Here is a 273,160-nt window from a genome sequence, read left to right as displayed (position 1 = left end):
AATAATGTATTCAAGAAGGCAGAGAGAACTTCTTTCATGTAATCCTATTTCCCATCTGATTCAGGTATGGTACTAATGGGATTAGACTCTAGTTCCGGTCCCAAAGCTGCTGTGGTAATCATTTAATACATATAAGAGGACCTTCCTCAGATCCTTGGCCTACTTTCAATGCTAATGGGAAGCTTTCAGCTTCAGAAGAAAGATGTCTTATAACAGATTGCTATCAGGATGTAATTTACCATCAAATAACCTACTATTACTGCCTGTTGGTGGTCTTTTGTTTTGGCCTCCTGTGTTGTAGACAGCGGGGTGAAAGTGAGGTACCAAGGACCTCGTCTGATTTATTTGTCATTTTCTCTTTGGCTGCAGTACTTCACAGACGGTGGCATAACAGCATCCCCTGACGAGAGGATGATCCCAATCCTGCTTTATCTTCTCCGCAGCAGAACCCTGATGGAGGTCAACTGTGAAAGGAGCACGCTGATCTGAAGATGAGCTTTCTCTCCATCCCAGCTGAGCCCAAATGAAACTGAAAAGTCTTCACCAGGCTGGAGATGGACAGCCTGAGATGAAAAAGGACTTCCAATTTCAGGTAGAGTGAGGTAAATGCAAGTCATATGAATAGAATTGTGGGTTGAGGTGAAGTGGGGTCCTGAGATGCAAGTGTCCTAAACTGGCCTCAGCCTCCATTCTGTCCCGGAGGTAATGAAGCAAGCTCAGAGTGAGAGGTGACCTTTCATTTGAAACACACTCATACAGGTAAATGTCACTTCTGATTTATCAGGATTGCCTGGTGATGCGTTTCCTTGGTGGGATTTGATATTCAGACTTGCCAGATTCAGGATAAATCGTGTTCAGTTTGTTTCTAGAATTTCAGATCAAGTAACTATTGGTACATCCACAGTTGAAGACTTTCCCTTCGTAAGCCGCAATCAGCCTCAAAGCTGCTGCAGACACAGATGCTGTTTGCATCTGTGTCACATGATTTTGTCACAAAGATGTGAGTTCCTGAAGTAATTCTATTTAGCAATTTCCAATTTGCATCTTTGGAAACAAAACTCTCATTCAAGACTTCCTTGAAAGATTTATCTGTTGATCTAGAGTGTGCTGTTGTGAGGGGGGAAATGCCAGGAGCATCCACAGAAGATGACCAGGCTAAAAATGTGAACACCAGACGCTGCTATTACCATTCACAAAATGGAAAGCTGTTTGGGATTAAAAATCACTCTTACGCATATCTTCTCATCAGCTACTTGTCTTTTTGAATACTTAGGCAGAGAGCACGACCACAGCAACACTTAACCTAAAACCAACAAGTAAACAGTGATGTCAGCTGAGCACAGACACAGAGACAGGGGGGCATCATCATGTGGAGCAGTGACCAAAACATGAAGGATAATAACATGACTGAAATCCAGAGTGCCATGTCAATCAAGCTTAAAATCTGTCTGTATGAGTCCCAGTGGGTACATTTGAAACAATCGAGTAAGTGCATCTTACATATCTAAAGATGTGGATTTGTCCAGATTACCACTGAGTTGAATTTGGTGAGTAATTGGAGAGATTTTTAGATGGCTAGGTTATGTACATAGAAAATAATCCAAGCATCCATACTGCAGCACTGAACACCCTCTTAGTTGTTTGTTTGGAAGGAATGCAATTTTTTCCGTTGATGGCTAAGTGCATGTTGAAAACGTCTTTTTAAATGAAGCTGATGTGACGAAAAGCACTGCTTAGAACTGTTTTAACAGAGATTAATTCGTAGGATTGAAAACAAGGCAACGGCACTCCTGGGCATACTGAGAAAAGCCTCAGTACAACCTCATCCGGCAGAGTCTGTCAGCATTAACCATTTAGCCTACAGTACATGAGTACTCTATAGTACATGAGGAGTGCATGACTCTCCGCGGGCATCAGTAGCACAGACGGCTGAACAGTGTAACTCTGTTGATCTCAGATAGAGATTTCAATTGAAGTCACAAGAGGAGTTTTTCTGAAAATATTACGTTAAAGACTTCTCTCACAGTTTTATCTTACTTATCACATCTGTATTTTTCTTGGAACACTGGTTATTATAATTGTAACAAAGGTTCAAATGTAACAAAAACAGCCTGCAGAGCAGTGGTATCTTCATATTTCTCAGAAGCCATAAGATCCAAGCCATTTCAAAAGATATACTTTCAACTGAATTTTCAGCGTGATAGAAATTGGGTTGGAGCACATACTGATGTAAAGTCTTATTTCCAGTTTGATGCAGTTGATGCGTGTGTGTTTTGTATCAGCCAGCCTCAAGGGCAGTGAATCCCCAGCTTTCAGAGAAGCCCTTCGCCCAGCAATGTTATACACCCTCACTCTCTTATGCTCTCGTTTCCGGTTGTCCTTTGTCATTGCAACTGTCAGAAGTGTACTGACATCACAGTATGAGCGTATGAGTAGGTGAGTGGGTGGCCGGGTTCCCCCAGGCTTCTCAGGCGAACCTTTGTTCCTTCCTTGTAATAAATGCTGCAATTAAATCCTCCCCAGCACAATGAATGTGGACAGGTTAGGTAATCCCTGTACTGTTGTGTTTCCTCCCAGCCTCAGCTATCCACCCTACATTAGCTGACTCAACTTAATCAGTGCTGTGTTGTCTTGGTGCACTGTGAGCTCTTGCTAAACGCTTGTGTATTACAGGCAGTGTCATTTGCACGGCTTCCTTTTTAAGCCCGGGGATATCCTTAGTCCAGACTAAACTGTTTTAAGGGTAAATTGTCCTTTCTTTTGTCAGTCATCTAACAATGTTAGTCTACTTCCTCTGTTGCATCTGACAGGACACTGTCATCATTCACAAAACTGTAAAAGGTCACCTGTCGTAGATTGTTTTAATTCTAAAATCTAATGTACCCCGACTTCCCTTTTTAAAGGATCTGTATGTTCAAACTTTTTTACTGTTTACATTAAAGGACCAAATCAACAATAAGTGGATTCTGCTAACGATATACGAAGTATTGCTTGTGTAGCCTGAGATGTGTTATTCCTCTGTCCCATAGAGCTCCACATGAACCCACCAATGAGCCACGCCAGTTTTTAAAATGAACATGGGCATTGTAGTTTTGTTCTTAAAGATTTATGTCTTTGTGGCTCTCCCATTGGCCCATTGGTTTCCAACAGACAGGGTATGGCAAATGGAAGTATTGATTTTGGTCATTGCTGGCAATGGTTGACATGTGGAATCATGTGTTTGGTTTTAGACCAAGATTACTATCAATTCTTTCAAAGCATGGAGACGTAAATGTTCCTTTTCCATAGAATACCTTAATTTACTGAATTAACGTTCCTTTCCTCATGACCAAACTGGTCGACCTGTGGTGCACTAAGCAATTGGTGGTTGTAGATTATTTGCAAAAGTATATGATAGCTAAATAATAAATGACATTATGTGCAAGCTACAAAACATTTTAAAGCTTCATGAGCTGTAAGCTCTTTTACATTAATCTTAACTACTATGAATGTATTGCTGTAGTAATTGCGCAATAGAGATAACTGACAGTTGCTTTTGATAAGATAAGATAAGATAAGATAAGATAAGATAAGATATAACTTTATTAAACTCCCACGAGGGAAATTAGGGGGTTACAGACAGCAACAATAGTAGCTGGAATTTGAAAAGACATGTAGAAGATAATAAAAAAATATGAAAAAACAAAAATACAAAGCAAAAAATCAGCTAAATATATATGTACACATACATTTTATGGGGTTTTTTTTGAGATGTACTGATCAAGAATTCCTTTGGATAAACTGTGTGAAGGTATTCCATGTGATGCATTTTGAATGAAATCAAAGGAAGCTTTATTATCATATTGTTTTGAGTTTTTCTATATCTTGCATCAATTTAGCTGCTTCTTAGGAAGCCACTTGAGAAATTTGATAACAAATGATAATTTAATAAGACCAGTAACATTTGACAACAGTTTATTCATTTATCTTTATTAAAGGGGAGTAAAGTGACATTTAACAGAACAGATCACAGTCCCGTTACGTCTCAATTCTTCGAAACGCCCATGGCGATAGACTTATGCAACGAGTGCAGTACAATGTTTCCACTGTTATCTGGGAAATAGTGGTTGGAGGTCCTTTCCTGCTCTACTTCCTACATGGGCACTGGTGGCTCTAGGTCTTGTAGCATCACAAAAACAACAAGAACACTAATTCACAGAAGCGGATATTATTATGAATAATCTCTGTTGCATCTCTGCTTTATTCAGCTACCTTCTCTATTTTGAAAATATGCCCACAAGAGGCTACTGTAAAATAGTGAAAATAATGTCTTGGAGTCATTCCTCACCATTCTTCAGTCACGTATTACCTTAGATTATCTTACATCCCTTCAATCTGAATTACATTACAAACAAATCCGAGATAAGCAACCTGCAGCTCGCCATATGGGAAACGGGTCCTTCCTTGGCTTTATTGTGTCGAGCAGTTGGTCATATAATTATATTAGTGTAAGCAAGCTGAATGTACACAGTGAATGTCACATCTCCTTCCCGGCATTCCCTAGAATTAACACTTTTATCTGGCCAATAACAAGGCTGAGTGTGATTGTGTTTACCACCAGAAAGATCCTTTAACAACCTGCCTGTGTCTTCGATTACGTCTTCTTTGTGCAAAGCAGGACTAAGGACAAAGCATGAAGCAGGAACAAAGGAGATGTCGAGAACTAATTAGACAACACAGAATGTTTTTGGCAGATCAGCTTGTTATTAGATTACATCATATATTTTTTGAAGTTACTGAGCTCTGTTTTGTAGTTAGTTGTAGGTTTGAGTCTAGAAGTTATTGCAATAAGGCTAATCAATTTTATTCATAAATAGACTAAATATGACAATTATATATATATGTGTGTGTGTGTGTGTGTGTGTGTGTGTGTGGGTGGGTGTGTCACATTCAATTGTCTGTACCTTATTCCAGTAATATCTAAAAGCTGGCTTCCCAGAACCTGTATGCGCAGCAGTAAATATACACAGTATTGCATGTTCATTTTCTACTCTCGTGTGTAAATAAGTTGTTTTGAAAGAGATGAGTGAAAGCAAAACACTAAAAGATTCACTGGGTAGTTTTCATGGACATGCAAGAAAAACAGAGTGGAACATCAGTTGCTTTTATCATGTTACAGTAATTTCCCAGCCTCGTCCTTGCACAGTCTCCCCCTTTTTCTGACTTCTATCATCTCTCTCTCACGGTCTCGCTCTCTCTCTCTACCTCCCTGTGATTGGCTGAGATGGCTGATGACATGTCAGAGGCAGGGGAGGTAGGATATAAAGCCTGTGCTCCAGCTCTGTTGAGACACTCACACAATCCGCTCCTTACTGAGCTTCACTGAACGGATATTTAACCACCACCCGACCAAGACACCACCCCTACCAGCTCCAACCTGCTGCTATGTGTAAAGGACTAGCATCACTGCCTACCTGCTGCTTGGAAAGGTACATGAAGCTTCATGCAAAACTCACACAACTGGATAGCAGGAAAAAAGCTTCGCTGTTTCATCTTTGTGCATATGTGACGTTTTGAGCTTAAATGCTCAGAGAATTTTAGGTTGTGCTAAATTTTCCACTCAGTTAGGCACTCAGTGTGGATTCATGCTGGACTCAATTGCACTGCACAGCACTGGCTTGTCAGTATGCAATCACGGTCTTGTGAAGAATATATCTAACCTGTTTCTTTCTTTCACAGGGCCAAGGAGCTGAAAGCAAGGCTGGGAAGCATTTTGCAAAAACCCAATTGGAATCTTTCTGGCTGCAAAATAGGACAAAACAAGTAAGTATCACACATACTGCACTGTCTATTACTCACAACTCATTTTACATTTATTGTCACTGTATGCTTGATTTAACATCTTGGTTAAATCTAATCTTGCTTCATCTATTTTCAGGCCAACCCTGGAGGAATGCCTCAGGTGGAAACAGTCCTTTGAAAAACTCCTGTCCAGCAAATGTAAGTACATAACAAGATTTTTGTCTTTTTTGACAAATTTATTGTCAAAGAAGTAATTATTCTTTCCAGACACATGCAGCCTCTGCAAGACCCTTATGTACCATAAGTAATGAAATTTTGTCTCTTTCTGCAGATGGATTGTGTGCCTTCACAGCCTTCCTGGTATCTGAGTTCAGTGAGGAGAACATTGCATTCTACTTTGCCTGTGAGGATTACAGGAATACCAAGTCTCCTGCCAAACTACCAGCCAAAGCCCAGAAGATCTACGATGAATTCATCGGCAGTGATGCTCCTCGGGAGGTAAGGAATCACCTCTTTTAAATTCTAAAAGTTAGATAACGAGAGCAAAAAACCCTCACTTTTCTGCTAAATACAGTCAGTTCTACTAACTACTCCACTACAAAGCTATACATTTTACCATTTCTCTTCCACCAACACATTGATTTCAAGTTAGGCATTGTGCTTGTAGCCACTAACCTCTCCAAAATGGACAAAAAAGGCTAACTTGGTTTTGCCCTTGTCCCCTTTTTCAGATTAACATTGACCACGAAACTCGTGACATCACCAAAGCCAACATGCTGGCGCTGTCCCCTTCTTGCTTCGACCTGGCCCAGCACAAGATCTACATGCTCATGGCCAAAGACTGCTACCCTCGCTTCCTCCGCTCTCCAGCCTACAGGGACATAGTGTGCCAAGCCAAGCCAAGCACCAAGGCAACCAAGCAGCCTCGGCAGGAGAAGAAGGCATGAAATCTCTCTGTGAGCCAAAGGAGAATTGTTAGTGGTCGCCTTAAAGGTTGAGAAGGCAAGAGAGGCACGAAGTTAGGTGCTGCATCATGAAGATGGACGCAGTTGCAGATACAGAGATCGTCATGAGAGCGGCGGTGAATGGGTGTATTCTGTAGACGCCGTCTACTTTAAGATAAGGAGGTTTGAGGGAAAAGGAGAGTAGAGGAAAAGTTGATGCCTTAAGTTGACAGTTGAGTGAATACAGATGAAGTCAGTGATGTTGAGTAAAAGTGTAACACACTGAGTGACAATCAAAAAGGAAGTTGGAAAAGCACTTTTCTTTGCCATTAGGCAAACTTTTGTGGTTGTCATGTGGCATGTTCCTCTGTCAAAGTCTTACACTGTTTGTGAACAGGCATGTAGGGTACTTTATGATTTTGTATTTATTTGTATTTATTTACCTGTAATATATTTGTTGCATTTTTACCGAACCAAGATGAAAAAACTGTGCAATTTTATTTATAATATTATGATATTGATATCACTGTTGTGTTTTTTTACATACCAGAAAATAAACTAAATTATTTGAAAATTAAAGTGTGAAAAATGACTAAAACGTGTTGGTCTTACTGAACAAAATCATGGTTTGAAAAGTATTTTGATCTTTGGGATATAAGAGAGCAGAACCACATGTAGGTACAATACAGTACCATATTTCAGATATTACGACACTTCTAGCTATCACAATGGGTATTTGAAGTATCTCATTTATCGCAGTGACATAGATGAAACTTCATGTGTAAACATACAGTCAGGTGAGGTTTGCACAAAGCTGTACAAATACCCCAATTCTGCAGGTTCAGTCATTCATAATACCTGATAGAAAAACGACAATGATATATTTGCTCGGTGTTATGAGGCATCCTGCAGGCAGTGCTGTGCAAAACTGTTATTCACCAAGGAAACTGCCCTGCTGCCATAAAGAACTCAGACAATGACAACATCCATCTGCTCTGAGCTATTATCACATATTGTGCGAATGAGAAAGAGCTTTCTAGCAAACAGGAAGCACAGAGAGATGATGTGACAGCATTAACGTAATAGGAAGAGCAATAAAACTTATTATGACCTTAGCAACTGTTTGCCCTAGCCATCAACTTCGGGTAGTAGATAACAGCAAAGCTGCTGCCAGGCTGGCGCACGACCACTGCTGCCTGCAAACCAAGCATGTGGAGAAGACATAACAGAGAGATAATACCAAGCCCTGCAAAGCCCTGTAGTTAGATAATAATGACATTGATTACAGTGATAATGTTGGTTATCTAATTTGTTCTCATTAAAATGTAACCATTTCCATTATGGTTGCTTTGGTCTGTTTCACCAGCAGGCAGAGTGCAAAATGTGGCTGAATGTCTGCTTTGTGTATTCAGATGTCATTAGCATAGAGTGGAGCCAGCGTCAGGTGGACAGCAGCTGGTCCACAGGCCTGATGTATATGAACATCTCATAATGCTGCCTCCCGCTCCATAGTAACCCTTTGATATGTTTATCTATATCTAAGCATAGCAATGACCATCTGTAATACTGGTTTTACTGTGGAAGTGTTGATATATTGTGTTGGGGGGGACATCTGAGAGGGATGTGTTCAGTTTTTAAGAAAGAAAGAAACTAAAAACTTTGTTACGATCCTGAGCACTGTAATTTTTGTTGTGTAGTAACTTTTTATCCTCTTTAAATTCATTGTTTTGGTATTATGGTCAACATATTTGCATTAAGATTCAGTCTATGCCATAGTTTTCAGCCAAACCACTGATAAGCCCACTGGAGCATTTAGCAGCTGAGGAATCTCATGTTTTTCGTGGAAGTTGGTGACGACCAAACCAGAGCGTAAAGCAGAGCGAAAATGTAACTTACATTCATCATGGAAGGAATATTGAATTGAATTGAATTGAATTGAATTGAATTGAATTGAATGCTGACAGAAACATGAATCCAAATGTATGCTAATGTTGCTTCATTTCTAATGGATGTGAAAGTAGGTAACACTTTAGACATACAGTCAAATGGTGATTCATGGTCGCTGTGCGTCTGTCAGCTTGTTTTGAGTATTTCTGCCCCCTAATGGCCACAAATGAATCAGTGCAGCTTTGCTTTTATTTTTGAAATAAGCGGTTTAGTTATGTAGCCAAAGATTAACTTGATGCAAAATCTTACATAGTGGAAAACATTTTACACTGACCTCTATGATTTGAAAGGTTCTGGGTGAAAGCCCTGTTTGTTTGACCCATCTTCCCACCCAACCTTCCTTCATATACAGACTTGCTTTTTATACTACATCACGTGACTTCCTCCCCTGCTGCTATAATTATTACAGCTACTAGAGCTTGCCGCCTAACAATAAATGGAAATATGGGTTGTTATAACTTGCACAGACAAACTATGTAGTTGTTCTTCTAGTGAGGACGAGCTGGAAGGAAACCAACATTGACTGTTGATGGAGACAAGACATGAACCAGTCTTGAAAAACAGCAGCACTCCTCGACTCCTCTTTTGCTTTTGTTTCTCAGAGATGACAGTTATTGCTGCATAGTTTTGGTTTTATCTGCTGATTTGAGACATCTTTTACAGAGATTTCTACCATTGTGCCAGTTCAGAGAAAGTGAGCTTTGTGGTGGGCAAAGTATGCAAAGCAATGCTCCTTACCAGAAAAACACTAAAACCAAAAAACCAAACACAAATCCCACTGTGAGCAGTTTTAATTGGAACTACTTTCCAGTGAAAATAGACCGTAGTTCCAGTGGGACTATATGCAGTGAAATGCCTTTCTTTGGGTAAAATAGACCACTAGACCTCTGCCAGATCTGATCAGTCTGATTAATTGTCTCATCAATTGTGAAATATGTATTTCAAACACTTGCTGTAAAATGATGTTCTCTAACAAAGCAGGCATTGCGAAGTCCTGACAGTTTTATCCATGTGCCATTAAGGCCAAAAGGAGTGCAAACAACAATAACACAGTTGTACCATTTTTAGTTACACTGATGTCCATAAATAGCACTCTGTGTGTTCAAGCGAACTCTCAGCTGACCTCTGGTCCACAGGGCAGGACGCTCCAGGAGAGACATGTTATACCAGGACACAAAAGTACTAACAAATTCATTTTCTCTTTCATTTCCAGTATTAAACACAAAAATTAGGTTTTTAGAAGAACCATGTTTCATGTTTGTTTTGTATCATCTGGGCCCTGGAATCAACAAAGGGATGTTTTTTCTTAGCTATTGAAATTGTTTTAAGGAATAGTATTTCACTGATTATTTATTATACGTTATAAAGCAGCATCATTTAGTTTCTGGATGTGAAGTAGCAAAGAGCTTAGATTTCGCTATGTGTCTCTATATGTGATCATATTGAATGTCTTGTTGGTTGTCCTTCACATTGCTCACTGCACTGCACTGCTCCTACACCAGCACTGTGTCTTCTAATCATGAAATGACACTGACACCTAGCGGCTTGATTTGTAATAACAACACTTGAAAAAAAAATGTAAAAACATTTTATCATTTGATATCTCATTGTGTGACCATCCAGCAACACAAATACTGAGATGATAAATTAATTCAATATTCACCCATAGAATCTTTGACATCTTTTTAAATCAGTGGTTCCCAATATGGAGCTTAGGTCACAAGGTGACAATAATGAATAGAGAAAAAAAAAATCTGCATTTTTTTTGTGAAATACTTGATATATTTACCTCACCAAGCCTACAAAACATTTACCAAATAAAATAACAAAAGACACTCTTTGGTTGCTCACAACTCATGCCACTGATGGCCATAACCAAGCAGACATTACTTCAGAAAAGAGAATGTTCTTCAGGCACTGTAAGGCAAGGGAGGGAGCTATGTTAAAAACCTTCATTCAGTCAAACACTGACCACTTTCAGCCTCACAGGGTTTCATCAGGGAGGAAAAATTAAAAACAGTTTGTTGCATCATATAATGAAATGACCAGCAGATACAGAGAATGATGGATGACACTGTCCCATCAGTAAGTATTAGAAAGTTGGTTATAAGAAGGGTTTAGAAAGTGTTTTCAAATTAATTTCTCTTCGATGTTACTTCATTTTAATGAAGCCAAGAGGGTTAGGAATTACTGTTTTAAACATGAATATTGACCATTAATATGAGCATTTTGCTGCTTGCATTAAACTTTGAGTTCAAAGTCTCAACATTTTGGCTAGTTTGCCAAACAATCAAGACATTTTAGCAAAACCTTTAAAAAAAAAAATAAAGAACATTTTGCGAAAAGCAAATTTCAGCATGAGTTTTTTGAAGGTGATAAGGAACTGACTGCCTGAATGCAAGTTTCTTTCACAGCACTGGGGGGTAGTGAAAGGATGCAAAGAAACCTGTACATACAGTCCTGTCTGATCGCTGTCCCCATTGTTTTTCTCACTTCTGACCTCTGATCTCGAGCAGAGGTGAAGAGGTGAAGGTGACGGTTTGGATGAAGTTAAAGTCAAAGATGATCTTATTCATTCACGAGAAGCGTAAATTGATAACCAGTGACAGTTGCTGCCATCTTCTTCATCTGCTGAGCTTTATAACAGTTGTGCTGTATTACCACCATCTGCTGGATTGCAACATCTTCACAGCGCAAACTATTTACAGTGTCCACCCAAAGTGATCCCAGTCAAGACATTGTCCACTCTAAAACCCAGACCCAATTCAGTGGCTGCCTGGCACACAAAGGTGTCTTTTGAAACAACTGGACATCAAGCATTTCTGATATTTATCATGCATGTTTACTGGCATACAAGTTATATGTTTAAATACTTTAAGCGCTCAAATAAAACATAACTCTAAATCACACTGATCTTTGAGGAAACGTTAATTAACTCCTCTCCTAAAAAATGTTTGAAAAGTAGAGAAGAACAAAAATACGGAGGACATGTGCTCCATGTCCTAAATGTCTGTTACAGCCTGAATGTTGTCACTGTGCTCCAGAGAGGACGTACTGTCTGTTCACCATAAGTAAGACTGAACCCTTCAGAGCCATGATCGTCTTCATCACATTTAGCTGTGTTGAACCTCAAGTTTAAAATAGGTGCGGATCTGGAGTAGATGACCCGATGTGCACATTCCTCATATCTCCCCCAGGACTGGACATGTGCATCTGCCTGATGCAGGCACACCTCAATGTGGCCTAAACCTCTGGGGGGGTGCTTTCTTTTCCATAGTACATCATAGTACTCAGAGTACATCCCTCACATCCCCCAATGCCTACTGCACAAAAACAAAGATGTTTATGTTGTTGGAACAGAGGAGAAATCGAGGAGCAGGATGTGAAAGGAGGAGAAGTGCAGCAGGAGAACAGATACAAATGAGGAGAGGATTCATGATAAACACATTAGATGAGTGGACAAGAACAGTGAGAGGGGGGAATGTAACAGCAACAGCGTCTTAAACTCCAAGCGTGGGAAATCTCCTGGTGTTGGTCCCTTGTGGAAAAGGAAAGCTGTGCTATCTAGTGACTCTCAGTTCCTCTGGGTTCACATCCTCTGTCCTCTCAGGCTCAAACTCAGGCATGGAAAAAAAAAAGCTTCACATACTGCGTCTTTCGCTTTTCCAGATTGATGTATCGTTTCACTTGCCATGTCAGTGTTTCAGAGTATCAGCTTTAGTTTCTGTATGACTGATGTTTTTCTTAATGCGCAATATAGCAGATGACCATATTATCATATTAGAGTTTCCGGTGTTTCCACTGATCTCGGGCCCCCACGGTCAAAAAAGAACAAAAAAAAAAAAAAAACAATAGATAAAAAAGAAAGAAAACGAAACATTAGGTGAACCATCATCTGATCACTTTTGTTACTCCACTTGTGGCTTCCAGCTCCACAGCTCTGCACCGTATTTTAGGCTATTTTCATACTGTAGTCTTGTAGCTGCTACTTGTCTGTACAAGACAGCCGTAGTAACACAACATAAACAGAAACTTTTCATTTCTTTTCTGTGGCTGCGAAAACAACACACCTAACTACCCTTAATAACACAAACTTCTCTGTGGCTGCAGCAGCTTACCAGCCAGTAACAAATAGGTGCAGTTAGGCTGTGGGTGTGCTAACCAGAGGTGGAAGTATTCAGGTCCATTACTTAAGAAAAGTACTAATAACCCACTTTGAAAATACTCTACTCCAAGTAAAAGTCCCATTCTGAACCTTACCAAGGTAAAAGCATGCATTATTGCAAAAGTCAAATTTTCATGAGCTCAGAAAATCAACCTTTTCACACAGAGCTGATGTTATCTCATTGTCAGTTTATCTTGGGATGTGACCCTTGGTGACTTGAGCCTCGTAACAATGTATTTTTGCATTGTTAAATTAGTAGTTTTATTCTTTAAGTAAAGAATCTGAGTATGTCATCCACCACTGAGTATAAAAGTACAAAATACAATCAATCCTACATACAGTAAATGCACAGGAGAAGAACAAAGAACAAATAAGGCAAATATTTAGATAGTAGCAGTGAAGATAACAGAAGGATTAGTTATTAAAGAGGCAAACAAAAGAATATGCTTACGTTATAACTCTACCAGAATGTTCTGTCACACACTCTGTGTCATGTAGCAATCTGTTTTATCAACATGACGTAACTGAGCTTACTTTGGATGAAACTGCAGCAGAGGGCCGCTGCATATAAATCCACTCTAAGCATAAACAGGTTTAGATTTCATGTCAGCTATGGTTTTTACATCTTTCACCCGAGCTGAACGTAACACTTTTGCGAAGCCTTACCCAGCAAACACTGTGTTCTGTGTGGGCTCCACACTTCCTTCAGGGAGAATGACTAATCTTTTTTTGTATGCGTTTTTTTTTTTTTTTTTTTTTCATGGTCATCACTTTGAACTCTTCGACAATCTTGAGCGAACATCTGCCCGATCTAATGGCACGTTTTACCAGAATGCCAACGTTGACCTCTTTCTGTTGTTGATGCTTCGATAAGTCAGACCAGATGTTTGCTTGATAAAGCGGGCCTTGCAGAGCATCTCTTGATTTAGACGTGTCAAATAGAACAAAAAGCCTACACATTCCCTAAGTCACATTAAACCGTGAAGTGTTTGTAGATTTTCTTTAAATTTACTGCTCTGTGCCTCACTCCCACATTCTTTTGATTATAATCAAAATTTGAACCAGTACGGTCTGTCACTGCTTATAAATGTGAATTTTCAAAGCAGGATTAAACAGCATTTATCCTGTCAGAGTTCATGTGAGACTAAAACCATAACTGCAATGAATTTATCCTTTCTTTGTCTGAAAAAATGCAAAGTTATGTAATGAATCAAAGGTCAGCAGTCTGGGGGAAAAATTGTAATCCACATCAGTGAAGTGGTTAAAGCTCACTGACAAAGATAGACCAGCAGAGTAGCAGATAAACAGCTATCAGTCATTTGTGGTATTAATGTGCATCCTTTCTCATTTGTGTGTGTGTGTGTGTGTGTGTGTGTGTGTGTGTGTGTGTGTGTGTTTGTGTTTATGCTGTATCATATTGATGTCAAGGATTGGAGATGCTCTCTGTACTCTTTGCATTGAGTATTGATGAGGTTTGGTAGGTTGTAGCTTGCCAATGCCATCTAATTTAATATGGAGTTTGCCATATTATATGCTTTTGTTCTTTGGCTGTTTTTCATGGTTCAGCTCTTAGATCCAATCAAGAGAAATCTTGAACATAGCTCAGCCTGGTAACCATAGGAAGGAAAATGCACAAAGTAGTGTTCCCATGATACTGTAATGGAGCAAGCTCCTGCACACAAGTTTGAAGAATTGGTCGAAAGCCATCCTAGAAGAGTAAAGGCTGTTGAAATGATCATATTCAGATGTAATGTTTGGCCTTGTGTACTTCATTAAGTGACTTTGGGACATTTAGATTTATTGTAATGGCATAGTGTATGTCACATAAACGTTCATGTCAGAGTTTTGGGAGGAAAGAGGGGCCCACTGAGACCTCTGATTGGGCCAATGGACTCTAAGGTTTTTTTTTTTCTCACTGGTTGAAATGCATACTTTCCACAGTAACATACACAGCACAGGCCTATATCATGACAGCTGAGTCTGTGCTCTTCAGTTCATTAACTCCTCCTCAATGTGAACATGACAAACATAAAGTACATGAGCTCCATAGGCAATGGGCTGTTAAGACTTTCCACCATGTGACTAAACACTTGTCTGTTCACTGGCTGCACACAGAGCAACACCAGCCAAACAATCACCTCAAACTGTGGCTATTTTCCATATCTTGGCCTAGTTTCACTGTCATGTTTGGTTTGGCTTTTTGTTATATCGCCAATTTTAAGGCTATTTGCTCTGATTTGCATCCAGGTCTCTGAAAACCAAACATACTTAGTGATTATCACAGGCCATTTAAGTCAAGCCTGTAGTCTGTTGTTCTAAAGTTGAGGTTTATCTGATCTGATATACTGTACGTAGACGTGGAAGTTCTTACTTATCAAAATACACAAGAATAACTTTTGCGGTTGGACACAGTGTTTCTCATGCAGTTCAGTCCAGATCACGTATTTTCATGTGTTTTATGTAGCTGTAATTCTTAAACAAAACCTTAGCTGCAATTGAAACTGTCAGCAACAACTGGGATCAAATCCAACCTGCAAATTTATGACAGCACAGCAAAAGACCTATTGGATTTACCATGATACTGTAAATTATATTTTCTATCCCTTTAGCTGGTATAATCTGTGTTACATAAAAACCAACCCAGCAAAAGATGCATTGTTAGCATTTAGCGCTGACCTCTCCAGTGGAAAATCCATTGTATCATTTTCATTTATTTCTCTAAGGCAGGAATGATAACGAATACATCATTATTTATCCTCTGATTTTCCCTCCTCCATGTTCAGGCCATGATTCTGTAACAGACAAAGCCGTTAGAATTCAAGAGAAAACAGTCGTTGTAGCTCTTCTTTGCCCCCCTGTAAGCTCCAGGTTCACCGGAAAAGCCTTTGCAAATAAACAACTTAACGAAAACAATTAATGGTGCTGTGGGAAAAGCGATTTAATTTCCTCTCGCGGGCCTGCGGACAGAGCGCTGAGAAACTGGACACCTCCTTAATCACCCTGCCTCATGCTTCAGCATGGCTGCCTTAACAAGAAGAGAAAACAAGGACTTGTAGTGGATCTGAAATTTCACACCAATGAAGTGAAAAGTCCAAGGCTGATTATGTTGAAAATTCTCCTTAAAATTCCCTGAATGGGTCATAGCCCAAATTCAGTGTCAGTGACGACCTCCTTGCCTCCTCCTCTGTCATCATACAGGCATCTTTGCTGTATAAGCACTGAATGTAGACGAGTGCCATAGTTATCAGAGTGTGGGACAGTTATGTCATATCCTGTGCATTGGGAAATAAACTGAAACACTCAATGCTCTTTTTTTTAATCAGCTCCCCAATATCTGTTTTCCTTTTCACCATAATAAAAGGAATGAACGTTGGAGGGAATTCTTTTCTCTTTCACTTCAACGGAAATTCTGGCACCAAATGTTAGTCACAGGATGGACACAATGACAGCAAATAGATATATCCAGATACACAGACATGATCAGTGCCAGAAACCGAAACTAAACAGTTTCATTGCAGTAATATTGGAGGGCTGAAGATTTTCCAAGCATGCAGGTGAGATGCAGGGTTCTCCTGTGTCCAGCTGTGATAGCATTGATTGACTGGAAAAACACAGTTATCCTTGATGTTTTGAGGTGCTGGTGTTTCTACTCTACCCGAGGAACCAGAATATGCTTCCTTCAGAACGAGATGGTTGAATGAGCATGAGTGAATTCCTCTCATGTCAATCTTCTGGTTTCTCCTCTTGCATGCCTGCTAGGTCAGAAACTCAAAGTACCCATTACCTACTTACTGCTTGTCCTTTTTTCAGAGCTGCCTTTAACAGAACAGAATAATTGAACCAGAAGAAGCAACAGAAGAAGAGCGGGGAACAGAAAATGCACCACTTAACTTAAACTATTCTCCCATCGATGTTCTCTATCTCCTGGTTTGACTGTTAATACAGTCTTAATGGCAAAAAAAAAAACTTTTAAAAGGCATCCATTGCGTCCTATCTGAATCACATATAGCCCTTAAAGTTCTGAGTTTTGACATCCCACCCTGAATGCCATCCATGTAGAATGGTAGCCGGATTTTAAGAGAGATGTGACATACTCAAACACAGTCGAGGCTGCCAGGCTTATGATGGCTTGTTTTATGATCATAATGCAAATCATAAAATGCAAAACAAAAAGGAAAGTTCAGGCCCTTTTTGAGAAATTCTTACTTTGGCTGATCTGATCTGGGTTCGGCAAAGGAAATGACAACAATAAGGCCCTATTCTGCATTTACCTCAGAGCCCCTGCTGCCGACCTGCTGACGTCACCATGAGACTCTTTTTCCTCCAATTCACACACATGCACACACACAGACACAGACACACACACACACACACACACACACACACACACACACACACACACACACACATTCTCCTCGAGAGCACCCTTGTTTTGCAGTGTTTATCTCAGAACTCTCACAGTTGACCTTTAACCACTGGGAAGTGAGTGAAATGTCAGTAGAACTGTCTGCAATCTCTATAATCTGAGCCAAGACACCATAACAGTATTCAGGGATTAGCTTTGGGATTGGCATTTGTTGGTATTTCTGGAATAATGTCACCAGTCTTCCTGTTTGGTAAAAAAAAAAAAAAAAAAAAAAAAAAAACATCTGGCAACTATGAAGCCTTATTAACTTCCATGGAATACAACAATTATGGCAAATACCATGATCAGGTGACAAAATATGATGATAGCATAATGTCAACATAATGGTTGTTGTGCAAGTAATGTGAAAATGGAGTGATGAGTGCCCGCTAGCCTGAGTTCAAACAGCTCATTGTTGTCTTTAGTAAGTCATGCCAGTGAACTAAACCCAGGTGTTGCTGTGAACAAGTATATCACAACAACCCTCATGATGAGATCGAACAACAAGAGTTCCAAATACTTGTATTCAGTCAACTCCAGCTGCACAGCATCTGTTGTGGCTCTCAATATGAAAGCAGTTTTTGTAAGCCTTTGTGTTAATCGAGAAAAGCTTTTGTATATAATCTGTCATCAAGTCCCATAATTACAGTGTTCGGGTTCAGTGGCTGTGAAAGCAAGAGCTCAAAAAACTAGCAAATAAGCTCAGTGCAGCTTCTAAAAATACTGCATGAATGATACTCCCTGCCTATCACCTATTTGTCAGGTTAATTGCAATCAGCTACCTTTTCATACCTTTATTGTGCCATTTGGTGACCATAACGTTTGGAAAACAGTCTTTTATGATGTTGCCTGAGCTTTCAGATGGCCATTACATCTGTAAATTGAGTGTGGAGCTTCTGTCAGCGTGATAAGCATGTGGATGCCAACTGGTGCCAGTTTATTTGAACAGTGGTAAAGCCTGTGCCGTCAGACCGAGCACACATCCAAGGACTGTCCCTTGCTGAACTTTGGCTTCCAGGAAATTCTGCAATGAAAGCAACAAACCTGTGCAGGCAATACTGAAGCTATACCACCATAAATAAATAAAAATACAGCATTATAAAACAGGGACTTTGGACCAGTAAGTTTTATATAAGGTAAATAGATTCTTCCAGATCATCCAGTTTGCTTCCATAATTAAATACTTGTGGCAGTTACTCTTCTTTTTCATTCCATTATTTTTTTCAAGTTTCTAATTCAAGTTTTGTGGCTGAAATAAATAAAAAACACGACAAAGAGAACAAACACCTCTGTGTCAGTTTGGTTATTGGTTCTGGAACAAAAACACTACCAATACAGCCAATTTGAGTTACTTTCAGTAAGTGCTGCACTGATGTAAGTGACAGGCCCCTATTGTCTGGCTTCAACAAGGGCGTTAATAACATGGTGCCCAAACCTGTGTTTTCTGAATACATTGCTGTATCAACAAATGGATCCCTTTTGACAGCACCGGCTGCAAATCATGGCCCAAAGTGTGCCTCAGGCTTATCTGAGGAGCTCATGTCTCCTTTTTTAGTGGTCTGAATCTTCTGTGGAAAAGGACTGTTTATTTATTTGTTGGTAGTGTTAAACTGTGTGAAATCAGAATTTTCCAGGGCAGTTCTGCCTCATATATCTGGATGTTCATCTCACTGTTTACTTTCAATGTTCTGTACTCATTTTGCACACTATGTGTAAATCAATTACCCAAGTGACAGAGAGTCCACTCCAGTCTCTCTGTAAGTTCTGTAATAAAAAGTTATATGGTAACACTGTGTTAAATAGATAATTATGGAAGCCCATAGGGTGCTATATTGAAATGATAAAGTAAACTTGCAAATGAAAATGTAATTCTACACTAGCATTACATTTGCAATAATGGAAAAAGTGCACCAGTCTATTGCGTTTACATTTGCATGTTGCTTTCTTGGTGACACTGTGAAAATGAAAATGCAATTTTGCGAACAATCTGAAAATGAAAGCAGCATTTGACATTTCATTTTCAAAGCCTTCGCCTGCTCTAAAGTGGGCAGCATTGAAATGAAGTACGGGAAACAACACTCAAAGTCTATTGCATTTACACTTATATGTGTGGTCTTACATGTGTGGTCTTGTTGAAATCAAAGCTATGTTGGCTGTCCACATCTTAGAATGCAAAATGGAAAACTGGATCAGATCACTGTTGAGTGTTTCAGTCTTTAATCAAGACCACGATCTTTCCTTAACCTTAACCAAGTGCCTAAACAAAACTATAAAGAAGTTTAATCGTGTTTTAGTTGCTACTAGCATAAATTGTATTGTGAGAGCAGATATTGTAAGAAAGAAACTGAAATACATTGTGTGAACATCTAACAGATACTCTTTCTCCTTGGACAATACATTAAATTAAAAACATCTTAGGAAGCGATAGGAAATGTAATAAAGACATCACTTTTGTCAGCTTTTTTAAAACTTTGCACTGTATGACACCAGGAGCTTGTGTCACAAAGCATGTTTGGCTTGCTCTCTTTAGGTTATTCAATCAAACACACAATGACAGTCAACATCACAAAGTCAAAAGCAGTGTATCAAATGTAACGTCTGGAGTCCTGTGGGGAAAATACGTTGTTGCTCTTGCTTTCTATGACAATATTCTGCTAATTGTAGCTGCTAACTTTGAACCTTTCACCTCCCTGCAGCAGGTCAGTGTACAGCAGTTGCCGATGTGCAGTGGCAGTTTAGGCTGCAGGTTTGCAATTCTGCCAAATGACCCGTCTCTGGTCATATACCAGACTCCTGTGACATGTGTTCAGAAAAGAATTAGATGAGTTGGCCCCCTTCATGCAATACATATACAATAGATTAATGGGCTTGAGCTTAATAAAATGGATGTAAGAGCTGTCTCACACCGGATGGATTTTAAAATTAAGTGCCTCAGAATTGCTTTCCAATAACTTCTGCTACTGATCAGACTTTTGATCACCATGGAAACTGGGAAAAAATAACTATATCTCACTTTATCTTTGTTATGACTGGGTCATATAATGACTGTTATCCAACCAGTGTTACTTCAAGCAGTGGGCTGAACATAAAAACTGAGTCCTAATGAAAAATGATAAGTAATGCTTTGCTTGTTTTACTTTATTAACTGCCACATAACATGAGTCAGCAAAACATTAAGCCCATAGTGTGAGTAAAACTAAACCTGCCTCCACGCTAATGAAGCAGTTTTTGTAATGATGGAATTCAAAATACATTTTAAATACATGTTTCAAAGTGAGCTCTCTGCCTTGTGTAAGTATGACATATTAAATAAATGGCAGATCATTCAGCTCAGAATTACTATCAGTCCTTGTTCTTTCTGTTAATTTCTAAACTTCAAGTTTGTCAGCAGCTTTCTTTACAATAGATCTATCACACCATGTGTGTGTCCTCTCTGTGATTCTCCGTGCAGCGCCTCCTTAAAATCAAGGCATTTTCCAACTAGTGCATAAGTTCACGTTTTAATTATTTGAATTCAACAAATTATCTATCTAATTGCAAAGATTTAGGGTTCTATATCAGCTAATTGTGGATTGTGGTTTTCTCTGTAAGTATATCTCTTCATCGTTGTTTTTCCTTTTCTAATTGATTTGATGTCATTGTAAATGAAAAGCCACTTTCTAGACAGATAGATGGATTTATTTGACTGCAATAAAGAGTACATGCCAGATTGTATTCCTCCACTTCTTCCAAACATAATACAATAAAAACATCAAGGTTAGATTTATTTGTGTAGAGTTGCTTCAGATTCTTTTGACTGCTCACATTCAAACAACTTTTCATATCTTCTAAACTTCTAAATGAGAGACTGTTCTCAACAACAGCAGTAGTTGTATGTTCAATTTCTTAAAACAACCTGTGTTTACATTTTACTCAACCAGATAATAATTGTGCTCTCTTGAAGGTGGATGTAACATGACGGTGCTGCAAAACCTCTTAGAGGTCAAATAAATGACTGAATTGAGGCACCCCATGGCTTAGGAGGTCAAGGTGCTGACCATGAACTACAATGTCCCTGGTTGAAGTGTAGCGGAGAACCTTTGCTACTCATCTTTTTTCCCTTCCTTTCCTGTCATCTCTCTCATGTCAGAATCTCTAAGAAAGGTCTACAAATTCCCCAGAAAAGAAGTTTTGTTTGCTGTCTCGCAGTTTGAGCAGTTCCACCCTTCAGTTTCCAACATTCTTGCTGTCAAAAGATCTGAAACAAAGTCACTGGAGTCACATGAGGCAAAGTACAAACTACAGTTGTTTGAGTTGTCCCATGAGGCCAACAGTGAATAACTAATACATTTCCTGGGAATGAAAGAAAGGACAGCACTGTAGGTGGGGAATAAGTGGTATTGACCTCCTTCACTCCCCTATCAAACCATCCGTCCTCCTTGTCCGAAATATGTAAATTGCTGTCCTCCAAAGAGTGTCCCTCATCTTTCAGGTTAGGTAAATTCCTGATTCTTGACCTGATGAACTGGTCCTCCTGTGTGGAGCCAAGCATTGGTGTTGGTGTACAAGTTCCTCACTTCAATGTAGTGCATTGACTATAGGTTGCTTTTCTTGTGTTTGCATGTGTGGTCTTTCCAGTGTAACACTTTCTGTCTTAGTATGTTGCTGGATTTGAAGGGCACTGGGATGCAGTCTTTGTTGAAAATCCACCTGCGTTTCTCAGATACTCTAGACAGGTATGATCTCAGGTGACACCAACAATTCGAACAACTGCCTTTACAACAGCCAGGAGCACCGACAAACAAGGTGGTATCAACAGCCTTGTTCAGGACCCCACAGAGGTTGAATACCTGAGACTCAAGACCAGTCAGTTAGAACTGAAGAAGCCTCTTGGATGAGAAGTGAAATGTTTTCAAGCATCTGCAACCATGTCCAGTTGAACCCTCTTTGGATAACCAAGAAACTACACAGGCATGAACTTCATCACTTTTTTTGGTAGCGGCCAAAACCTAACAGTGAATAATCAAAAACTGTCAAATATCTAAAGCGTGGAACAAATGTGAGGTCACATTTGTGATCTTATTCCTTCGTTGTTGACTTAAATTTAAGTCTAAGACTATTTAATTTAGCCCTCTTGTTGTGCGGCTTGTGTTTGGACAAAGTGTATAAGTGTATATTTTTTAAAGTAATGTATTCAGTCATATTTAAAAAATGCACTTTAGATCTCAAATAAGTGAATATGATCCTAATTTGCATCCTGCACACTGGTGCTGGACCTGTTGTTTAATTGAAAGCTCAAAGCCAGCCATTAACATCTGAAAACCCGCCCTTCCTCAGCCACGCTGCCTGTGCTGAACGCATTCCAGTCTGATTGGCTTTGCTGTTGGCCCAAAGCCCAAAGGACATCTGTATAAAACTCCCCATGTGCTGAAAGCCAGAGTCAGAAGCAACCGGGACTCTGAGACTCACAGTGGGCTAACAGGAAGACTGAATTCACCCTTGAAGTACTGCAACTGAAAGCGCTGGAAAATGTGTAAAGGATTAGCTGCTTTACCCCAAACCTGCCTTGAAAGGTGAGACCTGCATCATCATTTTCCTGCCATGTCTTTTAAGTGTTTATCTAATGTGGTTTAGATCCAAAAAAAAAGCTTTACTGCACTTCAGATCTCTTAAGAGCAGCACTGATTATACTGTGTCAGGGAAAAGATTAACAGATCATTAACTTTAAATCCATGTTGCCATTACTCTCGGACCAGGAGTTTCCATCTGAAAGACCTAAAAGTTCATCATGTGAACTTTTTACCTTCTAAAATGTTTCTTGAAAATCCTTTTTGAACAGACCTTTTGACCTGAACAACAGTTTCATCTGTCGTCGTCCAGTTTTTAGGATAGTTTAAATGTCCTTTTGGTTTATGCACATAACTCCAAACATTATTGCAATGAATAAAACATTTTCATCATTTGGTAAGTGTTGGTGTGAAAATGTGATGCTGTTCTTGATTCGAATATAAAACAGTGTGTGTCATTTTTTTATTTTCCACTTTATAACCCAATAAATTATGTTGGACTGAATATGGGAATTCTAAGACAAGTCTAACTGCTGCACTCTAATAATAATGCTGTAATTCAGAGTGAAAGCAGTAAATGTCATTACAATATGTGGTACTGGTTTTGTTTTACGAGCCCTCTATTGTCTTTTCTGTACCAAATTGAGTTTTAAACATAAATAATCAGCCAACTGACATATTTATAAATGTTGCCTTAGTGTCTTGTATAAATACATATAAAGTTCAAACAAAGGCTTTGTCACACAGGCTGCCTTCCTCTTCTGCTTTCTGTCACCCAGGGCTAAGGAGATCAAGTCGAAATTGGGAGTTTTACTGCAGAAGCCGGAAAATGCCATCGACCTCATCATCCCCTACCCCGAGAAGCCGGAGAAGAAGCCGGAGAAGCTTCAGAAGTGAGTCTCTGTGTCGTCTCAGGGAGATGAATGTCTGTGGAGGTGGAGAATGTTTGTGTTAAGCAGATAAGTGATGGGAAAGCGGCAGAGCAGAGCCCTGAGCAGGCACAAGATGTGGAGATCAAAGGCCATAAAAGCTCTCCAGACTCTGACTGGGCTCAGATGACTCTGTTGGATGGTATAAAGCTTTAGATACTTCAATGTTATGAGGCTTAACCCTGAAAAGACTGGACAAGAGATTAATTAAGAGAAAGATGTTGAACTACTTTACTGTTCTTTTATTTATTCTTGTTATACCATACACTTAGATAGCAATCTTGTGAAAGAAAGACAGCAGTTTTGTCCTGCTTTCCATTTTCCTTTCAGCATAATGCAGTTTGTCTTGTCAAAGTTTGACATTTAATGGAAACTTGAAGAAAGCCCTTGAGTCGGTTCAGGTGGAAAAAATGACTATTTTAATAATGTAGACTAAAATAATCCAAAACAATCCCCAGTGTAGTTTAAGAGAAGTCATGAGGCTTTAGCTGAGGCTTGAATTTGCTTTGCGGTATTCTTGCAATGTGCTCCCTTTAGAGTCATTATGGTTCAATATCGAGAGCGTGTAGCACTCTTTTTAACTCCCCTGCCATTGCAATTAATGTTGATAATTTGCATTACCCTTCACATCTTTAATTTTCTCTTAGAATGATGAGAATCTGCAGATTCGTTCCACACTGTTAAGCTGGAAATGATCTAGCCTTGCAAAGCCAGTCCAGTCCTCATTAAGCTTTTGCCTGAGTAAAAAAAATGCCTGCACAAGTCATTTTCATACTTGCTTTAGGAACTTTATCCTAAACATGAGGGGAGGGACTTGCAGTTTCAGAGGCATAACTCCTGTTATTGTTCAGAGTTTCAGCTCAGCGTCTATATGCTCCCCATGATTGGTCCAACACAGACACCAGATCCTGTCTATTCTCAGTGGATGTTTTCCGGACTTAATGTTGCTGCAGGAACCGAGATCAAAGGAAGCAGTCTGGTTTTTTTCAGACTAGAATACATCAAATGTCTATTGGAATATTTATAGCTTGTTTGAAGCTTTTCAGCGACAGTGACATACAGTTTCTACTCTGCAGAGTTTATATAGAGGATGTAATGATTGCTAACAGTGAAAAAAATCATCATCATCATCATATAATGATAAAGACTTGCTCATGGTTGAAATGAAAAAGATTGTTTAGCATTTTGGGAGCGAATATGTCAGTGCCCAACAATAAGAAAGGGGTTTCTCAGAAGCTTCTTGTTGTCAAATTTGTCCTCACAAATACTTAAATCATCATTATTTTGTATTTTCAGTTCAGTTGAAAACAGCAGTTGTCTTACTTGATTAGCTACAAACTCTCTGCAACAGATTAAACAGATTAAACTCGGCAGCCTAAATCCACACAACATGACACTTAGGCACACTATAAAAAAAGGTGGAGTAAAAGTCTGTTTGCATGCATTTGTTGGGATATTTAATCCAGTTTTATTGAAGCTTCCTGACTAAACTGAGGTATTTTGTGTGCAGGCCTGCTCCCGAGGAGGCTGCTCAGTGGCGTGAGGGTCTGGACAGAGTCCTGAACAACAGCTGTACGTCTACTCACTCTTATTCTCTCTTTATTTCACTCTTTCTCTCTCACACATATCACATATTTGTGTTAGTTACTGTCCGTGGCATTGCATTGACTTACAATCGTTCCCTGGATATTTACCCCAACTTAAATGACAACTTACCTGCCTGTCTAACCCAAAAAACAAGTCTTAAGCCCAACACTTAGTGATATACCTTGTGAGGTAACAGCATTTTCTTCTAATATGTATATAATCTGATCAGATTTTTTGCTCCCAAAACATGATTATCAGTTCAGGGTAATGATTTTAATAGAATCTCTGTCACTGATGAGCTGTGAGATACTCAGGAGCTGTAGTGCTTGAGATTAAATGTGTTTTGTCCATTGAGCGACATGACTGATGAAATTCTACCACCTTGTGTCTATAAAACAATATTATAGAACTTTCTTAAGATATCAGCATTATTAATCTTACACTGTATATTCTTCAGCAAATACATTGCATCTCATTACTCCAAAAACCCTTTAAACCCACCCCTCAGCATCAAAAAAACAATAACATGGCGTTAAATATGTTCATATACAGTTTGCTAAAGTGCCCATTTTTTCTATTTTCAATAATGTAACAATAATAATGTAATAATAATAATGATGGTTTGCACACAGCTGAAGGGTGTACTTCATTTTCCCCACAACAAGAAAACTCCTTTATAAAATCCGAAGCTGAAACACATTTCACACATTCATCCTGTTACTTAAACTCTGCAGTGTCTCTCCTCCTCACAGCCAAACACTGGGAGCTCCATTATTTCATACTGTTCAGAGCTGTGCTCTTCATTATGTTGCAGTTTGACTTTACCAGGTTAATTAACCAACTTAATTAGCTTCAGTTCACTTTTGATTGGGGTTTCATCGTCTTGAAAAATGACTGCATAGCAAAGAACCCCTCACACCAAAAAAACGTATCTCCTTGAGTGGTTTTAGTGTAGGTATCATAGTTTAGCAACACTTCAGTTGCATTTCTCGGTATTTTCAGTCAATACTCCATTTGGAGTAAGACCACTGTGGATACCATACGAATTTTGCATTGGTCTTAATCTGATATATGATATATATGAAGTAATCCAAGATCACCTTTCTCCAATAAAGCATTTTGCTTTCAAAAAACTGTTACATAATCATAATTTGCAGGGGGTAAGATTATATTACGATAGTTTCAACTGTAGGTGTAGACTGAGAAAAATGTAAACATTGCTCATGGGGAGGATAACACATTTGCAACCACCATACATACCAGAAACCAACCTCTGGCTCCACTGTTTACTTGACAAAGTGCACAAAAAGCCTGAGAGCCAGCAGGACTGATGATTAACTCTAATGGCTAATGGTATTTAGCAGTACGTGTAAACTCTCCTGCTAATAAGTCACTTAAGTTGCCCCTGTGCATGAGAACAGATCCACGTACAGATGTTAGTGACCAGCTGATGTGAACCTAGAAACACTTTCTCTGCAGGGCTCTGTAGGTGGCAAAAGACCCTTCTAAGTAGCTCTTACAGCACAGTCGAGGGCAGGAAGATTAATGTTTCTCCTTTGTTTGCATGCCTGCATGAATGTGTGTATGCATCTGTGTGTCCAAGGAGGTTACGGGTGTTATGCAAACATCTCCAGGAAGAAGTCTAAATCATTGCACCAGCATTGATTTATTGTATGGTTGCTGCAAACTGCTGTGCCATGATTATTTACATGAGATTTTACATTAGCATTATTCTTTTATGATTTCTCCTCCCATGGGATTCTCAGTGAATTATCACCTCTCAGATGTAAGAAACCCCCCCCCCCACACACACACACACACACACACACACACACACCTGAAAGTTAATGCATCATGCATTATACAACCACAAATAAATAATACACTATTACGCACATAACAAAATTGCACTTGTAGAAAAATTAATTTCATTTTCAATTATTGGAGTGTTTCAGTGTTGAAAGATTACACAGTTTGTTCTACTTATGAGTGTCAGCAAAGTTAATTAAAATTTACTGAAACTAATTTAATTATACAAGAAAAGAGATATACCAGAAATGATTAAGAAAAATCATAAATTCAAGAAAAACAAACAAACATGAGGCTCCATTTTCTGCTGATTGCTGCAGCTCAAAGAGCAAAGAGCTTGTCATCATTGCCTGTGCATGTGTGCTTCTCTTTTTGTGTGTCCTTGTACTGAAAGTCCTTCCAAAAAAGAAAAAAAAAAAAAAAACAACAAAAAAAAAAAAAAAAAGCTGCAGCTTGATTGAGACTCAGTGCTATTTTGAACCAAACTCGGGTTCTAGATTGCAGATAAAAGGCCGAGGCCACAACAGAATGCTTATCATGTACAGCACATGCTGGCTCAGACAATGGGAGCTTTTTCAGGCCTCATGTTAATGCTTTTCATTTAAACCAGTGTTTGTTTTATCCAGCCTTACTTTGGATCCTCATTTTGTGCTTTCATATTGGCCAAATTAAAGATATGTTTGCACCTTTTTGACTGTTTAAAAAAAAGTAGTTGTCGGTTTTTCAGTGCTGAAGCTTCGTTTAATTATTTTGACTCCATGTATTTTTATATCTATAATTACTTATGAAGTTTTACAAAGTCTGTGGACGTGTTCTATCCCTTTTATGTTGCATGAAATATTCACCTTTTTCTGATCTCTGTCCATGTGGAAAGTTTTGGGAAAACTACTCAGAAAAATGCAACAAAATAGACAATACAAATGATTTTATCTCATGACACTTTCTTCAATAAAAATCCCAAACCTTTGGACAATATGTCATCCCTATAATGTTAATTGTGCTTTCCTTTCATTTTCCATTACCTCACTTGTGAAAATCTATCTGTTACAATAATGGCTTTTGGGACTAAGGTGTTCTATAAATGTTCCGTAATGGCTTATTCAAACATGATAGGACTGTAATGGAAAGGGCCACAATGCTCATGTGATATTTGGCATCTGCTATGCGACAGGCAGGAGCGTCACTTCTGGAAAACAGGTGTGACATGGAAAATAATGGTGCTAAGGAAAAAGAGTGTGCTCCATCAGTTTTGGATTTTACAACTTGTTTTGTCATTGTGGTCTTCTAACTTGCTAATTCTCTAATAAAGTTTCTGACCAATTTCCTGATTTATTATGTAGAGGATACAGTTCTGGTGCCTGTTTTAAACAGTCCAACAGTGTCCAGGCAAAGATAAATATAACAAAACATCAGGTTGTGACTCACGTTTAATACCTTTTGCTCTCATGCTCTATGTAAAAGCATTTTACTAAACAATCATGGCAGTCGGTGTGGATGAAAGCTGTTAATCTAGGGAGGGAGGCAGATGGTCTGATAATTACTGTGGTTTTCTGAGGGTCATTTTCCTTTCACCATGGGGGGAAAAAATGGACGAAAACACATTTTTATGGACCAATCTGTCATTTAAATGACATAAGAACTGACTCGTGAATAGTATTTCTCGATTTATGGACTATAACATACAATAAAATGACAAATTTATTACAGGGAAGAAAAGGATCCACATATAATATTATGTGTATATTTAACTTTGTGCAACTGAGGCTTATGTGTGAATTCGAAGTGCTACAGGAATGTTTGAGTTTTAGCTTGACTGTCATTGTGACTTTAATGGAAAAGTGACTCATAGGCTTGTTCTCAGTGCATTGATTTTAAAATGCATGTATGAAAAGAGGCTTCAATAAGCATTTGTTGCTCTATATTCTATTATATGCACTGTGAATACATCTCTCTCACTCTCTCTCTTTCTCTCTCTCTCTCCCTCCCTCTCTCTCCCCCCACCCCTCCTCTCTCCATCAGATGGTCTGGCTGCTTTCCGTAGCTTCCTGCAGTCTGAGTTCAGTGATGAGAATATCGAGTTCTGGATGTCCTGCGAGGATTTCAAGAAGACCAAGAACCCTGTTAAGATGGCTGCCAAGGCCAAGAAGATTTATGAAGACTTCATCCAATCTGAGGGACCCAGAGAGGTCAGGGACTCCTGTGACTCCCCCCTTTGTATGAGCTGAACTCCACATGGAATAGAATAGAATCATCAAGTTCATCACATGTAGTGGGCTTTACGTGATGGGCACCAACATTTCACTCATGAGCTCTCCATTTGCGTGAAATGAATGTCTGGTTCATCCATTAGCTGGTGCACTGACTTAAAAGATAATATAGTGCATAGACATATTCAGACCACTCATTTTTAAAAACCAAAGTTGTGCATTACCACAATTAACCCCAGTTACAAAGTAGTTTAATGTATGCAGAGGCACAGCTTTCTAAATGTGCAGAGTTCTGATGCTGAAATCACATTCTTTGGAAGCCGCCTTCAGCGTGTTGGCAATGCATGAAAGCAGAGATTTTGTCAGCACCGAAAGATGAGTAATATAAACAGAATTTTACATAATGTTTCACTCCTGAACAGCTGACAGTGTGTTTAAAACAAAAGACAATGAGTAGTTGCAGACAAATGTGCTAATTTGCATACCTTTGAAGGAGTGAGAGGTTTTATCTAATCAGTGAATGAATATGTATCCTGGGGTCACGCCCAATCGGAGGGTCAGAAGATAAATATGAGAGGCTGTGAGATGATTAGTTGGAGAGAAAAGATGATGGGCCTCAAATGGTTTAATTTGAATAACCATTTGAGAAGTTAAGCTGCAAGCAACTCATCAACATCTGAACCATGACAATGGCCTCGAGTCGGCATTGTTGGTTTTTTGTTTTGTTTTGTTTTGGAAGTGGTCCCAAACCAAAAAAAGACCGGGACCACTGTTGTAGAGAAGAAATACAGGAGGGCTTGAGTGTAAACAGATGAGGTCACAGCTAGAGAATGTACCGAGACTCTGCACGGCAGTGAACAGCACGAGAGCGCACACAGGTAATGAACACACACCCTGAGCACGTATACTGAAGTAATTCCATCTGGAGTTCAGGAATTGACATCCGCTTTATAGGCCTAAATTTATTGCAGCTCAGCAATCACAATCAGTGTCTGAGTGGCTTCAAGCGGTTGTAAACATCAGGGCTCTGGTTCATCTTTTCTCTGGAATAATCCTCTTGCACGCAGGACTTGATGTAGTTTATGTTTATATTTCATTTGGAATAAACAGAGCAACTGGCTGGTTAAAATAAGCAGTGAATGAGCAAATAGTACGATAATATCTTCCCTTAAATGGCATCGTGATGATGTGGCATCACCATCCTCGTCTTCCTCTTTCTTCCTTGGTCCTCTCCTATAGGCATCACATTTCTGCGTACACCTATAACGTCATTTTTCATGTCTATTAACACTTGTTTTTCCATCATCTGTCATCTGTCATCCTCCCACCACAGGTGAACATTGACCACTTCACCAAGGATGTGACCCTGAGGAACCTGGTGGATCTCTCCCCTGCTACCTTTGACCTGGCCCAGAAGAGGATCTTTGCCCTGATGGAGAAAGACTCCTTTGGTCGTTTCCTCCGGACTGAGCAGTACCTGGAGCTCCTGGTCAACTAAGCCTGAGTGGGAGATTGAGGAACTGGGGTGGGGGGGTGGGGAGGTTTCAAACAGCAGTTAGTTAACATGAAAATAATAGGAAACTACTTTTTTAATTAAATATTGCGAAATAAACTACCATTGTGTAAGACAGCTTGAGAACCGAAGACTTTTATTTTACAAAAAATCCAAAACGTGAAGGGTGAGAAAATTAGATTTCCAAATTATACTTCAAATGTAACTAAAGGGAAAGACTGCCTTTTGAAAAAAGCCTTACCTCCCCACCCAACACACACACACACACACGTGGTGTTTTCATCACTTGTGGGGACATTACATAAATTTACATTCATTTCCTGGAGACCCTAACCCTAACCATAACCCTAAGCACTATGCCTATTCCTAACCCTGTACCTAAGCTAACCTTACCTAACCCGTAACCCTATCCTCAGTCTTCACCCTAAAATGTAATGATTTACATTGTGGGGACCTGTATTTTGTCCCTCCAAGTAAGGTGAGTCCCCACAATGTGACTGTGTAAACAGGTTTTTGTCCCCACAAAGTGAGTAATACAAGGGCACACACACACACACACACACACACACACACTTCAACTTCTATATTAATGAAGACCTTCTATTGACAACAATCATTCCTTATCCAAGAAAAGTGATGATCTCCCAGAATGACCTCACTTGTCAAAAATGGCCTGGTTGACACAAACATAGAAGTACAGGAACACACACACACACACACACACACACACACACATAAATGTACACACAAAACAGAAAAAGATCCACATCAAAACCAGCCCTGTCTCATGCCAAAGCGTGTAATAGACCCACTGTTCCACTTGAGGAGAGTGTGTCAGTGTCATGTTTTGCCTCACACAGGTGCGAAAAGTACATGCGTGTATGAAGGTGCAGTACAAAGGACAAAGATAGTATAGACCAATATAGTCTGCCTCAGGGTGGAGGTCAGTGCAGACTGGTGGAACACACACAGGACCCTCACACAGGAGACCAGGGTCAAGTATGATCTTTTCCTTAACCTAAACTTAACCAAGTAGTTTCAGTGCCTAAAACTGACAAAACTGCAAGCATCACCTGACATGATTCTCAGCAAGCATTATTTGAAAGTCTAACCGGATGTTGCGTATTCATTATTGCTGCTTGACCACAGAATGAGAATGTGTCCTTTTCATGCCCTGACGGTAAAACGTGACACTGTACTGCATTACACTTCTTGGCTTGATACCAGGTTGTCCAAACAAATGCAAACGTGTTTCTAAGATAAACATAGGACTCAGTCGTTTCAACAAGGGCGTGAAGTTGTTCATCAGCTTTTGGATGCATGCAAAGTGTTCTCATGGAATGATCCCTTGAAAACATTGTCTGACTTCAAGGTCAAGGTGTCAGCTTGACCCCATTGACTCCCATGCACTCTTAAGCAAACTCCAAGGACTTTGTAGTCTTTCTTTGTCCTACTCCATCTTGTCCTAACTATCAACAAACAATATTTAATCTAAAAAATCCACAAATCCTCCCAAGCAGATCAGTTTTAACGCAGGGACGTTTCTCACCATGTTGATGCCCTCGGCCAGAAATCCACTAGCACCTCTGAGGGGATCTTCATTCAAATATTTTCAAATATCTATATTCATAATAAACTTTACTCACCTTTTGACCTGTGTCATGTCATCAACACCCTTTGCAACCGCCGAGTTGGCCATGTCTTAACGTGAAGCTGATGTAGGTGATGGATTCCTTTCAATAGAAAGCAAACATTTTCTAAGGGTCATGTTATGATGAAATCAAAATGAACCAAATTAAAATATGAAATAAATGTAAAGTGTTCTGTAGTTTTGCCAACCTCATAGCTTGACCCCAAATACATTGACCTTAAATGTACAGAAGTGTTAAAGCCCAGTTTTGGCCCTCATTCCCTTGTCGCAAACATTCAAGTCTCACTGAGAGCGACTGGAATTGATATAACCAAAAACTTTTTCTGTTTATGAGAGGAAGCCACTGGGAAAACTCTAAATAGACTGACAGTTTTAAATCAATGGATTCATTCAATCATCTCCAGCAAAGATCCAATTTTTTGTCATTTTAATAAAATATCTGTTACAGAGTGGACCCTCCTCCATTATCAATGCATGACTAATCCTTATTATATAACACTCTTTTTGTCTCCTCCACTCTCTCACACTCACATAGACAGTAAGGTTGGATGTTCACCAAACCCTTTTGGTCGCAGTGCGTCCTGTGAGAGCCATCCTTGAGAACAGTGCTGGCTGGTTGGCTCAGTGGTCGAGCTCCTTGGCTACCACTAAACTGCAAGTTGCTAAGATGGGAAAATCAAGTAGGAGGGAATGTCAGAAAAAGAAGCGAACATAGCCGTGATTTTAACAGAGAAAGGTCTGTTTCCCATGTGATAATACCAAAGTTGTATGTATGCATGCTGAGTCACTAAGAAGACGCTAATACACCAGTGAAAAGCATGGGAGACCGAACTTGCATGGTTGCAGCACTAGAGAATGCCAACACTGATTTTTTTAGAATCATTTTGTTATTGTTTTTTTAATTAAAAGTCATGGATCACATCATATTTCAAGTCTAAAATCAAAGTTTAAATTCACTGAAGGAAATTGAAGGAGATATCGGCATTGCAATCTCACACGTACAATCAAAATAGTCACAGCTGATAAATCTGACATTATATATACTTTTCACTTTCTTTATGTACTCCAGGTTAACACTTTCTGCCACAAGTTATCATTCACTACCACGCACTGTAACAAAACAGTGGTATTCACCTCACCAACTTACACTAAGCTGAGACATAGACGGATGTGATGGTGGATTTGGTGTCAGTGTGCAATGTTGAAGTGTTTAAAATATACACATTTAGTTGAATGTAGCAATCATAAAGTGTGATTATATTTACTCTTTAATGCTTTTTTCTATTAAACAAAAGCATATATGTCTTAACCAACACGAGAACATTGTTATCTAGTTTTTCAGCACTTTTTAAGTCCTTATTGTTCCCTAAAATCCAACTATTCACAGTAATCTGAAAAACTTGAAATGCTATTAATCAGTAATTACATACATTTCAACTGAATTATTGAATGTGTAACTTAAGGACATTGGAACGACCCACAAATCTAAAAAATCTAAGAGATTTATTTGAATTTTATTGACAAGTGACACTGACAAGTGTTTATTATGGCACAGATTGGCCAGTCTGGTGTCATAAACTAAAGTGCTTATGAGTCAACACTTGTGTCACAGAAAAATCAATAAGGGCTTTAACAGTGCAAAGTATGCATTATTTGATGTAGCCTTGCATGTACGTTTTGGAGTCGACCACATAAAAATATATATGCATACAATTCCTGAAGATGTATTTATTTTACATGTAAATATCGATTATAAGCAATTGTGTAAGTTATTCTTACATACGACAATGGAACCCATGATTCTTTGAATGGAGAGCTGGCAAGGACTCTTCCCAGTCTTTTCACTGCTATAAACGAAGAAGCACCTGACTTACAACTGTCACTTTGTTTTTCTTCATTAGATACCTATTCATAAAACTTGTGTGCATAAGACTCGCCTAATGACTGAGTCTTTAACACTGCAATGAAAAACTAGAGCGTACTCCAAAAACAAATGCCAACGTAAACAGCACAAAATCCTCCAAATTAATAATGACAACTGTTAAAGAGCCGTGTGGAGTTTTCTTGTAAATGAACAAAAGCTCTGTTTATTTTCAGTGTTACTTATTGTGTGTACCATTGAGCCATAAGAAAGGTGTGCATGTCTTTAACCATAAAACGTTGTTAACATAAGTTGTTTATTTAAGTATATTTTGAATCCTGCATTATTTACAGGCTTCATTCTCCCTTCCTCTGATGGAGCATTTATATATTTGCGTGTTACCACTACCTGTAGATCAGTGTGTGACATCATCATTGGTAGGACTGTGTGTCATATCGCCTGTGTGTGCATGCAAGTGTGTGTGTGTGTGTGTGTGTGTGTGTGTGTGTGTGTGTGTGGGCAAACATGGACCCACTCATAGAAAAACAGCTCCATAGTGTCACTAGAAATCTAAAAATCCACAAGCAACCTTTACATTTTTAGGTCACAATTTTATTATTGTGGCATTATTATTATTCTATTATTCTGATATCGTCAAAAAATCTGGTTCATGACTCTATCATCAGCCTCAGCTGCAGCTTGTATCACTAATTAATGTATGAGTTAATTAGTGTTAGCATGCTAAACTAAGTTGATGAACATTTTGTTGATATTTCTACAATCAACCTACTATTACTTTATGAGCATGTTAGCATTCTGATTAGCACTTAGCTCAAAACAATGCTATATCTAAGTAAGCCTCACAGATCTGCTAGCATGGCTGTAGATGCTTAGTGTTGTTCATTTGCAAAGCAAAAAATAAATGGATAACCTCTTCGTGATTTTCTCCCCAACATTTTTCCTAATTTAAATTACCCAGTCGTTGCAGTCTTTGACTTAACACTCCCTCTGTGACACATGGTGCCTTATCATTATTGACGTCAAACAAACAGACACAGTCATACAGGATTGGGTAAAAATCTGAGGAAAAATAGCTTTAAGACTACGTGTTTGGTGAATCTGCTCTCTCTTGCAATTCCTCCTCAGAGTAACTGAGTGGTTTTAAACTGAGGCAGCATGTAAAGAGTTTGCCACTAAAACACGTCATTGATGGGTGAAAAACAGAGAGGAAGCAGATGCAGCTGAGGAGCTGGCTGCCAATTCAAACACTAACAGCAGCTTGCGTGGATGCATCTTTTACTACCACAGTTCCTAGTGATAGATGGAAAAGGTCACATGCACTCTGGTCCCCAGAGGACATGAGTGACATTTCTGACGAAGGCTTTGTTGAGTTTAACTCACTGCTTTTACATGTACGGCATACGGTCACATTTCCAGAGGCCTCAGCTTCTGAGTATGTGTGAGTGCACATGACAAGTCAGAGCTCTAAAACTGACGTCATACAAAAAGCTTTAAATGTTTCCCAGCACAGGTTCATTCTTTTTTTTTTTTTTTGTTTGCTACATATCTATTCTTGAAACCATGTACTGAAGAAATGGAGCTTTCGCAGATAAAAAAAAAAAAAAAAAAAAAAAAAAACCAGATAACACTACTAAGACCAAAGCATCAGATGTGCCAGAAGATGAAGAAGAACATCACCCAGGATAGCGTGATAAGGATTTCATGATAACATGAAACAGAAAGATTATTTTTCTTTCTATGAAAATGTCAGGAGTAATGATTGGCCTAAGCACAAGCAGACCTGCAGACATTTTCAAATCTGTCTCTTGGAGCACAAACAGTGATCAGACTCTGGATAAGAAACCACACTGTAAGTTCAATGTGGTCATCTGTTTTTTGGGAATTAATTTTCAACCTATGGGAGAGACATCTACGCAGAAAGTTATACAGACATGTTGCCATCTATACTTGGGGGGAAAAAACAGATTTGCAGTCCAGAGCCTAGAATAGTCTGTTGATGGATCAAGACCATCAAACTTTACAGCGCTGTTTATGTTTACTCAAGCATCATTAAAAGGCTGAGGGCGTGGATGCTGCAGGACCAGTGAGCGCACAGCGCTTAGCTCCTTAAAGACGACAACACTCCCTCAAGTCGCTGTGTGGCAAAGAGTTCTCATGGCTTCGGGGCTTTTTATACACATTTGTGAAAAGGAAAGCTCTGATTTCATTTGTGAGAAAATAAAAGAACATTCTGCCATTTCCCTGGTGGTACCCGTGGCTAGCAGCGAGATCCACCGCTGACAAAAAAGCTACTCCCACAGGGTTTCATGGTCAAGGTCTGAGCGGTATGAGCTGTCAGCAGAACTGACAACACATGAACTGTTTGCTTAAGAGTGAAGGCAACGTCACTGCTTCAAACACTGCCAATCCTTTCCACATCAGAATCAATTTGCCCTGGAGTGATGGTGTTTTTCTGACACAAGTGCCTATTTTGTTTGGCGCCCTGTTCTAAGTTGCGAGAATACTGTTGCTAGGTGACTGCCAACGAAAATGGATTTTGACTTGGTGCCTTCTTAAAAAGGGAAAGTTATTTCGTGTCTGTGACACAACTCACACTCCTCGAGCCTCCTCGATATGGTGAAGGGAGGACAGCTTGGCGTGAGGAAACGTGCATCAGTGCAGTTACACCTAGTCCTCTGAGAGGCACTGCGCAACGTAAAAAGACAAGAATGGGGAGCAAAAGTTTGCCATAAATTTGCAAGAAAAGTGGTGACTCAGAGAGGGGTGCCTTCAGCAGCCTCACTCTGACTCAGTCGCAGGATCTGGCAGCCTCAGCAACATTAGCTTGATGTGCAGCTGGTTTTGGTCACATTCAGGTCAGCAGGCCTAGTAAATGTCATGGGTAGGCTTTTATAAGAATCTACATTCCAAATAAACAGAAGCAAACTTAAGTAAGATTGTATTAGTGACGGAAAATGAATAATTACAGTAGAAATTAAAGCAAAATACAGCTGTTCATTTAATGTTGAGAGCAGAAAGTTTTCATAGCTGCACTATCAAATGTGGGGTCAGTAAGCTGTATCTTTGGGGAGGGAGACAGAAGGTGAGGGGACTGAAACTCATGTTACAGCAAGCCAAGCAGCACAACAGCAGAAAAGGAGTGCTAGTGGCCAGAAGACCACTTCCCATGATTACAACAAGCTGAGTTTCCTACGGCGCAGTGAGAGCTGTGCACAGTCAGATGCACAGTTAACTCCCTGAATTCCACTGAATGGACTCCCAGGTACTCACTGGATCACTGGAGAGGCTGACAAATACAATGGAGCAGCAGTCCACTCCAGCACTTCTTTAACTCTCTTCATACTTGGACCATGGCAAATAATGGGAGAGATACAAAGGATATGTTTTTATTAAAGAAATGAGATATGGAAATCAGTGAGGTCAGTGGTAGAGAATGGATGTTGATGAGCTTAAATGGAAAGAAACCAAATGCAAAATATGGACAGGGCGTCCTGAGGGGACTGCAGTGGCAGCTCTTATGGTTGTCGAGGAGCTTTGGGCCCAGGTGCTCCTGCTTGTAATAAGTACCATGCACCACTCAAATATTCCTCAGGTATTATTGATCAAGTAAAGGTGTGTTTTTCAATAAAACGCTACATAAATACAAGTCAGCTGTGTCTTTACAGCTGCAGGAGATAAAAGTGACATCCTCGCATTTTGCCACCTGTACTGGAACCTGTAATGTCTTCATTGCTGGGGACTTTGGGGATAATATTATAAAACCAATCCCTGCATTGTAATCACATTTATTTGTCGGAGTTTGTTGTTGCAACTTCATGTTGTGTTGGATTGATTTTGAAATTAAGAGCTTGGTTTAGGACTCATTGGTTCTCACCACATTTATGCGCATTATAGTCCTCAAATGTGAGCAGATTACCTTCTGTATTTTCCACAGCCACCACACTTGGAAGGGGAGGGTGAGGGAAGGGGTATTGAATTGGTTGCAATCTGCAACCTCATCACTCGATGCCACTAAATCCTACACACTGGTCCTTTCCTTCTTATGGACTTATCAGCTGCTACACAGAATATACACCTGACATCCTCATCCTGTTGAATCTATGTAACCGTCTAGCCATCTTAACCAAACCCAGAAAAGATGGAGTGGAAGTGACCTCAGAACCCTCCAGCAGTGAGTGTACACTGATGTTGATCTGTGACCATCTATCACAATCTCAGTAACACTGAAAGGAAGCTCTTAACATATATTATCTTGGTAGAGCATTTAAACTTTTATCATCTACTTTATAGCACAACACAGGAAACAATACATAATAAATACATCCCACAGTTGTACCTGTGTATTTTTACACGTGCACTTCTACAGCTGCGATTCTGACTGCAGAGTGACTCTCTGTCGTGAGTAGAAAGGTCTTTCATGCATTTTCCAGGTTGAGTCACCTCTCCTGCTCACCAGCTGCCCTCAGTCTGTCTTGGTGGCCTTCACACCTGCTCCTTATCAGCTAATCATCCTGCTGCTGCTGCCTGCTGCATCAGCTGCACCTCATCTTCTGATCAAGCCTCCTGTATATATAACACTCCCTCAGACGGCTTGAGGTAAGTAAGAGCTAGCTTTGTTACCTGTCTGCAACAATACACAATCTTTTGATCACACCTTGAAAAATGGTGTGTAAAACTATAACCTGTTTACCCTTTTCTGCATTATGGAGAAGGGATTGCTCATTTCAATTGAACCTCCAATCATTAGTTGAACAAATAGCGCTTGCGGAGGTAGCACAGATTAAGCACAGATTATGTCATTTGAGTTTCATGGGTTGCCTCGGCCCCACTGCTCTTTGCCACAATTGATAATCAACTTGGAAAGTCAGTGTATGACTAAACCAGCAAACATTACATAATTTAAAAAAAACTTTTCATAATGTCAAACTTTATATTACTGTCATTTATTGGTGATATTAATATAATTTTCTAATCAAATTGATATTTTTGGTAGCTTGTGTCATGCAATTTTTGAAATTTAATAATCTAACTGTTCAGCCAGAGAAACGGTGTTGTCACATTATAGAGTCAGGTGGAGCATCAGTAGTTTGAGAGCAGCACAGAGAAGACAGCAAACTAGATTTCACCTATAGGTACATACTTTTATTCTGAAATCCAATCTAGTGTCCCATAAATGCTTATTGAAGGTATCATTGTAACCAAGTGTCAAAAACACAACCTGCTATTTAAGCCTCGCACAGATGTTAGCACCAGCACAAACAGAAATACAACACAACAAAAAGAGAAACCAGACACCACAGTGAGATGAATCACATTGACCCTGCAGTGTTTATTATTCAAACTACATCTATATCACCACAATAAGCCAGAGATCCAGACTTCAGCCCGAGGGATGTATGTACTGAGTGTATGCGCATGTTCGTGCAGTGGAGATAAGTGGATTTGCGCGTGCATGTGTCAGCGTGTACGTGCTTCCTTGCATGTATGATCACATTAGAGCACCAGATCATCCTGTCAGGTTTTAATTAGCAGGCCTCACAGCTGCTTGGCGTTAGGAGGCAGGAGGGTACATCCAGCAATAAGCAGGTTAACGCTGAATGAGGCTCTGATCAGGCCTTAGAGCCTGAGCCTGAGCAGACTCTGGCTAGTATTACAGCTGCAGGCCCAAAAAACACACAAACACAAGCCATGTATATCACAACCCCTACATGAGAAGCTGTAGATATGTTTCTCTTTTCCAAACTTCATATATGAGGTCCTGTAGTGTCCTGTGTGGTCAATGGTGGGAAATCCCTCTGTACACACAGGAACTGGTAAAAAAAAAAAAAAAAGAGATGAAATGCTCATGCATGTTACTTCCTTACTGCTGATTAATGTTCAAGCTTCAACTTTGTGTTAATCTTAGATGATATTGCAACTTCATTCAATATAGGTAGACACAGGAACGGTGTAAAAGTATTATTTCAAGACCTGGTTACCCTGATGCAAGGCAATACAAACAGATTATCTGAATCAGTGTCGATATGTGTTAGCCAAGCATCATGGCTCTCGGGGTGGCATTGTTGTTCTGTCTGTTGGCCAGTCCAGTCCGGTCTAGACTGAAATCTCTCAAATTACTGGACGGATTGGTGTGAAATCTGGTACAGATATTCATGGTTCACAGGCGATGTGACCTACTGACGCTGACAGTCCCTAGAATTTCACTCTTGCGCCACCATGTGATTGACTTTTATGCTTTTTAGAGTCTCGCTGTCTTTAATGCTGGAACTGCCAGATGGATTGCGATGACTTTAGCTACAGACGTTCATGTTCCCCTCAGGATGAATGCTAATCACTTTGTTATGATCCTCTGTCACTCACTCATTTAGTTCAATTTCAGCCACAGCCAGAAAGTTCGCACATAATCTTCATCAGTTCAACAATGTGTGGGCTGGATATTTAATTCAGGGACAGATGGACAGAGCCATTGTAGGCTGAAGTTGCACTGACAAGCCTATTTTAAATCTGTAGAAACAAAAGCTGTTAGAGTGGGTGTTTTGAGGCTCAATGTAAAATAGTACTTGAAGTATATGATGGCTACATTAAGAAACAATGGATTTCTCATGTCAACAAGCAACAAAAAAATTTGAATTTCATAACTCACTGAGGAATTTAATTAAGAGTAAATTAAATGTATATTTATACCACTACTTTCTTAATCTACAGATTTGATTGTTGCTTTTCACATGTATTTATATGTACAGCTATTAAGTTCTATTCTTACTTTGACCTATCTTTGTCCAGCTTTGTTGTTCTTGTTTTTAACCATGTCTGTTTCTTCCTGTAGTTCTGAGTGTAAGTGCCTGTGAACAAAGCTTTTTCGTAGGTAACACTTGGTTCTAGCCCAGGCTCGGTAGGGAGGTTCTGTGCTCTGAGCCTGGAGAACTGAAAGCACTGGTTTCCTGGTACAAGCCTTTCACTTAAGTCCACAAAGACTTTAAAACAGCGCTCCTCCTACCAGTGACACTGGCTAATAGAGTGAGTGACTTATACGCACTGAGCCTCACCCTTCTGTCTCTCTCTCAGAGAGGATAGTACTGCAGCACCTTTACACTCAAAACCTTCATTTACACCTAAAGTCCTAGCAAACTCTTTTCAGTCTAGAATTATTTCCCTTGAGGGGTTCTTCTTCTCTCCAACTCTGTCCAGTGTGCCCTTTGTCTCTGTCTTTGTCTACCTCAGTTAGAAACAACAGCTGTCTGTTCATAACAGAGAGCATTCACGAGGCATGGCTCCGTCTCACTGGCTGTGTGATATTAAATGCTTTGCATTTACAGGGATATGAACAGCTATATGTTACCTGCTTGTCAACCTTGGTGTCACAGTGGGCATCGACTCAGCTTCTCTCTTAACCCAATAGCAACAACCCTTTGAGGGCAAAGCCTATACAAAATACGGCATTAGTTATGTGTAGTAATTTAAGATTCAGTGAGTAGTACTGGGAAAAAGTAATATTACTGCAACATGTTACTTTTATAATGTGTTACACTCAACACTTTATATTGACAATCGATCAGGTGACTATGCCACATAATCCTGTCTTTATAAGCTGCTACACTAATAATTGAATTATTCATGGTTTTAATGGTGTTATGATTAAGAAATCAATGTAAATTTAGTAAGACCCAAGAGGCAGACAGTCAGCACGAGAACTAAGGGAGCCGTTTAACACAAACAGTTTATTAACAACGAACAAATAAAGAAAACTCGTACAAAACGTGAACAAACAAAATACAATCTCAGAGAAACACAATATCAACCAAAAAACAAAACATCACCGTGGCGAGCAGGTAGGAACAAAACACACTAATATGGAAGAAAAACAAAAGTAGGAAGCTACACTATGACTAATAATAAACAAAGACAGGATACGCACGCAGGCAACTAGAACAAGAGACAAGGTTTCTAAGAAAACTTTGAGCACGGGGACAAATGGCTGGAAAGTCTAGGCAAGAAGCTTTGACAATCTAGCAGCGAGATGTCTCCACCACTCTGCTTAAATCATGAGGAGAATCAGTGGAATCAGCCTCAGGTGCACCGTCTGCTCACAGCACCACCAGGCTACACCTCCACTGCAGGAACAGAGAAAAAACTAACACATAAACAAATACACAGAATAACAAAAAAAAAATAATCACCATGCATGGCATAACAAATGGAGAATTATTTCATTCTGTTTATGTTGTAAACCTTACTGAGAATTCCTTGGATTAAACATTAGTCCATCCCATCTTGAGCATTTTCATCATTATGATCAAGTGCTGGTATTGAATAGCACTATAAAAATATGAATGATTTGCTCCAAAATCTGCTGGCCCTCTCACAGAGTCCCTCTAACTACCCACATTCATTTTAGATGACAGATAAGAATTCATACTGGCTCCAGTGGATTTATCACGTTCTTCTAGACTCCTGTGTCTTAGCTGTAGAATCCAAGCATACTGGGGCTGACGTACATACCGCAGTATATCAGAGAGAAAGCAGATTGTCGGCTTGTGCAGTCATGAGCAGGTGTGTGTATTTATTCCTTTTTCTGTATGCATGGCTCTACCTCAGGACTAATTTAGCGAAAAATGGCACACGTGTCACTGCAATCATCCTCTCAAAGGATAAATCAATCAGCAACATCGCTTGAATAGCAGCATCAGCTTAGCATGGTTAGGATGTTTTCAAACACTAGCCCATTTTAGGCCTGCATGGAAAAACCCCTGGAGTACTAATCCACTTTAAAGGACCTCTATAAGGATGCTGCTGCATTATTTACCCAAGCACTTTTACAGATTTTGCCTCTAAAATAACTGTTTAGTCATCTTTTATTCTATTTTTGTGCCTTACTAAGCAGCAGAGCAGGCAGGCAGACTTAACAGAAAGTAAATATTTAGGCATGTTTGCCTTCTCCCTGTCCGTTCAAGTTAGATTTGCGGAAGATTAAATTTAAGCAAACTTATTAACTGTATAGTGCGTCATGGTCCCAAACGTGTTGCCCTTAAATAGGCATGGAGTTAGGCTGTGAGCGTGAATGCAGCTGCAGTAAACAGCCTGACAGTCCACAAGTCCGCAAGGTGAACTGGTCTGAGACACAGAGAAGGCCAAAACTCTGAGGACATATCATAACAACTATTGATGACTAAAAATAGGATTTGAATGTTATGTCTGAAGGTGAGCTGTTTCAGAAATAGCTTTCAAAAGTTTAAAACTAAATGTAATTGTCATTATGACATAAGCCACAAAGCTGTTATTTTTAAGTCCATCCTTCACCCTCTTGCTCCCATACTTATGTTTCTTCTTGGTGTCCTCCAAACAAACTGCCGACAGATCATAAGGCCTTCACCACTAAATCTACATATACTGTAGCAATAACCAAAAATCAGTATGTCTACAGAAGAATCCCTGAACAGCTTCAGCAATAAATGTGAAGCTGTACTTGACTCCATTGCAACTGTAAAAAGTTAAATCTACCTACACCACACCTTGGCTAAATAACAGCACCAGAGAAATAGAGAGAAAATGCATGTAAGCCGAATGTAAATGCCACCGCCTGGTGATATAATATTAAAAAAGAGCTAATATCAGCTAACGAACCGTTATAACCCCAGAATTCTTTTCATAACCATCAAATTTGTCATTAACCCTCCTCCTGGCCAACAAATTTAAACCACCTACATAGTCTGTGAGCAACTTTATCCTTCTTCACAAAGTAAATAAATGAAAACTCTGACCCCTCTTCTCCACACTGTAACCTCTCTGCCTGCACATTTACTCTGAGACCTCGTCATTGTGCACTCTAAAAGGACACAATGGCCAAATTGAACCCCTCATGCCTGACAGATTTTTCAAAGAGGTTTTGAACAGTGTTGGTCCCACTATCCAATCAATTTTGAATAGCTCTCTATCCACTGGCTGTAGCTTTGTGCTTTCTTTCTTGTGTCCTAACTGGCGTCGAGTGATTATTGGATAACAATGTTACATTCTGCAAATATCATTGCCGGAGATAGCGGAGGCTGCCTGATGTCTGCTGATTAATGATTACTGTGTGATTACAAAGGGACAGTGTGAGCCGAGAACATGAAAAATCCTCCTCAAATATAAATGCTCTCTGATCTGTACAGCCACATGACACTGGAACAAGGAATGAACAATACCCTTCCCAGATGATGTGTTCAAGCCTGCTGTATGGATTTGTGTTGAATTTAAATGAAATTGGCTTGCAATCTGTGATCAAAGAGTCATGGGTCTAGAGCTGGCAGCATCAGTCAGTTATGATTCCACCACTTTGGTCCAAAATGAAATGTCTCAGCAACAGTTGAATGGGCTGCCATGAAATTTTGTTAGACATTGAAGGTCACCACAGGATGAATCTTTTGGCGATCTGTTTTCATGCCCTCTTGCAGCACCATGAGGTTGACATTTTTGCACCAGGCCAACATTTCAGTGTCAATCTGGCATCCAGTAACATTCTGTCAGTGATGTTATCTGATGTTACCTGGTCCGGAAGAAACAGATTTATAGCCTAAATTCATCTACAATCCACAACTAAAGAAAAAGACAAGATGGCACAACATTATTGTTAAGTGGAGCCTCACAAAGCTGCTAGACAGAATAATGTAATGTAGAATAATTAAACATTGATGTGATCGTCATCTTTACTTTTATAAGGCTTTTCACTGAACATCACTAAATGTATGATTGTTTTCTGTGTTCTCATTAGCTACAGTTCAGTTGAGTCATTCTTATAGAGAAGCTGAAAGATTAACATGTATGCTTTGTTATTACTGAAAAAAATGCTCCACTGGCAGCAGGATTGTTTGAAGCTGTGTCTGTTTGATGGAGGTAGCTGTCGATTGTTTTCTGTTGTGAGTAGCAATATAACCTGACCATGACTTGAAGAGCAGGTTATGTTTTGCTGTGAAACCAGTGAACCACAATGCAAACATTTAAAGATTCTCTGTATACATGCATGTTGAAATACAGTATTAAATAACAGTTGCTATCAACCTTTGGAAAAACTCCTGAAAGCTGATACTGAATATCAGAAATGGGAAATATATTATAGCCTAAATCCATCCACCATCTACTGAGGTCAACAAGAAGCAGCAGCAAAACAGTTGGGACAAACCGTGAAAACATGCAGGTCAGCATGCTGACATTTATTAAAGAAAAAGCTAAGCTAACGTAGCATCACGTGGAGCCTCAAAGCTGCTACACAGTCTGTAGACTTGAAAAGCTTCAGACTGAAACAAGACAAACGACACAAAAGCTCTGATTATTCATTTATTTGTGAATAGTCATAGATATGATATAAATAGGACAATGACATCATATCTACATACAGTATTTAGTTTTCTATCCATCACAGTATACGTGTTGATAAAACATTTTAGTATGCAAGGCCACAAAAATACATTCAATGAAAGTGGACACACCGTCGAGTACCCTGCACAGACCACAGTAATAAACATCCGCACATAGTTTGACTTACAGGAGAACTCTTCAAAATGAATGAGTCACAATTTGAGCTTCTCTCCTCCTGTTTGGTAATTACAAGACATGCAACAGAAAATCAGTACTCCAATGTAAAGCATGCTTGAAATTCCCACTGGTACTAGACAAAGCCAACATTTGCACTGTGCAGAGATCTTGTTTATACAGCGCAGCCAGCTGTTACCATGGTGAAGCTTTGAGATACGGTATACAGCTGGTTACTTATTGGATGTGATGAGAACATAGACAACAATATTACGCATGTGTAGTGTGAATATGTGACAAGCAGAAGTTGTAGCAAATGTAATGTCGCATTACACTGTATGTGCTCAAGTCAATATGGTTGAACTGTCTGTTGACAGCCAACACTCGCTGCACAGAGGATGAATAACTGCTGGTTCAATCAGTGAAGTTCCAGGACAGAAACAATGTGACGTCACCTATGCCGGCTAAATGATCACCTCATAATTCAAACACTGATGTTGTTTTCAATACTGATAGTCTGCTTTTCACTGAACATCACTAAACGTGTGATTTTGTTGTCTGTGTTCTGAAGCTGATATATTTCTTTGAAGATCTAACATGCATGCTTTGTTTTTACTCAAATCATCACATAATCCACTGCTCCACTGATTAGATTGTTTCAGGATTCCCAGGTCTGTTTGAAGCTGTGTCTGTTTGATGGAGGTAGCTGTCGATTGTTTTCTGTTGTGAGTAGCAATATAACCTCACCATGACTTGAAGAGCAGGTTATGTTTTGCTGTGAAACCAGAAACCAAAGCTGAGCATCATAATGCAAACATTTAAAGATTCTCTGTATACATGCATGTTGAAATACACTATTAGATATTTAAACGGTTACTATCAACCTTTGCGGTTTGGAAAAACACCTGACAGCTGATAGCGAATACAGACATGGGAAATATTGAAGTCTTTTTCTGACATATGCACAACTGGATACAGAACGGCCACTTCAAGCTCTTAAAGAACAAGTATTAAAAAAAAGAAATAAAGTCTTGACCACATGTCACGTTAACCTTTAAGTCACCCTCTAAACCACTGCTTTTTTTCTACAAACACTTGACACTAAAACAAACCGATCTTTGCCAGTTTCTACCTTCTCATACATCGTTAGTCTTTGGCACGTTCTTCTAGTCTTTCCTGCTGTTTTTTGCCGTTTAGGCGCCACCAGTTAACACCTCCCTGTTCTTGGCACAGTCCCACTTCATCTTCTCCTTCTGCTCGTGAGCAGCTGTGATCTCTGTCTGGCACAGACTCTGGATCAGTTTGGAGTTGAGGAAGCGCCTATAGGAGTCTTTCTCCATCAAAGTGTAGATCATCTTCTGAGCGTCACTGAAACATGACGGGCAGGCATTGTTGAGGTTCTGCCTTGTTTCCTCTCTGGTCAACGCGTCTAAGTTTACCTTAAATGACAGAGTGAGAGGAAAGAAAGGGTGAAGATACTAAAATAAAATCCATTTGAACTTGTAATTTGACACACATGGAAAAGACTGTTGGAAGGGGAAAGTTGTTGATGTCTGGCTACAGAGACACTATTTGGGAAGCCAATAAAAAAGAAAAGTAAGTATATCAGAAACAATAAGGGTAAAAATATGAAAAACACTGTCATAAGAAAAGGACTGGCTCTGGTGAAAAGTGTAGCAAAATACACCCAAATTTATACTCTGTTTATTTTATTTTCCATTTTCTTTTCTTTGAGGATGAACCCAAAGGACTGAATTGAGTAGAGCAAGAAATTTCCTTCAGCCGTGCTCAGCATCCAGCTTCCTAATGATAAAACCATTAAGTTTAGCCAAGAAGGTGACTGAATGGTCATTAGAACAGCGGAGCAATGCATGTGCATTATTCATAGCTTTGCAGTCACAATAAGCTTCAATTATTCACTTCAGTGGAGGAGAATGTGCAGTTGCATTAATTAGATTTACAGTTCTGCATGTGTTATGTTTCAGGCTTCAAAGTACTGTCAGCCTCTTTCTTTGCCTTTTTTGGAATCCTGTCTGGCTTGTTGTGTCTTTCAAATTTTCCGCTTTGTAACACTGTTTTCATACTGCTCAAGCTCACTAATGGTTTGACATTGGATATCACCAGAGTGACCCTGAGTTTCAGATAAAAGGCTTTACCTCATTAGGAGCATCGGCTTCAACGTACTGCTGGTAGATCTGCTTGGCTCTGGTTGCCAGCTTTGAGGGTGCAGTCTTCTTGTAGTCTTCACAGGCGATCCAGAAGTCCATGTTCTCCTCGCTGAACTCTGACCTCAGGAAGCTGGTGAAGACTGCACGACCCGCTACATAGGCAGAAAAAATATTGTTCTTTTTAATATCCAATGCACCTCACAGACCCACATGAGTAGAAGTTTGTGATAACCCACGTTGATAAGGCTGATTCATGCTGTACTGGTAAAGTGTAATCTGCATATATTGATTTGATGATTTTATTAAAGAATAATACAATAGGGCCTTGTATGCCAAATCTGGCAGACAGAATGAAACAACATAAAAACAATTGGTGCATGAAGCTGCATTTTAGGCTGTGTGTCCCTGGGCCAGATTAGCTGGACTGCTCTAAAGCACAAAACTGGAATGGAGAGCTCTTCTGCCCTTGCAGATGGACCTAAATCTTTTCAGAATTTCTGGCAATAGAAACTTGTTAAAAGAGTGAGCAATGAATGAAAATTCACTTCAAATGTTCATCTTCCAAAGAGAAAATAAGCACTCACCGAACAGAGCCAGGGAGCATGAAAACTTATACTATACAATTTGCCATAAAATAACTAAATAAAACCAAGGAGCAAAAATTACATTATGGTTATTTGTTTGTTTGTTTGTTTGTTAGTTTGTTTTTTAGATTCACAAGACAACTGTTTTGTCCTAACCAAGCCCGTTACTGGAAAAGCACAGGACAAAGAGATCTGAGCCTTTGCAGAAGTCACATCTTTATCACACTGCTACTGCTCCAAAATCCTACATGACTAAGAAGACAGATGGAGGAAACAGTGAGGCCACGCTAAGATAAATAAAAAAATCAGACCAATGAGAGCTGACAGCTGAAGTCAGAAGGGAAGAGGGAAGACATGACAATGTTGGAGGTCAGCCGATGAGGTCATGGAACTGAGCAGGTCAGAACTCAGTTAGTTCCCTCAAGGCCATTGCTCCCCTTTTGTTTCCGCACACTCACACAGTGTAAATCTCAGAGGGCTTATGCACACACACACACACACAAACACACACATACACACAAACAGACATATATACACTCTGCACTGGTCAGCATGCCCTGGAGGCTCATTGAGTAGTGCCTGGAGACACGTAGCAGAGGACCAGAGCATGAGAACGCAGTAACTTTCCTTCAGCATCATGAAGACAGCATTAACGTGTCAGAGGAATGAAGCAGGGTGATGCTGCTTCATTACCTATGCTCAAGCCATTTTGTGCCGTATGAAGAGTGAAGAAAGAGGTTATCAGTTTTGAGATGGCCAAAACCTTACTGGAAACCATTGGTGAGGAATGTCAAGGTCAGAGCCTTGTCTGATAATATTTCCATTATTGCAACACAGTCATGTCACATGAGAATGGTAATGTTATTTTGAGGATTTTTTTTTTTCCCGTTCTTTGATAAATCCTGAGAGAGCTTCTGCTGGGGAACTAATGAGTCAAGCATCCGTCCGACTGTTTGTCAGTATTATTAGTATCAGACAAAGTCCTTTGGGTCTGCTTTGGATTTGAGCACATGCTCATCAGCCTTGTTCCAGTTCAGGTTGAACTTTTTTAGGTGCGAAACAATAATGCAACACTTACTTTCACTGCTTATCACGTGGGTGAAAGACTCCTTCCATTTCTCCACCTCAGCTGCAGTCGGCACCCTACAACACAGATAAAGGCTGCTTTTTAAATGAGGTTGAGTTTAAGATGCAACTATTTTTATGCAAACTTTGTGGTAAATTACACTTCATCTGTGTTCAGGATGTATTTGATCAGGTTTCATTTTGAGTTTTAGCATTTCTATTCCAAGCAATATGTAATGTTGTATTAAAACCATTTCTACTGTATACATAAGGTTTAATGAAGTAATTGTTATAGCAGTACTTTCCTCCATTGAAGAGGTAAAAAGTATAAAAGCACAGCACTGTTGGGAGGCTTTGCTCTTGTTCTAAACTGGTCAATAACAATGTTAACTGATCAATAATGGCAGCAAATCGAACTTTACCGGCATTTACACAGCAAAACCCACAATGCAATAATGCCTTCCCAAAGATTTCATCACCTCAGGAACAACATTAGCATTAATGAAAATAATGAATGACCACATCCAGTTAGAAAAGAGTAATCTATACATCACCTGAATAATGCATGTCACAGATGTCTTTGTGTTGGGAATGGAATAGGGTATTGCCATTGACCAAATGAGCAGGAAAATGAATGAATATTGATTATTTCTAATTGTCTTTGGATGGGTCACGTGTCACAGCAAAGGAAAGGTCAGGCTGAGGGTTGTAAACAGGCCTCCTGAGGGAGCACAGTCAGGTCACTGAGACCAGAAGAAGCCCAAAGCAAGACATTGTCCAACAAACATGGCTGAAATTCAAAATTCATATTGTAACTGAAGAAGTAATGATATGTCAAAGTAATACCATAAAGGCTTTAGAAATTTTCTCCACTGTAACAGAAATTAACACCTGCAGTACAATAACACACATGAAAGGAGACACACAGACACAAAGCAAGGGCCGCTGAAGCAAAAACATTCCAAAATCAAGCAGGAAATGATGTACTTTCCATTAAATGCTCTTTAATGAAGTGCATCAATACAAGCTCTACTTTCCACATCAGTACCTTGGACTTAATCTAAACTAAAAAAAATAGCAAGATCAATCAAAAGTGTCCTCAACCTCAAAATATTAAGATAAGATAAGATAAGATAAGATAAGATAAGATAAGATAAGATAACACTTTATCAATCCCCCACAGGAGAAATGTGGGTGTTACAGGCAGCAGCAGTAGCATCAAAAAGTATAAATGAAGTCCCCACCTACAGTCACTACAGATAACTGCTGAATACATGGAACACATTTAGCATAAGGCAACATGGATCATTTTCTAACGAGAGAAATTTATCCTCCTAGTGGTTGCTAACACAGCCACCTTCGTCATATTTCCCCGTGCAGATGAAAATGCAATTAAAGACTTCTTTTTAATGCAACATGTACAGAACTTCTCTCAAGAAACATGAATGGAGAATGAGGTTATTTAATCACAGTCTTTGTGAAAGGGGTTCAAATCTCTTTTTGAGCTCCCGGAAGTGAAGAATAAACACAAAGAAATTTTCTAGTTTCTAAAACATCCACAAACTGAACGAGCAGAGATGAGTTGCTCTGACCTCTTTGCAGCAGCAGCAGCAGTCTTCTCTTTCATCTGCTTCTGATCTGCTGTTTGGGGTTCAGGCTTCTGCAGCAAGAAGCTTATTTTGTGCTTGATGTCTTTGGCACTGTGGAGAGGCAGAAGAGAGGACGGTGACTGAAATGCATGTTCCAAGATTTCAGTGTGTTTGCAGGAATCATGTCCACACAAAAACTTGATTTTACGAAGACCGCTTTCTGTAAACGAGCAAATGATTCGGATTTCCATATTTAACTGCTGTTTCAAGTCATTTGCAGGGTTGCAAACTCAAGTGTTTTTCTTCAATAATAAAGATAATAAAGAGAAAGCTCACAAAAATGAGCTTTTGCACAGATTCAGATAAAATTTTAGCAAGCAGCATGTTATTTCATCCACCTGTCTTACCTTTTCAAGCATGTTGCAGGCAGTGTTGCAAGTCCTTTGCACATGGTGGAATGTTAAAGATCCAAAGTCAGCACTGTTGTTGTAAATGACGACAGGGAAGCAACAGTATGTGAGTTTTTATAGCAGTGTTCTCCAGTATTAGACAGCAGGCTGCGGGTGTCTCCACCCCCGGCAGTGGCTTTATAGCTGCAGAGTGCACAATGACAGCAAGCTGACCAGAAAACTGACCAATCACACCACACAGGCTGAGAGAGTGAAAAATAAGACAGGGAGGGAGAGAGGAGGAAAAATTTAGAGTAAATTTACAGCAGATGGAATCGTATGTAACCAAAACACGAGGTGTTTTCCACTGACGGAGGTGTCACAAACATGTAAGGAATTACTGAGGTCATCCCCCTGTGGAAAAAAACAAAGGGTGTTAGTTATTAGTTATTATCAATGCATTCAAGGAGGTGTCTGAGGGGAAAGCGTTGGAATTTGTTTTTACAGCAGTCACAGTTTACAGTCCAGCTTGTTGGGCTGAGTCCCTCATTAAATCTCAATGTGTCCCAGTTTCATCTCCACATTATATACTATGTGTATTTGGTTTTTGCAGTTTACAAAAAATCTTCACGTCTCTGTTTTGCAGTAACTTGACATTGTAAGATGTATTCTAATACCCAAGAATTAAAAGCAACGTGTGAATGACAATGTCATACCTCAGGAAGCAAAAAAATCTTTTTTTCTCAAGAATGTTCTTATGTACTTATATTTGTTTTTCTACCACAGGCTTGTGGAACTGTCTCACCACATATGCAATAATAACAGTCAGCCACTGTCGTATACAGAAATGTCTCACAACCATCTTGAATTTCTCTGACATTTGCAGCTGTGAGTAGCTCACCCATTTTTGCGCTGCATTTATCGTGTCTATAAACATTACACACATCAAGACATTCTCCATCCTGTCAAAAATTAATCAAAAACAGCACCTTGGTCAATCTATGACGTTCTACGTATTCCTCTGGGCTTCAGCTTTGCATGCTCAGGGCTGTTCAATAGGTATGATTGAGCCTGTGGTCAACAATACTAATGAGCCTAATTAGGTAACAATTGTCACAGGCATTCCCCAAATGGTCTAAAATGCTTGAAAAATATGTACTTTCAAATAATGTAGATGTCCTAGGACGTCTTTTCTGGACATTGTATAGATGTCAATGAAAACTAGTGACAATGAAAGCTGCTAGATACATTTTTTGGAAATCCATAAAATGTTTGTGTGTTGGACAGACAGAGAGCATCTTCAGAGAACTAAACTTAACTAAAGTCCTTTTAACCAGGTACTCCATCGTCACCTGATTCAGTGATTTTCATATTTTCCTGTCACTGACCTGCAGATATACACATATTAGGGCTATAGTCTTTCATAAAACTGTTCCCCAGGGACCCATTGAAAGCTCATTGTTGTTCATAGTCAAAGTCTGTAGTCAAGCACATTCCGCCAGCGTGCTTCACAGTAAGCTTGGTTCACTGAATAAAAACTTTAAGCAGGCTGCTTGAAATCTTGGAGTAATGTTTGATGCAGATCTCTGTTTCGAGGCTCAGGTAAGAGTGTTGTCCAGTCTTGTAGTCTTAGCAATACACCACATTTGTTCCCAATTTTCCATGAGGAAACAATCAACACCATCTTGGAAATGAGAGAGTAGAAAGGAGCATGAAGCATGTGGAGTAATAACAACATTTAAGTATTGCTGCACATAAACAGGTAATTACAGCAGGGGCTGACGTGGAGGTGGAGTAGAGGAAAAGATGAGGAGAAGAAGTGTGAGTTTATTCATTCATTCATTTAATCTATGGTGCAGACATGGAAGTAAAATTGTTTCTGGTAGCAGACAACTGCACAGTGAGAGTGAGGCTTACAGGGAACCAGTCTAAAGACAGCTGGTGTCCCTATTCTGTATTCATTATATTGTGCAATCAGAGCTGACTTCATAATGATTCGTTAAATCAAAAAGTTTGTCTATTACCAGTTTAACATTTTCTAACTTTATTATATGTGGTGATGTTTTAGAATCTCTGTATTGTTTTTATTTGGTTCTTCTTTACCTGTTTTGTTTTTATCTGTGCTCTTCTGTTTTTGTTTTTGTTTTTTTGTGAAGCACTTCGGAACCTCATTAAGAAAAGATTAGATGAGATAAAGTAATCCTTTATTAATCCCACAGTGGGAAAATTCGCAGTGTTCAAGCACAGTGCAATATGCCTAATTTAGAGATAAGATGACGGCCATCAGCGCAAACATTACTCAGAAAAGGATGGACAATGAACCACACAGTATTACTCCAAAATCCAAATGCACCATGCTCTGCTTTACAGCAGTGGACTTGGAAATGACAAGAATGCTGTCTGAGTTAAAATCCTCTTCCTGTGCTCTTGATCCCATTCCCACTACTTTTTTAAAATTGGCTTTCAGCTGTGAGTGTGTTTGAAAAATCCCAGTCTGGTTTTTGGGCCCAGCACAGTACAGAAACAGCTTTAGTCAAAGTTGTGAATGACCTCAGGATGAACAGTGATGAGAAACAGCTCGTCTGTGCTGGTCCCATTAGATGTCAGTGCTGCATTCCATACTGTAGATCACAACAGACTTGAACACTGGGCTGGTCTCTCTGATACAGTTCTTAAATGGTTCAGGTCTTATCTAACTGGTCAACAGTTCTATGTGACCATGAATGATCCCTCCTCTCATAAAGTAGACCTGACATGTGGTGTTCCTCAGGGCTCTAATTAGGTCCAGTTCTTTTCAGTCTCTATATGTTACCACTTAATATTATTAGAGATCGTAACATCAATTTCCATAATTATGCAGATGATACCCAGCTATACATCTCTGTAAGCTCAAATGACTACAGTTCTATCATCAGCTTAATCACATGTATCTCAGACATCAGCTTGTGGATGACTCAGAACTTCCCACAGCTAAATCAAGACAAAACTGAGATCCTTCTTATTGGAGCAAAAGCTGAGAGAGAAACTGCCTGAACACCTGAATCTACTCACACTAAACTCCAAGGAACAGGTCAAAAACCTTGGTGTTGTCATTGAATCAAACCTAAATTGTCCTTCTATCACTTCAGGAATATTGCCAGAATCAGACCGTTTGTCTTGCAGGCAGACATGGAAAAATGAATACATGCCCTTTTCCTCAGCAGGCTGGACTACTGTAACGCTCTTCTGTCTGGTGTGTCTGAGAAAGCTGTTGGTCAGTTACAGCTTATACAGAACGCAGCAGCACGTGATAGACAGCCCACATTACTCCTATCCATCTTAAAACCTTTACATTGATTAACTGTCTGTCACAGAAGTCTTTTTAAAATTCTTTTATTGGTTTCTGAATCACTGAATGGCTTTGCCCCGTCCTATTTGTCTGACATGGTTAAGACATATGACCTTGTTAGGTCGCAGCGATCCTCTGAGTCAAACCACTTGATCATTCCTGAGGCCAAAACTCAGAAACCCGGTGAAGCAGCTTTTGTTAATTATGGCCCAAAACTCTGGAACAGCCTCCTTGAACATCTTTGGCATTCTAAATCTATCTATCACGTTGAACGATTTACTTTTAGGTTGAGCACTTTGTGTTGCATTTTATTGTATGCATGAATTGTGCTATATAAATAAAAGTTTCTTGTTGTTGTTGTTGTTGTTGTTAATAATAGTATGAAGCATCACTAAAAGCTTGCATCATGGTTCCTGGACTCAATCACAGCCCAATAACATGAATGCTATATTGCAGTAACACATTGTGGTGTGTGGTTCCAAGGCAGCAACGTGAAAACCTGAACTATCGTGAAGGCTGAGTTACCAAACACAGTTAATGGAATAAAACATAAGAATACACTGATACTCTGCAGGCCGAGTGGGAAGCTTTTGCAGGAGTGCTGTTCCACTCATTGAAGATAAAAAAAAATCATCATTCATTTTTTCATTTTGATTTCATCAGTTTTATGTGAAACTGAAATAAGTGTTTACAGAGTAAATTATGAGTGTTTACAAATCGCTCTGTATCTTTGTGGATATGTAAATACATGTTTGTGGATAGTGACAAATTTGCCACCGGCCACCAACTGATTTGCCATAATAAACAATTAATTACCACTATGCTTATTATCACGCTTTCATCGTGACTTTATTCTGTTACTTTACTGTGTGTGTGACTTAATTGCACTAGTTGCAGCTTTATGCACAGCCACGGTCCTGTTATACTGTTGGCTATGAACACTGCAGATAGGAAACATACTAACATGACAGATGTCATCAAAAGACGCACCATGTTTCCATGATAATGGTTTTTGATTTGTTTTGTTTTGCTAATACGTAATATTTTCCTATGACTGTAATTTGTAGGAAATGACGGTGCTCTTTGTTCCATTTCGTTTTATTCTATTTTCATGCTGTTCACTTGTTAGATGAAAGTGCATTGCAAATTGTGTAAAAAAAAAAAACTTGTCAGTGGATTATAGGGAGCAGCACATTTATCATTTAGAAGCCCATTTACCAAGTGCACAAACAGCCCTTATGACCTCCTCTCCGATTATAGTCGATTTGTAAAAACTGGCCACACTGTTTGAGCTCATTCGTCCTTTAAAGGGAACCTCTGGAAGCCCTCCATGCTTTAATTGCCTACATGTGTTGGCTACAAATCAGGAAGGTGCATTTCTGCTTCAGCTGCTCTTAAATCACTTGGAGAGAATAATCCAAGCTGCTATTCGGCATCAGATAAAAGGAGAAAGCGATCAGTGCTGCAGATTTCAATATGAAGTCATGTGTAAAAGAGGAAGGTGATGCTTATTTTCATGCATGCATTTATCCTCTGGACTTTGAACTTACATCTGCTTGTCTCTAGCTTGATCTTTATTTATTTATTACCCGGGAGTGAGGTTACAGATGTTGAATCAGTTTGTCCTCTCAGGTCGAGATGAATGAGCAGATCAAAGGAATCTGCACCGTTCAATTTCTCTGAGAGGATCCAGCTCAAATACTTTGCAATTCAAAACAATGAGGTGACTTTAAGCTGCAGTTTAGCTTATCTATTTAACATTTAATTCATATTGAAAACACATAAGCAAACAAAACAAGATTTTTAAATGTGACTGAATGGGCTTATGAATGATAAATGTGCTGGCTCCCTATAATCGACTGTCTAATGTTTTCACACAGTTTGCAAGGCACTTCATCTAAAAGTAACGACATAAGAAACAGAATACAGAGCACCCTCATTTCCTACAAACACTCACAGGAAAATGTTATGCATTGGCAAAAAGAAAAGCATCTTCTTGACACCTGTTTTTTTGCTATTTTATTTGATTTACTGGGCTGTTCTATATGCATCTGTGGAAACTGAAATGGTTCAGATATGTTAAAGATTGGGCAATTCAAATAAATTAGTTAGGGCAAGAAAACAGTACGTTAGGAAAACATCAACTCTGTCTACTACATCATCAGTGTTAGAAAATGCTTTGACAAGATAAATCCAATTCAAGGGCCACCTTTTCCAAAGCTTTCAACCATATCGTGCAGTCTCCATCAGTGTATGGAGTTAGCCATCACTTTTAGGCCTTCTCTTCAACATTGGCTTAGAAGTTAAGTACCCAAAGTATCTTCTTGACTTTGGAAAATAGTAAATAGTACAATCCCATTTCAATAACTGCTGCAAAACACCATGTGGTATGGTTAAAAGCTTGGTTTGGACCTTGGACGTTGGACCTTGAGTCGAGATTGTTTTGTAAAATTTGCAAGGTTTCATGCTTCAATTGTATTGTTAATTATATGACTTCAAAAATGTAAACATTGTTTTTGAATGAATTTGAGACAAATGATAAAAACACAGACAAAACAACATGAGGAAGACAGAAACAGTAAGGACATTAACTAGATTAAAGACATTAATATTGTGGATGTGTGTGTGTGTGTGTGTGTGTGTGTGTGTGTGTGTGTGTGTGTATTATGAACGGTCAGTCTATGGGGCAAATAGATGAACAGAAAATTAAGTAAATTAAGGGGAAGTATTGGTAGGTGCATTTAAAAGAGAGATAACTGAAGGAAAAAAATAACGATGAGGATGGATGACAGCAGTCTAGCTACGACCAGCAGGGTAGAGGACTGAAATCACATTTAGTCATCACTTCAGGTTGTTAAAAATAACATCAGTGTGTTTTTAGAATATGTTGTTAATAGCTCTTTTTATTAAAAGAGACAAAAGTTGTTAGAAAAATCAGCTGGCTCAAGGCTGTCATGTGTCTGTTTGACAGCAGCTGGCAGGCTGCCAGAGTGCTGCTGTTAGCCAGAGCCAGAGACAAGGTAAAGAAACTTGGCTGTAGCTACAAGTCATGAGCAGACAGCGTGTTGTTACATTTACAGATATATTTACATGCTGTGTAATGTGCTGATGCTGAGCAACTAATTATCTGTCCTGCAAGCTGAGGTTAGCAGTGCACATTTACTCTGTGAACGTTTGTTTGGTGGCTTGTTCACTCATCAAAGGTGCAGAACAAGACGCGTGTTCATGTTCATGTAAGCTAGATAAGAAGACATTAAAGCAGGAACACTGATTGAGGGTTGTCCAGAGTCTGTGGCTGCTGTGTGGCTCAGTGTGACCGTTAACTCCAGCTGTGCTAGAACGCGACTTTACTGCTTCGTGCAAGATTTAACTGGCTGTTTGGAAATAAGGTCTCTGTCTATACAGACAGATATAGAACTGTATTCCATCATATTCATGCAAAACTGAAGGTACCATCATGAAAACAAAATTAGAAAATATACATTTCATCGTTTTGGTTTCTCAAAGGAGAACACAGGCCAGGTGATTTACAGAGCAGATATGTATGCTGAAGCAGGTGAAAAGTTGGACTTTAACAGTGTAACAGGTCTATTTGATTTCTGTCAACAAGGGGTTGATTATGAATTTTGGCTCACAATGTGCTGTTGGCCACTGGCGCTCATCCAGACCGCAGGATATGATTAACACTTAAGCCAAGCTTACACAGCAGCAAAGTGATGATGGCTCTGTGTGTTCCAGGTGCACACACATCACACCTGAGAAGCCAGCACCATCTCTCAACAGACCTTTTTCAGTCCCAGCAGCATCTCATCAGCCAGACACAGATATCCCATCCGTTAGGTAAGACCTGTTGAAGGACAGCAGCAAACACACAGAAAAGCAGTCAGACTTGGCAGAAGCAAGACAGTCGTCTAAATTTCAGAAATGACTGAACAAAAATTAAAGGTAGAGAAAATGCAGTCAAGATGAAAGGAGACAGAAAGTACAGCAGTATATTTTACTCACTGTAAAAGTATATTTTCACTCTTCTGAGCGTTTATGATATCATGTCCTCAATGTATTTACCTCTTGGGTGTACAAAAGGTTTCCTGAATAATTCGATTACCTCAAACTACTTATGTTCTCAGAACCAATCCATGAAGGCTGCCATGTTCATTGCACACCCCAATATGAAATTACTGGACAGAATAAGCAACATACTGTTAGCTCTTCTTAGAGGAGGACAGGATTAGAATAAATGAAAACGCCCTGGTGCACACAACTAAAAAACAAACTCTGGGCTGAAGTATATTTAACTAATGCAAATTAGCTGTGCTCAATCTAAGTCTAAGGAGAAATGTTTGTCCTGCAGTCGCATGCTTCTCAATCCAACAATGGGTGATTGTTACAAGAAAAATGAAATCTCACTCCTTCAGTGCCCTGAGGTGAAAAAACTCACTGACCCAACATTCTCCTATTTTTCCAAACCACTATTCAGATAATAACTCATTATTTGATCCTTTGTTACCTCAGAGAGCCCTTGTCTGCAGGTCATGGGAATCAGCCTCCAGTGTTGGAGGTGTTTACATAGTACAGATTAGAGTAGAAATCTGCCTTTCCCACCTTTGCGCTGGAGGCTCAGCATCTTGTGTTTCCAAAGCAAAACATCACAACCTTGCTGTGAGTTTTGACCATAACAAGACAGCTGAAAGAGATTAGCCGCACGGCAAGTTATTTCAGGCAGCAAGCTAGTAGGAAGGCAATCATCCGAGTTTAAAATGCATGTGGACATGGCTCGCATCACATTTACTATTTCAATGATGGCTCCAAAGGTCAAGAGGAGACAACGCAGCATCAGGGCAGTGGATATGTACCCTCATAGAGTGACGGGGAATGGCCTCAGCAAAGTGGCTTCAGCTCCACACTAATACGTTTTCATTTGAAAACAGCGTTTCCAAATGAAAACAATGTCCGTCCGGATGAGCATTTTAGCACTGTTAGAGATGTGATCTTCGTCCACACTAACGCACCTGAAAACAAATATCACATGACAGGACAACATTTGATTTTTAAAAATGATTAGGCAGAGAAATGTGACTGCTCTTCACAGAATCCACCTGGAGAATACGTTTTATATAAGAAGATTGTCAGTAGCACAACACAAAATCTGAGTTTACGTGAGCCAACGATGCTTGCAGCCTACAGACACAAGCACTGTCTTTTTCTCTGATGGATTATTACTGAACCAGTTCACGGTACCGTTGTATCTAGCTGCAGCCTTTGTCTCAAGAAATTATCCTGCTCACGCCTCTCTTCATCCCCACTGATCTCCCAGCTCCTCAGCGGAGGAAGAGTATAGCCCTTCATAATCCATCAATTTCACCCCCATGAGTTAGGAAGAGGATGGTTAGCGAAGGATAATTGCATATCTCATGGTTAACAGCTTCTGTCATGACAGACACTCAACATGATGGGTAAATCTGTAAGGCAGGACGTGGAAATTAAAGGAGGGCAGCTTGCAGTCTACACATCATTGTTCCATGTTGACTTGGCTTGCATACTGTGCTGTGCATTTACAATCAGCTCTTGAAGAAAACAAAAACAAAGGCTGAAGTAACAGAGATCACGCATGGGTCTGCATTACCACAGTTTTCATAGTAACATTGACAGTATCGTGATTAGTTTCTGAAATATGTGAAATTGGGATGTGACGCTCCATATGAACAGTGTATAGAGAGGACATGACCCTAATCTGACTTGCAGTTTGTATGCTGAGATCCATTCATCTCAATTGTCCTTGCGTTTCTGATTTACCAGGTACGTGCAGCAGAGCAGGATGCACTTTGTCATCCTGTTTCTGCCTCAGGATGATACCTCGACCATGACACCATGGTCAATGCATCTTCCCATTCCATATCTTCTACCTGCCTGAAGACCTCTGTTGTCACATACAGATGAAATGTTATGGCTCGTTGAAAAGTAAGTTCCTAAAAACCTCTCTCTCCAACTGCAGCGACTACACTGACTTACTAGTTAATAGGTACATCTTGCAATCCAGTCCATCAATTATATCTTGTTGGGTAATATCTGCATGCTAACATTCACCCATTAACACAACACACAACGTATAGCTGAAATAGTGAGAGTGTGAATTTTGTGGTGATGGTACTGGGCAAAGATTTCGGAGATTGTCTAAATTATTACAAATCATCCTGTGGGAAAACTTAATATCTGGACCAAATTCCATAGCAGATTCGTCTGTCACCAAGCAGTTTGGAGGATGTGCGAGAACGCGTTTTTTAATCTTGATTTCTTGTTTTACTCACTAGTTGTTCACCTCTTATGCCAAGCAAAGCGCTAACTGCTAATTTCAGCCCTGTTTGTCATCTTCTCATTAGCCTCTGTTGGACAGGTAATATTGGGAATGTAAATTGTACTGTCTAGCAATACATGCAAACTACAGTTTATTGTTCTGTGCTTTCTTTGTTCCATCCCTTCTTCTTTGCTACCAGCAAATGTCAACGTATTCATGAAATGTCTTTGTTGTGTAACTGCTGCAAGTGATCAGACTTTGCAGGCTTCTTCACTCCAAACCCTCTTCACGGTATCGAGACCGGACTAGAGCAGTTGTTTTATGAAAATGTCACAGCTGGTAACTTTGAGAAGGCTTGTCTGGCATGCCATTTTAAACACTTGCTGGCTCCAATAATAAATAGTAGCTGAGGGATTACTGTAAAGACAGCTTTTATCATGCACCGTGAGCCGTGACAATTAGCATATCGAACCCAAACAAAGACAGACTTTTCCCGCTTCAGCTAAATGACCCGTAGCTCAGAACTCATGGTGCTGGTGCAGAGGAAGAGGGGTTACTGCTGTGACTATTCATAAGCCTCATCGGTAAGTCAGTTGTGCTGGGCCATAATGAGCTGTGATAGGGCTACGTGTGGAGCAGCATGCAGGTTAAGATACCTATCAGAACTGCTGCTGTTGAGTGGCGGCATTCACAGCTTTGATATAAAGTGGGGACAGCGGGATGATGGATGAGTCACTGAGTTTGTGTGCATGCTTGAGTGTTTGTGTCTTTGTTTATGTGCTTGGTGCTGCGTATGTGTGTGAGTTTGTTGTGGGGTTAACTTAACCTGGTTTGCCATTAAATTAAATTCTGAATTTCAACATCTTTGCCTTTGAGAAGAACAAATCCGTTTTTCTGTGTTGACCAAAGCATCGCGTCAGCACAGAATTGGCTCCTTTGGGTTTAATGCCTCTCACATTTGTTGTCCCTGAAATAATGTATTCGCCACAAGTCTCTTCATCTGTATTTGAAATGACAAAATTACCACTTGAGGAGGCCAATTTAAAACTAAAAAAAGGGCTCTCAGAGCAACAAGTCTTCTTGTATCACATATGAATAATTTGTCTTTGTGATTTGACCTGCCATAATGATGAAGTCATGACTGTATTAGTACTGCATTTATTATATAACACAAATCAAGCTCTGCTGGTGATAATCAACAGTCAGCTGGACCTTGACCTAACAGTTCCAGGTTAATGGTTCATAAACCAGTCACTGCTGTATCATGTTGTAAAAGCAGACGCACACCATCTTTCTATAAATATCATTACATCCGTGGTTATGTCATATAAACACTACAATCAGAGACAGACTAACCACAGGCCTCTGGAGACAAACTTAAAGGATCTAAGCCTGCAGGCGGCCTGTAAGTGTTTTTGGTAGCCATAATGTGACCAACAGTCACCCCTGTCATAACCACAGGCCACAACTGTTGAACTGAAAGATGGTCTGTGTAATTCAAAAGTCAGGGTTCTCATATGACAAGGAAGCAAAAAGGGAACCTGTGCTTATTGTGATAATGTCAGAGTGCGTAAGGTTTATTACGCCCCCAGCATGTTTTTAATGTCAGTGGACAGCCTGTCAGACCTTGTATTCCTGCTTTCTAGTGCAATACATCAGTGTTAAACACAACCAGGGTTCCTAAACAAAGTATACAACTCACGGTGCACTGTAGATGTTGATTGCATTATGACCTAAGTCTGCTTTTTATCTAGCCCCAAACCCAGTGATGCATGTGTTTACTTCATGTATTTTGGGCCTCACAAATCTTGAAAAACAAACTTGTTGTCTGCAACCTGAGCTGCACAATAACAACAAAATAACAAGATAACCTAGTAAACTTCAGTCTCCTTTGGCTATTTTTTAGTAAATTTGGTAAACTCTTCAATCATTTTCATTTTCTAGTGAATGATTTAACTTTTTTGTCTATGATTCCGAATTTGTATTTCTCTATAGTAAGTAATGTCTGTTAGTCATCAAGCTGTAAAATATATTTTCTAATGTGGAAAATGTCATGTGTTTTTACACGTGTATTCATGCATATGTGCATGTGTCAGACATTGTTTTTGTATGTTCAGTCAGTGCCAATAAATTGATCATTAGCCAGTCATGGGGTGTGTAATTTGGGGTGCGAGGGCACTGTCATACATATACTCAATGAAGATTGAAAATATTCGCCTCCTGCTTATTCCCTTTCTATACAGGCCAAATTGTTCTTCAACCTCACACTTGAGAGCAAGGCCAGGAGCATTTGAGACAACAGTGGAGACTTCATTTGAATCTGTACTTTGAGGTGTTAAAATGGTTGAAAAACAACAACAACAAAACAGGTTATCTAACTGACACAAATCATCCAGAAGACACTCACAATAACATTAAACTCTCTCTCTCTCTCTGTTCTATGTTTACTCACTAGTAGCTTTAGGATTTAGATTCACACACACACTTAATCCAAGGAACAACAGCTCAGTTATGCAATTTAAGGATGGAACAACCGTTTTCTATGTTTTGAGTCAACTAGTAAATTTTGCCACGACCCATGAATTATTTAGGCTCTCTCTGGCCCGTCAGTAAGAACATGTACTTGTACTTGTTCTTTCCCTTCAAGGCTCATTAAAATCTGCGTGTCGGTGTAGCAGTTACATTCTTTAAAGGTAATTCAATACAGAATCACGTGGCACAAACCTGCAGCTGCTCTGCTTGTTATGGGTTGAAACTTTCAGTGTTGAAGAACAAATCAGTCCTTGATCCAAAGAACCAAACCAACACCTCAACAGCAAGTGAAAGCATCACATATAAATGTACCTCACTGAAAGTAAACAACTACAATGAATAAAATGCACTTATGTGATGACTTTTTAAGTATCAAATATGAGGTATGGCTATTGCCAGAGCTGACTCTTAACAAGTTAAACTTGTATTAATCCATATCTGTCCACTAGGTGGGAGAAAACTCAGAACCAGAACTCTACAGTCAAACCAAACAATAAGCCAAAAGAAAGGTTTTCATGGTTCTTTAAGAGTTGACCATTTGTTATGTTGAATGTATACTGTTCATTTGCTCAGTCATGGTCAACCATCACATAAATGCAGTAGTGCAGTGTAGTAAAAACTCAACATTTGCTTTTTGAAATTTAGAAGCAGAAATTTCCAAACATGGAAATTCTTAAATACCAGCACCTATGTTTTGGTACAGAGCTTTATTTGGTCTCCAACCTTTGAACACATTCAAGTATGTCTGGCCACCCTCCAATCAGAAATGTCTCCGCAGGCTAATAGAAGACATCTGTGTGGTAGTGCTGATCGGGAATTTCACATTAGCACTCTAATCCTTCACCAAAACAATCAAAAAAGAACAACATGTTACGTAATACCCATAGGACATTTGTGTGTGTGTGTGTGTGTGTGTGTGTGTGTGTGTGTGTGTGTGTGGATCAGGGATGCTTTTTGACACTGTATACAACATTCAGTGAACTGTGCTATATCTCCTTGAGGGAGGATGAGCCCACCGGCACAGTGAACTTGATCCCAGAGGGTCAGCACGGAGATGGAAAACAACAGCCACGGTAATCTAATGTACAGCTCCGTTTACCAAACTGACAAGTTTTTTCTTTAATGTATCAATATGAAGTAAATTCTGATTGCTCAAAATAATGGCGATAGAGTAATGACATCATCAGCGCTTAAATTGGTTCCCTATAAGCCATTTATGGGGGACCTCTCTCCCATCATCATTTATCTCGTCATTTACATTTTCGGTCAAAGTCAAAGAAGCTTTTCAAGCACACTTGTTGTGCAAAACCATCGTGGGCAGTGGAGGAGGAGAGGTGATGAAGTACTACTCCTCAGCTCTGAGGAAACACTGTGGTGTTTTTACATACTCCTCCACAGCGAGACCTGACAGTCGGATGAGATAAAGTGTTCCTCGGTCACGGCCCTCAGGCATAGTTGTTCATCGTCTCCCCGTTAACTCGTTTTTTTTCTCCTGCGCTGGTCACAGCCCTCTAATATGAATCAGTGTAGATAAATCGCCTGATCGGTGACATCAGAGATCTGTCTCTGTCGCGCTGTGGAGGCTCTGAATGCCCGAGGTGATGACCTTACGTGCACTCATTGATGCAGATGCAGTGTCAAATTTGGCAGTGATTGATTGGGTTTGTGTGTGTAAATGTGTGTACACTGTGTTTTTCCTGAAATGTTAGTTGACATTGCTGTTACATATACGTTGCATATATGTAAATGTTGTCTAACCTCTTTCCCTGAACATAATGATAATCTTTTCTGTAAACCTATAGGGGACTCCTCAACTTCCACTGAAGCATTACCTTAGACTTGTAAACAACAAGTACCTTTGTGTGTAACTTAAACCATGTGTCATTTTTTGGTCTGATGTTGCACTATGCTGTAGCACCACCTTGTGTCTGACATGAGACACTGTCCGCTCAAAGTAAACCCCTGAGAATTGATACAGTCTTTCAAGGAGCTGAACAGTTGCAATTATGCCTATGCTCACCCCAAATGCCCCTCTGCTCTGGTATGTGAGAACGAAAACTGTTGATGGGTGAAAAATGAGCAAATAGCAGCTTAATGCTTTGGGGACAAAAAAAGGGAAATCCTGGACTGAGGAGGAAAGCCGTGTTACTGCCTCACTGGGCTGAGCTCATCAGTCAACATCACAAAACAAATACATGTGCATGTCGACATCCTAATGTTAACATGCACATGTATTTGTGTTTGAGTCAGTTTTTCTCTATTTGATAAAGCACGTTCTGATTTCCTGTTCTGTGTGGAACCTCAGGAAACACTCGCTGGTGGATGTGAAACAGAGGTGACATCAAAAAATATGTCACATACCCTCTTCACCCACTAAAGTGCATGCAAACAAACACACACACACACACACACACACACACACACACACACACACACTGACTCCTGCCCTCCTAACTCTCTCTCAAACTTGATTCAGGTCACTGTCAGAGGGAATGACCCTAACTGCTCCATTATGTTCATTAATTCTTCCTTACATACTCATGTGCATGTATTTTAGATATATAAAGTCCTTCAGTTTAAACATGTTAAACAGATATTTCTCTTACTGATTGGTGGTGTCTGGTGCAGCTTTCAAATCCTAATCTGTCAAATTAATGTAGCACAGGGAAAAATACATTTCTCTCTGCAATGTGGCATAGAAATATAGAACTGTTCCCAAGTACAGTATGTAAATAAATGTACTTAACTGAATCAATTATTAATTATTATTAATTGATTGTTTACTTTTCATTAACTTGAAATACTTACACTACTGCTACTACTACACTAACTCCACATATAACCCTAACCCTTGCTGTACAAGCCCTAGTCCTGGAGTTTAATCCTCACTGGTCCACGGCACATAGGAGAAGAGCAGAGAGAGATTGGATAAACAAATTAGGTACAATATATCTACAGGGCCTAAATGAGAGAATGTACTTTCGTGTCTAAACCTAACCAATCTTACCCCCTCTTTTTTCTTTGAAATCTGGCCCTAAACCTAACCATTTATAATTTCATTTAGCCCCTTCCCAGACGGTTACCCTTACCCTAACCCCTGGGAAGTGTGCCCTAACCCCAACCAATTTAACCCTTTTCAATTTTAACTCTATCCGGTCCTAACCCTAATTAGTAAATAACCCCGCCCTTTTTTTCTTCCTTTTTTTTCTAACCCCACTCTTATCATAATCCCATCTGGGATCTATTGATAGGGACATTGGGAGTGGGACTGTTCTGCTCTTGAGCGGCCTGGATGGAGTGTGCACTGGTCATGCTGTCCCCTTCAGGGACGACGCGACCTAAAACTGTTTTGTCCTAACCTGTGCAGAGCGAGGCACTACTTTTACATTTTCACCATTGACCCATAGAGAGAATGTGTGTGGATCCAATCCCGACACTTCCCTCCTCTCTCACCTGAGGTTTCTCACTGAGTTTTTGCTTACTTCCAGTGATGCTTTCTGTCAATGGCTACTGTACCCATGTCACTCCACACTCTGACAAGCCAGAGTCTCACAACCAAAGAAAACACAACGTCATAATGTGATACAACTCACCAGTGCAATGAGCATCACTCATGGAAACAAAAGTCACAACAGTTGCGTGGTGTGCAGAAACTGACGCATCTTGGAAACTAAATAAGCAGAGATTCTGACTTAATGATGAGATGTACATGCTAACTCAACATGTTGAACCAGATTACAAATTTCAAGTTAAAAAGTCATATGCTTTGATTTCAAGATGTACATTTTAAAAAGAGCATATTTGATACGCATTTCCTTTCATATGGTGAGCTCAAATATTGTGAGTAGTATTTCTGCTGGCAGCTGGAGTTCGAACTGTGTCTTATTTGTTTTTCTCTGACAAAGAACTGCATGTTGTAACGAAACCTCATATAAAGATCGTGTTGACATGTTTTGATGCATTACAGGCACAAATGACGGCACAGAGGGTTGACACTTACTTGATTTACTTTAAATATAACCATTAGGTAACACAACGATGCATTTCATTTTGTTTGTGATGTTCTTCTATAATCCAGTTCATGCTGGACAAACATCACGTTCAGAACCTCTGCACAACATTTGCATTCTATGCCTTCACTCTCAAAGACACATAATCTCCATCACGATCTCTATCAGTCGTGATGAATCCGCGCTTTGCCATCAGTTTCGAGCACTCAGCCTGGTGTGTATGAGCAGTCATGCCCCATCGGTTCTCTGTCTTACGCAAGTGTACCTGAGAGAAGTTTCAACACAGTAGATGCACAAGAAAGATCGATTTTTAGGCTGATAAGTCCACGGGTTGTTTATTTTGTAATGACAAAGGTCGCATGTCTCACTATCACTGCAGTCACTGCTCCTATGGCAAAAAAAAATATCTATCCCCTCAGTGCCACTGTTGATTTCTCGTGTCCAAAAGCTTTAAAAGTGACTTTGGGTCAAAGTTCAGGAATGTGGTGAACATGCCTCCGTTCTTGCCCCACAGTCTCCTGTAAACAGTCTAAAGAACGGTATCGAATGAGAGTAACACTGTAAACAACTCACTGGCAAAACAAACTGTTGATAGTGTGCATGGCTACTAAAGCATGAGTGAAGTGTGGTTAATGTTAAGCCACTGAAAGCACAGTGCCACTGCAGGTTTTCACAGTCACCCACCTCTCTGACATGCACACATGCTACAACAACATCACACCACCACAGGCAGCTGGATGAGCAAAGACATTTGCCATATGACATTCAGTAAATAAGTCATTCGAAGCTGAATGGTTTGTATTGTGGTGTAATAATAATAATATGCAGTGGTGGAGGAAGTGCTCGGTGCTTTACTGAAGTACCAAAACATTAATGTAGTACAGATATTTTATCAGAAAAATGTACTTAAAGTGTGAAAGTGAAGTCTTTACTGTGTATGCTGTAACCCTCATAATGTGTGTAAACACTGGTGACTTTCTCTAAGTCTGTGCTACGTTTTGTGTCCTTTGATGCCGTAGCAAGACCGTAATTAGTACAACGGACAGCGGTAGCCAGTGAGTGACCATGTCCAGATCAGAGGGAGTGTAACTCTTCAGCTTGGGCTGCTTGGGTTTTCCCATACAAGTTTCCAGGGGCAGTGGAGATTTTAATTTGAAATCTTAAAATCCCGGAAATGCAGTGGAAAGTCACTACACTACAGTTATACTGCTTTCTGCTTTACTGTGATATAATCGAGGCCCCTGAGCTGTCGCTGCTTTTAATGACAGTGGTGACCTGATGCTGCTTTGGTCAGGTATTTGTAGCATGAGCAGAATGTTTGAATGGATTTCTGTTTGATTATTTTACATCATTCCTTAACTTTTAGATTAAGGCTGCTGTATGAGGATTAAGCCTAAATTCAGAGCCAGGAGTGGATCAAGTGACTTCCAGCCCAATCCCTATTGATCCCACAGAAGAGTGTGACTGCAGGCCTGATTATCTACTGACTGATAAGCTCCATTGTGCAAGTCAGTACAGTAGCTGATTGGTTAGCAGATAGATCAACTGTATTTCTAGATATGACCTTATGTTTTGAGAGGGGGTGAGGGTCAATGGTTATGTTTAACTGAGATGATAGGATGGGCAGTGATGTGCATGTGCGTGTGTGTGTGTGTGTGTGTGTGTGTGTGTGGGAGTGAGTGAGAGGGAGAGAGGGGGGGGCGGGGGTTTGCTTAACAGGATATAAGACATCACTCTATCCCTCTCATGGCATCTGTACTACCAGCCTTGGTGTGTGTGACTGTGTGTGTTTGACAGAGACAGACAGTCATCCCAGGTCTTTACCATGAAGCACAGTGTGCTGTCGTTGCTGCTGTTGGCATTGGGGTGCGTGCACATCCACAGTGCACCGGTGGAGCAGGCTGGCGTGGAGCAGGGTTCGTGTGAGGACCCGTCTGCGGTGGGCGCTGCACGACTGGCTCTCACCAAGATCAACAAAGACCGGACGGAGGGCTACATCTTTAGCATGCACCGCCTTTCCAACGTCCACACGATGAAACATGTGAGTCACACCAATGAGTGCCACCATGATGCTCAGCGTAACTCAGTTAATATTATTAGTGCAGCGTTGTTTTCCTTTAGAGGGGGATTCCTTTCCTTTATTTTCTAGCGTTTCCCACATCCCCACTTTGTTCACCTATTCAATCAAAATGAAGAATTAAAGGTGTTTGAGGAAAGGGCAATTCAGTCTGATTATCAGGCTACTTATTGTCTCAGTTTTGGCTACAATCCATATCTGTCAAACCACTTGAGATCTGGAGATGCAGCAACACCATCAGAAGCAGCTTTACAATGGATTTCATTAAAGAAATTCCAACGTTAAGACAGATATTAATCTATTATTCAACAGAGATTGATCATTTGTATGTATCTAAAATGTCCATTCTTCTGTTTCATTGTAATGTGCTCAAGTGGGAAACATTGTAGGTTAAAGTTGAACCTAATAGACATTTGAGTAATAGAATAAATGTAATTTTCGGGTGAAGGATTTAGAAAAGTGGGTCAAAGAGGACATGTTGAAATCCTTTCTGATGTCATGTCCTGTGTTTATATATATATTGTGTGTCTGTAATTAAGCTGACAAGTAAACAAATTGCATAACTTCTAAAAGAGTTTTCTTCAAGCATGTGCTGAGTGATTGCAGACATTCCTCCTCTCTGAGTGAAGGTGTGAAATCACCTGTTGCAATCAAGATGAAATTACCCAGAGAAAACGTACATCAACAAGGAATGAAAATTAGTGTTTTTGTGGCTTCAGGAAGGATTGTGTAACCCTGAAAATCACAAAAACAAAGAACGGAAAGACATAAAAACCAATTCATATGAGATGATGAGAGGAAAGTGACTAACAGTTATGTTTAAGAAGAAAAGTCTACGTTAGGATTCAGTCTGCCTGAGATTATCTAGCAGGCCATCCCTAAATATGTGCTAGTTTCAAAATTCATTATGAATTCATTCTGAGTATCATTATCAGTCGGACATCAAACATGGGTGTTTTTAATGACGTGTCACCTGTAGTAGCAGACGACAGATCTGTTTTGACTCTGCAAAAGATCAGGCAATACCGGGGATTAGGCGGCAGTTGTCATCCACCTGTCAGAGCCTGATAGAGAAGTTTTTAAGACCTCGTTTATCTTCCATTTATCATGTCATTTGATCCATCACGTAAAAAACATAATTTCCATTACCATTATAGTGCCTATCATTGATGCGTGTACATTCTCTATGTGTGTGTGTGTTTGTGTGTCTGTCACAGGGAGAGAACGGCATCGTTTTCTACCTGACTCTGGATGTTGTTGAGACCAACTGCAGTGTTCTCAACACGAAGGAAGACAAGATCTGTGAGGCTCGTGAAACCGACGACACACCGGTTAGAAAACACACGGACACGCACACGATCTTGTATGCACACACACTCATAGGGAGGCACCAAAAGTCACAAAAGCCCACATTCCTGCACACAGTGTAAACTTATGCAGCAGTTTTTCCACCAAAGTTTATTTTGTCTTGTGTTTTCTTACTATTACTTACTATTACTCAATTCAGTTTCAGTTGCTTGCATGTCAAACTTAACAAGCCTCACTGTATGAATATAACAAGCATTATAGTTTCTTGTTTTTCCACAAAGAGTAGTTTCTAGAGCTTGGGTTGATAATGCTGGACTACTCACAGCTATCAAGCTGGCATGTTTGTGTTGAGAAATTTTGGCTGCACTTTCTTGTGCAAAGAGCTCACTGTAGCTTTAGCACTGCATCTGCCTAATGCCTTTTTTGTCAGAGCATTTGATTTATTGATTGCTGTGAGGACATAAAGAGAACTTCTGCTAATGTAGGAAAAGATACTCCAAAATACATGAGCTATCCAAGTTTTAAGTTGGTAGAAAAAGCAAAGAAGTTTGGTATCATAAGACATGTTGGTTGACAATAATACAGTAAAAATCTAAACATAAAAAAAGTCTGTTTGTATATGTGCAGCACACTAAAACATTGAATGCGCTTATTGTTGTATTGGTCTTTGCAGGTATACGGACAGTGCAAAACTGCCATATTCATCAATAGGGTGCAAAGAGTGGTGCGTCTCTACAAGTACAACTGTGTTGTCAGACCAGGTAAAAAAAAACAAACAAAAAAACTAAGCTTTTGTGCAAAACAGTCTTGTGATATGTGCACATTCAAAACCACTGTTCTCTCTGCTCAGTTCCTGCAGCTCGGGTGAGTGAGGTGTGTCCCGACTGTCCGTTCCTCATCTCCGTGGACAACGAAAAGATTCAGAAGACTGTGTCTCTCACACTGGAGGAGTTCAACAAGAAGAGCGGGTTAGCCAATCGTTTCGCCCTGCTCAAAGTCAACCGCGCTTCCACTGGGGTAAGTTTTCCACACGTCCAAAACATTAAGATGTCACGTAATATGCTTCATCTTCCCAATACAATGCAGAGAATAAGATGACAAAATTCCACTTAATGTTTGCGGCATTGAGGGATGGATTCTCCCTCAGGAGTGGATGAGCGAATGAAATGCAACAGGTCCGCACTTTCTCAGGGGTAGCATTCTAGAATGGGAAGCTGTGATACATGAAAGAGATAATTCACCCCACAATGGTGTGGTTAGGTGTAAACAAAAAAAAAAAAAAAAAAAAAAAACAATTACCACGTGTGGTTAATCAACATGCTCACAACGTCATGAAAAGTATTTTTTGTAAAGATGTAGCTAAATCTCTTGCTTCCCTCTCAAGCCCCATGACTGACCCCTTTGACCTCCCATCTCATGTGCGTTCAGTGGTTTGTGCTCCCACCTCCTGCTCTTCCACCTGTCAGAAACTCTGCAGCTCACTGACTGAGTACTTGACCAACTCCAGGCCAAAGATCTCATATTGTTATGCATATTCCTCTATAAAAGTTTACTGTCTTTCTGTGTGTGTGTGTGTGTGTGTGTGTGTGTGTGTGTGTGTGTGTGTGCTTGCGTGCATGTATCCAGATGGCCATGTCAATGTACTACAATGTAGAGTACACCATCCAGGAGACCACCTGCCTCATGAGCACAGAAGCAGTGACGGCTGATAAGTGCCCCCCCATGAAGTGCGAATTTGCTGTGAGTCATGACAAATGATTATTTCACAGCATTTTTGAAAATTTTGGTCTGATTGTTTGTTTGTTACTTTTTTTACGTCCAGGATTTATTTTGCATGTTGAAAAGAGACAAATGATATATCCAAATTATAATCCATTCATTGCATCTGCTACATCTCCAGGCTGTTTCTCAGGTCTGACTGTGATTGCTTTGTACTCTCACAGAACCTTTTGAGAGAAATAATGAAATCAAAAACTAGTTTTCATCCTGGATTTCCAGTCTCAAATGCAATAATCCAGGGAATCATTAACCAAAGACCTCCCGAGGGACCTCCTCTTTCTGCTCATAGCTCTGTTAGACCTTTAGTTAATATCAGTAAACAAGTTTATTATAGCAAAGGAGTACTTTGAAATTCAGTTTGTTTCAATATGAAACTCTCATAAATGCCACAGGCATAACCATTACCCCGCTCTCTTGTTTCATCTTGTCTCTCCAGCACAAGGGCTTCTGTAAGGCATCCCTCTTTTACGATCCCTCCGGTGAAGCTCAGACCAGCGTAGAGTGTGAGATCTACGAGCCTGAGGTAACACTCACTGCGCCATGATAAAGCACACTGTCACATTGATTTACTCTTTTTTGAATGTGTTTCTGTAGTGAAAGGGAGAAGCATACAGTACACGAATTGTTTTAAATGTATAAGATTTCAATTTTTAAGAACTCAGGTCTAGCAATAATTAATTCAGTGTCGTTTTCTCAGAGCTGACAGTTACAGGCAGGCCTTGCATGGCCACGGATTTTCAACATTTATTATTTGTCCCTGTTGCTTTGAAATGATTTGAAAAGAAATGATTGATTGAAAGGGATCATTCAGATTTATTGCAGCTTAGGTCTTATTTTGGTTGTGCGGCAGTCAGCTTTGTCCCGTTTGTTGCTGTAGCTCTGCAGGATTGCCTTATTTTAAGTAAATTACGCAATGTACTTGACTTACATCACAGACATAATGTAGCTGAACTTAGATACAAAACTTCACTCAGGTAAACCAACCCAAACCACGGTCTTTTCCTAAACCTTACCAAGAAGTTTTGCTGTCTAAAACCAACCAAACTGCAACATGCCATAACGTTAACCATGTGTTTATTATTAAGAACGCATGCACGAACGTCCAGTACACCTGCTGGTACCGTCCCATGGTCATATATCTTGTTTTGTCATTGGCAATCAAACTATTCAGTCGTTTAGGTATGAGTTTTGGAGTGTGGCTCGCATCACATTTTTCTGTACAAATCCGACCCGAGTCCGAAACAGTAGTGACCAAGCTTGAGCCGAACCCAACAGGCATTTTGTTTTTATGTCCAAACACAACCTGAGCCCTTAATGTAAGTTGAAGAACTGAGCGTGTCTTATCCTGTCATGCAGTTGTTCAGCCTGCATCGTCCACATGTCCCTGCAAGGCTGAATTTTCAATCTTCCTGCTGTCATATCTCATCAGAGCCTTGCTGCTTCATTATTATCTGCATTGATTACTAAACTGAAATGCCTCCATTCCATCAATTTTCCTGAATATTTTCCCTGTCTATATTTTCACTGAAAGAACTTGAAAGCACCATGTCAAGTACACTAGTCTAACCGACGTGACCAAATCCGACCTGAGCCCAAACATCTATTCAAATTTTTGTCTGAACCCAGCCCGGGTCCCGCGGGGCACCAACACTCTAACGAGGACATGTTGTCATGGTGGATGTTGCAGAGGTTCCACACATTTTAAATTCTACCACTTTACCCAAATTATTATGTTCCGCACATTATTAATTTTATGGTTGTGTGTTCTGCAGGCTGCAGAGAGAGAGAAGAAACTGCACCTGCTGGCTGAAGCGACTCACCACAGCCACAATGACACAAACACACACAACCACGACCATGACCAAGCACACGCTGACCACCACCACACACATGACCATGGCGCGGGCAGCAGCAACCACGGCCACAACCACGGCCACAACCACGGCCATTCCCACAGCCATGGCCACGATCACGTTCACGCTCATCATGCTAAGGCACACGACCACACCGGCGACTCGCCCACCCACCACCACAACTACAAGCATGCCGATGGCGTGCACACCCATGAGCACGACCACGAGCTCGCTCTGGACCACGACCACAAGCACGCTCACATACACGCCCATGAGCACCACCACCATCACCACGACCACGACCATGAAAGCACAGCCCATGATCACATAACGGGAATGGTGACAATGTTGGTGGCCATGGATCAGCCCATGACCATGCCCTCCTTCCCTGATGTCCCCGCCGGTGGCCCCGAGGCAGGAGTCACCCTGCCCCTCAAGCCCGACCCCCAGATCCCCGGAGAAATGGAACCCACCATCCAGGCCTTCCCCACCACTGTGTCAGCCCAGTGCCCCGTCGCAGCGGCAGGACCGACCCTGGTGGAGAAACTCTTCACTGAGGACCCCATGTTCAAGCCAGCTGCGTAACGTGGCACATGGAACTCACTTGAGAACCGACAGATTTACAAATAACCGCACAAGGACTGAAGTATAGGGAAGAAAAAGAAGGCACATCACAGATTTGCTCCAGACACATTGACAGACAAAGTAACACACCTTGACTGCTTGCCTGAGTTATTCTTGGGAAGAACAGTGGTTGCTATAAGCATTACATGTAACATGTAACCTTTCCTGTCTCTTTTCAGCCACTAATGAAAGCCGAGTGCATAGAAAGAAGCACCTTTACAGTAACAACTTTTCTCTGTTGGTAGGAAAATTCTCAAAAATAATAAAGTAATGGAACCACTAAACTGGTCATTTTCTTTTTACAATCCTCAGAGACAGCAAAACTGTAAAGGCTGCCCACATTCATATGGACCAATCACCTGATCTTGATCAATAATACAGATCTCCTTACTGAGTCACTTTAAAATCAAGCCACCAAACATCAAAGTTTTCTATGTTTGTATGTTGACTGTGGTTAGCTGCACAAAATAATAAATAATACCACAAATACTGTGCAAAACCAACCATGTGTTGATTCAATGCGCTTGTCCTCAACCCCCATGACCAGCTCCTCATCTAGTCACCCATCTCACTTTTGTCATTGTCATCTAACAAAACACCATGAAATAATCTTTGTGGTTACACCACAAACAGGAGATTTCTTCTCTATAAAGACATTATCCAAAATAAACAGCAACACTGACAAAATGCATTAAGATAATAGATTTAAATTTCCTTTTCCTAGATAGTATCCATGTATATGTGCAGTGCTTAATGGAAATAATGCATTTAAAACAGCTAGCAGTTAACTATTTTCAGATAATAGATTCAGAGCATTAGGTGACATCTGTCATGTCTATGTGAGCAAGAGAAAATATGGATTCAGAGTTGAAGTACAAACTCTACAAGAACAGGAAGAACTAGAAAAAAGCCTACATCTTGATCTGGATCTTCATCAAAATTCACACACTAAAATACAACAATGGTGGTTTTTTGAGAAGATCTAAATTCTAGAAAATATTAGGGCGATATATACTGTATATTGACAAAAGTCAAGTGAATTAAACTCAAGAGTTATTCCAATTAATGTATCATGTTGCTGTAGTACCACCTAGGAGTGAAAGTGCATTACATTTCTGGAAGACTCTGGTAAACCATTCTATGAAGATTTTGTGGAGTTTGCGATATGGTGCAGATTTTTTGTGTGGACTGGTTGGAACCTGCCCAGAGTAATTCATGAGATCCTGCCAGTAGACAAACATAAGCTCACTTTTAGTGGCCTTCATACACCAGGCACATAAACAGTATAAACTGCACTCGCTTACTCTGTGTACATGGTCTTTGTGGACATTTATTGGTCACATCAGCTTTATAATCAGCAAATAGCTCTTATCTGTGTTCCTGTGTTCCGTAACTGCGATTCTGGTTAGCTGCAAAAGAAAAATAAATAAATAAATGATGATCATTCCCAGTTAAGGACTGTAGCTTAGCCAGTAGAAAAAACACTCCAAATTTAAGGTACAATAATGTAACTTGAGGTGGTCAGTTAGTTTGTTTTGGGGGTTTTTATGATCAGGTTTTCAGGTCTGCTTATCATTATTACATTTTTCCATAAAGAAGATGCAGGTGCTAATGGAGTTACTTTTAAAGAAATACTCCAATGGACACCAAGAGTCGTAGCTAAAAAGACGCATCAAAATATTCTTGGAAACTCAACTGAGTGAATGAAAGAATACCATCTGTTCCACAGTGCTGTGCCACAGGGGAAAAGAAAACAAAAAAACTTAAACCGGCTCTAGGGACAGACATGTCGGTCTTTCTATTGGTTGGCCAGATTGTTGTTCTGTCAGACTACTGCTGTGGTCCAGAATAAATTACTGCAGGAATTACTGGACGAATTCACAATTCTAGGCAGCTGGCACTTGGCATCAGCTGTAGAGGTGCTTCTCACACACTCAGATTTATACTTAGATCTATACTCTCTCACCATGGTGCTGAAATATGCGCCAGAATAGATACAATGAAAGGCAGTTTCACAACTCTCCTGCTCATCGCTTGCAAATAACAGACACTGTAATATTTTTTGTGATGTCATGTCACATTACCACACCATGGATTTTGCTGAAATAATGTTCATGATCTACCTGACAACCAAAACATATTATAGGAATTTGTTGCAGTATTTTCAGCAATTATAGTGTCACATAAAAGAAATGAAATTAGGTTTACTGTATTCAGGGAGCTTTTCTTTTCTTATGGTGTAACACTGCTGCCCAGTGCACTATGACCCCTCAATCAGTCTGAACCAGCCACTGGCCTGCAGAGCAGCAGATAGCAGCTGTTTGCTCATCAGAGAGGAAAGTCCAGCATTAGCCTCACATATGTGTCCAACCCTGTTTGTAAAATCTGGGTTTTGCAAAGGAAGATTTACAGGCCAGGGCCTGTGTTAGTGTAAATATTAGAGAATCTTCCAGGGTAGCCTTCAGTAGTTCAATTGGATAAAATTAGGGTTTTCATTTAGTCCAATCTGTATGTGTGTGAGGATGAGTGTGTGCCTGCTGGTCCTGTGTCTGGCTTTGCTGCATCAGGAGGGCAGAGCCAGGCCAGATGCTTCAGGCTGCAGCAGCCCTGAGGCATTGAGGGTGGCTGAAGAGGTCCTGGAGCAGATCAACCAGGACCGGACCAAAGGATACATCCTGAGCCTCAACAGACTGTACGACCTCTCTCACACTCCTGACAAGGTGAGGGCAAACACTCATGCACACACACCGGTATGCAAACACATACACATGTGCACACACACACTTGCATGCATGTACATTAGCTTTCAAGTGTTCTACTTGAAAGATGGTGGAAACAGAAATAATAATTAGAAGAACAAAACTAACTGTGTGTTTGTGTGTGTGTAAGAGAGAGAGTGTGTGCATGCATGTGTGTTTGGTGTGCATGGGTGTGTGTGGGTAACAGAATCACATGGTTTAATTGATCGTTTATTTGACATGTTATTGGATCCATCACGGAGTTAAATAAAAACATAATTTCCATTAGGATGTTATTGCCCAGTGTTGATGCGTGTACATTCTGTCTGTGTGTGTGTGTGTGTGTGTGTGTGTGTGTGTGTGTGTGTGTGTCTAGGAGAAAGGTGGGTCATTCTACAATCTGACCATTGATGTCATGGAGACCAAATGCCATGTCACCAGCAGGAAACCGTGGAAACAATGTGAAGTCAGAAGTATTGGTGAAGTTCCAGTAAGTGCCACAGGGTGGTGTGCCTTCTCTCTTCCTGTTCAAAACTGTGTCATTTAGTTCCTTTTCTGTGGGCCACAACAGGCTTAACCTCCACCCATCTGTGATTTATTACTTTTTCAATCAAGTCAAAGTTCTATTCAGTGTGAAATCACTTTCCAGCCAAGAAATTGAGACGGGTTTGTTTGTTGACCGGGTTGTCACTTTGGTCATATGTGCTCTTGTCTGTTGCCTGCGTGTGTGTTTGTGTCCTTCAGGTGTATGGAGAGTGTGAGGTATCTGCCTACATCGACTCTCAAGTCAAACTTCAAAGCTACTCCTGTGCAGTCCACGAAGGTAGATCGATGGAGTCATTTTGACTCATCTGCCTTTTTCTTTTCATCTGATAGCACAAAAACACATTTACAATTTCTCAGTGATAGAAAGTGTTGCAAGTCCTTTTTGTTGTCACTTCATCACTTTAATTTTGCAAATGGCAGTGAGGTATGAAGATGAAAGATGCTGACATGCATTGAATTCTGAACATGCTCTGTCCCAAAATACCCTACAACAAGGAAAATGTCACATATGAGTGATTATGCAGCGCAGTTTTTCAAACATTTCTTTATTCCACAATTTGTCTAAGTGAAGGAAAACACATCTGGATAAAGGAAGCTGTCAGAGGGAAGAGAGGGATGTTGAAGATAGCTGAAAGGGTTCATACAGCAGGATGGAGGCTGGGGGAGTCATGTACACATAGCTTTAGTTAAATCCTCAACAAACACTGCGCCTCAGCTGACCTTTGACCCTGAAAATGCTTGTGTTTAGTTCCTGCCATCGCAGTGGTGGGCATGTGTCCAGACTGTCCCACGGCTGCTAACTTGAATGACCCCATCGTCAAGGAGACAGTCAAACTCTCCCTGCAGAGGTTCAACGAAGAGAGCCGCCTGGCCAACTACTTTACCCTGGAGAGCATCACAAGAGCCAAATCACAGGTTAAGAAAACAAAACGAACAATCAAGTGATCACATTCTGTGTAGAGAGATTAGAGGTAATGCTTTCAAAAGTTAAGACTGTAGTTCCTGCAGACGGTGTGTCTCTTCTTCTTTGGCCATTATCAGCTTCATCCTTCTACCCTTGAGTCCACCTGAGGCTACATCCTCATTGTTCTGTGCTTTTCAAAGGATTGGCCACTTCAGTGTGTTTCTTTTTACTTTGAAAGGCACAGGATGGGTTTTGATGTGATATATGTAGCATTTTTATCAGTTTCATTAAAGAGAAAGTGAGAAAGTATAAGCTTAGAAATGACATCAAAACCTTTGCAACCTATTTTATTTTGCTTATTTTGGGACGTAGGTCACTGGTGTGTAGCTTACTTGCACAAGTATGTGTATATGTGTATGCATTATGTCTTTGTGTGCCTTGTCAGTGGGTTTTTGGTCCATCCTACTTTGTGGAGTTCACCATTGTAGAGACGGTGTGTTCCAAGAAAACGGACGCCAGAGAACTAAGCAGCTGCTCACCTATGGACTGTCAGTTTGCTGTGAGTCACACATACACACACACACACACACACACACACACACACACAAATGTATTGTAAGAGTACTTTAATACATGATTTACTGTAATTAGCCAGCACAAGTTCTTCAACCAGGGCTTTCTATGGTCTAAAGTTGAACAAGTTCAAAGAAAGAGTCACTGAATAGCTGATTGTAGGATTTGAAATTGTTCTGAGATGCACTTTGGCCGTTCGACGCTTGTTTTTAAAAAGCTGTATACTGCAATGACAAAATATATATTATAATCAGTTTGCGTTTCCAATTTCCAAAATAACTTAAAGCCCCAATAGCTGATTTATTAACATTTGTTTTTATGTGTCTGGTCATCGCTGTGGCGGTTGTTGATTGTGCACACCACCTTGGTTCCACCCGAACTCCACCCCATTGCTCCGCCTGTTCTGTGCTTGCCTTCGTAAAGCACTTAGAGCACCACAACCTGGATGAACGAGAATCTTCACAGACATCTTCTTGATATCTTTTTTCTCAGCATAGAGGCTTCTGTTTGGGCTCACACTCGGACCCGGGTGACCAGTTTGAAGGCAGACTTCCCTTTGGAAAGACAGACAGCTCATTTCAGGATCGGAAGGCTGTGGAGGTGGAGTGTGAGATCTATGAACCTCAGGTATCTGCTTCAACTGCAATGATGCATCCACCACACAACGGGACCTCATCTAATCTGCATGAACAACAAACTAACACTGAATCGAAGACTGTGTGTGCAATGAAAAGGGCAACTTATTGTGACAAACAGACAGAGAAATAATACCCAAATCTGCATCTCCAAAGAGCATTTTAGTCTCTTTAGAGAGAATGTTGTATGGCTCAGTCTCTTCACTCTCAGTATCAGCAGAATCTGAAACAGTTAACCACACTGTGCCTTTCTTCTCCCCTGTAGGCTGCCACTGTGGAGGAGCGAGCCCATGCAGAAGCAGACGGCGGTCACACTGAGCATCAGCACGACAACCACACACACCTGCACCCCCATGAGCACACACACTCAGTCACACTCAGCTCAGACCTCACTGTCTCCAAGCCACAGGGGTCACTTGGGACTGTGGTGGATCAGCCTGCTCCTGTCAGATCTTCCCCTGCAGCACGCTCCTGTCCGAGCCCACGCAGACACATTCTAGGTTTAAATGAACTCAGTCTCTGATTGGCTAGACTGGGACGGTTGATCTTTGGTCACTTACACAGCTGCAGTTTTCCTGCATGTTGACACAGAATATAGTAATCTGGAAGTAAGATACAGGAGGACAGTAAATTATACCGACAATAATCCTTGTAAATTTTCAGATTACATTGATTGTTTGCTTAAAGCATTTACATAACAGGAAATTGCATCATTTTCTGGTGCAACATGGAAATTATCTGGTAGGTTATGCAAATATATCTGAACAGGGATCTGCAGAGACCCTGTTCGCTCTAGATCACAGCTGAGAATCAACACATCTTTAAGTTTTCTTGAATATGAAAGCAATCCAGTGATAGTTCCATGGCTACACAGCAAACAGTCATTTCTAATATCTTATTCAGCATACTTTTAATACCTAAAGTACTATTAATCAACATTTTACTTCCTGTTTACATCTCCCAAAGCATTATGGGAGCCATACTGTAGGTCCAAAATTTAGAGCATCATTATTTTCCCAAACACAGCCAGACAAACAATAATAGGAGTGACAAAATCCATTAATATTGGCTTTTTATATGCAGGTCCCACAGGTGGTCCCACAGTGTCACACTCACATGTTTATTAATTATTATTGTTGGTGTATTCCTCAGAAATACAAAACATTTTCAGTAGTTTCACCACCAGTGATTTAGAATTAAATAAAAATACATTTTCACATTGTTCTCTTGTCTAAAAATGTTTAAATCATTTGTAACATATTGTAATATTTAGTGACTGGTTTAGTGGTACGAATCACTGTTACGTTTCAGTAACATGAAGCTGGCAACCACCCTTGCTTGCTGTATGGTTTATTCCATATTGTATATTGTATACATTATTAAAGATTTATCAGCTGATACTGACATTTAACAGAACAGTTGATTTTTCTGTATTCCATTTGGTTTCAAACCCTTACACGTTCATTTCATTTAGCAATATTTGCTGTCATTTTACATATTTAATGTCATTTAAGTATTAAGCTTTCTGACTTCACTAAATCAAAGTTGTGTGTGTTGGTCAGCTTTGGCTTTTTGCTGGAGTGGAGTCCTTCAAAGGAGGTCTGGAAAAATGAGAAATCATTTTATTTGAATGCAATTCATTAGAAGTTAAGTCAGTGAAGCTTTTCAGAGGACCCTTTCAGCGTCTTTCACTCACCCACAGACTTCTCCTGTATGCAAAATCATGACCATTGAGGAGGAGTGAGGGGGAAGGAGAAGCTCAGATCAAAATGTGAACTGAAAAGTCACCAAATGACTGATCGTCTTACAAACATGCAGAGAACTCAATTAAGACCCGATGATTAAGATTATCAGTCGCCAAATCATAACTCAACATTAAAAAACAGAAGTGGAGTAATACAGCTGAGTATTCGCACTCTCGCAGGACGCATGGCTCTGTGATAGGTGGTATTCACGTATCTGACGCAGCGGGCTTAGCTCGCCGTGATCGTATAGTGGTTAGTACTCTGCGTTGTGGCCGCAGCAACCCCGGTTCGAATCCGGGTCACGGCAGCATTTTCGTCTCCAGTGCGGCTTCTATAATGTCATAAAACCATGTAATAAGCACAGAAGGTTGCCATTCACTGGGCTCAATATGAACAACGCATCTGAACTATTGTAGGTTTTACTGCATCACATTTAGTACATTTATGAGCTTCTGCAAACAGATAAGTCTATGAAATATAAGACCAAGTATCCAGCAATATATACAGAAGTAATTTATTTTTAGCTGCACATGTTCCAACATTAAAGTATATAATAATAATAATAATAATAATAATAATAATAATAATAATAATAATAAAGTGCTTCACCAAGTGCTTCACATAAAAAGACTCAAGAATAAATAAACATAGAAACAGGGATAGAAAATGTACATAAAATGAGGTGAAGAGAATAAAATCCACTTAATAATAGAAAAACTACAATAAAATAAGCTTGAAAATAAAGGCAATATGAAAAGTGGAAAATAAAACCACTGAATAAGAGAAATACTGTAATGTTGAAAACAGAGTACAAGGAATGCTTAAAATCAACGGAAATACAACAATTTTAAAGAATGTGTTAATGTAATTGTCAATGTAATTCATTAATACAAAAAGTCTAAATGTAACACAAACAAATGAGTCAAAGGAGTTAAGGGCCCCAGGAAAAGGAACCAAAACAATTTCCGCTTGTCTGTCATACTCGCACTGAACATGCAAAAAAAAGAAAGAACAGAAAAAAGTTTCAGTGTTCCCATCCAGATGAACAGTTATCAATCCGTGCGTGTGTGTGCAGACATATCTCATCAAGACTTTTCCTCTTGGCCATTACATCAGATGGAAAATGAATCACACTTCTTGCCCTTGATAGGTTTACTGCAGTGTGTTAGGCACCAGACGGAGTCAAGAAGCCCACAACAGAAGAGCATTGCTGTGATTTGTGGTGACAGTTTCATAGACTTGTTAAGGCTGAAGCACTCAATGTGCTTGGTAGAGTGAGAGAATGTGAAACAGTCAAGAAGAGCAAAACTATTGGACCTCAGTCTCCAAGGGAAGTTGGCTGAATACAAATTCATTAACTCATTTATAAGAGTCCTCTGGCTGCCAAGCAACAAAGTGACACGTTTTTACTGTTGCACAACGCAGAGCAATCCAAGGTAAAGAAAACTCACTCATTAAGTAGCAGTAGCTCATATAGTAAGTGTAGAACTCTTGACATTGATCTCTGATTGTAATTAATTAAAGGCAGTGCAATAAGGATGTAGCTACTTTCATCTGTTCCTTTAGTGCAAACAAATGTTTTGTTTCTTTTAAATGTTTTAATCAAATCACAATATGGCAAGCAGTTAAAGAGATAAGCAGTTATGCGAAAATATACATCTGTGTATGTTTTCTGGATGGAGTGAAATGAATGTATAATATGCAGTATTGATATCTTAAAAATGGTAAGACAAACCAGTCTAGAAAGAGGATAAAATATGATGTGAATTCATTTGAATCGTATGGAAACGCAGCCTGATCAATACTGTGCAGTTTCCCACATGCTTTTGTCAGACAGTTTCACTAATCTTAATTGTGGAAGACAGTGAAACTAAAACTACATGTATGAGATTGAATTGTGCAATTATTTTTTTCTTTCTTATGTGAATTTCCTTTACAAAATTACATGAATGGATTTATATGGTCAGAGCCGAAGTATTCTGCACTACCTAATATGTCCACATGGTGTCACCTGTACTTTGGTTTTCACTTCACAACCATGCAGCATCAATCTGCAACAATGAGTCATGATAAACACATTTTGATAGAAGAAATTTTGAGATTTTACTGTTTTCTAAAGAGCAATAGGTGAAGCAGAGAGTGTCCAAGAATAAAGAATGAGATGGGCTTTAAGAGATTTTCAGAAAAGACCTCTTCACATACTGTGCTAAGTTCCTGAGGGTTAGCAGTCTGTTTCAGTGGTTATCAGACTTGGGGTTGGGACCATCATGGGGACTCATCAGATACCTCTGTTGGACAAAATTCTGTTTGACAATTTTTTTTGTTTGTGTTTCCAAAAAAATATATCTTCTCTTGAAAAATACTGGATACTCTCACCTCATGAGATTTCTCAAAACTATTTAGATTCAATTATATGAGTAGAGAAGTCACTGCTTGATGGAAGTACTTACTGTGCATGTCATCTGGTTGGTAAACCACTTGAAATATCCCGAATGTCATTCCTTCCACCTCTGCCTAGTCTGCAGTCGCTCTCTCTTTCCTTGTGTGTCTGTGTGGTGTCATTGCCTAAATGGAGGCAGATGTGCCAGAAGAGAGCCTCTCCAGCTGCATGCTATCCTGTAATCCAGACTCTTACAACATCTCAGCTCTGCCACATACACCCAGCCAGATCGTAGTACCTGTGCAGTAGGTCTGTGTTTCCTTCTTAGTTGCTTATATGCTCAGTCTTGTGCCCAATTCTTTCTCCTCTACTTGCAGTTCTCAGACTCTTGCTGGAGAGAGTGGGTGGAACTACAAGGCTCTCCAAGGTGTTTTCCATAAATTCCTTAATAACAACATTAGGGATGAATTAGTTTCCCCTTGGTTCTGGACCAGCTTATCTCGCTTCTCATTTTGGTAGACAACTGACTCTGTGCTCCATAAGGAGACATTTGCTTAAACAGGTGACTGTCTGTTCCCTCTAAGCCACTCCAAATAGTCAACCTCTGAGTAATTCTGAGCCTCGCTGAGACTTTATGACTGGGACGCTCAAAAATGGTTCTGGGAGCCCTCCATGAATGTCAACACATTGTCAATCATTTTTCTGCCTGTTCTGTGTGCACCCAGAACAAGTCTTTAGTAAGCCTAGCTTGGCTTTCTTTGTCCTCCACCAATCGCCAGTCATTCTTAGTTCCATAACACCTTGGACTTTGTCATTGGTTGGTAACACCCGGAGAGATGCAATTCAAATCAGCGCGGCCAAATCCTGAACTTACAAGCACCCAGACTGCCCCAGATGTGCGCCAGGTGGTGCCTGACAGGGACTGTCACGCCCTCCACCCCTAGTCTGCAGTCTCCCTCTCCCTCCCCCTCTCTCCCTGTGGTGTGGTGTGGTGTGTGATTGCCTGAGTGGAGAGTGGTGGGCCTGAGCAGAGCCTCTCCAGCTACGTCCTATCCTGTAATCAAGACTCCTTCAAAGACTCAGCCCTACCACAGCCACCCTGCCAGGTCCTAATATCTACTCAGTCGTCTGTGTTTCCTGCCTCCTCATTGGCAGTAGTTCATTGCCTGTTTTCCCGTGCCTTATCCTGTTTCTCCTCTGCGTGCAGTTCCATCTGCTCTGCTCTGGTCCCTGTGATCAGCCTTTTCTCGTCTGCCCTGGCCCCCACCCAGGTAAGCTACTCCCTGTCTGGACTCTCTGCCCAACTCACTCCCAGCTTTCCTCCTGCTTGACACAACCAGCCATCAACCCAGTCCCCACGTTTCCAGTCATCCTGCCCAACTCCTCTCTTACTCATATCTCATCCCTTTTGCCCCTGCAGTAAATTATTCTCTCGATTCAAACTCCAGTCTGCTCATTTCTCTGTATGTCACACTTGGGTTCACGAGCTCAGCCATAACACCAACAATCATGGGATGGATATTGTTTATTCATGGTGCCCTAAGATTAATTCTTCTGACCTTAGAGATCCCCTGACTCGCCGTATTTTGTGGTTTTAAGTCAAATGTCTAAACAACTGTTTTGATAGCCATGAAATTTTGTAGAATAACAAATGATTCCTATTTTTTCCAAAGAATTCATCTGGTCACAAGTTTTAACTTCGTGTTTGGTGCGAGTTAGCAAATGTCGCATGCTAAACCAAGTATGGTCATAATAAATGTCACATGATCCAATAATGATGGATTCTGATGGATAATAAACTTTTAAACTGTTCTGTAGACCATATATGAGTCATACTCAAAGTGTTCCAAAGTCTTTCACAATTAATATCAAACAAGGAATTAAAACAGTGTGAACAGACACTGTAATAAGATGAGTGTAGAAGGTTTTGGTTGCTCAGAGATTTCTAAAAGGTTATTAATACGGCGTCTGGAGTAAGCCTAATCTAACCAAACATCTATATGAAGAGATCCTCTTTTCCAAACATCTAAGACAGCTAAACACTCATTAAACATCTCAACACTGAATTAATTACTTTACAAAATGGACTGACTACGCTGAACATGTTCTAGTTTTAATGTATTTGCAGCTTTCCATGTGATGCCTCAACGAAGACAGACATTTAACTGCAGCGGTCCAAGCACATTAATAAACATTAATTAATTAACTGTGTTGTCAGAGCCTTGTATGTGCACAGAAAATGGATTTTGTTGTCTTTGTTTGTGTATCAGAGGCAGATTACAGATTATATCTGTAGTAATCCACCCTCGAGCTGCAATTTCTCTGTTCCATTAATATTCCAGATTGCAACACAGCTTCAGGCACAATTAGAAATCTACTGTTGTCATCAATTGTCCCACTGCTTCCCTTTTGTCTGTGTTCTTCATTGAAACTCTCCTCGGAGAAGAAGATCCACTCTTCTTGTTGTGTGCTCCACATTCTGTGAAAATCACCATTATTAATTCAGTTTAAGAAGCCCTCAAGATGTGTAGGGCTCTGTGTGTGTGTGTGTGTGTGTGTGTGTGTGTGTGTGTGTGTGTGTGTGTGTGTGTCTGCACTGATGTGTGCATATGTGTGTGCAGGCGGCGTGTGTGTTTGTTGAGATAGATGTCAGAGAGAGAGAGTGTCCAAGCTGCAGGGCTCCTGCTGACACACTGACCTAACGCTGAATGGAACTGGCACCAAAAGAAAACCAAAGCCTCGTTTCATGCTGAAACACGAGGCTGCTGTGTTCAGATAAACCCACTCAAGAGAGCATTTTTGAAATGTTCAGTTTTTGGATGTGAAAAATTCCAGCTCAGTGTTGACGGCGACAAGTGTTTTTAGCTCTGGCCAAATTAGTGTGAAAATGTCCAAAATCACTCCAGTTACATTATATTGCACTACATTCACCGTCTGCCATCGTGTTTTTGAGTGTCTGAATTCTGAGTCTGTAGATTTATCCACTTATATGGTTCCCCTAAAATATCCCACAATGCAATGCACTGCATTTTATAGATGTGAAAATTGCAGTTGTGCAACTCTACAACTGTTGACACAAGATGATAACTATTGAGTGTCCATTACAATGAATGAGCAAGGGTGTGAAACACAGCCTTACACAATCACAATTTCATATAGACTCATATGAACCAAGCTGGACCACTGTGAAGACAGTTGTCCTGGAAAGAACTAAATAAATAAACATAATGTCTACAGTATGTGGTGATCCTCGCAGAGCTCAGGTCTCAGCCACCTGAAACAAACTGAGAATGTTACTTCCTCTTTCCTGTGGTATTTTCTTATCACAATGTAAATGCCTCCAGGGAAATTTTCTTTTAAACAAACACTATTATGTTTACATTCGGTGTTTCCCACCAACCCAAATGTGTGTATCCTCAAGGCCTAACCAGTTCATAGCATGTTTTTCTTTGTAAAACATTTCCATAGTTGACTTTTAAGGCTTGTATTGTTAGCATGCATGTTAACTTTGCTTAACAGTCCTCTTTCATGTCTGTGCGCACACATCCTTGGCATGGGACCACCTCCAACTGTCAATAATTGGAATAATAATTCACACTACCATAAGATACACAGTCTGAATGTGTAACCTTGCTGCTTATTTGTCATGAGTGTGCATCCTTGTGGGTGTGAAAGCATTGCTCTGTGTCGGTATTACTGGTAAGAAGCTCCACGGGGTACCTTTAACCATTCAACAATACACTCCTTTGTTTCTTTGTGATAGCACCCCTAAATTGTGGGTGGTTATGGGGGAATACAATTCTTTGGATTATTACAAATGTGGTGCACTATCTCGCATCTTGGCATTTTCAGGAGCACTATAACTTTTTCAAAATCCCTATTGGTTTTGAAATTTTCTGACCTCAGCATCTTCCCTGTTACCTCAGTGGATCGCAGTGGAACCATGTTACTTAAGTGCATATAACTGCACTGGATGAATGGGGTGAAAATAACACATAGAACTGCAGATGTTTTTCTACAAAAAAAAAGAAAACAATAATAATCTTGCTGTAATCGCAAGCATTTTTTTTTTATTTTAAATAATAGCGTTTTGTGAGCCTGCCGCACCAAATACGAGGGTTTGCGGACGATGTTACAAATTTTGGGATTATGCTCATCGGAAACGCAGACACTTGTTAATGTCAGCTTTAAAACTGCAACAACCTGTTCATTTTCTAAAGCACATGGTCTGTTCAGTCTATCCCAGCATGCACTGAGCAAGAGGCGGCGTACACTCTCGACAGATTACCATTATTAGTCCTAACACAGTTTCCATCAAACAATTACAGTATTACCATATCCTTACCTGAGGGCAAACACATTATTACACCTGATTCATCTGACACATGTAACACCTGCTGTCTCAAATAGGATTACTGCTACTGTGTAGAGATAAAGGCCTTCCTTGACTCCATGACATACTAGCAGGCAGCGGTCTACCCACATTAGAAGGAGCTTTTGTACTATAACTCACCCTCTGCAGAAAGAGCCTACAGTAATGCAGACTTTTTTTTTTTGTTGTTGCTATGTGGCTGTGAAACCCTTACATGATGCCTTTTGGCTTTTAAGTGGAACCATGCGGTTTTTGTGCACTGATCTCCAAAACCTACTTCATGTTGGGAGCATATGCTTTAAAAGCCAAGGCCCTAATCAACAGATCAACATGTATTTGAAGTCCTGGCAGGGATTAGGTTGCTCTCTATCCTTTTAAAGAGCCTTAAGAGCCACATGGGGTCCCTCAGAGGGGAACGAGTTGTATTCAGCAATTATTCCTCGTGCGGAGACAGCAGCTGTTCTTGTCTACAATCTCGCTGTTTTGCTGTCATGAGAACAAGGTGGTCATGACCTTGGGGACTTTTAAAGAAATATGGTGTTGCACAGCAGTTTTTAGGGAGATATCCTTCAAAATAATAATAATGCACGAGGAATAAAATGATGCAATAATATGAGTGCTCTGTGGACTTCAGTGTCAATATGTGCTTGAAAACTTAAGGCTTAGGTATTTCAAGTTTGAAATTAAAAGCGATTCATTTTGATGAATGATGACAACATTTCAATTTGACCATTTACAGTGAGGCAGGACCCAAATCGAGAGGGAGGGCTGAATGGTATGTGACAAAATTTGGCAGCAGCGGCCATTTTTGAACCCTTAACATCCAGAGTGAGTCATATATGCGACATCATCCTGCTACTGTATGAGCCCTCAGGACACCATTAACAGCGGCACTTTACATATTTCCAAAGAGGTGGTGAGAATGTGAATTACTTCTGCCCCACTTCCCTTTCTCTCCCTGCCTGGGACCACCTTTAGGGGAGTGCTGCATGTTTACTCCCAGGATGACACAGATGGTCTGTGCATTATACAACATGACACCTGCATTAAACATGAACACGGCTCTGCTGTGTGTCTACTGACCACATATCACTGCAGATGCTGCAAGAGAATGAGTGGAAGATGCTCAGTGTGAAGGATCTTTATTCAACTATCAACAACACCAGCATATTATCGTTATACATGTCCTAATTTGGCAACATCGACTGCATTGTTTTTACCAGATTGTGTTTAGACTGTTAATATTTTTGGTATTCTAGACTAAAGCTGCTTTTCAAAGCATTACTCAGCATCTTAAATATGTTGTGATTTGAACCTGTTTTAACCTTTGGGATCTTTTTGTTATTTTGCTTTACATACAGTAATGAATAGAAGTCCTTTATTTTTGCCTAAAAGCCACTTCAACTTTTCATATTAGGATTAAGGTGTTTTGTTTTTTTTTTTGTTTTTTTTTTGAAAAAAGCCATTTAATCCTTACAAGATCAAAGAGGAGCTTTAGATTTTATGTTTTTCTGTCCTCATGTGTTTAATTATAAAAGCAGCCTGTCCATTGTCAAGGCTGTGTAATGAAGAAAAAGGGAAACATGGGTAATTAACTTCAAAGATTTAAGGAATTTGAAGTTTATATTAAAGGGTTTACATAGATAGTGGGATCAAAAAATGATTAGACAATATTTCAAAGGGTTCAGATGCTGCCTGTGTGGCACTTTGTCCACTTATGAATAACAAGTCATTCATAGAAAAACTGTACAAACTTTTTATTGAATTCGGGGTTCATTTTACATGCACAGAATGCGCCAGAAAAGAGACTGAAATACAGACATCACATTACTTATTCTTATATTTTCATCTTTTATATCTCCACATGGCCACTAGTTGGTAGCCTTGCCCTTTTTTATTTTATTCAAGGCAGAGGTTTGTAATTCGGCCTTGTAGAAGCATATTAGCATTTCTTATTCTCACCACACTGGATCAGACTTACATTCTCATGGTGTCAATTACCATCTGACATAGACCTAGCCTCCTGTGTTTCCTTCATTCAGATGAAGCCATTCCTCTTGCATTTGCAAGGTTTATGTGGATATTATGGTAAAAAGAAAAAAAAACTTTGCAAGTTAATGTCTCGCCTCTGATAACAAAGCTAACATTTACATAACAGAAATATGAAAACACAGGAGCCGACACCCTCCTTAGTTTGCTTGAGTTACATTCAGGTTAGTCCCATGAGTGGTGTGTGTGTGTGTGTGTGTGTGTGTGTGTGTGTGTGTGTGTGTGTGGAGAGAAGGCAGGTACCAGACTGTGAGCCCCTCCTTCACGGAGCTACGCTGCCTCAGCTCCAATGAAAACAGGCGGGATCCCCGAACTCCTCCAATCACACCCTCCCTCCATGCGGGGGGAGAGTCCAGGGCAGGAGGCAGGACCCAGCTAACTTCCACACTCACCACTGGAAAAGTCGGGAAAACGCATCTGGCTCCGCATGTCGCTGTTTCTGGTGTCCTGCGTGTGTCATTAAAGCTGTTCCGGTGAATGTTAGCAGGGCAGCAGTTCGCCGAAGTAGTTGCCGCCACTTGGCCGCTGTTGAGGGCGGTGAAACAGCGTTGCAATGCCGGGACGGTTCGCTGCGATGGAGAACATGTACTAACCAGATTTGGGATTGTTTTTCTTGGATTACTCGCCACTTTTAAGCCGACTCGCTTCGTTTCCCGTTGATATTCCCGTGGTTTCTCTGGCACCGTGGAGTAGGAAATACTTTGAAAATGCCCGCAAAAACCAAGTATAACCTCGTTGATGATGGACATGATTTGAGGATCCCGTTGCACAACGAGGAAGCCTTCCAGCATGGGATCAACTTCGAGGCAAAGGTAAATTCACCAGCAACTGGGAAGTGGAGATAGGTGGCTGTTAACGTCCAAGTTACGTTTTCCACTGTTGTCTTCGTCAGCCAAGGTGTCCAAGCAGGCATTAACACTGTACTTCCCAGTAAAGGCTTTTTACTCGGGTCTGGTCAAGATAAGTGAAATGACGGCAGGCGACTTGTTTGGGACCGAAATCTAATCCAGAGAAGTTTGGCTAGCTAGAAAAGCAAGTTGTTAGCTAGTTGAATGGATGAAGTTGTGCAGCGTTAAGTGGACACTTGAACTGATTCACTTAAGTAAAAATCAAATGAAAGCCAGCTACTGTTACATGAATGTGTTGTCTCCTGTCTTCCTGACAGTACATCGGCAGTCTGGATGTGACGCGGCCGAGCAGCCGAGTGGAGATAGTGGCTGCGATGAGGAGGATACGGGTGAGTGGAACATGGACAGAACTCCGTTTGAATTTTTGCAAGTTTTCACGTTCTCGCTTAGAAGCCAATGAGCGTATCCGGTAGAATACGACGTGAGGTGTTTTAGGATTAACTGTGGTCCACTGTGATATTCGGCATGTGCATGCTTGACCAAACAGCAATTTGTATCTGGAAAGCTTCAACTTTCTGACTTGGTGTACTGTCTCCCCTGCTGGGGCTGACGGCGCATTTTGATGGAAGACCGTGGGGATGTAAGCCGACCAAGTTATGTCAAGTGAAACATTACTGAAGTGCTTGTGGTGTGGTTTTTATTTCTGATGCCGAATTAAAGAGAAAACCATCATTGTAAAAGTGTGGTTTTGCTTTGGGGAAGTTTGGCCCCTAGCCCTGGTAGGGAAAATGATCCAGTTGAATTGCGAAATATATGTGTTATTTTATTCTAAATGCACGTATTGATGGTTTGAAGAATGGTCGGACTGCTCGGTGTCCTTTCCCATTGAAGCCCTGGATAATGACAAATTACCATAATGAGGCAGAAAGTCTTGTGTGTAACAGATAATTGGACACACTAACTACAGTGTTATCATTTAGACACTCTGTGTAAACGGTATGAATGCTGCACCGTTGTGCTGTGGAGGACTTGGCTGGCGGAGGTTTGCTCTCCCATGTGCTCCATCACTGTTTTGAAGTTTCCTTTGAAGCAGTGCACTGGAGTGTGATCCCCCCCCCCCCCTTCTGCTGTGTAAACCTAAGATTTACAGCTTTTTCAGCTCCAGAAAGCAGACTTAATCTTAATCAGTGCCTCTGCCAGCTTGGCCGCAGTTGGCTCAGCAACCTAATATAGGTTGTACCACTGGTGTAGAGAGGTATTTGAGGATTATGGTGATGAACTGGTAGGTGTGCTGGGATTAATCAATGATTCCTTCAAAACCACACACACACACACACACACAAGCTCACACATGTTAGGGCGACACAAGCACGCACTTTGTTGTATTGTATTACTTAATGATTTTAAAGGAATTTGAAAGCGAAACTTTGAGAGTAAAACAGGGCTTTACCTTACATCTTATTTCAAATAACCGCCATTTTCCATTAAACTGACAGGGTCAGCAACACCAGCGGCTGTCGGAGTGCAGTCCTTATCTGCGCGTTGTTATGTGATGAAGTTCTTTCCGACAGGACACCCACTCTCCTCTCACATACATGTGCTTACAAGCAGTCGAGCATAAGGTGCAAACTGTTCTTATTGCTCTTGTCAGAGAAGTGACCCGCTACTATAATGTGGACCTCCCAGTGTGCTGCCATGGCAGCTGTTGTTGTTGGCAGGAAAACAGGCTTTGGCTTGGCTCCTTCAGTGTGAAAATGGTTTGACACTGGTTGGACATCACAATGGAGGGAAACCACAGGTATCTCACTTGGAAGGGAGGTCACACTGGAAAGCATGGGATTGCTGGAGCGGCTCTGAAAACGTTTGTTTTACTTGGGTTGCAAGTAAGCCAAAGCAACCTAACCTGAATGCTGACTGAAGAAAAAAATGAGAGAAAATGAAACCATAATGAGGGAACACGCTTGTTTTGGTAAATGAACACCCATTTGACAAGAGGAGTAGTGGCTGTTTTACATCAGATAGTTTTCACATTGCTTATTTCATGCTCACACAAAATTCTGACTATTAAGTTGAATTTAAATGTAGTTTTTAAAACAAAATCCTGATCCAGAATGGATTCTGTGTTGCCATGATTCATACAAATGATTGTATTTTCCTGAAGCTCCCACAATGTTTGGTCCTTTTCAGGATAGATGTCTGTATCATGGACTTTATTTATACAGTACTAAAGTGACACAAAGAGACTTTAGAGAGAGAATGAATTGTTTTTGCTCTGTAAACTGCTGGATGTTTTTGCCATGAAGCTGTTACAGAAAGCGCTGGGGAAGTGTTTGTTGACAGAGCATCATGAAGGCACAGATCAGAGGCCAGTCCACCTGTTGAATGAGCAGGAATATACAGGTGCATCAAAACAATGACACTGTAGGCTGCATTACACGCAGGAAAACCTGACCGCTTTTCCATCCGCACACTTTTTTTTCTCAATAAAAAGATTCCCAGACCAATGCAAAGCCTTCCCACACCTCAGCACACTCGTTCAGTCGCTTCAAGAAGTGGGTGTAAACGTCTTGGACTCAGAAAAAATGTTCGGTTCAGTCTTGGCAGAAGTTTAATGCAGCCACACTAACTTGATTTTAACTTCTTCAGAAAGTCAACGTTGACACTGCTTTTAGCTGCATCAGGCACGATCTTTGCACACTATTGTCAAAACACTTCAGGGACAATGAAGCAAGGACAGACTCGTCTGGCTTCTCGTTGGCACTTTCATGTAACTTTTGATGCCTTGTGGAGTTTCGGAAAGAACGTTTGGTAAAATAATGCTCCCCACAGTGTCTGCTCTTTTCAGAGATTCCCTGCAGCCCCTCTCTTTCTTCGCAGTAAGTCAGAGCTATGCTGGTTGCCCGGCAACCCCGGTTGATGTATGGTGTCATTGTTCATTGTGTGTGTGTGAGTCACCTGTAAGCCAGTAGCTGATAACAAACTAATGACATGGCAAAGCAGGAAATAGCCACCTACAGTGGAGCACTACATGCAGTGCTGCAGGATCTGGTGTACTTTGACAGTCTCTAATGCGCACGCACTCACACACACACACACACACACACACACACACACACACACACACACACAAACACTTTGTGTTGTGCATGTTATTCTTGAATGATTAATTACTCTTCCGAGAAATAAATGGGAAACATAGTTCATCACAGATGGAAGCTTCACTCCCCTGCCAGTAGAAAAATGTGTCGCTTAAAAAGTTTTGTTTTCTGGTTCATCAAGTGAATCTGAATTGTTCCTTTTTCTGTCTTAAGGCTGCAGCTCATGGTTATTTTCATTATTGATTAGCCCTGTTTGTTTTTTTCTTTAGCGATTATTTGATGAATCAATTAATAATTTAGTCAATAAAAGTCAGTTTTGCACAAAAATGCAAATCACGTTTTTCGAAGAAGCGTTGAAGCTCAAATGAGCAATGTTTGGCATCTCTGCTTGATTAATGGCTTAAAAGATGAATTGACTAACACAATTGTTTTCTTTTGACAAACTCATCAATTGATTGAATAATCATTTCAGCACTGGTTCATTTGTTCTCCATGTTTTGGCTCTGAAACAACTGCAGATAAATGGTGTAAACCGTCTGAAATGGAGTGAATGAGCTTTAGAATGGGAGAACACCATAGCAGCAATAAAACCATCTTATCTCGCTGTCCCGCTGTCAGATGAAGTCCACACTGAGATGAACATGTTGTGTGATATAAAGGCCCTCATAAATTACATTTATTAATATCATCATCTGGCAAAATCTGGTAGCAGCTTATCTGGTTAACAGAGAGGAGACCTTTACAGTGAATTAAAGGGATTAATTTCTCATTAATCTGTCTTTGCTGGGTTAACTGACCGTAGGAAGATTGAGCAGCATGGGATGAGAAGATTAGATGTGTCTGGGGAGAGGTAAAGAGCACAGTGGTGGTGCTGGAGTGGGGAGAAAAGAGAAATAGATGCACTTTGTCTGTCCCTCCAGCTGCCTGGCTGAACAGTGTGGACCGTGGCCTTCGCGTGTTCACCGGGCAGCTAATGAGCATCCTTTTAACACTAATTAACCGGTGGTGAAAGAACACAGTGGAAGTTCATTCATTTGGGTCTCAATGTACACTTAAGTGTCCTCTTACTGTCTTAATGCTTTTCATGAATTGTACACTGTCGTTAAATCTGGAGTGCAGAATTGGAGGCTAGAATTAGCCTTTTAATGATGCATGAGTGCAGCATAATCACATGAACAGAATCACACAAGTGTGAACACGTGTGAACGCTTCTGTTATCAGAGTGTCAGGATCGTATACCGTTGAACAGGTGACTCTAAGTTTGAGCATTTCTAAGTTTGAGACCTCATTTTTGTCCGTTGATTGATTTGTAGAGTAGTTGTTTCAGCAGTATGTGTGATGAGGTAGTGACACAGGCTCCCACAGAGGCTTCTTCATCATGACGACAATTCAGCTCTTTGGCAAAAAACTGAAAACTCTGTATCAGCAACTGAATTCATCCATCTGACCAAATTATCCCTGAACATGAGCATGAACATGAACAAGCTGTAATGGCTGTGATGAGGTATGATTACATGGTTGTTGGTGCCTTTAACTTAAGTTTAACTCAGACATTATGCTCTACTGACTGTGTCACAGCAAAGTACACACATACAGTGTTTACACTCATAATGTAGTCGTGGCTTTATTTACGTAACAACTGTCTCAGCATATATCCTGCTCCTGTAATGACTTTATTAGGAGTTTATAATGAGAGAAATCAATAAATGAGGAGCAGAATAAATTGGGTGGAAAGATGATAATGACAGTGGTAACGTTTAAGTGACAATCATTAATATGTAAACATCTATGTTTTTGTTTATTTTGTCCTTTGGCTCATGTATCTGCTTTCTGGAGATACCAGCTGTAGAGATGTCTGCCATCTCTAGAACATAATAGAAGCAGACGGCAGTCGCCTCGTGTTGCTCAGCAGCAGCGTCTCTGTACAGAAGTCATTGCCAGTTACTCCAGATAATCCACAGACCTCTTTGTGAGCAGTTTCATGTAGGAACTATTTTATTCCTACCAAACTACACCCGCCAGCTGCGTCACTGTGCATCCGCTCATGGACGAGAGGCTTGTGCTTGTGACATGGCGCGATGTAACGTTAGCTAGCAGCAAATAGCACCGCAGGTAAGAGGAAGAAATGGTTTTGATTTTGGGGTGAACTGTCTCTTTAGCTTGCCTCAGTTTGATTGACGTGAAGAAGCTCAATGCCTGTCTAATTAATCAACCTGGATTAATACACGTGCGTCTCAGCAGAGATGTCTTGCATAAAGAAAGACCTCCAAACTGTCTTTTATCAGCTGTCTATGCCGCTATTGAATGCAGTACATTTTTTCTTTACTTCAAAATAAATGCATTTCAGCACACAGCTCTGTCATACTCGGAGGCCTTAAAAATTATTCATCACATCAAGGACAGAAATGAGAACTCTGGGCGATGGCTATTTTTTTTTTGGTTTGATAATGGAAATCAATTTTTAAATGGCATGTAGAAAGTAGCCTCAGACTAGCGTTCTGTAAAGCTCAGTGGAAAGTGGTGTCATCCGTTTAAAAACTGTTCCAGCAGAAAAAGGTGTCTTTGGTGAACCAACATTTATTGTGAAATATATTCGCAGCTACGAGTCATCTGGCTGAAAACCAAACGGGAGCTCAGCCAGTCCAAGTTTATTAAAAGTTTGGCGAAGTTGGCCGCCGCTCTCCAGACACACATGTGTTCGGTCCTCGCTCAGCGCAGCAGCAGTGGAGGAGCAGCTCTGTCTGTTAAACACATCTGAGTAACAGACTGAATCACTCTCTGAGGAATAACGCTGCAGACATAACACCGTCGGGTCAGAGGAAAGTTATTCATGCTTCAGTCTGTATCTGATGTCTGCCTCACACACACACACACACACACACACACACACACCCCTCCTTCCTCCCCTAATCGCATTATAAACCATGAGTTGAAGTGTCTTCAGGTAGAGGAGTGTAAAACTCACTAAACAGGGTTTTTCAGTTGCATGCTTGGTATCATCTCTTGTTCTTGCTGAATGTCGCTCTGCCATTTCCTTTCTAGGTGAATGGTACTTTGAATGAAGGTGCCCTTCGTTCTGAATTGCAAAAGTTATTCATTCCTTGCTAAATCCTCTTCATTGACCCCATCCAGCAGTGGTTCTGTGCAGAGGTTGCATTTGACTTTCTCATTGTCCGTCATTTTGGTGGACAGGGTTCTAAAGCTTCTAATGATACCCATGGTCTGTCATTACCTCTGATCTTCCTTTCAATATTTTTATTTTAATGAGACGTAGCCTCAACGGACTTAAACTTGAGTATAATCAAGTGCATCATGGGAGATTGCCGTAGGCGACTGTCGTATGGTTTTGCCTCCTTGCCTCAGACGGATGACTTGTCATGGTTGTTTTCATTTTGTTTCGAAGGTGAATCTGCACAGGAGACTTGAATCATGAGCACCAGAGTTTAGAAGTCGGGAAACATTCCTCTCAGGGGAGTCATCAGAAGTCGGGAAGACTCTGAATTTGGGATTTCCTGATCCTGTAAGCACTTGGTTCACCGGGAGGAAATCCCACAGCAAGCACGCCCTCTGCTCCAGCAGCTTGACTGCATGCGCTCCAGTCTTTCTGAAGAAACTTCAGACTCTCAGCTGCCGTGACATTTTATAATATCTAGGCTATGAAGTGATTTAGTCCACCAATGTGATGGCAGCCTTTGGTTTTTTGGATTTTTCTATCATTGTTTAAATATTTGACCCGGCTCTGGTTCTGTGTGTCATTTTTCACTGAGAACTGACACTGATAACCGGTCATTTCTAGGAATCGACCAATTATCGGCCTGGCTGATAATATTGACTGATATCCCGCATTTTTTCGATAATCGGCATTGGCCTGTTTTCCACCAATAACCGATAAAATTAATTGATGTATTTCAAAACACGCTCCTTTGGCTCTAATGCAGCCGTCTCTCCACCTGAAGTCACCACTCTTGGCTGCGTAACAATGTCCCGCCCACAGCCCTCACTGATTGGCTACATGGCACAAGTGAGTCAGTGACAGCCAATCAACACAAGCCTTTACATACAGTGCCACAGACAAGGAGAAGCAGACGACTGCTCTGGTGATCCAGCAGAGGTAAGACGACAGAGTCAGTCGAAGTTGCAGTGAAAACCCTCTTGTCTAATCACATCAAGCATACGACTTTGCAATATAAATAGTGTCACGCACAAAAAAAAAAAAAAAAGATGTAACCAAGTGAACATGACCTGAAGCTCCTTACTTAATAAAAAAAAAAGAAGACATAATGACATACCGGTAGGTCGACTATAGCAAGCATAAGGGAGGAAAACCTGCTGAATTCTGTTGTTTGGCTCTGGAGATGAAACTGTTCACAACTTCAACAAGGCCTATATATTATAATTGCCGCAACCGCTTCATAGCTGGGGCCAGACACACAATAATAATATAGTAATAATATATATTACTTTGTGGGAATAATAAATCTCCTAACGTGCCTCAGCCTGTGGGGCGGCTCCTGGTTTATCAATAAACAACACCGGAGGTGATTATAGCCTGTAAGTTTAACAGTACTACACGCTAACGTGTCCTTGTTTGTTTACAATGGCCTCTCCCTCAGCGCTCGTGCTCTCACTACACTACGGTGCAGCAACTTGACTACTGGTGTCAAATGATTGTCTTTTTGCCTGTCACTCGTAAAGTCCAGGGATATGAGTCAGGCAGAGAGCACACGTCGAGGAGATTATTCTCAGTGTGTTTTATTTTCAATCAATAAATTTACTGTCGCGTCTACAACTCGCATGTGTAATGAAGCCTTTATTGTTTGCATTTACAGTTGCTAAGTGCCTTATTCTTATTTATGTAATATGACATACAGTTCTAAGCACAAGAGTTTACATCTAGCCTACTGTTCTGAGATTCAGAATATGCCTTTATTTCTCCAAATAAATATAATAACAAATAAGGAACTATAAGTGAAAAACTCAGGGAACCCCTGAAAGTTGAATCTTTATTTACTCATTATGCTGTTTCATGTAAAAATTGAATCTGAAAGTAACTACTAAAGCTATCAAATAAATGTAGTGAGCCTAGGTTCCTGCCACCCTCTTTATTCGTTTGCTCTTAATCAGGCTGGATCAGATGTACCTGAGAGAGAGGGAACCTTTTTTTTTTTGGAACATTCAGCAAAGCAGGTTTTTGCTCATGAAGCTGGTGAGCAGACATGTAAAGCCCTCACTTGGTGCATGTGATTTCTGTCTTGTAAAGCACTTTGAGCTGTAATTCCTGGATGTAAGTATTCAAATAAAGTTTGTTATTGTTATATTATTTTTATTAATCAGGGCTCTAACTAGTGATTATTTTCTTTGTGGATTAATCTGCTCATTAAGATGATGTATGTTTTTTTTTTGGTTTATAAAACATCAGAAAGAAGTACAAAACGTCCATCATAATTTCCCAGAGGCCAACATGGCGTCTTCACATGTCTGGTTATGTGCTACCAAGCGTTAAACACCCAAAGATACTCCAACTTGAATTAAAAAATGAACCAATAATTAAATCTGTGGCTTTGACTGTGTGATTTCGAGCATCTGCTTGTTTTCCCTGAAGCTTACTATTCTATTTTTTCTGACGTCAGCGGCGCCTCTCCTCATTTTAGAAGAGCCAATGTGCCTCTAATGTAATATGCTGTGGGAAACTCTGCAAGGCCGAATACACAGCCCGAGGCTCACCTTCACCGAAAACAACAAACAACACGGAAAATCAAACAAGCCACTGCAAAATCATGCAGCTTATTAAAATTCAAGAGAAGTTGTGATCAATCCTTTGCTCTGTAGCCAGACCCTTGACAACAGAACAACAACGTCAACAAACCACCTGAGAGCCTGCTGGGCCCCTCAGCGTGGACGGTGACAGAAACTGTAAGCACAGCACTGTTGATGGAGAAACAGACAATGGAAAAAAGTGGGGACAAGGTTATATCGCCGGTGTGTGTTTGTGTTATTAAAGCAATGTCGTATATCTTCACTGGAAAATAGACTTAATGAATCCTGTTCAAAAAAGGAAGAATTTAGAGGACAAACAACGAGCTTGAAAGAAGGCCATGTTAAGCTCTCGTTTTCCAGGCCTGTTGTTTACAGTGCTGTTGGAAGAGCCAAACTGTGTCTCTCCTGAAGGGGCTTTTGTAGTTGTCTCGTTTGATGGCAGGTGTGATGCATTTACTGCCCTCTGCTCTGACTCGGGAGTTGCCTCATTCACAAATGTCACCAGCAGAGACATTAAAAGCGGGACGGACAGTCTTGGGATGCACCTCGCAGCAGAAACTAGAGCGCAGAAGCATCAGCTGTCACAGCTTTTTGCAGGCTTGGATAAAAGCATTTTAAAGCGTGAATTCAGGAAATGGTGATGGAGGAGTGTGTCTCACTGAGGAATGTTCTTGTTTCTATTCTTCTATTCTTGTTTAGAAGGCTGTTTGTGGTTTGGTCTGCTTGAATCATTACCCAAACCTGCTGGATCTGGTCTCACTGGATACGTTTAAAGTAGTAATAAATGTCTTGGAAGCAACGACATGTGGCTGTAGATTTTTAAAAATTTGATCACTGTTTTTCCTCCTCTCTTCCTGAACTTTTTTTTTTTTTTTACACTTGAATATATTTGAAGAGCCTTTGAAAGTGTCTCTTTGTGTTCTTCAAGCCCTTTCTCTTCTCTGCCTTTAGCTCAAAGACGTTGTTCAGAGGTCTTTTTCTTATTTAAGGTCAAAGTTGAAAGGTCAAAAAGTGAGCTAATAATGACCCACGCATGGCTCGTTACCCTCCCTTTACTCCTGCTACTCCTCAGCTTCTGATTCTCTGCACTGGAGGTGATTGGATCGGTGGATCAGGTTGAGCGTGATGGGTATTTGTGTAGATCATGTTAATGTGTTATTCAGCACTCGCTCAGTGCCACATTTATCTACACACACTTTCTCCTGTGCTAACTTGCTGTCAGGGAAGTGCTCAGGAGGTACGATGTAAATCCCATAAGAGACGAGTGTATTTAAAAAGTGGCTAAAGCTAAACTGCCTTTGCCGTTCACTGGATATTAAATGGGTTAGTGAGCTGCTGACTATTTAAAGGTGGCATCTCCACTGCCTGATGGAGCACGAGTCAAGCTGGAAACTGTCGAACTGTGAAAACTTGTGTCATTTAGCCACCTACTGTACAAATCGGCTGCGTGTTACTACAGCGTTTCCCCTGCATTCGTTTACGGGTGCGGCTGCAATTATTGCACTCAGTCATTAATATCCTCTGCCCTCATGTTTCACCGAGGCTCAGGCCATTTTCTTTTTGAAGAAGTGCTGCGTGATGGATCAAATTTCATGCCAGTAAACTTTCCTTTCTCTCTTTTACTTTACTAAGACGCTCTTATGAGTCAGTTAAATCATTGAAAAACACACTTCATTCAAATGTGATGGAAGCAAAGTTTCAGGAACTTGTGTGTTCTGTCTCGACAACCTGTTCCCTTTTCAGTGCTTGCATTTGCACGCTGTATTACCTTATGCACACACACACATACAGACACACCTCCTGGCCTGCTTCCCCCAGTGAAGCTCAGGAGTGTAAATCAAACATCAATAAATTTCCCTCCTGGCTGGTCCGTTTCTCCACCACAGCTTCATGTTTTTCAGTGTTTTCCTCCTTCACCCCCCCCCCCCCATCCCTCCTTTCCATCACCTTTTTTTTCATGCCCCTCTCAGCAGTGTTCGATGGTGCTGGCCCTCCTTTCCATCCCCCGTGCTGTCCTTTTCCTCAAACGATCTGTAAAACCCTTCACATTGTCCTGCCCTTCATCAGAGGCCGAGTGAAACATCGCCTGATTCACGGGTTCTTTTCTCAGAAACAGGGGGGGACTTTGTCAGCCCCCGCTGTAACTAATGGAGACACAGACTTAATTTGATCCATCCCTTCTCATAATTAACGTCTGCTGTGCCACCGAAATATATCTCATCCTGCAGAATTTTTATTAACATTTTAATCCCAGAACATTAAATAACCCAGAGATACATATCCAAGGACCAGGTCGTCTCATTTGCTCCGGCTCGTAGAGGGAGGCATTGTGCAGCCCATAATGTCGCTGCAGACAGGAGATCACTTTAAAAAATGAGAGAAATAGGTTGACATGTCCCTTTTTATCTAAATTTGTTTCACCCCTGTGAGGATATGCAACCAATGAATGACAGCGAATCTCATAAAGTTTTCAGATTTTTACCTTTTACAACAACGTTAAGAGAGGATCTCGTGTCTCTGTGTAGATATACAGTATATTTGCTGCTGCTTCAGTCAGGGAATTAGTCCTGAGTCAGTGAGTTTGACTGTTTGAATGTGCATGATGAAGATATCCTGCTGTTCGAGGAGAACACACACTCCACCCTTCTTATCCTCCACGCTGGCGGTGACAAACTAGGCAAACAGCCTCAAACTGAGTTGTCAGCAGTATTAACTGCACTCCAATTACATCTTTACCTCCCTTGATCCTTCCCTCCATATTTTCATTTTTGCTTGTATTCCTCACACAGGCCGACGCCGCCGTTCATAGCCTACTGCTTCACTTGCTCATCTTCTTTCTCTGACAAGATAATGAGATGTAATAGCACACGGATGCTGCAGGATTCACTCCCAGCGCTTCATTCAGGGTCCTTTCCCCCTCCCCACGCAGACACTGCAAGCATGTCAGCAATAAATCTGGCAATGATTCTGGGTTGTGCCCCGAGCCTGGCGGTGAGACTGTGGTGATGTAGGAGATTTGGAGTTCAGGTTGAGTCGGTTGCAACTTTGATACGGTTGCCCTGCAGCGTCAACATGGGAAGGTGCAGTGGAAAAGATGCCTTTGCGTCTGGTAGAGGAAAGGTCAGCTTCAGGAGAACATCACTGCGCTATCCATCAGGTGTCACAAGTAAAATACCTGCTTTGACACCAGTGATTTAAGCGTGGCTGAAGGTTTAATATGCTGAAATGTAATCCTTTGTGCCCTTTCACACAGGCAGTAGAAATACGACTGCAACTTTCTTGTCTAGGTTGTGTTTTTGGTATAAAGTGTGTGTGTGTGGGGGGGGGGCGTAGTTGACCGTAGACCTGTCATACTGCAGCGGGCAACCAGTGAGAGCGACTTCTTATTAGTCCTGTCAGACGTCTAGCACATTCATTGCACCTTGTATTTACAGTTTAATGGCATATTAGAAAGCAGTGAGGAAGGAGGTTTCTGCCCCTTTGTAATTGTGTTTTACTTTAACATTAGATACACAGTCAGGGTGTATGGTGATGATATGATGTGGGTTTATTTCTGACTGCAGTTGATAAATGTATTGGATGTGATGAAATGTTCCTGAGACCTGCCCCAGCCTGCCTTTAACAGCGTCATTCCCTTTTCCTGCCCGAGTCGGTGTCATACTGAGACTTTCACACATTACAGTGTAACGTTGTGTGTGTGTGACCAATGGGGGAGCCATAAAACGAATGTCACCATCTAATAAAGGGATGAGGTCTCGGTCCATCCACCATGACACATTTTTGTCATTGTGAGCTGTTGACCTTCAGCACTATTTTCTTTACATGTTGTGCAAGCTGTGTAAGTCTGTGAATAGTCAAACGAAAATACCAAATGCTTCCTTCTTCCAGTTTGCCAAATATTAGGATTTGCTGCTTTTCTCTGTAACATGAATATCTTCAGGTTTTAGACTGTGTGTTGGACAAATCGAGCATTTTTAAGACAACACCTGGACTTTTTTACTTAACAATAAACCGATGAATGAAGACATTGATAATAAAAAGAATCACCGGTGCCAATTCAACCTCTGTGGAGACTTGAGTTTGTCCCGCAACTGTCCTGTCAGTAATCACGGCGGTGTGAAGAGTTGGTGTGAATCAGTGTGTGTGTCTGTCTGACAGACCAGAGGAGCCTGAGGTGAGAGGATGCAGACATCTGCTGGCTGGTGTTAACCTGCTGTCTGGATAGCTGTGTGCTTGTCCACTATGCGTGTGCTCGGGGGTGTCGCTCTCGTCTGTCACCTCGTCCCCTTCGTTTTCTCTGTTTGGAGACACTAGCCCTTTCACGTGTATGTCTGTATTGACTCTGTTGGAAATGAAGAGCTGCAGACTGTGGCTCGGTCTGCGGCACATTGTCGCCCTATTCCGGGGACCAAAGTGGAAACAGTCTAAAAAGACGATACTGAAACAAAGCAAGCAGTCAGACAGAGGTTATAATGAGATTTTGGCAACTCCATAAACGCCACTACAGGTTTGCAAACCGCTCACCGACAGACCATGCTCGTGCGTACGCGCACACACAATTGCTCCAGCTTTTCAATCTCAGCGCTCCCCTTCCCTCCAAGGCCCGCTTCCCCCGCTTTCATTGGCCTCTTTATTATCTGCACAGCATCCACTTTACAGTTGAAAGTGGACTATTTATGAATGCCTTCAGGAGCAGGTGGAAAATCAAGACATCCCCAGATGCTCAGGGACAAAGTTCTCCCTCTGGCTGCTTTTTCTACTCTACCTTCTCCTCTTAAGACTCCTCTCATGCTTTTTCCTCGTCTTTTCTCACTTACCTCTCTAGATTTCTCTTCTGAGACCCCTCTTCCTCTCCTGCTGCTTCATCCTCAGCTTTTAGCTTTTCGCTCTCCTCCTCCACTCCCTTTCCTGTGTCTTCTCTACCTCCTCTTTTCACCCTAATCCCTTCCTGCCCTCCTCCTTTTTTCCCCTCTTTTTCTTCATCCTCATCACTGTGAGCTCCCCTTCCCCCTTTACACCTCCCCTTTGTATTCTGCTGGCTTCTCGTTCTTGTCCCTCTCCTCTTCATTCTCCTTTAGTTCTCCCCCCATCTCTTCATCTTTCCCCCTCTCTTTCTCTTCATTATACTCCACCTCCTCTCCTCCTCTCCTCCCTCCCCCAGAGTTTCCTTCATTGTTGGAGAGCTTGTCTTCCCTGCATACTGCTGACATACTTAGCATGGTTTTCATTGCTCGACTCTAGCAAGAGTGCCTCTTCCCTACTATGCACACGGAACATGTGCTCATTTTCCTATTAATTTGAGGTGCACTAATTAGTTAGCTAATTTACATTTTTTAGCAACGATTGGCCCAAATTCTTACACAGTAAGTTGGGTATTAATTAATGAACTTACTTCAACAACTGAACCGCAAGGTTGCTTGTTTATCTAAACAGGACAAGTCATGTAGTCATTTTTTAAATTACATGTAGAGATTAGAATTGCTTAAGAGATGCTTTCTGTGCTGTTAAGAGAGTCTAAATGTGTTGTTTTATTTAGTTAAATCTCTGCAAGTATGAAGGTGTTTCTGTTAAAGGAATGATAATTCACTTGTTATTTCCCCTTTCATGCATTAATGAAAGCACATGTTAAATAGAGCAAGTTAGCAGGCCAAGAGCAAACTCAGAAAGATCTGAAAATGAGCCCAAAACTACTCCACTTTAGATATTGTGAAGCCAAATGATTCCATTTTGAGTTCAGCAGATGAAAATGTACCTCATTATCTCCTAGATTTTCCAGAAGCTGAATCTTATAAAGAACATGTAAAGGCTGTCACTAATTCCTGAAGAGAACAGAGGGCATAATGTAATTAGATCAACATTGGACTTCGACCCACAGTGCGCTTGTTTGGCTGTACACTTGAATTTTGCTGTACGATGTTTCCAGAGCTACTTCATTGTCTGTTTTCTGTTTTCCAGCTCTGTTTGTTGTGGTGGCATTGCTCTTGGCAACTTATTATAGATAACTGTTCCTTATAAAGGCATCCCTGCCCGACTCGAGGCCTCTCTGCTGCTTTGTTAGGTTGGAACTTCAGTGGGAATGTGTCTGAAAAACGCACAAAAAACACAATTTGCATACAATACGTAGAGACTCGCACCTGTTCGTCCTCACACGTGGACGTATGAAAGCACACGCTCAGTGGCTCAGTGCTCAGTGCTCAGTGGTAATGCTATGCAGCCATGTGCCGCTCCCAGGTGACCTTGGAGCTGCCCTCATCTATCAGCTCCGGGCTACGGCGTTATCTCACCACTGCAACCATCCCTCCTCCTATCTCCTCTCTGCGGCTGCGTCTCAATCCTGCAGCCGACCCTCATGTCCTTATCTGCTTCCCTTTGTTGTATGTTAATGCTGCCAGCAGCCCATTCAGACATCTCTCCTACCTTTGGTTGTATTTTGGCACCCCCGGTCCTTGTCCCCCTCTGTCCCCCGTTAAATCTCAGTGCTCTGGCCAACCTCCTTGCCTCCTTTTGCGTTTCCTCTAGTCAAATTCAAAGTCTGCCAAGTAATGATCTCCACTTCCATTAATCCTTTTAAAATGTCACAGGCGCTTCTGAGCCAGACGTCTCTTTGCTTGGGAAGTTTAGGAAATGACTATGTTTGACAGCAAAGTTAATAACAGTGTTGAAACCATCATCTCCCGTACATCCACTGCACAATAGCGGTATTAAATGCTATACAGCTGTCTTGTATTCTTTACTCGCTGGTGCCTGTGAAGGTCTCCTCCGGCTGTAACTGCTGCCACATGCTCTGTCATATTTTTTTATGCACAAAAAATTGGACAAGCCGAGGACAGTATCAGAGCACATCCGCCTAGCATTGCTTCAAATGATTCCCCTGCCTTTTAGATCGGCACAGATGAAAGAGAGTCAAGGAAATGGGATGATAGGGAGGTTACAGAGATTGTTAGCTCTCCACAGTGTGTGTGTGACTGTGTGTTTGTGGGGGCTGGAAGGATGAAATGATGTTGCCCTCCAATATGGTTTTAATGAAACCCTTTCCCCCTGCACAGACACTTTCATTAAGGCTGCAGGCTGCTGCTGTCAGCCCTCTTTTACCCACAGACACTGTGTGGATAAAGTCCTCCTCAGAAACCCCCCAACTCACAAACATTCTTCACTCCATTGTTATTTCTTTCTCTCTTTTGTCTTACTTGGAATCTACTCCCTCTCCAACTCTAATGCTTGTTTCTGTCTCCCTTTCTGTGGGGAAGCCTGACCGGAGCGGCTAGCAAGGTGGTAGGACGCCGACCCTAGAAAACCCCCCAAAAGCCAGGGTGGTATGTGTCTGCAAGTTAGAGACCAGTGATGGAACTGTAGCAAAAACAAACAGCTAATCAGCAGCGTGGCAGTGATGGTGAAAATGGGCAAAATGACATGTTCTCTCCAATTTCATCACACTGTCCTTCCCTCTCTCTTTCAGACATTTCAGTGGCAAAACAGTTTATCAGGGCCAATACCAGCCAAAAGCCATTTTTGTAAAAAAACAAAATGATTATATGCTTTGAAAACATCTACATCTGTGTAATATTGCAAACCATTTTGATTTATCATTGAAGTTGTAATCAAATTGGGTTTCTAATGATATATGCCAGCACTTAGAGGTTATGCAGTTGCCTGCTGTGGTGTTTTGAAATTTCCTTTACAAAACATTATTTTTGTCATTCATTTTAGCATTTGGCTGGATTGCTGGATTGGACTGCTGAGCCATTTTTTTACTATTTGCTGACATTTGATCAATTTAACTATTAACCAATTAATCCCCCCAGAAAAAGAATGAAAAAATGAACTCGTGATAACGATAAGTGTCCCTTGCAGCCTAGTCGAGCGTAGTCAGGCCTCCCTCCTGACTGTGCTGTGCCAGGGCTGGAGAAGGGTCTGGCTGGAGTTATCATTCTGGTGTGAGGGAAAAGGCCTTGTCTGTATTTCTTTTACCTTGCAAAATAGAGTCAGGGGGATCTTTTTTTGGTGGAACATTAGCGTGTGGGCAGGCGGACCCTGGCATTAAAATGTGAGTCGTGTGAGTCAGACGGCTTGCAGCCCTATCTCCAGTGTAATGATGGACGACAGTGACTGCATGGGTTGATATCAATCTTTGTATCAGCCCGAAATATCGTCCCACTCACTTATCTGTGCAACGCTGCGGTCTCACTGTCTGCTCTCCGCTGTGGTTTTTCACCGCGGCTGACGTGCCCGTCATTTTCCCTGCCGTACACGCTGTCAGAGGGGGGGCAGGCAGAAGATGATGTATAATCTTGCTGATTGTCTCATTCACAGCTCAGAGGAGAGCACGCAGCTTAATTGATTCTAGTTCAGTCTTGGTGGGGGGGGGGGGGGGGTAAAGCATGGAGGCCATCCATCACTGTCATCATCATCCATCACCCTCATACACTTCCTCCTCACAGTTTGTACACTCTCTCCTCTTTCTTCAGGTTCTCTTCAGGGCCTGAAGAAGGGTGAAGGCATCTTAATATGTACTGATACTGTCAAAGATGATAGCATGCAAAATGGGTCTTGAATATCATTTTAATGGGCATTGAATCGTCTGAATCTTGCTGACCCTCACTCTTTGCTGTATGTCTGTTCAGCAGAGAAACTGCAGTTTGTATTTGATGCATTAACATTGCTGTCACCCTGTGTTCATTTCTGTGGTCGTAGCTGTGCTGGCCAGGCTCCTGCAGAGTCCTGAGGTGAGCCAAGTTTCTCACTGTTGATTTCTGCAAATACACACTAGAAAAACCTGCAGTTCCACCACTGTCCTCTCTTCAACACTGTCTGTTTTTCTGTGACGGTGAAGAGATAGATCACGCCGTTTAAAGCATCCTGGAAGTCCAGTTCTAACTTTGTCCTCTCCATGGTGGTTCAGCCAGCTTTCTGTCCATTCAGGTTGCCTCTGCTGCCTCTTGTCCTTTAACTTTGTTTGGCTGTGGTGTTGTAAATGTCAGTGTGATGTCAAATGTCATAAGGATTGATGGAGCATTGATGGGTATTTGCTGGACAGCAACCAGGAACTCGTGCCAGGTTTACATTATCAGCATCTTCAGCATCTTCAGTCTGTTGTTTAGAGATGTGGGCAGCAGCTGCAGGGAACGACTCAGTGCTGTCAGGTACTCAGCTCTGAGTGAAGATGCAGGAATCGTGCCTGTCACTTCATGCTGGCAGCTCTACAGCACTGACATCTTTTTGAGATGCATCGTGTTCCTCCAACGTATGTTGACATGGTGGTGTCTTTTCTTTTTGACTCTCAAATTTTGACCTCCCCCCTGCAGCAGATGGGTTCAAACACACATTTGAATGGTTCATTAAAGGTTGTTGATAATCGTTTGCTTTTCTTTTGCTAAAATTCTACATTTGTACAGTTCAGCTCAGATGGACAGCTGAGGAGGTCCTGTTATCTTACACAGATTGAAACACACCACCTGTTGCTCTGCTGAAGTATTCTTGCAGAAAGAACTGGTGGGGGCTTCAAAATCAGTCTCTTTCACTGTCTGAGTGGCACAATCTATGAATGGTGGGCTGCTTGAATAGATTGCATATTCAATAAATTAAATCATTTTATTGAAAACAGTCACATTCAGCTCTAATCCTCTGCACCCTCGTGCGGGAAGCCTTGCAGTAAATTTAGTGTTACAGAAATGATTATTTTCACCAGCATTACTTTTCATGGCTGCACAGTTTGCTGAACATTGTTTCACTCTGAATGGGTCCATTTGTTAAGTTCGTGCTGGTCAGGTTTTTAAAATTGCAGTCTGTGTCGGCCAGCTGCCAGCATTTCTTATCTCACAGTCACGCACAAAATGGTTCTCTTTTCGAGCTCAGTGGCGTGATGTTTCTGCACGATCACAAAATAATGTTCTGGAGAGAAAACGCTGTCGCAGATTTCAGTGATGAATAGAAATCATCGAATGGCACTGACCTCTTCAACATAAGATCCATAAAATAAGACAATCTCATTCTTACCATCTCCGTTGAACATAAGCCGTGAGACATTATTCAGGGCGGTAATTTTTCACCGCTCTCATTCATTTGTAATAGAGGATTAAAATTCTCTCGTATAGTGGATCGCCTTTAGCCGTGCTTACAGAGTTCAGGCAGTCAGATTTATTTCCCGTTAACGAGCTCCTGTTGGGCGTTGCGTGAGTCAACCAGATCGATAATAACAAAACACATCCTGCACAGTGCTTTTCACTTGCAGCAGGTTTTTAAAATACTTAATTTATAAGTACAGCTTTTCCTCCATGTCCAGCACTCCAGCTGTCATAAACCACTGGAGTGCACACAGAAAGGCTAGTAACGATTATCCAGTTATTCTAATTAGGCTCAAAACAAACAAACATACCAGATGCAGGAAATAGTGGCTGAAGCATTCAAATAACAGTGGGTTAAACGTAAAAACACAAAAGCGTACGAGTTCCCGGTCGACTCTTGGACGTGCATGAAGTTACGAAAGTTTCAAACACGCATGCAGCGATCCAGCTCCCACAGGTTTATCGAAAGACGAACTCCGTCAGTGGAAATCATTCTCTGGGTCTTCTGTGACTCCTCCAACCCGGACTTGTCACACAAATTGCCCTTGCAAAGCAGCGCGATGAAATTTCATCAGGGTTTCTCTCTGCCCCTGCGTTCTGTCATGGAATCAGAATAACTTCAGGGGCAGCTTCAGACCCCGACTGCACTCGGTTAACCTCAGCAAAGTTTCCAAAAGTGAGTCTAATGAATGAAGTTGTGCTGTGGATTCTGAGCCATCAGAGGCCAGCTGCTGTGTTGATAAGGCAGCATCAGAGAGCAGGCATCTCAGCGCCCATGCACACGAGGAACACACACGATCAATCATTTAACAGATGTTTCGCTGCTGTGTTTGTGTGTCTGATTTGCTTTCCCTGATCAAGGCGGCTTGATTCAGTGGGTTTTTTTTTTTTATCTCATTAGCTGGTTATGCCAAATGGAGCCGGTTTGAGGGCAGATCATGACTTCACGCCTGCTACAGAGGGAGAGAAAATCCACGGAGGAGAATGTGCCTAAAGAAGAGGGGGAGGGAGGAAAATCTGTGTACAGCAGGAGAGAGAGAGAGTAACGAAGGAAGACGAACATGTGAACGAATGAGGATGGAAGCCGAGCAATATTTTCTTCTGCTGTTGAGGATTTGAATAGACGTCATGGGTTGATTCTTCAAGACCGGTTTTCAGGAATGCCATGTCAGACTTAGTTTTTGTATATTTTCCCTGAAATCTCGATGTAATTTCTGCATCATGGATTGATTTTCTTTGTACCTGTAGTTCATGTTCCCAAGCATTTTCTTATATAACTCAATTGATATAGCCTATATGGGAAATACACACACACGCACACACTGGGTCCTACGGGAAGATGTTTTGCAAGCATTTGCCTCCGCTGAAGCTGCTCAGTTACCACCAATAAAATACAGGTTATACTGGGCAGCTCCCAGTGGCCACCAGCCACATGCTGGATGTACAGGGCACTTCCCGGGCGTGCTTGTGTTCATATTGTCAAAGTTGTACCACGTCATCACGAGACAAGAAAAAACGCTGCAATTAGTCAGTCACTCCTTGAAAATAAAGGGTTCAGTCTAAACCCGTTGTACCTTTTTACAGATTAAAAGCATCTTTTTCTGCCACGCTAATGGAGAATTAAGCCGTGGAGAGGTTAACAAGGTTTGTGTGCGTTGTACCCGCTCCTTTTAAATTCATATTAGCTCACTTAAAGATCCCACTTTAGAGTCAAAAACTCTCTCAGGCAACATTGAACAAAACAAACCACGCGCTGCTCTATTGGCACACACTTTGGTGTCGCGTTTACCCCGAGACGAGTCCAATATTAACTGATGCAAAACAAAACATGCTGAAAGTAAGCCAGCCTAACAGCATGTCAGAGCATTACCATAAGTCAGCAGAGATCAATAGACTTATGTTATGTGGTATTTATGCAGCATGAATAAAACAAGATGTTGAAAAGTCGTACTCGCATGGGATACTGAGCTAATACCAGCACACAGCAGGACATACTGTGAACTCAAAGGCACGCCGTGGGAATGTGTGTGTATGTGTGTGTGTGTGTGTGTGTGTTGGGGGTGGCTCAGGTAGACTCATCTTATAATGCTTAGGATGTGTGGAATGTCAACATTTCCACTCACCCTCCCTTCTCTGTTGAATTCTGTTGGAGCTTTAAGTAGTTGGTGTGTGTGTGTGCGCTTGTGTGTCTGTGTGTCCATGTGTGTGTACCGGAATATATGCTGGTTTCAGGAAGGAGATTTTATAGAGGGGAAATGGGACAACAATACCTCTGGCCTCAGTGAAGCACAGTCTGGTCAGTGGGCCAGTGAGCTGCCTGTCGCCACTGCCAGAAATGATGCACTCAGCAGGGTACATTCTTGTGTTCAGGCTCTGAAGCTGCACTCTGCAAGATTTTATTGCAACAAGGCCTGAAATTGAAAGTGGTGGCCACAAAAGACTGTAATGTCCATTACAAGCCTCACAATGTGGATGTCTTTGATGGAGCAGACCAACAAGTCCACACTGAACAGATAAATGTGTTGTTTGTCCATGCTCGTCCAGGTTTAAAGTGAAGATCATGGGGAAGAGTTTGAGTGAATGCACCCCCATTGAGGAATATTTGACAGTAGTTCTAGCTGAAAGGTCAGGCCGGTCACCAAAATCCTGGCTTTCATTCTCTGTGGACACTGACTTATGTGGATTTCATTATCCTTAGGCTTCAAAGTTTGGGGGCAAACATAGAGTTTTCTTATAAATCGAATTCATGAGAGCCTCATTTAAACAGTTTCCTGAAGGGACTAGAACAAGTACAAGACCAGTTAAACTTTTTTGTATGCAGAGCTTTGGTATTTTCACACAATGTAACATTCATTTAGCAGAAGCATTTGTTTTCTCTCTGCTATGTATATCGATTTGGGATTCAGGGTCTTTCTCAAGGACACTTCATTCCCTTAACAAGTGCCCATAATCTGCTGCCGGCTAGAAATGGAGGATTAAATACGTCGCAAAGCTTGTTTTCTTTTTTTTTTTTTTTTTTGTTGCAATGCTGAAATCACTCATTCTAATTTAAGAAAGGAACAAAGCAATAAAGAAGGGAAGCAGCGGAGGAAGTGGATAAAGAGCTCTGATACCAAACATGGCTTAGACACTGACAGAGACAGCAGAGCCACACACAGGACAGCTAACACTGCAGTCTCTCTGAACATTCACGTCTTGAATGGGGTTGAAAGTGACTTTTTTTTAATTTAACTTCTGAACAACCCTGATTCCAAAGAAGTTGGCACGCTGTGTACAAGGCAGGGGCCCAGGGTCGGTAAATGTTTATACGGGGGAAGTTGATTGGCCAGTTATTGGCCCCCCTGGGCTCTTACTTCATAGTGTTTAGACCCAAAACATGACTGTTATTGAGGAAATCATCTCATGAAGCAGTCTAACCCTGCGACACTTGTTGCTAACTACCATGTAACCAGCAGCTTCTGTGACTTCTCTGTGAGATTTGGTTTCAGTGAAAGCACGTCTGCTACCATTACTGTCCGCTCAGGGCAGCACACAGGCTGCTGACTGTACAGGTTGCTTGTCACAGGTTCTGATGTGTTTCTGCTCAGCACCGACTTTTCAGTTTCAGCCGCTCACTGCTCAGTGACTGTACTGATGCCAGCCAGTCAACTCTTCTGTAGCCGACTGTCTCATGTGGAGTGCTGTGTGTTTTTGGCAGGTTTCTTGCATGAATCTCCCACACAGAGACAAAATAATTAATGTTTCACAGTGTTCAGTTTCATTCAAACAACACGGGCAACAGTCTAAACAAGTGATGTGACTTTATGGCCTGTGGCTGAACTCCAGAGGCACCTGTGCCTGAAGAGCGCGATTGATTTCTTATTCCCATCCTGAGTAAATTTGTGAGCTGCCTCAGTATTCAATGTGTTGTTTCAATCAACAACAGTAATACACTAGCAATGATGATAATAATAATAACAATGATACTCCTTTCATTCCCAATCATGATGCTATCACCTGTTACCAATGAACCTGTTTACCTGTGGAATGTTCCAAACAGGTGTTTTTGGAGCATTCCACGTCTTTCCCAGTCTGTTGCTGCTCCTGTCCCAACATGTTTGAAACATGTTGCTGCATCAAATTCAGAATAAGCAGATATTTACAAAAAACAATGAAGTTGATGACGTCAAACATTAAATATATTGTCTTTGTGCTGTTTTTATGTCAAAAAGGAATATACTGTATAATTATGTTTCACATGGTGTCCCAAGGTTTTTGGACTTGGACTGGAGGGTTGTACTTCAGGCTTCCTCAGGGGATGTTTTCTGTACTTAAATTCTTCTGAAACATCACTGTAAACTTCCCACGGTGCAGAGCTGTCGTAGAAATAAGCTGCTGGTATGCTGTTAGCGGCTACAGTCTGATCCGCACTGCTCCTTAGAGCAGGTCTAATTTGCCATCTCACCGGAGACTGAGGATAATTAGTCCCAATGAGGGATTATCTTGCGGCCACTGCACATTGCAGATCAGCCAGACAAAATGGCCGCCCTGCTTGACCCCAGATGCCACAGATCTGTGAGTGAACTCTTGACTGGCTGATGGAAAGCAGGGAGGCTGGTGGACGCCGGTCCACCACATTTTGTTTAAGTGTTTTTTTTTGCAGCATGCTGATTGCTCGGGATCGCACTCACTAAGCTGAAAGTGCTACTCATCAATGAACAAAGCAATTGTGAAATGAAATTTCTCCTGGCTTATTTTATTGCAAATAGCGCATTGAATAATTCCTACCTGTGTGTGAGAGGTAATGCACACTTAACTAAAACTGGCATCCAGCTTTGTGACAGCTAACTTTAATGTCTTTCATCACAGGGTCAGAGTTGAATTGATGTTGTACTGCCCAATCACATTCATCTTGTGACTTCCTTTAAGAGCTCGGCATGATTTGAATCAGCCTAATTGTCTTGTAGATAAAGTGTCTTGAGGCTGGGGCTGTAATTGATGTGGGAAACTAATTGTTTAATGCTAAACAAGCCAATTGTATGGGGGACTGATTAGCCAGTCTGCAGAGTAATTGGTGAAATGTCAGGAGTGGCTGCGGCTCAGGAGGACGTAGAGTGGTCTTTCTCTGGCCCCTGGTGGTGCTGTCCTTGGACAAGATACCAGTGTATGAATGTGTGTGTGTGAATGGGTGAATGCTGGCTTGTACTGTAAAACGCTTTCGGTAAGATATCTATATGCAGTCCATTTACCATGAGAGCTGACTTTAGTTTGTTGGTACATTTTCAGGGCTGAGAGATGTGGAAAGTGCTGACTGACTGATATCTGCCGATCTCAGAATCACTCTGCAGTTTAATCCAGTAGACGCAGAGTGAGAGCCTTCAGTCTGATTTTGCTTGGATGCACTAATGTTCATTTCCAAAGCGGAAATTAGCAGCTAATGAGGTATTGTTCACAAACAGCTGGCACTGCAGGGTTAGTGACATATTTACATAGTTTACGTCCATTTTTAATAAAACATTACTCAAGATGCTTAGGAAGGCCAACGCTGGCTTAGGGTTCTGTTTTATGCTGACAGCACTTTTTCCTCAGGTACTGTGTTTACAGCATCAGCAAAACATGGATGACATGAAAAATGGACTCATTTGGAAATTCTAATCAGAGCTTTCCCTTTTTTAATCAGAATATTTTGTGTTAGAAACCATTAATAACTTGGCAAATCATTCATGATACTAATAAACCAGATTTAGATTTGAGGTTTATGTTCTTCATCAGAAAATATGGGAGTAGTATTTTGTTTTAAAATAGTTTTTGTAAGAATTTACAAGATTGTCCTGGCTTTGAATCTTCTGTCTGCACTTTATTTTTACTCTCCTGCAGATGTACTGGTTTCCCTCCACAGTCCAAAGATGTTTAGATGTGTGTGTTTGACTGTTAGTGACACTGTGTGTACAATTGGACTGTCTATGAATATTTGAAAGTTGATCGTATAATCAAATCGTTGAAAAAAAAAAAAAAATCTGACATTTGATTGTGAAAATGAATAATTGATTGTGGAAAATAACAAAACTCTAAGTAAAGTTCTCATGTGGACGTGGGCGGCTGCACTGCAGACAGACTGACGTCACACGGTGTCCTTTTCAATGATTGAAAATGATTTGTAGGTCAAGCTGAAACAAGCAAATGATTCAACAGGAACCATGTGGTAATGATGGCAGAGAGTTCACAACCCAGCCCGGCCACAGAGAAAGTGATTTGCTCTCTGAGTTCTTTAAAGGGCTGTTTGGAAATACTTTGGATGTAGGTCAGTAGACACCACCACGATGAGTGTCAGTCTACCTAACCCGTCGAAACATTGGGCTATCGAATAACACAATTGCAAATCACTTATCTGATCTTCAAGGGAGACGCTTTAACTTTCTTTATTTTGTAATGTTAAGGTGCATCAGTCTCTTAAAAAAAATGTTTATGCCGAAATGAATGTACCTATGCAAGTAGTTGGATCTCTCGTTGTCTTGGCTTTCCATCTTTTGGAACATAAATAAAAAATAGAGGGAGGAATAATTGAGCATTGTAATTTTTAACCAATATTAACAGCCCTGATGCACACTGTCAATATTACAAAATGGCTGGGTTACAGCCAAAAAGATGCTTTTGATTGGTGGAATATCTGCAGGCGTTTTTGTGAAGACGTTTCTTCTTCACTTGAGTAGCTGGACTGACGTTTACACCACTCTCCAAAATGTTGTATGTAAGATGGAACCGGTTAACACACTGAATACCATACATTAGCTTATGGGGACAAATATCTCCATTTCAGCCCATCTTCCTCATTTGACAATTGTCCTTGCTATGTCTTTCATTAATCTCCTCCCGCTGTAACCGTCCAGCTGTGACTGCTGATGTGGACTCCTGAATTATCATTGTTCAGACAGGTTTACAGCCAACTAATAATTTCAGCACAAGATGAATGAATGGCCAGATGGATGGATCCATGATTGATCTGTGCACATTATAAGATCATAAATGACAACATTAACAACCATAACAAATCCTGGCCGTGACTGGGCCGCCTGAAATCCATCAGCAGCTGTGCATCTTGCAACTGTGTTCTTAGGTCACGTAATGGAACATAAATAACACAAAGTGGTTCAAATATCTTATCCTGCTCTATTTTCCAGTACTAACAAACATCCCTTTTACAATGTGCTTTTTGTTTTATTGGAAGAAAGGGGTTAGGAAATGTGCAATTTAGAAAATGGCTCCAAAGCATGACACCAAATAAGAGGGTGAAGTTTCTTAAATCAGCTCACAGTTGGTGTTTTTAGTTCTATTAGTCACATTTAATTGCTTGACTTGTACCGCACTGTCACTGTTAATTTGGCTGCAGTATATTCATTAGGGGCTCCTCGTGGTTGTACATTTTTGAAGTTTGATAGCACCTCCTCAGAGCTTAACATTGTAACCTGTTACTGAAATATTCATAAGCCCGAGTATCAGAGAGCTTTGAAGTGTGCCGGCACCTGTGGCAGAATTTTCGATGAAGAAAAGAGGCTGCTGTTTAAAACATGCTGCATGTACTGTTCTCATTTGAGACCATAACAATGGCATTTATATTCCCTGAATCTTCCTGAAAAACATTGAGGGCAGGGGGCTGTTCAGTCAATGGCTGATGGCACTGAACAACCAGGTGGAAAGAGTTCCTGTGACTAATATTCGGAGCACAATTTCTGAATATGCAACTGCCACATGACAAAAGTAGCCGTGCATTCCATTTCGCTGTAATCAGCCTGATTTCTCGTCCACATCTCCAACACTTTAAACCTCTCTGAATTCGTTCAGTGTGCAACATAACCCCCTCATGCTTCACAGGAAAAGGGTCTGAGTCAGTCTCTAGAAACAATGGAGTGATTCTGACACACCCTCCAAACTACCGTAGCAATTTTTAGTCCAATGCAAAAGTCCTCCTCTAGGCATCCTGTCCTTTTGTTCAGCCATGGTTGGCTAATGGTTTGTCCCTGGCTCTCTCTGTGAACAGTAGTGTATTATACTTTTAGCTAATGCATAATGACATAGGATGATTGTGCCCATGGTGAAGGCCTAGCATGCTATATTTCTTCTTTAGCCACAGGCTTCTTTGGGGATGGGATGTGGTCCACTGGTTTCCCCTCCACCACCCCCCAAAGATGATAAATTGCCCGATGCAGTGAGCTGTGATATCTTGGTTTATTCGCATAATTATTCACCACAGCTCACCTGCATCGTTTTGCATGTTAATGACAACCAAAGACTGAAAATATAAATTGGGATCAACTGGAGTTTTCATTCAGGGTCGTGCAGTGCAGCTAGTTAAATGTCAGCTAGCGTTTTTCTTGATTTTCTTCATTTTTAGTCTATTTATTTATTTTTTTGTCTCTCCAGCCTTTCAGTGCTGTGCTTTGCTGATAAACAACACAAAATAAATTCAAGCTTTGTTTTGAAATGATTGATGAAGTCTAGTGTGACACGAGGAGGCAGCAACACATTCAGAGCTGCAGGTTGAAGGTGCCCACTGCATCAGTGATGAGCGGGATGGCGTGACATCATACAGTATTTATTTAGACATGGAGCTAGCTTTGACTCAGTTTTCTCTTTTGTTTTTCTATTTGAACAAACCCCCAAGTAGGCGTAAGAATGCCTCCTGTTGTTAGACCCTGAATCTCGTATTGAAAATACTGAGTTATGTGGCTGCTGAACAATCTGAGAAGCTGCTTCTGAAAAATCTGTGGCCTCTATCAGCATTTATAATCACAGCCTTTTGTAAGGGCTATAGCAAATAACAATGCTGTCAATGCTGCAGTAGATCTGCCTGAATTGGACTAAAGTACTGCTCGACTGATGTGCTGATTTGAACAACCCTGTAATTAAACTTGGTACTGATTAACAGATTTAGCATGCTAAGCACGAGCTGGAGGTTTCACAGTGATATGGGTTTATCCATATTATAAAAAAATGATACCATAACACAGGGAATCGATTCACAATTTTTTAGCATTTTTTAATGTTATGATTCACACGGCATAAAACTAAGGTGTTAAATAGTGCTGTGTAATAACCCCGTCATGCATGCATGAGGTAGCCTCATGGTTGGCATGATTCTCATGCACACCTCAGACCTCCATTGTTCCAATCATAATAGACTTCAGAGTGTTTCATCAGAATGATGGAAACAATTACAAAGCCTTGTAATGAATAAGATTATGAAGTTAATATCTGTACAGGACAAACACGGGAAGAAGTATCGCCCTGAACCCTCCTGACCTGCAAATGATCAGCTCTGATACCCGTGCCAGTTCAATTTGCCGTAACATTTCTGCACATAAATAGGCAAGTAGAAAAAGTTCATTTGATTCTTTTTATTGGTTTTTAGGAATGAGCCGTGCCACAACAGCAGCCGTTTTAAGCCACACTCATACCAATGAGCTGTGAGAATGAAAGGTTGATGTAATTAAAACCGTAAAATATGTCACTAACTGAATTGAATATGCAACTACATATACAGCTGAAACCGCATGCGTTGCCTGTAGATGAGCGAGATGTCCGAGCACAGCTGAAGTAGTCAGGAGCCAGTACAGTAGCAAAGAGTTTTTTAAGCCTACGTGGTAATATTTTTTCAGATGACACGTTGAAGTGGTTATCCGGGTCACAGGGCCACATTTCTATCATGTGTGGGTTGAAGGTAGAAAAATATTTTCTGAAAAATAATTGTCAGCGTTGCGTTCCTCTTTCCAAACTAACGAGGGAAGTAATACTGATTAACTCCTTTAGCCAGGAAAGGAAGTTTGTGCTCTCTTCTTCTTTCATCACTCGCCTAGCAAGTTCTGCCGTCATACCCAGACACACAATTCAATTCTGCCAGCAGAGGACTTGTTTTCCACTTTACGAGACAGAAAACACATTTTACACGGGCAGGGTTTCTTTGCAAATGTGGAAAGTCTGCAGAACTAACACACCTTATCATTCTGAGCACGGGGCATCTTAATATCCTTATCAAATTTCCTGTATGCATGAAAGCCATAATCGGTTTAAAGAATGGAAAGCGGGTACAAACTTATGCTTCATTGTCATTATTACTGCAAGCTTGGAAAACTTTCTTTCTGTACCTCCCTAAATGATGCAACAATGACATTGTCATAGTTGTAGGTTATAAGTGCACTATGCTCAAGCACAGTGCATCAGAGGTCTTGTTTTCATGTTTTCTTTGTTTTTTTTAATGCCCCAGTCTCTAATCTAGCTGTGTTTCTGATTTGATTTCTTTTAGAGCCTGACCTCACTCATTTCAGCTCCACGGTATCTCAACATGAGGCTAAATGACATCCAATAAGAGAAATGAAACCATGCGTCCCGCTTGGGTTGTCTTGCTCCCCAGGCGATTGTCATGTGGAGCTGATCAACTGCAGGATGCTAGCGGCCTCTTGAACACTTGAACACTTTATTAAGATGGGTCCGTCGAACCTCCTTTGTACTGATGACAATGACATAGGCTGCTTGTCTGAGGCTCAAGGCTGGGAGTGTAACTTCTGCTGCTGGATGAAGGCTTTTTCATTTTGGAGACTGATTGAAAAGGGTCAACTCAGTTAAGTGGCTTGTAAGTGCTTTGTAAGATATAATAATTACTTGGCAGCTATATCGCTCCATGTCCCTCCGGTCTAACTCTAAACTCCCATTTCACTCCATGAAAACAGTCAGATATTCCATTTCCTTGACTCTCTCTTGCCTTCGTTTCTTGCAACCCTTCGTCTCTGTCATCATTTTGTGCGTCAGGATGCTACAGGTAGAAAATCGGATCAATCATTGGCAGGAGAGGCACATCATTTGCACTCCCCCTCTTCAGTGAGTACTTGATCATGCTCATTAAAGTAGATATCACCACTGATGCTTAAAGAATGAGGGCGTTTCGATGTAAGATGTGGATCTATTTGGATTGCTAAGTTAACTGTAACTGCGAAGGAAACCGAAAGTAAGTTGAGCCTCATGTGAACGGTGATAATCAGGAGCCTACCGCCTGGTCAAGTGGTTTGATACTGATATGTTCCTGGTTCACGCCCCTGGGAAACAGTGTGTGGAAAGTGAGAGGAGCTACTCTTCTTTTTCACAGGAAGTTCTTGGTGTTTACTTGACTGAAACATTTCCCTCACCTGCTCTGACTGCTCAGTGGCCGGCAGGAGAGGACGGACTACATGAGCAGCTCCCAGGTCTGACTGTTAGTAACAGAGCGTATGAAATCATGTTTTGAGGCAAAGAGGCCGTTCGAGCTCGCCAAAGCGAGCCTGAGTAAATAAAAGTGAGCATTTTATCTGTTTGTACTCCAGGTGGAATTTGTTTTGATATGTTATCAAGCTGTCATACAAGTTGGCTAAACAAGCCCTCTGTTTGAGGGCGTGTATGCAGCCGTGCTCATTATTACATGCTGCAGGACTGTAGGTGCACCGTGTGGATGTTGACCTGTTGTTGGGCAAGCAGCCAACGTCGTATTTAACTGTGAAGGAAAAAGCAGTTCCTGTGTTTGTGGTTTTATGTTTCCTCAGTCCAACTTCCTCTGCACGCTGATATGATTAACTAAAAGTATTATATATGATATGTGTTAGAACTACAGATGGTATAACAGTGAAGTAGATCTGGTATCACATTGGTAATGGACCCTGAGCTGAAATACCACTCAGCCATTGCTCACTTGGTGCTGCTCTCATTATTTAAATATCGTTCACCATCACACAACCTACTGTAATATAAGTTTATCCGCTCGTAATGATGAACTTGGGAGTAGCGCATGACTTTGTGGTTCTAAGTGGTTCTCTTTTCTTTCTGTGGACACATTAAAAAACACCTGGGAATATGGGCTTGCTTTAGCCGAAATGCAGCTCCCGACTCCTTGCACAGTGGTCCGAGTTGCACAAGCGATGTACGGGGAAAAATCAGCATGCTTTATGTCTAAACACACCATCAGAAGATGACCCCAGAGCTGTACTGAAGAGCAATGTGGAATTTAGTTACAGTGTGCAGGCTGGATCAGGCTTTTTACAGCGGATATAATCCATGAACAAAGTGCCTGGGTCAGCCTTGATCCTGATCCTGCAGGTCACTTCTGACATCACCGCTGAATGTCAACATACGGTTCCAGAAGGTGTGTTGGCCTTCAGGTTGTGAGCCTACATTGTGAAATGGTAACTGCACCTGTCAGATGGATTGACAGAGTCAAACTTGGCAGGCAGGAGCTGTCTTCATGCAGGGGAGGAATTGAAAACCACTTGGACTCTTATTAACGCCCATTTATGACTAACGAGTCCCTCTCTGTCACACCGCTTAGAGCTCATTTGTTTTGAACTATACTTTGAACTGTAATGACGAAGTTGTCCACAGCTAATACAATTCCCCGCCCCCTGTCTCATTGCCAAAACTTTCAGTAGGCCTGAAACCATCCATCAGAACAAGCCTCATCAGGGCACACCAGGCAGTCATATCAGAAATAATGTGCTCTTTATAACGGGGTGGCCATAATGTTCTTCCCAGGTTGGGGTATTAACTGAGTTCATACATCACCCACACTGCAGGAACTGAGAGGTAGTTTGATTTAGAAGCACCTCTGGGATGATAGGGAGGCACTGTGCATACGATAGGTGGCTAATGATTGGAATAACTGCAGTGAACTAATGGGAAAAGTAAGGTGAGTGAGTAAGGCTTTCCCCGTGGGTGTTAATTAGAGGTCAGGTTGTTGCAAAGTTTTCTCATAGATACTTAAAATGTATAGGACAGTGTGTATGCATGAGGGAAACGACCTGGGAAGTTGCAGAGACACGGCACAGGAAGGTTTAGAGTTGAGTAAATGAGGTTAAATGTCAAGCAAAAAGGAGTGGTCAGTATCAAAGGTCCTCAGGAAAGTGACCCCTTGAAATGGCCTCTGAAACAACATTTGAGGAGCTTCACTCCAAAAACAAGACATCTAGTATCTCACGTAAGCGTTATGTACTTTTTCCACACAGCTGAGCTAAAAAGAAAAACTTACTGCATACATTCTTCTGCAGTACAAAGCCATGGTGATGAGGAGGAGTGGGAAAAAAATCAAATCCACTAAGCATCGTGTGTCTTTTTTTCCTTCCTTCCTCAATCGATTCTTTCATTCATGACTGTACTGTTAGCTCGATGCTAATACATAATAGGAATTACCATTAAAATGCTTTAAAGGAAATTCACATCACCACCATGATATTATCTTAACAAATGACCCATTTTCCTTCACATGCTTAACATAAAATGACATTTGTGCTCTGTGGATTGACATTAAGTGGAGTTCCTAGCAGGCTTGTTTGGGGTGTTGATGACTTGAAAATACTGCTTCATTTCCTCGTGTCATCTTGCTCCACTCGCTCATAGACCCATACAGCAGATGGCTTGTCACATGCATCTCCGTATTGCAGCAGGTTCTGACCCATTTAAATAGCAAACTTTCTATGAGTCAAAATGGAAAGTACAATATGTGAATATTTTACTAATAATCTAATCAAAACTGAATTGTGAATTGTGAAATTATAAACAAAATGACATCATAGTGAAGTGTTTGTATTGAAAGGATACACTTTGAAAGTTCATTTTAAATGTTACAGACATATTACTGTTACGTTCTACATAAGGTAAAGTATTTTGATATGGCATTTTGTAACAAACCAAACCTGAAATTCAGTGCGTTATGATGCTTTTAATGGTGGACAGGCCTCCTGCCGTAACATCCATGAAGAGATGTGGTATCCCTGTAAACATATGGCTGTCTTGAAGAATTGTGGGAATTGGCGTTGGATGTATGGACTCTATGCAGCCAGAGACATGATTTTTAAGTGTACGATAGACTACAGCTACCAAGTTTTCTTACTTCTTGGTCATGGAAAGCAAGTCAGTTTAAAGTTGCACCAAACAGTTTGCCTGGCTGTCTGATACCTGCGGGAAACTCAGCGGCAGCACAGTGTTGTGTATGCTACTGAGTTTTCAGCCCTACTTTTCTTGCCCAACAGTACCAATAATACACAGTAACACCTGCAGGGTGTTGGATGACCTCGAATCGGCAGTGGCTCACAGATGTACTCCAAGAGAGGAAGCTAAGTGCAAGAAAAAAAATGGAGAAAACACATTCTTACCACAAAGATATCATCTTATCAAAACCACGTATCTTCAGATTAGGAGTGAACCAAATAGAAGTATGTTGGCCTGAGACAGTGATGGAAGCAGACAAAATAATCTGCTCACTGTACTAAAAGCTCTCAGCAGTTTTAACTGAGCAGGGTTTTGATCTTCATTGTCTAATCACCTTCACAAAGAAGAACGGGCAACATATAGACACACATTCATCACTCATTATGATCAGCACGATCACGAGTCGATCTACTTTCAAGCTGGACCAATCAGAGCGGAGCATGCCTTCATGAAGACACTCTGAATTGTATAAAATGACACCAAATCTAAAATTGTGCCAATTGTCACCGCTGTAAACAGGCACAGATGGAAGCTGGCTGCATTGCTTTGGAGTTTGCTTCATTATGCAAGCTTTGGAATATGAAGCTATATTTACGGTATGTGTAGGATCAGATTTAGGCACGCTCACATCTGCTGCGTGCTGTATATAGACCAGCATGCAAAGCATTTCCTCATGTAATCCCAGTCGTGTACAAGGTATCACGTGTGATAAATCATTGGCTCCAAGGGGAGATTTGTGAAGACTGTTTTGGTCTGAATTGTTTAGTGAACATACATTTAGCCCCGCCCCCCTCCCCCCCCGTGCTTAGGCCTCTCCTTACAGTATCACATTGAGGGTACCTGATTGGATGAAGGATAAATGGAAAACACATGCACCTGGGGCCATGTGGCCTCACCTCTCCAATCTTAGCTTCAAGATTGGAAGCATAGCACTTGGTGTACATTGTGCCTTACAAGCTCAGCTATTCCCTTTGGCCCTGGCTGCCAATAACAGCGCCCTGGGAGACAGTGAAGCGTGAAGCTGGAAGTGGAGAGGGAAAACTTCTGTAGGTCACCCAGGGCAAACACGCAGGCAGGCGCTCACACCTCCCAGAGAGAAAAAAAAAAAAAAGTATATCTGTCAATGCTGGTAGTCAGGAGGAAAAACTCCTGGGAGCAAACAAGACACACTCACATGAAGAAGCACAAGCACATTCTCACCTTCTCCAGTGACCGTGTTTCCATTGTTTTCAGTTACTGCGCTTCACGTCTGCTGATGATTTTTCAGTCAGGCATGAAACCCAGACAGCCTGCCCTGCTCAGCATCAACGCAGCATCAACTTCACATTATGCAAATCAGGCCTGGTCCCGCAATCTCAACATCAACAATGGCGGCAGTGATGATAATGAGGGTGGTGACAGCACAAGTCTAGTATGGTGGTATGCGTTACCATAGTTACAGTGCTAACTGTCTTAAGGGTAACAGCTGGACCTGTAGGAGGATCGGCAAGGTGAGAGTTGGAGATGGAAGTAGATGATCAGCACATACAGTATACAGAAAAATACACCCACTTTGCAAAGTGTTTGGATTTGGGCTGCGGTTAAAGGTCACAGGAATGAAGTACAGTAATGTCCTGCTGGATCACTGGTGATGTTTTAGAAACTGAAGTGAGTGTCATTACCACCTCGGTTTCTGAGGCCTCTGTAAACAGGTGTTTGACAGGGACTGGAGAGAAGATGAAATTCAATGCAAGAAATCCACTTTTGCATCGATTATCCCGTCTTAGGACTTAGCAGACTCCAAAACACTGCATTTACTCTGAGGCAGAAATCAACAGCTCAAGAGAGTTAGCATGGCAACAGTCATTTTGTTCTCTCTCACATCAGTTGTGAGGTCGACAGGAGAAGTGCATCATTCACAAAGTACAGAGTAGCAGGAATATGCACTTTCATGTATTTGATAACATTAGCTGATAATGCTGCAGCCAAGGTTGAGACTCCAGCTGTGCAAATGACTTCGCTCCATTGGAATTGAGGCATTTCGTGAGCCAGTGCTATTGTCACTGATTTATCACTGCTGTTATAAATCATATTTTTCAGTAGTCCACAGTTACTCAGATTGACCTTTGAAGGCCAGAGAACCAACCTTGCCCCTGTTCAAGCTTGTGTAACACCACAAAAGAAAAAAAAAGAATCTCTTGAATGCCCATTTTGTGCATGTGGTGAATTTCTGAAAGTATTCAGCTCTGAGTCTGCTGAGAAAGTTGGTCATGTACTGAGATCCAGGCTCATTAAGTCATATTAGCAGTCCTGTCATGTGGTGACCCACCAGAGGTTTGGCCCTGGCCCCTGGTAGGGCTCAACCCCAAAGTTTCCAAAGCACTGGTTTAGATAACGAGTTGAAGTCAGTAATGAGGCAGCAGTGTTTGTTTGTCAGACTGTGAATTAATATTGCTTCCATTTTTTTAAGCAAATTGCCCAGGTTAAGCCAGAGTTGACTTAGTGTGGTTTCACGTTGCTTTAAATCCTGCGTAATGAGAAGTTACCGCCTGTGTTCCATTAAATCAGCTGGCAAGCTTGAGTGTCCAGGTTTTTACATAAATGCACTAATCTGTCAACCTAATTTATGCTCAGTGAGAAGTTTTCTTTCAAAAGTCCATTAAAGTCTGAAAGCATTTTAGGACTGTAAACAAGACATCACAATAAAGATACAAACATATAAGGATGATCTCACTGAATCAGTACTCTGCTTTACATTTCTGCCTTTTTTTCGTATACCATAGTATGTACATATCAAATACATGCACTTCGTCCACTGGGCATTTCAGCTGTTTGACTTGGACGTGTTTGTTTCTTTGCCAAACTGAGTATAGCTATTTACTCTGACTAACTTCAAGTGATGCTGGAAGTAAAGAAAAAAAGATTACAGCGTTCGGTGCAGCTCTGAGGCCAGCGTTGGTAGTTGCGTAGCTGAGAGCAAAGCATCGGCCCGTGAGCTCAGCAAATATAAATCCAGCAAATGCTGTCAGCTTTGATACCATTCTTCCTGAAGAAGCTGAGGCTTTGAAAGGCTCTCCAATTACAGTAACTTCGCCTTGCAAAGCAAAGCCTGTATCAGTGTATAAGCCTGCCAGCCTGCCCGGTTTTCTACTCCATGTAAGTTCAAGAGAGCTGTCTGAGTATGGCTCTACCTGCATGAGTGAATGCTTGAATGAGAGCGTGTGTGTCAAGAGTGTGAGCGAGGCCCGGGCTAACTTTGGCAGTGTGTCAGAGCGTTTGCTGACAGGGAGGGAGTGCTGCAGGGGGGTGAGTCTGATAGCTGCCCACTCATATCAGCATGCAGAAAGGATGGGGGGTGGCATGGTTTAACAGAGGACTGAACACAAACATGCAAAAGGTCTTTTTTTTACTGTTTGTTTAGCTCCAAAATGCTAGAAAACAAATCTACTGAAGCCAACATGCATTGAAGGTGACCACAGTTTCTGTGCTCTGTGAGGGAGGACGCATGAAATCTACAGTGGATGCCTCTATGATAACTCAAAAGACCACCACAACTGTTGACCCAACTCAACAGGCAGCTGCTGCAGCAATGCATCAGTCACTCATATTGATGTATTGGGACTGCGTTCCCTCAAACTTCCTGCTCCTCTCTGCTGCTGTAAAATGTAAATGACTCCCACTAGCAGAAACTTTCCCCTAAACAAAGAGCAACTGCAGTCATTGATGGAGCTGCGTCTTGGCTCATTGGTTGACATGAGCACAAACAGTGGACGTGTCTGTCCTGAACAGGGATTTTTCTAATGTAGCCTGTTAGCCCACAGGATAATGCAGAAAGCTAATAACAAGCTCATTTGCCTTGGTTATTGCTGTAGGCGGTAAGCTAGTTTTCAGACATGCTAACATTTGCAACTTACGTTAGAGCAAATAAAGACGGTTAATTCATTCCTCATGTTTGCTCTTGTGCTTTAAGTTTTTGACACTCACTTCACTCATTACAGTTACTAAGCTGTGTTCCGACGGTTGCTGTTTGGATTAGGGGTTTAGCGAAGTGTATGTGTCAAAAGCAATTAGTAAATGGTGAAATTCTGATTGATTCAAGATTTATACAGCATCTCAACTTTTTTGGAATGGTGTCTTTAAGTTTGTGGCAGCATTTGCATCGCTCATAGTCTACAGGGGGTGGACCTAGAGGTGCTTCTTTTCTTTTTATTCTTATCTTTTGAATGTCCCTCCCCTGGACATGAGCACAAAGTGCCCTCTGCCTTATTGCCCCCACTAACCTTATGTTGGCTGTTATATATTTTCTGATACTTTGGTGTAACTAAGCTTGCGGTATAGGGAAAGGAATGGCACCAAAGTTAATTTAATTTCGTGCAAATTAAGGTGCTGTTCACTGGGCAGTTAACCGCTTGATTGGATAAACAGGATACCTGGCTTGAAACCTCCAAACTTGCACCCACAAGCCCAGCTGTTCTACTGCAGGCTGAACTAACACCTCTGATCTAACTGCATCTCTCTCTGTCTCTTTGTTGGTGTCAACTGACGTGAGGGAATTCATTTCAGTCCCTGTGATGAAAAGGGAGACATGGAGGAGATACCCCTTTTAAACTCTCAAACCCTTTGGAATAACTGAACATGAGAGCAGTCTCTGTGGAGCAGTTGAATAATGCTCCAGCAGTCATTTTTAATTTGCACAAAAGGGCTTTGACATAGCTCCCTTAATCGTGGCCTTTTTAACAGGCAGAACATCGATGGGGGCATCTACACTGTCCTTTGCCAGTGGAAATGGAATATCTGATGTATAAGATTTAGTATTTTTTTTTTTTTGTTGTTGTTGTACAGGTGACATTCCAAGATGAGCATCTTCAATTCAGCAATACTGGGTTTGACTTTAATTTTTTCTATATTGTCTAAATCCTGCTGTGGAAGCCTTATCCAGAGCTGGATCACTGTTGCTAATGCAATATTCTGCATTCATTCCATATATAATATTACCTGTCTACAGAGAAGAAGCAAGGCTGACAAGAGGAGAGATAGCTGGCTTTCATCTTTTGGCCTGTACAACTTGAGATTTTCTGTTGTCATTCCCCAGAAAAGCTCAAAGCTTTGCAGACACAAAAGCACGGTTCTGAATTCAAGTTTCACCGCTTCTTCCGCTCTTTCTGTTTCTGTCAATTACCAAGCCCACATCGTCTGACTGAGGCAGCAGAATGCCTCTCTGCTTTCCTATCAGCGTCACACCTCCGACCCATTCAGGAATCTCACTGCGGTGCTGGACTGTTCATATTCAATCTTGTGCAAACCAGCTAACCTTATTTCTCTCGCTCTCCGCTTCCAGCAGCCTCGTAATTTTGTTTAGACAAAGGATCCCCCCCGACCCTGCACCCAAAAATCCATTTGAATTCACCAGCAAGTGCTGTAAGGGAAATCCAATTTTGGCGACCAGCTGAGGGAGTGGAAGAACAAAGAGGGGCACCTGCATGCCGTGCAGCGAAATGGTGTGTGGGAGATGAGCTGGAGAATTCCCCTGATTGCTTTACTGATCAGGATATTGAAATAGGTGCTGTAGTGGAATGTACAGTAAATGAAGCGCTTCCAGAAATTGCTCTGGTGACAGAAATTGGTTAAATAAACCCATAAAAAGTAAGAAAGTACAAAATAATTAAATAGCAAAGAGGTGAGGCACGAATTGAGCTTGATTTTACATAACTGAAGAGGTTCTCCTTATTTTTACAGACCTTTTTATAAAGCTTTTATATTACAGTAAAAGCAGCTTCCCAGAATGAAATGGGCATGGAAGTGAATCATGTGCGACTGTAGGTCAGGCTGGAAAGCATTTTGAAAGTGGAAGTCTTCTAGTCCTCTGCTTTGCTGGCTAAACATTTGAGAGGTTTAAGAAAGAGTAAGAAAATAACAGCAAATGTAAGTGGCTACAGTCAAACTTCTGCAACTGACTCCTTTCACATTAAACATGGTCCTCTGATCCATTATTGCTATAGAACAGCTGTTAGTGCAGCTTTAATTCTAAATAATTATCTCCAAAAATACCTCTTTCAACTTAATTTAGTAAAGTTTAGAGCGCTGAAACACTTGGTCGATTAACTGATTAGTGGATGGAGAGAAAATCCAGTTAAGTCTTCTCAAATGTTAGGATTTGCTGCTTTTATCTGGTTTATCTCATTGTAAACTGAATATCTTGCACACTGTTGGTGAGACAAAACAAGCACTTTCATGGTCTCAAGACTCTAGGAAATTATGAAAAACAATCAATAGATGAATCAATAGTGCGAATGATAATCCTAATTTGGATTTTATTCCATGTTTGATGTGTTTAAATTTGAAGAATGCCCCTCTGCTCTGGAGCTCGATCCCCCCTGTTCCCCCGCTGTGAAACCAGCGGTGCAGCTGATAAGACTATTGAGCATGGAGCCTCTGGCCATAGCTCACCAGCAGCTCTGGGATTCACACAGATGCTCCTTACTTGCTGTGTAGATGAAGGCAAGTACAGGCTGTTGGTGCTTCTTGTTACGGGAGTACCATGAGATGAGATAGCAGAGCAGGACAGAGCTCCTCTGCCTCTAATGCCTAGAAGATCAGCAACAGTGCAGAGAGACTGAGTTTGTACAGTGTACGGTGTGTGTGCGCGCTGTGTGTTTTGTGTGTGACATCTCCCCCTGGCTCTCTGTGAGGTTCCTCCCTTGTCAGGTTATTTCAGGCTTTGTTTGGCTTTTTGGTGGAATAATCTCAATGGAAGAGGAGCAACTGCTGGGAAAACTGTATCCTGGAGCATCCTTCCTCTTTATGTGTGTGTGTGTGTGTGTGTGTGTGTGTGTGTGTGTGTGTGTGTGTGTGTGTATGTGTGTATGTGTGTTTTGTCTTTCCTGTAAGCTATGAAAATCCTTGTTCTTCTGAGTAGTGTGCATTCGTGTTTGCTTGCCCGCGTGTCAATGCCTCTCCTTGTATGTACATGTCTGCAAGCGCCCATGATTGTGTGTACATGTACCAGAGTTGGTGTTTTTCGCTGCAGGGGTGAGTGTGTCTGTCTGATAAGTGAGCTTGTGGCAGCAGTGGCAGTCCAAGACAATAAAAAGACCATTTCCTTGACTCTGCAGGGAGCAGGAATGCTGCGGTCATCAGTCTGATGCCCACATTACTGTACGCCTTTTAACAGGAGCCTTTATAGATGTAGCAGAACCGACCCCCGTGGCCAGCCGTCGCCGTCTTTGTTAGCCGTGGATGATGTGGAAGAAAGAGTCTTTTCCCACAAGAAAAGAATGGTGCAAAGAGAGAGGGCAACGTCTAGAAATAGAGACGTATTCATGGTTTGAACTCTAATTCTGGACGTATAACCACTTGGTAGAGGCTCTTATCCAAAGTGCCTTACTGTACATTCGCCCGATTGAATAACATTTCTGGTAAAAATGGCCCCATGGGAATGAAACTCTGTACCCTAAAAGCATCGGTGTCTTGCTCTACCCAGCACGCTGCAGCATTGCTGGCAAATCATAGCAGATGATACCGCAAAGCTGTAACACTCACTAGTGGTGAGGGACAGTGATAGCCAGTTAGATAACAGGCATGCTCACATTTTCAGACTCGCAGTCTTGAGGTAAATAATAGCCAGTGTCACATCCAAACAACCGTAATGGTCGATAATGAGCAACTGGTCTTTGCCAGGACAAACAATAAATGTTTCTGCTCCATTTTCCATTCCTGTCTCGTTTCCTCAGCTCGGCCTAACAAGCGAAGAGTGATACAAACACAGCTTTCTTTGTTGCACGCATTATTTTGCTGAATATCCTCGAGAATATTCTGATTAGTCACTTGTAAGATGTGAAATTTCGAAACCAATTTGGCACTGACTGTTACTGATATATTGTCATTAAATTCTGATTAGTTGCCTGCTGTACCATTTCGTGCTGTGGTGTGTTGCAAGCAAGAAGCTAACAAGGCAGTACATTTCTGATTATTTACTCCTGTTCATGTTTTAACTTCACAAAAACTGTTAAGTGTTCCGCATTAAGCCGATGACTAAATCCATCTCCCTCACCCTGACCGTACATGCAGAATTTAAATAGATTTTACCTCATTTTCAAAAACGTCAAACCAATTTGTTTCTATATGGGCAAGGACTGGCTGGCTGTTTAGTCCAACGCACCACAGAGGAAAAGTAGAGGACTCTGTGGGTTCTGTCTTTTAAGGTGGAAGCAGCAATGCAAGTGGCTGTGCTTGACATGCAAAAGCTACACGTCAAGCATGTTACATTTTGGATGGATGGACGGATGGCAAATACCAAAACTCCTCTTTCAAAGTGACAGAACTCTGTCTGTCAGACTGATCGAATCTGGGCACAGATTGTCATCATTCCAAAAGGGCCAAATACACTCCAAAATGAATGCAGACGCAGATGGTGGACACAGACGTGCTCACATTTGTCTGCATGTCTAGAGCGGACTGTTGCGGACATGAGAGGATGACGAAATGTGATGCGGACCCTTAAGGCCATGCGCATGCAGAAAGTATAATCTGGGCCAAATGCCAACCCTACTGATGGAAGCATCATGCTGTATGCTTTCATTTCAGCAGCGCTTTTACATTATAATATATTCATTTTGCAGATGCTTTGGTGCAAAGCGACTTAAAATAAGTGCATTCAAACCAGTTAGAGATCATCCAAAATTGGGATTGTACCCCTTTTAAACAAATCACTAAAATCATGTTCAGTTCTACAGTGCATGTGTTTGGAGATTTTTTTTTTTCAGAAAGTAACTTTAGGAGCAACAAATAAGAACATTTTTAGAAAACATTCAAACATGGGTGAGGTGGTTTTCTCATCTGCTTTGGCACCTGGCCCCATGTGGCTGATGCCGGTAACCCCTGCTGAGGCCTCCGGAGGTGATGCCCAACCTCCCTCTCCTCTCCTGCATCACACCTCTCCTGTTCTTGAGTTAGCCGCTTTGTTTGGAGCATAAATTCAACAGGTGGCCAATTCTTACGTATTGCACATTGAAATTGGAACAATAATTGAGTCTGTCCAAACAGAATGATGGCGACCCTCACCATATATCGTCATTGGGATTACTTCAGAATGTCGTCCACCAGGAAAGTGTAAGTGTGCGACTAACTCCAATCCCCCTGAAAGTGTGTGAGTGAAAATCCCCAAATCCCCAAATCCAGATGTGCTAAGCGGATGTAGACATGTCCAAATTGGAGCTGGAAACTAAAAACACCCTACATGAAAATATTGACTTAGGAGATGAGATACTTTTTAAAACATACTTCATCCTCATTTTCATTTACTTAAAATTAATTGAATTCAGGCTGCAGCTCCACACAATGCAGAGAAGGTCTTCCACTGCCTGAAGGCACTGTATGTTTTTAATAAAGAATTGTGATTATGTAGTCATGTGTTGAAATCCCCTTTCAGGTCTGAAAGCTTTATTTACCTAAGGCTGGATGGACTATTACACTGCATAATCTTCTCATTAAGCTGCCATGATCTGCCTCTGGGTACTCTTCAAGCCTCCCTTGTTGGCAGGTGCCACTGCTTCTAATCCCCAACTAATACTCCCAGTGTAATACTTGATATTGTCGTGTATATTTAGCTTTTTGTCAGCAAAAATAGAAGCAGACTCTTCCTCAAAAGCGATGGCAGTCCCCTAATCCAGTGCTAATTGCCCTTGTAAAACACAGCTTACCATTGTTAAGAATATAACGAAGGAAGGTACATGACACATTTTATATGATCCACTTTGAGTGATTTTAGAAAATGTGAACTCTGCTATTGATACCCTTTGCAGTCCCCTGTCGAACTAATATTTCACCCTGAGGTGTGTTTGAAGTGTACAAACAGGATGTCCGCCTTTAGTGCCTGTCTGATACGCTGTGGGCGACTTCATTAAACTGCCAATTAAAGCTGTAAGAGCTGATAATCCTTTACTGTGTCTTCTGTAGAGCTTTATCATGACAGCCAGTAACTGCTCGGCCCACGCCGAAATTTAATTCCAGCCAAGACCACCTTGTCAACGGCAGAGGTTCCTCTCTGTAATTGGCTGTCTGGTGGTGCTTTTTCGCCTCCCGTTTGTGGTCGTGTGTCTCTACATGTGTGTTTCTTGCTGAGGTGAGATTGAGACCGCACTGGGAGCCTTGGTAACACAAAGATTCCACAAGCGTTGTTTTGTTTGCTTCAGGCATTGTTCTCTTGTGTTCTGGAGTTGTGAAAATGGTCCAGCTCTTGGCTGGCCTTTTGTTAAGGTTTCCAGTTCAGTGTGTGGTGCAGTGGTGATATGGAGGAATGTCAGTAACAGGGGATGTGGGGCCTGGCAGCTGGTCTCTACAACATTGTCCATACAGGATGCCATGACTTTCTGAACCAACAACCCAATTCTAGATGGACTCTGACAGCCTCTATAACATTTTTTCATGGACACTGTCCTCGCTCGACAGACACCAGAATAGCTCTGGCTCTGTCAGAAAGTAGTCGTGGCAGAACGTGAAACTGGTGATGCTTACGGAACCGATATCACCCCCCCCCCCCCATACGGTGATCACCTTATTTGGTAATACTTAGATGCCAATTCCATATATGTTGTGATTTTTAAGTACTGAGCTTCAAGTGTTGTGATTCACTGTTATTTTGTATTTGCCTTTATAACACTAGATAATAGGAAAAGTTGAAGAAAATATGACAGCACCTTCATTTGAGCAGCATCAGTGCTATACTGCTTAGAAAAGTGGTAAATAAAATGCTTTAGTTGCTAGAACATAAGCAGCCTTTAAACATGGCAAATGGTCGTAGTTTTGGATAAGTTAAAGTGAAATACCAAAGATCCCTGGAGTTGGGGATGATAATCCAATACCCATCTTTTATTCATCACTGCCTATACCCAAAACAATGGTAGTACAGTTGTACAATGTACTTTACAGGTTAAAACTTTTGTTAGAAATGCAGCAAATGATAAAAGAAAGTGTAGTCTTTTTTAGACCTGTCTCAGTCTGCTTCCTTTTCTGTCTTTGCTATTTCTATCTCCTATTGCTCTCTCCAAGATTTTTTTTTTTTTTTGGCTTTGTCAGCCTTTCTGATTTATTCAAACCACAGACGGTGCCTTGAGTCCATCAGAGTTTGAGTAATAGATGGGCCCAGTGTTGGAATAAAAGGCTTTTATTAGTGGGATGGTAAAAGACTCAAACTTTCTTGCCATACTGCAGACATGAAAAAAAAAAAAAAACAATGTCTATGGAGAACAGCAGCCATCCGACATTAAAGCTACTGTAGTCTATGAAGACACACACGTGCACACACACTGTCATTTGGCTTGCGTCACTGAGGAATTAAGAGTATGACTGACATGGGAATGAGTGTTTGTCTCATTGGATTCAAATCTTTATACAAGAAAGGTTGCTTTAGATAAAGAGGCAGTTTGATTCTCTACCATCAGACCTAATTGCAGCCTGTGTTCACATACAGTTGGCTCAGTGCTTGTGGGGAGTTTACCCTGCTGCCACTCATCTTACCAAAAATGACCTAATTCATGTTATTATGCCACTTTTAAAACAGCTCTCCCATTTGGTTTGGTATTTGAAATTACAAGCCGCCGCTTCAGCCGCAATAAGGTAATAACTGAAAGCTTTTCCTGGATTTCTCTTTTCAGAACTTTTTGAAGTTGTTGCAGGAGTTTACTGTCATCCCCGGACCCAGTCAGACTCTGCAGACTTCTCATACATCTGCTGTTAAAGCCTTGTTTTTGTTGGGACGGGTCCATCTGAGCACTACAAAGAGATACAGACACACTGTTGATTTCAGACTTGACATATTTCTGGACTGAAATCGTGAAAATAATGAAAGAAATGTGTTTCATCCCTATTGATATCACACTGTATGAGTCAAACAAGTTTAGGAAGGAAGGAAAATTTCCATAACCTACTTTCTGGCCCTTCAGGCTTTTCATCCTGCTGTGCTTACTCAACAGGTTGCCAGGTACGCTGATGTGGGTACTCAAGTGCCATCTCATCCTCCAGTTAAAACCTCTGTGGTACTGATGTAAAAATTATGTTTGGTAACAGAAGTTAGTTTATTTTGTTGCAAAACAGCTTTGGCTTGCACTTTTGCTCTTGACAGCTGTCTCCAATATAATGTGGCAGTCCTTTTGACTTTGCAGTTTGCTCTAATATTATACATATTTACGAATGCAGATATTGTCCCAGTTCCAATGTTTTTTTTTTTTGATTTATAATATGAAACATTTAGTCAGGGTGAGAAAATCTAAGGCCATCACTGTTTCAGATTTCATACTGACTAATGATATGTAACTGATTTGATTTACCTAAACATTGATTGTCCATTCATTTTTGCAATTGTAATTAGGCGTTGCAGATGTGTCAGGCTTTAGATGTCTCTACATTCTGAGGTGGTGTGCGTGGGATTCTTGTAAGAGCATTACTTAGTTTGACAGGATGTGCTTTCTCTCTTCCAAAACCAAATACGTAAGAGCGAAAGTCCGAGGAAGCAGAGTGACTGGTTTAATGTTTGCATGCGTGGCTAATTAGTCTACAGTGCTAACCCAGCCTTAGTCCAGAGCCCAAAGAGCATGAGCTAACTGTGCTGTTTTGTGAGATACAGGTTATGGTAGAAAACCTCCTCTCAGGACTGGAACATCCAGTGCATAGAGGCTGGTCCCAGATGCTAATATATCAGTGCTTAGTGTAAGCTCTGTCCTGCTCTTTATTAGATTTGGGGACTTTTACACACCAGCAAATGGCAGCCAAACTCATTACCTGAGATAGTGTTACGTTTGGCAAACAAATCAGTAAGTTCTTATCCTCAATGCATTTTCTGCTGGGAAAACTGGAACGGGTTGTTTGAAAATCAAAAGATAAAGTATAAATCTGTTTTGCTTGTCCAGTTTTGTGTTTTTCAACACTGAGCATTTGAACAGGGTTTTATGACTGTGCTCTGCTATAACGCTAGCTGTACCCTGCAGTATGCTGCTCCTTATTTCCTTGCCTTCTTATGGATCATAAACTGTTGAGGATTCTGACTTCTTGTACAGGTACAGTAGCTTTAACTTCAGGTGTTTAGCATGACATGAATTCTAACCGCGGCATATTTAAGACCCTTTTATGGGGTTCTTCTTTTAAAAGGGGTTATTCTGAGGTGCAATTTTCAACCAACTCACACGTTCACTGCCCCTGTTGGAAATCAAAAACATGTTTCAGAAGTGACTGCTAATTCAAACGAGTATATCTGTCAGTGTTACCATCGTGAACTGAATGCTGTGACACAATAGAAAGCTTGGTAAATGTAGCAATAGTAACTAAGGAGGTCATGGATTCAATTAGCGAAGGGTCAATTGGCTGTGATTATAGCACAGAGCAATAAAAATAATGGTCTGGTTTTTACATAATCATTGGTTCCACTTTCATTTGTTCATCATCAAAATATATGCTGAATAAAAGAAAGCTGTTATCCCTCTAACCAATGGTGGCCATTAGCTGCTTCAGCTTTTATGCAGCAGGGCCCTGAAAATGAAAGTGTGCTGGAAGTGATTTGTCGATACACCAACTGCCTCTAAATTGAGTTTGTCTCTCTATCCTTTTGGGAAAGAGAGGCATTTCTCCTCTGACATGGTTCAATAAGAGCAAAACAAACAAACAAAAAAACAAACCTGTGTTACTCATCTCTTCCTGCTATCACGGCTATAGGTGGAGTAAAACTGGTAGGGAAAAGGTGGAAGCTGATTAGACCAACTGATGGAAAGGCTGAAATTACCTTAAATGACCTCAGCAGCTTACTGTCATTAAAGATGTTACATCTTTAGGCGAGCTTCCCACAAACAAGCAGTATACTGATCAGTAACACAGAAAATACCCCGGCCGAACAGCACGACTCCCACTGTAACAAAGGTAGAAGACAGACTATCTAAAGAGATTACTGATGAAAGAATGTGATATATCATCATCTTATGTTTTCGACGGTAAGTCATACTGGTATTGATCGAGCTGACAGCAACCTCTCTCACTCTCATGTGAGACAGAAAGAGATCATCTCTGATTCTTTAGATGTCATGATAAGCATCTGGTGCCTTTGAAGCTTATCAATCTCTATGTATGAATCCATCCAACATGGGTATAGATGCATGACCTCAGAGAGAACAGATGGAGAGAAAAAAGAGATCAGTCAGGCAGGAGGCAGAAAACTTGGAATCTAGGAACTGCGATGGGGAGACAGTGACAGAGTGTCAGAAGGGAAAGTCTTTAACTATGCATTAAAGCTGTGACAGTCGACAGAAAAACAGGTTTCTCCTGTTTCCTATAGGACACAACAGGAAACAGTCTTGGAGAGTCTCGTTCATCGTCAGGCGCTGAATATTTCACACAGGGCACAGTCCAGATGTTGAAATGCCTTCTTAAATGGATGCATTCCCAAACGTTGCTTTTTATGTATTAGTGATGCTGTTTTACCAAACCAAAATATCGACTTGACAAAGAGAAAGCTGTGTGTTTGTGGTTGACTGCCAGTCTTTTTGGGATTTGTTTGTGCAACACGATGTGCTCATCAATTCAGTGAAAAGGTGTTGTTGCAGACAGGCTACAGCTACTGACAATTCACTGCTGTGAACTACCACTGTCAGACTCATAACTGACTCAATTGGATTGTAGGCGCCTACAGCAACAGCTCCCTGTTCATGTTTAATCAGTTATTTGCATCATGTCCTCTGGGCATTGAATGAAGCCATTTGTTCTTTTGATTGTTGCGTCTTCTGAACTTTGCTACTGGGTTCACAAGACATACACTGAGCGGACACCCTAATAATAAAACAGTTCATTCCAAACCCATGGGCATTAATCAGACTCCACTCTTCTGCAAAGGCTTTCCATCAGATTTTGGATCCTGGCTGCAGACATTTTCTCCACATTTGGCACAAAAGCATTAGTGAGGTCAGCCGCTGACGTTGAACAAAAAGCCCTGCTTGCACTTCATCCCAAAGCAGCTGGCTGCAGTAGTAGTTTCTAGGCTTTTTGAAGGCTGGTCAAGTTCTAATACACCAAACTGAGAAAACAGTTTCTTATCAACTCGGCTTTGTGCAAAGTGCGATGTTGATGTTAACGTACGTATGCTAATGTACCTTTATGTACTGTGAATAAACAGGCCAATGATAAACAGTACTTCTAGCATGTTCTTTGAGACTGGAGGTTCATTCTTGACCTTGGAAATGCCAAAGCAGTCTCACCTCAAGGTCCACTTACTGGCTGTTGTGGAGCTTTTGATCGTATCGCAGTATCTTCCTCACCAGATGGAGCTGCCCAGTTGTCATAGATTTGTATATGTCCATATTTCCATTTCTCTGAGCAAGTTGAGATTGAAAATTCGTTCTTGACCTTGGAAAGATACGGTCCAAAGCTCCAGAGCAGCTACTGGTGGACTTTGTCAAGAGTGAACTTTCAGGCTCAACTTGTATGCCAACATGGAAGAAAAGTCCTTACCGCTGGGCAAAAGCTCCAGAGGAGCAGCTACTGAGTGGACCTCGAGGTGAGCTTGTTTTGTCAGTGTACATATACCTTAGTATGGTCACATCATATATCAGTGTGTTAAGTATTTTGTCTTTTCTTAACTGCTTGCATGGAAGGATTTTCTCAGTGGAGACCCTTTTTCCATCGGTATAATGCGATTTTAAATTGGCTTCCCTGAGCACTTTTATGATATGTCGCTTTTCCTGTTAGAATAAATGTCCGGGCTGATTTGTACTGTTGTGTGTGTATTTGTGTGTGATGTTCTGGTGTATACCAGCATATTCAGTTGCAGAGTTTGGCTTTGATTCCAAGACACTGCTGCGTCGCTGAGATTGATGAAACACGATGGACCCTGTAGCATCTTAAACACAAATGGTTTTGGAAAATGGAATGCCTTTTCATAAACAACATTGCTTGAGATTGAATCAGCCACCGGTCTGTGGAGAAAAGGGGAGACGGGGGAGGCAGGGGGTGATGTGGCAACAAAATATATGAGAGGGGGAGAGAGCTTGAGGAGCAAGTGAGTGGAAAAGAGAGAAAAGAATATGATAAAGCGAGAGAGAGGCACACAAGGGACCCAATTCTTTATCAATATAGTCGTGGGATTGTGAGTTAAAAATGAGTGGTAAGAGAGGGAAACATGCACAGATCCACTAGAATGGCCAGCAGTAAAAGAATTAGATGAAGATAAATGGTTGAAAGTAAAAAGGGGGTTGACGTATAGGAGAGAGAAAGTGATGAAAGCTTTGTGGTAGGCAGTAGTATGTGGTGGTGGGAGAAGCTCAGAAAGACCGCCTCTGGAGTGTTGACTGGGGATCTGTGGTCTAATCAAGAGATATAGCAGAAGCTCCTCACACACGAGTGGATATACAACACTGGCTGTTGCTTTGTACTGTAAAATGATGAACTGAAAATGAAATGTTTCCTCCTGTTATTCTGAGGGGGAATTGTGTGAGCTCACCCGTTCCTCGCGTTTCATGACCCTCAGATCTGCAGTTATGCATCAGGAGTGTGAGAATCTGTGCACTGGAGCAGTGCTAGCTCATTTTTAAATTGAAATCAGTTTGAAATTGTCTGCCTTGAATGTTCTTGAGGCTGATTTGCAGGACTGCCACTTTGATCGGACACTTGAACTTTCAGTTGAATGAAAGGGTTATGAAAAATGAAATGAAACATTAGATTCACTCTATAATTACAACGTCAGACTGTGTAAAACCCAACGGCCGCGTATGAATAGCTGTTGGCTCATAGGTCGTAACGACTGTACGAACACTCATAACATTTATATTCAAAGTCTAAATCATTGTTCAATAGATCATAAGATTGTGATGTTTATTGCAGTTTCACTTAAATCGGCTGCCTTACCCTCAAAGCTCAGCACCGCGGGCTCACTGGAGCAGCTCCAGTCTGTACATGTTTTCCTCTTTGTCGGTCTGTGGCACAGTTACCCTCAGTGCTGATAGGCTATTACGTGATGTGTAACCAATCAGATCACGCTGTGGAACAAGACTACAGAGTGGGTGACTACAGAGAGAGTCGGCTGTACGTGACCTCTAAATACATACATGCATGCAAGCATATATATGTATTAATGTTGATGAAACAGAGCCATATTCTTTAAAGAAAGTTGATTTTAAAAAAAAAACAAAACACCTCATGGAACTTCATTTTGGTATTTAGTTCAAAGATTTAATATTATTTTTTTGTGGTGATGACATCATAAAATGGCGACAGACATTCAAAGCTTCATTTGAAAACCTCAGAAAAAGCTTCAGTGTAAAGAAATGACATGCCCTATGGCTCGTTACCCAACAGATGATTAGAATGTCAATTTATGAACCTGGAATGATGATGCATGTGCTCCCTTTAAGTGAATTTGATTCAGTTACACTGAGTTGTTACGGTGAAGCGAGTGGTTGCTGCCTCCTCTATTGTTTCCAGAGTAAACATGACGGCAGCTGTGCTGCAAAGGTGGGCTGCAGTGGCAAGGAGACAGCAGGTGCCATTCTCGTGAATGCCCGCGGCTATTTGTAGCCGCTGTCTCAGTTGATAATAATTGAGCTTTTTTCAATTTTGTAACCATGACAACGACAGAAACCGCACATATACGTGAGATTATTTTACTGGTGTCTCAGTTCCCTGAAATACCCACCAGTGAACGGACATATCAGCCAATGAAAACACTGTTGGCTAATGAACAGTGTTTATCATATCATACTGGTTAGCTGAGCTTACAGTGATAATTGTGTAATATTGCTAACCATCCCCTTTACATGAAGATACGGCCAAAAATAACAACAATAATACTAATCAATTATAATTGTTGACTTTATTTACATAGCACTTTTCTTAGCAATGTAACAAAGTGCTTTACAAAAAATGAGAATGAAATATTCAAATGTCATTAATTGAAAGAAGAGATTTAAAGTCTAAATCTCAGCAGAAGCCATGTCAGAGTTTGGGGGTCTGGACCACAGAGGACTGATCGCCCTTTGTCACCAGATGCACTCTGAGAATCACCAGAAAGCCGCCATCAGCTGATCAAAGAGGGCACCCACGCTCATGAGGAGTTAGTAGGTCTTTGATATGATGAAGAGGAAGCCAGTGCAGCTGTGCCAGAACAGAGTAATATGATGCTGTAGTCTTGAACCGGTGACAGCAGCATTTTGAACCAACTGACGTTGATAGAGAAGCCTCAGTAGTACATGTGTAGAAGGCATGGCAGAAATCTAGACTGGAGAAAATAAAGGTATGGACAACCCACTAAAGTATAAAAGGGACCTCATGTTTGAAGTTAACTTGAAGTGGAAAGAAACATGTCTGAACATCCTTCTTTACCTGGTCAGACAGACAGAGAGAATTAAGTAAAACACCCACATGTCTTGCAGTTGGCTAAATGTTATGTGATAGGGCTCACCCACCTCTACCCCCACTGTCTCTCCTCGTCTGAATGATGGGAAACCGCTTGAAACCGACCGCTATCAATAAGACAGCTGTCTGTGCAGGAGAGACTAAAGGGAGAACAGAGAGGAGGGCCACAGGGAGGAGCAGGACAGACAGACAGAGGAAGGAGCACAGAGGGGAGCAGGACAGACAGAGGAAGGAGCACGAAGAGGAGCAGGACAGACAGAGGAAGGAGCATGAAGAGGAGCAGGACAGACAGAGGAAGGAGCACGAAGAGGAGCAGGACAGACAGAGGAAGGAGCATGAAGAGGAGCAGGACAGACCGAGGAAGGAGCACAGAGGGGAGCAGGACAGACAGAGGAAGGAGCACAGAGGGGAGCAGGACAGACCGAGGAAGGAGCACGGAGCACAGAGGGGAGCAGGAGTCACTTTACATCCTCTCAGTCCTGTGAGCTGAAAAGCCGCACAGAGTCGGGCATTAACAGATACAGCTCCATAAAACTAAAAAAAATGTGGACCTCACTAATTCCTGAACCCTGGCTTCGACCCTGGTGGTACTCCACTCTCAGCTTCTATTAACAAGTCCATTACCAAAAGAGTGTAAGTGTACAATCCCTTTAAGGGTTACAAAAATGTTCTCTCTGATCTGCCACTTCTGTAGCTGAGGTGCGATCAAGTTGAAGCAACTAAAGCTACTGGGCTAACATTAGAGAGCACGGTTTGCATGATTCAATGAACCCACGCTGACTGCTGATAGGAGCGGGAGGCAGGAGGTGGACTGCTGTCTCTGGTGTCTGATCATCTTCCCGTAACAACATCACACTAACTAACGCTATCACTGACCATGAGAGCGTTGTTCAGGAAAACATACACAAAGGGTTGTTTGGATTTTTATTTCTAGATTTTTTGCAACAATGGTAACAGATCCAGTTAATACACCAATAGAGAAGAGCTGACATAGTTAGAGATTACAAGAGCAGCGCAATTAACCCCTCAGTGACACTGTGAACTATATGGGATGTGCCATATGTCAGTAACAGATTGTTGGCTCATTCAGAGATCCTTCTGCTGATGTACTTCTAATGCTGAAAAATGACACAACTGCCTATCTGCAGACCAGTGACCTCAGAGTGAATGCTCCACTGCCTGGGTGACTAGTTTAGCATTTGCATGCATTTGGAGTGGAAGAGAGAGGAGGAAGGAAAACATCTTGCAAGGGATATGCAGTAAAAAAAAACACTCCCAAGTCGCAACTTCAGGTGGTCTGTGAAGGTTAAAACCACATGCATTTCCGTTCATCAAGCACCTAATGACAACACGACAGTTTCCACATTTAAGAGACCTTCACTTTCAGTTTGCGTAATTATGAGCTTAATGATCCGAACTGTTAATTAAACTTCAAATTCTCGTTTCTCCCATCTCTCCGAATCTCTCCTTGTGTCCTTTTCCTCTCTTTATTATGCTTTACAGCCCTCTTATCCCTTTCCCTCTCTCTAGAGTAGACATGTCATTGAGATGGATCTGTGCTGGTGGTTGGTCGGGGAGGAAACTCACCGCTCAAAAGCCACTGGTTTGGAACAATTTGGCATGTGGGGAAAGTGGAGCTTCTTGGCCAAGTGTGTTTGCCTGTACACGCACAGACAGAGGAGGCCTGGCACACTTGGCAGGGATAGACACCACTCCAGCAGAAACCATGTTCCCGGTATAAAATATAGACAAGGAGTTGGATAACACCACCGCCATAATCATCTCAGAAAGGCCTTTGTCCCAGAGCTAAATGAATAGCTTGTTTAACAGCATACCAGGTGCCCTTTACCTCAGTAAACACTCTCTGCTGCCCTGCTGAGATCATTCAACCCTCATATTGACTGCCGTTAGCTGACCTCAGTGGTGTGCTGTGTGTGTGTGTGTGTGTGTGTGTGTGTGTGTGTGTGTCGACATGTGTCTGCATGTTTATTTGAGTCTTTTATTTCAATCACGGCACATTCAGCCTCCCTTAATGAATTTTGCTCGTCCACAGAAATGCAGGCTTTTATTGTGCTCTCCTGGCTCCTGGCTGATATTTCTGTGAGTGAAAATAGCGCCGCTGGGTGAGGACGCTATTGTGTCGCTCTGTTGGTGTCTTTGTTGCCAAAATGATGGATTATACTGGAAAGAGGAGGAAAGGACCTTTCGGAAGTAAGGGACCGTTTATCAGGAAATAGTGGCCACAAACGTTAGAATGACTTATTTGCATGATGGATGAGCCTATTCTTAGACTTTGAGTATTCATTTCATTTCAGTTTGTTTACATGTACGCTGATGTCCTGTCACTGCTTGGCATACCAAAGAGTATGTCTCCAAACTGCTGCACGTAAGCAAATCCTGTTTACTGTAACCCAGAGCTTCAGCTCTCAGTCACACAGCGCATTACCAACAGTATTTCTCCACACACAGAGGCTATTTGATATCAGTAGGGAGTTTGCACACTAAGAATGAAACTCCACCTGCTCTTAACACTTGTTTTTCCATCAGGAATAACAATCACAACTGCTTGAGGGTACACGTTTGTGCGTGTAAAACTAAAATCAATGCATACTTTCGATAAAAGCTGCACTTCCTGTGCTGATACTGGAGCAGCTGATCCACTCCAAGATCTACTTTCTGATGTCGGGAGCTCAGTCCAGTGTGACATAAGACCCACATGACATAGGAGAACATCAGTGAAAGCTAGATCACATTAAAGAAGCAATACGAATTTATGAGAACTTGAATAAACACTGGACTAATCCAGCTCACCCAACAGGGCTCACTATTCTGAAACCATGGCTGCAGTTGAAATAACACATTTATAGCAATTTAGAAAATTTCAAATTCAGAGACTCCTCTGGCAGAGATGGTAGAGATCTGGGAAAATGTCAGACCCAATAAATTGCAAGTTGTGTAAAATGAATACCTGTGTGATTCCTCAAGCGCAGCAGTTGCTGTGGTACAAGCGTTTTAATTACATGCATGCAGATTCTCATATTATGCAGACAGACGCAGCGCTGATATTATAAATCATACTGCTGCTGTACCTTGGAATGGAACCTGAAAGCAGCAGGGAGAGTGGGAGCTGTTCGGTGGTTGATGTGGACTCTCGTGGCTGTATGAAACAGCAATAGATGGGCTCGTTAGAGTTAAGTGCTTTCTGTCATATTATGCTGCATACACTTAGCCAGTCAAACCTCGCATGAAATCTGTTAAATAGCTGCTGTAGTCATTTCCATGGAGGTCAATCATGCAATCCATCAGGCTTATGAACGTTCAAATCTCGCATGTGCAGCGCGGTCAACATTACAGCAGATTACAACAGGCCCGTAAAACCGCCCATAAAACTCTGACACATAAACATTCATGCTCTTTGAGACTTGAGGGTAACGGCTGAAGCGCTTCAGCTTCCTCTCTGTTACTGTGTGAAAATACATTTGAAGAAGTGGGCCTGTGAGTTTTCTGTCCTTTGCTGAAGGTATCAACAGGCTGTCATGCTTGTTTTCCAGCACATTCTGTCCTGGACTTTGTGCTTATGAAGGTACCATGTGGAGTTTTCATCGTAAAGACACACAATCACATTTACATTGTGGGTTTCTTACGCCCTTCAGCCATTCAGCCTAACGTCGTATTCAAGCTGGCTGGTTTCTTGTTGTGCCACTTGAGGAGTTGTTTTCTCTGAAAGTGGATTTACAGCGACCTGCTCTGCTGTGTGATCTCACCCATGCTTGTCACCATTTTGCTATGTAGAAAAATTCTGTCCAAAAAGGTCTGACTGGTTGATGGTGTCTTCGTTTCTGGGAAATTGCCATCAATGAATGCAACACCAGACCTTTAAATCCTCGAACAATCAGAGGTGTTGTGATGATTCAGAGGTCGGGAAACCAGCCGATTTGTTGTATCTTTGAAGCCTAACATGCTTGTTCAGTGCATTTTCTACCTCCTACAAGATTTGTAAAGGTGTCTTGAAAATGTTTTGAAGCCTGTGTTCAATGTGCGGACCTTGATTGCACAGCACCGGCATTGGTTAAGAACTTGGTATGGTACCTTGAAGTTTGTAAAGGCCTTTATTGGCAAAAAGGTTTCTCAGTGCCTCAGAAGTAATTTGTCTAGGATTACAAAAAGGTAGAAAGAATGAAAGCATATAAACAGACATACACACACGCACATGCACAAACATTATTCACTGACATTACCTCTGGATATACTTAGAAGCCTGCTGCGTAAAGTAAACCATCATCGTTATTACATTACACCAGTCTGAGGAGAGCAATGAGTCCTCCTCAGTTTAACTGTGTAACTGTAATTTCATACAAAACAGGCTCCAGACTGCAACATTTAGTAGCATTTTGTGAACATTTATGGAGACAGTGCGACGACATTTTCTAACTAGGAGCACTAGTGCAACTTGCAGATATTCCCTCTGTTTATGTGTTATAATGACCATCATATACCTTGTCAAAGTCTTCCTGTGGCATGCAGCCACAGCAATCGAGAAAAATCGTAGAAGGAAAAAACTTTCTCAGTGGGCTGCAAAACTGCTTTGCAACGTGCCTGCTACTCTTGCCGCAAGACCTGACGCACCCCATGCCCTCCAAGGACAGGAAGTGGGAGTGAGACGGCGTAGACTCATTTTCTATTGATTGACTAATCGATAAATCGGCTCACAGCTTGAATGCTTCTACACATAATTTTCCAAAGCTGGCCAGGAGCTGCAGGGACATGGGGGAATGGTGGACCCCTCATGGGACCCTTGGCAATCACTGCACATTTCGTCTGTCAGTCAACAAACAAACACACTGATAGCCTGCACTGTTGTGTTCCAGTCAGCATTGTTTGTAACCCCACAGTTGAGGAGCCGATTGGGTTCCTGGCCAGCTTTTGAAAACCTCCCCGATTTGATTTTTCACAGAGCGATGCTGACGAGGCCCTGAGTTCGGCGTTCTGTCATCCTCTATTATACCGCGACCATTCTCACACATACAATCGCTCCATCAACACGCAGACGGTTTGTATTTTACTGTGCGCCTTGGTGTGCATCAAGGGCACCACAAGCAATGCAGATGTTGGATGCTGAAAACCTGAATTGTTGAAGATGTTGAATATAGACTGATAGAACGACCTTCTCTACATTCATTAAAATGAGTTTTGAAAGGAAGCGCCGGTGATCGTATTCAGCCACAGCTTCAACCTCCATGTAATGTTCTCTGTATAAATTAGACTTAAACCTCTGATACCATTTTTCATTTCAGCTTCTGATTCTTTTGAGTTGACTTTTGATTACATCACTTTCTGCTTTCTGTAGTCTTTTAATTAATTAGGTGCTTATTCTGATCCTTTGTTTGTGCTGATATTTGACCTCAGTGACACTTCCCTAACTTTAACTTTTGTTACTATAGTTCACAAATGAAGGGTTAGGGTTAGGGTTATGCAGCCAAAATAAGAAATGAGAATTAGAATTGAATTAGAAATTAAATTACGAAAATCCAAGTCAATATGAAGTAAATCCTGAGTGACACTACAGAGAACAGAGCAAAGGACAGTCACAGACAGAGGGCGGCTGACAGCGAGCATGGCGGGAATATTGACAGCTTGATTGACAGAAAGTGCCAGCAAGCAGTTGAAAAAAGTTCCAAAAAAGCATCTACATTTCGATTTGATTTAGAGGCGATTGAATGCAAACACAGCAAGGGAGAAACACAATCCGACAGTGACAGTGTGAAAGCACAAGGTCGCTGTCAAAATCTGAAAGAAGTTCATTACACAGAAAACCTGCCATGACATGGGTCAACTAAATGTTGCCTTATCCGGCGTTTGCTGGTGAAGTAAGTCAACCCGTCAGCTTGTTTGGACGGAGAAGCGTCTCACTGCAGTTGCCGTTTACTTGCTGTCTTAATTTTCGATTTCTCACTTCCTTGCACTGAGCAGATTTCCCTCGAGCTTCAATACCAGAGACAAGAATTTCAGTTGAGCAAACGGGGTGAATCTTGCAGCATCTCAGGGTTGAAGGCTTTATAACTTGGGCTCATAACATGGTTGCATAAGATTGCTTGCTAGTGCGGCATTAATGAGTGTCCACTTTCAGAAACACAATAATGTATCACGCAGCAGGACACAGCAAGCAGCCAACTCAGAGCGCTGTCAGACAGAAATAGACGAACAGGCGATACTTGGAGCGAATGTCTCTCCAGGCTTCCGTGACAGGTGGTTCTGTACGACTCAATTACATCCCCCTAATTCAGAATGCCATCAGCATGCAGAGGATTGTGGCCGAAGGCTGCACGTGTGTTTGAATATGTCCTTCCACTAGAATACAAACACAGGATTCCTGCAATAACATAAAAGCCACTTTATCCACTTTTTCTAACTGTGCTGCATTTGATATGCAAACCGTGTCCATACTGTAGTCACCTGCTGCAGGGTCGTTGTTTGACAGTGCTCACAGCTCCATTAGAGGCAGTGGAGGTGATGGAAACCGTCTCCGTCTGATCCATGGTGTGTAAATTGACTGTGACAGAGGCTTGCCGACCATGCTACGTTCATTCAGGTCAATTCATTAGTGTGAAACACTGAATTGTCATGGATGGGAACGCCTGGTCTATTATGATTAGGATTCTTAGGTGGCGACTTGAGAAAGAAGTTCAAATGAAGAATTCAGTTCTGAAATGTTTCTTTGTATAATTCAACTGTGAAAAGGGGAGCCAGGATACTTCTACACGTCCAGTCTATGAATCCAAAAAAACCTTCCTTTGTTTAAGTTTCCATATTCTGCTCTCTCCTCGATCGGAGGGTTGATGTGCTCAGTGCCCTCTGTGCACAACATTAGCGCTGTGAAATTCACTCAAGTGTCGAGCCATTGGGTGAATGCCTCTACTGATTCTAATAGCATATTTGTGCTCGGCAAGTGTGCAGCTTATGTGAAAGGCTGTTTTTGTAGAACTGTTTTCCAAGAGCACCTTAAAGCAGCTTTTTATCTGCATTGTACTGCACAGTGTATGTCTCCAGCAACATGTGTGAATCAGTAACAAAAGCCTGTGCTATATATTTAGAATCATGGAGGAATCACATTGATGCCAGTTACATATTCTTTCCTGCCTTGTTTTCAAGGCTTTTGAGACAAAGTAAAGAAACTTAAACATCAAATTAAACAACCTTTCCAATTTCCCATCATCTGTACACCAGAGTATTTCACGGTTCTGTGAAGCCATGTCGTGGGAAATTGACACTCTTAAATTTCATTAAAAAAAATGTACAATCCAAAAGAAACAGAAAATGGGATTTCTAAATCACACGGCTCACATAATCAGTTTTTCTCCTAAATGATTCTGAATCTGCCAAGAGGAGAATACCAGCTCCCAACAAAGACAACGTGACATATGAACCAAGGTCTGGACGTAATTAGTCAGAATATTGTTCATTTTTTATAGTATTTTATTAAGGAAAACAAGTTCTTTATTTGAAGCAAGGCAAAATTAAATCTGATGCATCCAAGTTTGACTTATTTTTTTGTGGAAAAAACATCTTAACAGTCAGAAATGTATTAAAAATAGTTGTTTTTGTGTTGATGCTGGAATGCTGAATGAAACATACCTGTAAAAGATTGAAATTTCGGGGACTCCAAGGTTTCATGCATGGCAGCTGACGACTGCAAGATGGGATCACATGAAAGTGAAACGAGCAGAAACCAGTTTTCAAATTCATGTTTTTCCTATTTTTGTTTCATGCTTTCACGTTTTCAATCTCAGGCTACAGTGAGTTTCTATTTGTCACTCAGTCACAGCTCACTTTGCGATGGAAACAGAGAGAAAATATTCCCAGGCCGTCTATTGGTGTACGAGTCACGACTTTAACTAAACTCGATGGCCCCCATGTGACTGTATTTTACATGGTGAACAAAATGTAGTAATATCTGAGAGGCTGTAACAGTGTCACTGTCTACCTTGATCCCCCCAAAATATTAATACATGTCTGTCTGTCTGTCCTCTCTCTGCAGTATGAGTTCAAGGTGAAAAACATCAAGAAGAAAAAAGTCAACATCGTGGTGTCCGTGGACGGCGTGAAGGTCAGCTTGAGGAAAAAGAAAAAAGTGAGTAACCTTTTTTTGCATGGATGGATCAAAATCACAAGACCTCAAGACAATATCAGTTTTAATATAGGTCACTGTGTCTTTTAAATAGGCTTTGATTGGCTCTCTTTCTACATGAATCTAACACGAGAGTATGTTGTGATAGTGAGAACGTCTCTCCGTGCTGAGTTTTGTCTCTGTGCTGTGCTGCTATGTGAGTCTGCCTTGGAGCAAATAAAGACATTAAGCTGGTATGGCTTGGCAATCCATCAAATGAATTCAATTAATTACAATTTTTGTGCTTGCACAATGTGTGAAATGTCTACATGGTAAAAAGTGTCATTACAACAAAAAAAAAGGCTATTTTTGCCCAGAAAGTATTGTCATGACTCCTGGTGCCTGGCTCGGGGAGGGAAGAGGCTGAAAAAAAGGCTGATCCGGTTTTGGGTTTATCATTAACTTGGTTTACTAGAGATGAAGCCACTGCAGTCCAGCGAGCACTTTATGGATTCCACTCTGTTTGGCCTGTCCCTGCCATTTATCTCATCAGTTGGCCGCAGATCTGATCTCCAGATGCAACAACAGCAGCGGTGAATGAATTAGTGAGCGGCTCAGCACTCTTCTCAGTTGAAGTCTGTCTGTCTGTCAATACCTGGACACATTTAACAAATCTGTACGATTATGACGGCCTTGGAACTTGGAACAGTTCTTGCACATTCACTGCTCTCCTGCGTAGGTGTAAAGGTGTTCTGTCAATGATACAGTGGTATATGAAAGCCAGTAACACCCTTACGTGGAAGAGTGAAATGTTTCATGGGGTGTTTGGTGCTGAAATGCAAGAAGTTGGGTCACATCTTCAAAGAACCAGCCCAGATCCATTTCCTGTATCCTGTATGTGGCACAGGGTGAGGATTGATCCTCGTCTTAATGAAGAGGGCAGACGGAGGTGAGGACGGAGAGGAATTGAAAGCTTGAGGGAAGATGCTGAAGAGTGAAGAGAAGACACGGTGAAAGGAGGGAGTTAAAAGATGAGAGTAAAGAATAAACTTGATGAAACTGGAGAGAGGAGTGCTGAGACAGGAGACAAGTGGCTCTGTGTTTCCAGGTGTGGTGAGGCTGACAGCTGTAATCCACAGAGACAGGCTGGAGTCGACTTCCCCTGCCGAGAATCACCCAGAGCCTGACAGGTGGAAAACCAGCGGATGGGAACAAAGGGAAGTTAATTTAGTATCGCCGTCCCTTCTCCTTACCGCCGTTCGCTTTTTCATCTCAGTTCATTTATCCAGACAGAACCGTTCACTGGTCTTCAAGGTTCAGCGCTGCCCTGCTGGACACAGTCCTCTGAAAAGAATTTAATATTTAATATAACACTAGAAACTGTCAACCATCATTTTGTGTTGAAACTGCTCTGTTCGGATACATCATATGTGCAAGGGCCAGAGACTCTTACTAAATTGTTTTACCTGTCTGCATGTCATTCAGGGGACATGGTAGCTCAAAAATCTAATTGGCTGTTGAGCATCGGTGGGTGTGAAAAGGTCTGCATGGCGAGATTTAATCTCATTTAACACCTTCTTCTCAGTCACATATCGCTGGTTGGACTTCCACAAAGTCATGAAAGACTGTAATCACTGCTGTGTTTGCATTCTGCTAATCAGCTACTGTAGATACTACAAAAACGGCAGATTTGGGTATGAGGGATTTCTCACGGCATAGATGGAACGACGGGAGCTGCATTGACCTTGACTTGTTCTCTCGGGCAGATGTACGTGGCAGATATGCATTAGCGTCTCATTAGCAGGAGGTTTAATTCAGTCACCGCAATGGTCCTCTGACGAGCAGCCTATTTATTACAGCAATATAAATGCTCAGTTATATAAATGCGCGTGCCTGTCTTCATTCCACAGTCTTTCTTGTGTGAACAGTAGTGTGTGGGGATGGTACATTATTTGGAGATCATGTGGAAATTGGAATTTACAGCGAGGAAAGTTAAGGAGCCAGGGACTCCTTCCACTTTGGGTCTAGGTAAGAGTGGGTGGGTCCAAAATTTTGAAGCTATGAAAATCTCTGCTTTTCCTGTTTGAAAACAAACCAGAAGAGAAAAAAAGCCAGAGAGAAGATGTGATCAAAGTGGTTTGAGTGACCGCCTTCTTGTGGGGTAAAGTATTGAAGCCATTATCAAAGCTCAGCTTCAAATTAATTGGCTGGCTGGGATGAAAGGTCGGTCGATAGAAGGATGCTTTGCCTCCACCTGTTTTCTTGTGTCGTTTGGCTCCCTGGCCAGAAAGCTGAAATGTCAAGTGTGACAGTCAGCCATCTATTTACATCTCTGAGTACGTCAGAGCCAATGAAAGACCGGAGATGAGACTGATTGAATGATTGAGTCAACAAAGGTCTGTGGAGATGGAAATCAATATGAATAATTTTTGTGTGTTGACATTTTGATTGTGGCATAAACCGGAAGGTAGATTTGACTCAGAAGGACTAAAGGAAAAAGGAAATGTGTAAATCAGTGTCTTGAAGATGGAGATGTTACAGTGAAAATCCACACTATTATTACTCCATTATGATACAAAGGACAGCGTTTCTTTGCTTTATGTTTTGGGGTTAATGCTCCACTGTCCATTTAAGGCACTTTTCCTTCCTCCAGTCCGTATCGTCAAGCATTAAAAAGCTTCCATTTTGTGTTGTTTCTTGCCACAGAAGAAGGAGTGGACATGGGATGAGAGCAAGATGATGGTGATGCAGGATCCCATTTACAGGTGAGTCGGCCCTGAGGTTTACTTTCTCCATAGCGTTTCATTTCTTTAGCTCATTGTGAAACGCAGCTTTGTTTTGTTTTTAATTGGCATTGAAAAGACTTAAGTCCTCGTGGCTCATTGGGAACTTTTCCAAACGAATTGTAATCCAAACTTGATTAAATCCACTGTGGTGGCTCAGGAAATGAGAGTCTTTTGTCTCTGTCACTGCAGGCATTGACATTTTGGAGAAAGACGGATATTGTAGCTTGTTGTTGATAAATTCTACCGACTGCAGAACAGAGCAGCACAAAGGTTCTGAAAAATAAATGAATTATGAGCAAGTGTTGATGCGTGATTACGATATGTCTGAGAGGAGAGCACCACTGATAACATGGAATACAGCGGAGTGTGAGGAGGCAGAGTGGGTTTTTGACCATGGCTCAACAGTACATTCAGTTCTTTTAAATATTGCAGTTTGAGAAGAGGCAATTTAGCAGAAGATGGAATAAAGTCTCTCTTCAGCAATCATTTTTATAACGAGTGCCGCAATCACAAGAACACTCCTGACATGTGAAACTTATTGTAATCATCACAATAATGACCCAATATTTTGGAACTTTATCAACTCTCCTGTTCATTGTTTGACCGTCGTCATTTAATTTCACCTCCACCCATCAGCTATTTGAACCTTTTAATCAGCCTGTACTCTCCTCATGCAGCCGTCTGCTTCTGTTTGAAACAACAAAGTTCTATCAGGTTCAACAATCTTACAGCAGCCCCAGTGGTTTCATGGTGGCGGCTTGATTTCAGGCACCTCATTTGCTCCAAATGGTTTCCTTCAAAGCGCTGTGACCCCACCCTTCATTATCCTCTGTGGCTGTAGAGGTGGTTAGGTTTGGGTGGAGGTGGTGGGAGCGTCATCACCGTACCATCAGCTGGCGGCATGAAGTCCTCAGTGTGGTGCATAGTTAAGATCTGGGTCTGTTTTGGTTAAGGTGTGTCTGATTCGTCAGCACATCTTAAAAACACATCTTTTTTGTAATAGCTTGAGGTCACAGATGAAAACGGGACATAAATAATAGATTTTGAGGTTAAGACTGCAGCACTGGCTTTTAAGAATAGTGTCGATTATATTAATAAAACTTAAAGGACACAAACCGCACCTCTCAAACTGTATCTTTCACTCTGATGAATGGCTGTTTTCTTTGATTCGTTTGGATTTTTTTGACCTCCAGAGTATGTTGATTAGAGCTGAACAACGCAGCTCTGTCAACCCGGATTCTCCTGTATTTACCCCTCTCTCCTTCTTTCCTCCCGTTGAAATATTTTCTGCAGTGCAGATGGGAGGTGGGCCCCCGGGCCTGTTTGATGTGTTTCCTACATTCCCTACGGTGCTGCAGGTGACAGTACGTCGAGCATTAGCTGGAACACCTACTGATGAGAAGTCTTTCACTTAAATGGCACCGCCAATAGAAGAAGGAGAAGGAAAAGAAGATTAATGAATGTCAGGTGGAATACCTTCCAAAAAAGGCTAAAAGTTTGTGCAAGTATCTCACCAAATGCGAGGAGGCTGACTCGTACCAAAAAGTTGCAGCTCCTGCGATTTGAGTATTGCACTTGTTTATACTCGGCCCCAGTATTGATGGGCTTTTTTTCTTTTTTAACCTGGAACAGAGCCAGGCTGACAGTTGCCCCTCTGCTTCCAGCTTTTATGCGGTCCACATTCAGCTCTGTGAGATTTTAAGATGTCTGTTTGGTCAGACCAGTCAAGCATTCATGACTCAAATAGTGGAAACACTCATATTCTATAGAGCCACCGACATACACATCATAGTCTGTGTTGAATGAGTCATATTTGATCCTTTCTTCCCTACCCTACCCCACACACACACACACACACACACACACACAGCCTCACACTCACTCCCCGGCGGGTACAGCTCAGAAGTGCATCCAGGAACCCAGTTGGGCTTCAGGCTTTGGAAATGATTCTGTCAGAAAGATGGATTTTGCCCGGCTGTTTGTGTAAGCGTCTCTGAGCTTAGAAATTCTGCAAGATTTTGTTTGGTTGGAGATGGCGTAGCTCGTCCCGCTCGTCTGAGCCTTGTGCACAGTTTTTGATATTACAGGCCCAACGTTTCCCCGCAGGAGGAGGCTGGGTAGCAGGAGGTGGGGGACGTATAGCAGAGTACGATAGGTAAGCCTCATCGATCAGCCACTGTCATCTGCTGAGCTGAGTCTGACATGTTTAGCTTTTTCTTTTCAGCTTACAAGATAATGGCCTCACTCCTCTCTCTTACATATAAGTACTTCAATTCATCTGATGTCAATGGCGGCTGGGGCTTGGATGTTTTAGCATTTAGTTCTGAACTCCTTATTGATTGTAGTCACTAGTAATTCCTTGTTGCAACTCTTGCCTTATTATATGTGCAAGAATATAAAAAAATGTCAACAATACAGCACTCACTTCTTTAAAGCTACTGTCAATAGTGTGTGAAGAGGTTTTCAGCAGTTTTGAGCTGTTTGCCCACCACGTTTGAAACACATTAGAAATTCATTGAGATACGTGTAATCACAACAAACATGCATGGTATTTAAAGGACAGGCTCCGATTTTTTCAAGCCTGTCTTAATGCAACACTCACATACTCTTAAGCACATTTAAAGAGGGATTGGTCGCAGTCACAGTGTTTCCTCGCTGAGCTGCAGCAGAGGGATACATGTCGTTAGTCATGCTTAGGTTTTTGTTTTGTTTTTTGTTGAGAATAAATATACACATATTCAAACGTTATGTCTTGTCATGTATTTTCCTTTTTTATATACATATAAAAATAATAAATTTGAAGAATTAAATTAGATAAATGGAAAAAAAAACATATATTCCACAGGGAGGATAAAATAGAATGTTAAGAACTGATTGAGTTAAAGCACGCACATCAACCCACACACATTCACTGAGATCTTTACTGCCCCCCGTTTTTCTCCTCTTGTATTAACACATGAATGTAACCATCCATATGGATGTGGCTGCCAGGACATGCAGAATCTGTCAGCTGCAGCTTAGCTCAGAAGCGCTGTGCAGGGAAACACACTGAGGGATTTCTTTACTCAAAGAAATACCCATAACTCTTTCTACATACAGTCCATATGGTATGGGAGTGTTGTGTCCTTCTAAGAAGTTAAAAAAAATAAAGTTTAAACTTCCTCCTTATACATTTTGGAACACAGACCAGAGTCTCAGCTCCTAACCCTTCCAGACGCTGGTGTAAATTCAGTGAACATGGCCCAAAACCCTCGTCATACCAGATGGGAGTCGCAGTCTCTTGACTGTGTCCTGTTATCAGTCATTGTACCCTCTGGTGGCCTTGACTGATTAAACTGAATTAATAATGCGCCACATTCTTATATGAGTACATGCGCTGCGCTTCCCACGGGTCACTTACACACACAGGAGGGACATTCTGTGATATCTGCGTCCTTGGCTTCTCTCAAAGTTATGATACACTGAAAGTTAATTTGTTATCAATATGCAGAGAGTGGGCAGTTTGTATCTTTCAGCTTGGCCATGGCGTCGCTGAATTCTATTTGAAAAGTGACCCCATGCAGCGTGCTGTCTAGTTACAAAGGAGACGTGAGATTAGTCTGTAAATGTAAATGCGGGAAAGGTTTAACGCCTCAAATCGTTAAAGTGTAACTCAGCTGCTGGAAATCTCCACGTGAGGAGACATGGTGTGAATGTCTCCTTTTGGTCATACTTTTGAATTCATGCGCTCCATAAGCTCAAGTGATACATGCGTCCAATTTGCTTTTGAAACGCAGGGAGCAAAACGCACTTCAAAGACCCTCGGCTGTTTTAAACGCTCCTGTGCTTGTTTTTTTTTTTTCGATTCACAGCGGCTGGACGCCGTGTGTGTAAATCACTGGGAGGATTTAGCTGAGCGCTTTGCATTTCTTCTGTGCGTTCCTTTTCTTCAGCTGCTTTCTAGCTGGAGCTGCTGGCTCGCTGCCACGGAGGCTTTCCTCCACCTCACATGCAGCATCAGCGCTGGCAGAGATAGCACTCAACTGCATTTATACATTTACTCATAAACATGACCAGAAATCTGATGAAGCCCATTCACAGAGACTGTATCTTTACTCTAAAACTGTGTTTTAGTTTTACATGTAAAAACTTTGACGAGTCGACTGGTCAAGAAGTAAGAAAGCACTCATAAAGCAGTTGTGATTTAGCACAGTCTAATCTATAAGGTTCAACATTGTCTGCAAAAATATTACGTAAAAACGAGCCATTTGAAACAGTTATTTGCCTTCTTTAATAACCAAATGGTATTTTAAATACCATTGAAATGTGTGACACTAACACTGTGCATTATGAACGTGGCACATGAGCCTGTAATTTAAATGTGTGCATTTGTAACGTGATACAGTGGAAGCTGCACGTCTCTCTGTGTCAAAATTGGTCACTGTAAGCAGATAATTATTCTAACCAATAATTCTAATGGACACTATCAGGTGAACCCCCTCAAAAAACAATCCAGTTGTGTGATTGAAGTCGCCCTTTTGCTTACTACTATAACCACCAAACACCACAGCCATTGTTTAAGTGGACATGCAAAAAGTGTAGCACCTTGGAGCTAGCTGTGCTAAAGCTAATGTTGGTAGCTGCCACGCTAATGTCTTAAAATAAACCCTCAAGCGATTTGTGTGTTGCATGTATAGCAATTTCTGCCTTGATCATGATCCACCAGACGCCCCGTCATGATTTCAGTGTGCACGCAGAGCCTCAGGTAGTCAGACGGAAGCAGACGGGTTGATACGAGGTAAAGTAAACAGTATCATGGGATTAAAGTAATAAAACATAGAATTACCATAGTCTTCACGCTGTCAGCTGACTACATTAAATAACAGTCAAAAGCCATTTCCACTGTAACAGTAAGTTTAACTTGTATTTCTGGTACCGACTATGGAGGGTAGCAGCGTTTTAATCAACAAGTTGCCTTCGTGAAAACATTAGCATATGTGTGAGAACATGCAAAAAGTGCTTCTCAGAAACATGCCTGCGCAGACAGACACAGCTTCACTCATACATATTCATTCAGACGGCCACATGTGTGCACACACGTTTGAATGACTTCTATACGATCCTATAAAACAATCCACATGGACAAAGACGAGCAAACTAGAAGACTTTGACAGCTTTTCAACATCACGTACAGCCCCATGCTGCTCTACAGCTGTAAAAACATTTATACTGTCACCACTACCTGCTCAAACAATGTCACCTCGCTGTCAGAGAAGGCGAGGCGGAGGCTGCTGTAGCTGTAGATGTAGCTGTCTCCACCTCCCATCTGAATACCACTACTGTCATCGCTGCTACTGAAAATAATGATCATACAAATCGTGGAGAACTTTTCAAAAGCTAAGCTGCAAAGTGCTTCACAGAAGACAACAAATGAAAAATGAAAAGATATTAAACTGAGAAAGTGAAAGATTAGATTCGACTGGAAGAACTTCAACCTTGAACATTGCAGTAACACGTACGGCACATTTTAATTGCACCTTCTGCATGACTACACAGTACAACACTGATCCCATGTGGTTCAGCTGACTGGTCCCAACTTAGCGTTCACATTGAACCTGATACAGTAAAGCTTTATTCAAATGAGAGCCACATCCTCAGAATATTAAAGAAAACAGAGAGGCAGTGTTACTTTGTGCAGTTCTGCTTTGAAACACGAAGCGTTTGTTCATATCACAGCACAGTCTCAGTCAAGACTCCAGTTATCTGCTTGTTCAACATGTTGTATAAAATACTACTGCAGCCATATTCCATCAAGCTCACTGCAGTTAAGAACAGATCTTTGACAGAAGCCACGCGGGGGATCAGAGGGGGAAACTGCTCAAACTGACCTGAACGTCTGACATGCCAGTCATCAGTTGTTCAGCCAACAAGTGCCACAGCTTCCCTTAAACGGAAGATTGTGATATTGGCTGTAATAATCAGATAGCAGATGGCGAACCCTTTTTTAAAGACTTTTGTGAGCTGTTGAGTTCGGGAAAACTTTCCAGACTTTGTGAAATGCTGTCAAGCTGCATCAAATTCTTCATCATTTGTCCCAAAACAGAAACAGAAACATAAAGTTCTTCCTTTATGTAACAACTATTGTCTCGGCTTGTCAGGGCACATGACTGTAATGACATGTAGGCTCTGTGCAGCAGATATTTGTGAGCTCGACATTTCAACTGAGTCCACCATTTGCACTGTTTTCTGAAAGAAGTGACATTTTTAATGAAGCTAAATTTCTCAAAATTTACAAAAAAAAGTAACTGCAATTTGATCTTTTGTTGCCTGTTAAAAAGTCCCCAGATTGTCTCTATGCCAAATTCTATCCACGGGACTGTAACCCGCTGTGCCGGCAGCCAAATGCAGTAAAGGTCTAAGTGCATGAACGGGACACCAGCTCTGACATCGACAGGGGGAGTTGAGTTAACCAACAGTATTAGCCAGTCAGCCTGTTCACATAATACTGTGTTTTTTGTTATCTCTGATTGCCTCAGGGGCCCTAAGCAGGCCCTTACTTTGCTCATGTGTCGGCTCTGCTCTTGAGTGACAGACGGTCCAAGATGAGAAGGGCAGCTGATGGCAAGTATAAGTGAAGTTCTCTTTTTTTAGTCATGGGTTTCACTATTGTTTCGTGGCTACAGTGTGAATTGAGTGTCTTTGTCATCATGTTGGTCTGTTGTCTGCTCTGTGCCTACACTGCTGATGAGTGTTTGCCTTACTCACATTCTGTCACTTCTAAAGAGCGGATCTGTCTGTGATCATTACCAGGTTTTTGCAAAGTATGATGAAAAATACCTCCAGACAGTCTCAGCCTGAGCCATAGCCTGTGCTGTGTCAATGTAAGACAGTCCTCTAAATCACTGATTCCCAGATGTTTTAGCTTGTGAAGCCTTGAAGTGAATGTAGAAGGACTACTATGTATTCTTTTCTTTTTTATCCATTTGATGTGAACTCTGAGATTTATTGTGCGTCTGGACTGCCAGGTTGAAAACCACTGCTCTCAACAGTCTTGGAAATTTTTCCAGGGCTGTTTTCCACCAACGAAAACATCACATTCTCATAACCTGTCTTTTCAGTCTGAAGGTGCTTTCAGACAGCAAGCGGTTGCTGCCACCACCCCCATTGTTGTCACTGTAAACACAGCGTCAGATGAGGGGAAAGAGGGATGGCTGCTGCTCTCATGAACTGTCACGGCTCTTTCCCGCTGCCGTCAGAGTTTGTGACGGTTCAACTTTCTCAACTTGCTGCGGCGGCCTGTCAGAACACAGATGTCACCAGGCGGTGGCCGTGGTGCCAAGTGTTTGCTGTCTCAAAGCACCTTTAATGCTGCATGGCAGAGAAGGATGCAACGCTGCTGAATGTTTGAGCTCCCACACTGTCGCTGTCAGTGATGCTCACGGTTGCTCTTTATCTTGAATAGGAGCATCATGTGTGCTCTTGATTAGGCCTTTGTTTGAATGTACGCATAAATTACGTGATTTGCAGCCACGTGCAGCCTGTGAGTAGACATGACCCTGCTCGAGGTGCACAATTATTAGCAATCTTCTACAGCTTACTGCTAAATCAAACAGGGCTGTCCTCCTAAACAACTGTAATTCTCAATATTAAAGAAAATTTGTTGGTCCATCATATACAGGACTATCTTAAGCTGTGCCTTGCACTTAGAAGGTCACTGCTATGCAGGAGTAGCTCTCAAATTGTAGAAATTATTCAAATATGACTGTCGGCTGAGCATTTGATGGTCAAAGTAAAGCTGTTTTTCAGCATCCTGTGAGAGAAATTCTGCTGAAAAGACAGATGAGGACCTGTGAAGAGTGAAAATTGGGTTGCACTAAGTTGCAGTAAGAGGAATTCTGAATCGTACCACACCCTGCTGAAAGGGCCTTCTACTTTTTTACTAGACAACCACAGAAGAAACATTCCTGTCCCCGTCATTTGAAATGTCCTGTAACGGGACATAGAGCTGGAGCCTGACTCACACTTAGTGAGTGATATACTTCCTCAGATGCTGGAGTACTCCATCGTGTGCTCGTCTCTTTTGTACATTTTCCATTAGGGTGAGTATGATCTCTAACAATTAGAGACCAAATCTGCTATAGAGAAGGTGTGTGCTGCCAGAAGTTACACCAGAGATGAGATATATTATACACCAGAGGAAATGTCTCCTTGGCTGCACACACCATCTGTTCTTAGTACTCATCCATACGTCTAGAGGAACACTGGATGGTCACGAGTCATCACATACTCCAATATATGAAATGGATGTTTAAATCAAGCCTCCACATCTATTTGTTTTTCTTTCATTACACCTAATGAATATTGCACAATAAGAAGTCATTTGTGCAGTCAGGTAAAACATACATAAAGCATAAAACCTTCATTTTCAAAATGAAGAAAACTGTGTCAAATGATCTTTGCAGTGATGGGAAATGTTTGGGATATAGTGGGTGAAGCGGTGGAGCTGCTTTTACAGCCTCTGAGTCAGTATGAGGGACTGCAGGGACCAACCAGGGAACAGCCACTGAGGGGGGACACGTGTCTAATTAATTGATCGACATCGCCATCCAATTACGATGTCCTTCAGTGGACATTTTCTAAAGTCAAATGTCCTCACTGAACAGGACCCGACTGTTTTGACAAGGGAAGAAAGCAAGTTACACGGTGACAGAGTTTAGCCCATTTCTCTGTTGGCCAACACAAACAGCCTGGTCTCCTGAAATCCGTCACCGGTTAAATGGTTTTATCGCTAACATTTTTGCACAGTGATTTTCCCAAAACTTCCCTAACAAATGATGCTTAAGTTGCCACAAGCAGAAGTGATAAACTGCCTTACAACTGGCTTGCATTACGGTCATTGCGGTGTGTTAATGAAAAACCCTTGAGGGCCACATTAAGTTTCCTTAAAATTGCTTTTTTCTGTTGAAGATTAGTGGCATATGAACACAATTTTTAAGAGACAGGGTTGACCAAAAGTACCATTTCTGGACCACTTGTCTCATCATGTCCCATCTTCAAAACTCATTTGCATTCCAGAGGAATACGGGAGGTTAACATTGCAGCTCAAATGGAGCGTGAAACACAGTTTTTACAGTGATAGTACAAACAGAATGATTGAACCGGCTGTGATGTCCCCTTTCTTTAAAAGGCCCCTGAGGACATGTGGCCCCATAGACATTCTTTTGACAAGCAGATCCTCCTATCGTTGTATCCCACGCTCCTCCTGCATCCACAGAAGGATGCCGCCCATGCTACCAGTCCAGTGATGCTCACACATAATGACTGCAGAGGGCCATGCCTTTCACATCTCCCATTTTACTTGTGAAATCCTTGTTTTAGTGTCTTTTGTGGCAACTCATAACCATAAAGTCAAAATCCCATGGATATCACTCTGTCAAAACAAAATAAAAAGAATTTGTCGTGTTGCTAGTTTAGCAACAAGACAGCGAGGCTCAGCGACTGAGAATTCATTCACAACCAGCAACTTTTTACAGTGTTGATCTTTATGAATTGGAGTAAATGAATACTTCAGAGTTATGAGCGTGCGGCTTTGCCATATGTCTGCGTGCGAGCCAGAGAATGCGATGCCCACTTGTCCATAATAACGATAAACACAGTCTGCAAACAAAATGTTGGCTGCTGCAGGAGGTACGACTGTAAACACTGGCCATGCGCATTCCAGCTACACAGGACACTCGTGTACAGGTGTACGTCTCTCTGCCCCGCGTCTTAACACACAGACAGAGTGTGTGTGTGCACATGTGTGCGCATTTTAGTTTCCACCTGCCAGAAAGCTGCAGCCTCGGGACAAAAGCTGCAGACCAGCTCAGTCAGGAGTGTGATGTGAATCCCCTGGATCAAGCAAATATACACACCCACACACACCACACTGGCAGCCTAAACACCTTTTTTTTTTTTTTTTTTTAGCTGTGCTCACAAAGTTCTCAGCAAACACAAACATACTAGGCAAACTCACTAGGCAGTCATCCCATTTTGGGGAAAAAAAACCCCCAAAACATATTTAATCTTTTTTTGTCTCTCAAGCGCACGAACACACCCACACCCACTACTCGAGGCCACCCACTTCACCTGCAGGGCTGGAAGCAGTGATCCTGGAGGGCTAAAACAGCACCACAACCACGTTCAGAGTACTAAATAACTCAATACTACATCATTTCTAAAATTCACAAGCTGTTTCATTTGGGTTAGTTATGTCTCAAAACCGAGCAGATAAGGCTGAAATTCCCAGGATTTTCGTTATTTTCTGGAAAAGTTACTCCTCCTGGTCTCCAGCTGTTTGACTTAAAGTAATATTGGTGTAGAATATCTGCACACATGCAGACCTTAAAATACAGTTACTTCATCCACAGCAAATGATGTGCTACATAGCGATGGTCTGGTTGGAAGTTGGAAGGAGAAGGGGGTGTTGAGAGGACTCCAGGTGAAAGTCTGGACACTTTGGCTTTGATGCCAGGAAAAAGTCCACATGTGGAAACCAAATGTGCACATCTGCCTGTGTTTGATCTCTGCGTCGTCAAGATCAGTCCAGATCCTACCTCACTCAGGTTTGCCAAATGGTTTATTTATTGTTCCTTATGGTTATAAATAGTTTGATCAGTCGTGTCAGACATACTGTATCTTAAGATCTCCCTCGCCAGCGATCATAAGAGGTTTGCCTGAAATAACTCGTTCTAGACTGATGTCTTTAGGGTTCCTTTAATGTGAGCTGGAAGAGAAAAACTGGAAGAGAAACGGGCAAAAATGCAGTTGGATTTCTAAACTTCACTTAGTTCACTTTTGCTCAAAGGTGCAGTAAATCACAGTGTGTTAGATTAACATGGAAACCAGTCTTGGTGGATTCTGAGTAGCCCCCTCATGAACAGATGGCATATGTTAGCGTTGGTAATCAACGCAGCAGTCGATGAATGAAGCCTTTTGGAGGTCTAGCATACAGCTTAACTTCTGCAAACACACGTGTAGTATCATCATTTTACATTTGATGATACATTTCTGCTGCTACCGATCACACTGACAGATCGGAGCTGTTTGCGATTTGAGTCACGATTATTCTGAAACTTCGTTTTAAGCAGGAAACTTCCAGTGATTTTCCCAGACTTGGTGAAAGTTTTCGGTCTTCTGAAAATCTCTTTAGTGCTTCTCTTACTCCCCAGTATAGTCATGCCATCGTGCCATTTTCCATCACATCACAGCAGGTCCTTGCGTACAGGCAAGTGATTAAAACTTAAAATAATGTCAGTTTTGAGTTTGATGCGGAGCAGGAAAACCAGCTAAGTATTCTCTCCTCTAAAAGAAAAGAAAAATTCCATTAACAGTCAAACGTAGCATGGACATGACCACCACATGGGCTGTGGATATCAGAGACGCTCACGATTTCATATATATATTATGATTATTAATTATATATCAATTCATATAATGGTAGAATCATGATCTATAAATCATGAATGATGGGAGCAATTCTTTTATTTTATTTACATTTTAAAAAAGTGAGACTGCTTTAAACTGAGTGATATACTATATTCCTTTAAAGTCAGATGGTTGTAGTTTGAGCCACCCTGGCAGTTCTGCTGATATGAGCTTATTGCAGATATATGAGTGTTCACAGGTGTGTTGATATTGTGAGGTGTTGGAGGAGTCTCTACCTTTCAGTTGCACACTGTCCTTCACAGTTCACACAGACATAGTTTGAGTACTACACTACTATGCAGGGCTTGGCATCATTTATTCATTAAATCTATAATGGAGACATGAAAGCAGAAAAGTGAGCTCGGTTGGTATCATGTTATTTTGTGTTTTTACAGACGGTGTTGAAATATTTTCTGCCCACTGATCGATCCAGTCAGTCTTAACTTTGCACCCTGAATCGAGCCTTCAGGATTCAGCCTTCTTTCAGGATTGCTGAAAGTGGAGCTTATAGGGAACCAATCTAAAAGCTCATGGTGCCATTATTCTACAGTCAATATGACTTTAGACTTTAGACTTTGACTGCTTCTTTATTGATCCCAATTTGGGAAATTATTTTGTTGCTGTAGCAATTAAACATACAGGCAAACGGAATGTATACACAGTTATTTAGAAAAAAGTAAAAAAAAAATATATAAACAGGAATAATAATAAAAATATAACTAAGTAAAACAAACTATATTGTTATATAATATGTATTCTAATGTATAATACATATTATATAATATTCTAATAATAAAATAAAAATGCAATATAACTAAGTATATAAACAGTATTTACAGCAAATATATTGTTCAACCAACATTTACTTCATAAAGATACTTTAAAGCAAAAAACTTGTCATTTTAGCAGATCCTAACCAACAAAAAATGCAAACAAACAAAAAAAAGGCTTCCTGGTAAAATCTGCTATCATTCTGAATATAACCGTAGTATTGAATGTCTGAGATGATGCTCTGGCAGTAGAGGATGCTGTGCACAGTTAATCAGTCCCTCAGTAACACATGACATGACTGCACCGAGCAGTTTGACACGTCTTGAGAACCTGAGTGTGTTTTGGACACACTGTACGCGTATGTACTTACAGTATCTGTCTTGGGTTGTAGCTTCTCGGGTCTTCAGCTGTGGTAATTGCTGTCATCCTCTGAGAAGCAGCCCGCCCTCGCTGACTCCCGCCCAACAGTCTGTATTAGAAGTGTTTGGCTCTGCCCCTTCACTCTCACTTCAAACCCCTCCAGTAAGACGTTCACACCCACCCAATTAAAGTCAATCTTATGTTTGTGTGTCCTAGAAACACCCAGATTATGTGATATGGAAAACAAGCTCTGATGTGCCTACACACACATTCTCCACACATTTTGCTTTGATATTTCAGTCTACTTGTGCCACGCTGATTACACACTGCACCCTCATTGTGCACACATACAGCCAACGCACACACACACACACACATGAAAGCCCATGAAGTTTCTCACAGCCTCATTCAGTCCTATACAATCTCTGTCTCAGCAGCATCCTATTCCTCTGTGCTTTGAGCTAATGGACTGTCCACTCAAATTTGATAGTGTGCTCACTGCCCCAAAGGGGAAGAACTCATAGATGAAAAAAGAAATGGAAAAAAAAAACATTTCCCTTGGATAGAAACTCTCCCCGAAAATATAGCTGGTAACATTTAATGGGTCAGTTCACTTAAATGACAAAAGAAGTGGTCACGCACTTTTGTTTTTATGTGGCCAGGATTGGAGATATCTGCCTGTGAAGCATCTGCCATGACTGCACTATAGTGGAAGTAAAGGGGATTTCTTTCATGCCCCTCAACACTCGACAGCATTTCCCGGTTCGTCCCGATAGTCTACACTGTGAACTCATCTCATTTTATTTCTACCGTCCAAAGTAGTTCTAATGAAAACACAGAGAGGAAGTTACTGCTCAGTTTTCATCAAGTGGCCCTTTATGAAATGTTTTGAGCACCACACACAAATGACATTCACCTCCATTGTATTGGGGTTGCAGCAGAAATGTCAAACCCAGATTTCCCAGAATTTCAGCACATAAAACCAAAACTCTTTAAATGACGAGGTGAGTTCTGATGAGCCGGAGCTGCTGTGGAGGTTTAGATTGACAGCACAAGCTACACTTTGTTTTCATTATTGATTTATTTGCCAATTATTTTCAGCATTCGTTGTTTCATCTGTAAAATGTCAGGAAATAGTGAACGTTCTGAGAGCCCATGATGAGGTGTTCAGATCCCCTGTTTCATCTAAAAAAAACCCCCCAAAGATTCTCATTTAAGAGTGAGAAATGTGTTAATGATGAATTGTTTCCACCCTAAAAGGAATACAACTAAATGGATTTCAAACATTACACTTTTTTTCATGCCATTAAAAACAGAAATGTCATTAATCGTTGAGTACTCTTCTAAAAATTAAAGGGCCGTGAGTCAGCATCGAGGAACATAGACTGGTTCTGATAGAGTTTAATTTCTCTCCATTGGCTGTTAAAGCAGGATGTAACGAAACACGAGAGCTGAAGGTGGATATTAGAATCATTATGAGTTATTGAAGGTGAGACCATGGAGCTGTTTCTGTTTTCTGAACAGCAGCAGTAAAGAGTAAAGTAGCAGCGATTAAAGAAGCCTCTGCCTTAGCCCTATACAATACATACTAGTCTATAATGAGCAGTAACTTGGTGGGATAGTTAGCAGAGTTTTTTTGTTCCATTGAGGGAGCTACGTTGAACTCAGTGCATGATGGATATATTTCACACCGGCTGTAACCTGAAGCCAAACAGCCTGATGTGCTTCAAAGACACTAGGAGTCATTTGTTGTAAACATAACAGAACGCCCACCTGTCCAATGTGTTTTTGCGAGTCGTTATTCAGCATCCGGTTCCAAATGAAACCAGAATTTCATTAGTTTGTAAATTCTTTGCAATCTGAATCCTCTGGCTGGGTTCATGAAACCAGTTGTGCTGGAGGCTCGTAATTGTCGCTGTGATGTCCAGGATGAGAAAGTTCTGCACAGCCGGTTGAGTCTCTTCCCACACCCAGATCAGAGGGACCCCGTGGTGCTCTGCATTATTACGGCGCTGGGCACCGTCCAGATACTGAGAAAAACAACAGGAGCCGGGCTTAATCATTGGCGGTCTCTGTCAGCCTCCTTCTCCCCCCAGTGTGGTTCATAAGAAAGTTAAAAAAGACGCATCTCTCAGTTAAGACGCCTGCACAGCATCCGGTCATGCCTCTGAAGCTGGTTTGTCCTGTGTTATTCCTCCAAGTCTCCCGATTTGACTGAAACACCTGACGAGGCCAGCGCTCATCATTTCTGTCCCGAAGAAACAGATGTCACTGACAGCCTGTTGCTTTTAATTTCCATGATAATGAAGGTCGTTTGGTTTCTGACTCCTACATTCTTGTAATCTAAAGGACACCTTCTCTGCTGCATACAGATTCAGAGTCATGTCCTGTGTGTTTTGCTGTGCTGAGCTTTGAAATTTCATAACGTTCATAAATAAGTTCACTCGCCTGTTATTTCCTTCATCATTAAAACATGCTTTTCAAAGTTTTACAATAGTCTGAAGCCTCTAGATGGCCTGAAAATACCAAAACTGAAAGATAGAGACATTACGTTTTGTTCACAGCCTCCCTAACAAGAAAAACCCTGAAATGGAACGGTAACAGTAGATTAGTTGTTTGGAAAGAGAATAGTGGCAGCCAAATGTCAGCACATTAGTTCTAAGGGCCTGTAATTGTGTCTAAAATGACCTTTAGCTGTTAACTGTGGCTGTGCTGCTCAGAGAAAACGGCAGGAGCAGGAGAAAACGGCTGCACGGCTGTCACGATTATTCGATTTAATGTTCATCACCTCTCTTATAATCCACTTAATAGGCATTTTAATTGTACTTTCTTTGTTTTTCATGGTTTGTAGCTCTCCGCATGCAAAGAAGCAATCCAATATATTGATCATCTCGGTCCTCAGATGGATTAAAAGGATGCAGAGGGTGTAGTGCTGTGTTATTACTGCTGCTAACACTTAAACAGATTGCATTTGTGGGGAATGTAGGCGCTTCAGTTTGTGTGTCTGCGTTTATTTCTTCCACGCTGACCCAGCCCGCTGCAGCTGCTCATAGACACCTCCCTCAATTGAATGTAAATGAAGATGAAGACGGTTCTGTCCTTGTTTTCCTTCCCTTTGCCCACTCACGGCTTCCCACTGCCTCTGGGCATTGTGTCTGTGTGTGTGTGTGTGTGTGTGTGTGTGTGTGTGTGTGTGTGTGTGTGTGTGTGTGTGTGTGTGTGTGTGTGTGTGCGCGCGCTTTGGTATGTGAGCATGACCTTGGTTTGTGTGTGTATTAGCAGACAGGCCACATTCTCCTGGGTAGATCTGGGTGTGGTGGCTGGCGATCATGCATACACACACACACACACACACACACAGAGAGGGTGAAACACGGCTCCATGCACAGTGCAGGAGAAGGTGATCTGTCTTTGGGGGAGAGGGCTTGCTGTGGCACTGATTGAATTCCACCTCTTTCTGTTTGTCATCTTTACACAATAATTCTCCGTCTTATAGGTGCAGCCGTATTTGATTTCTTCTTTAGGCTCAGTGTTTTCATTTCTTCCCAAATTTTCACTGAAAAGTACCTCGAGTTTTATGTTCACTTCATGTTCGCTCTGGCGATTCTTTGGGCTTGTGCGTGACTGTGCCCGTCCACATAACACTGTATATGTGCAGGAGCATTTTTACGCGATACTCTATGAACACCACTGCAGGAGCGTTTCCTCGGTGGCTTGTAGGGAGAGCTCTTGCTGTGTTGTGCGTGTGTACGTGCACTGTAGTCTTACATAAGGTGAGTGTGCAGCCACAGCTTGACGTCCTGAAGACCTGACTGTGGCTGTAAAGGAAATACCTCCCACTCAGCTGCCTGATTAGCTTTCTTAACAACCTGAGCGACACGCTCTCATTCATATTCATCCACAGATGGACACTGTGGAATAGATGTTTAACTTCGTTTCAGATCTGACTTGACACGTTAAACATGCTACATCCTGCAGTTCATTCATATTACATGAGAGAGTGCATTACCACTGCAATGTTAGATTGCCTTTAATTAGTTTAACACATTCATTGGAAGGCACTTACTATGTGCTGACTTCAAGCTTAAAGCTGAATGCTGTCAGATAAGGTTGAAAGCTCTGGGGGGAAAACTGCTAAAGTGGAATTCCTCTCAAATCAACAGTGATAAAAGGTTTCAGAAACACATCTCTTTTGGGATTCATTGCAACCACAAATTGTATTGTGTCATAACCATTACAAGGACTGCATGGGGAGTGTTATTCTTGTATTATAAGTAATAGTTGCTCAGAGACACCCTCATAGCTTCACTGGCTGTAGGCTCATCCAGCCTGTCTGCCCACCCACACAGCAAAGGGTAGGTTTTGGGTCCAGTGTGCCTGAAGGAAGGTGAGTGTGGTCAGAGTGTGAATCACAACAGCAAGGCACGAGTCCCACTAAACTGTCACCAAATTCATAGAAAAATTGTATGATATCTACTCCCTGTGCTGAAGCGTTATGCCTCAAAACCTAAATGTCAGTGACAAAAGCGATCAGTATCTGTTCTCGTATCACACGTCCTCAGCAGATCGTCTGCTCGGTTGGCCTTGAATTGTCCGCATTCAGATTTCCTTTACTCTGAGCACTTTGCGGCTCGCTCATGTCGACTGAAGGAGCCGAGACTGACAGTTTATTCTCGATGCTGTAAACAGCATTTGGCAAAAACAGTCTCACTGCACGGTTCATTTGTAGATGTTCTGGCACTTTCAATAGTATCACACCATCTTCCTTTAAACGTCTCATTATTTTCCTGGTTGCACATAACCCAACACTGTTTTTGTTCTTTCTAAACAGAGATAAGGGCTTCCTGATTGGTAAAAGCCGGTATTGGCAGCCCAGCAATGCATGTTGGAGATTTAAACAAACAGTGGGAGGAGTGAGAGATAGGGAGAGGGAAGCTTGGGTGGAAGAAGCAAGACGAGGACGTGGAGGAGTGGTTGGGCTGAAGTCTTGTTTGTTTGGTAGAAAAGTGAAGAAGGGAGGATGAGAGGGCAAAGTTAATGAAAAAACGACTGCTGCAGTCTGTCTCTCTTTTGATGCGTGTGAGCGTTGGATGTATTGTGGTGTAAATACCCTGTCAGATCCCCCCTTTCATTGTCTCGTCTTTGACTGACTCAGCCACGCTGTCGTTGTCCCAGGAAGGTGACAGATGTCCCAGAGTTGCTTTTTGTCTTTGTACTTTGTTGCACTATATTCCGCATAGCTCAAAACGGAATTTGGAGAATGTGAAGACATGCAGGATTTTGCTGTTGACGCTGATTAGAACACGTGTGATCTCGTCCGTGCTTTATGTGGTGTAAATTAGAACAGGCTCAGCAGGAGAGTCAACAGATCTTACGCCTCTCCACCTCTCCCTCTGTCTCTAATCTCATATGTATGAGCCGTGCGTGACTCTCCTCTCTCTTTTCCTTCACTCTTTCTTTTCACTTTCATCACCGGCAGTTCAACTGATGTCTCATCGGTTTATTTTTCCTCTTTCTGTGGTTCTCTGGAGACTCAGACCAGAGACTAAGCGTCTCACAATCGATCCGCTCTGTGACCTTGCAAGACACTGTTGATGATAGAGTATCATTTGAGCGTTGCAGATTGTCTGCATGTGTATATGCATGAGCTCGGGAGAGTTCCCCTCTCTTCATGCTCTCAAATAGAAATCTAAAACGAGGCATTACATGAACAGCTTTAAAAGTGCATGTGTAGTTTTTGCAACACGGACAACAAATGGCTCAGGCCTCCACGGGGGAGGACGGGAGTTAAAATGGAATAAAACTAAACAAGGAAAACAAATATTGAGCGAGAAGCATTACAGATAAAGGGAAGGACGCTCCCTTAAGGATCTTCACTGTCACAGCTGGATGTTGAGCAAAATTTAATGTAAATTATGAACAATGTAAATGTGCCTGTTGAGCTGAATACTCAGCTCCAATAATGTGAAAACCTGCTTCGGAGTATTGCCTGAGATGCCTACTTCAGGTATCAGTGAATATTCTATTGGCAGAAGCCCCAGAAGGCGTCACAGGTGAGGGGACATGAAAGTGATGCACTGATGCAGTAATGTTTCATCCTGTTAAAATTCATGCGTTTTGTCACTTTTTAAAGCCCCTGGGTAGCTTGAGTTTTGGGAGCGAGTTTTCTTGCTTGGTTTTTTGTGCTCTCTTCTTTAACATCATTAGGAATGTCAGTCAGTATCGGCGGATCCGGTGTCAGCCAGACGTGACCGATCCGCATTTAATACGCACAGGCTGCAGGTTGAGTTTACAGTGGCACAGCCATCCCAGGCCTTATGACACGTTTACATAAAAATGAGTGCAGTGCGTTCCACACTGCGAGGTATACATGTTTCAAATGTGAAGGTATCAGGAGAGTAAAGGTCAGAGTTGCCTGAAACATTTTCTTCTCACCATCCTGCAGACGTTGTTGCACATATCCACACATACTCGTACACACCAGCATGTGCATGTGACCAAAAACAAACCCTCCTGGAGGTCCACTCCCCTGAGGCAGAATAAGAAAATACCACATAAATAATTTACCTGCCTCGATTTGTTTTGAGGTTTGTGTTTATGTGAGAGGAAGTGGGAGTTTTCTTCGGTTTGTCTCGGCTCAGGTTTTTTTTTTTTTTTTTTTTTTTTTGCAGGGCGTCACAATCGTCATTGATTTAGTGACCCCATTTCTCACAAAAGACCCCGTCGTGTGCCCATACACATACACAGACTGGGGTGCTCACCTTCTTTTGTTGTAAATAATGCATCAAAGAGGAAAAATGGGAGCGAGCTGCTAACTTCTCACCTTGCCTTTAACAAGCGCAGTAGGAAATTGCCTCTCTGCTCGATGATTGAGTCTGCTTTGTTGTGATGCGTTCAGAATTGCCAAATCTGTGCTGTAAAATTTCCGAGCTTTTCTTCCTGTGGGCACACGGCAGCTGAGCTGACACAACAGCTTTTCTGATAATGAACCTCTACCTTTTCACCCTGCCTTTTATAGTCGCTTCTAATCATCGTAATGCCTGATCAGTATGCTGTGTAAATAAGTCTGGTTTATCTCGCTGTTGCCAAATCATGCCGTTCCGGACATGATTTTAGGTCGGGGCTGCTGCAGAAAGCCATAATAAAATATGACGGGAAAAGAACAGGGCTTTGTTTTAATTAGACGTGGCCAAAAGGCTTTGTATAACCTCTGCTAGTGTAAGTATACTCCTGAATTCAAAGTCAAGTCACCTGCTGTGGAGTGTCAGCTGATGAAGATGTGTTCAAACAGAACTGTCAGAAGCAAAGAAACACTTCAAACCCAATCATCATTCATCATTGCTGTCAAAATGTAAAAGCCATTCAAGTTGTGAAAAACGCTGAATGTAAATGACAGGCAGGAGGGAGAGTCGGTGACGATTAGTGTTAAAAGATGCCAAAAACAAACATGACATCTTATGCAGCTCATTGTACAAATGATCCCAGACACGTGCTGCTTTTAGGCCAGATGTGGCTTGTTTTTAGATGTTTCTTTTTGTCATATAAGCTTGAGACAGACCAGAGGACCAGTTTGAAACCTGCATTTAGCTTTTGGTCTTGGCTGACGCAGACGAGCACATACTGAATAAGTGAATAAAACAGCGCAAACTCTCGAGTGCTGAGACAGAAACGGACATCCATCGCAGAGTGTTTGCCCTGCCAGCTGTCTGTGGCAATGCATGAGCCAAACAAGAGGGGAAGAAACTGAATGAGATGGTGAGGGGCAGATGAGAGCAGCACAGACTGTTTACTCTGCAGATAAAGCTGAAGCAGAGCGAGGTGAACGGCCGGTGAACTGAGGCTAGCGGGTTACTCTCATTCACACAGCGGTGATTTGCTCCCCGGTGTTGAGAAGCGGAGACAGACCTGGACCTGCGTTCACGCGTTGTAACACTTAGACCAATTAGCCTAATGGACAGAGAATGCTGTCATTACTGCTCGATAGTTTAAGGGCTGCAAACTCTACATTATGCAGCTGATTGACACTAAACCTGTCACTAAAACGCGGCCATTCTTACAAACGGCCTGAATTAGCCTGATGAGGTCAGTCTAATTAACTATTCGGGTTTAAACACACCATAAATATAATTGACACATCAAATCCACCTTTGCTTTCAGCTTCTATTTAGTCCAATGGAGGGGCCATAATTAAATCTTTAACTCGCACAGAATCTGCAACCCGTCGTTTGACCACATCTGCGGGGATTATGGAACTTATTAATGATTCATTTGTGGTGTACAACATAATTCCCTTGATCCCTCACTGATGTTAGGCAGAGAGGGGCTGAAAATGGTACACTTCACGACTGCTCAAGATGTTTCTGCTTTCGCTGTAAAGGTTTGAAGAATCACGTACGTGTCAAGCCGAGATTAAAAGCACACGTGACGTACTCTACCTCACCAGTCAGCGGGAAGTGGTCGTCCACGTCAGTGCTGTCAGGGTGACATCCTGTATGTTTCATGCGACTGAAGATGATACTGGAGCTGCTATAGATTTCCAATAGCAGGATGCTAAATGCAGGCAGATGATATTAATACAAACGCATTTGGCTTTTATTCCTGAACATGATGCTCTTGCTAAAATTGGCACACACACACACACATACACACACACCGACAGCCTGATCTAGCACACAAGCGTTACTGTATTGATTCTCTGTAACTGTGCGAGTGTCGGTGCTATGTGTGTGTGTGTGTGTGTGTGTGGCACATTGCCTCTTAGCCTTTGATTTATAACAGCTGTGCTTCACAGGCAGCCATTTATCAGAGGAAAAATGACCCAGGCCTTCTAAAACAAGCCCACTTCATTACTCAAACATCACATCACAGCCACCTGCGTGATAAACTCAGCCTGTTAACATGAAGGGCTTATTAACGAGTGTAGGTGTGTGTGAGTGAGGGAGTGTGTGTGTGGTCATTGAGTCTTCTTACTCTGGCATTAAGCAGCTTGTGCACAGTGAATGAAAGCCAGTGCCAGCAGCTGTGTTTCACACGTGTTTGTTAGTGCGCCTGTGACCTGCGTGGCCTGTAAACACACAGTTTTCCTGCTTGCGTTGTGTCGATGCTGCAGCGGGTCACGTTCTCGGTCAGACTCTGAATGCACCGCTGAACTTTCCCTCCCTGGATGAGTCACGAATCTCGCCCTCTTTTCACCTCCTTTCTCGTGCACAGTCTCAGAATGGCTCTTTTCTCCCTCCGTCTCTTCATCCGCCCGTTCACTCTCCTTCCTTTGCACACTCGCTTTCTCTCCATCCTCTCGTTTACCTTGAGTTTCCGTCTCTCTGTTCACTCACTGGGCTTTCAGTCACAGTCTTTTGCTGTCTCTGCCTCATTCGCCATCTCTTGTCATCAACACTTTTTAGCAATTTAACCACATATTTTCCTTTAAAGGAATCTGGTTGAAAGTGTTTTTAAATAAAAACCAGAAATAACTTCGCTCACATTATGGGCCCATTGTTTCCTCTGACAGTTATCTGACAGAGCTGGGATGAAACCTGACCTTAACATTGATCTTGCGAGATAAAATGAAAATTGAAAACTTAACTGTGTCCAAACTACAGCTTGACTGATACGTGATGTTTGAGGCAGACATCACAATGTAAGAAATCATGCCATTTTGGCGAAGATCCATAGAATTTGTCACTTTAGAGTAGTGACAGATGTGTTATGAGACATATTTAATCACTGAAGGAGAAACTTTAGTATCGCAGCTGTCAGTGTGAAATGAGCACAGATAACCACTGATAAAAAAAAAATTAAACTTGATTTAAGGAAGCATATAACTGCAGCCAAGGTTTTAGAGGTCATGATGAGTTCATGTTTCAGAAAACCGGTCTGAATTATTCATATCCTGCCATTAACTTGTTTATTTACATTGTCAGTAAACTATATTTTCCACCATGAATATCTCAAGCATTTATTATTTATTTACATTTTTTCTCCACACAGCCAGCTACACAGTTCTGATGAGGACATTCTAGTCCTTTTTTATATTTTTTGTGGCCTAATTATAGTCACATTTAAATAGTGAGTCAGCCTGTAAAGTATCCAGCGTGTGTTAGCTGTTCACTGCAGAGGTGACTGTGTCCAGCAGGGCTGTATAAACACCCCAGAATGCAGAGGACATGACCTACTGTCTTTAACATTAGCTGAAAACCCAGTTATCACAAGCTGCAGAACAAACACACTGTTCAGAATTCATTCCTGCCTCTGATGTCTCCGTTATGAGATAACATGGGTAAGTCATGGGATGGCACCGCGACCTTTACGGGTGTCAGAAATCGCGTTCTGGCCCGTTGAGTGAAGTTCTGGTGGAGAAACGTTCCCTCAGTGGCTTTCTGCCTGTGTTCTGTTCAATGATGAGTCCAGACAGGGACATATGTTGATGCCAGGGCACTGATGTGAAATCATTCACTGCTGATGTTTCCCAGAGATGTTCATTTTAATTTCATTCTTATCTGATTTCTTAGATTTGTCCTCCAAGTGTCTCTGATTATCTAGATGATCTGAAATTAAAATTGATTCCTATTGATCACCAGCATTACAGAATGTGAAGATATGTTTTGCCTCATGTTTTACTCCTTCAAGCATCAGTCACCGTCTTGCCTCTGTGGACTGCTGTGCTGTTTATGCAGACTGTCTGTGTTGGGATCAGCCCACCTGCTGTGTCACTGCTGCCTGCTTACTTCCTGCCCTCAGATGAAACATCGTCTCAGCTTTGCTGAAAACTGAAAAATCTTCACACTCCCATTTCTTTTGTTCCAGTGTATTATTTCTGTTGTTAGAGTCCCACTACTGAGTCACATTTCGGCTTTGTCGGTCCCCTCGGTGACGCAGAGCAGAAAAGTGATGTTCATTCATGTGAAAAAGTTGTGGATTGTTGTAAGTTTAAACAGGAAAAGCAGCCCTCTTTAAAACCTGATAAGAAGTTTTTCGGTTGTCAGTGTTTGTAGTCTGATTTCCTTCGCCGTTAACCATCTTTGACAGCTCTCATGTCGAGCCTGCCTCTCTTACTCGGAGATTTGATCTATGTGAGGCAGCTCCACCTGGATGTTTGGCAGCTTTCCTGTTACAGACACTTGATAGAGATGCATCTGAGCAGTCTTCTCTGCGCTGCTCGGGGATTTGTCAGCTAAGCCAGTCAGCTAAGCTCACTTTAACTTACTCTTGGCTGAGCTCCACTGACAGCATGTAATGTTTCTTTTTTATTATTGCCTCCAATTTTTGAATAATATTCAGTTTCTGTACGTGACAACTGGAAGAACACAGGCCCTTTTCCGCTGCTTTAGATTTCAAAAGATGAAGTCTGTCGGGACATTGATTTTTATCACAGTGACTGAGGGTTCAGGGAAGAGCGGAGGGGAGGGCGAGAGGGGAGAAGGGAGCCAGCTAAAAGGTTTGTGCTAAGTGCAGCCGGATGGGGTCAGTTTTCTTCCAGTAGATAACAGATTAATAACAGAGATTTACCAAAAATGACGTTCAGTTATTCCCACACATACGTTTAAACCATATATGTCAAACTGAAGGCCCGCGGGCCTGTTTTGGCCTTTGGCCCCCATGATAATATCTAATCATTATTAGAGCTGGCCTCGCCGGTATATTGCACGCACCACTAGTACTACAAGTCCCACAATGCACTGCCAGTGCATTAGCACGTCAATCAAAGGCCTGCGAGCACGAGTCCCTGCCCCGCTCGTTACCTGGGTCAACTTTCAGCTGCCCTCTCTCTGAAAAATGGCGGACGGTGGACTTTGAAAACAGGGGTCTTCAAGGCAGGTGGGAGGCAGAGTGTATGTTCACGGATATGAGGGACTAAGCTGTTTGTTTTCTGTGCGGAGACAGTGTGGCTGTCATGAAAGAACATAACTTAAGAGGACACTATGAAACGAAACACCATGACATGTAAATGACTCTGGAAAAGTTGCATATGAGCCAGAAGAAACGAATGCAACTGATTTTTGTTGTATTTAATGTTGTTGTTTACAGATAAAAACTGTCTTTCTGTCTGTCTTTCTAGGCTGTGTTAGTTCCAGGTTAAATACGGTCAATAAGGTCATTTCAAAAACATTGAACCAGTCCGGCCCTTGACTCGGAGCAATTTTTTTTTTTGTTTTAGCCCACTGTGTATTTGAGGTTGACACCCCTGGTTTAAACCGTTTTAATATCTATTCTTGTGCATTATGTCCATAAGAGGGCAAGCCAAAGAGCCAAAGCACTTGTACTTTGTAAGTATATTTATGTTGACAAAAACATGTCTGCAAGATCCGCACACCTACACATTCCAGAATAAAGTCATAAAATAATGTCCTGTATTTATTTAAGTTACATTTTCAATCAATCTAAGTGACATTGTGTGCAGAATTTCCAATGGGTGCCAGTTCGCATGTCTCGGAAGATTTCAGTGTCCCTGGTCAAATATGATCGGATTATGGGCCCTGTTTTCACATGTTTTTGTGTCTAAGTCTCTAATGGGAGCAACGATTTTTGAAATTGGTTCAGCACTGAGTGAGAGTGCTGCAGCCAGCAGTCATGGAACAGGCTGCATTTGCTCACCATCAATCTACGTCCCCTAAAAGTGTTTGTTTTTGCCACTGACAGGCTCAGATTGTTAGAATAAGTGTATGAGAACATTATGGAGTCCATTCACGGAAACAGTCATTTTATCACCGTAAAACACACTTCTTTCAAACTCAACAAAAAAAACAGCAATTAATGGGTAAAAGAGAGATGGAGAGGTGGGAACACAGCAACGTACATACAGAAAAATGGCTTCAGTGTGGGAGGAAACATAAGCAGTCAGACAATCAGACACAAACAGGTGAGTCAGAACATCAGTCACAGTCTACAGATGACCTCCTGATTCACGTTCGCTGTGTTCATAGTAACGTTACAGGTGTGCTCCCTCTGTTTAAGCACCAAAGAAGGTGGTAGCTAATCTATGGAAAGTATTGCTTGTTAATGACCTGTGTTATGGTGTGTGGCGAGTGAGCCGCACACTTTGGAGAGAGCAACACTATCATAGTTGATAGATTCAATGGTCAGACCTATGAAAAGTTTCAATATGATGAAGTTTTCCTTAAACAAGCAGGAGAAAGTAGAATGGATCCACTTTATATCCCACTGTTTCAGTCCTCCTCACCAGAGGGAAACGCTGCATGCAGTAAGAGGGTTCTTCTACATTCCCGATTCTCTATCCTCTATTGTTTGAATGTTTCTGCACTGTTGAAGTCTTGTGTGTGTGTACTCTGATAGCTGGCATTTTATAGCGCATTTCAAGTAATTAGGAAAAGAGAAAACCACTGCTGTGTGTCTTAAAACATCTCAGAGAAATAAAACCCAATTTAATCTTAGATTTTTGCAGCAACACACTGAATTAGAAACTCTCCACTTCTTTGTGCGTGCGTGCATGCGTGCGTGCGTGCGTGTGTGTGTATGTGTTGTATGAGTCAGTGCGGGTAGCTGTGCCTGGTATTTTGACAGTCTGCTAAGCAGAGTCGACAAAGACACCATCCATACCGCAAGACCTCAGCTCGTCTGGCTCCCAGAGAAAAGGCTCAAACAAATACCACAGAAATGTCAGAGTGTATAGATGAGACCCCTGATTTCTAGAACACAACACAAATGCATACACACAAATATGCACAGACGCACCAAAGCAGTGTGTACAGACAGAAACCCAGACGCACATTTGAACAGAGACAGCCGGGCCATTTGCATAATCTTCACCTCATTTCTTGCTCTTGCCTGGTTGTCTGTTGTGTCACTGTGATAAATTACCCCAAATAAACCACCAGGCTGCTTAATTGTGACACTAATTGAGCAATTATGAAGCTGCTCTGCCTGAGGTTTGTGGTACTTCCTCCAGCCAGCTGACATTTTAAGTTTAACCAACAGCTGGTTTCAGAGTGGAGTTCACTCATTAACCTTCAGAATACAGCCACACACTGCAGTGCAACGTATGCACTGTAAAAGCTTGCAAGTCCTGTTTTACGATAACAAACAAAGCAAAAAAGGTGGCCCAGTCTTTGGTCAGGAGGTTGTTTGTTACATATATGTGAATATTTTCAGATTCCACCCAAAAACATGTTGTTACTATGAAGATTTTAGAAACCTTTTCACTTGAGAGCTGCCTTTTTGCTGTCTGCCTCCTGCGCTCCTTTTTTTTTTTTCCTCTTTGCAGAGTCCCACAGTGATGTTGTGTGGAGTGTAGTTTCATAATTATAACTTGATTATACAGGGCAGGGAATACGTGTTAAGCATTGTGATCATCAGCTCATCTTGAATGTTAAATCTCACAGTGGGACAAGTGGAAAATTTGCATTAGCAGAGCAGAACAGTATGCACAAGATAGCTGTGCACCCTTTAAAGACAGAAAAAAAAAAAAAAAAAGCTCGTCTGAAACAGCATTTGGAAGGATGCTGGAGGCAATGTGTGATGTGATGATAGCCTGTCTGGTCATGGAACAGGAAAGAAACAGGAGGCTGTTTACAGAGCTATGGGTGTCATGAAGGTCTACAGTGACACATCTGTCACCCCTGTCTCCAACAATAATGACTAACTGGCATTGATAGATCTGTTTCTCAGGAACGTCATGCCAGGAACGTCATGCCAGTGTCGTCCTCGTATTTGAAGCGAGATCAAAACCTTTTCTGCTTATGTTGAGGCAACTCTGAGGCTCTGAAAGTATTGTTTAAATATTAAAAAAGTGGACCCTCACTTGAAGGTGAACCCTGGCGTCTGATGTGGAAGCTTGGAAAACAAAATTTCACCTCCTCCTGTTGTGGAACAGAATATTGCCAGTGGCTGGAAAAGTTCACACACACACACACACACACACACACACTCACACACACACTCACACACACGCGCACACACACACGCGCGCACACACACACACACACACACACACACACACACACACACGCAGGCTCGACCTGCCCTCCAGAACTGATTAAAGTCCTAATTTTTGTGAACGTATTTTAGGTAACTCGTGCTGAAGCATCTGTCTCATGTGGACACGACAGTCTCCAGCTTCTCGTCCCTGTGCTGTCTGCTGCAGTGCTTTATGTCTCCAGCGCTGTTCTGTTGTCATTGGAAGTTAGATTCAGTGTCGAGCTTAACTCACACAATGTTCTCCCTCCTGCAGGTTATTGTATACTATCTCTTTTTTTTCCCTCCCTTTTGGTCCCAAACTTATTATTTCCTCTTTACCTGCTCTGTGGGATAGTGTATATGTCTTCACTGTTGGCTGCACACGGTCTCTCCCTACCAGGAGAACTCTATTATTGTCTCAGACTTACTTCCCTGTGCATCCTCTTTCACACAGGATATTTTTAGTGGTAATAGTATTGCGTCCTCTGCCTCCTCTTCACACTGGAACTATCACTGTTGTCACTTGAGGTATTTTTTTAAAAAACTTTGAATTAAAGTTTACCTGACTTTCAGTGTGTGTCGCTGAACTCAAAGTCTCAAAGTCCCCAGAATAGATGTATAGAAATGTATGAGGATGTCTGTACTTAATGTACTTAATAGTTAAATTTAACATTGCTGTCTAATCGCACCTTTCTTTACCCTCCTTCTTTAGCATGAGAGATAAATTTGGTCTCTTGCCTTTGGATTAAAACAAGCTTAAAACAGTGTTTATTTTGGTCCCATTGAGAGCCCAGAGAAACGGGCTCAGCGCCGACTTTCTGTCTTAAGATACATTTAGAAACGCTGCCAGGCTCTGATTCCGTTTTTGCATCATATTCCGAGTTTTGTTTTTTTTTTTTCTTGATTTCTGACCTATTTTTTCTGTCTTTCAGGATATTCTATGTGTCTCATGACTCCCAGGATCTGAAGATTTTCAGCTACATCGCCAGGGATGGACAGAGTAATGTCTTCCGCTGCAATGTCTTCAAGTCCAAGAAGAAAGTAAGAAAGACAGTTTGAAAGCTTTTACCTTTTAGCATAAACGCAGAGTCTGAATCAAGAATCAAGCTCAAGCTCGCTCTGAACTATCAAGTTCGAAGGCTGGCCTGACCCAGTGATCCTAATTCATTTCCCATAAAGCATTATGGTATTTGATAGTTATAGATTAGCGCGAGGAGCCACACCAGTGCCTCTGGGCATTGCTTGCCAGTGCTCTGTTTAAACTTTATTGGTGGTGTCAACCAGGACAGGTGTGACCCAACAAACTGTCTCCCTTTGTGGAGAGCATCTCGCTCAGAGTAAATGTATTCAGACATGCTTCTTCATTATGACTGGGGTAAATGAAAGAGCGTGTTACCCCTCCCTCATTAACAGTAATGAGGTGTCCTTGAGCGACACACTTCCTGGCACCCTGCTCCACTGCTCCACGGCCAACAGATCAGACTGTGCTAGTAGCTTCAGCGTGTTCTCCAAATATTGAATAGTTTGTGTGGTTTATGATACTCAAGCATCATCATTGGACTTTGAAACAGTTTTTTAAATGATTACAAACTTCAAACATGTTATGAAAAAGACTGCATATCCAGTTTTTTTGGAGATGAGCAGCTACACAACTAATGTTAGTTCTTTGTTGATATAACAAAGGTTAGAGCTCATATTAGAAAAGAAAAGGAAAACATTGCGGCTACCTGAACAGGTAAACTAAATTCGATTTGCCCAATTTACTGACGCTGAAGATGAAGAAGCAGAATGCTAGAGGCCTGGGAGGAAGAGCACTTGACTTCTGCATTTGTTTTGATTTGATATCGTATGAGTGAATTTGTGCTTTTCGCGACTTGCAATAACCAACTCATCAAACTTTGTTTCTGTGTAATGGCAAGATGGAAAAGGGCGGCCGCTAAGTGTTTCATTTCCAGTGTTTTCACAGTCTGTTAGTCGTGTTGTGTTTAAAGCGTCTCCTCTCTGAAATCATGTCACTGTCTGAGTCACATCCCGACAGCCGCCAATAAAGAAACACACAAAGGCACCAGGCACGTCACTGTTGAGGTTTGCAGAAGTTGGAAACCCATTCGGGGTGGATGTGTTGCTGCAGAGCCGAGCAGAGAAAGTCAAAACAGAGTTCAGCGATGTGACACAGTTAGAAAACGTGCTCCCAGTTTCCCACTTGAGCTGCCAGTTCGCAGGACTGGATGGTGAAGTCCAGGGGTTAGCTGAGTGGAGCACACTCTGCCTCATTATCTATTAAAGGCAGAGCGAGATCGACACATGAGCACAGACACACACACACACACACACACACACACACAGACACACACAGACACCACACACACACACACACACACACACAGACACCACACACACACACACACACACACAGACACACACAGACACCACACACACACACACACACACACACACACACACACACAGACACCACACACACACACACACACACACACACACACAGACACACACAGACACCACACACACACACACACACACACACATACACAGACACACTGTTTGAAAGACAAAATGGAAAGTGACACACACCAAAATTCTCTGGGGTAATTATGGCCTTGAGGCCATTAAGCTGGAAACTTGTGTATGTGTGTGTGCGTGGTGTGTGTGTGTGTGTGTGTGTGTGTGTGTGTGTGTGTGTGTGTGTGTGTGCGTGTGCGTGTGCGTGTGCGTGCATGTGCGTGTGTGTGCTCGTGGGTCTGCATGTGTATGTGGACATGCAGTGTTTTTAGCAGCATAGTGGTGATGGAGACAGTATAGGGAACACCATGATGTGTCACAGTTACAGCTCATTTATTATTATTCCAGATAACTTTTCTGAGCATTTACAAGTTCGTCATATTTGTTTAAAGTACACAGTTTATGGTGGCATACTCACCTGCTGCGGTGCTTATACACAGCGATAATAGAAACAGTTTGTTTATAACAGATTATTTCTGGTGGAGACGTTTTTCCATGTGAGTGCCTCATGACTGACAGACGGCACAGCACCCTGCACTATGAAAACACTGATACTGGTACATCGAAATGAAGTAAACAAAAGTGTATTTGTCTGAACTGAGATGGATCTCTTTGACCACTTGGGGCACCACAACAAGCTGTAAAGGCAACATACATATTACCATCTGAGGAGATTGATATGGCAAACACAGTGGCAATGAGCTGCCTGTTTAGTCACCCAGCAGACGTGGAACAGTTGTTTGTGCCCACGTGTTCATGTAAGTCCAGTTTTTACTCTCCTTCTACCTTTGTTTTGGTCTTCACCAACTTCTGAGAAAACTGCTAGCTCCTTTTTCTGTTATATCGTCATCTTGTTCGGTTCGTCTTCGTGTTCAGCTCTCTTCACCGGTTGGTCTTAGCCTTGTCTGCCGTTAGGTGCTGGGCAGGTAGTGCACAGTGGGTTTTCTCAGAGGGATTTTGCAGTAAACGGCTGCCTGCAGCTGCCAAAGACGACACTGCTGAGAGCGGTGAGAGCGAACCAGGCGGTAAAGTCACAGGCAATAAAAGCAAAAGAAAAAGCTGAAAGATGCTGAAAGCTCGGGCTCTGCAGTGCTGAGGGACTCTTCTCTCTGCTCGGCACTGCAAGTGACACCTTTCATATTACACATTGGATGCAGTGTTAATCGAAAGTATTAATGCAGGAACTATATTCCTTATAATATACAATTCTGTTAGCACATGGATAGAATTAATAACCCAAATGGTCATGTCCCAATATTTATCCACTAGTATGTGAAATAGATTTAGTCTATAAATAATAATGTATGGTATGTTGGTCTACTGTTTGTTTACAGCAAATAGAAATATTTATTCTTACATCAGTAGAAAGAAGTGGAGAAAACACTGAATTAGTCTTTAAACTGTTCCAAAAAATTTGGTAAGTATTCCTCAGATCACAGAGGAAGAAGACATAAGCAGAAATAGACGAAAAGAGACAAGATAAGATAAAAAACAAACATATGTGAGAGGGTTACACAAGAAAGTGCAGAAAGATGTAGAGGATTGAGAGTTAAACACACGCGTAATGAAAAAGGAATGAGCATACACATATCAAACATGCAATAAAGATGTCATCCAAAGCAGTGCATGGTTTTGTGTGAGTGTGTTTGAACGTGTGGAAAGTTGCGAGTGTGAGATTAAGTAGAAGATTAAGCAGACTTTATTTCCCTCTTAACTACCAGCAGTGAAAGAATGGCTCGCCTTTAAATCACGCCGGCATAAAAAGGCTTTAGTGGTCTATCAGTTCCAACCGTGAGATGGGCTGGGTGTCCCTCTCTCCCATCCTGACCCATACTCTCTCACTCTTCCTTTTCTTCCTCCAATCAGCAGTTTAAAGGAGGCTAATGAACGACCTGGCCTCTATTATGTAAAATTGAAACCAGAGTGATAGAGCAGAGACCAGTGAGTGTTCATCAGAATACTGAACGCTGCTTCGGTGGAGACGCCAGTGTGTGTGTGTGTGTGTGTGTGTGTGTGTGTGTGTGTGTGTGAGTGTGTGTGTGTGTGTGTAAGCCTCTAAAATGATTCTGTTTTAATGTCTTTTTTTTTTTTTTTTTTTGATTGATTGAGGCAGTTGTCGGTGAGAAATAACGGTCAGTAAGTGAAGAGTCAGGGCAGTTTCTCAGCGTGGGGGTTGGGACCCCACATGCTCTGACTTTCCCTCCACCCTGATGTTGGCACTTTTGAGTTTGAGTGAAACTTTTCAGCAGATATCAGAAGAATTGCCATAAGATGTGATGCAGATATTCACGGTGTCTTTATTTCATGTTTCCCTCCAAATGAATTGCAATAACTTTGGTGATCCTCTGACTTTTGATCTCGGCCCACCAAAGGTTTCAATTTGTCCAAAAGTCAGCAAAACGTATTATATTCCCCATTTACCTCAGTTGTACTGAACGAGATGGTGATCAAGGTAATTTTTACACTTGCCAGACATCAGTGTGTTAGCATTGTTATTGTGGCATGTTAGCATTTAGCTCAAAGTGCAGAGACACAGCCTGCCATGTTTGCTTTAGCGTTGTAGCAAATACATACTGAGGCAGAATATTCTAAAGTCGAACAATGAACTGTGTTAAGGAAAATACCAGTAATTCATTTTAACGTTAATGAGTTCAAACCTGAAAGTTAGATTGCTTTTTAAAATGATTACAAAAAGTTGAACAAAAGTATATTAAACTTGAATAAAGTATGCAATTAGACATTAAAACAGAGCCTGTACAATTTGTATTCCTGCAAATCAGTTAAGTTCAGTTTCCTCTTGCATTTTCCCAACATACACAGTGATACCAGTCATCCGTGGATTCATTTTGAACTGGCTTGACGTAAACTCTATGCAATTAAGTGTAAAGTTTTGATAATTTCTATATAATCCATTAAAAAAACAGAATATAAAACTATGTCATAGTCAAATTCACATTCTTTGAAAAAAAAACTCCCTAATTGTTGCACTCAAATTGGATGTAAGCCTGTTGATTAATAAGTAATCCATTAGAATCCAACACTTTGTCATGAAAACAAGAGTGCGCTCAAAGGATGAAGCCTTTCCATGAGGTTGTGAGGTCGCCCACCCTTAGGTTGAATTAGCAGTCTTATCGAGTGCTTTGCATAGTGAAGCCAGTCCAGCTCCAGACCGTATCATGTATTAGCATCGTTACAGCCTCTGCCCAGTCTTTATCCCATCTCCTCACCAATGAGGCAGCAGCACATTAACAAGCCAAGCGTCAAGAGAGACGCACGCCGATAATAAAGACGATGCATAAAACCAGGTTACGGTCTCTTAAACCTGATAATGGACTACAACACAACACATCCCATAACTGCTGCTAAATGGACGCATTGCAGCTGGCAGCTGTTCTTTTTTTATGTTGTTATTGCTGTAATTATTCTGAGAGGCCACATAATTCCTTTTCTAAGTAAGGGAAGTTATGCAAATGCACTTAACACCGACTGGATTAAAAACACAACAGAAAATAATGGACCTAGGTGGGTTAAAATAATAGTTTTTGGTCCTAATTTATTTATTTATCTAATGGTGGTGGATGACTTTTCTGCTGTCCACAGCTGCATGATGCGATGCAGAGACAGTTGTGGCCGTTGAGTCAAGGGTTAATTGAGTTCTCTCTCTGTGGATAGACACTGTTCAGCCATATGCTCTCTATCAGTGTTGACTAATGGTTTTAGGTGTTCAGCTTTGGACAAGGACAAGTGGAATCTTGTGCCTTTGAGGATGATTGAAAAGCCCACATAATAATGAAATGCATTATGGGTGTTTTTTTTTATGTATTATAGCCTAAAATGATGTTTTAAGTACAGGAAGTGTGGTGGATTTATATCTTAACTGAATAAAGCTCCGGAATACGACAAGGATCAATGGTTTCGTCATTGACATTGAGGAGTGCTAATATAAAATGACATACGGCTATTTTCAGACATATCAGTGATAAGGACTCACATCGTTCTCGACACAGCTTGGTTAAGACACTTGGAATTAATAGCCTTTCAGCACTTTATATTGAATATCCATATCTCAGTGAAATGATCCCCCTGTCTTAAGCTTTTTGTCTCTCGCTGGCTCTTTCGTACACTCCCAGTCTAATTTATTTTTTAGCTCCGTGTCAAGGTTGCAGTGCTTTTAAAGCAGAGGCAGAAATCAACCACAGCTGAACAAGTCGTTGCATACGTACTGTGGTGTGTTGTGTTTGCTTCAGATTGCTTCCTTCCCAGTACTACAGACCAGTGATGAGACGTATTGATCATGGGATGTCAGGACTGAGATTGAAACTCAGGCAGAAGTCAATAATGCTCCCCTGTTAAAGGTCAAAGTGTACTTTTTGTGAAACAAGATAAATGTTAGTTTGTAAAGCTCGCACACCAGCAGCTCTGTCTAACACTCTCCCTGTCTGGCTTCATCTCCAGTCTGTCTCTTGTGTCTCTATGTTCAACTCCTACTGTACGCTGTGGGTTCATGAAATTTGACCTGTGGTATCGTCATTTGGTTGGTTTTTTGAAGGCAAATCGTTTCCAAGATGCACCTGAATGTATCATTAATTTTGGTGCGTCTGAACGATCTCATCTGAGGAGGAGGGGCAGGTTCATTCTGGCATTCAGGGCCACAGCAGGACACGCTTTGTAGTCTGCGTCCTTATTCAACCTCAGAACAGGGACACAGCTCAACCTGCTGTCTGCTCAGTCATCTGTGAAGCTCCACCTGAACCCCATCCATGACAACAATAGATGATAACCACCATCATTATCTATCCTCGCTCGTGCTGTGCAGGGTACAGTTTGGACCGGCCACAACTCTACCACAGGGATAATAGACATACAGTACCACATTCATACTCACTTTCACACCATTCCCAGGTTCTCCTGACCTGCATGTCTTGTGTCTGGGGTAGGACACACAAGCGTCCAGAGGAAAGTCACACAGCGCGTGACAATGCTGACAACTGAGGCGTGGTACCACCCTGTCTGGCCGACCAGACAGCCAAATTGCTTTCCATAGAGTAAAAGGAATGGTTACATTGGCTAAGCCAGTCATTTTGACCTTGCAACTACTGAATGAATGTCTCCAATTTTACATTTTTTAAAGTTTTGTAAAGGCTCGACTGTGGTTTCTTTTACATCCTCTTCTTAAATAGTTCCTGCCAAAATGTCTCAGTGTACCTGAATGGCTCAGTGGCTCCTTCTGACTAAGGCTGGATGAGGTTCAGATGCTGTCAGGGAAGGAAAGTTATTAAACCATGCTGAAGTTGAAATGTCATTTAAACTAATCCAGGAAAGGAGAAAGAAAAAAGATAGAGAGATGGACAGAGAGAGGAAGAAGAGAAATAGAAAGTTAACTTTTATGTGGTAATTATTCAGCAGATTCTTTGCAATGAAGTGTTTATAGCTACACTGCAGTCTGTGCTCTCGGATACCTTTTACATATGAATATGGGCCTAAAATGCATTGAATAGACCAGCATCCTCTGCTGGTTTACTGTGTGAATAGTCTATTTGTTTTATGATGAAACAAAATATGCTAAACTTCTCAGTGCGTCAGTGCTTAAAACAGCCATACAGGACCTTAAACAAGCCCAAAATTTGCCGAGTTTCGACGTAGAACTATCTTTTCAAGGAAAATACACAAGTCTAAGAATCTGATCAACCACTTCATACCAACATTCAGTGCTTGACAGTTTTTGACACTCAGTGCTGTGGGCACATTTCCGTCTGTACTGAAAGATATTAAGCGTTGATACCCAGCTCTCATGGTGTTGTAGTGTGTGAATGTGTGTGTGTTTGTAACCTGGAAACCAAGCTAATGGTTCAGAAGAATCAGCGAGGCAGCATGACTTCATTTCATCACACTCCACTTACTTCATGGTCTCACCCTCAAACACGCTCACAGTCACACACAAACCTGTTGACTGATTAGAGTTTGTTTCGGTCCGCTTCTGTTCGTCTGCAGCGCACCGCTCGGTGTTATTCCTCCAGGCTGTCCCTCTAATTTCCTTGAGGCAATCAGAGTGTTTGATGAACATCACGCCAGGCTGTGCCCTAATGATTAGAGTAGTTCGCTGGTGCAACTCTCTTAATAAAACTCTTCTCTTCTACACTGCAAATAGCCTGTGTGCACTGAGTGATGGATGTGGAAGTTGTGCAGGGATGTGGTTTATATGCAAACACGGGATGAAGAGAGAATCAATGAGTTCATCAACAGAGGAGAGAGGCATAGGAAAGGCTTTAGTCAGAGATAGCTTCCCCCTGCCATCCTCTCATTGTGTACCCTGCTTTTTCCTAGATTGCATTATATGTTCCAAATGTGCTTGTGCCAAGACTTCCAAGAGGACAGTGAAAGCACCACTGAACTCCTGTGGGTAATCCAAGTTGAATAATGCATCACACTTTAGAATAGACCCTATCATATAGCCACTAAGACAGAATATTAGGCTGTTCGCTGGCAGCTTGATGTACCTGTATAGAGAAGTGAGAGATAGAAGGACACAGATACAGCAAGTGTCCATTTATTCAGTTGAACTGAAAAGGAAGAAAGGTGATGGGGAGAGCGATAGAGACAGATAAAAAAAGGAGCCAGTCAGAGTTTGTGACTGATGTCCAACTTAAGAACTCTTTCTTGGCAGGAGGATATATACAGGCGTGTTTTTGAGTGACAAATCTGCACAAATTTGCTCAGGGCAGAAAATGTCTCGATGCAGGACAGTCATCCTGATAAAAAGTGAGTTAACCAAAAAAAAAAAAAAGCGTGTTGGAGGGGACTGTCAGTTCCACAAAGGAATAAATCACACTGAAGAGTCTGACAAGGGACATTTTTGAAAGATTCATGAGAACATTTGCCATTATACCAAATGACCAAACAGGGTCTTTCTCAGTGTCTTCCAGAACGACCCATGACTGTTCGCAGAATGATTCAGCAGTGGCGTGTTGTGATCTGACACCTCTGTGGTGAAGATGTGGTTAGGTTTTGCCAACTTAAACCACTTGGTTAATGTTAAAGCACGCCAGCAACCAGAAACCAGCGTTGACTCTTGGTCCAAGGTGTCATATGGACCACGGTCTCTCTCCTGTGTCAAAGTCAGTGACTTTGTTGGCCCAGCCTTCTTCTTAAGTAGATGTTCAGAACAAAAGCAGTGGTGATTGGACAGTACCTGAGAAGGGGAGGAGGACTGGCTCATTTGGGGGTGCCAGTAATTGTGTTAGGTTGTCCTTGGCTGTCTTGGCTGGGGTTTTGATTTGTCCGATGCGAGCATCACCACAGCAGCAACAAGGCACTGCCTCACATAGTCTCCTTCTGAATGAGGTTACAGCTTCTTAGTTATCAGGACGAGGAGGTTCCCCACCCCTGGTGTAAACAGTGGTCTTTTTTAAGTTTTTGAACAAATGGCCGACTGTTGTTGAAGACATCTTAACTGCTGTGAACTTTGCCTGAAGTTGTTCCTGATTAAGCTCAAACATAACAAAGTGGAAGTTTCTGGTCCAGAAACACAGAGAGAGACTGTGGACACAGTGTACCACATTATGTCAGTAGATTTCCTAACCGGCCAGAAATTTGGGTTTTTATCATTGACTTTGATCTAATTTTAAAGTCACATAAAGAACTAACCAAAGCAGCCTCTGTAATTCAAAGACCATTACAAAGGTCAGAGCTTCTCTATAAAACAATTTCAGCTTACAGAATGCTGGTGGCACTTTTAACTGGAACAAAACACTGAGCTCACATCACTGCTGCTCTGAAGTCACTGAACTGGCTTCAAGGTATAAAAAAAAGAAAAGAAAAAAGCTAACACTAGCACTTCACTGTATAGTTGATATGCTCCATATATATGCCCCTGACCTCTGTAGAGCCCTCAGATTCACAGACTCTCTGCTGCTTGCTGTACCAAAGACTAAAGACTACAGTGAAGCTGCCTGCTGCAGCTTTGGACTCAAAGCTCCTGATAAAAATACACCTTTCTTTAGCACTACCCTCCTAACTCTGCATATTTCTGTTCAGTTAGAATATTAAAATCTAACTTAACCTTTTTTAAAGCTTCCCTGCTGTGCAATGCAGTGATTCTCAAACTCACAAAAGTTTTTATGATAAAAAGTATTTCCAAGGCACACCTATATATCTGATTATAGCTATATAACTCATCATAGGTAAGATTAGCTCCAAGGAACACCTGTCCAGCTCCAAACCCACCCCAGTGTGCTCAGCATACAGTTGTAGAACCACTTGTGTCGTGTATGAATTTTCAGTGATATTCTCAGTGTAAATTTGACCTCTGAAATTTTTTTTAGAAATTCAAATAGGTCTGTTCTTTGTTCAGGTGTCTTCCAGGTGGAAAAACAATTATTCCACTCGACAGAAGTAAAGTTGCAAAGTTACATTTTGGACTTTTAATTGTGATTAAATCCAACCTTCAAAGGGACCAACTGAGAAGTCAGGTACACAGAAACGGGGCTGTGAGAAAGAAAAAGAGACTGTGCACAGCATTGTGTTTGCTTTTGTGTTTTCCAATCAATCACTATATGGGTCAGGGGAGCTTGAGTCTTTGGTGTGTTCACTGTGTACAATAGTACCACATCCACTCTCATCCCCTGTATAACTGCCTCTGGATATGTCTTCAAAGGAAAACACGTGTTTGCTGTCAGGCTGAGGACCAGCGTGGGGTGAAAAGACATGAATAGAGGGCCCACAGAGGAGGAAGACGAGACAGGGGGTGATTGATGGGTGATGGAGGGGATGGAAAAGAAGAGGACAGCACAGCATGGGAAAATTGAGCAGAGAGTCTGAGGAGGAAGAGAGCGAGGTGGAGAGACGAGTGAAGGGTAGAAGGGTTGCTGCAGAAATTAGATTCCTGCAGAAGTATGAGCAGTATACAGTGTCTGCATGTGGGCACCTCTGACCAGCCTCACCCCTCTCAAGTGCAAATTAATGTTCAGCCATGTTGAACCACAGCAACGGTAATTCACTTGTGGCTGTACATAAAGGTCTCAAACAGACAAGACACACTCTGAATGCTGTTTTTTACATATTTTAAATATTAACTCTTAGTTTGATGTCTTGTCTTGATGTGTCTTTCTGTCAGCTGAAGCCTGTTTTGCTGTTTCTTTAAACAACAGTCTGCTCCAAAGGCAATTCTCCCTTCAGGCGACAGTAATTTATCTTATCTTTTCTCGACGCCGGTAGAGCAACCTGTCTTATCTGTATCAGGATATTAATACTTGTTGCCAGAAAATTAGGAAAGAGCGATGAGAAATGTCAGAGGGACACAAGTTAACTGCTAAAGTGTTATACTGCCTGCGTCTGTGGAGGCAGCTTAGTCATTGTTGGCGCAGTCGTAGCTGTCGCACTGATTATTTAAGGGTCACTAGGACATTGGTCAGATCTGGACATTGTTGTGGAAATGTGTCTGCCATACATGCGTAAATTTCTACCAACATAAATTCCTATTGTGCTGATAGCAGCAGCCGCTGGGTAGTCACTGTGGACACATCAGCACTAAATGAAGCTGAAGCAGCATGTTTTAATGACAAAACAAAATAATAACAATAAATTACACTGTAACAGCCCCGAGACTGCAGCCAAACCTCACCACTGAGCACAAAGTGAATATGAGTGTTTTTCTGACCCCGAAAACAAAGTCCAGGCCCACCCCCATCAGACACTGCCAAAACCAGCTAATGTGTTTGTGATAAAGCACCCCCAAATGTAGGCCTACCTAATAAATGATATTTTTCATCCGATACCAAGCCTGGGGTCACATAAAGTGCTGATACTGATGTGGGACAAGACTTCAGGCTGGCCCAGAGTTGATTACCAGGATAAGAAACGCTTTTGTCCTTTGGCAGAGTCTTGATTCTCTTCTGGCTTTTAGGCCACGGTGCATCTGTTCTGCTCACTCAGCTGAGCATGAGTGGTGTTTGGAGGCTAAGCCTCAGTGCTTTAAAATGAAATCTTTTCTGCTTCTGCAACTCTCTACTGTGACAAACCAGACAAGAGTGGGCTGATAGCAGACAGAAGTCACCGAAGTTGGTTTCACTTGACCTGAGCAGAGCAGGGCAGAAAGAGTACGAGAGGAGATGAGCAGACGCATCCAACTCTTTGCACCTGGGGACAAAGGAAAAAATCCAGTCAAAAATAGAAATTACATTGCTGAGTTTGCCCAGTAAACACAGACAAGCTCCTCCAGACTCTAGTGAGACTCGTGCAATACCATCAGGTGACCTGTGTATTTTTTATCAAACAGACATGTTTCTGGGGCAAGTCTGCATCCAGTTTGCACCTGACACCAGTGGAAGGCTCCGTGCGGCTGGGCAGTGTTTCCTGAAAAATTCACCTTTCTGTTTGTTTGGAATAGAAAAAGAACTGGGTTGCAGATAACTAAAGAAAAAAGCTCCACCGATGGACACTCCATTTTAGTCAAGAAAAGAAAAAAATCATCACAATACTGAAAAACATGGTTGAACTTTGGATTAAAAACACGACACAGCGATCAATGCTTTGAAGTGGCAACACTAAAGTAGTGCAGATTGTGTTCTGAGAGTAACTGCTTTTCTTTCTCCCCCTTTCTCTCCCCACCCACCCACCCACCCACCCAGAGTCAGGCCATGCGTATTGTTCGGACGGTCGGCCAGGCGTTCGAGGTTTGTCATAAACTGAGTCTGCAGCACACACAGCAGAACGCAGATGGACAGGAGGACTGCCACAGCGAAAAGAACGGCAACAGCTCCTCCGTCACAGGTACACACACACACACACACACACACACACACACACACACACACACACACAGACTTAAGCTAAAATCATGCAGAAGATTACAGAAGAGGTTTTCTGAGCGACACAACAGGCAATCAGTCTACAGTTACTCATGTGAGACACTCGAAGGCACAGAACAACATGCACCTGTTACACAGTCAGTCTCATTCTGAGAGGCAGGCCTCCAGTGTGGGTAAATGGTTAGCACTGCTGCTCTGGCTTTGTTGAAAGTCTTGATATGTGCTCGCTTGTGTCAGAAGATGTAGTGATCCATGCTCGCTGCTTGTTCACTTTTATGTTAGAACATGAAGAATCAGAAGGCGACATTAGACTGAAGACCTACAGAGGGAATGAGTGCTGCACTCCAATCAAAGTGGCTGAAATTGAAAAAGTGTCTCTTGCAACCATAAATTGCATGAAGAAGTGGACATAGCCTGTGGGTCTGAAAAGAAATAGCATTGTTTCTTATAATGGCCACCTGAGGGGACTCCCCTGGTTGCAAAACGAGGTCTGATTGTGTAGAAGTCTGTGAGGAAATGACCCTACATCTCACTTGATTTATTGCCTCAGTTTCCTCATGAATTTTTGGTTTCAATCTCTAGTTTCAAGTCTTCTTCAGTGCAACTTGATGGTCATTTTATAAACTATGCTTCCATTCAGAGCTCCTCCCCAGCTCCACCCACCCCGACCAGTAGGTCATGTTACGATGGCTACGTCTACTTCCATTATTCAGTCAGTGATTGCAACCTTCTACAAGCCCTGTTGGAGGAGATATTTCCTCTCCTTCATTTGTTGTTATACCTTTTTCTTGTGTTCCCAGAGTATCTCTGAACACTGATGCACATTTCAGATGGAACAGGTCACTGAATTCTGTGGCAAAGGCCAGAAGAAAAGATGTATTTTACTGTGTACAGCACAATTTCTGAACACCTCTCTTACACAGAGGGCAACAGGTGATTCAACAGATGTAAACACAACATAACATGCGTGTTTTTTTGGACAAGCACAACAATACACAAAGCACACAGGCAGACAGACATGTGTGGGGGGAGCTGAAGTAACGGTTCAGGGTTCAGTGTGCTGGAGCTGTGAGTGTGCTGATGGAACAGGTGGAGGTTTTTTGTTGCAGCTGTAAAAGTGTTGTGAAAAGAATAGAATCTAAAATAAAGTGTCTTATAGGAGACTCCCAGGACTGTTATGTCAATGAAAACAAGGGTCACACAGCTGACAGAGGTAGCCAAGCTTGTGCTACCTGGTGACTCTGCAGGCATGTGAATCTGCTACCGTGCTGACACCCAGCTGACCACCACAGGCAGTGCAAGCTCTTTTCACTGTGTTATTTTTAAGAACACCATTATCATCATCATTATTATTTTTATATAGGTTGTAGTTATGGTAACATTACAGTTCCTAGGATTGTAAGTTGAATATGTCTTAGCAACACATTCCCCAGAGCACACACCTACACACTCCTCACAGTCATATGTCCTCAGATAGCACAAACAGATTGGACCGTACACGCACTCCACACACACATACACATTCCTGCCTGCATTGTGCCCAAGTTGGCAAGCAGGAGAGGGCGATGCTGGAGTGAATGTCACGGATGAGTCAGCCCAAAGAAAGAAGGTACCGCACAACAACACTGGTGGGCTGAGCTACTTTTATCCGTTGCCTCGTGCCTGGACAGGATGGGCTTCACTGCAGCCCAGGGACACGTGGCTCTGAGTGGGGTCTGAGAGGACAGACATGGGGATTCAGCGAGTGGAAGAGTCCACGAACAGAGCTCTTTCACACCATCGTTCCACTCATTACAGCAGCCGGCACCGGTCACCCTCCCCACCACAATCTGACAAAGCGCTGGGGTTTGCTATCTCCACATCCCCCCTCCAGCCTTCCACAGACAAACTCTCTTTCATATGCTGATGAGCCCAGAGATCACCCACGCTCTTTAACTGTACAGTCCAACACAGTGAGAGGACCCCACACGCATACAAACTCAGGCCTATACACACACGCTCATACACTCGCTGTCATGGTGTGTTAAGCAACACAAGAGCCGTCACGCACAGCCAATGAGCTTATCTGGAGAACTAATTATCATGGCAGTGAAAGGAGAAGGCATAGAAGAGTGGGAGATGGCGGATTAGAGAAACGGAAAGCTGGATGAAAGCACGTATAGTGGAGGGGAGGAGGAGGAAGAGATGGATATTAGAGGAAAAAGGAACTTGGGTTCGTAGAGGACGAAAGGAAGCAAGAAAAAATGAAATGTAGACGTGAATTAGAGAGGAGGAGAGGGGCTGGAGGAGAAGGTTGAGCAGCAGGGAGTCAGAAGAAAAGGAGAAACAGCAGAAAGTATTTGCAGTATTTCAGAAAACTTGCACAAAATATATGACGGACAATATTATTTACACTATTACACACAACTGTGTAAAAATGGCTTACATCACAGGAACTAATACAGCCCATTCAATAGAAAATGATGCCAAACTGTGGAACAGTAATATTATCGTTACAGTTCACATTAACCTAAGACAGAGCAGTGCCACAGGCATTCAGCAATCCATTAATCACGAAGTCCTCACACTGAATTAAAGCCTACAGGACATGAGCCGGGGAGCCGTGTTGGCCTGTCTGCAATATTCACAAAGGTTTGTATACTGAACAAAAAATGTTTATATAACCCAACTGTTCAGACTCATTCACTTTGATTGTTAGGCTTAACTTTCTTTACAAAGAAGGTTTGCTGCACAAACCGGAGATAAATGCAGTTTCTCTTGTTCAAGTCATTCTCTATATGCCAGTCATTGAAATGAGGCAGTGTTATGTTAAATAAAAGCAAAAATATCCAAACAGTTTTATTTCAGCTCGAAGTTGGTAAGGTTAGACATGAGGAGTGACATGGTGACGGTTACATGTTGGGGGGAGAACCAATCAGAGGCAGGTCTTATAGGTGGAGTAAAAAAACACACACACTGCAGAGCAGAGGAGACGGAGGATAGGTGAAGAGAAGATAATGTTACTGGAGTTGACTACAACCCGCTGTGTGACTGCAATAATAGCTTCCCAACAAGACTCATGGATCTGTTTCCACTAAGGTTGGGACACTGTGAAATGTAAACAGAAACAGAATGTGATGATTTGCAAAACACTGAAACCTCATATTTAATTCAAAATAGCACAAAGACAACACATCAAATGTTGAACCTGAGAACTTTCATTGTTTCTGAAAATGATATCCTCAATCTGGTATTAATGGCAGCACCACGTTTGAACAAATTTGGGACAGAGTCATGTTCCGCACTTTGTTACATCACCTCTTCTTTTAACATCACTCTGTAAGTGTTTAGAAACTGAGTGGAATGTTTTCTCATTCCTGCTCGATGCACAACTTCAGCTGCTCAACAGTTCAGGGTCGTCTTTGTTGTATTTTATGTTTCATAATGAGCCAAACATCTTCAATGGGTGACAAGTCTGGACTGCAGGCAGCCAGTTCAGCACCCAGACTCCTTCACTCTGCAGCCGTGCTGTTGGAACACGTGCAGAACGTGGTCTGCTGTTGTATTGCTGAAATAAACAAGGCCTTCCCTGAAAAGCCGTCTGCTTGGCTCACATGCTGCTCCAAACCTGCAGATATCACTCAGCTTTAACAGAGCCTTCACAGGTGTGCAGGTGAGCATGCGCCCTAATGCCAGGTTCTCTGACTCTTTTAATGACATCATGTGCTGTAAACAATCAAATCCCCAAATTCTTTGCAGCTTTATGTTGAGAAACATTCTTCTTAAATTGTTGCATTATTTGGCAGCGCAGTCTGTCAGAGTGGTGACCCCTCCCCATCTTTACTGCAGACACACTCAGCTGCTTTAAACTCGGTCATGTTACTCACCTGTTGCCAGTTAACCTCGTTCACTGTGAGATGTTCCACCAGCTGTATTATTTTAGCATTTCACAGCTTTTCCAGTCTTTTGTTGCCACTGTCCCAACTTTTCTGAAACGTGTTGCTGGCATCAAATTCTGAATGAGGACATTATTTTCAAAAACAATGATAGTTCTCAGTTTCAACATTTGATATGTCTTTGTGCTATTTTCAATTAAATATGAGGTTCCGTATTTTGCAAATCATCACATTCTGTTACTATTTATGTTTTACACAGCATCCTAACTTTTTTGGAATATAGTTGTATTACAAGTATAAAAAGTCAAAGAGAGACAGTCGTTGATTCCAAACATCTGAAATTGAGTTTCACTTTCATTAAAACAGAACTGGAAAAGTACTCAAAGCCTGTTCAAAGCCAAAGAGGAGAAAAATGGCTTTGAAATAATGAATGCACATGACTTTCTGAAAAATAAAATGAATTCTGAGTGGATCACAGGGAAATCAAATAGACATGTGAAATATGACTCTTTCAGCTATCAGTTTGTTTAGGTCCAAACGTTCTATAATATTGTAAAAAGACATTTTAGAAAACAGCTTGAAATGACTTGTTCAGTTGGATATACTCAGTATTAAATGCAAAAAGTGGGTCAGTTCAGCGGTTAACAACAAGAAATGAATCTCATATAGCACTTTTCTGTAATCAGTGTCCCATATCTGACACAATATTAAGTTTGGAAACTGCTCCTGAGCTGTTCTATTTGAGTCTTCATATTTCGGTCGAATAAAGCAAAGCTCGTGGCTGCACCTTTTCCCTGTATGTATGTGTCATGTTTCTTGTAACCATTTAATTAATGACAACTTTAACCTGACAGTGTAAGTGAAGGCAGAGAAGAGGTGAAGTCAGGGAGGAAAAGGAAGCAGGAAGGACAGGACAGCACAGCACTTAGCTCGTCAGAAAGGAGGAGGAAGAGGAGCGCTAATGGAGAGAGAGGTGAGGGTAGTGCTGGCAGCAGGTTATCAAGCATGAGAACGGTGATGGGGTGAGGGTGGAGGGTGGAGGTGGGATGGACAGTGAAGGTGAGCAGTTGAAGGAGAGGATGAAGAGGAGGAGGACAGTGCAGCAGGACTGGCAACAGAGATGATTCTGTTTGGGCTGAAACACTGTATGCTAAGCTATGCTAAACACATCCCGACTCCAGTTCTGATCCCAACAAACAGACACGAGACGTATTGACGAACTCTCAGCAAGAAAGCACGTAAGCCTGTTTCCCACAGTGTTGATCTGTCCCTGTAATGTTTCACTGAAGAAATTCCGTAAAGGGGGCAGCACGGTGGTGCAGCAGGTAGTGCGCGTGCCTCACAGCAAGGAGGTCGCTGGTTCGATCCCCGGGTCGGGCAGGGCCTTTCTGTGTGAAGTTTGCATGTTCTTCCCGTGCATGCGTGGGTTCTCTCCGGGCACTCCGGCCTCCTCCCACAGACCAAAAACATGCTCATTAGGTTAATTAGTGACACTAAATTGTCCATAGGTGTGAGTGTGAGTGTGAGTGTGTGTGTCTGTCTATGTTGCCCTGCAATCGGCTGGCGACCGGTTCAGGTTGTACCCCGCCTCTCGCCCATTGCTAGCTTGGATAGGCTCCAGCCCCCCGCAATCCCGAAAGGGATACGCGGGTATAGAAGATGAATGAAGATGAATGAATTCCGTAAAGAATACAAACCTTCTTTACTTATTTTTTGTGAGAAGACTTACCTGCAGAGGTGAGGGACTCGAGTCACATGACTAAATAAAGCATTTGGATTCTTCTTCTTCTGCTTACGCTGCATCCCAGTCACTGTCGTATGATAATTGCATGTATTATAATTTCAGTCTGTCATTGTGTCAGAGTTCAGTGTGGCCAGCTCACCACAGTAACTTGAAGGTTAAGACTTGAGACTTGCCTCTGACTTGTACATGTGTGTCTAATTCCCACCTCTGCCTCCCTGTTGTTAACTGCTCAGTGTTTTGTGATTTTGCTGCTTCATACAATAAGTCAGCGCGTCCCAGTTAGCGAATAAATTGAGCAAAGACACTCACTAAGGCCCTTTCTAATTCAGAGTAGTCTTCTTGTTTTTGAAATGATTTCTTTTTTAATGAAACTTGCTGTACAAGGCTGTTTGAGAGGCAGCCTTGAGTAAATATGAGTAACTGCCATCTATTCTGGGTAGAAATAGCTTCGTCACATAAGTGAGGACGGTCCCAGTAGCTCCAAGTGCAACCGTATGTATTAATAGTACAGTCACGTTGCCTGGAAGCAAATGCAATTCTTTCCAGTGGGCAGTTGTCAAACACTATGCTTGAACAAGAAAACAAATCACAAGCAAGTAAAATATTAAGTAGAACACTGGCACCTACATTTCCTGTGATACAGTTTTGATTCGGGTGAGGTTATGATCCACAGCCGGCTTCGGGTTTTGTCATCAGGGGAAGAAACGCTCCCACAGCTGTGACAAACAGTGTTCCAGTCGTGTTCTGGTGAATTCCCTGTCGAGGCAGATCAAATACACTTGAAACAGTAAACTATTCATCAAAATTCACACAGACGAGGCAAAGATAATCTTAGAACTCCGAGGTTTTCAACTCCCATTTACTTAAATCAACCTTTTGCCAGAAGCAAGACTTTTTTGTGTTGAATATTTCAAAATGTCGGCTCACTATTTGTTGATTAAATGTGTGTGTTTCGATGTTTGTACCACTGCTCCTGTGTAGCAGCATTTGACGGTGTGTTGTACTGAACTGAACTGGATGGTTCACAATTTGATTACACGAGTAAGAAAGGCAGAAGTAGAGAAAGAGTGCTCCTCATAAACTGTTTTGTTGCAGTCTGCATCGATTTTGCTTCATACACAAGTAATATTGTTGATTGTTAATGATATCTGCCTCAACAAAAACACAGTCTGTATCCAGTTTGGTCCAATTTGTCCCCATTAAAATTGTATTAACAGTAATGTGAATGCTCAAAACGCACATTGGAAACTCCCATTAATCCTGAGAGTGCTGGCAGCGTTGCATTAAATATATAAGTGCACAGTTTTTTTGCTAACTGAACAGCTGCAGCATAGATTTAGGCTCCACTGTTACACATATAATCATACATGCAGGATGCTGTTGTTCTCTGAATAATGTGTCTTACTCGACTGCGTTTATGTGTGTCCACCCATGTGTGCTTGTGTACATGCTCACGCCCACATGTGCGTATGCAGGTGTGCGTGCTTATCCACCTGTATGTGTGTGTACTTTCCTCGGCTCAGCTCGGGAGCTAACGGGCGCGGAGAAGACGGCGTCCGTCACTGAGGAGACGGACATCGACGCGGAGGAGGTGGTCCAGGTGCCGACAGCGGAGGAGTCGAACCTCAACAGAGGAGTGACCGACCTGGACGCCACAGCCAAGACACCTGACCTGAACCACCACTCAGAGAGCAAGGTAGATCAGCCACGTTTGTGTACAGTGTGTGTGTGTGTTTTTATGCCTCTCAGGCCAGCAAAGGCTTATGTCAAATCTCAAAGTGACCTTTCTCCACGTGTGGCAGTGCAGTGGATGAGATACCAGAGTTTTGGCAATAACCTCAAGTTTGGCTTCTTACAGCATATTTTGATATTATTTGCCCTGAATTATATTATCAGTTGCTTCAACAAAAGTGCAACAATCAGTCAAATTACAAAGCATTGTTTTGATGCCTTTGACTGTCTGAAATATTCAAATAGCAAACTGTCACCGAGGGTTTAATTTATAATTCTGCTAAATCGCATACATCAAGAATGACAGTAAGTCTTGTTTGGTTGAATTTTGTAACAGCTTTCCTAGTTCCTCCATCACAATCCTTTCCACCAGTTTGGTTTGGATGTTGTGGTTACTGTACCTTTAAGAAGGCCTTGCTTTTAGTAGCTGCCAGATGTTCCTCAGACGAGAAAAAAATAACTTTATGTCAATACACAGTTTTAAATTGATCGCAATCTTGTGTCCTTTATTAGCAAGGACGTTTCTTTGACACGTAATGTTAGCTTTGAGCACATGGCTTAAACAATGCCAAGCATGCTGCATCTTTCTGACATGCTTAGTATTGTTAGTATCTGTGTACATTAGTTTGATTGGCTGTCAGCTGGTTAAAGTCCAAAGGGCAGTAAAGTGTTATGTTAATGTTTTGAGGCTGACTTTCTGAAATGAGAGAATGAACAGCACTAGAACAACTACCTGTGCATCAAGATGTAGAGTCAGTTCAGGTTGAGGCTTGGACCCCTGGCAGGAAATCAAATATCTGCTCAGTCACTCCAGGTCAGGCTGACCCCATGAGTAAAGGTTGATATCCAAAGTTTGCACAGGTCTTCAGATTTTCTAGTTTCATGTCTTTGGGGCTCTTCTATTTACATTCCTTGAGGCTTGAAAAGAAAATCTTCTTCAGAAGTATCCGTGCCTGTATAAACCACCAGTAAGATCGAGTTAACACCACGTCTTCCTCTGCTCAGAAGCTGTCATCAGTATGTTGGCAGCTGAGCTCCAGGACTGCGAGGCTAGCTGTGCAGTTTATGTGTTTGTTTTCGTGCGGCCTCATAGTGTTAGCAATTTGATACAGCCCAGTCAGACTGTCTGCTCTCTGGCCTGTGGAAACCCACCACCAGCTGTCTGTGTATAGCCGGCGAAATGCTCTGTGGCCTCTACGAAGGTGTGCGAGCACGGTTCAGCAGCGTTGTAGTTTACTGGGATTTACAGTAGTATGCAGGGGTGTAATTGTGTTTTTGATGGAGGCAGCAGTGGGAGGACAGCGCTATATGATGAGGGCAGAGAGGGGGTGCAGGTAACACTACTCTTTGCCTTGAGACCTTTGGCTCTGGATCAAGTTGGCAAGAATGGTGGATCGTAATCATTTTATCCAGTTTTTATTTGTTATTACTTCCCACCGCCCCGCCTCGCTGAGTGAGGGAGGCCGGTAGTGAACACGAGGGAGGGCCTGGACTGGCTCCATGTGTTGTTGTGCAACATTTTTTTTAAACATTTCCTTCAATTTGCAGTCCATTTGGATGGATTATTGCCTCTCATAGTTTCAGGATACAACCGTGTCTCCTGGATCTCTGAAACTTGATTTAATGTATATGGACTGTTCATTGTCAATGCAAAATGTTTATGCTGAATGTAGCTGCAAAATATTCCCCCTTAATACATGTCACTTGTTTTCCTTCCAATGTCCACTACTGGCAGCAAAGGTGTGTTTCACATTTGAAGTCGGCAGGTGTTGAGTTTCTCTCTTAAGCTCTCTTTTTTCACACGCTGTCTGTTTGATTCATTGTGTCGAAACCACAAAGACACAGAATTCTGGGGGAGATATCAGGGATTCAGTGTTAGTGAACAGGTGTCATAGATGTGTTTGGAAAAGCTCGGGCGGCATGTTTGAGCAGTTATGTTTCTTCCACAAGAGCTTGAAGTATTGCATTAGAGAAGGTTGATGGAGACAGCAAAACTCAAAAAACATCCTCAATTTTTGCAAAAAGTTTTTAAAAAAAAACTACATTTTTCTTTTTCCAAAAAAGGGTTTGTGTGTATAATGGAAGATGGGAACACCTTTTGCGAATAAGCTCTGACTGATCAGCTGTTTCCACCAAAAAAAACCAACTCTCCTTTTTTTCTCTCATAGAAGGCAGCTGGTTTTGTTTTATTGGCGGTTGGAAAACAACTGAGTTTGTTTCTCTATTAACAAACCAGCCATGACTGACGGGAAATGATTCTCCAACATTCGTCACGGGGGAAAAAGAGAAGCTGTGGCCCGAAAAGCTGCCAAAAGTTGTACAAAGGTGCAGCATTAACCAAACTTGTTTTAGCCAAGCAACTATCCCAGGGGGTGTATCTACCAGCACGAGCAACCTCACATGATTCATGTTCTATTTCACCTTGCATTGAAAAGTGTCCCTGTAGGTAACTGTGGGGGTAATAAGCTGTTTCCTTGGGTAGTCTCCATTAATGGTAAATAATTAAACAGACAAGCTGTGAGGCAACACTCCAGGCCAGAGTTTCTGAAACTTTTCATGAGGACCCAAATGGACTGTATGTCACCCGAGGCTCCAACATACCTGTTAGCTCACCGCATGGAGACTCACCGGAGCGAGACTTCCAGACCCATTTTACGTCCTAGCTCAGAGTTAGAAAACCAAGTCATTCATCTGTTTAACAGTCCTTTGGTCCCATTAACGTTGGAGTTATGAGACCTTTCATTACAGGCCCTGATTGAAAGCAACACAGCGTGAAATCACTGAAACAACGAGCTCTCAGCGACGACCTCTATTCTCAGGTCATTGGAGGAAATGTGTTTTACGGTTTGTGTAGCTGCGTCTGCATGTCCATGTACTGAGTGTATTCTTTTCAGTTTTTTTTTTTCTTCCCAAAACACATTTGTCACTCTTAACAGCATGACAGATTAAATGGGAATGTGCGCGAACAAGTGGGGGAAGGTAACATTGAATAAGAAGCGTGCGCCTCTGTGTGCCTTGACATCAGCGCCCATGTGGATGCTTTTTTATTACACAACCGTGTGTGTATTTTCCCGAGCGGAGGGATTTGATTCACTACAGGGTTTCTCTGGAAGCTCATGAAAGGGAAAGCAGCCTGTGAGTGTTAAAGTTCATTCTCTTCCTGTCAGCTCCCGTTAGACTGACAAATCCCTCGGCGCGCTGCGTTCAAACGATCCCCGAGGACTCGGAGAGCACACATCAATCCTACCTTGGGCTTTGTGTCCATGAGGTTGAGTCAGGACGTTTACTTTAAAAGGCTTGCCTCTGATGCAGCATTACTACAAGATAAATCGGACAGACAAAAGTCACAGTTTAGAGCTAACTGCATTTTACACATTTCAAGAGGCTGCACTTGTGTTTTTGGCAGAGACAGATGCTCATTGATGGTTTCAATAAAAAGCGAGTGCTGCGCAGAACAAAGGGGAGAAACAAAAGATCAGGCTGTGCTTGAAACAAAATGTCAAGATGATTTCAAAGCCGCCGAACAGAATCCCTCTCAACATCAATCTTATGTTTATAGGCTCTCGTTCAGATATAGATCAGTGCAGACTGTTCAGTGGAAGCTGTTGTTTTCTTTGTGTGTCAATCAGACAGGGGGAGCAGGGGGATGTGCGCGACTCTTCCTATGTGCGTGTGTGCTTTAAAGTGAGGCTGTACAACAAATACTTTGATAGAGGTTTTGCCTCTGGCCCACTTTCAGATGCTGCCAGGCAGGTGTAAACACTCTGATCCGTGAGTGTAGCCCTACAGGCAGCACTCCACTGACAGCACTTGTTCTTTTTTTTCTCTCATCCTCATCATTAGTGTGCCCCAGTTGTTTTAGACTAAAACTTTTTGGCATGACCCAGCATGGACGGACTACTGAACGGGCCTGCCGGGCACAGGCCTTGGGGCTCAAGGGTTCAGGGGCCCCCTGGGCCTAATCCTCTGAAGTGATTGTTCACATTTCATGTTGGAAAGTCACAGAGTTCTGTGAAAAGTTAGCATGTTCTGATCTGAAAGTGCAGAGTATCTGCTTAAAAAAAATCAGTCTAATATTTGGACAGTTTAATCTGGTATTACGTTTAGGGAAACTACAGACTGTGTTCACTTTCCAGTGAATTCATTAAAATTGCGTTCTGCTGTAACCCAGAGAGTGATTTAGTCAGTTAACAGCAGGTCAGCTGAACATACAAAAGAAATGTGTCTTCATTCTTCTAAAATTACAGCGCGTGGCCTTGTTTTTGTTTATTTGTCCTTGTTTATTAGAGCTGCACAGCATACTGAGACTACAGTGTCATTAACATGCAGTGAAATGAGTAAAGATATTTAAATCAGAACAGCAGAATGTCTCTGCTTTAAGCAAGTTGACCCGCACATCTCAGGTTCCCTTTGATGGTTTCCCTGCAATATTCTGTATGTTGTGCTGTAGTATTTAGTGTATCTGTGCAGAGGAGAGTCGCTGTGGCTCTGCTGTGGGAAGAAGCTCTCTCAGGTCGGCCTCCTCTCATAAATCCTGAAGTTCAGATGCAGTTTTTTAACCAGCGGCTGAACATTTTAGTGCACCTGTCCCTACAGTCACTGATCATTGAGTCTGATCCAGTACAAAGTTCACACTTGTAGTCCCACTACGGAGAATAGCTGTTCATTATTTATTTAATTGGATTCATATGATTTGTATTTTAGCAATTGGTATGCAAAAAGAAAACTGACATTAAAATTCGAGTGATGCACTGCATCACTATAAATCACCCTCCAAGCATGAGCATAGTGCATTACATAGAGTATGAATGTCGCTGTTCAGGCTTAGGTAGCTATTGCTTTTATCCACTGAGGCTGTCAACATGCTGAATGCAGCTTTCACACGTGTGATTACTCACCTGGCCTCAGGACAAGTGTGTGATGATGATGTGAAGGGGGTTTGGAGGTGTGTGGAGGAGGCTGAGTTAAACATGAGCTGCTAGAAATCACAGTTTTCCTGTGTGTGCGACTTGGAACTGGATGTGTTGATGCACATCACACAGGCATCAGTCTGAAAACAGACGGCGCCGTGCCAGAAGATTAACAAGAGGTTAGGCAAGAGACACCATCCTTCAATGCAATCAATATGTTTTTGCAGTTTGCTCACACAAATTACAGAAGCTGAATGTGACTATGAAGAGAAGACAGAATGCCTAAAAAGGCACGAGGACGCTTAAAAGCACATGTCAGGATCACACCAGGTGTATGCAGAGGAAGAATGTAGCAGATATTCAAAACAAACATGATCATAAATATATGCAGATACATATGTGGAGACTAATTGGGAGGTTTTGCCACAAATATAAAGAAATCAAACAGCAGAGACACTTCTAGTATTGGCGCTGCTCATCAGTCAGATGAAATGAAGACATCCTTTTTTAAAATCATTAACTGTTAATTGTGCTATTAAGTCAGATTGCAGAAATGCCCCAAATCAACCAAATGTCTCTGAAATGAAAAACTAAAACTGGACATAACATAAAATGTGAATCTAATGATACATTACATGTTGTAGCCCCTTAGACGTGTGGGTTAGACCTCATTGTGAAAGCAAGAGGCTGGAGTGCAGGAGAAAACAGGGCAGATAACAGCAGCTGAAAATATGACAGAAAGTGTCTAATTACTGGTTGTTCTAGCTCTCCTGATGGGAGACAAGAATAGGAAGTGCATTTTCAAGTCTTACTGCCAAAATATTGGCTATTATCTTCTGAAACATAATGAAAATGCAAAACCACATTTTGCATAAGGTGGAAAACCCATGTCAGGCAGAGGATTTTATTCAAAGCAGAGTATTTTTAGGGTTTGAAAACAGTTTGGAGAAGCTCTTTTAAAGTAGACTCAGTCTGGTCGACAGTCTCCCTCCAATCTCCATCCTTTTATCCCCAGCCAGCTAACACCATCCATTTCTCCTCATTCTAAACTCTTGAACTTCTTTGCCTCAGGGACACACACAAACATGCACACACACACACACACACACACTATCACACTTGGCCTTTTTCTCTGGTTGTCTCCTGTGCAGCCTCTATAGGACAGAGACATATCTTTTCAATACTCTTCACTCACAAGCAGGTAATAAAAAGGCAGCGTCTCAACTTCAGCTGACTGTAAACTCAATGGGTTTGTCGGAGAATATTGCTTGACCCATCTATATTGAAGTGACAAGGTCCAAGTTTTCCCTTGCTGGGGTTGCTTGTGTTTATGGGTTTGAAGTAAAGTTGTGATACAACAGCACAGAGACATGGGGACCAGCGGCCAAAATCCTGCCATATTCCAGACGTTAAGCGTTTCAGCGTTCTGTTACCCCATGAGGAGCCTAAAACATTGACTTTTTGAGCCGTGGCAGAGCTGAGTCCGTCCAGGATTGATCAGGATTTCTGCAGGTCTGAATCAGCCTAACCCTGGTTTTATGAAAGTCAATCCAAGTATTTTGTGGGACTGCTTGAAATGGGTCACCTTTTTTGAGTTACCCACTGATTTGAGCCAGTGGATAACACACACACACGCTTTAACTCTGCTTTTTGCTTTGTTTCTCCCCCTCGCTCTTCCTCTCTCTGTACCTCTATCACTCGACTTTCCGCTCCATTAACCTGCATTTCGTGCTGATGTTCAGCATCATTTTCCAAACTCTGTGCCAGCAACGTTGGAATTTTCAGTGCAGAGGTCTCTCGTAGAAGATTTGGGCATTCATGTGCCACACTATTTCTCCAGAAATCCAGAGCTATGAACATCTTTAACAGTTTGACCAAATCTGTTGAGCTGGTAAACTCCGGGATGGACAGCAGCCTTTAGAGGTATCACATCGACACCTTTGAAAACGGGGTGACACGCAGGAGGAACGCAAATGAAATGTAACTAATTCAGTTTAAAATTTTGGTTTTACTTTTGAAAGACACCTTTTACAGATGCAAACTGACATTTCCCTTGGTCTTAAACTCACATTTAAAGTGGAAACAGGCAACTTTTCGACCCCCTCTAGCATCTCTAACTGGTGTTGTCGGCTCCGCTGTCATAAAGACAAGCGGATCGCTTTCATTTCCCTCAGAGCCAGCAGGTACCAATAACACAGGATACACTACATTTGCCTCCAAATTTCCATGAAGAAATGATCAACACGACTTTGGAAATAAGAGAGAAAGAAGCATGTTCACTGAAGAGGTGACGTGAACAAGTAACCACAGCAGGGGTTGGCCTCAGGATGGAGGGGGGGACTAGAAGAAAACATTAGGAGAAAAAACGTGAGTCAATAAATGTTGGTAGTGGCACTGGATCTCCAGGCTCATTTTCATGGGAGATCGTACCCGATGGCTGACAAAATTGCAAAAATGAGGCTTATAGGGAATTGATCTTAATGCAGATGGTGTCATTATTCTGTAGTCATTGCATTATGCAATCAACATTTACTTCATAATGACACATTAAAGCAAAAAGCCAGATTAAACAAGCATAATTGGAACAATTTGATTTTTGGTCTCCAGCTAATTCTCAGCTGTTAAAACCAGAGTACATGCACACACACACAAGCACACACACAGCTGCTGTGACAGTGGGAGGGATCGGGGGAACTTATGACACGGTTACTCATCCCTCAACTGTGGTTTAATTAAAACAGTCGTGGATTGTTCATTGCTGAAATGTTCAATCACAGATCCACTTACATCCACAAATTTGTTCGCTGAAGAATTGCTACAAATACAAACTCACAGGATAGAAATGAAAAATGGCACCGGGAGGCTGTAAAGTAATAAAAATGTAATTTATTCCAATAAAAAAAAATGTATTTTCCAGCCACCAATGGCAGCCTTGACAGCGTTCATGGCATACATGGTTTGTATTGACCTTAAATGAAGGTATAAATAATGCTTTTTGTTACTTTACAGCCTCCTGGTGTTGTTTTGTCCCCCAGTTTATAAGTTGCTCCACTAAGAAGATATGGTATGTAGAAGTTCTTCACATAATGAATTTTATTAGCAGATCTGTGACTGAAATGTCCAAGTTCTGGAAGGTATTCATGCTGGACGGTGATATGTAGTAAATGGCTCTGGAGCAGTGCTAATTGAACCTCCAATTACTCAGTTCCCCTGACATTATTGAACAGCGTAGGGCCAGTCTTGATCCACAGCCTGGAGCCCTGCCCTTTTTCTGGTTTTGCTATTTTGGCATTCCTGGGCTAAAACAGAGGCTGATTAGACACCTAGAAACAAAACCAATATGGCCCTGAGTGCTGAGGACAACACAGAGAACCACAGCTTGAATTACAAGGACATGCAAAGTAATGCCAGCCACGGTGTGACCGTGTGCTATCATTAAAAAATAACAAGGTAACCATTAGCTAGGGAGTAGCATTGAGAATAACTTGGACAGCAACAACAGTTGTGAGGAAGGAGCAGCAAAGGCAGCTTCGATCTTAGATCCAAGGACACAGAAATCCTCAAATTTGTCGCACAAGTGCAGATATTCTGTAACAAGCTCTGTGAGTGTAGCTGTTCACATTAAAAATAGCCAATGGAAACTGCAGAAGAAATGGAAAGCCTTATCTGAATGGCACCTACACATCCAGGCCATGTGATGTCTTTGGTCAGCAGCAGATTGTTAGTGACTGCGGCCTGCTGTGTTTGACCAGCCGGCCCATTCACACTGCAAGTCCAAGCCAAAGAGATGCTTTGCTGTTCTGTAAATATCTTTTTATTGTTTTTAAGGCCTTAGTAGACCAAAAAAATTGCCCTAAGCAAATATATTGTTTGAATTATGTTAAACTCTACCCCACAACGTTAAGAAAAACATATTTTGTGGTGACATTCCACTGTCCAACTTGGTCAAACACTGGTTATACATATGTTCTGTTTATATTATATTGCTCCTTTCACTATTCCCACAAATAACTGGATAAAGATCACGAATCATATTGATTGCAAGGTTACTGCTCATAGTGCCCTCAAGACACCAGAATGGAAACTGTACATATCCAGCAGATACAGAGCAACATAAGCATTCATTTGGAGCTGTGCGTCTGCCTGTCTGTTGAATAAAAGTCTAACATTCACTCTCCTTTTACCTCTTGGTTTGGTCTCCACCCCCGTTTTACTGATTCCATAGATGCAGGACATCTTAACCCAACGGTGTCAAAGCATAGTCACCCTGACAAGACCCTCTCTACTACTCTTACTGCTGCATAATGACTGTTACAGTCGATGGTATGATCTGATATCACAGACGGCAGAGTGATCTCTCAGGCTTTTTCTCCAGAGTCCTTGATAAAGCTGTAAACGTGAAGCTAAGCCTGTCAGCAGTGAGGGAAGCCAGACCCTGTCTAACCTCTTGGTGTTTTATTGCTTCTGTGTGTGTGTGGGGGGGGGGGGGGCAGTGTATTTGACAGGCAGAGAGCGGCTCGTGTAATCACAGCTGGAGGAAAAGAAATAAAGACTTCCTTTATCCCAAGCCATCTATCTTAAGTTTCCTTTTTTCTTCCTCACCTCTCTCTATCCTGCAGTGAGCATAACGAAAAGCTAGAAGGTAAAGAAGACTCCAGCTGCCTGCTAAGAACCTGTATTAGCATGTGTATGTGTGGGAATTAGATGGTAATAGTGGAACTTCCCTCTGGCATGCCAGACTTAAGCAGTTATCATGAGGAATTTCAGTGCTAGGCCGTTTTCCTCCATCCTCTTAAACTCCCCTGCTCGGTCTGAATATCCTGCTCCGCCGTCTTCTGTAATTGGCTTTCACTGTGGTAAACACATTGAGGATTCAGTGTACAGGGATGGATTGTCTCTCATTCTGTACAGTAAACACAGTGCAGAGAGGCTAAACAGTGTTTGAATATGCAAGTCTTCACTCAGCTGCTTACTGTGTGTTGGAAAATGTGTGTGTGTGTGTGTGTGTGTGTGTGAGAGTGTGTGGGTATGCGTGTGTCTTATTGGATTCGCTGCTTGTCTTCACCCTTTGTCTGACAATGAAAATTGATCATTGCGGATCATTTCCGTTCCTCCATCCATCATCTGAGTTGATTTAGTCAGCCGCCTGTCCTGCATGAAATCTCAAAGTTAACCAGGTTTGAGAAAATGATGGCTGTCATCACTGCTGAGGCGTTGGGTTGTTTCCACGTACCCATACACAGTCATCTTCATCCACTGAAGCCTCAAATGGCCATATTTTACTTTCCTGCCCTGTTGAACATCCCTTCTGATGTTTTGTCATATTCGCCGTCCTTTCCAGCTCGGCCATCCGTTTTTGAGGAGGCCCTCCAGGCGTCATGCACCTCTCGACAATAATGTGCCGTCCGCTCTTCAGTGCTGTTTGGGCATTTTGGAAATTACAGTGATTGGCTCAAGGGGATGCTGTAATTGCAGGTCAAAACAAGGTGACGCATTTCAGTCAAAAAATCTGATTGCCCCAGTTTTCAGTCTCCTTTGAGTTCTGGCTCCAGGCCAGACAGGCATATAGGCAGGGCTCACAGGTCATCAGCCGGCTTTGGGTCACATGTCTCTGTGGTCATGTTTGGCAGCTGACCGTTAAGTCGACTGCTCATTCTCAGTGGGTTCAGCACTGATATGCTGAACAGTCAAATAGCTCCAGAGCTTGAATTTCCGACACGATCGCACAACGTGCCGTACAAACCACTTCTAATAGAACCAGACTCTTCGAGGCATTTTCACAGTGGAAGCAGAAAATTAGCTTTTCTTCTTTCCTCTCAACATTTGGTGCTAAATACCACCCAGAACGTTATCAACCACATACTGTGGAAGGTACAGCCAGAATGCACAAGTGAATGTCAGTACGTTCATAGAGGTGGATATTGGTTAAGCTACCATGCTTATAAGAATTAGAGGGAGGAAATAGTAAAAAAGTGTGAATTATGTTTTTCATTTTTTTATTTGAGTGGGATGTCTTCTCCACCTGTGTTGTATCTTGTTCGGCTGCTGCTGACAGTCTGTTTATGTCTGTCTTCCTTTTCACTTTAATTGAGAATAGCTCCTGCGTCCACAGTGTTTGCCACTCTTACTCCTCCCTGATAGTTTGCCTGCTGAACCATCTCTTCCAGTCACTGAACCTCCCCTGATTACCTGACAAGACTCACTGTTTCAACGCTAAAGCAGCAATCCTTCTAACATCCTTTACATGCTGTGTCTTTTCAGGTGTCTGCAGTAGTGCGTGTGAGAAACAGATGAATGATGTGTGTCTTTTACTGACGCACTTCAAGAGAAAGCGAGCTCGTTTTATGTGTTCTTACATGTTTCTGAGGAGTCTTCCACAGTTTCTCTCCTCTTTTCTGTAACACACACACACTGGTTCTTTCTTTAAGCACCTTCTGGTGACACACTGACAATGATGCACACACACACACACGCACACACACACACACACACACACACACGCACACACACACACACACACACAGCTACTAGAGACTTCTGCCTTTCTATTCATTATGTGATGGCACCAAACAACTTGACAACTCGGATAATTTCCTCTCATTAACCTAAAGATCCTGTTCAGACGGGCCATCAGTCACACATCCCTCTCATGGACTGTGTGTGTGTGTGTGTGCACACCATTGTCTGTGTGTCACCAGAAGGTGCTTAAGGAGAGACAGATGGTGAAGTGTTTTGGCATAGATTCCTTAAGGTGGGTTCAGGTTCAATTTAATCGGCCGTCGTCTTGTTCGCCGACCCCATCCGGCATCACGCCTCCAGTCACGTTGAAGCACCTTGTTTCTGCAATTAATGATGTGACAGTTTGGTTAGTTTGGACTCAGTCAGCAAAGGAATTGTTCAGACCTAGCAGCCGTGAAGCTGTTTTCTGAAATGCTTAATGTCCAGCAACCAGATGTTGTGGATCTGTCTTACACATGCTTGAGGAAACAAGAAAGCAGAGGTGACACCAGCATAAAGTGATGAAGCTGTGAGGTCAGCCATGTGTGAAGCAAGCAGTGCACACTTCTTTATGCTTCAAAACTATTAGAGCTTCAGTATTAAAAAGAACTTGTGCTAAGTTAAATAGAACAAAGTATGATCTACATTTATAAGCACTTTGTCTTGTCTCGATTCTTGTTGCATCAGCTCTTTTGGCGCCCGTTGGATGAGGACTGAGTGTGACTGAATTGTCAGAGTTCTTTAAGAGTTGTCTGGCATCACAAGGCCAGCTCTGTTTCATGTGACAAAAATAAAACATTCAGTAGAAAAGCCACTTAATATCCGAGAACACGGCCAAAAATAAAGCATTACGTTTCATTGCTTCCTTCCACATTCAGTTTCTGATACACACAACAAACTGGCAACATGTATTGATGACCAATGACCAATTTGGAAGGAGGTGTTGCAGACATGTTTGGTTTTTCTCACATTCAGATGCTGCTTGCTTGGATTTCATAAATATCCTCAAATGCCAAACGAGGCCGATGCTTTATTTTAGCCATAGTGTGATTAAGGCACCGTATCAGCCTGACAACAAAATGTCTGACAGGTTGAATGATGGAGAGGGTACAATGTGTGACTGGTTACCAGAGCCTTGAAACAATTAGAATGCTTGATAGCATTAGATGAAGCAGAACTGAGTCCCAAAGCTCATTATTGTTGGAGTGAAGCATTTCAGTGCTGCTGATCTGCATTCTCAGCCCTGCTCTTTCCATTTTGGTGCAACTAATCAGCAATTCTACATTTCAAATTCAGATCCTTGTTTTGATGATGGCTCGTTCTCTAAGGCATATTATTGATGCTGTTGCTAGCCCTGATTCTAGTTATTTATTCATTAGTCACTTCTTGTCTTTTCTTTCTGTGTGTTTCCATCCTCAACCTTGTAAACTTTTGAGTGTTTTTTTGTGGTTTGACTCAACTTACCTAAAATCAGTAAGTTTTTGTCAAAATTACCAACTTTTTTCTTGCTTCTTGTTCAATGTTTTAGCTGCTCCAGGTCACTAAGTATTGACCTCATCTCTCTTTCCATCCTCTCCCTGCTGTCAGGTGTCAGAGGAGGCCTCTCTGCTGATGTCCAGCCCCAGGATGCTGCTCCCTGCATCGGGCACGCTGCCACCAGGCGCCCCCCTGTCTGTCCACCACCAGATCCAGCTGCTCCAGCAGCAACTCCAGCAGCAACAGCAGCAGACACAAGTGGCTGTGGCACAGGTGAATCTCTCTCACACACACACACACACACACACACACACACACACACACACACACACACAAACACCCTTTATTGCCATTAAAACGGTGGTATGTTGGATGAATTAACCACACTACACACAGCAGCTGTTAATTTGAGTGCATGACGATGCGAAAATGCATTTCATACTCAGCAAATTCCTTGTTTTCTATGAGATTGCGATTCAGATTCTTCTAATACCTGCACACATTGTGATGGCCATTACCATAACGACGAGTGCTTAGAGCTTGAGTTTATATTGCCGAGGGAACTTTTGCACCGGCTGTTTTTCTTCTCTGCAATCACACACTTTAATCTGAAGTCACTAGAACAATGACAGAAGCATCTCTGAGTCATTCTTTCATGGTCTGTTTCTTTGCTACCTAAAGTTCATCATGGCAACATCTGGAGGCAATTTTAAACTAAATGAAAAGGCAAAAAGCTGAGAAACTTGGGAATCATCAAAGCACAAACAAAACCAAGTATGATGACAATGTTTTATTTGGTCTGAGCACTTCGCTGGATCATTTTCAACATTCTTCAGTGAGTCTGCATTGGCACGTAAGCTAAGAACCTTTAAAGTGTGAGATTTGAGAGTGGAGTTTCTGTGTGGTAGGCGAACGAGAATTCATTTTGATTTCAAAGAAGAAAAGATATACCCTCATCCATGAGCACACAAAATCCAAATCCATGCACTCAAGTGGAGGTTAGGAATAAAAAGCCTTTAGTTAGTACGGGCCAATAAATTGTGGACACACACTGGCATTGACAAGGTGTAGAGACACTTGATGAACCCAAATCCATAAGCAGTCTAATTCCCCAAACCTATGTCAGAAAATGTACCTGCCAGTTTACAGGCTATCGTTATCTCTTATCTATACCCACTTATTCATGCTACATGGTTGCGGGCGGCTGAAGGCTACCCCAGCAAAAAAAATCTCTAAATCCTTCTCTGATAAATAAGAAACTTAGCCGTGGCTGACCACACCGCCTGGGAGAAGAAACGTGTGATCAATCCGAAACACTCAAGGACGACTGACAGAGCAGAGATCAGCTCCCGCCTGCAATCCAATCTGGATTTGAAAAAACGGTTAATACCGAGTGCAGCCAGCATCAGACATCAATCACCCAGCTTGAGTGGCTGCGGTGGGAGAAGTGACTAGTGACAGCAGTGGCTTCAGGCTTATGAGCTGCATGAGCACACACATACACACAAGTATGCAGTTTGTCGGCCTGCTTGCAAAATCTTTCTGGCGCATGCTCGCACACACCCCTGACCCAGAAATACCCCAGACAGTTAGATTCTGAAGCCTCATGGCTTCCAGAGATGAACACAGGGTCCTGATGAAACTGCCCGGGCACGCTGAACTTAGCTGTTCCTTTGTCTTGACCCGAGCAACGTTCCAGAGACGGCTGCTCCGACTGACAGCTCGCACATTCAGATTGAGCGTGGCCTGACATAAAGGCCATTAATTATACCTTGATGAAGCCAGAGGTCACATCCCGCTGGCAGAGAGGCGAGTGTAGATTTTGAAACCGCTTTGGCGTATGAAGGAAGGATTTTAGCGAATATGTGGTGAGTACAGCATGTGCTACGCTGGGGTGGTTCTGCCTGACCTTGGCTCTTTTTGCCATTTAGCAAGGTTTCCCTTGTGGTCCGGACTTGTCTGAGCTGTAGTAACAGTTGGTCTCCACACAGCATCTAAATTAGCTTCCAATGACTCTTCACTTTGTTTCTCTTGAGACTTCTTTGTCGAGCGACTCAAAGTCTGTGCGTTGATGTTGCCGTCGTTGGAAAGGTCGCAGGATAAATAATGTGAGCAAAGAAAGAGGAAGGATGGATTCATGTGAAATGCTGCATAGACTACCTCTTTGGGATTCGAACAGTTATTAAAGTTTCCAGAGTCAAACCTGTCTGTTTAGACTCAATGATTAATCAGTTAATCAAAACAAAACGAACAAGCTCATCAAAATAATTTGCTGCCCTGTGCAAAGTATTTTGACGGAACACTTCATTTGGTGCACTCTGCTGTTAAATACTTAATTCCTTTTCTTACAGTTCTCAAATGAAGTTGGATTTGAATTAATTACTTAGAATTAATTAAAGCCAATTTATTTAATGAATGCAGTTGACAGCAGCTGCGGTTTGGGCCGAGACCCTTTTTTCACTGTGTAGGCTGCACACACTGTTGGACATCCAAGCATACGTGAACATTCAGCCTCATTAAATTTTCAGAACATTTCTTACATGTGTGTGTGTGTGTGTGTGCATGCATGGACGGACACACACACACACACACACACACACTTGTGTTTCCATCACTTCAGAGGACATTACATAGACTTCATCACCAGTACGTCCCTAACTGTAACCCAAACCCAAGTCTTCACCATAGACTTCAATGACTTACATTATTGGGATTTGCATTTTGTCCCCAAAAGCAAAGCAAGTCCCCACATTTTGACTGAGTGAACAGATTTATGTCCCCACAATGTGAGTAATACACATGTGCACTCAGACACCCAGACATACAGTGTAAGTGTTAGGGAGAAGAAAGCTGCTTCTGGTTTTCTGTGCACACAACACATATCCAAGTCTGTCTTTCTCCCTCAGCCTCTCACACAAGGCTAAACTTGCCTGAGGCTACTTCTAAACAGCTGTAATGAGGGAGGAGAGCTTACTCCACTACTGAAGGTCAAACAGTAGAAAGGAACAGGCTGATAAGTTCTGCCCAGATAATGCACATTGTGGGTGAAGACATGGAGGAAAGAAAGGGATTACATGGCTGACAAAATGTGTGTGTGCATGTACATCTTCATCTGTGCGTGTTTGAGTTCCAAACTTTGTTTCTCGCTCAGAACAACAAGTCTTTCCCCGGTGGCTTTGCCTCCGTTTCACACCAGAAAATAATTGTTCTGTTTTCGCTTTTCTGGCCTTTCAAGTGGAAACATTTCACAGGATCACAAAGTTCAGTTTAAGGCAGATATTTTTCCTGTTTATGGTTTGATTGTCTCATGCAGCGGGCCCACACTGACTGAACAGAGTTGTCAGGTTTGAGCACAGCTCTGCCATACTCATAATGCTGTCGTACAATGACAATAAACAAAGACGTGCAGCCAGGAGAAACAGATTTTCTTTATGGGATTTATGTATTTTAGCTCAAAGCCAGAAATATTGAGCTGTCTTGACTCAAAGCTACAATAAGATTTTCATGAAATCGAAGTGTGTTTATGATTTGATTTCATCATTTGATTTATGGGCCACCACAAATTCTTGTGTTCTACACATGTAGTGTGCTTCCCAGTGACAACAGGGAGGCATTAGAAGCTTAAACTGTCTTTCACTTTCAGAAGTCATGGAAATTTGAGTGTTACAGGCAGCAGCAGTACTATCAAAAAGTATAAAAGACAAAGAAAGGAATAAAATACAAAATAGAAAAACTCTGTATGTATTATATTCTATACAAGGGAGTGTAGTGTTTTTCAGTATTGCACATGTATGTAGCAGTATATAAAATATTGGATATTGGAAAAAATTGTACGGGGAATGGAGAATTGCACAGGGGTTTAGACTTGCACATGGTTCAAGTACAGTGTTTTTAACTAGTGCACATGGGTTAAAAAATATGTAGCAGTATGTAGAAGAATAACATCTACCTTTATAGACTTGATTGAAGAGATAGGAATATAATATTGAAGAAAAAATGGAATATTGCACTTGATATTGCATGTGATTGAGATGTTAACATTTATTTGATTAATCAAACATTTGATTGACAGGAAATTGGCAACCATGTGGAGAATTGATCATTTTTCATCTTTCAAGCAGCACTGAGAAACATTCATTATTTCCAGCTTTCCCACTGCGAGAATATGTAGCTTTTATATATCTTTCCGTGTTTTGACTATTACTCATGTAACACAAGCAAAACCTTTGGATCTGACAGCTTGTGATTGGCATTTTTCTCCGTTTGATGATATTTTTTGAGCAAAAAAATAATAGGTTAGTCCTGACCAAAATCAGCAGATCATTCGATAATGTTAATAATAGCTGAATCTCTGTTTTCCTTTAATTTATCATCAGTCTGTGCTTTGCAGATCTCAGCAGCTGCATTTCAGAGTCATGTATGGCATCCTTTTTTGTCGTCCCATCTTACTATGGAGGAAAAATCTTAATGAACTAGTGATTATTTTCGCTATTGCCCCGCACGCTGTCAGCGGCCCAGCCTGGCATCTGGGGAATCTCGCTGATGGTGACCTCCGCTCTGCAGAGCCTGAGCAGAGGTCGCGGTAAATGGAGGCAAATTAGCGAGCTGGCCAACACTAATCAGAGCTCACTCAGGGATGAGAGGAAGTGGAGATGTTTAATGCAGTGAGGGGAGTGAGGGGCTTCCACAGTCTGTGTCAAGATGGAGTTTGCTCTGCAGATGCTTAATGAAATTTGACCTCTCTGTGTCTGTCTCTCCCAGCTCAGTTACTGATCTCTCCTTCAGTCCTTCCTCACTCCATTTCCTCCCTTTTATTTCTCACTTATTTCTCCTATTTTTGTTTATGCAATGCCTCCTTATTTCACCTCCTCATATTTTATTTCCATCCTCCTTTCAGTTATTTTTCTCCTGCCACCTACACCTTCCCTCCCTCTTTCTTTTTCAGGTTTGATTAATCAGTCTGTCCTTCGTTTTTCCTTTCCCTTCTGATTTCCTTTCTTTCTTCAAACACATCTTCCTTCCGTCCTTCTTTTTTGTCTCAGCCTGTTTTTATGACAGAGGCATTATGTTCTCGGGTTGTTCATCCTTCCTCCCTTCTGTACCGACGCATGCACGTATGTCCCATTCACAAAACAAAATCTCAAGAACACCTGGAGAGACTTTAATTACATCAGGCTCAAAAGTCCTCTTGGACTCAGTGATGAACTGATTAGATTGTGGTGGTCAGAGGTCACTGTGACTGCACATTTGTGGCCATTATTCAAGAATTCCTGCGCTGATTATGACAAAATTTCGCACAGATGTCTAATAGGATTAATGAAGAAGTGATGACATTTTACATTCAAAAGGTCAAAGGTCAGATTCACTGTGACGTCATGATGTTCTGCAGAAACTCTTTCCTGGCCATCATTCAACACCATAACTGTGGAACAGAAGGCGAGATTGTACCTTTATTTCACATTGTCAGATACTGAATTGGTGATATTAATCTTGGGTGTCCTTCAAACTGTGCTGATTGTAAAGATCTTCTGTGCTGTCGGGTTGAAGATGTGTGTGAAGCGTCCACGTTTTACAGTTTGTAGCTTCTTTGCAGCAGCATCCATATTTGAAGCATTGTAGTCACCACAAGCTCATTGGTTCTGCTGGTATTGATCTTCAGGTGATTGTTGAGCTCCATGTGGTGAAGCTCTCTGTCAGTCCTCTGTGCTCCTCTGCAGAAATAGTCTCTAAGTGAAGACAGCATGTTACACACTGGAAATCAGTCATTAAAATCATACATTCTCACTACATATATTATATGAGTCTTGACACACATTGATGTAAATGTAACTTGACTGATAGGCGGAGGCACACGACCACGCGGTGGTAGTTCCACTTACACATTCATCATCGCTCCCTCTCTGTCGTTACTTGGACCTTCCTAGTCATCTCTCGCCTCATCAAACACTCTCTCGCCATCTTAAGCACATGACAAGCGTAAGAGCATTTCTAATGGCTCCTGTTCCATTGCACCAGCAAAATGATCATTGCTTCCTCTTCAGTTTGTTCCTTCAAAAATGAGATAAAAACAGAGACAAACCAGTGTTGGAGGGCTTTCAAACACACATCAAAGGGACCTGGCGTGGGCAGGGAACGCGATGATGGTAATCCTGTGTGAAGAGTACATCCTCGGCAATCAACCCTGTGGAGTCACAACACACAACCAACAGTCCTAATCCCCTTACACTACCAGTGGCAGAGTCACTGTTTTTCAGGCTCCTTTCAAAGGGAAATGGTATCACTGAAACAGCCTTGTCTTCCTTTTTTTTTTTTTTATTTAAATGCTCTCATTTTGTCTCTGTATGTAGTGCCAAGTGCTCTCTGCTGTAGTTGTTTTACAGAGCACTTTCCAGTGATAGCAGATCCTCTCCGCATGCTCTTATTCTAAAGTCTAAAAATGAGGATGAAGCTGCATCACTCTGAGAGTTATGACGTAGAATTATGAGGTGTTTTTAGCAGCAATGATGGGGTAAAAGCTTGTAAGCCCTGGGTGTAGGTTGAATCACTGGTGCGTTTTAGGGAAGGATGGGAAGAGAGGGAAGCAAAACCAAGCTGTATGAAATATTTTAAGTTATGTAATATTAAAATCAGTTAAATAGAAATGGTTTTTACGTCGTAATGAACTGAAAAGATGGAAGGAAACTAGGCAGCAAAACTGTCAAACTGTTGAGAGAGAAGGAGTTGGGAAGATGAAAAGTGTCCTGAGGCACCGTTCTGTTCGGGGGAACGGTTTTGAACAAAGAAAGCAATAAAATGGAAGCGAGATGCTGCTGCCTAATTAGAGCTTTAAGGACTCATTTGAGTTGCTTGAAGCTCCCTCAATTTCACGACGCTCAGATAAGAGGGCAGAAAACACTGGGTAGCAGCAGGTTTTCTATCAAGGGACCACCACAGTGAGACAGAAGTGAAGCACCTTTTTAATTGCTTCTTTGTCTGGGTTCCATTTTTAGTACGAGGTTTTAGATCTTTTCTCTGCAAGTTTTAAAAGGAATATCGACCGCATTGTTTCTTAACCAGTGAGTTATGGTCTGACAGTCCGGGTGACTGTGGCCTTTCTTCACAACGAGAAAACCTGAGGCCAATCTCCTTTTTTGGCAGCATTTGTGTTTTTACCTTGATTAAACCAATTTTCCATCCAGTCTGTATTTTTCCCATCCTGATTACATCATCATTACATGAAGAGACATATTGTGTATCAGGCCTGAAATTGTGTGACACAGAGGATTGAAATTGGGTTTTTCTGCCTACCAATCTGTTGTATCACTGATGTACACCTCCATAGAAAATGAATTAGATAATAAGGAAAATGGAGCTGTAACAGCATCAAAGGCCTACATTTCCACAGATAAATTCACTACCACCGTAGCAATGAGTGAGAAATTCTAGTTTGAGTATATAGTGCATCTTGTCTTGTTTGCAAAAACCCTGTTAAAATCCAAATACTGCAATGCATTGTCAATATTAGAGCACAGCATGACAGAGCTGTACCTTTCCTTTGACACCAGACTGAAAATGTCAGACTCAAAGGCACTTCGTCATACACTGCAATGCATACATTCTGCAAAACTGCAGGTATTGTGATGCATAATGAATGGTTGTCTGGCTGTATATCAAGTATCACAGAATCCCCCTGCAATCATTATCGCGTGTATTGTGTCAAAACAGCGTTGTGTCTGGATTTGTCCTGTTGTTCAGCAAACTCAGGTCTGATGTTTGTACTCCTGCTTGTTTTATTCTTGCAGAGCACGGCAAACATTAGCACAGCAAACCTGATGTTGTTCTAGGTCCCCAAAACATGATAGCGTGTGTCTAAGGATTCAACTGATTAATAACTATAACAATAACTCTGTTTGTGCAGCACTTTTCAAAGCAGGAGTTATAAAGCCCTCAGACTATGCACATTCAACAGGACAATAATTCATAAAATGAATAGAAAAGAAGAGCATGAACTGATTCAACTGTTTTTCAAGGCCGATATGTTTTTGCATTGAGCTGCAACAGTGAAAATGATAATAGTGACAGTGAGAGATTGACTGTAATAGAAAAACAACACAATGAGTCGTTTCAGCATGTTTACATTGACTTTTGTGTGTTGTATGTTCGGCAGTTTTTACGACGGGGGCATAGGAGGAAGTCAACCTTTTAATCCAAGTAAATGTCCCCATTGAATATTGTATTTAATTGTGAATCAAGTGATATTCCATTTCAGGTGGAACCATAAAAAGACAATGAGATGGAGACACACACAGCCAGATAAACAGGGGTGCAGGTGGGGGAAAGAAACAGCCCGAGAGAGCCAGCTGTAATTATTTAGTGCTTATCATCTGTCAATTTTTTATTCCTTTTATATATTTTATCTGTAGGAGCAGCCTCTGTTTTCACAGAAACTAGCTCTGGTCATTTGCAGAATGCAACCAAACTTAACCTTGCGTGGCTGCAGCAGAGCAGTTTCTTTTTGATCAGATATTCAGATGACAAAGTCGAGCTCTGACTTTTAAAAGAAAAAGTTTTTTTCCCCAACTTCTTCTGTTTTGTTCGGTGTTCTTTTACCAGCCAGTGCAGCTCAGTGAGAGATTTAACGTGGACAGCATCAGGACAAATGTGACACTTGCTCCCAAGGCCTCAGTATAAACCACGCTGGAGTGGCTGATGCACTATTAGAGTTGTCAGCAGGGCAGCACATGTCCAAGTCGAGCTCCTCTCTTCTACAGCTCAAGATGGGAACCTGTCGGCTGAATTACACCAGCGAAGTCATCATCAGGGTGTCAGTCTTTACAAATGAGGTCTGCAGAGGCGGCCTGCCCCGAACACAATCTGGAATCACCTCTATTTGTTGCTAAGTGGAAGGATAATGGAAGTAGATGACTGTCTTCCTCAGCACTTGTTTTTCTGTCTGCTGAGTGAATGCGGGAGAGGAGGAGAGGGAGGCGGAGGAGGTATGGAGGCCTTCGGATGGGAGCTATGAATTTTGACTTCCTCGTGTCTTGTAGTAAGGATATTACTACATGGGCTCAGGAACACTTTGTGAAACTGTTTGCAGATGATTGCATTCTGTTTTTATTTATGTTTTACACAGTGTCCCAACTTTTTAGGAGTCGGGCTGTAGTAACGTGAGAGAAAAGAGACACGAGAGAAGCATGAAAAAGAGTAAGAGCAGACTGTGAACAGCTTGTTTAAGAGCAGAAGAAGAGGAGGTTGTTCTCCAGACTTAGTTCAGTACTACAAATATTGATGTATACTTGATATTCAGGCCATAAACATTTGTCTTGATTTAAGAGAATGGAGAGTAAGATTAGTCGTTTGGTAAGTCCATTGAAAGTGAATAGGTAATGGTTTTGCTAGTCAGACAGACTCAGATTCATGACATTTTTATACAGACGAGATGATTAACAGATTGAAACTCTAATTAAACAGAACAATCATGAATCAATCAGTAAGCAAAATAATGAGTCTGATTCTAACGAGAGTGGTATTTCTGCTGTGTAATTTGGTCAGTATGTTAAAATGAAATTCGTACTGAAGTACAAGCAAGGAGTCAATTTAAAGACATGGATTCACTTTTTGTTGATTTATTTATTGTTTTTTTTAACGTTGACTGTACATTTATTAACATTGTCAATGCATCGTTCGCTCAAAGCTCTTGCTACGTGGACAGTCTCCCTGAAAACGATTAAATGAATGAACTAATGAATAAATTAACGAGCGCTGATTGAAAGAGTTCATGGGCATGCAGAGGAACAGTAAAAAGAGAATAACAATGTTATGCCACATCATCAGGCTCTCTGATTATATACAACATGCACAGCAATAAGAAGGGGGATATTAATAGAAATGATGTATGTGCTAAACAAGACGACACTCCTACATTGACACTAACTGTGAAATAGTGAAGGACTTCGCTCTGTGCAGTGTGTCAGAAGGCTGAAGCGGCCTTGGCATGTTGTTCAAATACCATTTGTTTTCCAGTTTGCCTTTTAATGTGTGTCACATTGACGTCAGGAGCCAAGAGCCTCCTTGCTGCCACGGTAACGAGTTCTGTGTCACCACATCAAGCTGGAATGAGAAACCAGAGGGTCGTTAAGAGTTTCAATGACTTGTAACTCCATGAGGCCCCGTTTTTCACGGCGCCCTGAAAGTACACCGCAGCTCTTGTGGGCCCTTCACATCAGCTGCCTTCCTGCAGATGTTATGGCCACCTGTTCAGATGTGCTGCAGTACTGATTCAAAACCAAAAGGTTGACTGATAGAAGAAGCAGTACTGGATTGTTCCTGACTGACATTAAAATGTATGTAGTGTAATGCGATAAAAGCATGTCGCACACCCTCTCCTTCAGGACCTCGTTGACTGTATCAGACAGCTGACATTTGAAGCCCTGCTGGGCTGTGTTCAAACTCCAGGGTTAAGTCTCATCAAACCATTGAGAGCCACGCCGTGTCTCCTGTCAGAAAATCATTAGTAAGTGGGCTCCTTCAGTACACTTCTTCTGAACCGCTCTTGTGATTTGAAACCTTGAGAATTTCTCCTTTGAAACTGTTGAAAGCAATTATGTGCTCAGGATGGGAGATGGCTGGCTGAATAGGGTGGGAGGTGGAGCCACCAACATTTGATTTGGAGAGTACTTTGAAGTAAAAATGGGCAGTCATTGCTGCTACAAAAGCTTGTAACGGTGTGTGTGTGTGTGTGTGTGTGTGCGCACACGCAACATGTGTGCACTGAGTGAGCAGTGCCCCCCCCCCCCCCCCCCCTTATATAAATGATTCAGAGTGTAATAGAAGTTTTATCCTTTCAGTCTTAGATTGAAATAGAGTCTGCTTTAATCTTGCCGACCACAGCAGACTGTGGCATTAAGGTTACATGAGGATCAGAGCAGCCACTGGTGCTCTGCTGCTCATGTCATAAAAATGAAATAGATGGATATAAAGCCACAGTAATTACAAAGACCTAATATCTGTCACTCCAGTACCGAGGACCTGTGTGTGTGTGTGTGTGTGTGTGTATTTGCATTTTTGTAGTCTACATAATGGAGAGAGATCAAATACCATAGAGAAAGCCAATGCTAATGATGAATTAAATTATTAGTCTGCTGGGTTTTTTTTTTTTTTGATTGACTAATCGTGTTATAAAATGTCTGGAAATGGTGAAAAATGCCTACCCACATTTACCAGAGAGCAAGGTAACATATTCACAATGTAGAATGGTTTTGTCCAACTGTTAAAATCCACATATTGGGTTTTAACAATATCGTTATAGAAGAGAGGCAAGCAGGAAATAGTGAAATTGGTAGAAATGACAAAGGTCAAGGTTGCTTTTATTGTTTCCTGAGAGAGAAAAACGTCTGCTCTGCTGCATAAAAAATTAGACATGTCTCAAAAGAAAACAAATGAATAAATAACACACACTGGCAAACGCTGTACACAAGAATGACTGTGCTTAAGCGACGTTTACCTTTTACCAGAATCCATCAGCTCGGCGCTGGAGGAGATATGTAGCAATGCTAATGGACCTGCTAATTGCTTAATCACTTCTCACAATTGTTGACGAATTTCTGTCAATCAACTTGAGTTGAGCTGAAATTTCTACACATATCAAGTCAGCTGCTCAGTGTGTAACGTTAGCTGCTTCAGCCCGCCGCTGTACGTGGAGCGTGTGTCCAGCTATTGATGATCAAACCTGAACTTCAGCCTCGTGCACAACCGGCAGCTCTGCTTGAGCCTCTTGGATTGTGAGCTTTTCTCCACGTCCCCGCTGAGTGTCACTGATTGATCTGTTTCCTTCCAGCTGGCAAAACACTCCGATTGTTTGCTGTACTTTGCTGGCATTGCTTTGATTAATTACCAGGCAGTAAAACTACAGTGCGGACTGATCAGTTACTGCCACCTGCTGAACCGACTCAGCCACATCCTAAAGCCTCTCAGCTCCTGCCTGAGTCATTAGCTGAGGGCACAAACGGCTGTTAAGCACCTTGAAATTGCTTGAAATTAGAAGACGATCTCCATTTTTCTCTTTAGCTTATTCTGTTCTTATTACTGTTCCTTTGTTTTGTTTTGTGGATACTCACGTAGCACATCTGTATGCTTTTATTTTGTTAAACTGAGCAACAACTGTGTATTCTTTGTTATTTTTGGAAACTTTTGCTCAAAATTCCACAGTGCACAATGCAGACATGAAACTGCAGTTATGCAACACTGCACCTGTCAGACACAAAGCGATGATTTAAACGTGTCAACACACCCGCTGCTCGCTGTAGAGCAGCCGTTGAATGTTTGCTGTGCAGGAACAAAAAGCTTGGTGCACTACGAGCAGCCAATAGTACTATCAGCTTTTTGCTGTTATCGTTACACAAATATTTGAGGCTAACAGCGCTCACTCCTGATTTCCCTGACAAGCAAATTCTGTTTGAGGGGCCATCAGAGTTTGACCCTGCTCTTCAAGTGGAGTGGTGTGTGGTCTATCTGTGCGTTTGGGGAATTCAGATAAGGGATAGCGGTGACCTAGTGTTTGTATACCCTGCTCTGAGCTTCACTTCCTATCTCATATCCCCCATTTTCCCCTCCTCTATCTGTCCATCTACCCCTCGACTCACCTCTCCCTGTGCAGGTCCACCTGCTGAAGGACCAGCTGAGTGCGGAGGCCACGGCTCGCCTGGAGGCCCAGGCTCGAGTCCACCAGCTGCTGCTGCAGAACAAAGACCTGCTGCAGCACATCTCGCTGCTGGTTAAACAGATCCAGGAGCTGGAGACCAAGATGTCTGGACCAAACTCCAGTGAGTAGATCAAATACACAGATATGCTGGAGTTTATATAGATGAAGGTATGCTACACAGTGTGAACAGCTGCTGGGACACGGACACACGTGGATGTTTTCCTACAGTGAAGGTATTTATTTTACTAGATTTTAACTTTGTGGTTGTGTTACTCAGATATTATTGCAGATGTCTGATGTTAGCCTTTTGCTTGTTATTAGCCTGCTAATTCAAATAATCTGATAAAATAGACACAATCGTGAAGCATTGTGCAAACCTTATGTTCAGTAACTTCAAAGTCGTAAAAGGGAGCAACATCAAGCGTGTCCCAGCTGGGTTCATCACTTTTTTCATGTCCCCTGGAAACAGATCCACGGCTGTCTGTGCTACTGGCAGCACGTTTCTGATTTTGGTTGTGTTGTGTGCATTTGCAGCATGTTTCCTAAATGCTTTGCATCTGTTCTCTAATTAATGATGTTTTCTTAATCAGCCTAATTTGCTGCCCAGCTCTCCCATTCACCCCACACCACAGCAGACTACCTTAGAATAATGGGAATATAACAGCCTGCAACCTCCTACAATTTTAGGCTGCATGATGATGTTGTTGTACACTGTCAGTTAAGTCAGGTGCAGGTGTCTGTTTCTTGACTTAATCCAAGAGATTAGGTTGTGTAGAAATGCAGGAAACTTGTTTTAAACTACTTTTTCCTCCTGACAGAGGACCTCCCAGATCCCCCGACACTGTGTGTTTTTCCACCTTTGCTCCCCCATTTTAAAACATTATCAGACACGCATGCAACTGCTACTTCAACTACTCATAAAACACAATATAAAATGCTGTTTATTACTTAAGATAAACAAAGAACCTTGGAAGCAGTGTGGATAAGACCTGCACTGAGCCAGCCATAATTAGGATTCTGTGTCACACAGATAAGTATACAAAAGCGGTTAGGGTTATGTTCAGCCATCACGGTTCATATAATGAACAGTGACAATGATAAGAGAAAAGAAATGAAAGATGGACGTGACTGAGGCAGAAACATGGTAATTCAGTATCTTATGCCATCACCTCCAGGTCAACACACACTATCGCTGTCGGGTATAGTCCCTGCATTTGACAGAGCAAACATCCATCCACACATCCAGCCACACAAACACACACACACACACACACACACACACACACACACACACACACAACCATATTACTAACCGTGACCTACACACTGAGAGAGCAGGCATACTCAGCTCTGTGCACTCATACAGACAGCAAACACAGCTGAGTGAAGCACGCACCTAAACAGGCTTCTAAATGGAAATTTCTACATGAAAGCCTCTGAGTCCAAGTAAGAGACTGGATTCTGTTGTCGTATCGGCCCCTCGCCGCTCTGTTTGTCATGCACAACACACGTTCTGCCGCTCCTCTTTCGTCCACGACCCCCTCCGTCCTCTCCGTCATTCTCCCCACAGCTTCACATATTGTTCAGCCTGTTCATCAGCTATTCAGACAGACTATCTTCTCCGCACTATCGCAGTCTGGCCTGCCCTCTAATCATCACCCTGAGAGAAACAATCTTTTATCTTATCAGCGTTTCAGAAATCCAGCGTGGAAAGTATTTTCTCATTGGCACCTCTGCATGCTGGAGGTTTGAAAAGGACCTCGTTTTGCACAAGGTCAGCAAAAACTGTGCTGTGGACACACTCGGAGGCAAACTCGATCTTGAATGGAGATGAAATTGTTTTTGTAGCATGATGTAACGTTCAGGCTTTCAGACCTTTCTCATGGCACATTTTGACTTCATGGCTGCGTTTCATCTCTCCTGTGTGCCAGGATTGGGCTCGCTGGCGCACTATCATGGCTTATTGTCACAACTAAATGGAAAGGAACTGTCATTGATGCTGTTAGTTGCGCCTGTCATTTTCCTGCTATCACAATCGAAAATGTCCACCATGAGAAAGGTATATTTCACAGCATTTTTTACTGCGTTTTGTCAAATTTTCCGGCTAGAAACGTGGTCTGGCTGTAGATGAGAAGAGGCGGGGAGCCCATGCAGGAGGTTTAAGCCCAGTTCATTACTTCATCACTAGAAGCCTCCCAAAGGCATGCTGATATGCTGAAAAGATCCTTTTTTGTTTGTTCGTTTTCTTTATTTTTCTTTTTGTATCAGTAGTCTGTCCTGTAGGCTTGAAAGGTGGCGCTGAAAAGCTTGCAGATTGCTTTTTTGCACAGGAGAACAGCTGGAGTTAAGCGTTACAATACATTTCAAAGGACTAAAAATCTATATGTCAATACTTCAAAATGTTGACAGAAACTTTTGAAACCGCTCTGCTGATGATCATTATGTTCAGTATTTATGAAGTGCTTTTATCCAAAGCGCTTTCCAATTTGCCTCTGTAGTATATTTCACTTTGAAGGATATTAAATTATTCTAGCAAAGAACTTTATTCTGTTAAAAGGAAGAAGTGGATTTACACTCAATTTCAGCTATCAGAAATCTGCATATTAAATACTTGCATTAAATTTACCTCAGGGCACCATCCTTTGAGAGGGAAAAGTTGATAGCCAATTAATTAATTTAGTTTCATTAATGAATAAATGATTGAATGACTGAAGTTGCAAATGTAGCATCGTACCAAATTGGTAAATGAGCAGCATCAGACGAGCTCGAGCATGACATCTTAATCAATGCATTAATCAGTGAAAACACAAAAGAGCGAGTGAATGAAATCTTTATGACTAAACATTAAAATAAGGCTTAAGGCACCGCTCAGCAGCTGAGAGAGATGGGAAGCCAAAAGAAATGATCTGAACTAATTACATCATAACTATACTGATGGATGGGAAATCCTAATGTTTGAGGTATTCCTATTAATCTATAGCGTCCACCCTGCATCACAGGAGGTGTTGTCTGACCTGCTGATGCATGGCCATGTGGAGAGGTCGCTCTGGAGGGAGGAGAGGCGAGCAGCTTAGCCAGCTGATGCGTCTCTTTCTCCCGTCTGGAGCTCTCGGGTATTTCCGAGCATCTTGGCTCGGCTTGAGTCGGCTGTCTCTCAACAAGCAGCAGGGCGATGACCTCTTCTGAATGCGCCCACTTGGTTGCGCAAGAGACTCGTGGCAGCTCTGACAGAATTTGTCACAGCGTTGACTTCTCTGACTCTGAACTGAAGGAAGAATGTTGTTTCTTCTTGCTTTTGTCTTCTGAGGGGCCCGTGTCTGGTATCAGATGTCCGGTGACAGAGGCATGAAACTTCACCGCTTCTCCCTTTAAATGTCTCCCAATTCTTTTCTCTTGCTCCACTTTCTTTCCTACATAATGAGTAAAATGTAGTAGTTTAATGCTTCCATGTTTAAAAGCTTAGCTTCATCATCATCATCATCATCATCATCCTAAAAAATAAGTAGTAGACAGTATTAACCCGGCTGTTCATGCCCTAATGACAACCATGCTGCAACGTGTGTTATATAAATGTAGAGTGTGTGTGTCTGTGTGTGTGTGTGTGTTATTCCCTGTCACACACAGGCACTCCGAGGGTGACCTGTGTGAGTTACGGCATCTCAATCTTGCCTTGCCTTTTGATATAAGCTGTGATCAGTTTTCTGGTTAAACATGTACACATTAACAATTTAAACACACAATCTAAGCTGCAATAATTAGAGTGAGGACATAAATGATTTATCATGCACATCATGATTATATCAAGACATACAGCATGTTTGAGGTTCAGAAAGAACAGGCATCAATTTTATGAATATTCTTTGAAACATGAAGCAGGGCCTTACACTAATGAGACTCCAAATGGTCAAAATTGTCACTGAACAATAGGTTTGAATGAAGTGCTGCTGAATAAGACCTGATGCTGCTGTGTTATTTGGTTTTGATGTGTGTTTCACATGACTGGAAGCCCAAAGGAAAGTGCATTCTGCTGCTTGGGTGGATTCCTCCTGCTAAAGGAAGGCTCTCTGTGAAGCACTCTGCTTAGTATTGATACTGAAAACATGGAGTATTCCTTTAATGTCTCTTTTGCTCAGTTTTTGAGCTCTAGGTCTGTCCTCCATGCCCATGAAGCAGGAAGCGAAGCATGTTTCACTGAGCAGCCCCTGACGATGATGAAATACTTTGAAATCTGTTTTTTTTTTCTTCCCTCACTTACCCACTATAAAAGCACATTGATTTGTTGGTAACCGAGTGATTGATTTTGTTCGAATTTCCAAGGAGCTGTAATCTGCTATCCACCACGATTCACATATATCCGTATCACATTCGTTATTCTTCTGCCACGATACAACGGGAGGGGTGACGGCGATGAATGTAAATCAAGTGGAGCCTTTGAATGTGGTATAAATATGTGATCTGTCCTTAATTCCTTGTCTCTCCCTCCCTCTCCTCTTCATTCTGTTCTGCTTCCTCTCCTTTCTTCTCTCCAGTGGGATCTCAGGACAGTTTGTTGGAGATCACCTTTCGGTCTACAGTACCTTCAGTGATCTGCGACCCCACAACTCCTAAACCTGAGGTGTCCGCCATCAACCTGCCCATGCTGGGCACCTCTGACGGGATCAGCAACGCCTTCTCACCTTCCAATGGGACTCTTGGAAGCCCCCTAGGTAGGGACCAGTGTCTTCTCAAACTGGAGTGTTTCCGTTTCCTCCCGGGGCCTCCGCCTCCTCCGCTCCCCTCGCCTCCCCCACTGCTCAAGGCTAACACGCCAGAGAGCAAAGATCAGGAGGTGTCTGAGGCAAAGTTGTTGTCCAGTGACGTGAAATCTCTGGGCTGCCTGGACTTTGCCAGGTTTCGCGAGTCAGGTATCGCCTCAGAGTACGAGTCGAACACAGACGACAGCGATGACAATGAGGATGAGGGGGAGGACGATGAGGAGGAGATGGAGATCTTTGGCTGGGGCACGGACGAGGAGACACTGAGGCTGCTTAACGTTCTCAACAGACAGGAAACCCCTGACTGTCTGGGAGATGAAATAGCGGTGTAACGCACTAACCTGCCCCCTTGACAAATCCTGTCGAGATAAAACACCATAGCCTTGACCTGTTTTTGTCCACTCACTTCAAGTACTCTGTAGAAATAACCATGTAGAGAACTACCCTCTGTCAGACGTGCACAATGATATACAAGGCTTACACCAACACAGTGGTGTAATATAGGTGATGCAAACGGAAAGAGAAAGGAAAGACTCAAATAGATAATTAAATAAAAGCAAATTCACTGTAGGTGAAGAGCGCTGAAGTAGCTCTGGTCAAACACGTCACGGTCTGGGATGCTATCGAAGGGATCCTGAACATATCAGTCACTCAGGCATTCATTAAATTTGTCCCTGTAAAAATTTGAGCTCACCAGTGAGGTGAGTAACATTTATTTATTTATTTAACGTGTGTGCATGTGTGTATCAGACAGTCCTGGATCGGGGCTACAGCTCCAGTTAAATGAGTTTCAACCAGAGCGAAAAATTCATCCTGATCCCTGAGATCTTGTAGAGTTCTGTGAATGAACACGGGCACCAGAGTCAGCTGGGGCTCCTGGTAAGTTTTCAAATCAGTCCAAATGAAGCAGAGTCAGTACACGTCATCAGCCACTGTCACGACTGTCACATTTGTTTTCTGTTAACTGGCAAAAAATGTGTAGTTTATTTGCAGTCACAGTGGTGTGAATAAAGCAGGATAATGATTCGCTTCACATTCAGTCTGAACACCTCTTAAGACTATGAGTATCACCTTAAGTATCCCCTGCTGGTCTCACCTGTAATACATGTCTCAAAAGACAACCGTGTGAATGTAATCTCTAATCTATATGCATACTCATGCATATCCACTTATTCCTTAAAATCCACTGCTTCTTTCCTTCCTTTTCTTTTCCCTCTATTATTGATCACACACATAGACCTCGTATCCACAGAGCACACACACCCCTAAAATCTCCTTCCAGCTCTCTGTTGCTGAATTTCAATTTGAGATTTTTTTTTTTTAGAGCTCTTTAACAAAATCAGGGAGTTTACATTAAAAGTCTTTCCTGCGTTCAACAGTTTGGAAACGTAAGCTAGTCTGTCTTTGTCGTGAAGATGTCAAGATGTAACATGAAATCAAACCAAAAGCAAAGGTTAGTTCAGGGGCAAGCTCTCAATTTGTCAGGATTGGGAGCGCAGCTGTCAGTCATGCTGGCGGGAACAAGTTGACAGAGTTTGGGACTGGAGAGACTGATGAGCTCTTGTCCTTTCTGGAGTGAAAAGTGACTCTTCTGCTGAGCGAAGATGAACACTTCAGCCAAACACGGGAGGAACTTTATTACCGTCTCTGTGTTTGGAGAGGGACAGTCCTTTCTTGCTCAGCTCGTAATTAATCAAAGACTATTTTTAGACAAAAACCTGTGTGTAATGTATGTGCAAACTTTATTTTCTACGTCATCCCACAGAACTGGTGAACTGCTCCGTCCTTGACTTCTTCAGGCAGCCCTCTTTTTCTCTCTTCACCATTTGTTGACTTGGTAGTCAGAGCATGTTTGCACTCTTCTCACTTGTCCACACATTTCCCCGCTTTTTAATTTATGGAAAGCCGGGATTAGTTGGACCTCGAGGAACGCTGTTTGTTTCTTTTATTCATCCCGTAAACAAAAACTCTTCCCTCGTGCCAGAGCGGCAGCTCACGGATGACAGCCAAAAGTGGTCTCGTTTGTTTAAACCCAGCTCTGTGTATGGCCTCCAAGCACAATGCAGTATTAAAGTGTTCATTTTGTTTCACGAGCAAAGCCGCAGAGTTTTCTGTCTACGCATTGTAGCCCAGTTTATCAGAGCACTCCTGTCAAATCAATGCAGACAGGCCAGTGTTTGGCAAAGGTAGATGCTGCAGAGATTTAAAGGGGAACCACGCCAGTTCTCAATGCGCTCACTATCTTTTGCAAAGAGCTTTAGCCTGATAGCATCAAACCAATCTAGTGAGAGTCCAGTAAGCTAACTCCTCGTTAGCTGCTGGCTTTCTGAGGGTGTTTGTATTAAAGGATAACAGAGATTCAATCTGAGATGTTATTTCCCTGAAAGTTTCTTAATTTGTACCAACTTTTCTAAATCAATGTGTGTAAAGTGTGTTGGACAGTCCTTCTATCAGAACTGCTGAGACACAAATGAAGACCATTTGACATTTAGTGGAGTCTTCAAGGTTCTAAAGTTTGGACCTGATCTGTAATAATCCTGTGGAAAATCTACTCTACTGACATGCACACATTTATTTTCAAAGAATGAGCTGATCTGATTGGAACCCAAGGATGATTAGACTTGAGACAAAATGCCGTCACCCCAAACAGACAGGCGGGAGCATGATGCTCCACGAACAAGCAGCCATCATTAAAACGAGTGGAAATACAACAAAAAACATGTTTCTCTCCTCTAATGATGATGACACACCATCTGATCGAGACGATAGCAGGTCCGCTTGGATCTACATGGGTGTTAAATGTACTGTCCAACAGACCTGAGACCCCCAGCAAGAGAAAGGGAGCCTAACCCAAACAGAAAAGACTGAATATAATATTGTTTTGGCCCAACGTGGGTCACAGGTTTTGTTTTGGTTACAGGGGATCATGTGAACCCATAATGATCTCCTAACAAGAGGATTTTACATGTTGATCCAGAGTAAATATCCTCTGTGATTATGACTGAAATAATGGGGAATGAAGGGAGAGACAGACGGAGAGTGACATGCAATAAAACTCTCCTCTCCGAACTTGACCCGTGGACATCGTGGTTCGTGGTCAGCGCCTTATAGACCGCGAGGGTGCCCCGTCATTAAATTCTCTGGTTAGGGTGTTTTCATTGAAACTGAAGCTGGACTAAACATTTGCAGAGACACTCAGAAGTTCTCTGACACCACACTGACAACCACTGTGCACTTGGCTTTCTCTCTTTCTGTTACCCTGAGTGAGACTTTGTTGGTTTCCCTGAAGCGCTCACTTGTCTTTTAACGTGTTTCAACCAGCTGACAGGAAACATACAGATCAGACACGTGTGTCAGACTGGGAACTGTGAAGGATGTCCTCTCTGTTTGACACCCTCTCCTCCTCGTCTGCCTCTCCTCTCTTGTTTCATTATCTGCCCTTTTTCCTCCTCTTCTCACTTTTCCTAAAAATGTTCCTGTAATATTGAAATTCTAAATATGACATTAACACATGAAAATCTGACTTGTGAACCTTATCATGGTACAAATTTTAATATGAAAGATCTGTCAGACAGCTCACCATCAGGTAAAATATAAGAAAGGAGCTCATGGCTAGAAGATAGTAATAAACAGACTTTTCATCTTTACCCAGGACGTGTGAACTATAAAAACGCCATTAAAATCATGTTTCAGCAACTGATGCGGCCATTGTCAGATACTATGATCATTTTAAAAGTAATGAAACAGCCCTTGAAATCGACCAAAATACATTCAGACTTACAGTAAATCATCAGTGACACACATCTCCACACTAATATTGCAATGATTTAAAAAGGTGACCCCATCTCATGACTCAATAATTGCACTTAATCAAAGAATGAATCACATTATCAGGTAAGACATTACTTCAATATCAGGCTCAATCACATTTTTGACTTATATAGAGAGAGAGGTTGCCTGGAGACAAGGGTGTGTCTGGAGAACGGGCACTCTAAAAGTAAGTAAGTTATCTTATTTCTAATTACTTATGTCTTCACTCTCGTGCCCTCAACCCACAAATGGGATCATTTGAATGAGAGTGATGCAGAGAGAAAGCCTGTGATGTCTGACAAAGTCCAGTGGCGATGCGGCACTCAATTCATCTTGAGTTGTCGCCTCTCCTGAGGTTGACGAGGTTGGTGTTCATACAGCAAAGAAGCCATTCAAACCAACAAGGTCTTTGTCACATCTTTAACTCTTTCTACTGCCTGTCAAATGTAATTTGATCTAAACGTAACAGTAATGGATACGTGCCAGCCTGTTGGAATGGAGAATTTTCGGTGGACATTGTATAAATGTCTTCATCCTACTTTGTCAGTGCTGAGTCGTTTTTTTTCTGAAATCACCACATGCTGAGGTCACATCTAATAACCAATCAGATACTGGAGGAGGAAAATCTTCTTCAGTCACCCTGAAAACAAATGAAAGCATTCAAATCCCACCTTAAATGTGCTGCCAGTTGGTCAGACTCACCATCCTTGTATCCCCTTTCCAAAATTGGTAAACCCAAATCTTTGCCTTGCCTTTGAGTCCATTGTATACACAAATTACATTTTGCATCAGACTTCGGTTCAGACTTTCTGTACGACTGCACAACCTGAAGTGGTACCTTGAAATGTAAAGGCCACTCAAAATTCCCTTACTTTACCTTATTTTCCTAATTTTTCTGTTCCTGAAAAGGCATTAACATAAGTATAGAAATAAAACAAAGAGTACAAACTCTGCTGTCTGTTTCTGCATCTTACGCTCGTCTTAACTTGCAGTTCTTTATTCTGAAGCTCTCTTTTCTGTTTCTAGCCTGCTCTTCTAGCCTCTGGGGTAAATACTCTCAGTTCTCCTCCCTTTTGTATTTATATTTCTCTCACGTGTTCGACTTTAACCTTATTCCCTGTCATATCTTGAACCCAGCTCTTCCTTCAGCCTCTCTTAAATACCACACATACCATATTTCTCGACGGTGTCTTGGTGCTGATTTGTCTATTAGCGATTCATTTTGTGTATTTGCCAAAACAAGTACAGCCCTCGGCCTTCTGCCTTGACAGTGATGCTGTCTTGTGAAGGTGCTGTGGTGAGTTCGGAGGAGCAGCTTTTCAGAAAATGATGACCGATATCAACCGTCTGTTCAGGGGTTTGTGCTGACACGACGTGCAGAAGCAGAGGGAGGCTAGTTTCTTTTGTCAGTGATTTGTGAGCGTCTTTACAGCAGGTTCAATAATGTGTGAAAGTTTAAACTCATCCCTGCATTGTTAACTCGCTATTGATTCAGCCTCTAATGAATTTATAGGATTCAGCCAAATTCTGATAAGAAGAAAGTGTGTGTGTGTGTGTGTGTGTGTGTGTGTGTGTGTGTGTGTGTGTGTGTGTCTGCGTGTGTGTTTGTTTGTGGTTGCTGGTGTGCATATATGAGGTCACTTTTGATATCAAGCCTGATGCTAATGTGGCACTTTTTTTATGCTGCTGTCACATGGTTTGATTATTCATTTTGAGTGTTATTGAACTCAGCTTTATGAATAATGAACAAAAAGATGTGTTTTGTAACATAATATTTCTACGGTGGGATCATTGCGTCGCAAGTATAGTACGTATAGTAAGTATAGTACGACACAAGAACACCCCTGTTTTAACTGCTCTCCACTTTCTGACTGATCAGGGAACGTCCCAACACTTGCATCCTACATTATTATCACTTGTTCCAACATCACTTCCTTTTTAGTTTGTGTAACCAGCAAATGGATTTAATCTTATTTTAGGTTTTGAATTCATCCTAAAATCACGTAATAAAATCCTGTGGTCAGTCAGCTCTGCTTTCATACCACAGTCAAACCGTAGTCTGGTTTGGAAGCAGCTCCTTTACAGGGGGACTCAGTCAGATTGTGTTTTCAGAAAGCATTTGTGGTGCTGTGGCGCTTTTTCTGAATTAGTTCTCTTGTAGATAAATCCAGCTGCCTCTACGCTCCTGCAGAGAGAAATCAAAGACAAATCCCGATACAAAGCTAATTGAGGACGACGCTCCAGAACGTAGATATTTCATCACATTTGCCTCCTGGATGAGCACATCCTGGCTACAGTATCTCTGTTCTTCTTGTGTTTGTGTGTTGTTTTTTATGCTGAAGGCATCAGTTGATGCTCATTAAATGAAATGACGCTGCAGCACAGCTCATGTGTGTCCCATTTCGTTTGGCTCCTCCTTTAAAAAACAGTCCCTGCTTGTGTCACTTGTTGACTGAAACCTTTGGTCCATAAATGCATCTTGTATTTGGTCTCCAAAGGGTCACTTAAACAAATCCCCCTCTCTGCTCTCAGACATCATTCTTTAAACTGCTGAGTCTAGTCTGATCTAAAATCTTTATCTCTGTCTCAGTTTGTCTCTCTCACACTCTGCGCTTCCCTCCTTCCTCTCAGGATTAATTAATTGTCTGATGGGGCTTGTCATTGCCATCTGAGGGCCACGTTGCCAACCAGAGCGAGCAAGTGGAGCATGCTTTGGTGACTTGTATCGATTTCTCTGTCACAAGCATGTGTTGTTTGAAACTGGGGTTAACTACAGGGACAGCAAGGGAGCATCGCCAATCAATACGCACTTTTACAAGCTCAGTCTGTCACCGGCAGGGATGCGCTTAAGTACGCACACAAATGTATGGATAAGCAAGCGTAGACATAGTCAACCAGTGTTGACATATCTACACATAGTCTGGACCTCAGAGAATGCTCTGCTGGTTGGTTATGACATTGGCACCCACCTTTTTATTACTGTGGTTCTGTTCTCCAGCAGATTGGATTTGAGCTTTAAAATCAGGTCAAGGCGCTGACTTTTATTTTGAAGACTTGGAGGATGTTTACATCCATGTTGGGTGAACAGTGTGGGACTTTTTAAGACCAGACTGAAGGTAAAACGTATCTGAAGTGTTGCTACAGTAAATACATGAAGACGTGATGCTTGGCTGTTTTAAGACGCGTTCCGCATGTCTTGTTTTTCCCAGAGGTCACGTGTTAGATGTCATTTCATCTGTAGCAGTGGATGTTCAGCAGTGATAAATCAGGTGCAGCGGTTATTTGTGTGAATTTCCACTCCCTTCTCCCATATTTTGGGCTTGTAAGTCTTTAGAAACATTTGAACTTGAAACATTTTTATATTTTTATATTTGGTATTTCATTAGCCCAAACACACGATTCAGCAGCGCTTCCAGTATTACCTGTGCAAAACGTTGGTGTGGCCCATTAGTGTGTAAACTTACCAAATCTCTCTGTTATGTGTGGTGCAGTCCTGCTAACTGGGTTTTAGCATTACTCACGATGGCCTAATAGCACCCAGGGGTTTTAATGGGATAGCCACCACAGTAGAAACAGCATTGCAAAATCTTAATTTCGGTTACACAGTGCTGGATTATACCCTATACAGCAAAGCTTTTGCCACATGGGCAAAGGTCAGTGGATGTCTCTGTCTCTGTTCCCACCTACAAGCGACACATTACCACCCAACATGACTAACTCATGTGGCTGAATCCCTGCAGCCTGAATTGAACATGTGGTTGAGAGCAGAAGAATAGTTTTAGAATAAGATGTTCATCAATCACATGTGTGGCCATCACATTATACATCTGAGAGACCTCCAAAAATCAGAGTTTGTTCACATGAAAGTGCATGGAGAGTAAATGACACACATGCACCGCAGACACAAACAGCTTCAGAGTATTAATTAAGTGTACCCTGTGCTTGTGAGGAGTTAGCTGAGGGTGTTTTGTTAATGTGAAGTAGTGCTGACAGAGACATGAGGGGTTAGTGGGTCACGTATAAACAAACACTACACACAGACCATCACAGGGAGGAAATTAATGACCATGTCTGCACCCGAAGTGCAGCGGGAATAAAGGACTTAAAAAGCTGAGCAATTAATCCTCTGAGCATTAATGATCAGAGCCAAAGAGATTCACACTAACAATATAACAAACTGATCTGCTCTTTAGGCTGCCTGGCCTGCAACAGTGGCCTATATTAATGTAAATGTGTGATCATCCCTTATCGAACCTCGATTCGTCATCTTTCGTGTACTTTAAGGCTGAAACAATTAGCTGATTAAGCAACAATGGAGTAAAAATAACAGTTTTGATCAGTAATTGTTTGCTGTTTATAAAGTAAAATGACAAATGCTTGCTGGTTTTTCTCTTACGTGTCATTGTAAACTAAATTTCTGTGGGTTATGAACTGTTGGTGAACTGACGGATGAATTGACAGTGAAAATAATCCTTAGTCACAGTCCAGTATATGCATAGTCTGGTGTTGTTTATAGCACTGGTTGTAGCTCTCTGCAGCATTACATTCACAATCCCTGACCACATTTTCCCATCAGGTCACTGGATTTGAACTGGTGACCTTCCACTCACATCTGTAACCTCCTGGCTGCCACTGCAAAGTCAGATTAGACTTCCCTGTGGAGGGTTCTTCTCGCATTTGTCTCACCATTCACAACAAGGACTTGAGCAAAGCTCAGCTCATGTTCTGACTAGATTTCGGCTGTGTGTCGGCATCCGGATGTTGCTTCGATGTTCCCATGATGCGGAGCTCCAGGCCATGCTGAGCGGCGGCTGGGCATGGACATAATCCGGAACATGTGGAGCTCCAGATGTAAAGGGCTAAAAGAGCAAGCTGATCTTAAATCGGAGCGCAGCTGAAGGCATGTCTCAGCCCCATCCGCCTGTCAGCCCGTCTGTCTTGTCCCATTTCTTTTTTGTGCGGCTTCCTTTGTGTTTCTTCACATAATCCGCTGACAAAAGCGAGCTGACAAATGTAACACACACACATGCTGAATTTAAAATGGAGATGAATGTCGGCATCAGCCTTAAAGAGAACAAGTCCCACTGAGGCAAGCAGGAACTGAAGGGGGAAAGACAAGAGACACCTTTGATCGTTTTTAGCTTTTAGTCGGTGATATTTAACTTTTTCACTGTTTGATGTGTCAGATTAAGACTCAAGATAAAACACACACATACATGCTCCCCTTGGTTCATTCTGTCTGGTTAAGAACAAAGTCAGATTTCCAAACACACGCAAAAACTCATTTGTCTCGCTTGAGAGGACGCTTTGTGTTTGACCCTTTCCTGTATAGAAATGGTTTTCCCAGTCTGGCGTGAAAGAATTTGACTGGCCTGCACAGACTGCTGACATCAGCCCCGTCCAGCACCTTTGGGATGAACTGGAAGCTTGACTGCGAGCCAGACCGTATCACTCAATGAGAGTGTTCATCACTCACTGATGCTCTTGTGACTGGTTGGGAGCAGCCAGGTTCCAAAATCTTGTGGGAAGCCTGAAACCAGAAGAGAGGAGGCTGTTACAGCGTCAGATTAATGTCAATGGTTTTGAAACATTTACCTGACCGCTTAATGCAAACCTCATTGTTGCTCGATTCAGTCCAATCTTGAAATCATGAATTCTTCCTTTGGAAAACCTGAGGCTGGCAGCATAAGTTCAGTCCTTACAAATATCCTTAGAAGGCTTTAAGCAGAAGGCTAAAACACAGAGAGACACAAAGAGAACCAGAGGGAGCGAAAGTCAGGGAGTAACATCAGACTGGTTATTTCCCCGCCGCCTGCTTTCCCTTGCTGCTTCATTCATGGCTACACTCACACTTCTGTCTCAGACGCTCACACTCCAGGGAGCCCGGGGGTCAGACAGACAGCGATGTGGCAAATGGCTGAATGAATTATTGATCTGATCGCTTTGATACGGAGGAGACTGAGGGCACCCAAACATGTCTGGCTACAACCTGCAGGCCTGTTGTCAGCTGTTTTTATGACATCTCTGTTTTTGCCTCCTGTTTCTCAGCACTATCATTTTACTTGAGCAGGAGAGTCACCACACACTCTAGTTTGATATCATGATGTCTGCAAAATCCCGTGGCTCAGTTGTGTTGTTTTACTGCATTGCAAATGTTCTTTTTTGAAGAAGTTTTCGCTGCCTTGACTGCTTCTAGTTTGGCCAGTAAATTCCCAGAATGTTTGTGAACATGTGCCAGAAAGTGGAGTGAACTCATTCCATGTGGCTGTGGGTTTTTCTATGCATGTGGAGCAGGCAGTCATGATATTACCGTAATAGCGTAGGAAGACAGCAAGCATGCTTTCCCGGCTGAGAAAAACTGCCATGTGTTCCCTTTAATTGGAACATACCATGTGCTGTGGCTGCAATGCATTGTGGTCTGTTGAGGCCGCACTGAGTAAAGAGGTTGGAACATGGTATGAATTGCCATGAAATGTGGTCCACACATTTATGTTCCCCTCAGGATGAATTGCAGTAACTTTGGTGATCCTATAACTGAATAGTGCACCATCATCAGGTCGCAGCCTTTCAGGCATGTTTGGTAAGACGGATTGTTCTGTGTTCAGGTGGTACTGTAATGGGTTGCTGGTGTCACACCCCGTGGTAATACTAATAATAAAATGTGCAGGAGGTTCAGTGTCTGTGTAGCCTGGAGTTGTTGACTCTTGTTTGGTTGGACTCTTCAGTTGCATTCGTATGTCCAGTAATAAATACAATTTTTCAGCAAGTAAAGTTTGTGACGCTGGGTTCATAGAATGTGTTTGCACAGTCAAATGAGGAACATTTGCCTCCAGTCATCCTTGCTGACCTGGTAGAAGCTCTCAAGTTTGGGCAAATTAAAACTTTAGCAGAAATATCCATCCACAGTCACCACACTGAGCGATGTGCTCTCTCCTGTCTGCCTTTCCTCATTCTTCTCTGTCCTTGTCTGACATGTATGACTAACTTGTTCATTTTTCCATTCAGAGGACACACTAATGCCAGTGTCCATGCTTGTGTCATTGAGAGACACTTTAGTCAGGCACAAGGATACTCTCTGGCAGCTCTTTCAGAGTTTGCATAGAGTAACATCATAATTTAATATCATTTTTACAAACAGAGAAAGTGCGGCTCAGCTATCTCATGGGGTCTGCAAGGTCACCACAGGATAAGAAGAGGATTGTTTGCAAGGCTGCAGGAAAAATGCCTCACATTTAACCAAAACATTCGGTGGAAGCAGTAGACGGCGGTAATGCTGAAGTGAGATCGCAGATTTGTGCAGATGCTTTTCAGTCTGTTGGAGCTGGGTAAGGTAACCAAAGCATGTAGTAATGTGTAGGCAGCGCATCATCAAATCTGTGTGTTGACTTCTCTTCTCGTGTCATTGTTTCTTGATCCGGCAAAAATTGCAACAGAAATCTGCTGCTTGCCTCATTATGTCACACACATCAGTGCACTGTTCCTGTCTTAGATAACATGAGCAAAATTATTGTCATTTAGATACAACTGAGAGCTACCCTGGCTTGTAGTTAGAACATATTTTTGTTCCTCTCCACACACTTTACGCACTGTACTTTTAAGAGTAGGTACCCACTTTGTTTGTATTGTGCACACACACAAGGATGCACAGCATGATACACTGCCAGTGGATGAACACTGTTCTGCCAAGAAATGTAGGAGTGTGCCAACAAAAGCAAGGAAGAAGAAGGCTGGCAGGCAAAGGAGGATGTAAACTATATACTTTTTATATTCTTAAAGAAATATTTTATGAGGAAGAAAATATTGGGTGGCACGGTGGCGCAGCAGGTAGTGCGCGTGCCTCACAACAAGAAGGTTGCTGGTTCGAACCCTGGGTCGGGCAGGGCCTTTCTGTGTGAAGTTTGCATGTTCTTCCCGTGCATGCGTGGGTTCTCTCCGGGCACTCCGGCTCCGGGCACTCCGGCTTCCTTCCTTCCTCCCACAGACCAAAAACATGCTCGTTAGGTTAATTGGTCTCTAAATTGTCCGTAGTGTGTGAGTTGTCTGTCTGTGTGTCCGTCTATGTAGCCCTGCGATCGGCTGGCGACCGGTTCAGGGTGTACCCCACCTCTCGCCCATTGCGAGCTGGGATAGGCTCCAGCCCCCCGCAACCCCGAAATGGGATGCGCGGGTAAAGAAGATGAATGAATGAATGAAAAGGTATATTAAGCCGTAAGGATACACGCAGTGGGTTTTATTGAGAACCACTGAATGAGAATTTGGACAAAAAAAACATCAAACCAGCTGAACTGTTTCTTAGTGCGTTTGTGTTTTCAAATTCCAGCTCACATTACGAACATTAAATTCCACTGCTGCACGCTTCACCTGACCAGTTCACAATATGGCAGCCCTGCACTGTTTCTATTTGACAACTACGTGTAACAATTAAACACCAAATAATCCAAAAAGAAGTATTAAAGAAACAGTTTTCTAGTAGGGATCTGTCTGTAAACCCTGCAGCCTCTCTGTCTGTCTGTCTGTCTGTCTGTCTGTCTGTCTGTGTTTGTGTTTGTGTGGGTAGGTCATCTCCATCCTGTTTACTGAAAATGGAATGTAATGTGTGGGATTTAGTGGAGATTATGTGGTATCATTCTCTGCATGGTCGACATGGTCTACATCCATTCGTATTAGTTGTGGTGGAGAGTTTTATCTTTGCACGTTCAGAGGCCTGGCTCAAAGTTTCATTAGTCTTAGTTTCAGTTGACAGTTTTGCTGCCATGTCACCTAAATGCTGTTCCTGCCAATGAAACAGTCCTGTGGTGGACAACAGAGACATACTGTGTGAAAAGGTTACCCCAGGTAGAGGAGGAGGAGGAGGAGGAGGGAAGGAGAAGGCAGGTCAGTTTTGTTAATGGGGCCTCTGTTTTCCTCTGAGACTGAGGGTCAGATTGGGAGGCTCAGCCTGTCACAACAAGATAGATGCTGACTGATGTTTGGGGGGATTTGGAATTCAGAGTTTGCTGCCCCGCTCTGCTTTGCTATTAGGTAGCCCCTGTGCAAGAAAAGAAGGGCAGGTCAGCGGTGACACAAGAGGAAGAGCCATCGGCTTTGTAGATGGAGCTCCAGTCCTGTTCAGAGTTCAGAGTTTACTGCTGTGCTGTCAGTTCCTCCCCATGCGCTACTGACTGCAGGAGAAAAAGCATATTTGGCTAATCAGATGAAGCTGAAATTATATCCTAGGGGGAAATTAGGATGGAGAATAGGCTGTAGATAAGATGGAGACAGAGTGCTTGAGATAATTGAGCTAATTAGAACAACTGAACAAGCATGTAGGAAATAGATATATCAAAATATGGCATTTTAATTTCAGGATGTGTTCAACTAATCAAGATTTCTGTGGATTATTCCGCTTCTCACCGTCCAAGCAGGTATAATTTTAGATCAACATTGTTGTATTCTCCTGAGAAGCAACCTCCTTTGGCAGAGTGAAGGACTGCTGTCTCTTGAAGGCGAAGGTCTTTGGACAGCAGAGAATGTTAATTAGTTGGGAAAATAACTGGGAGGCTATTCAATACTGAAAATAATTGTTACTTGCAGCTTTAAAGGATTCTAGCTAAGGTCTAATTGAGTTTAGGCAGCTGAGACTAAGTCTAGGCAAAGATGAAATGATTCGAGATACCAGCACTGAAGGTGGGAGATGGGCTGTACTTTGTCTGTGAAATGAAAATCATATTGTCCTTCCAGGTTTTTTTTTTTGAGTGCAAGGGTCCATGTGGAGCGTTCTTCACGAGACAAAAACAATATTCAGATAAAAAAAACTATTAATTTACAATGATGTCAGACAAAGAAAGCTGCAAGAAGCGGAGAATCTTAAGGATTTTATATGTATGTATATACATATCTTCAGTATGAGAGTTTTTAGCTTCTCTCTGTGTGCAGAAAGTCATGAATGTTACATCTGATCCTCCTTAAAACTGAAAGTGAAATCCAGACAGGGCCCACTCTCCACGCAGAAAACGACTAAAAGCAGACACACAGCGGTGATGTGAACGGCAGCGCGTCAGTCAGATGAATCAGAAAGTTCCTCCATTAATAGCGTGCTGCGTACAGTCCCTCATCAGCCTGAGACAGACCCCCGCCAGAGCCCACCCACTTTAATCATTCATGTTATAATGAACCCAGGTGAAAAATTGATGAGCGGCTCTACCTCTTGGTGTGCGTGTGTGTGCGCGTGTGTGCGTGCTTTCCTCCTTTCAAACCTCAGACATGGTTGGCCTCAGTAATACTTTCCCTCTCTCACACACACACACACACACATACACACACACATCAAGACACACATGCATATCTTAATGTAGGCGAGTGAGGAGCTGTAATTTAATACATCAGTGATAATGACCCTGTCTGGCCTGAGGATTAGTGTGTTTGCGTCTTCACATGAGTGTGTTTCAGGTCACTCAGCCTGCCACACGTCCTGTCCTCCCGGCGTCTCGCTCTGATGCAGCCTCGCTCTGATCCGTTGCCCCGGAACATCATAACACTCTGCTTTTCTGGACAACACGCAGGGCTCAGTCAATTCACTGTTTCAAGGAGACAGAAACGAGGTGATGCTTTGGTTAAAAAATGTTAATTAATACTGCAATAATCTAATTAGAACAAGCTGCGATAGATTGAAAAATGTATTTGTTTTTGCTGTTTCACCGTTTTTTTTTTATTACTTCAGGGACAGAATCGCAATTTCTTCAGCATTTCTGTCCACGTTTTTGTTCTTCAGAAAGCTGATCTGTCCTCGCCACAAGAGGCCCTGTTTGCTTTTAATCTGCTTTAGACATCTTACACGAGGAAACAGAATATATTTTTCTCTTTGTTCCTGTTGTTTCTTTTAAAGACTTTGACTTCCAAGCAGCAACGAAATCTGAACTCAAGGTGAACTTAGTCTGGAGCTCGTGACGTCGCAGTTGCCAGGGAGCCGCAGGAAGTTCAAACTTGTGTCGACTCATAGATTATAGGTTGACAGTTCATTCTTGAGCTTGGAAACACCATTTACTCGCTTTTTCTGTTCTATGAGCCTTATCAGCAGATTGAGATTGACGTTTGATGATTGATATCCTAAAGGCTCCAGAACTTTGCATGTGATGAAGGACTCAAATCAGTTGCAAAGTCTCAATAAAACTTAAAAAAACCTGCGTATTTGTTTAAAAACACTTATCTACACACTACATATCACCAAGAAGGAAAAGCCACAGTGTGTGTCTTTGTTGGGAGCAGGGCTCAGTGTGTGTGCTGCGTCTCCGTGACAGAAGTGGGTTACCCTCAGCTAAGAACAAAGCTAAGAATTTGGCACTTTGATCGGTGATGCCGAAGCCGAGCCGAGCTAATTACAGCCTCACGCTGGCTGCTTGGCAGAGTTGAGCCAAAGTCACCGAGGCGCTCCCTGAGAGCGCTGAGACCTGATTTGGCCAATTAAAAGTTGTAAATCATGAAAAATGGAACCATAATTATATCATGATTCTTATTAAACAAGAGGATGTTTGTGACAAATGGCCCAGCAGTGACAAAGTGACATTACTGGGGAGAAAACATTTGTAATCAAGGTGTGAGAAGCTGATGTGTTGATGCAGGAGTATGAAACAACAGGGTTTATAAGGACTATAAAAGTGACTGCCCTGTGCGGAACAAACACATTAAGTTTGTTTTACAGTTCCTGTGGATAAAATCCATTTAAATCTTCAGAGGTATTAGTGCACTTGCAGGGTTGGCTTGTCTTAAGGTCAGCAGCAGCTCTGCTAGCTCACCTGTTCACAGGCTAATCCCTATGAATCTGTGCTCTGAACCAGTTCCATGACAAACAAAAAGCAGATCAGGTCTGTGGGTTTTTCAGTACCCAGCAGTGCTGTGTGCACCCAAACCATGATTGTTTCCTCAACCTAACCAAGTAGTTTCAGTGTGTAAAACTAACCAAACTGTGACTGAAGACTCAATATAAGTCATCTAAGTGTAAAAAAGACAGCAGCAGTAACTTTTGGTTTCATGTGGGACTCAAACCAGTCTCCTGGATGAAAGTCCTCTGTTTGACCCACTCAACTATCACAACCATCCCAATGGAGACTTTTACTACATGGCCTGGTGATGGGTGTAAATAGAAATCCACAATAATACTCAACTCCTGGATGTAAGTGTAGTGTTACTATGATACTTCCATTAAATGCTTTTGGTTTTGTCAAAAGTATTTAATGTTGTTACAGCCAAACTAGTTTTGTTTCTTTATATTTAAGAGACCAAAGTAACCTGCTGCGTTCACTGTCATTGGAGTTTGTCTGGACTGCTCTGAAGACAAGTCTTCTTCTAACTCACAGGTTTGTAGATTAAACCATAATTAAACTGTAGGATGAACCGGAATTTTCCTTGCAGGGATTTTCTAGTTTCGTTAGTGTTGCAGAAGATTGCGTTATGATTTCAGTTGATTCAGCCTGGCCGCCTGCTGCTGGTGCATGAGTGGGAGTGAGAGCTCTCTGCCTAAGTTTGTTGACCACTTTGTTTTGTGCCAAATAAATGTCTCTTTTTTTAAACGGCTCTGTTTCTCCTCTCGCTGTCTTTGCTGCCTCTCCTGCAGGGGGTGGAGGAGACAGATTACATACAGACATAGAACTGAAGTTTAACAACAAGTCACCTCAGAGTGTAGAGGGGATTAAACATGGGATTACACACTGGAAATTGTCTTCCCAGCTCTGCCTCTGTAACAGCATGAACGCTCTGTATCTGTATTGTTTCTAATCTGTCTGCTGTTTGAATAATGCTGTTAATTCACTGAAGCTTCTGAGGAAAGAAAGAAAGACAGAAAGAAAGAAAGAAAGAAAGAAAGAAAAAGAAAGAAAGAAAGAAATCCTCATTTTAGTGTTAATGAACAATAATTATTACAGATGGAGTCCTTCAGGCGTGTTTGTAATTGAAAAAACAACACACACACACACACACACACACGTACACGTACAGTAATCTGCCAATGTCACATGGTCCTCTAGAACATAACAGGCTGCAGGAGAGGTAATTAAGGTATTTAAGATACCTCTTCTCTGAGTTCTAACTCAGTTCAAGCTGCACACACAGACGTGTGTGTCGTCATGAAGTAACTTCCACAAACCTACTTGGAAATCATAGAAAAAGACTCCAAAACTTTCATGAGAATCACCAGATTTTCAGTTTCTACAGCATCGAAGTAACCCAGTGATAGTTGTCTATACATCCAAGGGTGTGTTGCAAACAGGAACTGCTGACAGCTAATTTGGCTTCATTGTAACAGTGTTAATTTGTTAAAATGGAGATAAATACAGGTTGAAAAAAATCTGTCTGTCTCCTGGTTCTGCAGTGTCAGACACTGAAAACATCAGTGCACTGATATACAGTAGACACTGTTTTGGCAATCCTTATGCACGGGTTAGGGTTACTTCAGCTTTTACTGCGCGTACTGGAAATGCTGGAGTCATGCTTTGACTGTAGTAAAGTCACGATTATTGACTAACGTCATTAAATTTTATTCAGCATGTCTTGAATACTTTATTTCTCGTTTTGTGAACTGTCATCGGACATGTAGTTTTTATTAGTGGTGAGTTGCTGCTCTGGTTGTTGTTGTGGTGCGAGTGTGCCTGACTTTGACTGCGCACTCAAACCGAGGGGAACGCAGGGACACAACCTTTCATCGGGTTAAAGCTTCATTTCGTTCACAGTGATTGCTCAGTTTAAAATGAAATGTCAGACAGTCCATCTGAAATACACGCTGCGCTGTTTGATTTAGAACTGTCTTCACTGAAATATTACCTCTGCTGAAGTTGCACTGCAGGGTGATTTCACAATTACTTCTCTAATTTTAACGCTTCAGTAAGCAAGCTTTGTCGAACAGAATCCACCTGTTTCATCAGCCTGAGTCACAGTGCGGCTGCAGCGCAGAGGACTGTCCCGTCTCCTCTAATTGGGACGACATAGATTAACTGTTTGCCCAAATCAAATTCTCAGCTGCGAGGTGCCGACGCTGCTGGGAAATCTCAGCCCAGGCAGTGGCAAATCGAACAAAGTGTCTGTTAAACGTCAGTGAATGAGCGTTCTGTCAGGAGGAAACAGGACTCAATAACATCCGATCTTCAGTGTGTGGGTATTTAAATAACATCATCTCCAGAGAGAAGCAGCGGTGGCTTTATTTATGATCCCCAGGCACGGTGACAGACTGAGCTTTGGTGGTCACTTTAAATTCAAATGAGAGACAGAGAGAGCAGAAAGAAAGTAATTACAAAAGAGCACAGTTCAAAGGAGTAAAGTTGACAGTTTGAATAAAATTGAAATTTACAACTTCTCTGAAGCAATTTGGCTTGATTGTGGCCAAATAAAAGCGCCTGGCCATGGGCCTGTGATGGCCGCAGTGTGCGCAGGGCTGACGTCACAGCTCGCCACAGTCTCACTCAACTGTTTCGAACAACATCATGTGAATGTTTGCTTCACATGTAGCCTCAGCAGCAGTTTGCACGTACCCTGCTTATTTCCAGTCTGCAGTCTATTACTGATGCCTCGGGCGCCTGTGTGAGCCATTGTTTTGCCTGGGGCATGAAGCGCTGGATGGATCCCAAGCCACTGTGCTTCAACTCCAGCTGGACTCATCTTTAACCTTGTTCGAAGCTAACCTTTCAAATTCTCAACCAATGAGGTGACAGCTGTCCCTGATTTAACCTAAATGGACTACAAGCTCATTCTTTATTTCCATAACAAGATGATAATCATGCTCCCAAAACTTTCTTTACCGTCAGCTTCTTTCCCATCTGCAGCATCTCGTGCCTGCTGTGTTAAACTGAAGTATGTAATTCTCACATGGTCTTCAACAGCCTAGTCCTGTATGTAAATGTCTGCTACACTAACATTTACACAGCTCCTACCACCACCGCTCGCATGTTGTCACACTTTAAATCAGTTCCCTGAATGCAAAACAGAAAAACTTTGTGACTGTTATTCATTTTTTTCATATAACCTCAACATTGGGCGGCACGGTGGCGCAGCAGGTAGTGCGCGTGCCTCACAGCAAGAAGGTTGCTGGTTCGGTCGGGCAGGGCCTTTCTGTGTGAAGTTTGCATGTTCTTCCCGTGCATGCGTGGGTTCTCTCCGGGCACTCCGGCTTCCTCCCACAGACCAAAAACATGCTCGTTAGGTTAATTAGGTCTCTAAATTGTTCGTAGGTGTGAGTGTGAGTTGTCTGTCTGTGTGTCTGTGTATGTAGCCCTGCGACCAGTTCAGGGTGTACCCCGCCTCTCGCCCATTGCTAGCTGGGATAGGCTCCAGCCCCCCGCAACCCCGAAATGGGATGCGCAGTTATAGAAGATGAATGAATGAACCTCAACATTTGCAGTTAGACTCTGGCCAGGGACCGTTGTCGCATGTCATCCTCTTTCTTCAGTTATATGTCTGTTTCTCTACCGTCACTATCAAATGAAGGCAAGATGCCAAAAATCATCCGCCTAAAACAAAAAAACCTGGTACCATAAACATGTGTCAGTCATGGTCTTCCTCCAGTATATCCAGCTGTAACCTGTAAACAGTGTCGCTCATGTTGTCTTTGGTTTCAGATTTCACTGGTTGTATATTTCCGACTTCATTTCCTTCACTGTAACTCACTTTGCTGGGGATGAACTGACCTCCAGTCAGTGTGCCTCTACTGCCGTTTGCACACAGCACTTTATTTGACAGCCTTTGAGGAATGGCTAAATTTGCATTCTTTTAGAGTATACAGGAGCCGTAAGAGCAAAGAGTTTCAGAGCTGGCTCAGGGACAGTCCAGCAGAGAAATGGTCATAAATAGTGATGAAAAATCACATCTGTGTGTAAATGAGCCAGACTGAGACACCTGGGCTCATTTCCAAACAGCAGGTTTCACCTTTTCAGCAGCATGAGTTTCTGGAAGACAAGTTGAGAGAGAAGCCGCAAAACGTTAAATGTTTTGAATTATACATAGACTTTCCACAGACCATTGTCAGGCCCGCTGCACAAACCTTCCTTTCTCATGTCCTTCACAGAGCCCTCCAAGGGGCGTACTACATTACAAAGTCCATCCATTACCTCTCCATTAGGGCTTAAAGTGGGAGGAATATGTGACCTTTCTGTATGGTGGGATCAATGAGGATGTTGTAGAGCCCGTGCAATGTGTCACTATCGATCCAGAGATCGCTGGATGACCTTGATGTACAGTCAGTACATCCTGAATGACCTTGGCAGAGTGTTGAACAAAGGCTTAAGGCATGTAAATGAAGTGCCTTTGTATTACAGTAACAAATGGGCAGAAAGCATTGACATAGAATTGATCCTGTCCTGTCATTGACGAAACAAGACATGGCAGCTGAATATTTGATGAAGTTTCACCACAGTAGAGAAGGAGAAGTCAAACCAGTGCTAACTACAGTAACGCATGCAAGATGCCAACTCGTGTGACAAGCAATGCTGATCACTAGCTAACAGCTAGCTAGCTCATAATTCATCTTGGGTCTACACTAATGGCATCCGTTGCATTTTACATGCAGTAGCTTAATAGCACTAATCCCATGGTCATATATACATCAGCACTGTGACAAAAGGTGCAGCTGCACTGAGGTCAGTGCACGGCGCTCCTCAAACAAAGCTCAACTCTTCCTGCAGCCTGATGCATCTTTGCATTGTTTTTAACTCAGTGTTGTTCTCGCCTGAATGCTCACTGGTGCTGCAGCATGACCAAGAGTCCACAGTGGAGTACGGAAAATTCATTTCGACTCAGTGTTAAATGCATTCAAACTCATATCTGCACAGACACAATCTTCTGTACAGTTTGTTGTTCTTTATTGAAGATCCTCTGTGATTTCACTTTGCACCTCTCCGCTGCAGTAATTGATTTGTGATTGGATGACGCCTATGAATACGTGCCCGCACGCTCAAAAGTAAACACATCTCTCTCTCTCTCTGCTCTCCTCATGTCTCTCTCTGTCTCCTTGAAGTTGCTCTGAATGCCCTCTGTATCATGTTGATTCATACAGTAATACTGGATCACATTTCCTGTGGCCTCAGGCTAATGTGCTCCTGCAGACATCTTGATTGGCTGAGTAAGTAAAATGCTTTTGTGTGCAAAGGGAAGTCAAGGTTACCGATTTTGACTTCCCATCTGATTCCAAATGGTGATAATTCCTCTCCATTTATCCTGCCTGTACCTTTCAGATGTGTGTATTCAGAGCCAGGCTGTACCGTTACTCATTACCTCCTCTCACTGTCCTCTTGTAGAAGACATGCATCAGCAGCATTGTTGTGTCTAAGCAGATAATCTGCATCTTTAGAGGTGAAATGATCTGAAATTTGATACTTCTATGTCTCATTAAATGCCTTCCGAGAAACATTTCTCTCTCAGAGGTAAGATCTTACATCTTCTGTGGATTAACAGCCACCTGAGCTCCCTGTGTATGTTTGGCTTTTCCTACATTTTGGTTCATTTCTGCTTTGTTTTCATTAGTGCTCTTACTATTTATGTGCATGTGTTAAGTTTTGTTTTATTTTTCCATGTAAGTACATACAGTGTTGCTGCATTGCCATCTGGCCTTCACATGTTGAATGCATTCCTCATGAAATACCTTTGAATCGTGCTGTGATGATGCAACATCAGTTTGTTTTGTGCAAAGCTGCAGTGACCCAGGAGGAACATGACATGGTCACTTGAAGGAATACTCCACCCAAATTCTACCTTTTGAGGGTCAAATACACGCTCCCCGTCGAGCTGGAGAGGTGAAAATGAGTAGATTGCTGCTTTTTGGAGGACAGTTTGTGGATTCACAGCAGTATTAGTGGTGATAATTCAAATTGAGACCAAACGTGACAACAAATAAAAACGGAGTAACCAATCAACAGCTCTCCTGCATTTTCAGTGGAGTATTCCTTTCACTTCCCTTCAAGAGTGTGTGCATCTCATTCTTAAAGCCAACATCCAAAGTGTATCGTGTCGAGCTTGAAGGGTCTGCTGCTTTGCAACATGTGCTGTTAAAAGCACATCTTCCCTCAAATCCTGCTGTCGATTCACCTATCTATCTTTCTCCTGTCATCTCTCTTTTTCCCAGTTGATCAAAGCATGTTTGAGAACTCCATTGCCCAGCAGCAGAGTCCTCAGACCTCCAGGCCGGGCCAGGCCTCGGCCCGACGCTCCCCAGCATCAGCTAATCCTAACCTGGGGTCCAGCTCCGTCGACTCTCCATCCTCCGGAGGCCAACAGAGGCTTAAAAATGCCATTAATCTGGGCAAAGCTGTCGGCGCTAAGGTAAGCGCAGCACAGGCATTAAGTCCTGCAGGTTCACACATCGTGTATTTCTTTATCACTTCATGGTTGGGTTATAGGGTCAATTTCATCACTTTATTGCTGCATCAGTGCAGCTGAATTTCTTGTGACTTAAAAAGTGGTTTTCATTCTCTTTGCATCTCTTTCTTTCTTTCTTTCTTTCTTTCTTTCTTTCTTTCTTTCTTTCTTTCTCTCTTTCAGGTCAATGACTTGTTAAGAAGAAAAGAGCCCAGCCACCTCGGGGACATTGGGGTCACTGAGGTCAACAAGAATGTGGGTGCCGTGTGGAGCTGTATGGACCAATTCAACCAGACCACTGCCAATAGGTACACACGCACACACACACACGCACACACACACACACACAACAGTTTGCCTTTAGAGTTCGGTGGTGAGGAAAGTGCTTAACTTAATTCTAATCATATTCATACATTTCACCCCTCCAAATAAATTTGCAGACTCGTGTTTCAAAGGTTGCTGGTTTAAGCCCACACACTGACTTTGACCTCTCTGGTTAAATGGGTGCGTTGTCAGTGCTTCTGTACTGTATGTGTTCATTTTTAGAAAGAATATGTGAAAATCGCAACATTTTCCAAGGCCACACATTCAATTTAATGATAGCACCAGTTAAAGACATGATATTATTATATGAAATTAGCATCCAGAGAGATGTGTATTAATGTAAATTAGGTACTGGGTCAGAAACGGTGAATGTTTTCAGATTTCTCCTGTGAAATGTGGTTTTAAATTAACATCAAGGGTCCCTCTGAGATGCCTGAAAGTGAATAAGACTGAACTTTCCAGCTTCTTGTGTAGTCTTTACCTGCTTCCACACACACACTCATGCTTTCCAGCCCGTAAATTTCTGTGTGTCTGTATTTGGGATTTGTTCCAGGAAAATTGATCTGTTGTCTGTCCAAATGAAGATCAGTCAAGCAGAAGTCATTTTTCAGCAGCTCTGCTCCCATCTGTCTCAATTTGCTGGACTGTGAATAGATTTAGCTTCATTTACAATCGATGATGTGCAAAGATTTTGCCAGACCCCCGACTGATCTGGACAGGTGGAGCCAAGAGTTTTATTCATCTAATAACTGGCCGCCCGCCCGTTGTTGAAATCTGGATTGGTGGTCAAAGGTCAAGGTCACTGTGAGCTCAAGTCCGTCCAATTCAATGCAATGTCTCAGGAATTTCATTACATCTGGAACAACAGTTGACTAAACTCAGTTGGATGAACTGATTAGACTTTGTTGTTCAAAGGTCATTATGACCTCACATAGCAGGTTTTTGGAAATAACTCATGAATTCATAAGCTAATTAGGACAAATGTCATTTTCTTAACTGTCCCTCTGGAAGTGGTACTAATACCACACTGTTCACGTACTTTACAAGTATTTAAGTATACTCAGGAAAATGTACTTAAAGTATTCAAAGTAAAAGTCTTCAGTGTAGAAAAATGTCCTCTGTGACTGTTAGACTATCAGATATGCTATCATTGGATTATTGTGACTCATGCTTTCATGTAAAAGCAGCGTTTCAGTTTTTGAGGTGAATTAATGATTACTTTACTTTCGGGTTCACCTGCTGATTATTTTCGCCATCATTTTTTGATTGTTTGGTTTGTAAAAATACTGAAAATAATGAGAAATGTCGTCACAATGACCAAGAGCTCAAAGTAGAAGGCGGCCTGTAAAGAAAAGACAAGTACCTCAAATTTGTACTAAAGTACAGTTCTTGGATAGATTTATTAGTTACATTCTTGATGATAAGTTGTCCGTACTCTTTGACACATCCTCCATCACTTACAGTAACAAGCCCAAACTGTTAGACATCCTGCCTGATCCGATGCTATTGCACCTACAGTACATGTGATTAGAAATGGCTACAACTCAGGCTAATTTAATCAAAAGGTGACGCACTCCATCAGTACACAACAGTTTCTAATGTCTGGTTTGATTCAACCAATCAGCATTTCAGCTTAAATTTTACAAAGTTAGTAGTGGTTGAGTCGGCGCCAAAGGTTTCTGTGCTGTGTCGTACTTGCATACATATACTGTATATGTGTTTCTAAACGTGTTTAGGTGTGTCTGGAGGAGAATAGCTCTAGCTTCACAGACACTGATGCACTCAGTCATGACATTTGGCCGTTGGAGTCACTGCAGTCACTGTTGACATTCAGAGCACGTGCTGCTCAATGTACTCATGATTTGCTCATAGCTAATGCATGTCATCTGCATTTATCTGCTCACATCAAACATGTCATATCACTCTCATGTCTGCAGTGTCAGGCTAGCCGGTAACCCCTGTTTCCAGTCTTTATGCTCAGCTAACTGTCCCCTGGCTTCATCCTAATGTTTAATATACAAACGTGAGAGTGGTATCAATCTGCACATTTCACGCCGTGCGACAAAGTGAATAAGTGCATTTCCCAAACAACAGAGAGCAGCAAACTCACATCAGTTCAGTGATGTTGCATCGCGTGTTTTATTTTCTGTGTTGCTGGAAATATTGTCGGACTTCTAAGTGAATATTTTCTCCGTTCACTAATGTGTGATTTCTTTAAAAAGTAAAGGGATTTTTTTTTTTTATTACTTCTATTGTCAGCCGTCCTCTTGTTCCTCCTGAGAACGAGGCGGTGTCACCTGGAAACGATGTTTGAAAAACCTTTGACATTTAGTGAATACTTCACTGGACTGGCTCGCAGCGTTTGAAGGCAGCATGTGTAGCAGTATCTTTCAAGCTGGGATGTCTCTCACTCTCCCCTCCTTTATCACTCTCCACCTTCCCTTCTCTCCTCTCTTCCAGTCACATCTCCTCCCTCGACTCCTTCCCTCGGCTCGACCCACCGCCCCCGTCTGGGAAGAAGCGGCTCCCTCGGGCGCTGAAGACCACCCAGGACATGATGATCTCATCTGACCCTGTGGTCTCCTCTCCGGACACTGCTGACTCTTCCTCCTTCCTCTCTTCTCCTGACAAGGCTCCCCTCATTGCCAAGGAGGAGCAGAGGAGCAGCGAGGAGCAGCAGCAGCAGGGCGAGAAGCAGGAGGAGGCCTCAGAGGAGCTCGCATTGCCGCTGGACCCAGAAGAGAACAAAGTTGCTGCTGATGCGGAGACGACAGGAGGCAACGACAAAGTTGACGGAGTGATAGGAGGAGAAGAAGATGGCGTGGAGAACAGGAGCACTAAAGGAGGCGAGGAGGAGAATCAGCCCCAGCTCCAGCTCTCTGTACCAGACCTCATCAACAAAGATCCGCCCCAGCTGGAGCCCAGAGCGAAGCCCTGCGACGTCTGGCAGAAGGTGTCGGGGTCAGACTCCCGGCTGGCCTCCACCCCCTGCTCGGGGAAAACTCCCTGCCGCATCAGCCTCGGCGAGGAGGTCCTGCTGGGGAATGGCGCCCCCTGCAGTAAAGGCGGAGTGAGTCCTGAAGACTCGGAGCCCCACCCAGACCTGCTGTCGTTTGAGTAAGGAGCAGAGCCGGGGCAGATCCCAGTTCAGTATGTCTCAAAAAGTCTTTCTCTTAATTTCGTCTCCAGAGACTCGAGAGTTAATTCAGACTGCAGTAAGTACTGTGGATCAAATATTCACTGCCACTTTTAAATATAGAACTCGCCCTGCTGCAGGGTTTGCTTGAGGAAAAGGGAAAAAGTGCTTCCAGGGCCGGATCTGATGCTTTTGAACTTTTTATCAACTTTTTAGATGAGTTTTGAGATCGTGGTGATTTCAGTCAACATGGCCGATCTAATGTCAGTCAGACACTGCCAGCCTCTTCCTGATGATATGAACAGCACAGGATGGAGGTGAGGTGAAATGGGCTGGAGGTGACGAATTCATTCTGATGCAGAGAGAGTTAGAATTTCAACATTACAACTATCAAAGAACAGAATGTTAGCACAGCGTACTGACATGTTTCAGCTCTTACAACATCCTGTCTGCCTTTGAAATGCAATAATACCAGATAATGTAATAACGAATGTAATTAATGTCATGCAATATCCCTTTAAATGGGCTGAAAATGTAAAGTCCTGTTAATGAATTACTGGCGATTGGAAAAAAAGAAACTTCATGGCGGTAACTGTTTCCTGAAAAGTAAAACATCACTACTTTACTTCTTTTTGAAAGCAAGGCTTGAACTTTTGTTTATCAGTGTTAACTTCATATATTATCAAGCTATTCATTTCAAAAAGGCTTTTCTGACATTTTAAAACCATTTAAGGGACTTTTGTTTCATGATGCTCATACTGTAAGTCCATCTTATGCAAAAGCTGCTACGGTGAAACCAATCACAACCTGCAACTTCAGTGAGTTTTACAGCAAAATCATTTACACTCACTATCACTAGAATAAGGACGTTTTAGCAGAATCTCCATCAGTGTAATTGCGTTTCCTGCTCGGTTGAGGACTGGATGCAGACTCAGGAGGAGACAAAGGAACGGAGAGAAGTGAGGCTGAATGAATGTGGATGTGTTAGAGATGGAGAGGTTTGGGGGAGAGTTCACGTTCAGTTCAGCTGATACAAAATGCGGAGCAGCACTTTCTGCCAGAGTTTGACCAGGACTGGAAGCCTTCTGACCCTCAGCTTCATCCATATGAAATTATTCCTGACCCATCTTTGGTCCAGTAGGAGTTTTAGAAGTTGTCCCCTCCTACACTGGCCAGATGGTGGCCCTGAAAGTGACCTTTTAAAGCTGCAGCAAGTAGGAATATTGACCAGACTCCAAGAAAGAATGTGGGGTATTCCGATCATTTATGAACAGATGATATAAACAGTGAAAAATTCAGCCGTAAACCAAATTCTAGTCATGCTTTTTGTATTTTTTTAGCAGAAACAGCAGCTATTATACTTTTGCAAACCATTTTTATTGTCACATTTTGTTGCTGGAAGCATATTCTGCAGAGTCTACACCGGAAGACCCGGTTCAGAGTGAGACAGTGTCCTCTGGCAGCGAGAGACATAGTGCCGGGACAGAAAGTCCCCATGAAAAACAGGTAGTACCTTATATTAATTCTGAAACAGTGCTGGTGAAGCTCAACCTTTTCGCCCCAGATGCTGTGATTTAATTTATTTTTATTGGCCCAGTGCTCCAGTGAAAATTGCCTCACCTTTAATGAACCAAAAACCAGCAGAAAAGAAATTGAGCAGTTTATGGGTCCATCTCTGGTCTGCTGGAAGAATGGTTTCCAGGTTGCCTGGCTACTGGCAGAAATTGTCTCGTGAACTGGCTGAACTGAAAAGATTTTACCCCACAAAAACCTGACGCATAGGTGGACAGAGGGATGGACGGACGAGCGGCATGTGGAGGGCGGGCTGGTGAAAAGTAGTTTTTGAGCAAAGAGAGACGAGATAATGAGCTGTCAACAGGAAGAGATGAAAGAGGTGTATTTTATTCTAGCAGATCATTAAGCGACAGACCAAAGACACACATTAGCGGCGCAGTCAGACAGGTTGTTTTTGTCATATTGTGTGATCGCTCTGAAAGTTTGTCTCCAGTGAATTTTTGATTTTTTTTTAGCAATAATTCATACAGAAGATGTTTTTCGCCTTTATTTCCTCTTTATCTACTAATGAAAAACTGAAGACCAAAGTCAAAGCAGTAGAAACGCTTCATAGCAACCCGACTTTTCTGACTGACCTGAGAGGGACTGACTCAGGGTCAGCTGGTTAAAGGTGAAACAGCGAATATCCTGCTGTGGGATCATGAGATGTTCAGTGAGTCTGCGTCAGCCTCGTCTGTGTCTCTGCGGGAGACCATCACGCTGCAGTGCAAACCTGTATTTTCTATCACTCTTGTCTGAGCTCCTGTATGTAGATGTGTGCAGCTGGATTAAGATTCACTCTGCACACACATGGAAATCAGAGCACACAGATCCCAGATCCCGACCCTAGAAACGACCCTTGTGTCTGTGAGGTCCTGAAGGGCCCGCTGTAAGTGGCTGCTGTGTCCCTGCAGGGATTTCCTGAAGCTGGAAAAATAGCAAAGAATTCCCAGAAAACGAGACGAGACGGACACAGAGCTGGAGCTGTAGCTGTGGTCAGGTCGTGCCCGGCAGAATGAGAGGAATGTGGAGCTGGACTCTGTTAGACAGAGGAAGCTTTGTCCCCTCTCAGTGTGTCTCTTACATTTTTAAAGTGTCCTGAAAGATCCCCATTTATTTTAAAGCTGTAACACAATAGCTGATGTCGCCCACAAGCCAAAGCAAATTACAAAAAATAATCCACCCAATTAGTTTTATCTGTCGATCCACAGAACTCTCTGAGGAGGCTTTTTATTGGTTTTTTTTTTAGTCTTCAACTTAAAGTCCTTGATAAAACCTGTTTGCGGTCAGGGCTGTGGCTCGGACAGAGCGCAGGGACATCGTTTGTAGAGACTCGTGCTGCTGCTGAGTTTGAGCAGCGCAGAGTTATCTCCACTGTACTGATGTGGCAGACGCAAGACAGCATGAAAGGGGAAAGTGTTTTGATGTTTGGGTGAACTGACCTTTTAAGATTAAGGGACAAGTGTAGAAAAGAGTGGGGAAATATCCTGCAACACTCACAGTTAAAGAAAAAGTTATTTCCTTTGGCGGAATATTTTCTGTTCCTCTAGAACAGATGACAAAAAATATGCTTCATGGCCTTAAACCTGTTGCACCTTGTCATCTGTCTGCCTCTGAATCTGAAGTACGGCGTCTTTAAAGCGACGCTGAGGTTTGATCAAAACCAAACACACACGATCGGACTGACAGCTCGTGTGCAGTCGTGAGGTAAAAGCAGGATGATGATTGGCTGCTCGGAGAGCGTCACAGTGTCTCAATGCCTTTGTTTTCTTTTCTTTTAACAAAACCCACAAGTGTAAGAAAAGAAGCCAAATGCATTTTAAGACCTTCGGAGCAGTTCAATCCTGTCACCGTGCTCCCATTAAAACCACTAAAGCAGATTTCTGTTGTATTTTCTGATGAAGGAACATTTTGTGTAAACACTCTATCTCTTACAATATCTGTGAATATGCAAATTGGTTGTTGCTCTAACAAATGAAGGAAGGTGATTTGTTTTGATATTCAGTCGTAGAATCTAGTCGTCTGTGTTATTTAGCAGCCTCAGAATTTGCTTAAAGAAAAAAAATGATCGTTCTTTTTATTTTTATGTTGCTCAATCTTGTTTTGTTTTTGCTAGTTGACATAATTTCAGCAATGATGATGAATGAAGGAAGCTAAGTGCTGCTTATTTTTTTGAAAAACATGTCATAAATGGACCGTGCAGGCAAACCTTGGACCTGGGGCTCCGTTTATCAATTATATCTGAAAAACTTTGCAAATGAAATGAAATCTTTTTGTATGTAATGAAAGTGTGCTACAAAAATCAAAACGAATGATTTTGCCTTTTTTTTTCCTAATGTATCTTTTTTTAAAGTGGGGATGCAGTAACTCCTGTAATGACTGTAATCTTTTTTAAAAATCTGGAAATAGACCTAATCATGACCTTCTTGTTTTGTTGTGTGTGACTTTTTTCCTCTCTTCATTTATTCTGGGCATATCCTGTCTTTTATGTCTTTCCCTCGTCTCAGTCCTGCGTCGGTGGCAGCCGGCCTCCCACTCAGCCCCGCCAGCAAACTTCCTGTTTTGACGGAGCTGATGTCCCCGTCAGTCTTAGCAGTTTTTTCCTCTGAATCTGTGTCAGTCTTCAGCATAGACAGGCCTTGTGTGTCCTTCTCTGTTTGGTAGATGGTGTGTTTTTAGAGACAGCGGTGGCAGGAATTCAGGAGACGACGCAGCTCTGATGTTTAATTCATCTTTGTTTGTCCTAATTCGTGGAAATCGTGGTCTTCCTCTTGGCGTCTCCGCGTGTCGCCGGCCTCGTGTTTGCTGCTGTGTTGAGATGAGTCAAAGCCCATCAGGAATACGACGGAGGACGACTCCAAGAATGGGGGTGACTGCGGGATGAGGCGGCTTATTTGCCGAACTTCCACATCAGTGGTGTAAACAGCCAATCAGCTCAGACACACAGGTCATGTCACTGTTTAATAATTCAAGCGTGATGCATTTATTCATGCTCTACAAAGGAATCTAGGCCTCCATGCATAATGAATCCTCGAGTGTTGGGACAGTTAGCAGGCTGGATGAAATATACACAGCCTAACATCGTTTAAACAACTTTCTTCATTTGCTTGTCCAAATATGAGTTTCTTGGCTAATTTGTGTGAAAGACGTAAACATCTCATTGAAAATTTGAAAAGTTTTGGAGCAAATGCCGTCAGGGTTAATCCCCTAAGCCTAACCAAACAGTTTCAAAGCAAGAAACTAAAGCTCAGGCCCCCAGAACCCGACAGAACCACATGAGGAGTGAATTCTTTGGCAACACTTTGGTGTAAAAGTGAATTAAGTTATTAGAGTGGAACAGAAGCTTAAAGGGATACTCGAGCAGTTTAGTAGACTTTTGGTATGGAAGTCTGAGAGGCTTTCAAGAGACAGATTAAAAAGGTCTGAATCAAAGCAGCAGAAGGCAGGATATCCTAACGTTTAGTGCCTTGCGTGGGTCAAGCTCCAGAAACACTGGTTCCTTCATTTCACATACTTTAAAAGTAAAGTAAATGTCTTTCCGACTCCAGACCCAAACCAAGACAACCCCGATGACATCACTGTGACACGCAAACTGAACTTCATGTGTAAAATCTGAGTTTGTCTTTAAGCCAGAGAAGGGGCCCCTCGACCTTATTATCCTGACTTTTCATATTTCTGCACTTCTTAAATTTGCGCTTTTCATCGGTGCATTCTGCTCCTGTATGAAGCATTGTCTGTGTTCTACTCAGTTCAACAAACACTTAAGAGTAACTGCACCCAATTTAATAATCCTGCTCTCACACAAGTGTGAGACCATCATTGCACAGAATAAAGCCATTATATGTAATGGACAGTGTGACTGAGAGAGAGCACTTCTGCTCAGCCTTAGCAGTGCACACTGTCTGATTTTTTTTCTAGCCAACATTAAATTGATTTTAATGTTGACCCCAAATACAAGCCCAAATATGACCTCCACAGCCTGAGTCCATTATGATTCAGCACTGATGGGAGTCAAAAGTGACAATTTTATGTTAGAGAAGAACAGCAGCAAAGTAAATGTCTGAATATCTGCTCTTTGATCATAACAGAACTCAGGAATAAGATCAAAAGCAGGACCAGACTTCCAGGTTATAGAATGTTTCCATTCCTCACATTCAGATGTTGTTTAGTTAGCTGCTCTGTAGAATCACATGCTGCACTTCTACACACAAGCTCAGCAAAGAATGGGCTCTTGTTTGGTTTGAAACACCTTGAACTTGAAGCTGCTGCCTCAACATGCACTGCAGCCCAGCTGGGTGTGGTCCTGACTACACCCAGCTGTGATGTGGAGTGCAGTCAGAGGTCCTGAATCTGTCAGCCCACAGACATCAGCGTGGCAGCGTCTTCCCTCCAAACGACGATCCTCTTCAAAGGCCCAGAAACACTCGGACTGGTCCTGGATGATTTCTTTGTGAGGTATGAGCACATTGTTATGCTCCACAATGTTGTTATTTTTCTCACAGTCTTATTTGTACCCAGCAGAGACACCTGAAAGGAGAATTAGCGCAGCAATCAGCCGCGCTGCCTTCAGAGGGAGCGAAGCCGCCATAAATGAGCCACGAGTGCTTTTCAGAGTGGAGTGAAAGTGAATAATGAGATGTTCTTTGTGATTGTAAAAGATAGGCCCCCACACCAAGTGTGAGGTCGTTCCTGAGGCTGTAATATCTGTGCAATGTATATTTAATCTCTTCTATTATTCCATGAGGCAGCCGGCAGGAGCACAGGCTGCTGGCTGCCTCTCCTTGTGCTTCTCGCCGCCCAGACATGGCGACGGATTAATACAGTCTGCTCACCGAGCTGGATCACCGTGATCCACTGGATGAAGAGAGAACGTCGAGCTGATGGAAGGATGGGAACAGCAGTGTCATGATCACAAACACTTCCTTTTACTAAAACCATCCATACATGCCAGACATGTGAGCTGTGCATGTGAATGAATGGAATTATAGATAAGGAAGTCGGCGATAAAACTTCCTGTGACCTCCCTGTGCACAGACCTTCCTCAGTGTAATCTGGGTTGCACCATCTTCACATCGCTAACTTCATGTGGAAAGTCTTTCCTAAGCTCCGACCAAACCAGTTTTACTTATTTGGGTTGCCAGCTGAGAATGAGAAGGACGCAAACTACCATTATTAGCATTGCATTTTGTAATTTGATTGTTTTTTTGTCACAATACTTTAGTTTATGTCATTATTAAGTAATATTTTGATCAGTGATTGATAAGATTAACGTCAGATAAAACCCCTCTTTTACTCTTCGGTCTAAACCTGTCAAATGCTTTACACCAATCAACCTGCTGAGGGCGCTATAAGTCAGATTACATTTGGAAAAAAGAAGCATGACCAAAGGTTTCATGAAACCTAATTATTCTTACACAAGGCCAAAAGGAAGGAACAGAAAAACAACAACAACAGAGCCAGAGGACAAACGTCATGGATTGATGGAAACAGATTACGTCAGCTTCTCATGGTAAACTTTGATGAATTGTGGGTGTTTGCTGCGTCCAAGTCAGTCTCATGTCTGAGTTTTCAGTTTTCAAAGACTGCTCTCCACACAAACACTTGGTCGTCATAGGGTGTAGATTATTCTCTCAATTTGTGGTGCCACCATCACCATGGTTTGTCATCCTCTCGCTCTCATAGGCAGGCAGCTCTCTCCCCCCTCAGGAGTCTGCTGAGGAGCATTAGTCACTGCCAGCTGGCAGGACGGAGTTCTTATCAGCTTTATTGATCAGCATGGGGAAAGATTATGGCCTTGTGTGGGTGTGTGGACGCGAGTGAGACAACCTGAGAGGACTCTGTTGAGCTCATCGAGCGCCACAAAGCCGCGAAACAGCCTCATACACACAGCAATACCGAAATCGAATCATTAAGGCTGCTGCTGCCAGCCACAGCACAAAACACTCCACAACAAGTGTTCTACCAAAGTTTCAAGAGTTCAAACCTGTATTTCAGCTGGAAATGACTGAGGACAGGCCCATATTTACAATGATGTGGAGTGGCAGTTTTAAAATAAAAAACAAGTATAGTCAAACATTATAGTATGATAAAAACAATTCAATCAAAAGATAATGGTTCATGATCATGGATTAAATTCATCAAGGAGTACCGAAGTGTTCGTTTTTAGTCTGTTTTTTCGCTTTCTAAAGAGCTCCAGGAAGTTGGGGCAGAGTAACTAAAAGCAGGTCTTCCAAGGTCAGTGCAAACTCGAGGGACTTAGCCTGAGTCTGATGTGGTCCAGAGGGCTGAACCAGCCCAGATGATAAGCGACTTAAAGATAAGCGAATACATACGCCTGTCACGTCTCACAGACAGAGGAGACCACCCGACTTTTTCATTTAAGGTGAAATGATGAGTGCTATAAACATCAGTGCTAATAAACCTAAGAGCAGAATGATAAAAGGCTCGAGAGTAAAGGCAGAGGCATGCCCATAAATCACATCACCATCACCTACAATGGACTGTGCTTTATTTCTGTTGATAAGCTTGTCTGTATGATATTTAAGTGTGAATTTGGGAGTTTTGGTAAGGACACATGATTGATGGGTGAGCTGTGAAAATATTTCTTCCAGCATGTTCAGCCAGTCTAACCTGAAGGGGCTTCGTCCTCTTTGCGGAAGGAAGTTAATGTTTATTGAGCTGTGCTGTAATTCAGTGGAACTGCGCCAGTGAAAAAGCCACATTAAGCTGTAAATCAGTGCTTCTCAAAGTTTTCCCGCTGCTGTAAATCAGTTCACTTTGTATCAACCATTAACACAATGAGAGGAATAAGAGCCGAAACAGCCAAACATGAACTCCACTGTTTGTTCTCTTCAGCACACAGTGAACACACCGTGAATCATCACCTGTCAGCCCCCGTGATAACTTCTGACATATTAACAGAAAATACCTGATTTTGATTGGTTGTCAGGAGTTTGTTAAAGCAGAACAGCGGCTCTAAATCAGTGCATTAAAGCAACATTAAAGTGCTTCATGCTGCCTTGTCAGAAATGGACCTAAATATGAGTAAATACAAACTTTAAAGAGCAGCTTTGGTATGAATGCATCCAACCTTGTCCTCCTTTTCATAAGTGAGATAATACAATCTATTGCAACAAATCATCAGGATATCCACTTCCATATGATTAACTGCATTAAAGAACATTTAATTTAACGTCCATTCAAACAATCACATTTGAAACTTGGTGTCAGGATAAAAACAGTTTATATTTTGGTGAATCCTCTGCCGGCGTTTCAAATTCAGCACAGTAAAGCTTCTCTGAGGCCCACTGTGCATGTTCTGAGGGCGTCCGTTGCTTTGAAATGAGAAAAAGCAACCGAAGAAAACTAGAATTCAAAGTACCACTGGCATGACATCGACGCCTCCAATGAGCTTATTTCAGAACAAGACATGAGTCCCCTTTAAATGAGAATTTCAGGGAGGAAAAAAAGTAGCTTTGTTTTATTTTTGTGTTGCTGCCTTTGTTTCCCCTTGGCTCAGATCCACAGGAAGTGTCACGGGTCCCTTTGGGTTTTCCTTCCTTGCCTTTCTTCTTCCTCTTCCTGCTCCTCTCGTCCTGTTCGTCTGTCTCTCTCTGGGCCGATGACATCTCAGACGGTAATTGCTGCTGTCTCTCACAGCCCAAACGTCTGCTCCTGCCTGACTCTGACTTTCCTTTTTTCTTCACTCTTGACTGACCAAAAGACAGAACGTCAGTCTGTAGGAAAAAGGCTTTGCCATGTCCATCCAATTTACAGCCTCTCCTGTCTTTACATCATCCATGCGTCCATCCATCCGTCCGTCAGGTCGGGTGCTATTGCAGCCCAGACAGGGCCTCCTTTGTGGGAGGAGGCTGTCAAAAGAAAGCCCTCTAAACAGGATGGGAGTGGTGGGATGCAGACAGACAATCGGACAGACAGGCTGTTAGTCTGTGTATGCAGTGAAACAGGCTACAGGGGGCTTTACTGCAAAAATAAAAGTTATTTTAACAAGCCAATAAATGCACTGTTGAGTTTTTAAAATGGATTTTTCTTCAGGGCAAAGAAACAGAGACCTGTCAGGAAGGTATAATCGTTTCATTTGTTTCCATTGCAAATCAAAATCTTACTTGGAGTCAAGTTGCTACTGCGGGAAAGAGGCTTTTCTTTGTTACTTATTTAAAAATAAAGTTAGATATTATGCCTGCATTAGCAATGCATTATTTTTTCGTTTCCATTAGACTGAGTTCCCCCAGGAACTGAGTAAAAATAATCAAGCGCCTCACAAAAAAGCAAAACAAAAAAGCAGCAGAGTCGGTTAATACATTCACACACCTCTGGGCAGCTTCCAGAGAACACAGAGCACTCTCTGTTTTCAGCACGGAGGAAATCAGATGTTAATGCTGCACAACACAGAGCTGACCTCTTATTTTTACCTGTCTGCTCGTGGTTGAAAAGGTCAACCATAACAAACTCACATACACAGCTGCTGATCTCATTTAGTGGTTCTGTAGATGATCAACACTGGCCCAACGCTGCCAGGCAGCCCCTAAACCCCAACCTGCACTTCACGATCCAAAGCAGCCATATCTCTAAATACAGCTGGAAGCGTGGAGGTGTAACTTTAACTCATCTGCTGAAATGTGCTGCTCCTTGACTTTGGAGCAGCTTCAGCAAAGTCTCAAAGAAGTCAAATACTTTGGTCCAGGCTATCTGCTGGATGGATAACCGCAAAACTTTGTCCAGATATTCATGTTCCACAGAGGATCAATCCCACTCACTTTTGGGATCTCCTGACTTTCCCAGTAGTGTCCCCACTATCATAACAACTCTTGTTTTTTTAAGCCAATCACAATCATCTAGGGTGGTATTAAGCGCAGGATGCAGCAGCTGGGCGCTTGCAAAACAGTGCTCAGGGAGTCACTTGTTATTCAGCGTGTAAGTTGCTCACTAGAGGTTGTTGTTGTTGTTTCACGTAGCAACTGGGTCTTTGAAAACAGTAGCAGTTGATAGAGGGGGAGGAGGACGCCGCCTGAAATAGTCCACCAATGGCAGGTCAGACTAGTTACCCTCTGATGTTTTCCTCTTGTGCCACCATGAGGATGGCATTTTTGAGTGAAATGTCTCTATAACTATTGGATGGATTGCCATGAAATTCATTTCAGACACTTATGTTCCACTCAGGATGAATTATAAAACAGTTTGTCCAGTAGTTTGATTTATGACGAAACAGCTGCAGAAGTGATGATGTTCCCATCAGTCCCAGCTGTACTTGGTGTTTACTGCAGATGTTAGCATTTAGCTCAAAGCACTGCTGTGCCACACTTCAGCCTCACAGAGCTTTAGCATGACTCTGGACATGTTTTGAGTCAGTCTCTTTCACCGTCTCTTTTTTCTCTCTTGAACAATCTGTAACAACTGTTTCAGAAAGTTCTATGCAAAGTTAATTACTCACTGAAATGTGGACATGTGTATCTATACATTCCAAAGAGACATTTCATAGCTGAACATCAGAGTCCTAAATGTAGCTTCCATGTGGTCACAGTGGTGTGACATGCTGGTCTGAGGCCAGTGAAGTGAAGAGGACACATTCTTCAGCTGGGCTTAGCAGCATCGTGTCCCTTTTCATCCTGACTGTGGATGCATGTGATCCATGCCTGCTCACCTCACCACCCTCTGTTTGTTACACGTCCTTCAGTCATTTGGAATGCAGTTTGCAGCCTGTCTTTGTTATTTGTTACTTCACCTGTTTCCTATGAACACCTTCATCTGTAACTCTAAGAAAACGTTTGCTGCTCAGCCCAGAATATCATACTAGGATAAGCAGCTCCATCTAGTGGGCAACTGCACTCATTGCATGACCCACTGATCCACAAAAACTTGGACTTTGAAAATGAAGAGTCATCCAGCAATAAATGGATCTCTTCCACTATTTTCTATTTTATTATTGCTGTAAATCTGCTTGTATTCATTCATTCATCAGTTGTTGTCATCATTAAGTAATCAACAACGTGCATGAATGTGCATTAAAGGAGTAATTTAGTTTTTGAAATGGTTTGAATCATTAATGTAAATCTTTAGAAAAGAAATGAAATGTGAAAATGCATTAATATTATGTAAAGGGCTGAAAATGTGGATTGTATACCCCTCTGCTTTCTTTATACACAAACACCCACACAATATAAATGATTACACAATTCAAAAGCATATTAATAACTATCATCATAATACAAAATATAAATCTACATAAGATGCATTTTGGGGTTTTTAATATTTGTAATTAATAAATAAACTAAGTTAGTGATGTTTGTTTAACCTGTGCATTTTTTTCTCCTTGGGTTTATTTAGATTCAATGATCAATAATATAGTACTGACAAGGGAACAAAAGGTGAAGTTTGGTATAAAGCAGGTACCAATCTGGAAAAAAAGAAAAAAGAACTGATACTGTTGGCATCTCTTACCTTACAGGTGCATACTGTTTTCTGATACTATGGGTACAGTCTGACCTACTGAGCAGCAAAACTGGCAGTTTGTGGGAAGATGAGGTGATGAGTTCTGCAGGACTTCAGAAATCAGCTGTGATTTATTTCAATATTACTACATAGCTACGTTTGTGTTTTTGCTTTCTCACTTTATCGGAACAAACAGGCTCAGGAAAAAGAGTATTGTCTGCAAACATACTGTGGACCTATTAGCTTACTTCCATTAGCCTATATGCTAGTGTACGTGTTGTGGTAGGCCTACTCACAGCATGAGGTATAACACTGAACTTACAGAGGACTTCAGAAGCCGGAGGTGGTTCAGTTTTATGTGGATTAACACTGGTGTTAGACAAGCTTTTGTTTTGTGTTGTTTTTTTTTACTATGGTTATTGCTGATTAATAATTGTTGATGTCGGAAAAAATCAATAAATTTGAAAAATGAAATTCTTTTGAGAGGAGCAAACACGTTCACCCAATGTCAAATTTTGACAATTAGATAATCATTGAAGTAGTAAAAATGCCAAAAAGTCACTGCTTCTAGATTTGCAAATGTCCATATTTTCTCTTTTCATAGTCTTTGATGACAGAAAGTATCTGTAATATCTTTGGCTTTTGGACTGTTGATTTGACAGAACACAAGTTAAATTCATCACCTTGGACTTTTTGACTATTAATCAAACGAGAAACTACTTTGCACATTAATGAAAGTAATTGCAGCCAGTGGCAGCTCTGAACACCATCCAAGCATTTTATGAAGACGAGGATATTGTCATAGAAATATCTGATAACGAATGCAGCAGTCACCTCGACAGCGCTATCAGCCAAGTGTTTACACTCAAATGATCTGCGATTATATCGACATAATTAAATGTCACTTTGTGTGCTATCTGGGGCTACAGCTTAAGTTGACTGTCAGTGGAATTCAAAGCCATCAGCATCAGCCATCTTTTTAAAGTTGCTCTCAGTTAAATCAAAATGCTCCACAACTGGTTTATTCCATCGCGTTTTTCTACCAGTTGATTCATTTTTTTTAAGTCTATAAAGGGTCAAAAATCATGACAAATGTCCATCACATGACGTTAGTTGGGTAGAAAACGATGTCTTTACAATTGATGAAGTTTACTAACCAACTCTCAATAAAGCCAAAGTTATTCAAGTTACAAGAATGAAACCACCTAATTTTTTATATTTCTGATTTTAAAAAAAAAAAACAAAAAAAAGCTTTATCAACATAATTGTTATTTGCCATTCATTAATTTGCTGGAGTAGATCAATTGATCGGTCATTGTCAGTGTGAGGTAGCACATTGAAGTATGATTACTGTTCATTAAATCAACAGTTAGACAGTAATTGTTTTAGTAAAGCCATGATTGTACTCTGTTACCACTGGAGAAAGACGGAGGAGTGTTGGTGTTTCCCCTGCCCAGGTGCAAAGCAGGTTCAAGTAAATCCAATAATAATGGCAATCTTTGTATTTTTCACCATGTATCATATCAGTTCAGTTGTGATCATCCAATCAGTGCAGACTTGGACACAGACTGGCATCATTGTGTGTTGGAGGTGCATTGTGTCCTCTCTGGCCTTGCAGGTGCAGGCGGTGGAGGTTCCCTCCAGCTCGACATCCCACAGGTTCGGACTGTTCCTGGACTACGATGCAGGTCTGCTCTGCTTCCATGAGAAAACACCCGCAGGAGTCCAGCTCCTGAACAGGGTGAACACTGACCTGAGCCAGCCTCTGTACTGCACAGTGACAGGATCAGAGTGTAGCACTCAGCACCAGGAACTGACAGAGCATCTAAACATCTAGACGGTATGAGACCAGTAATGTTATGCAGTCTTTAAAGCCACTTAGAGAAATGACTGGAGCAAACCCGAGCTCTGCTGACACATCAGCCATTTATCAAAGGAACAGCAGTACATTTCTGCCAATAAATAAGACATTCACTCCAGAGATGCCAATGAAATGTTTTGGAGTTAAAACTATTGATTGAATTAATGGTAAGAAAAAGCTGTCCTGCAGCTGGCATCACATGAATAGAAACAAAGGGGTACAGGTGGAGGACTAAATAAATACACCACACAACAATGAACTAATCAAAAATGAATGCTCATTATAGTTAAGTGTAGTTAATTATACTTCTGACTTTACAAAACTTGAATTCATTTTTGTTATATTTGTTTGTAAGTTAGAAATCAACCATGAGTCAGACTCTAGCACTGACAGTTTTCCTTCGTGGATCTTGGTGGAGGGCATGGTGCAGTATTCTTGGTGTGTATGTAGATCTGGGATGATCTACAGTTTAGCTGGAAGTGTGTGCTATGTCACTGAGTTCTCTCGATGGCCAAGACAATAAAGGCTAATCTAACAAACTGAAAGCTAGCTGGACACACTGTATTTAAAGATGAAGGCTGGTAACACTGGTGACGTGTCTTTGCTGAGATCAGACTGCATGAGATCAGACCAGTTTGGTCCTGTGTAATGTGCCATTATACAGACACTGTGGAAAACAACTGATTTGACGTCTCTGACTCATGAGGCCTCATTTCTGTGCTCTCTACTAGACTGACAGCACATTTACAACATGCTGACACTTTGGACACCACGGCTGTTAACATTCAAGTGTCTGTGAGTGGGCAGGACGGGCCAGAGGCAGACGCTTTTCAT

General features: G+C 41.8%; 6 protein-coding genes and 1 non-coding gene across 10 annotated transcripts; 6 read left to right on the top strand and 1 right to left on the bottom strand.

Annotated features, from left to right (window-relative positions):
* Window positions 1-5,327: 5,327 nt before the first annotated feature.
* On the top strand, window positions 5,328-7,304 carry rgs16 (regulator of G protein signaling 16). Its single transcript, XM_076727270.1, has 5 exons — window positions 5,328-5,468; window positions 5,719-5,802; window positions 5,918-5,979; window positions 6,113-6,279; window positions 6,513-7,304. The coding sequence occupies exons 1-5, from the start codon at window positions 5,425-5,427 to the stop codon at window positions 6,726-6,728; spliced, it is 573 nt and encodes a 190-aa protein (XP_076583385.1). The 5' UTR covers window positions 5,328-5,424; the 3' UTR covers window positions 6,729-7,304.
* A 15,354-nt stretch (window positions 7,305-22,658) lies between these two features.
* Window positions 22,659-34,353, top strand: LOC143315901 (regulator of G-protein signaling 5-like). Its single transcript, XM_076723467.1, has 5 exons — window positions 22,659-22,794; window positions 23,568-23,681; window positions 25,228-25,289; window positions 29,133-29,299; window positions 30,654-34,353. The coding sequence occupies exons 1-5, from the start codon at window positions 22,751-22,753 to the stop codon at window positions 30,816-30,818; spliced, it is 552 nt and encodes a 183-aa protein (XP_076579582.1). The 5' UTR covers window positions 22,659-22,750; the 3' UTR covers window positions 30,819-34,353.
* An 11,310-nt stretch (window positions 34,354-45,663) lies between these two features.
* On the bottom strand, window positions 45,664-51,951 carry rgs4 (regulator of G protein signaling 4). The gene is made up of 5 exons (XM_076726740.1): window positions 51,685-51,951; window positions 51,281-51,388; window positions 49,702-49,766; window positions 48,028-48,191; window positions 45,664-47,310 (listed from the first exon to the last, which is right to left on the bottom strand). The coding sequence occupies exons 1-5, from the start codon at window positions 51,726-51,728 to the stop codon at window positions 47,065-47,067; spliced, it is 627 nt and encodes a 208-aa protein (XP_076582855.1). The 5' UTR covers window positions 51,729-51,951; the 3' UTR covers window positions 45,664-47,064.
* Window positions 51,952-69,638: 17,687 nt separating this feature from the next.
* fetub (fetuin B) lies at window positions 69,639-75,430 on the top strand. Its single transcript, XM_076727256.1, has 7 exons — window positions 69,639-69,869; window positions 71,123-71,236; window positions 71,887-71,974; window positions 72,064-72,230; window positions 72,840-72,953; window positions 73,429-73,515; window positions 74,765-75,430. Exons 1-7 carry the CDS (start codon window positions 69,654-69,656, stop codon window positions 75,428-75,430), a joined length of 1,452 nt encoding a protein of 483 aa, XP_076583371.1. The 5' UTR covers window positions 69,639-69,653.
* A 2,561-nt stretch (window positions 75,431-77,991) lies between these two features.
* Window positions 77,992-81,388, top strand: LOC143318781 (fetuin-B-like). Its single transcript, XM_076727272.1, has 7 exons — window positions 77,992-78,189; window positions 78,584-78,697; window positions 78,952-79,030; window positions 79,502-79,668; window positions 80,103-80,216; window positions 80,723-80,857; window positions 81,131-81,388. Exons 1-7 carry the CDS (start codon window positions 77,992-77,994, stop codon window positions 81,386-81,388), a joined length of 1,065 nt encoding a protein of 354 aa, XP_076583387.1.
* A 1,457-nt stretch (window positions 81,389-82,845) lies between these two features.
* On the top strand, window positions 82,846-82,917 carry trnah-gug (transfer RNA histidin (anticodon GUG)). The gene has a single exon. It is a non-coding gene; the product is annotated as a tRNA-His (tRNA).
* An 8,867-nt stretch (window positions 82,918-91,784) lies between these two features.
* LOC143318084 (carboxyl-terminal PDZ ligand of neuronal nitric oxide synthase protein-like) lies at window positions 91,785-262,442 on the top strand. 4 transcript variants are annotated; one of them, XM_076726046.1, is made up of 13 exons: window positions 91,785-92,223; window positions 92,577-92,648; window positions 151,548-151,640; window positions 154,323-154,381; window positions 182,821-182,929; window positions 195,034-195,175; window positions 202,356-202,528; window positions 215,559-215,720; window positions 228,085-228,250; window positions 232,659-232,835; window positions 254,770-254,966; window positions 255,186-255,310; window positions 257,787-262,442. In XM_076726046.1, the coding sequence occupies exons 1-13, from the start codon at window positions 92,119-92,121 to the stop codon at window positions 258,445-258,447; spliced, it is 2,241 nt and encodes a 746-aa protein (XP_076582161.1). In that variant the 5' UTR covers window positions 91,785-92,118; the 3' UTR covers window positions 258,448-262,442. The 4 variants fall into 4 exon arrangements, with proteins under 4 accessions (XP_076582161.1, XP_076582160.1, XP_076582163.1 ...); XM_076726045.1 differs by having other exon boundaries at window positions 202,308-202,528; XM_076726048.1 differs by lacking the exons at window positions 254,770-254,966; window positions 255,186-255,310; window positions 257,787-262,442 and having other exon boundaries at window positions 232,659-235,885.
* Window positions 262,443-273,160: the final 10,718 nt, after the last annotated feature.

This window comes from Chaetodon auriga, chromosome 3 (genome assembly GCF_051107435.1).
Source record: "Chaetodon auriga isolate fChaAug3 chromosome 3, fChaAug3.hap1, whole genome shotgun sequence".
Lineage (NCBI taxonomy): Eukaryota > Metazoa > Chordata > Actinopteri > Chaetodontiformes > Chaetodontidae > Chaetodon > Chaetodon auriga.
This window is presented reverse-complemented; position numbering and strand designations above follow the sequence as displayed.

What these genes read in the sequence shown, in the direction of transcription:
- rgs16 (XM_076727270.1), top strand. Translation starts at nt 5,425, where the DNA reads ATGTGTAAAGGACTAGCATCACTGCCTACCTGCTGCTTGGAAAG. An exon ending in AAAACTCCTGTCCAGCAAAT is followed by an intron (nt 5,980 to 6,112) that starts GTAAGTACATAA and finishes CTCTTTCTGCAG; the next exon opens with ATGGATTGTGTGCCTTCACA. An exon ending in GCAGTGATGCTCCTCGGGAG is followed by an intron (nt 6,280 to 6,512) that starts GTAAGGAATCAC and finishes CCCCTTTTTCAG; the next exon opens with ATTAACATTGACCACGAAAC.
- LOC143318781 (XM_076727272.1), top strand. Translation starts at nt 77,992, where the DNA reads ATGAGTGTGTGCCTGCTGGTCCTGTGTCTGGCTTTGCTGCATCAGGAG. An exon ending in CTCCTGTGCAGTCCACGAAG is followed by an intron (nt 79,031 to 79,501) that starts GTAGATCGATGG and finishes GCTTGTGTTTAG; the next exon opens with TTCCTGCCATCGCAGTGGTG. An exon ending in GTGAGATCTATGAACCTCAG is followed by an intron (nt 80,858 to 81,130) that starts GTATCTGCTTCA and finishes TCTCCCCTGTAG; the next exon opens with GCTGCCACTGTGGAGGAGCG.
- fetub (XM_076727256.1), top strand. Translation starts at nt 69,654, where the DNA reads ATGAAGCACAGTGTGCTGTCGTTGCTGCTGTTGGCATTGGGGTGCGTG. An exon ending in TCAACCGCGCTTCCACTGGG is followed by an intron (nt 72,231 to 72,839) that starts GTAAGTTTTCCA and finishes GCATGTATCCAG; the next exon opens with ATGGCCATGTCAATGTACTA. An exon ending in CCATGAAGTGCGAATTTGCT is followed by an intron (nt 72,954 to 73,428) that starts GTGAGTCATGAC and finishes TTGTCTCTCCAG; the next exon opens with CACAAGGGCTTCTGTAAGGC.
- LOC143315901 (XM_076723467.1), top strand. Translation starts at nt 22,751, where the DNA reads ATGTGTAAAGGATTAGCTGCTTTACCCCAAACCTGCCTTGAAAG. An exon ending in AAGCCGGAGAAGCTTCAGAA is followed by an intron (nt 23,682 to 25,227) that starts GTGAGTCTCTGT and finishes TTTTGTGTGCAG; the next exon opens with GCCTGCTCCCGAGGAGGCTG. An exon ending in CAGAGTCCTGAACAACAGCT is followed by an intron (nt 25,290 to 29,132) that starts GTACGTCTACTC and finishes TCTCTCCATCAG; the next exon opens with ATGGTCTGGCTGCTTTCCGT.
- rgs4 (XM_076726740.1), bottom strand. Translation starts at nt 51,728, where the DNA reads ATGTGCAAAGGACTTGCAACACTGCCTGCAACATGCTTGAAAAG. An exon ending in GCTGCTGCTGCTGCAAAGAG is followed by an intron (nt 49,767 to 51,280) that starts GTCAGAGCAACT and finishes TCTGTGTTGTAG; the next exon opens with GGTGCCGACTGCAGCTGAGG. An exon ending in CCACGTGATAAGCAGTGAAA is followed by an intron (nt 48,192 to 49,701) that starts GTAAGTGTTGCA and finishes CTGCCTATGTAG; the next exon opens with CGGGTCGTGCAGTCTTCACC.
- LOC143318084 (XM_076726045.1), top strand. Translation starts at nt 92,119, where the DNA reads ATGCCCGCAAAAACCAAGTATAACCTCGTTGATGATGGACATGATTTG. An exon ending in CTGCGATGAGGAGGATACGG is followed by an intron (nt 92,649 to 151,547) that starts GTGAGTGGAACA and finishes CTCTCTCTGCAG; the next exon opens with TATGAGTTCAAGGTGAAAAA. An exon ending in GATGTCTGGACCAAACTCCA is followed by an intron (nt 228,251 to 232,658) that starts GTGAGTAGATCA and finishes TCTTCTCTCCAG; the next exon opens with TGGGATCTCAGGACAGTTTG.